This window comes from Bos javanicus, chromosome 24 (genome assembly GCF_032452875.1).
Source record: "Bos javanicus breed banteng chromosome 24, ARS-OSU_banteng_1.0, whole genome shotgun sequence".
Taxonomy (NCBI): Eukaryota; Metazoa; Chordata; class Mammalia; order Artiodactyla; family Bovidae; genus Bos; species Bos javanicus.
In genome coordinates this window covers 53,545,769-53,834,126 of record NC_083891.1, presented here as the reverse complement: position 1 = coordinate 53,834,126, position 288,358 = coordinate 53,545,769, and the positions used below count along the sequence as shown (strand labels likewise).

The following is a 288,358-nucleotide window of genomic DNA, read 5'->3' as shown; positions in this document are numbered from 1 at the left end:
TGCTGCTGCTGCTGCTGCTGCTAAGTCTACGTACAAAATAACTAATGAGAACCAAGTGTACAGCACAGGGAACTCTACTCAGTGCTCTGTGGTGCGCTAAACGGGAAGGAAATCCAAAAAGAGGGGGTATGTGTATACAAAGGCTTCCCAGGTGGCGCTAGTAGTGAAGAACCTGCCTGCCAAGGCAGGAAACGTAAGAGACCCTGGTTCAATCCCTGGGTCGGGAAGATCCCCAGGAGAAGGAAATGGCAACCCACTCCAATATTCTTGCCTGGAGAATCCCATGGACAGAGGAGCCTGGTGGGTTACGGTCCATGGGGCCACAAAGAGTCGGACACGACTGAAGTGACTTAGCACTCACTCATGCACACGTATAACTCATTCACTATGCTGTTCAGCAGAAACTAACACAACATGATAAAGCAAAACTATATTCCAGTTTGAAAAAAAAATACCAGTGAAGCTGTTGACAGGATTGCGCACTGTGCGTGACTGGCTGAAAGGGCTAATGGGAGGCCAGTAATCTGCGGAAGGAAAGACCCCCTCAGGGCTCTGATGCAGCCTACCCGCTGGAGTGTCAAGGGGCCTCGCCGTGATTGCCTGGCGGGGCAGGTCGTCTGAAGTCGTTTCCCAGCAGTCCTTGACCAGCTGTGTCGTGGGAAAGCTGTCCGGGCCCATCCTCAAGGCTCCACCATGGTGTCAGTCATACCCAGCTGCTTCACAAATCTGAGGAGCTCGCGAGAGGCACAGACTAAGTGCCTTGGACGTTACAAGAGGGAGCGATTCACTCTACTCAAGACTTTACAAAAGCTACCTTGGTTGCATTTGATCTGGACCTTACATTCTTTTTTTTTTTTTTTTTTAACTTTACATAATTGTATTAGTTTTGCCAAATATCAAAATGAATCCACCACAGGTATACATGTGTTCCCCATCCTGAACCCTCCTCCCTCCTCCCTCCCCATACCATCCCTCTGGGTCGTCCCAGTGCACTAGCCCCAAGCATCCAGTATCGTGCATCAAACCTGGACTGGCAACTCGTTTCATACATGATATTTTACATGTTTCAATTCCATTCTCCCAAATCTTCCCACCCTCTCCCTCTCCCACAGAGTCCATAAGACTGTTCTATACATCAGTGTCTCTTTTGCTGTCTCGTACACAGGGTTATAGTTACCATCTTTCTAAATTCCATATATATGCATTAGTATACTGTATTGGTGTTTTTCTTTCTGGCTTACTTCACTCTGTATAATAGGCTCCAGTTTCATCCACCTCATTAGAACTGATTCAAATGTTTTCTTTTTAATGGCTGTGTAATACTCCATTGTGTATATGTACCACAGCTTTCTTATCCATTCCTCTGCTGATGGGCATCTAGGTTGCTTCCATGTCCTGGCTATTATAAACAGTGCTGCGATGAACATTGGGGTACACGTGTCTCTTTCCCTTCTGGTTTCCTCAGTGTGTATGCCCAGCAGTGGGATTGCTGGATCTTAAGGCAGTTCTATTTCCAGTTTTTTAAGGAATCTCCACACTGTTCTCCATAGTGGCTGTACTAGTTTGCATTCCCACCAACAGTGTAAGAGGGTACCCTTTTCTCCACACCCTCTCCAGCATTTATTGCTTGTAGACTTTTGGATCGCAGCCATTCTGACTGGTGTGAAACGGTACCTCATAGTGGTTTTGATTTGCATTTCTCTGATAATGAGTGATGTTGAGCATCTTTTCATGTGTTTGTTAGCCATCTGTATGTCTTCTTTGGAGAAATGTCTATTTAGTTCTTTGGCCCATTTTTTGATTGGGTCATTTATTTTTCTGGAGTTGAGCTGTAGGAGTTGCTTCTATATTTTTGAGATTAGTTGTTTGTCAGTTGCTTCATTTGCTATTATTTTCTCCCATTCTGAAGGCTGCCTTTTCACCTTGCTAATAGTTTCCTTTGATGTGCAGAAGCTTTTAAGGTTAATTAGGTCCCATTTGTTTATTTTTGCTTTTATTTCCAATATTCTGGGAGGTGGGTCATAGAGGATCCTGCTGTGATATATGTCAGAGAGTGTTTTGCCTATGTTCTCCTCTAGGAGTTTTATAGTTTCTGGTCTTACGTTTAGATCTTTAATCCATTTTGAGTTTATTTTTGTGTATGGTGTTAGAAAGTGTTCTAGTTTCCTTCTTTTACAAGTGGTTGACCAGTTTTCCCAGCACCACTTGTTAAAGAGATTGTCTTTAATCCATTAGGATATTCTTGCCTCCTTTGTCAAAATAAGGTGTCCATATGTGCGTGGATTTATCTCTGGGCTTTCTATTTTGTTCCATTGATCAATATTTCTGTCTTTGTGCCAGTACCATACTGTCTTGATAACTGTGGCTTTGTAGTAGAGCCTGAAGTCAGGTAGGTTGATTCCTCCAGTTCCATTCTTCTTTCTCAAGATTGCTTTGGCTATTCGAGGTTTTTTGTATTTCCATACAAATTGTGAAATTATTTGTTCTAGCTTTGTGAAGAATACTGTTGGTAGCTTGATAGGGATTGTATTGAATCTATAAATTGCTTTGGGTAGTATACTCATTTTCACTATATTGATTCTTCCAATCCATGAACATGGTATATTTCTCTATCTATTAGTGTCCTCTTTTATTTCTTTCACTAGTGTTATCTTCCAGCAAACAAAAGCCCAGGTCCAGACGGCTTCACAGCCGAATTCTATCAAAAATTTAGAGAAGAGCTAACACCTATCCTGCTCAAACTCTTCCAGAAAATTGCAGAGGAAGGTAAACTTCCAAACTCATTCTATGAGGCCACCATCACCCTAATACCAAAACCTGACAAAGATCCCACAAAAAAAGAAAACTACAGGCCAATATCACTGATGAACATAGATGCAAAAATCCTTAACAAAATTCTAGCAATCCAAATCCAACAACACATTAAAAAGATCATACACCATGACCAAGTGGGCTTTATCCCAGGGATGCAAGGATTCTTCAATATCCGCAAATCAATCAATGTAATACACCACATTAACAAATTGAAAAATAAAAACCATATGATTCTCTCAATAGATGCAGAGAAAGCCTTTGACAAAATTCAACATCCATTTATGATAAAAACTCTCCAGAAAGCAGGAATAGAAGGAACATACCTCAACATAATAAAAGCTATATATGACAAACCCACAGCAAACATTATCCTCAATGGTGAAAAATTGAAAGCATTTCCTCTAAAGACAGGAACAAGACAAGGGTGCCCACTTTCACCATTACTATTCAACATAGTTTTGGAAGTTTTGGCCACAGCAATCAGAGCAGAAAAAGAAATCAAAGGAATCCAAATTGGAAAAGAAGAAGTAAAACTCTCACTGTTTGCAGATGACATGATCCTCTACATAGAAAACCCTAAAGACTCCACCAGAAAATTACTAGAACTAATCAATGACTATAGTAAAGTTGCAGGATGTAAAATCAACACACAGAAATCCCTTGCATTCCTGGACCTTACATTCTGAGTTCAATTTGGACATGTGATAATGTCTAGAACATATGGATGGAGGAAGAAAGCATAAGGAACCACAGTGGAAAAAAAAAGTAGGGGGTGGTGATGAGCTTTTATTATTCTGTGACTCCAAATTAAGTCTGAGCTAGTTGGTTTTTAGTATAGTCTGATAGCTGCAGTTCTTTTTGGAAATCCAAGATTGTGAGTAACTTTACCAAAAAAACTAGGTTAATGAGGGAGAGGGAAGGAACTAATAGTTATAGAATACCTTCTATGTGCCAGGTATCCTAAATGATCTCACTAATCCTCAAAACATCTGGGAGGGTGGTATTACCCACCTACCCATTTTACAGATGAGAAAAATAAGGCTTAAAAAATTAACTTGTCTAAGGTCACAGTGCTTACAGGGCAAAAAAAAATCAGAGCAGGTATTTAGACTGAGGTTTGATTGCCCCTAAATCCCACATGGTATCCACTAGACCACACTCCTCCTTAGGATGACATACAGAGGGTCACAGCATTATTGTAGAGCATTCCTCAGCCAAGATCTATGCACCCGGGGTTGAAAGTTCCTGTTGCAAGAGGCAATTTAATTTCAGTAATACATTATCCACCACATGAAATCAATCATGCTAATTTGGATTTTGTTGGTTTTAAAGTACTGGTTTTATTTAATTTGTAAATCTCTTTTGGTTTTATACTTGTTTTAATAGCTAAGAGTATAAAGAGAATATAATAGTGTCATACTTATACATTTTTATAAAGTTTTTAAAGGATACACTTCCCTTTTCCCTTTTCACTTTCATGCATTGGAGAAGGAAATGGCACCCCACTCCAGTACTCTTGCCTGGAAAATCCCATGGATGGAGGAGCCTGGTGGGCTACAGTCCATGGGGTCACTAAGAGTCGGACATGACTGAGCGACTTCACTTTCACTTTTCACTTTCATGCACTGGAGAAGGAAACGGCAACCCACTCCAGTATTCTTGCCTGGAGAATCTCAGGGATGGGGGGAGCCCTGTGGGCTGCAGTTTATGGGGTCCCACAGAGTCGGACATGACTGAAGTGACTTAGCAGCAGCAGCAGCATTTAGAGTTATTACAAAATACTGGCTATATTCCCCATATTGTATAATAATCCTTACATATCTATACATTTCAAGTAACATTATAATAAAAATATTTTTTCAACATTCAAAGGATTGGGATTTTTTTCCACTAAAAAGACTCCATGTATGTCTCAGTTCTGAGAAAAGACTGTATTAATACGTGGCTCAAACATAACCATCAGCCATAACATAGACTCTTCATGTTGACAAGTCTGTGGAGGAACAATATGATGGTGTGGTACAAGAGCTGAGGCTTTCCTATAACTTCACCTTAGTCTTTGCAGAAAACAAAGCCCAGGATGGTGTGTCATGTGAAACTGTGAGTATTCCATTCATGTCCTGATGAACTGAAATCAAAACTAATTGGGGAAGAAATTCCTTTTTTATATTTATCACCTATACATTTCAAAATTTTACAGATGCTGAAAGACACTGAATTTTTTCTAGTTCTTCATCCCAATTAAAGTAGTAGAAATTTAATTCCTGTCTTTTAAGTACCACAAACACTATAAATGTAAGATACTTAAGTCACTTTAGTTATCTGGGGGATATTCTCCCAATACATGTTTTATATTTTTGTGACACATTTTATAATGCACGTATTTTAATATTTGTCATTTATATCCCCCCTTTTCTTCTTATTCTCTTTCTCATTTCCAGTCTGTTTCTTCTATTATGTTAAATGGAACTGAATATTTAAGAGAAGATTCCTTCTTTTAAAAAGAAGTCATATCCTGACTGGCAAATTTTCAAAAGTAGGAGACACAGAAGGAACTGACTTCATCACTAGATTAGGATGAATAGCTTTAATTACTCAGCAGGTATAAAATTTGACACATACTTTAAATCCCTTGTGTGCAGGTGCTAAGTCGCTTCAGTGGTGACCGACTCTTTGCAACCCTATGGACTATAGCCCATCAGACTCCTCTGCACACGGGATTCTCCAGGCAAGAATACTGGAGTGGATTGCCATGCCCTCCTCCAGGGGATCTTCCTGACCAGGGATCAAAACCGAGGTTCTTACGCCTCCTGCATTGGCAGATGGTTTCTTACCACTAGTGCCACCTGGGAAGCCCCTTAAATCCCTTATTCAGATCCTTAAACAATGCACCTCCTTTTTATTATTTTTTACTCATTTTTTAATTCAACTATAGTTAATTTACAATGTTGTATTAGTTTCAGGTGTACAGCAATGTGATTCAGTTATATATGTGTGTGTGTGTGTGTGTGTGTGTGTGTGTGTGTTCAGTAGCTAAGTCATGTCCAACTCTTTGCAATCCACGGACTGCAGCATGCCAGATTTCCCTGTTCTTCACTATCTCCAGAGTTTGCTCAAATTCACGTCCATTGAGTCAGAGATAACTACCTCATCCTCTGCTGCCCCTCGTCTCCTGTTGCCTTCAATCTTTCCCAGCATCGGGGTCTCTTCCAATGAGTTGGCTCTTTGCATCAGTGACCAAAGTGTACATATGTGTGTGTATATATATATATATTAGGCTTCCCTGGTGGCTAAGTGGTAAAGGATACACAAGGAAATGGCAACCCACTCGAGTATTCTTGCTTGGAAAATTCCATGGACAGAGGAGCCAGGAGGGCAACAGTCCATGGGGTAGCATGAGTCAGACACAACTTAACAACTAAACCATCACCACCGTGTGTGTGGGTGTGTGTGTGTGTGTGTGTGCACGCACGTGTATGTGTGTATACTCTTTCAGATTCTTTTCCAGTAAAGGTTATTACAAGATATTAAATAGTTTCCTGTGCTCTACAGTAGGCCCTTGTTTACCCATTTCATATACAGTAGTGTGTACATGTTAATACCAAACTAAAGCCTGTGCCTTCTGACCCAAATGACACACACATATATCACGCAGTCAACACCCAACTCTACTTATGATCCGTGTCTTGACCTGTCATCTCATTTCTGTTTTATGTTTTTCTTCTAGTTACAGAACTCTAGAAAGTTCCCCACATTTGCCCCCCTCTCCACCATCCCACTCCTCTGACAACCAAATTGGCAAATCTAGTTTCGATACTAGATGTCTTCTTCAAATATGGTTTTGTCTTTTGGCTCCATCTTTCTGGCTGTTGGGGATGACTTGTAGCCAAAGTGCTGCCCACGTCCCTGTGTGACCCCAACAAGAGCAGCAGCCTAGCTTCCTTTGACGAGAGATCACAAACATTCATGCTTGAAATCTGAAGTAAAAAAAAAAAAAAGTGTTTAAACATGAGCCAGCATAAAATACCACCTTAACATTTGATAGGGCAGAAATAACAGGATGTGTGTAGAACAGACACTGCCAGACAGGCCTTTATGTTATTAAGTCTGAACATAAAAGAATGATGGGCAGAGGGGGCATCTGCTGCCACTTGCACGGGCCCCACAAAAAATACCCCAGCCCAAAACCAGAGCAGTGACGTGACTGCCTCACTTACCGCTGTTTTCCTAGTGCCTAGAAGCCTTCTCTGAACAATCAAAAAGGAAGTTATGGAAATTTCCGTCTTGACCAATTCCACTGTATTTAAACATTCTGGAGGATGTTATTATGACCTAAATCAAATCCCTTATGATTATACAGTGGAAGGGACAAATAGATTCAACAGATTAGATCTGATAGATAGAGTGCCTGAAAAACTATGGATGGAGGTTCACAACATTGTACAGAATGCAGTGATCAAAACCATCCCCAAGAAGAAGAAATGCGCAAAGGCAAAATGGTTGTCCGAGGAGGCCTCACAAATAGCTGAGAAAAGAAGAGAGGTTAAAGGCAAAGGAGAAAAGGAAAGATATACTCATCTGAATGCAGAGTTCCAAAGAATAGCAAGGAGAGGTAAGAAAGCTTTCCTCAGTGATCAGTGCAAAGAAATAGAGGAAAACAATAGAATGGGAAAGACTAGAGATCTCTTCAAGAAAACTAGAGATACCAAGGGACCATTTCATCCCTTGGTATGAACATTTCATCTTGTGCCCCAAAATGGGTACAATAAGGGCAGAAATGACATGGATCAAACAGAAGCAGAAGATATTAAGAAGAGGTGGCAAGAATACACAGAAGAACTGTACAAAAAAGATCTTCACGACCCAGATAATCACGATGGTGTGATCACTCACCTAGAGCCAGACATCCTGGAGTGTAAAGTCAAGTGGGCCTTAGGAAGCATCGCTATGAACACAGCTAGTGGAGGTGATGGAATTCCAGTTGAGCTATTTCAAATTCTCAAAGATGATCCTGTGAAAGTGCTGCCCTCAATATGCCAGCAAATTTGGAAAACTCATCAGTGGCCACAGACTGGAAAAGGTCAGTTTTCATTCCAATCCCAAAGAAAGGCAATGCCAAAGAATGTTCAAACTACCACACAATTGCACTCATCTTACATGCTAGCAAAGTAATGCTCAAAATTCTCCAAGCTGGGCTTTAACAGTACGTGAACCGAGAACTTCCAGATGTTCAAGTTAGATTTAGAAAAGGCAGAGGAATCAGAGATCAAATTGCCAACATCCGTTGGATCAAAGAAAAAGCAAGAGAGTTCCACAAAAACATCTACTTCTGCTTCATTGGCTACAGTAAAGCCTTTGACTGTATGGATCACAACAAACTGTGGAAAATTCTTAAAGAGATAGGAATACCAGACCACCTGATCTGCCTCCTGAGAAATCTATATGCAGGTCAAGAAGCAACAATTAGAACCGGACATGGAACGATGGACTAGTTCCAAATTGGGAAAGGAGTACATCAAGGCTGTGTATTGTCACCCTACTTATTTAACTTATATCCAGAGTACATCATGCGAAATGCCAGGCTGGATGAAGCACAAGCTGGAATCAAGATTGCAGGAAGAAATATCAATAACCTCAGATACGCAGATGACACTACCCTTATGGCAGAAAGCAAAAAGAAACTAAAGAATCTCTTGATGAAAGTGAAAGAGGAGTGTGAAAAAGCTGGCTTAAAACTCAACATTTATAAAATGAAGATCATGGCATCTGGTCCCATCACTTCATGGCAAATAGATTGGGAAACAATGGAAACAGTGATAGATTTTATTTTCTTGGGCTCCAAAATCACTGCAGATGGTGACTGCAGCCATGAAATTAAAAGATGCTTGCTCTTTGGAAGGAAAGCTGTGACAAATCTAGACAGCATATTAAAAGGCAGAGACATTACTTTACTGACAAAGGTCCATATAGTCAAAGCTATGGTTTTTCCAGTAGTCATGTATGGGTGTGAGAGTTGGACCATGAAGAGAGCTGAGCGCCCAAGAATTGATGCTTTTGAACAGTTCAGTTCAGTTCGGTTCAGTCACTCGGTTGTGTCCGACTCTTCGCGACCCCATGAATCGCAGCATGCCAGGCCTCCCTGTCCATCACCAACTCCCAGAGTTCACCCAGACTCACATCCATTGAGTCAGTGATGCCATCCAGCCATCTCATCCTCTGTCGTCCCCTTCTCCTCCCGCCCCCAATCCCTCCCAGCATCAGAGTCTTTTCCAATGAGTCAACTCTTTTCACGAGGTGGCCAAAGTACTGGAGTTTCAGCTTTAGCATCATTCCTTCCAAAGACACTTGCGAGTCCCTTGAACTGCAAAAAAATCAAACCAGTCAACCCTAAAGGAAATCAGTCCTGGATATTCATTGGAAGGACTGATGTTGAAGCTGAAGCTCTAATACTTTGGCTACCTGATGCAAAGAACTGACTCACCGGAAAAGACCCTGATGATGAGAAAGATTGAAGGTGGGAGAAGGGGACGACAGAGGATGAGATGGTTGGATGGCTCACCGACTCTATGGACATGAGCTTGAGTAAACTCCAGGAGATGGTGATGGACAAGGAAGCCTGGCGTGCTGCAGTCTATGTGGTCACAAAGAGTCAGACACAACTGAGCGACGGAACTGAACTGAGAGGGCGTTATTCTCCAAGAACTTTTACTTGCGTTCCACCTCCTATAGAATTAATATGTTTCTTCTCATGGAGAAGACAGAAAATAAGGAATCATTATTCTTCATACAGTGTCTACTGCTTTTTGTGAAGGAAGTTATTTCCTTCTTCAGATTTCAATCTGAATCTATGTAACAAACTTTGCTAACTAGTCCTTGTCTTCCATTGGTTTCTCATGTATTTGCTGTTCCACAATATGCTGTCCCTAGAAACTCAAGGCCCTTTTCCTTTGTCTTGTCACTTCTCTAAAAATGTTTAGTTCCTCTGCTAAAATACTACCAAAACCTGCAAGTTCTTCATCTCTAGTACTCCATGTGATACATGCATGGCACCCATGTTAATAAACATAGTGTGTCTTTCCCTGGCTAATCTGCCTTTGGTCAGTGTAATTGTAAGTCTTAGCTGGAGAACCCGAGATGGGTAGAAGAAGAGATTTTTCCTTCTCTATTTACATCAACTATGTAGAAATTAAAATGGAATTTGTGGCAAACCCCCAGTGTTTTTGTGTCAGTTACAACTGATATTTTGCATTCTTATTAGGTTTATGCATAAAATAATTATTCACAAGTTTTTTTTTGTTTGGTTTGTATGTTTTCAATTTAATCCTCACTTTCAATCATTAAGACAGTATGGCTGGGGACGTCCCTGGTGGTCCAGTGGTAAAGAATCTGCCTGTCAATGCAGGAGACATGGGTTGGATCCCTGGTCCCAGAAGATTTCATGTGCTGCAGAGCAACTGGCCCGTGAGCCACAACTACTGCAGCCCGCTCATCTTAGAACCCATTCTCTGTAAGAAAATCCATTGCAATGAGAGGCCAGTGCGCTGCAACTAGAGAGCAGCCCCCTTGCACAGCAATGAAGACCCAGCACAGTCAATAAATAAATATTGTTTTAAATAAAGAAAGTACAGCTAAGAGTAATATGCTCAGGAAGAACAGAGTATGTGGGAAGGTAAGAAAAGAACAATAAGAAGACTACTCTGGACAAAAACAGTGACAGTCCACCATCCACTGTTAGATTTTTCCACCATCCACTGTTGATTTTTGGGATCAAGTCATGGAACAGCCATTAAAATGCTTGAATTGTTATAGCTAGATAACTCTTCAAAAACACACACAAAATTGAAGGACTCCTTGAAAGGGTATTGGAATTTTATAGTAAAATAAGTTTGCTATAAAAATAGGATACAACTGAATTTTTTCTATCCACTCCATATCAACGTATTGGTGAGCTGAACAGTGTTCCCTGTACAAATAAATAGTATGGCCTGTCTTATATGAATTGCTTTAGAAGGAGTAGTTCCAAGGATTATCCTTCTCATAAGGCCCTGTGCTGTAGAGATAGGCATGCCACTTAAATTCTGTCATTTTCTTTGTCAGTTCTAATGATGTGTCTAGACATGCAGAAGGAAGTAAAAAAAAATTGAAGCAATCAACTACATAATTTGGATGGAAAATCACATACAGCTGAAATATTGAGTTGACTGGGTAAAATAAAATAAACTTCCTGCCAGTCCTCACTTTTTACTGCCTGCTCAGACACAATTCTTATCTGGAATGCAATAACTGGGCTCAAAATTGGCATAAACAGATATTTGAAAATGTATGCAATCCATCTAAATTGTTGGTAATCAGTTCATCCTCACTATAGAAGTAGTACCACTAGTCATAACAAAATAAACCAGCAGTTCTCTGTGGTCACAATACTTAGCCATAACCTAAATTTGCAAGTACCTGACCCCCAAATAATTGGAGAGGAATCAATGTTTTGACTAAATATGCAGATTTGATGAACGTGAAGATACACTATCTGATCTTCGGATTTTCAGTTTCTCTATACATTTACAACATATCTACTAACTAAATCTTTTTCTACAAATACAGAAGCAAGACTGTAACTACAACTTTTCCAGTGTGTTTGATGGGGGAGACAGGAAGTAAAGAAGGTTCCTAGAATCCAACATGTAAGTTGTTTCACATAATCCTCACAAAAATCCTTCACTCTTCCATTCAACAGAAAATGACTGAATGCCCACTATGGCAATGCAGTTAAAATAAAAAGAGAGATGGCCCCTCCTCTCGTAGAGCTCACAGGGAGATTGGCACAGCAGATAATCACCATTAAGCTCCGTGCTCTCATGAAGAGAAATTTAATTCTCTGAGAGTGTATGACAAAGGAAAATGATTTCGACTAAACATCTCTCATTTCAGAGGTGAGACCATAGAGATTAAGCAACTTGATCGAGGTTACACAGCCAAGGATTCCTTCCCAGTCCTGTCTGACTCCAGAACCCTGACTCTTTGCCCTGTTTCTCTCGCACTCATTAAGACAACTGCACAAGAAACAAGAGGCAGTCACAAAACCAGGAAGATGCTTTGCAATAGATTATACTTCCTTTTCTTCCAGCCTTTTCTAGTTTAATATTTCCTTAAAACGTCCCTCTAAGTTTGAGGAAAAGGTTTACAAATCCTTGCAGTATTAATTAACTGCTTTCGCTTAGATGTTGCACCTTTCTGGCTCCATGCTGGAATCTGATGTGGCAGCAGAGGTGGCCCACAAGGTCTTGCTTAGCACTCACTGTTGTATGTTATAAATACCAGGCAGACTTGGTTAGCACTCACTGTTGTATGTTATAAACACCAGGCAGACTTGGTTAGCACTCACTGTTGTATGTTATTAATACCAGGCAGACTTGGTTAGCACTCACTGTTGTATGTTATAAATACCAGGCAGAGGATAATAATGAAAATAGTCCTGAGACCTAGGGCAACCACAGGTTATGGTAGAGAGCATAGCTACTGTTCTTTTGTTTAAATTAACATTAGTATTTAACATTCAGTTGATTTCACACTTCCCATACTAGTATTGAAGGTGGAACATACTCACCAACTTTTTCACATCTCGTTATGTCACCAGTAAGATGGCCGACTCGTCAAGCTTTTCTGGAACTTTCTTGATCTTAAGACTTGAAGTCCAGGGTGGGATGATTCGGGAGAATGGCATTGAAACATGTATAATATCATATAAAAAAATACAAACAAATATTTAATCATTATACTATTAAAACAAACAAAAAAAAGACTGGAAGTCCTGATCTTGGGAAACTACTTAGGCTCGGGCAAACAAGGATGGTTGGTCACCCAAGTCACTGTGCTGTTCAGGGATCAGAGAGCTATACAGGGTGACCATTTATTTTGAAAACAGCCAAATATATATTTATTTGATGATACAGCATAGAAGCACATGAGGTGCTTAATGCATACATGAAAGATTAATGCATATTTCACTACAGTAGGGAAAACAGCGGCAAAAGTAGTACATTAAATGCAGCATTTCCATCGATCCCTGCAGACAAAAACACACATCTGTAATGCACTGCCTCAGGTGATCTGTACCTCTAGTGTTCTCTATATAAAGCTGTGCTTTTAGCCTACCTGGGGAGAAATAAGCATGGGCTTCCTGTCTGAGAAGCATTTATCACACTCCACAGTCACACAGTCCAGTACAGTTTGATAGACTTAGTCTCACCAGTCCCTTAAACACTCCAGGGAACTTCCCCCAGCAGGTCAATGCAGTCATTACTGGGTGTCTTGCCAGAGTCCATGAAGTGTTTCTAAACTTCATAGCTACACTAAAAAGTTTACAATTGGCAGGTAAAGTTTTTGTTTGTTTTTATATTAAGAGCCAACTCATTGGAAAAGAACCTGATGCTGGGAAAGATTGAAGGCAGGAGGAGAAGGGGATGACAGAGGATAAGATGGTTGGATGGCATCACTGACTTGATAGACAGGAGTCTGAGCAAGTTCCAGGAGTTGGTGATGGAGGCCTGGCGTGCTGCAGTCCACGGGGTCACAAACAGTGGGACACAACTGAGTGACCGAACAACAACAAGAGAGAACAAAGTTAAAGGTTCAAACCTGATACACATTTAATTCATGATTCTCTGCTTAGTTCAATTTTGCCAATAGAAAAAGCTGCAAAAATGTTAAATACCAAAGCCAAATTGTTATATTAGTGGGCCTCTACAGCTTTGACAAATTGATAATCATATAATCAGTTTCTTCCAGAGCAAAAAAATGTGTTTAATTATGGGATCAGGAGCTCTAGATGACAAAATGACTGCCTGTAGTTGTGTTATAGTTCACCATCTGAGTCAGCATCTATTTTCCAACAGGTACAATTTCCAGATTCAACTGGGATATTATGTTATGGGGAAAATTCAGCCTTTTGGAATCTAAGCACACCTCTAACGTAATCAACAGAAATTGTATGCAATTAACCAAAAACAGATTTGGGGCAAAAGTAAGTAATTAATTCAGGGTGTTACAGGAAACAAGCCTATGGCCTGAAAAACATGTTCATCATGATTATTATAAGTGATTAAGATATTTTTTTCTCTTCCTTATACAATGTTATTTTCTTAATGTTAACTTACTTTTGATGCTTGATATAAGCAAAAAACAATAGTTAATAACTCTTGCTATTAAAAATAGAGTTCAGTTCAGTTCAGTTGCTCAGTCGTGTCCGACTCTTTGCGACCCCATGAATCGCAGCATGCCAGGCCTCCCTTTCTATCACCAGCTCCCAGAGTTCACTGAGACTCACGTCCATCAAGTCAGTGATGCCATCCAGCCATCTCATCCTCTGTCGTCCCCTTCTCCTCCTGCCCCCAATCCCTCCCAGCATCAGAGTCTTTTCCAATGAGTCAACTCATCGCATGAGGTGGCCAAAGTACTGGAGTTTCAGCTTTAGCATCACACCTTCCAAAGAAATCCCAGGGCTGATCTCCTTCAGAATGGATAAATACATCCAACTTCATCAAGAAGAGAAAAAGTCAGTCAACCAAGAATCACCTTAGAAGAAAGAGCCAGCCTGGTTTGCTGTCAGTATTACTCTGCTTGCTCAGTGCAGTTTACCAAAGGTCCTTTGAGGATTCATGTTCTGCACACTTTCAGGCTAGCAGAGGCATATATTATTGGTTTTGCTATTAATACAACAGCCACCATTTACAGAATATTTAATGGGTCCCAGATTTTGTCTCAGGCTAGCTGCATACTGTCATAAATCTTTACAACTATGTATGGTAGGTTTTTTTTTTTTTTTAATTTTACAGACAGGAAAGAGGCACAGAGGGTTGATTAACTCTGCAAAGATCACCCAGCAGGAAGCAGCAGCAACTGGATGAGAGCACAAATGTGTGGAATCCTATCCATATATCCATGTACAAAGCACGATGCTTTAAAGCGTTATAACACAGAATAAATTAATATTTTGCTTCTCTCAGAATTCTCTTTAGAAAATAGACAAGTTCTAAATTTTATAAAACACCAGTTTAAGTGGGGCATGAATTAGTCATCTAGGCTATTTTTCCTGTGATATTTTAAATACTCAACACTACAATAAAAAACAGAAAGTATACCTATTATTGGCATCTCGTCTGATTTTATTTTTATGACATAAAAATAAAGTCACTTTGTTTGGAAGCATTCTAATCTCAGGAGTTGAAGGCTTACAGCATTCTTTCTTGTTTTGTTTTCATTATCCTCATCTCCTTCTAAAAACCATTTGAAGGTGATCAGAATGCTAAAACCCAAATAAAGCAAGACATCTAATTTTTTACCATTGTACAATGACTGGAAATAGGTGTGTTGAGTATCTAGAATAAGATGATTACTGAAGCTAAGCACTAAATTTATCTTTGAGTTTCTATCAGTTATATACAACAAGTAAACAACTGAGAATATGTAATTCTCATCATTCATTTTATTAAAAAGGAACAAGTTTCCTAGAAGAGTCAAATATTTTTTTGACAATAAATCTTAGAAGAGATTGTTTTAATTACTACCATTTAGTTAGTGTTCACTCTATGCTAGGCCCTGAACTTGGCAGAATACGTATATTTCCTTTTAAGAAGAACAAACATTATTTCAACCCTTAATAGGCTTACAGCATAAAATAAAATATCTTTGAATAAAGTTTTGTAATTCTGAGTCATTCTTCAAATGAGTATTTTTTATCTGCCTTCCTTTTAAAAAAAATAAAAGAGAGAGAGACAATATTGCATTAACTATTTATTAATGCCGGAACAACGTTTCTGGAAATTGAGACAAAAGGTTCTGATTTTTTATTTGAGAGGAGCTGGCCTAGTGCAGGAATAGAGGGAAGGAAATGAGAGAAAGGAAGAAAGCTCATCCTTTCTCCAGCTCTGTGAAATATCAAACACCTTAAGTTAGTGTTTGACATTTGCAAGACTACAGTCAGTTTATAAATGAATTCCTTAATATGTTCCTATCTCATGGTGCTCTTTGTTGCCAAAAAAATCTTTGATATGCAAAAAGTAGTGTTAGAATTCTGTGGTATTGCTAAAAATTCTCATGAGTAGAATCTGTCATCCTGCTTTTGTTTTAAATAAGTTGATGCATATTTTATAACTTCAAATAGGTAACATTCGCTTTAGAAATTGAAAATATATACTGACTGACCTAAAATGGGAGATCGCATTACTTAGGATGCAATTTACATCATGCTATAGGTAAACTTGAAATTTGCTTTTATAGTTTATACTCTCCTTCAGTTTTCTGCTTTCAGTATTTAAAAAGCCTACTTTAGGCGATTTCTTTTCCTTTGTGCTTTTAAAAATAAAGTGAAGTAATTATTAATAAGGCATTTTTACTTTTGTATTTTTTGTATCGGAGAAGGCGATGGCACCCCACTCCATTTTTATGTTGACTCACTCAATCCTTCAAATACTTGAAGGAACTCAAACTCAAAGCTTCTGAGGACCACAAACGATTATATAGAAATAATTAGAAAATATACTATTCTAGAATACTAAATACACACATTTACAAAGTAGTACACATAATAGACATACGTATATTATTAAAGTGATTCAGAGTGTCAAGTTTCTGGTGAGAACTAAGACATCTTTGCTTCTGGGCCTCTGGCTCCCCCCTTTCCTTGGTTCTGTAAATGTTTTCCTGCTGTGTGGCTCAGTTCTGAATGTGGGCATTTTTATCTTGTATTGGAACGCTTCTTACAACAGGTAAAAACCACTTAGCTTTTCATGAATTTGCTCAAGGCTCATTTGGAGGCACTATTTGTAATTGATCTGGGGGAAAGTTTACATCCTCCAGGAATCACACTCAGATACCTCCCACTGCTTATTCAGAGCCAAGGTGGACCGTTCTCTCTTTAAACAGAAAACAATGAATCCTCCCTGTGTGGGCGTCTTTTGTGGACTGGGGAAAGAGTCCCTCCCAGATCTCCTGCAGGTGGGGTCTGAGCTGATACTGGGTTCTCTCTTGGCAGGAACGTGGAATCCTAACATATCTAGGTAACCTAGTTAAGTCTACTTCTCAACTGCTCTTCAGCTCAGGACACTCTTTTATAATCATTTCAAGCCCTCTCTATTGTGAGCTATCCCTTATCTGCCCATTTGAGAAGTGAGTTCTTCACTTGGCAATGAACTCCTCTTGGTGAGGCCCATAACTGATTTCTATACACACATATGTGAGTATACACACTCACATATCCTATTAGTTCTATATCTCTGGAGAATCCTGACAAGTACAGAGGCCTTAAGTAACAAGCCAGGTCACAGAACTTTTCTTTTGTAGGTGACAGGAAGACTTTGAAGAATTCTGAGCCAGGTGTGGCGTGACCAGGGCCAAACTGAACTGTAGGAATCTGAGAGCAGAAAACAGGATCCATTAGAAAGAAGAGACCAGAAAAGAATGATCAGTTAGGAAGTTACTATGAGAGTTTTGAGTGGTGACATTAAGAGATAGATGGAAATTTTCAAAAACAGAGTCAACAGAATGTTGGTCGCTCAGTTGTGTCTGCCTCTTTGTGACCTCATGGACTGTAGCCTACCAGGCTCCTCTGTCCATAGGATTCTCTAGGCAAGAATACTGGAGTGGGTTGCCATTTCCTTCTCCAGGGGATGTTACCAATCCAGGATCGAACCCAGGTCTCCTGCATTGCAGGCAGACTCTTTGCTATCTGAGCCACTAGAGAAGCCTCTCAGAACTTGGTAGCTAATTAGAGGTGACATCTGAGCAAGAGTGAGGGCATAGATTTGACATGGATCTTGAAAAATGGTGACGCCAGACTTCCCTGATGGTGCTGCGGATAAGAGTCTACCTGTCAACGCAGGGGACACAGGTTTGATCCCTGGTCCAGGAAGAATCCACGTGACAAGAAGCATTTAAGCCTCTATGCTTCAAGTGCTGAACTTGCACGCTGCAGCTACTGAAGGCCGCCCACCCTAGCGCCCGTGCTCCCCAACAAGAGACGCCACGGCAATGAGAAGCCCGAGCATCGCAACAAAGATTGCCCCTGCTCACAACAACTAGAGAAAAGCCCACACAACAAGGAAAACCCAGGGCAGCCAAAAATAAATAAAGGGTTACTACTTGGGGAGGGAAATAGATTATCCTCCCACTGGGGTTTTTAAAAAACAGAAAAGTGGTGATGTCCTTCACCTGAGTAGGAGTGCCAAGAAAAATAAGTGGTTTGTTGGTAAGCATTTATGAGTTCAGGTTGGAAATACCAAATTCAATCTGCCAGGGAGACATGAAGGACATGTGGGGAATTGAGAGTAGTAATAAAAGACAAACAATGTTAAAAAAATTAATAAATTGCTATAGGCTAGGCACAAGGCACAATACAAGCCTTAATCCATTATAATCTCCGCAAGCAATGTGAGACAGAAACTCTCAACTACACAAATATCCCCTTCAAACAATGGAACCAAAGCAGCTCCAGGAGGTTAAGTTGCTTGGGAGACAGTGAGTCAGAGGGGCAGTAAGAAGGCCAGCGTGCTAGAGAGTTGTGAGCAAGAGGTGACAGGGTAGAAAATGAGGCTAAACACACGCCAGGAGCCGGGGCAGGGAGGGGCCCCTGCAAGGTGTTTGCCTTGATTCTAAAGAAGATAGATCACTGGAGAAGCCAAGGACTTAGGTTCTTAATGTCACTTAATGTTTCCGAAGAATCACTCTGCTGTGTGGAAATCGACTATAGCAGGCAAGAGAAGCAAAATGTCAAGGAACAAGGCTCCTGGGGGAAACCCCGGCCACAGAAGGTGATGTTCGGACCAGAGATTAGGAGAGATAGGTGTGACAGGAATACGTTTTGAAATGAGAGCCCCTGGGCTTTATTTAGGAACTCAGTATGGGTAACAGCGAAAGAAAGAAGTCAAGGACGATGCCAAGGTCTCTAAACTCCGCTAGCAGGTGCCTGGCAGTGTCATTTACCAGTGGGGGTGAGGGGAGACAATAGGGAGGAGAAATCATAAGTTGTTTTTAGGCATGTAAAGTTAGCATGCAATTTAGTAAAAAGAACAATATCCTGCGTTGCTGTTTGGTTTCTCCCTGTTAAGTTGTTTGGAACAATATCCTATATTGTTATAAAGGGTGAGCACTGGCTAACAGAGTAGAATTTGAAATACTCAAAGGTGATCTGGACAAAGATTTTCTTCCTATTGTTACGCCAGTGATCATCACTTTGGGAACTGAATCACTTTTTAGTGTGTATCACAAAACTAACCTGACCCTCACTATCCCACAAACTGTGAACCAAACAGACCTGCCTAATGTGTTATATGTCAGACTCTAAACAAAATCTTGAAGGCGTGCAATTGATGGATGAGAAACTAACTTTTTCCTCCTGGATAGGGAGAAGCCAGTGGAGGCGCTAGAATAACAGCAGGATCCAATATTTAATGGGAACTTAACCAACACTGAACAGGAACTTACTGTGCTAAGTCTTTACCTGCGTTTAACCATATTATCATATTCTGCTCTTCACTCTGTGAAAAAAATTCAAATAAGCAACATACTATTAATACAAAGATTTATTTGTTTGCAATTTGCCAAACAGAATAAGGAAAGAAAGTTGAAACTAGGAAATACGTCTGGCTACAATAGCCCACATTTATTAATGAGGGATGGCAGTGAAAATGAAAAAAATGCGAACAGCATGGAAGAGATACTGTAAGTCCCAGGAGGGCAGGAACCTCATCTCTCCTGATCACATCTGTCTTGCTGCACTCTGAGTGGGAACAACGTCTGGAATATAGTAGCTATTGTTGTTTAATCGCTAAGTCATGTTCAACTTAATTTTGAGATGCTATGCACTGTAGCCTGACAGGCTCCTCTGTCCGTGGGATTTACCAGGCAAGAATACCGGAGTGGGAACAAAGTCTGAAACACTCTGAGCAGGAACAATGACTGGAATACAGTAGACACCCAATAAATATGTGAGAAAGAATTAAAGAAGAAAAAAAGGGAGGCCTTTGAAGGAAAGGAGGAGAAAGGAAAGGAGATAAAACCTTTTTTACATGTGTGTTTACAAAGTAATATTACAAAGCAATAATTTTGGGAATTCTGGGAATTTTTACTGCCTGATTTCTCAAATTTTCTGAATGTCCGTCTCATTCTTCTTAAGTTCCAGTTTCTCCATTTAATCTTGCCACCTAGTATCATGTGTGTTTTTTTCAGTACTACAATCAAATAGGTGTTGGTGATTTAATGCAATTATCATTAATTGTATTAAATTGTTTCCTGATTTCTTCCTCATTCCTCAGAAGTGCCCTAAGTGTCTGAAGGTATGTAAGGCTTAATGTGGAAATAAAATACCCAAACCAGTTTTCCATCACAATTGTAAAACCTTATTATTGTTTCTCATATAATAGCTTTACTATAGCTGTCCGTATTTTTAAAAGATGATTTATATAATTTTACATGTGCATTTGTTAATAAATAGGAATTAAGCATGAACAGACCCCTCTGTCTGGAGACCTAATATTTTTATTCAACAACATTTGCAATACAAATGATTTCTTAAGGACACACGTAACTAATTTGGTCCTAAAGGTAAGCATCTGGACATGCAGACACATAGTTTTAAATTAAAATTAAAGGATGTACCAAAATATTCTCTGGGAATTCAAAAATCCCAATCAAAACTGTTCACAATATGCACTGAATTCAAGTGAGTTGTATTAAAATAAATCTGACATATGTTGTTTTTCCACTCTGTCTTTTCAAGACCTCATTCTGTTTCCCTCTTTGTCTCCGTTTTTTTTTTTTTTTTCTTTTTATCTTCTGCCACTTTTGTGTGAGTGTAGGACTCACAGTTCCAGTATCATCACTCTATAGAATCCCTAGCACAAAGGAAAGTATTGATCTTCCTGGGATATTGTCTTCACCGATGGCGCCAACAGTGAACAAACTGACTGTCACAGATACTCTCACTTTAAATGAAATAAGACAGTGTTTCCTGAAAAACTCTCTTTGAGAACTTTCGGTATTCCACACTCTACTGGATACAAATTTCATTGTTAGCAAAAAAGTTTAGAAATCAGAGATGTTTCTGTTTCAGCAGCAGCATAGAATACTGGTTAATACAGAATACTGGCCCTGGAATCAGGCTGTCCAGGTTCACAGGTTCAGGCTCAACTGTTTCGAATTCCTCTGTGCCTCAGCCTCCTCTCTACAGAGCAGGGATACTGGTGGTCCTGATGGGGCCTAACTCACCGGACTGCTGTGAGGCTTAAATAGGCTGATTTACGCCAAGAATGATGACTTCTAGCGTTTACTATTATTCCTTTCAGAAACACTCACTTTCAAGAAATCAAAAAGCTAAGAATCCTAACTGATCAAGGATTTAACACACGTGGAGATTCTCACTCAGAGAAGTTATATGCGTTTTCTGACTAGGATGGGAACTGTTTCCTGCTATGATGATATATAAAGTTCCAGGGGAAAAAAAAATAAAATTTTTAAAAATGGAAGATCATCTGGGTTTATTGTGGCAGATTTTAGAAGGCTTGGCAAATAATTTATTTAATGTCATAATTTTTTAATACTACGCCCCAGCTCTTTTTTTTTTCTGTCCTGCCCCAGTAAGACTTGTTGTTTGAAAGTTCTCTTTTGCTCAGTGTTTGCTGATTGTTTTTTGTCCTCAACTGAACAAAAAGTCCACTGAGACCCAGAATCATCTTTGGCTCCTCTCATCTCTCTTCTAGATCCAAGCACCATATTTCAGGCCTCAAAAATCTATATTGGTTGATTGCTAACAAGGCAATTTGCACAATACTTTACAATTTACAAAGCACTCCAGCATACACTATTTCATTTCATCCTCTCTCTCCGTATCTCTCTCTCTCTCTCTCTCTCTCTCTCTCTCTCTCTCTCTCACACACACACACACACACTGAGAAAAATCAAATAATTTGCCAAAAGTCATAGAAACTAGTAAGTATTAAAAGTCAAACTTTGAGTTTTGGTCCTCAGAGAAAGTCTGTTGTTCCTCACTCCACACATTTCCCCACAAGCAACTCCCCGTCCTCAACCATCGCAACTGGGGACTCTTGTGTACGCCAAGCCCCTTGGTTTCACTATTTAGGAGTAAAATGGCTCACCCAAGGTCAAGCTTTGGAATTCAGGGTCCTGGTTCCCAGTCCAGCGTTCTTTTCACAGATGAGAAAGTGCATTAGTTGGACAGGAGAAGGAAAGGACAACCACCTGAGAAATAAGTCAATGACTCCCTCTCCAGTCACACCTAAAACTTGCCCCAAATGACTGCAAAGTCCTAGAATTTAAAATGTATATATTCTGTAAAAGAAACTCTGACTAGGGTTTTTGAACCTGAGTTTTTATAGAAAAACAAACCCTATACACTTATGCATTTTCCTTCTCCCTTAATACGTGAAATTAACGCAGTTCCTACTTTTGTGGGGCTTACTCAGATGTTTGCCTTTGGTGTGAAAGATCAATATTTTCCCCTCGAATCAATTAGCCATGTACTAATTCTAGTGTAGCAGATATGAATCTCAGTCCACAAGCTCAGGTGTTCAAGAAATATTGCTGTTTTATTGCCTTTTAATCAACTTAATATGGCACTAAGCCCACATTTCATCCCAGTAATGATGAGCATCCCCTTCATTCCCAGGTGGCACAGATCAGTGGGGTCACTGGGAATGCAGCAAAGGCAGGAGGCGCTCTGGGTGAACACCCTCCCAGCCCAGAGAGGTTCTGTAAGGGCAGGAGACTTGGCCCCTTGTTATGCGCGGGCTTCAGGGATCTCCCCCTGAACTGGCAACCCTCACGTTCAGTCTCTTCTCCCCTAAGTGCCACTTTCCTGAGGTCTTCTCAACTCCTCAGCTATTGCCCCTAAGCAATGTGTTTATTCTCCCCATGATACCTCAAACCTCTTACTTATGAATTTGGGGAGAATCTTCAGCCTCAATTTCCCCAAGCCATTAAAGGCTTTTATTTATCTCCCTTTTCCTCAGAGGACATTACCATTAGCTCTTTCTTTTTTAACTGAAATATAGTTGATTCATAATATCATATTAGTTTCAGGTATACAACGTAACGATTCAGTATTTTTATAGATTATTCTCCATTTGGCGCTACTACAAAATAATGGCGATACTTCCCTGTTCTGGCAATTAGCTAAAAAAGAAAAGAAGGAAGGGGAAAGGAAAGAAGGAAGGATTGCTTCTCCTTTCCATCCAACAAAAATCTGTGAACCAATTAAAAAGAAAAAAAAACTAGACCAGGCTATATTCCTCAAGTAGAGAAGAAAGGAAAATAACCAGAGAAAATAATCAGCTGATATTTCACTAATCTATCCCATCACACTTTTTTGCTCCTGGATCTTTGACATAAAGAAGGGATGGATGCTAAACTATTTCTCATGAAACAAGATTTAACAAGACTGGTTCCTCAAAAGTATGAGAAGGTGAGCTCTGTTGAAAGCACTCATTAAGAAGCATTATGCAAATACAAACTTCCAACAGGCCCTGCAGACATGGTGCAAAGCTGCTAGGTCTCTGTTGGGAAGGAGGCAGGTTGCAGGTGGTGCTGGCTGAAGCCTTGCTTAACAAAATCCCTGACACACCTACCGCCTTCTTCTCCCAGATCCTCTCCTGATCCCTTTCACGCCTTCACATACACTCATCTCTTCTAGGGCTGTCCGAAAGGGAAACAGACACAAACTCTGGAGAATAAGTAACACATACTTTCCATTTTTCCAAAAAGATTTTCTTTAGCTACAGGAAGAGTTGATGAATAGCCATAAAATAATATTCTGGCTGGGCAGGAGAGGGTGGGGGATGGAGAGAAAGGGGAGGGATGATGTTGTCAAAGTCTACTCTCTTTGACATCAGAAAACAGAACTACTCCAGCCTCATTTTTCTAAATGAAAAGGAAAAATAAAGACTCTAAAGGATTAGCCAACACTGTATTACAGGAATGCAAATTTAAAAGTCACTTAAACGTGAAAAATTTCGGGTTTTGTAAGAAATCACTCTAACGTGGAAAAAACTTTGGGTCTTGCAAAACAGAAAATTATCGACGTTGTTTTTATAGTATTTGAAGAGAGAATGTTTCCCCTCCAACATTCCTGACTTTTCCGTGTTTAACTTGTTTTCATTAGGTGTTAAGATTTCTGGAGGCCATCCCAAGGTTTGTTTGTTTTTCAAATGAATGTTTGTTTTGTTTACCATCAGACACTTCAGACCTGGGGTTGAAAAATGCATTGGCCTTGGGAATTATTTGCAATTCTTCTGCACAGATTTGCTTAGTCTCCCTCCATTTATTAACAAATCATGTATCAATATTTATGTCAGTATTGATATTTTACTTTTTTTATACTTTGAGTTTTAGTGCAGTATTATTTTATATGTTGTTGCCCAAATTGTTCCAGCATTGTAAAACAGGTTTTTGTAAAAACCAAATAATATTAATAATTTTTAAAGCAGCAATAAAGAAGGCAACCCTATAAAATAAAGACTATTATTATCCCTTCACAAAACAGAAACTGAGGCTCAGAAATCTTAACTAATTTATCAAAGAGTTAACCCCTAACTCTTTGATAAATTTGACAGTTAACCCCTAACTCTTTGATAAACTCTTTGATGATTTGAACCCCTAATTACAGGGATCCAAGACAAGAATAAATTTTACACACCGTTTCCTCTAGTGTCCACCAGAAAAATCTGGAGAAAAGCCAAACTCAATGCTTGTACTGCACTTAAATGAAAAATCTAATGTCCTAGGAAAGCAGACTATTATAACACAGAAATATGATATGAGGCAAAACATAGTCACTTAATATTATCCTCCTATCTGGACATAATCAGATCTTACCCTCTATTGAAGAGCAACTAGATGCAGAAAAACACCAAGCAAATGTCTACAAAGAGCAAAAATGACGTTGGGGAGTAAAGTGAAGCCAGGCTATTACTGTTCATCCAGGCATTACCAGCTAGCTCCAGGTCCTCAAACGTTAACAGGTGAAAAGTGACCAATTTGAATTTTCTCTCCTATTCCTCAACTTCTTCTACCTGTCCCATTTTTAAAAGCTCCCTTTAAAACTCCTGGATTGCAGAGATGAATGACTGGGCAAAACAGTAAATAGGGATTTAGGAGATTTTCCAATTTCAAGTCAAAGCTTGTCTGAGTAGGAACTGTCTGTTACCTCCTGCTCTCAGTAGGAATTGCCCACGGTCCCCTGGCGGAAAAGCCTGGAGAGAAGGGACCGGAGAGGTGGGTGTGTCCAACCTTCATTTTCTCAGCCCCTCAGTGCACACAGGACCAGCCCAGCAGCTCTGAAAGAGGGGTGTTTGACAGAGGGGAACTCTAATTCCACTCTCGCCCCTGGGATTCCTGCTTGCCTCTGCACTGTTCCAAAGTCCAGAGTCAATCTAAATCCTCCAGTTTAGAATTCATCTCCGAAGGTTGGAGAAGCGGAACCCAGCCCTTCACCCTTTCCCTCCTGTGTCTGCCTCCCTGACGTGTGTCCTCGCTCTTATCTTGCCGGGGTCAGCCACCTTGCCTCCCACCCAAAGCACACCTGTGTCACACTTCACTCTGGATCCAGAGGACTCGGCATCTCAACTTTATTTCTAATTCTACCCAATCCTCAATGCTGCTCACCAGTTTGTTCTCTCTACCAGCCAAGCCTAAGTGCTCTTAGAACCATTTTAAAATAAGTCACTAACTCCGAATTGCATCCTCTGGGAAATATCCCTGTGAAAAGATGGAGAGCAGATTTCCAACAGCAGCTCTGCACTAAAACCACCTATTAAATCCTGGGGCCCAGGCCATGATCAGGACCAATTAACTTAGAAGCCTTGGAAGAGACACTCAGGCACTGACATCGCTAAACATCCCCCTGGGGTTCCCAATCAATGACTTCTGTGTGGAGACTCAGAACCTGCCGGCAGAAGTTGAGCAAGGTAGACATTCACTTCTACTTTGTTTCTGGGGGAAAAAACAAACAAAACAAAACACCAATGATGTGAAGCAAAAAGCTACATGTGGCTGCATTTGCAACACTCTTCTAGAACATCTGGGGAGTTCTGCTTATGTGGCATATGGGTAACTCTAGATAGAAAAACCCAGAATTTGGCAAAGGTATGGCTGCAGGTTGTCGTGTCTAAGGATGATGGTGGCGGAGGTGCAAGGGTGAGATCTACTTCTTGGAAGGAGGAGCACCCAGAATCCTTAAAGGAACGAAGGTGCGTTAGGACCTTTCTCTCTCTGTCTCTATCTAAATAAGGCACAGCTGAGAGCCAAGAGTGTCCCTAGACAACATCTATTAGAGGACTGCCTCCCTTTCCAAGCCAAGGATTTTAACAGTTTGGTCTTCTCACACTTTGTCTCCTTTTTTAATCATTCCCTCTGTGGCAGAGATTGCTAACTCTTTCTCAATATTCATTCTCCTCTTCTCATAGGAACAGAACCTTTGAGTTTCAGCTGGCCATATGATAGATTAAATTAAATGATGTCTCTTTAAAAAAAAAAAAACACTCCAGGAAAAAAAAAAATCATTACATTACCTCAAAAAACAGATATCATTAGTTCCTGCTTTGGGTCACAAAATATCTCCACTCCTGAAGGAATCTCTTCTTCCCCTCCCTGCAGTTCAAGCCCAAACAGAATCCCATCTTCCTCATCAGGCCTTAGTTGATCATCCTCTCCTTTCTCTGAACTCTGTAGACGTACCATCTCGTCTATATCACTCCCTGCCACTTAGTCCCACACTATTTTTCATTATAACCCAAGACTTCCAAGTTTATCAGGCCTGCCTTCCATTAGAGTCTAAATACCAGAGTTCTTTTCTTTTAGTTCACACATCCTATTTGGCCCAACATGGTGTGCTCCTAAAATACTCATTAAAGGGATAAATGATACCCTTCAAATAAGTGTGCATGTGCAGCTTACAGAAAGCCAAGCAGAATAAATGTCATTCTATTCATACACTGAGTAACCAAATGGCAGAATACCTTAAACTTTAAAAATCAAATTAATGGAATTTTGACATTTGCAATCATGCATGAAGCCAACATCATGTACTTTAAATTTTGCCTTGACAGGAATAGATGTTTTTCTTGACTCACCTCGCTAACAATAAGTAAGTTCTAGCTGCAAACTCAGCTCCCCGCACAGCTGTTTCCCCTGCCATTTCAAAGCCCATCATGATCCTGTATTTTATTGGGCTTCATTGAAATAATATTCATTATTTTTCAAACATTTGTATGCTAAATGATAACCTGGAGTATCACAAATAAATAATTCTAGGAATTTCCAATCTAGTCTAGTTAGATGGTTCACCTACTAGGTGAACTTTAATATTTGTGCCCTACATCCCAAGAACAAATCCAAGAAAGGACAAAAGACATCTGATTCTGTTATGCGTCTAACTTCATGAGAAGGTATGAAGTGTCACTCAGCACAAGAACTGACCATAGAATGAATGTTTTGAGTGCCTGAGTCAATCTGTGTAAATCACTTAGAAAAATCCCCAGCAACACAGTAAGTATTTGAAAAGTGTTAGCTACTATTAGTAGTATTATTCATATTATTTACATATAAAATCATAATATTCAAGGTAATGTCAAAAAAAATTCAATCCCAGCTGTAAGTATTGACAACATTTGAAACCTAGATGAGTGTGGAGGTAAAAAGCAGAGTGTGATGAACTTGCTGAGTTGTTCATAACTGGGAATTTATCAATTAAATTTTCAGGAGCATTAATGAGGAATGCAAAAATTAAAGTGTAATGAATTTATTATGTAAATATATTCCTTATCTGTATTTTCACTGTTATCACAAAAGAGCAAAAAGGAAACAACAGTGTTCCAATAGGACACATTTAATGAAAAATCTATGGAACTTATACATTTATGAAATAGTTCAAATGTAAAAGGATATAAATGTACTCAGTTTATTTATCTCAAAGTCTTGGAGATTTTTTTAAATAGACAAATGGTTAGGATGGTAAATTATATGTTATACATATTTCATGAGAAAAAAATTTTAAGTGTACATAAAACAATGCAATATTCTTAAAGTAGCAACAACCATGCTGATACTTTGAAATTTTGTAACTTCTAGATAAACTACGTTTATGAAAAAGTGTTAGGAGTCCATCAAAAGAGGAACTAATTTTTAAGCAAAATGGCATTAGGAAGAATGACTTGCTGACAAGTTTGAAAGGAGAGAGATTTACAGGTGCACGATCAAGATTTCCTTGGCTTTAAAAGGAAGCCCTACCCTAAATGTATAGTTAGACTCTTCTGTTCGAGAAAAGGGGTACTGAGTTGAATTTGAAGAGATATAAAATATCATGTCATAATATGAAACCATCAGCTATTCAAAAAGCAACGTCTGCTCACTAGTGAAATGAGTGGTGCAGATCCTAAGCACTACAGGAGTCTGACATGAAGGGGACGGGGCTAGTGGCAGGGGAGGCTTTTTAGAGGCAGGCTGTGAGCCACGTCCTAAAGGACGACAGAGGGGCAGGAAAGGAGGTGGAAGACGCAAGACTTTGAGGGACAGTGAGCATGCAGAGAATTAACAGATGAAAGCTCACAATGGTGTGGCTGAATTTATCCACCCCTTTCCATTTCCTTTTCCATTTCTAGTGGCTGTAATCAGGTCCATGCGGTCCTGGGAGACGTACTAGTGTCTGGAGATTTCCACCCTGCCTCAACCCCTGCCATCGACCCAGAGAACAACAGAGGCTGAGAGAGAAAAGCAAGAGCATAAAGTGAGACTGTACATGTGGGATCCTGCCAAGTTTTACAAATGCAAATGGTGCCCATTGGTTCAATCAGTGCTTTATCATTATATTACTTTTAAAAGATTAAAAACTGTATTACCAAAGTAGCCTCAGTGGCACGACATACCTTAACAGCAAAGAAAGTCGTTGACTAAGAAAAGAGGTGTTTTTTCATGTTCTGATTGTTGGTGACTAAGCTATGGTTCCAGAGTTCCTGCCTCATGCCTGGTGATGGGTTCCCAGCTCCTCCAGGCAGTCGGCTCCAGGAGCCCTCTCCGTATTTCCCCTTCCATCGCAGGCCTATTGGACTCTAGTTCATCTTTTTACATTTGTGTTCCCCCCCTCCGCCCCCACCCCTCCTACTAGGTGAGGAGCTTAGGTCAGGGCCCCTGTTAAGACCCAGGTTCTGGAGTCAGAATGCCCAAATTTGAATCCTGTCACTGCTATTCTCTAGCAGTGTGACCTCAGGTTAAATCACCCAACTTCTCTGAACCTCACTTTTCTGATTTATCAACAGAGATTGTGAGTCTATAAGTTAACTCATTAAAAGCACTTTAGATAGTTAGTGCATGCTTATAGTGAACATTCAAAATGTTAACTGTTTGATTGACCCAGAGCCTAACACAGGGTCTGGCATATAACGTGTGCTCAGGAAATACTACTGGAAGGAAGGAAGGAAAGAAGAAAGAAAAGGAAGGAAGGAGGAAGACAGGAAGGAAAAAAATTTTTTACTGAGTAGAAAAAACTTGTATTTCTCTTTGCATCTCTCCCAAAACCTAGCACAGCGATGAGTAGATCTGTGTTCAAAGAAAGGCTTCAAGGCAAAGATTCTACATAAAATGAAGAAACAAAGCCATTGATGGGGTGGAATTCCAGGTCCCCCTGAGAGATTTTTTTTGACCAGAGATCTTATCTTCAAGAAGTCCTGTTCAGGCACCAACACAGGAGATACCCTTGAGAGCTCCCTGAACTTCACTTCCTGCAGGGGAGGGGTGAATATGAACGGGAACAGGAAGAGCTGCACTCCGATTCCCGAAATGTGGACCTCCTATAATGTGCACAATGCTGCTGCCACACCCTTCCTGAAATTCTGGACTCGTCCTTTCATAACAATTCACAGAAGCATTAGAATTTTGGAGCTAATCACTGGCTTGTGAAACACACCCAAGAACCAGCAACTGGCAGGTGTAGACCTGTCCAAGATTTTATGGGTGGAAAATAGGTGGTATGGGTAACTTCACTTGGATTAACGCCAGAGTTATCGAAAAACAGCTTATTCCCCACAAGACTGCACTGGTTTTCCATCAGACATATGGACTGTATCTCACCTAAACTCTCCAACATATTGAAGAGAACTTTTATAAACATAAAGATGAGACTTTAATTTTATTTTATTTTTATTTTATTTTTATTCTTTTTTTTTTTTACTTTTAAATTTTATTTTATTTTTAAACTTTACATAATTGTATTAGTTTTGCCAAATATCAAAATGAATCCGCCAAAGGCATACATGTGTTCCCCATCCTGAACCCTCCTCCCTCCTCCCTCCCCACACCATCCCTCTGGGTCATCCCAGTGCACCAGCCCCAAGCATCCAGTATCGCGCATCGAACCTGGACTGGCAACTCGTTTCTTACATGATATTCTACATGTTTCAATGTCACTCTCCCAAATCTTCCCACCCTCTCCCTCTCCCACAGAGTCCATAAGACTGTTCTATACATCAGTGTCTCTTTTGCTGTCTCGTACACCAGGTTATTGTTACCATCTTTCTAAATTCCATATATATGCATTAGTATACTGTATTTATGTTTTTCCTTCTGGCTTACTTCACTCTGTATAATAGGCTCCAGTTTCATCCACCTCATTAGAACTGATTCAAATGTACATATACACAATGGAGTAAAGACTTTAATTTTAAAGACTGAAATATTTTAAAAATTTTGGGGGCAAAAGTCAGGATTCTAGTTCTAGTTCCATTACTTTCTGAACCCTAAGGCCAAGGACATGTCATTCAACATCTCTGAAATGGAGCAGGAAGCCCTGCTGTGCCTACGCTGGGTGGGGGACTGTTGCAACCATTTATTCATGCAACAAACATTTATTGGGTACCTACTATGGGCTTCCCTTGTGGCTCAGACGGTAAAGAATCTGTCTGCAATGCAGGAAACCCGGGTTTGATCCCTGGGTCAGGAAGATCCCCTGGAGGAGGAAATGGCAACCCACTCCAGGATTCTTGCCTGGAGAATTCCCTGGACAGAGGAGCCTGGCAGGCCACAGCCCATGGGGTCACAAAGAGTGGGACACAACCGAGATCTGAAAGCACTGAGGCTATGTTCTCTCCCTCTAAAAAGAAACCCAGGTTTGCTCAGGGCAAGTGATCTGTCCAAAGTACTTGCACTCTGGGTTTCCCTATAGGTCAGCACTGATTCTCGTGCCCAGATAATACCCTCTTTCTCTAGCTCTCTTTCTCTGCTTTTCTGCTGGTCTTTTCCTTCTCTGTAATAAAGCTGTTTAAAAGGCACAAAGACCAAGCAAGAAGAGACAGTGTCACTACGTTGACAGAAACAGGATTTGACCTTCAACACAGCCTGAGCTGGGTGCTTTACCATCAGGTTTGTGTGTGTGTGTGTGTGTGTGTGTGTGTGTGTGTGTGTGTATTAAGCCTGCCTTTGGAGAACCTGAGCTCTGGCCCAGACGTCTGAAGGAAATCAGTTTGTCGTAGAATTGTGCAGACAACCACAGCTCTCCGCTTTGGTAAAAGAAACCAGACTGAGGCAGTTTGTAAAAACTTCTCTAATGGTGTGTGAGCGCCATCTGATGCCCAGAGGCAGGGGTGGCTTCAGTCTCTAGTTTCAGGCTCAACATACTAACCACAGAATGTGGTTATCAAAATAAGGAGCCACGCTCTAAGATCCATGAATTTTCTTGTCAATTTTCTTGTCAATAATGCATAGCTAGTAGCAGCCATTATGACTGCTAAAAACCTCGGTTGTAAGTGGGGTGTTCATATTTTTCTTTTTAAGTCTTTATTGAATTTATTATCATATTGCTTCTGCTCTATGTTTTGATTTTTTGGCCACGAAGCATGTGAGATCTCAGTTCCCTGACCAAGGATGAAACCCGCTACCCTTGCATTGGAAGGTGAAGTCTTAACTACTAGACAGCCAGGGAGGTTCCCCCGTATTTTTCTTTATATCAATTTTATGCTATACTTGTGGCCTGAGTCTTATCAAGATATAGATCATATACTTCTATGTATATTACATCACCTCTAATTTCACTGATTGAACTAACTTGCTAAGTACCTACTATGTGAGACACCCTTTCTTGGTACTTCGAGGAAACACAAATGAATAAGGAGGAAAAAACCTTGCCCCTAGGAGTTTCCCTGCTTGCAAAGGAGATAAAACATCTCGACAACTTAGGAGGAAAAAGCAATATTACCAGTGTTATGAGAGGGAATTGAAGGAAGCTCGGGGAACACTCAGACAATGATCCACTCTCTTGTAGCTGAGAAGCTGAGAGGGTCTGGGGAGGTTTTTTGAAAGGTGGGTATGAGATCGTTTGGGGTGAGTGCTGCCCTGTGGTAGGGGGCATTCCTCTCCTTGAGACCCTGGTGGGCTCGGCCAGGGGAGAACTGTGGCAGGTACAGATCAGCCCACTACACTGAACCCTGGGACTGAGGGGTGGAGGGACTCCTGATAACAGACGCAAGGGTAAAGCAGGAGAGTGTGCCTTGGGCACAGGAAGAAAGCTCAGGTGCTACTGACGACCCGTTCCCTGCCAATCCAAATGCCTATGGCCCTCAGCTCTGGACTCATCATCCAGCAGATTGATTCCCGCCCCCCAGGTTGGCTGAGACCACTGAACGTGGGCTTTGAATTCAGGAGTGCCTCCCGAGAAAGAACAAAGGTCAGGAGCCACTGCGTGGAGCCTGAACTTAATCAAACGCGCCTTCTTTTCACTACCCTCTGGTGAGCTCACCAGTGGGGTTTTAACTGCATACAAGTACGCTAGGACCTAGAAAGGCTTTCAGGGCATGGACACTAGACCCTCAGTTTCCGTGTGCTTCCCTAAAAGTGACTGCCCTGCACAGGCTCCGGGCTGGAGCAGGGTCACCCCGACCTCCCCTCCCACAGTCCTACCCCCTCACAAAGGAGAGATGCGGCCTTCAGCCCGGTGGACTGGAGCACTGCCCCAGGTTACCAGACTGGTGGACAATGTGAGAAAGCACCTCCCCTGAGGGCAAAGCAGAGTGAGTGAGGCAGGAAATCCTGAAGGATTTTGTCTTCTATGGCTGCATGCATGTTCCCTCCACTCTATGACAAGAATTTAGACGTGGAATGCTGTCAAAGGAATGCATCTGAATGGGACTGAGAAAGAAAACCACTGTGTGTTAGAAAGATTTGGCTGCGTGGGGTGAAAATGAGGAAGAGTTTTGTCCATCGATTACATGGTGGGCATATTTTATGACTAGATAACTCAAAGCAGTAGCTTCAAAAAGACATTTGAAGCACACACGCAATAATCTGGTAACTGCATATTTATAACTACTGAGCTTATGTTTAAATATCAAGTATGTATGTCAGAGGGGAGATACAGATTTTCACATAATTTGGAGGCAATGAAATCAGAAAGAAAGGAAGGGGAAAGGAAGAAGAGAGAAAGACAAGGGCTCTGGAGGGTAGGAGCAATTCAGAATCTCTTTCCGCTCACCTCACCCCTATTTGGGATTTTTTTTTTTTTTTTTTTATTGGCTGCTCTGGGTCTTCATTGCATCGCAAGGGCTCTATAGTGGGCGGGCTCAGTAGCTGTAGCAGGCAGGTTCTCCAGTTGCATTCAAGGGCTTAGTTACCCCAAGGAATGTGGGACATTAGTTTCCCGACCAGGGATTGAACCCACGTCCCCTGGGTTCAAAGGTGGGTTCTTAACCACAGACCACCATGCAAGTCCCTATTTGGGCTTTATTGCTCAATTAGGAACCTTTTCTATGATGTGTATTGTTTCTTTGTTTCAACTTGTTTAATGTCCTTTAGTCAGAGACCAAATAGCCATACCTCACCCTCCCCAGCTGTCCTTCCACTTCTTTTCCTTTGATATTTCAGTATCCCAAGCATGAAAGGTGTTAAAGGTATTCCTCCAGAAAGGATTCATGGCATGAGTCTGGGGAACGCTGAACACTCCCCTCTCTCCTAGACAGTCATAATGCACAGCAGCTCTGTCTCCCCATCTAGGCTGCAGGGGCCATGTCTATGGTGCTCACCACTGTGCCTACTTCACGGAGACCAAGTAGGCACCCAGTGAATATGATGCGAATGGATCAGGGTACCAGAGGCCCTTAATAAAAGGGTATATATACGAAAACCTCGGCAATGTTCTTTAACCCAATGTTTTCCTGAGTATTTCACCCTAGAACTCGTGTGTGTGTGTCCTGCTAAGACACTTTTCCTGCAGAGACAATCCCAGCAACAGTGGCAAATGGTTGTCTTATTAGACCTATTTAGAGACAGTTTCTTCACCTGGTAACACATGTTGCCACAGGTACAGCCTAGCTCTTGGGTGCACAAGGGAACATAGGAATATTCACCACCCACATTTTGCTGGCTCTTACATTTAACTGCCACGCAAGACCTTAAACCCCTCGAGGCCCCTTTGTGTATTTCTGAGAATCCCCCAAGCCCCGTCTTAAACATAATCACAGGAAAGCCTGGTCAGGTATCAGGTGGAGCCCCCCGGCCATCTCCTCTGGTGACATAAGATACCACCGCACCCTGCAGAACCTGCCTTCTCTGGAAGGCACCGGTGTCATCCCCTCCAGGCTGTCCCTGACCATCAGAACCACGCCTGTTTCTTCTGCCAGCTACTGCCCCATTTGCCAAGCACTGCAGCCTGATAAACACCTTGTCCACTGTGCTGATGTTCTGGAACGACTGAGAAGACAAAACTACTCTGCATTCTTTGGAATCTTCAGTGTGCCAATGCCACCTTGCATTCCATGTCCAACTGGGGAGATCCTTGCTGGGGGTTATACTCTGCCTGCCAGGAAGTGCCTCATCCCCCAACAGAAGTAGGCTAAGATGTGGTCACCCAGAGGAGAGTTTCCCAGAGATATATCTGAACATGCATACTGTGTGGGTTTGAGCTATGAACCACCCACCAAGTCAACAGAGAGAACGGTGTTCAGCTCTATCCTCCCTGCAGAGCTGCTCTCTGCCTTCTCACCTACCACTGGCCCAGCAATCAGCCCTCCTCTCTCGCCCTCCAGTGGTGGAGCCTCTCCTCAGAGAGCACCCAAGACCTTCTAATTGCTGACATCAGGGCAAAAGAGTCAGACACGATGTAGTGACTAAAACATGAACAACAATAACAAAGCTTATTATTGTTATTAATAATAACAGTAATTAACGTTCCCCTTAATTAAGATAAGGGGAACCTTATCTTAATCTTTGCACCACAGTTCCCTTTACAGTGTCCAACACAAAGAAGGTCTACAATAAGTATCTGGCCCTTAAATTACTAAATATTTCTTTATTGCCAAATATAAGCGAGCATTGTGCTAAGAATCAAGGGAGAAAGAATAAAAGAACAAGACATGGAACCTGCTCTCAAAGAGTTATTTTCTTGTTTAAACAGAACAATACAGGCAAGATTCAGAAAAGGGTGACCCATCACCACTATTCTTTAACATTACTCTGAAAGTGCTAACCAAAATAATAAGATGCAACAGTAAAATAAAGAGGAAAACACTGGAAAGGAGAAAAAGTCACCAGTACTTGCAATGATATGATGTGAATAGCTGAAAAATCCAGTTTAAAAAAAAAAAAAACAATTTTAAACAATTTTCTAGAAACAGAGAGTTCAGTAAGGTGGTCAGTTACAAAATTAATATATTGAGATGGATAGTTTTCTTAAAAATCTAAAGTAATCATATAAAATATAATGAAAAAAAATCTTCCTTTTACTGTAAAATACAAATACCCAAGCATCAATTTAACAAGAACTATGAGAAATCTACATAAGGAAAACTATAAAGTTCTTCTGAAATATATAAAATATGACAATTATTCAAAATATATTTCTAGATAGCTCAATATTTTTAAGTCAATACTTTTCAAAGTTTATGTTTCATAACACTCCATTCAAAAGCCCAACATATGTATTTTTGCAATATGAAACAATAAAACCAAATTCATCTGGAAGAATACAAATATAAGAGTAGTTAAGAATTGTAGGAGATAAGAGAGACCTATCCTTCCAGATACTGAAGCATATCATTGAGTGAATCTATTACACAAAGGACAGACAAATCAATAGAATTTAATGGATAACTTAGAGGCAGAATCAAGTCAATATATTTGGGAGAAGATGAACTATTAAGTAATGCTATTAGGCCACAGGCTAATTCTTGGATAAATAAAATAGAATTCCCTACTTCATACATCAGCTACCTTTTGCTATACAACCAGGAAAACTCCAAAGCTTAGGGGCTTAAAAACAGCTTCCAATTATTTAGTTCACTTTTCTGTGGGACAGCAATTTGGACTAGACCCAGCAGAGCAGCTCTTCTTCAAGTCTTGATGCTTCTGCTGTCAGCTACTGCTCAGCTGATACCTTGGCTAGGAACCAACTGGTCTAAGAGAACCTCACTGACATTTCTGGAAGCTGACTTGCTGTCAGCTGGAGTGATGGAGAGCAATAAGGCCACATGCTCACCCAGCAGGCTTGATCACCTGGTGGCCCTGGAGAGTTCCCCGAGAGCTAGGAGAAGCACCAAGGGTCTCATAAGTTCTAGCACTGGAACCACACGCTGTCATTGCCACTGATTCTATTGGTCAAAGCAAGTCACCAGGCCAGACTTAAGCGGTGGGTAAACAGATTCCACCTCTTCATGGGTAGAGCTGCACCCTGACACTGCAGAAAGGAGTGGTCCTGAGAAGGATGAATTGAAGACTGTAGCCATTTTTGCAACCTGTCACAACTATTAAACCTGAATAAACATAGAACATATAATGATTTTGGTGAAACAATAAAATCACAGAAAACTTAGATGAAAATACGGAGAAATATTGATGGGAAGAGAAGTGAGAGACAGTTTTTAAGCAAAACAACAAAACTAGATCCCATAAAAGAAAAGATGGATGGTTAATTCTCTAAACATTTAACATTTTGAGGAAAACACCATAAAAATATAAAAAGTAAATGAGGAGAGAAAAATTAAAATGCTAGGAAAGGGTTAATGCATAAAGAGTTTTCATAATTTTCCAATGTTAAAAAACATACATAAAAGTAAAAACTGTAAATTATCAATAATGATGTAAAAAATGTCCACCCTCAATAGTAATCAAAGGTATATAAACTAAACCGGTAATAACATACAATTGTTGGCCTGTGTCGCAGTAAAGAATCCGCCTGCCAATGCAGGAGAAGCAGGTTCGATCCTTCCCTGGATCAGAAAGATCCCCTGGAGAAGGAAATAGCAACCCACTCCAGTATTCTTGCCTGGAAATTCAATGAACAGAGGAGTCTGGAGGGCCATGGGGTCCCAAAGAGTCAGACACGACTTAGTGACTTAAACAATAAGAATCAGCAAAGATGTTTCTTTCTAATAAGACGGTGTTATCAAAGGTTTGGAGCAAGGAATGAACACACAGTTGATGAAAATGTGAAGTAGAAGAATCTGGATAGTGGTTTGGCAATAGCTGGCAAAAAATTAAGGACATATATTTGATATTAAGAAGAGGTGGCAAGAATACACAGAACTGTACAAAAAAAATCTTCACGACCCAGATAATCACGATGGTGTGATCACTCACCTAGAGCCAGATATCCTGGAATGTGAAGTCAATTGGGCCTTAGAAAGCATCTCTACGAACAAAGCTAGTGGAGGTGATGGAATTCCAGTAGAGCTATTTCAAATCCTGGAAGCTGATGCTGTGAAAGTGCTCCACTTGATATGTCAGCAAATTTGGAAAACTCAGCAGTGGCCATAGGACTGGAAAAGGTCAGTTTTCATTCCAATCCCAAAGAAAGGCAATGCCAAAGAATGCTCAAACTACCACACAATTGCACTCATCTCACACGCTAGTAAAGTAATGCTCAAAATTCTCCAAGCCAGGCTTCAGCAATACGTGAACCGTGAACTTCCTGATGTTCAAGCTGGTTTTAGAAAAGGCAGAGGAACCAAAGACTAAATTGCCAACATCTGCTGGATCATCAAAAAAGCAAGAGAGTTTCAGAAAAACATCTATTTCTGCTTTATTGACTATGCCAAAGCCTTTGACTGTGTGGATCACAATAAACTGTGGACAATTCTGAGGGAGATGGGAATACCAGACTACCTGACCTGCCTCTTAAGAAACCTATACGCAGGTCAGGAAGCAATAGTTATAACTGGACATGGAACAGACTGGTTCCAAATAGGAAAAGGAGTATGTAAAGGCTGTATGTTGTCACCCTGCTTATTTAACTTCTATGCAGAGTACATCATGAGAAACACTGGGCTGGAAGAAACACAAGCTGGAATCAAGATTGCCGGGAGAAATATCAATCACCTCAGATATGCAGATGACACCACCCTTATGGCAGAAAGTGAAGAGGAACTACAAAGCCTCTTGATTAAAGTGAAAGAAGAGAGTGAAAAAGTTGGCTTAAAGCTCAACATTCAGAAAACTAAGATCATGGCATCCGGTCCCATCACTTCATGGGAAATAGATGGGGAAACAGTGGAAACAGTGTCAGACTTTATTTTTGGGGGCTCCAAAATCACTGCAGATGGTGAATGCAGCCATGAAATTAAAAGACGCTTATTCCTTGGAAGGAAAGTTATGACCAACCTAGATAGCATATTCAAAAGCAGAGGCATTACTTTGCCAACAAAGGTCCATCTAGTCAAGGCTATGGTTTTTCCAGTGGTCATGTATGGATGTGAGAGTTGGACTGTGAAGAAAGCTGAGTGCTGAAGAACAGATGCTTTTGAACTGTGGTGTTGGAGAAGACTCTTGAGAGTCCCTTGGACTGCAAGGAGATCCAACCAGTCCATTCTAAAGGAGATCAGTCCTGGGTGTTCTTTGGAAGGACTGGTGCTAAAGCTGAAACTCCAGTACTTTGGCCACTTCATGCGAAGAGTTGACTCATTGGAAAAGACTCTGATGCTGGGAGGGATTGGGGGCAGGAGGAGAAGGGGACGACAGAGGATGAGATGGCTGGAGGGCATCACCGACTCAATGGACATGAGTTTGAGTGAACTCTGGGACTTGGTGATGGATAGGGAGGCCTGGCATGCTGCAATTCATGGGGTTGCAGAGTCGGACACGACTGAGCAACTGAACTGAACTGAACTGATTTGAACCCAGTTGTTCCTTTTTTCCTTTTTTAAAAAAATAAATTCTTTTTTTTTTTTAATTTAACAAGTGAGGCAATTTACTAACCCAGCATCACTTGCTCAAACGCTCCTTGCTGTCAACCATCACCTGTCTGGAGATGCTGTCTGGACCCTCCCTCTGTGAGGTGTCAGCCTGTGGGCCCCTCTCAGAGCTTTCCCGCCATTTTCAGAGGGCCCCACGCTCCCGCCTGCACTGAGGAGGCAGGATGCTGGGTCCCTGTGCACCGCTACATCTCAGTCACTAAGCCTCTCCAGCGCCAGCCCAGGGACAGGTATAAAACTGGTTCTCATGGTTCAGAGCAAGTGCTTGAAGCCAGCCGGCTAACAGTGCCTACCCGTTCAGTGATTTCGGCCTCTCAGATCCTCTAAGCAAGGCTGCCGGGCGCTGACAGACTCCCAGGGGCCTCTCCCCATCACTTGGCTTCTAGCTGCCTTCGCCCCCTGCCAGGGCACCGGGAGGAACAGCGTTTCCCACGCAGCTTCCGGGCATCAGGGGTCTCGAGAGAGTTCCCCGTGTTCTACCGCTGGTCTCTCTCTGGACACACCGCTGTGCTTATCCACAGACAGGAATGGGTAGGGACAGACATTTGTGGGTGGCAGGATTTTTCCTGTTTAGCTAGAATTATTTTCTTTTTAAATTTTTAAAATTATTTTTTTAATTGAAGTATGGCAAAAGAGTCGGACTGGACTGAGCAAATGAACTGAACTGAACTGATAACTGCTGTTGAATATATATATCACAGGGGTATAATGTAATGTGGTATGGAGAAAACTCCTGATAGTGCCTTGAACAGCAAGGAGATCAAAGCAGTCAATCTTAAAGGAAATCAACCTTGAACATTCATTGGAAGGACTGATGCTGAAACTGAAGCTCCAATACTTTGGCCACCTGATGCAAAGAGCCGACTCCTTAGAAAAGACCTTGATGCTGTGAAAGATGGAGGGCAGGAGGAGAAGGAGGCAACAGAGGATGAGATGGTTGGATGGCATCACTGACTCAATGGACAGGAGTTTGAGCAAACTCTGGGAGATGGTGATGGACAGGGAAGCCTGGCAAGCCGCAGTCCATGGGTTCTCAAAGAGTCGGACATGACTGAGCAACTGAACAACAAATAATATGAGTCACAATTTTTTTTTTATTTTAAATATGGAACGCTTCACGAATTTGCATGTCATCCTTGCGCAGGGGCCATGCTAATCTTCTCTGTATCGTTCCAATTGGTTATATCCCATTTTTAGTTATACGAATGTTGGCTGTATTCCCTGCAATGTACAATATATCCTCATAGATTATTTTATACCTAATAGCTTTTATCTCTTACTCTCCTTTCTTCTCCCCACTAGTAATCACTAGTTGTCTATATCTGTGTCTGCTTTTTTGTTAATATTCATTAGTTAGCTGTATTTTTTTGATTCTCTATAAAAGTGATAGTGTACAGTATTGGTTCTTCTCTGTATGACCTACTTCACTTGGCGTAGTGCCCTCCGAGTCCATTTATGTTGCTGCAAACTGCATATTTTTGTTCCTTTTTATGGTTGAGTAGTATTCCTTTGAATATATACCATATCTTCTTTGTACGTTCATCTGTTGATGGACTCTTAGTTTGCTTCCAAATCTTGGCAGTTGTAAATCAGGCTGCTATGAACATTTGGCCACCTGATGCAAAGGGCTGACTCATTGGAAAAGACTCTGATGCTGGGAAAGACTGAAGATGAGAGGAGAATGGGACGACAAAGGATGAGATGGTTGGATGGATCACCAACTCCATGGACATGAGTTTGAGTAAACTCCGGGAGCTGGTGATGGACAGGGAGGCCTGGTGTGTCTCGGTTCACGGAGTCACAAAGAGTCAGACACGACAGAGCGACTGAACTGACCTGAACTGATGAACACATTGGGGTAGTATCTTTTCAAGTTAGTGTTTTGTTTGGCGGGGGGCGGGGGTGGGGGTGGGGGTGGGGGGCGGACATTTCCAAGTGATACGGTAGTTTCATTTTTAGTTTTTTGGGAAACCTCCATACTGTTTTTCACAGTGGCTGCACCAATTTACACTCACCAACAGTGTAGAGGGTTCCCTTTTCTCCACATCTTCACCAACATTTGTTGTGTCCTTTTTGGCGATAGCCATTCTGACAGGTATGAGATGATATCTCATTGTGGTTTTTATTTGCAGTTCCCTGATGATTTAGCAAGGATGATTATTGAGAAAGGGACATTGGAACAAAGCCCTGAAGTTGTGAGGGAGTTAGAAATCTGACTGGAGCGACCCATGCAGAGGGGACCACCAGTAAATGGTCTAATTCTGAAGCATGCCAAGAGTGTTTGAGGCTCAGCCCAGAGGCTGGTGTGATTAGAGTGGAGTGACCAGGAGGAACAAGAGTAGTGGAGCCTTAAGGCCAGAGAAGTTACGGGGATGAGGCACAGAAGCAGTGACCATGGAAAAGGAAGGGTATGGAGGGACTTGGGGGCAGCTTGGACAGGTGTGGCTTGGAGAAGTGGGATATGGAAGAGGGTAGGGGTTGGAGGAGGAAGATCTTTTAACTTCTGAGTGAGATGGGGAGTGTCTTGAAGAAAGGATGACATGACCTGCCTTACTTATAAAAAGGACCTCTCTGACCACTCCAAGAATAGACTGAAAGCAAGAGTTATAGGCAGAAAGAAAGCCAAGTTAAGAAACTCAAACTAAACAGGACAGGAAATGATAGTGGCTTAGTCCGAGGTGATAGCAGTGGAGGGAGTGAGAACTCGTCAGATATAGAGTGGACAGAGGATGTGAGACAGGAGCAAGATGACTCTGAGCATCTTGGCCTGAGTAAGCAGAAGGACAGAGTTGCCACTGTGGCATGATGTATGACATGTGCTCAGTCGCTCAGTTGTGTTGGACTCTTTGCAGCCCCATGGACCACAGCCTGCCAGGCTCCTCTGCCCATGGACTTTTCCAGGCAAGAATACTGGAGTGGGGTGCCATTTCCTACTTTAGGGGATCTTCCTGACCTAGGGATCAAACCTGGGTCTCTTGAGTCTCCTGCATTGGCAAGCATGTTCTTTACCATGAGCGCTACTTGGGAAGCCTGGAAAAGTTGCCATTAACCAAGATGAAAAATGTTCAAATGGAATTGACTTGGTATAGAAGACCAGAAATTCACCTTTTGTCATGTGAATTTGAGATGTTTCCTAGACAAGCAAATGGAAATGTCAGGCAGACTGTTGATAAGTCTAGGGTTGGAGAGGGAGGGTCTAAAGGAGAGATGAGTTTAGGCAGGGGGAGGGGTGACAGCAGATTTCCAGCACCATCACAAGTCAAACTGCCATCTGGGAACTAGGGACGTGGATTAGGCATGCTTATCATTTCATCGGACTTCCCTGGTGGCTCAGACGGTAAAGCGTCTGCCTAAAATGTGGGAGACCCGGGTTTGATCCCTGGGTTGGGAAGATCTTCTGTTGAAGGAAATGGCAACCCACTCCAGTACTCTTGCCTGGAAAATTCCATGGATGAAAGGGCCTTGTAGGCTACAGTCCATGGGGTCGCAAAGAGTTGGACAAGACTGAGCAACTTCACTGTCAAAAAAAAAATGTCAATATCATTTCATCACAGCCTTCTCTAAAGTGTGAAAAAGGAGCTTTACACTAAAGATAGGCCTAAAGTCACAGTCTTTGCCATAGTAGCCCATGTTTAGCCTCACATTGCCAGGAGAAGCACTAGTTTAAAGTTGCTATTGAATTTTTTCCTGAAAGAGCATGTACAATTCTCTAAGGTTGTGTTCCCAAAACAGAGAATCCAAAGAAGGTGGCAAGCATATCCTTCAGTTCAGTTCAGTTCAGTCACTCAGTCGTGTCCGACTCTTTGCGACCCCAAGAATTGCAGCACGCCAGGCCTCCCTGTCCATCACCAACTCCCGGAGTTCACCCAGACTCACGTCCATCGAGTCAGTGATGCCATTCAGCCATCTCATCCTCTGTCATCCCCTTTTCCTCCTGCCCCCAATCCCTCCCAGCATCAGAGTCTTTTCAGGTGAGTCAGCTCTTCACATCAGGTTGCCAAAGTATTGGAGTTTCAGTTTCAGCATCAGTCCTTCCAATGAACACCCAGGACTGATTTCCTTTAGAATGGACTGGTTGGATCTCCTTGCAGTTCAAGGGACTCTCAAGAGTCTTCTCCAACACCACAGTTCAAAAGCATCTGTTCTTCGGCGCTCAGCTTTCTTCACAGTCCAACTCTCACATCCATGCATGACCACTGGAAAAACCATAGCCTTGACTAGATGGACCTTTGCTGGCAAAGTAATGTCTCTGCTTTTGAATATGCTATCTAGGTTGGTCATAACTTTCCTTCCAAGGAGTAAGCGTCTTTTAATTTCATGGCTGCAGTCACCATCTGCAGTGATTTTGGAGCCCAAAAAATAAAGTCTGACACTGTTTCCACTGTTTCCCCATCTATTTCCCATGAAGTGATGGGACCAGATGCCATGATCTTAGTTTTCTGAATGTTGAGCTTTAAGCCAGCTTTTTCACTCTCCTCTTTCACGTTCATCAAGAGGCTTTGTAGTTCCTCTTCACTTTCTGCCATAAGGGTTGCGTCATCTGCATATCTGAAGTGATTGATATTTCTCCCGGCAATCTTGATTCCAGCTTGTGTTTCTTCCAGTCCAGCGTTTCTCATGATATACTCTGCATAGAAGTTAAATAAGCAGGGTGACAATATACAGCCTTGACGTAGTCCTTTTCCTATTTGGAACCAGTTTGTTGTTCCATGTCCAGTTCTAACTGTTGCTTCCTGACCTGCATATAGGTTTCTCAAGAGGCAGATCAGGTGGTCTGGTATTCCCATCTCCCTCAGAATTTTCCACAGTTTATTGTGATCCACAAGGTCAAAGGCTTTGGCATAGTCAATAAAGCAGAAATAGATGTTTTTCTGGAACCCTCTTACTTTTTCGATGATCCAGCGGATGTTTGGCAATTTGGTCTCTGGTTCCTCTGCCTTTTCTAAAACCAGCTTGAATATCTGGAAGTTCATGGTTCACGTATCGCTGAAGCCTGGCTTGGAGAATTTTGAGCATTACTTTGCTAGCGTGTAAGATGAGTGCAATTGTGTGGTAGTTTGAGCATTCTTTGGCATTGCCTTTCTTTAGGATTGGAATGAAAACTGACCTTTTCCAGTCCTGTGGCCACTGCAGAGTTTTCCAAATTTGCTGGCATATTGAGTGCAGCACTTTCACAGCATCATCTTTCAGGATTTGAAATAGCTCAACTGGAATTCCATCACCTCCACTAGCTTTGTTCATAGTGATGGTTTCTAAGGCCCACTTGACTTCACATTCCAGAATATCTGGCTCTAGGTCAGTGATCACACCATCGTGATTATCTGGGTCGTGAAGATCTTTTTTGTACAGTTCTTCTGTGTATTCTTGTCACCTCTTCTTAATATCTTCTGATTCTGTTAGGTCCATACCAAAGGTTAAAATCTCCAGAGGAAACCAAAACTTTACAAAGTTACCTTTTAACTCACTCCTTCATTAGCGAGGGCTGAACTTCTGGTTCCTAGAAATTACCCATTTCTAAAACAGTTCTGTCACTACCACACTCAAGCGCTTTTTATCTAGGAAGTCAGCTCTTCAAGCTCTAATTTCCTTACTTGGAAAGGAAAGCAACTGGCCTAGGTCACTGAGTTTCAAACCTTTTACTGATTTGTTTGAAGCAGGGCAGGTGAAAGCTGGTAAGGGCTTTGAGCAGATCCCAGTTTGGTTCACCTCTGCTCTGAGTCCCAACTCTGTGCAGATGCTTAGGCACCACAGGAGCACAGCTTGGAATTACTGGACTAGCTGGTCCCTTCCCAGCTCTGAAGGTCTCTTTCTCTCTTACAACCTTCCTGAATATGGCTGTAGGGTGAAGTCAAGCAATAGTGAGAATCAGGAAGGCAGAGAGTATAGCAGTGTTGGGGATTTTCTCCCCGGGACTTGGAAGCGACGAACCTGAAAGAATGACACTCGGACAGTCTCTTGCAAGGACTGACAAGTTTATTTCTGCAGTCAAGCCTTTTTATAGAAGCAGGAACAAACAGCTTAGGGTATACAGCCAGCAGAGCGCGTACGGGGTTAACATCTAATCAGTAAAACTATTTCAAGGACAGCGCGCTCTAAGTGACCCATGTGCTTATCCCATAACCCATTTTCTCAAGCAACATCCTTAATATTTATTATTAAATCTTGGCGCCGGACATAACCAGAGGCAGGAGATGTTTTTCTGCCCGCAGCACCAAGCCGGAGTACTTCTGGCCCTTTGCCATTTTCCCAAGGACTTCCTCCAACCGCGCTTTTGTACTGGGCTTCCCAACATATCCTCCTTTTGTTTTTAATTTAAGCATGGCAGCTGCTAGTTAGACTCCGTTGTGAGAGGCATGGAGTCTTGAGTAGAGACATCTATATCCTATAAGCAATGACAAAAAAAGCAGGGTGATTAATACATATATAAAAATGTTGCTTCCTGAAAACCAAGTTTTAGGGTCTAGAGACGATAGGGTTTTGGTTAAAGTATCATAAAATTGAGTGCTGTACAATTCCTTAGGTACCTTAACTTGAAAATTAGCAACTTGTTGTTTCAACAAATTGATGTCTAAACTTGAGTTATCTGTGAGATCCTGCAAATGCGCTTTAACTTTATCCCAAGGATATTCAGTGCTATTATAGGGCATGTTAGTCAGACAAAAAGAAGTAAAATTCCAGTGACAACGTATACGTGTTTGGAAGGTCAGTTGCTGCATTTGATCTCCTAAGTGGATAATCACAGTTCGTGACTCATTAATTCATGTTTGTAATTGTGATCTATTTGAGCTTGTCAAGTCCAAAGATCATGAGAGTCTTTGTGCCAAGCAGTGATAAAATCATGATTTTGTATAGAATTATGTAAAGCCATACCGGACAAAGTTCCTACAGTCACAATGGAGATAAGGCTTAAGATGCCTGCAACAATCCACCCAATGATGCGTTTAGATCGCCTAAGTCCAGTTTTCAACAATACAGAAAGAAATACAGGATCAGTCCAAGGCTCAGTTAAGTTTACGGGAAGCCATAACTCAGATTTTTGTTTAACTAGCACAATGCTAGCATTGTGATATGAAATGGTGTGATTAAGGCAGGTATACAATGCACATGCAGTACAATTGACAATCTTGGTCGATAAGTCAATATCAAAATGCCCTACAATAAACAAATATGGAAGGTGAACACATGATTGAATATAGCCAGTACTATTGTATAGGAAGGTATAATTAGAAGGACGAAACACACCCACAGTCCCATAAACACTAGTGAAGTGCTCTAAGGCTGCTGGAATTTTCCAAATGTGCCATCGCTCTGGCCCCACAATGGGGATGACAATCCTGGGTCATGGGGATGATAAGCCCCCATTATACCAATTCAGCAATATGTCCTTATTAGTCCAGAAATTTGTCTTAGATTTATGAAAACCTCCAATGCTTGATCTATTAAACCAGGAGCAGTTATGATGTTCCTCCTGTTCTTCAGGATAGTTTACAAACAACCCATGAGGTCCCCAGTCAACAAATTTGAATGTATGATTAGTATGATTTTGCTGAATTATAGAAACTTTCCCAAATTGGCCTCAACAATCAGACCAATGTAACAGTTGTATCTCCTGTTTTCTTCTCCAAGATACAGTATGACATGAAGGTTCCTCTGGTTGAAAAAGCGAGTTCGAATAGTTGGCTATCTGGCCTGGACAATGTTGCTCGGAGCCATTAAGTAAGAAAGATGCCGTAGCAAACATTCCCAGACGCAAAGCAGTCCCACTGTTGGCAGAGTATGCCCACCATTGTGTGAAAATAATCATGCAAAGGGGGTGAGATCCGAAACAGATAGGCAAGGTTTTGAATTCCACGGAAATGTTGATTGGTTTTCCCTCATCTTCTTCATGAATTGGTTGCTTTATGGACCAGGGACTTGGAAAATGCATGCTATCATTAGTAAAGATCATAGGGGCTTTATCTACCCAATCCACTATGGAGAGAAGTGGTGGGTTGGGTATGTATGCCCAATAAACATATTCTGCACTTACCCAGAGGAAGAGGAAAGAATAGCTAACATTGGCAGAAACAGCTTATCTGGAGTCATAGAAGTTCCAGTACTCTTCAGTGTCTGCTCAGCCTGACGAGTCATGTTTTTCCCTTGAGCCCATGTCAGGTAAGGATTCAGACGATGGCGTTTCCTCATTGGCTCCTCCAGGGTCATTGACGAGACCCTTCGCGTCAACTTCGTCACTTCCCAAGGGAGTCCGGTCTTGGGGTCCCTCTCCGTAATGGACATGGCGAAGGGGAACCCAGATTTCTTCTCCATCTGCAATGACAAGACCATAACCCTTGCCTAGGAGTCATAAGATTCCTGGCAGCCACTGATTAAATTGCTTATACCATATTGGTGTATTGATTTCTAATTTGCTGTTTTTGTCTTCTGCAAAATGTCTATCTGCACGAGTGTCAGAATTATTTTTTGTTAAGTTTAACAAATTTAGGGAATAAAGAGTTAAAGATAATAATAATTGAGGGTTCATAGGATAAGAAGTGTATCTCCTCTTCCATATTCCCCCTTTCTGTTTTAATAAATGAGTTTTTAGGGTGCGGTAGGCTCTTTCAATAATGGCTTGACCCTGAGGATTATAGGGTATTCCTGTAATGTGTGTTATGTTCCATTCTGATAAAAATGAACGAAACGAGTGCGAGGTAAATGCAGGCCCATTGTTTGTTTTCAGGACTAAAGGAATCCCCATAACGGGGAAGGTGAGTAAGAGTGCAGAAATGGCGTGTTTGCTGGATTCTGAAGAGATAGGTATTGTCCAGATAAAGTCGGAAAATGTATCAACTAAGACAAAAAGCAAAGAAAACTTTCCTAAGGAGCAGTGATGAAGTCAGATTGCTGAAGGAAATCAGTTGCCCCCTAGTTGCCCCCGGGGATTAATTCTTGAAATCGTAGTCCATAAATGCAGAGGGGCACAGACATCACAGGTTTTAATAATATGCCATGCTTCAGCGAGAGGAATATGGTATTTAGAGTGCAATCTGTTAGCATTGGTATGAAGATTAGCATGTTCGTCACTGGCAGATGTAAAAATGGGAGCTATAAGCCTGTCAATAGCATCATTTCCTGTAACCAGAGGGCCAGGTAAACCTGAATGAGCACGTATATGTGCAATAAAGAAAGGTTCCATACGTGAGCGAATTAAAGCTTGAGTCTGTGAAAAGAGAGTTGTAGTTCATCTAGGTTGTATAAAAAGGCAGTAACAAAATCAGGAAAAAGGGAAGCAAGGTATTTGGAATCACTATATACGTTGAAGGATAACTGTTGAAGCGACAAAAGAGCATATAAAGCATACAACTCAACTCTTTGTACTGAAGAATAGGTAGTGGGTAATTTCTCTTTGATATCAGGGCCGACAGTCCCTGCTATGCCTTTCTTGTTGCCATCAATGAAATAGGTGGGTGCATTGGAAATAGGCTGGGATGCAATGATATTAGTTACAATGAATTCAGTACATTGTAGAAAGTCCCATAATTTTCCTTTTGGCAAATGAAATGAGATAACATTTTGAAAATCATTTAATGCCATTTGCATGGTCAAGTTATATTGTAAGGCAATTTGCAATTCCTTTTTTGTCAAGGGAATGTGTATTGCATATGGATCAAATCCAGTCAAAGTTTGTACATGGCGTCTTCCTGACACAATTAAGTGCCCTATTTTCTCAATATATGATACAATTTTTTTAGACTGTTTAGTGTGTAAATATACCCATTCTATTGGGCTATGTTGAGCTATAATTGCAGTGGGCGAATGTTCAGTGGGGAATATATATAAAGAAACTGGTTGATCATAATCTAGCCGAGTTGAAAAAGATTGTTGAATGCGTTTCTTCACTAAGGCCAGTTCTTCTTTGGCCTCTTTTGTTAGTTGCCTAGGACTATTAGGGTCAGGGGATCCCTCTAAAATTTTAAATAGATTTTGTAAGGCATAGGTGGGGATGCCAATAGATGGCCGCAGCCAATTAATATCTCCTAGCAATTTTTGAAAATCATTCAGCATGTGTAGAGATTGCACAGAAACTTGAATTTTTTGAGGTTTGATTTTAGATTCTTCCATAACATGTCCTAAATAATTAAAGGGTGCTTTCCATTGAATTTTATCTGGCACAACAAGCAGGCCATGATTTTGAAGAGTAGTAGTAACTTCATTGTATAACTGTTGCAAACAGAGTTCAGATTCCATAGAAAGAAGTATATCATCCATGTAATGAATTATAAATGCAATAGGACATTTATGTCTAATAGGTTGTAATAAAACAGATATGAGATATTGGCAAACAGTAGGAGAGTTCATCATTCCCTGAGGTAGCACCTTCTATTGAAATCTTTTAACAGGAGCCATGTGATTTATGGAAGGAACTGAAAAGGCAAACCGTTTTCTATCTTTAGGGTGCAGAGGTATAGTAAAAAAGCAGTCTTGTAAGTCAATGATACCTACAGACCATCCTTTTGGTACCATAGAAGGGGAGGGCAATCTGGGTTGTAAGGGCCCCATAGGTAACATGGTATTATTAACATTTCTTAAATCTATGAACATTTGCCATTTTCCTGATTTCTTTTTTATTACAAAAACAGGGGAATTCCATGGGGAAAATGAAGGTTCTATATGAGCTTTTTGTAATTGTTTATTTACTAATTGCGTAAGAGCTGCCAATTTTTCTTTAGTTAGGGGCCATTGAGGTGTCCATACTGGGGTATCAGATTCCCAATCGAGAGGCAGTGGTGTTAACTCAATGGCCCCCATTAAAAAGGTTCATTTAAAGAAATTGTGGCTTTCGTTTGTTCAAGAAAATCCTGTCCCCATAAATTGATAGGGATATTAGTAATATATGGTTTAAGATAAACTACAATTTGATCAGGGCCATACACTTGTAAATAGGATGCATTGACAAAAGTTTGTGTGGCATCAGCTTCACCCACTCCTAATAGTCTAGAAGGAGCCACAACCTTACCCCAATCAAGGGGCCACTCTGCAGCTCTAATGATTGAAATGTTAGCTCCGGTATCTAACATGCCTGTGAAATTTTTTCCCCATATGCATAAAGTAAGCATGGGTTTCTGATGGTCCTTTAATAAGGTGGATAGTGCAGCTGTTAAGGTTGGTACTGCCAAAGCCTCCCTGCCGAACTTTATCAGATGCCTTCATTGGTTTGACATATGGCAAAAGTAATAATTGTGCAAAACGTTCCCCTTTTTGTAAGTATACATTTCCCATTTTCACAACATTTACCATAACATGTATTTCCCCTTCATAATCTTCATCCACAACACCAGTCAATACCACTAAACCTCTCATTGTGCAGCTACTACGTCCCAAAATCAGTCCCACTGTCCCGGGTGGAATCGGGCCATAATATCCAGTGGGAACTTTGTGGGGGTTGTATAATTCTATTAGTTCCATATCATAAGGACTAGGTATATCACTCTTAGATGTAGCTGCTTGTGGCGTCATAACGTTAGGTCCTCCTTTTGTAGTGGGGCTAGAGGATGACCCTTTATCAGTTTCCCTGTTGTTTTTGTTGTGCACCGGGGTTCAAAGTGTTTCCATCCTTATCAAATTTAGGATGACATTCATTCAGCCAATGGAACCCCTTTTTACATCCTGGACATACTCCTGGGGGCCTCTTCTTATTAGAAGTAGTATTATTTTTTCCGGCCTGTGTTGGCATGCGACATTGTTTTTTCATATGGCCGGGCTTCCCACAGTTAAAACATTTGGCATTAGCAGCTTTCTGTACATTAAAGGTTTCCAATGCTGCCAATTTTGCTCTATGGGACATAGATACAATATCCCTACATGCTTCCAAATATTCCATAAGAGAGCCAGTCTCTCGAATTGGTCTGAGCACGGATCGACATTCCTCATCAGTATTTTCAAAAGCAAGTTGTTTTAAAATAATATTTTGTAAAGTCACATCCTTAATAGATTTCTCAACTGCATCCCTTAATTTTCCTATAAATTGAGAATATTCCTCCTCATGTCCTTGAATAATCTTAACAAATGAACCATCAAAGTTAGCGCTATCAACTTTTGCCCATGCCCTGCAGGCAGTTTCTTTAATAAAATGTAACATCTGAGAGGTAATATTAGCTAATTGTGCAATCAGATTGGCCATGGCTCTTGTTCCGGTGAGTCTATCATAGGTTAAATTGGCAGGGTTACCATGAGATTGCTGGTCAATCAGCATTTGTTGGGCCTCATCATTAACCCATATTTGCCACTGAAATAATTGCTGAGGATTTTGAATTATCTTTGCTATTTGAAAAAAATCATACAACATCCAATGGTCAGCCCATCCTCCGAGAAATTCCATACAGTAAGGAGAAGTAGGTCCATACAGAGTGCATGCTTTCTTAAAGCTAGACAACATGCCAAAATCTAGATTAGCCCAAGTATTTTGGCCTTGGGCAGGTTGATTAAATTGCATTGGGAAAGCGAAAGCGCAAGCAGGCATCTCCCGAGGAGGAGTGAAATGATTAGTACGAGGAAAGTTAGCAATTGCTGTTACAGGCGGAGCAGAAGGAAAAACCTCAGATTTGGGCTGTCCATTGAATGAAATGACCTCTGTTCTAAGTGGCTTCAGTTTTGACACATCCTGTATATATGTCTCTAAGTTGTTTTTCTAAGGATTGTGTCTGATTGAGCATAACATTCTTATATTTCAAAGCACCTTGTATATCTTGTTCCTTATGCTCATATTCATGTAAAGATTGAATAGTTTTTTTACTTCCAAATCAACGTTATGCCCTTCAATTTGTTCTATGATAGCCCGTGTGAGTGACCATGTAACCCTTGCCGATATGCTCGCAAAACATTATTTTTAACCCTTTTCTATATGTCTAGATTGAGTGTCCCCTCTTCTGGGAACCATGAATTGTTCCAGTAAAATATGATAGCAGTCGTTCAACTGATCTCTTGAAACATTAACACCATTTTGTTTCAAAAAATGATGCATTATAGAAATGAAAGGAATTTTACTGCTATGTTGTCCCATCCTGCCTACCTCTTTCTGCAGGGGATCGTCGCTTTGTTCAGCCTTCCTTTCAAGTCCCTGTTTGTGGCGCCACTTGTTGGGGATTTTCTCCCCGGAACTTAGAAGCGACGAACCTGAAAGAATGACACTTGGACAGTCTCTTGCAAGGACTGACAAGTTTATTTCTGCAGTCAAGCCTTTTTATAGAAGCAGGAACAAAGAGCTTAGGGTATACAGCCAGCAGAGCGCGTACGGGGTTAACACCTAATCAGTAAAACTATTTCAAGGACAGCGCGCTCTAAGTGATCCATGTGCTTATCCCATAACCCGTTTTCTCAAGCAACATCCTTAATATTTATTATTAAATCTTGGCACCGGGCATAACCAAAGGCAGGAGATGTTTTTCTGCCCACAGCACCAAGCCGGGGTACTTCTGGCCCTTTGCCATTTTCCCAAGGACTTCCTCCAACCGGCTATTTTGTACTGGGCTTCCCAACAAGCAGCACATGGGAAGGGGCTTTGATGAAGGAAGTGGGGTCACCACAAGCAAGAATTTTCCAAAACACAGTATAAGCCATGTGGCATTCCAGACAGTTGTGGTGATGTCATTGCAGGTGACAGAGTAATCTGACCCATGACACTTAATGGATGGGGATTTTCACTCCGTTAAACAAAGGTACTTTGGGGAAAGGCTTCAGATACTAATTTGAGTTCATATTGATTTCTTAGATGCCTATTGTGGATGTGTGACTGGTGTTTGGACCTCAGCCCTACATCTAATCCATCGTTCAGATCATAATATTCTTACTAGCAACTGTCCCTAAACCCGTCATACAAAATAAATTCAAATTTTCTACACATATTTTATAGCAAGGCCTCAAAAGGTAACTCTCTATTCTATTTGACCTTCACATCTTGGGTTTGGGGAATTTTTAGTGCCCACAGATGCAGGATTCTCAACATTTCATTTTACAAATGGAAATGGTTCTCATGCCCCAAGCAGAGGCACGTGGAGAGACCTCTCCAGATGAGCTCTGCCTCTGCAGTCACTTTTCCAATCAGGCAGCCAGGGTCAAGGACTGTGAGGAGGGACTTGCCAGAAGGCTTCAGCAGCCCCTGCACCATAATCCACCTCCCGGACAGTCCTTCTCGCAGTCACTGCAGAGTTACAGGAGGGTCTGTATCTCCCTTAGCGTCTAAAACCACAGCAACCATTACACTCTTCCTCCCACTTCCTCCTCCATTTCTCCCTGTCCTGCAAACACTGATAATAAATATAAAAAGAAATATCAGATGACAAATGCACAATTCGTCTTTGTTATATAACCACTTTGACTGCAACCTAAGAATCTAAGTTGACTTCATTCCAGTGAATCAGTTCAGTTCAGTCGTTTAGTCATGTCTGACTCTTTTCGACCCCATGGACTGCAGCACACCAGGCCTCCCTGTCCATCACCAACTCTCAGAGCTTGCTCAAACTCATGTCCATCGAGTCAGTGATGCCATCCAACCATCTCATCCTCTGTCGTCCCCTTCTTCTCCTGCCTTCAATCTTTCCCAGCATCAGGGTCTTTTCAAATGAGTTAGTTCTTCCCATCAGGTGGCCAAAGTACTGGGGCTTCAGCTTCAGCATCATCCTCTGCCTTTTAGGTCAGAAGAATAAGTTGGAGGAGTGTTCAAATATCTATTGATTTTCTTGATACTGCATTAGTAATTGAAGTAGACACATTCAGACAGCTATTGGCTTTACTTCTGCACTGTGCATTAAAATGAATGAACTGACACATACTTAGTAAAAAGAGGACCTTCAAAACTACAGAGCTACTATTATAAATTTCATTCTGCAAAGAGCCCAGGGGAAAAACTCTTGATAAAATCAATTGCTCAAACTTGAAAGGGTTATTTCATCTAAGCTATATGTTTGTGAAGTTTAAATCTCTCTCTCTTAAAAATAGCTGCTGTTAAATTTATTTTTATGAAGTACTAGCTCATTTCTCATGGACAAGGAAACCAGGAGAGGGAAAACAGTTATGAACAACTTGCCAACCAAACAAGAATGATGTTTTTTTTTATGAAAGCTGGTAATAGGTCACCTTCCTTTACTTCTAGGTCACCTTCCTTTACTTCTGCCTCCCTAATTAAAGAAAAAGGACTTCTGTTTGGGGGAAAGTGTTGCCATGGAATTGAACCTGGCTGGAGTAGTCAGCATTGATCACATTCCTCCCACCTGATGGACTGGGGTGGAAAGAGTTGGAGTAAGGAGAGTGTTAAAGGAAAAGAAACTTCAGACAGAAAGTGCTAAGTTTTTAGCACTTCTCTCTTCTTAGATCTCAGTTCTGCCCAGATAACAACCACGTACAAGAAAAAAAAGCAGGGACAGCCCTAGCGATGAAGGCCACCAAGAGGACCTGACTTCGAGTCACTCCACTTATACACATGTCATGGCTCCCTACACTGAATCAAGGAGGTGACACATGAAAGCAACATGTCTATCTGAAGAAAAAGGAAAAAAAAAAAAACTAAGTGAAGAGGAGGAGCAACAACATGAATGAGTTTTGAAAACATAATGTTATGGAAAATAAATCAAGTCCCAAAAAGCACACAGACTATGATCCCATGCATACAAAGTTCAAAAACTGCTTATCATATTGGGGGTGGTGACTGAAGCTGGCCCCACAAGAGGACTTGCAGGTAATATAATATTTCTTGATCAAAGTGCTAGATGAATGCACATGTTCTGTTTGCAGAAATCACCAAGCTGTACACTTGCAATTGGACATTTTGCTTCTGTATGCTTTATCTAAATGAGGAACTGAAAGTTAAAAGACCTAAGGGGTAGTAGCTAAACATATAGGCCAAAGTAGATTATATCTGGCTAGAAAAGTTTTCCACTCAAAAGCAAATATTTTAAAAGAAAACTGAACATGTCTCATGGAAAGGAAATTCAAGATTTCTACTCCAGCCCTTAAAACCACAGCTTTCCCTTTTCTTGTACGTGTTCCTGCTTCTCTCTGTTCTGGAGCTATCTGTGTATTTAAGAAAGCCTTCCCATACCCAGGCGAGGTGGGAACTCAGAACTATATAAACTTGTAAACTCATCTCCAATGGTTTATTTTACATTAGAGAAAGTACATTTGAAAGGACAATCCATCCTGGTTGACAGAAATTTCTTCTTCTTGGCTTTTACTATCTAAAAACGCCTTACAAAGAGAGACAAAATTATCTCCCACGACAGCAATCCTCTGAGCAGTGCTGATTTTGGAGGAAAAGTTATCTAGGTACTGGAGACATTTAAAGGCTTTACATGAATCACCTGAGACCAACCTTAGGAGTAACTGTTCTATTTTTATTTAATTTATTCTCAACACGTACTAACAGCTGCAGCGTACTGCATGCTTAACACCAAAACAAAAACAAATTAAAAAACACTGCCTCTTAATTGTCCAATTTCCTGAAAAGACCAAAAAAAAAAAAAACAACACAGATACTCTTTCCTTTGCAAATTTTTCCTAGGTGATGATTTAAATATCTTAAAATCTTCATTGACCCTACATCCAAAGTGGTCTTTTGGGATGTGGGCTAATGCCTTCACTGAAGTTCATGAGTCCAGGCTCCCCCTCACTACAGCTGGCCCTTCTGGTACAACATCCATTTAGCCTGCACATCAAAGCCTGCTCCCTTTCATTGAGAGCTACTCCACATTCTGAACAAAGGAAGATGGAATTCAACAGGCTAACATAATAAAACAATAGGTATACTGCCAGTAGGATGAAGTTGGGCATTCCTCAATCAAGGTAAGAGATGTAAGGGACACCTGCTGAGGCTACATGGGGTTTCTTGTTAATGTTTAAAGAACAGAAGTCAAACACTCTGGATGACTAAACTTCAGGGACTAGAATGAGGCCTTCAAAAAAAAAGTAGAGGAAAAGCAATTTTATGAGAGTTATGAAAAATTTGAGGACCAAGAACTGTTATGACAGTCTCTGGAATGGGAACCACCAAAAAGACTGAGTGTTGCCTTCTCTGGAAATACAAATGCTTAATATAGACTCACGTCTTTAATTTTTTTCAATTCTGCTACTATGTACTCCTTGTGTGTGTGTGTGTGTGTGTGTGTTCATTCGTGTCTCTGTGACCCCATGGACTGTAGCCCACCAGGTTTCTCTGTCCATGAGATTTCCCAGGCAAGAATACTGGAGTGGTTGCCATTTCCTCCTCCAGGGGATCTTTCTAATCCAGGGATCAAACCCTTGCATCTCCTGCATCGGCAGGTGGATTCTTTACCACTGTGCCACCTGGGTAGCCCCTTAACGTGATCTAAATGAATAAACATTCTTTTGAATACTCATGATAAGGGCTGGGTTCATACAGGGGTGGGGAGGGAAGAGAAATATAGAACTAAATAAGAAATATTTAAATTATAAATTTGTAGAGACCACATCTTCATGTCTCTTGTATATCCCAGCACAATGATAAGAATATAGTAAAGGCATAATTATTGAAAATGAGTAAAAAAATTCATAAAAATAAGGCCTGAGTAACATTGTATGACTCCACTTATATGAGGGACCTAAAATAGACAAATTTATAAAGACAGAAAATAAAGGTTACCAGGAGCTGGGGAGGAGAAGGGAATGGGGAGCTAGTGTTTAATGGGTATTATATTCCTGCTTGGGATGCTGGAGAGTTCTGGGAATGGACAGTGCTGGTGACTACGCAACAAGGCGAATATACTTAATGCCACTGAACTGTACACCTTAAAAATGGTGACTTTTATGTTATGTTCATTTTATCAGTGTAAGTGTGTTAGGCTCTCAGTCACGTCTGACTCTGCGACTCCATGGACTGTAGTCCGCCAGGCTCCTCTGTCCATGGAATTCTCCAGGCTAGAACACTGCAGTGCGTCGCCATGCCCTTCTCCAGGGCATCTTCCTGACCCAGGGGTCGAACCCGGGCCTCCTGCATTGCAGGCAGATTCTTTACCATCTGAGCCACAATATAAAAATTGTTTAATAAAACTTTAAAATGAAAACTCAAGCAGGGAATACTTGGCTACATAGGGACAGTGATCTCAGGGGGCTCTGGTCACCTCTTTACCAGGGGGTTGGACACCGGGCACGTTCCAGGCTCAGAAAAGGAGAAGCGGTGTTGGCACTGGGGCTGCTGAAGTGCAGGTGGCAGAAGCCACCTCTCCCACTTGAAGACGGTCCATTTCCTAGTGTAGAGTTCTGCTTCAGGTGGAGGAATCTTGTATATACTTGAAAACAGTCATCAAAAAACTCTACAAGGATACCACGGAGCAACTAACCCCGTGAGCCGTAACGACTGCAGCCTGAGCTCCACAACAGGAGAAACTACCACGATGACGAGCCTGAGCTTGGCGACTAGACAGCAGCCCTGCTCCCTGCAACTGGAGAGAGCCCACATGCAGCAACCAAGACCCAGTGCAACCAAACATACAATAAATAAAAGTAAATAAATAAAACATTTACTAGCGGACCCTTTAAAAAAATAAACTCCCCAGGGGAGGTGCAAAGCACCTCAAAAGATCCAGACTTTGTCTCAAATATCTTACTTACAATCTGGGCACCCTACCCTTGTCAGGTATCACTTTGTCTCTCTGCAAACTGAAGCACTGAGATCACACGATACATGGCCTCTACCAGCTGTACAACTTCATTGTTTCTACGTCATCCCTTAACTTTCTTCCCGACAGTTCCAACTTAAGTACACTGAAGAAAACATAGGTTTTCATCTCTTTAGCATCAATTTTCTTTTCTGGACTCTCCAGTGTCCCACTGTTCTGTATAAAGGAACAGTGCTCCAAAGTGAACATACGAGTTTCATGAAGCTATGGTGAGTGCAGAGAGTGGAAGAAATACCACTTATCACTTCTGATTATAGCACAAAGTCACTGTGGCTTTTTTTTTTCCACTTTCTTTTCTTAGTTTTTTTTTACAGTAGTAATGCTATATAACTGAAAATCACTTGCAACCGTTGGTAAATTACGGTCATTAAGAATCAAGTTATATAGTAAAAGTAACTATTTTCCTTTTTCTAAATTGGTTTGGTGGTAAAAAGCAGCCTGATTACTCTTTAATAGGAAAGGATAAGAATATGAACAAAGAAACTTTTTATAACCACCTTGCACTATTTATAAGCAGTAAGGAACACTCAGTGGTGTTTACCTAACCTTGTAGCTCCTCTAGGCAAATCAATTCGCTCCATTCAGTTATTCAAAGCTGCTGTTAAAAAGTTCTAAAGATTTAAGAACTTTTTATGTACAATTCAAACCATTTCGAATGAATCAAATGTAGCTGTATTATAGACTGGCTGTGTAAAGTGAGTAAGGTAGGTTCAGTTTTAAAGGAGCTTTTCAGTCAAATGCCTGGGTTTTGCCTAAATGATGACAAATAATCAGTCTGACTGAGCAATTCACTCTTCAATCTATTGATTTGATAATAAATAAAGTAGGTATACCAAAAAGCTTAAAAGCACTTGAGTAGTAATGGATGAAATTACCCTAAGGAATAAAATGGTATTAAAGTTAGACATCAGCTTTCCAAACAGGGAAAAAGGACTGAAATTAGAACCACCAAGTGAAAACTAAGAATATATCCTCCCCAGGGAATTTCCTGGCGGCCCAGTGGTTAGGACTTTGCACTTTCACTGCCATGACCCCGAGTCCAGTTCCTGGTCAGGGAACCAAGATCCCTAAAGCTGAGCAGTGTGGTCAAAAAGAAAAAAATCCCCCCATAAAATAATATACCAACAACATCCAATTAATATGTCTTCATTAGACCATTCAATTTTATTTTTACTATTTTTCTTTTTTAAATACATAATAGGCTGGAAACCTAAGTCAGGAAACCCAGAGAGTTCCAACACCATAGTATTTTGTCTTTAGATGATGATATAGCATATTTCAAGGATGCATAGAAGGAATCCAGTAATGTGCCAAATTCATAAAACTGCAAGAACAGGTTTCATTTAAAATTAAATGACAAAACAATGGGAATTTGCTGTATGACTCACAGAACTCAAACCGGTGCTGTGTGACAACCTAGAGCTGTGGGATGGGGTGGGAGGTGGGAAGGAGGCTTAGGAGGAAGGGGATATATGTACACCTATGACTGATCCATGCTGATGTATGGCAAAAACCAACACAATATTGTAATTATCCTTCAATTAAAAATAAATTAAGAAAAGAAGAAAAAATTAAATGACAAAATAATATGCAGATACACAAAATCTTTATTAAATGATCACATAGTAATCAGATACACTTCCTGATTCAAGAAAAGGGATTATCACCTGGTTTATAATATATTTTTAAAAAGTCCCAAAGTAAAACAAGATTTGCAGGTAAGCTCTGTCCACACACACCGCCGTCTCCTTTTATGAATACTCCCCCTCTCTTTGGACATCCACCTTCCACACACCTACTGTCCTATGCTCCTCCCTGCATCTTCTCAACCATGCGCCTCCTCCTGGATGGTGACGAACTCCCTACAAAGTCTCTTCAAAGCAAGACTACCACCACAAAATCCCCTGTGCTACCAAGCTCTAATCTCAGCTGGCTCTCCTGGAAAATGGCAATAAGGTAAATACACCTTGGTAGCAAGGGATGACAGGCCTTTCATGACCTGATCATATATAATATGCAAACGACTACTCCTCCATCAAAGGGGGTCATTCCTGATTCTCTGTCTTCTATAAGGTCAACAGAGCTAGTTATCTAAAGAGAGAAACACAGAGAGAGAGAGAGAAAGGAACATATAAACAGATTCCTTCTTCGGCTAAGAACAAACATCCTTAAAATATCTAAACATTTCATTATGAGTCAGGGAAATATAACTGAAAGAGGGTGCTGGCTGAAAGCATTAACAAGTGTCTATACTGACTAGAGCTGTATATAGTATAGCCCAGAATTGACAGTGGTACCCAAGCAAAACGCAGAGGTACCAGATACCTATTAAGATAAACTATAAAGAAAACTCAGGGCTTCCCTGGCGGCTCAGTGGTAAGGAATCTGCCTGCCAATGCAGGGAGCACAGGTTCGATCCCTGGGTTGAGAAGATCCCCTGCAGGAGGAAATGGCAAACCACTCCAGTATTCTTTCCAGGAAAACTGGACAGATGAACCTGGTAGACTACAGTCCATGGGGTCGCAAAGAGTTAGAACGACTTAGTGACAAAACAACAAAGAAAAATCAAGCACTGATTAGATTTGAACAAACTCTTTTCTACTTAAGACAATGACCCCCAACTTAGAGACCACCAGCTCCTACCAGTTTCCAAGTGATGAAAAGTAGTCTTCAAATCCACATACACACCCACCCAATAGACTAAAGAAACACTTGCTTCTCAAATATACAGATGACTGTTCCTCAAAAGTAAATAGTCTGTGATGTGATTAATAAAATTCAAATATATTCAAAGAAAATACTGAATTTATAATTAGTTTGCCATTAAGTATTTTCTCAGCTAATATACAATAAGTAAACTACTCGTGTAAGTCCTTGAAATTTTGAGCCTTATAAAAAGTATCTTCATGTCGACAAAAGCATTGAGAGTGGCTAACCTAAGATTCTACACTAAACTCTCCAGACAAGGTTAGATGCACCTGGCTTCTTCTGGCTGTGTCTGTATGTACATACATAAGCAGGCTGATCTCCATACTTCCTTCCACAGTGATGAATAGCAAAAATACAAGCATGGCACTAAGTTTCACTCATGTGCAAAAAAAAGAATGGATTTTCATTTGGAGTAATAAATCTGATGCAACAAAAGCAAAATAAATATATACATGCATACTAAAATCCATTAAAAAAATAGTAATTTAATTGAGCAGAGCCCCTCTGTAGATAAGCTGCAGAGTACACGGAAATGTTCGCTTAGCACGAGTTGCCTATGAGCTTAGCTAAATGAGCCCGTGGGGCTGCTTTCACACCTGCTTGACCAATGTCTCTCTGTAAGGAGCTCCAAGTTCATGAGCCAAGTGGACCTTCTTTAAAAAACAGTAATAACATATGAAGAAAAAAAAATAGGTATGAACACGTCAGCAAATCTAAGGCAGGTTGACTGCCTGGTCTTCCTTAAATTGGGGGATCTTCTTAAACTCACTTTGCTTCTTGAAGAAAAGCTGAGCCAGGATGTGGTCTGCGGTGGCCTGGAGATAATCGTCCATGTCAAGGGTTTGCAACTGATAGTGGAAACCAAGAGAAGAGGTGTCAGCGCCAAAGTACGGCCACATATATCCTACAGCCAGCAGGGCATTTTCAGGACATTAGCTGCGCGGCTATGTAACACCAAGAGCTGTGAAATCCTGCAAATGGTCCCCTTGTGCTTATCTTCTCTTGCCAGGGGGAGCTCACCTTTTCAACTCCAGGAATAAGGAAAGTGACTGATGGCTAGAGATGCCGAGGCATCTCTTTAGAAGGGACCTCCATCCCACTGGGAGCTGGTTCTCTTTAAAGAGGGAGCACGAGCTTCTGCCCACCTAGAAGCAGGGATTATTGCCCAAAGGGCCTCCCCGGGCTCCACGCCCAGAGGCACATGATGGAGGCTCACCTGGAGGCCCTGTAAGCGGCCCTCCTTCTCCGTAGCCAGACAGTTGTTTGTCTCTGCCTCTGGGGCAGGGTGTCCAGCTGGTTTGACTCTGTCCGCCCTCTCTCCATCACTATCTTCCTGTCCTTCTCTCTGCTCCCCTCCCGCTCTGACACCTCCTTTCTCAGCCAGCCTCTCAATTTCTGCATGTATGTGGGTCTCTCTGTGTCGCTCACTCTGCTTCTCTGTCTGCGTGTGTCTCTGAGCTTGTATGTCTTTGAATCTCTCCGTGTGTGTTTCTCTCTAGGTCTGTCTGCCTTTCCCTCTCCTGTGTGTACAGGTCTGTTTGTGTGTGGGTATGTACGTGTCCGTGTGTCTCTCCTCCTGTGTCTCTCCCTATGGGTCTCTGTCTGTGTTTGTGTGTTTCCTTCTGTCCATATGTCTCTGCGTTGCTTCTCTGTCTGTGTCACTCTCCTTGTGGTTCTCCATCTCTATGTCTGTGCATGTCTCTGTCTCTGTGTGTGTGTGTGTTTCTGGGCACGTATGTCTCCTCTGTGCTCCCATCTCTCATCCTCTGTTTCCTTCTGGGTGTGTGTTTCCATCTCTCAGACTGTCTCTCATCCTCTCTCCCTCCTCTCTTTTGATGTTTTTCCCTTCTTTTCCTATTTATATTGGATTTGATTTTGCTTCGTGATTTGTTCTTATAATAACTGTAGAGAATAAAGACCAAGGCGGGGGGCAGTAGCAGTGCAAGTACCAGCTGAGCTACCAGGGAAGCCAGTGTATACCTTGTTTTGCATCATGTCCCCATGACTTGTTTATTTTATAACTGGAAATTTGTATCTTGTGAAAAGTGAAAATGAAAGTCACTCAGTCATGTCTGATTCCAGTGAGACCGACTCCAAAAGTATGGGACACCAGAATCCTATCCCTCACCTTCCCCCGAGCAAGTCTACAGCTGTTAATAGTTTTCTAGTACGTATCTTTCTCAAAGAGCTCTCCATAAACCTCACCCCAGGTACCACCAGAAAGGTTTGGAGACTCAGAGAAGCAGACTCTGGAGTTTTCCAGTCTCCCTTAAAGAGGGGAAGTGTCATCATGGAAAATGAGCATCACCCAGCAGGACAGGCTCGCCTCTTGGTGTAGGTCTTGTTGATGAAACTGCTGAATCCACACTGTGCTCCCCACTGGAGATCTTGCTGGGTCTCCACGTGGGAAGAACCATGGCCTGTCTGTTTCTGGACCTGCCCCAGGGGTCCCCAGCCTCATAATTCTCACCCTGTCTCGGCAGGGAATCTAGTCCTAAGATCTTTTTCTAAAACCTAAGTTCTACTATTTATTCTTATTCTTCAAACACATTATTCCAGCTAATTAAGGAACACTGGGGTGAATTTTTGAAAGCAAACAACTATTTAATATAATAAATAATTTCTCTTAATATGGGTTTTATAATACAGATCATGGTATATCAGATTTGCTTCAAACAATGATGGGACGGAATGTTACTCCTCCTCAGGAGCACTGCTGAGTCATACTTCATGCTACTTCGTGTCTCCTATAGTTTCTTTTCATATACAAGAGACTTTCTTTTCCTTCCTCCCTCTTCCTCTTTCTCTTTCTCCCTTATCTCTCTACCAAAATTTCAGAAGAATAATTTGGCCATGCTTACTTCACCTCCTCCCTCTCTGTTTGGGAGCTGGCAAAGCTTCAAAATTCAGGCTGTGTTTCTGTTTCTCTATGCCATAAAGTGTGTAAGAGCTCACCTCAACACCAATCCTGGCCAACCCAGTAGATATTAGGAAACCCACCTACCCACAGATGCTAATCATATTCCCAAATATCTTCATGATTAGTAATAGAAAGGATTTTCTAAGTCTCTGTATGCTGCTCTTTGGGCTTCCCAGGTGGCACTACTGGTGAAGAATCCACCTGCCAATGCAGGAGACTTAAGAGACACAGGTTCGATCCCTGGGTTGGGAAGATCCCCTGAAGAAGGCCATGGCAACTCACTCCAGTATTCTTCCCTGGAAAATTCCAGGGACAGAGGAGCCTGAAGGGCTACAGTCCATGGGGTTGCAAGGAGTCAGACGAGACTGAAGCAACTGAGCACGCACATGCTACTCTTTCATCTTTTTTCTCAGGTGGTTGAGAATTCGGGGAATTGAGAGAGAAATGTGATGTATTGGATCCCTTTATAACCAAATGAAAAGATTATTTGACCTCCAATTCTCCTCTTCACACATCGGTTCAGCCAGTTCATTAAACCAGTCATCGATTCAATATCCATGTGCTGAGTCCCCTCTATGACCCAGATACACTGCTTAGCAGAGGACTCTGCACATCACTGGCACTCACCAACATCTCTGCCACTGGCTTATTCTCACCTGGTCTCCAGTGCTGAAGGCAAGAATGAGAAGCAAATCCTCATCGCATGTGCTCTTAATGTAATGCTGGGTTCCAGTGGGGAAAAATATCACATCTCCAATGTGAATGTTAAACTCTGTGAAACTCTGAGCATTGATAATGCCCACCTAAGGAGGGGGGAAAAAACTATGCTGAACTGAAGCACATAAAATCATATATTCAATAAGGATAAGTATTCATAGTGAACAGATCAATAAAAGCACGTAGTTATAAAGGGACTTCTTAGAGAAGGTAAACAGTAAAAAAGAGGCAATCCTTCACGTTCACACTCCTGTTTCTGAGACAGAGTTCCACAAAACTCAGAAGATACTCTATTGAAGTAAATGTCCCTCAAAATGCATTAGTGAAATCAATACTGCAGAACTTCATACAAAAAAAGCATTAACTGCCATGTTCTAATTAAGGGTGTCAATGACATTCATTCACTAATTAGGCAGAGGATTTAAATTCCAGTGTTTTACTGCCCCTACACCCTCCTTTCCACTCATTTGGGAAAATTCAGCCTTCTGGGAGAGCAGCATCCTAAGGGTCTTCCTTTAAGAGGGTTGGAGACTGAATGCACATAAACGCACACACATGTGCACAAAGCACCTCACAAAGAACATCCGATCCTTGAAAGGAAATCTGTGGAGGATTAATGACAATGCCCTCTTCCAGTCTGGTAAAGCTGTTGCCTCTAAAAACTTAAAACTTTTGCTCCAGATGACATAAAAGGTGAATTTCAGTCTGGTCTGATTCTGTCACGACTGAGGCAGATATATGCTAGAGAAGCCCATTTTTATCTGCAGATCTTCCCAGGATCCCTACGAAAGCCCAGAGGAGCTTCTGTCAAATCACTGTAGTAAGACGATACTCTGTGTGGCTTTTCTTATGGTAATCATATAATTAATTGATCACCCAAACCAGGACTCTCTGTAGAGTCAAAAGGGGTGCTATTAATAATTTCACCAATGGGACATATGGCCACCCTACTGGGGCTCCACACCTCCCCACCACCCCCACTCATATTACACTGAGGCAAACAGCCAATTTCATGGTCCCCAAAGCAGAGCACATTAAATGCTTACGTTACCAGAGAATGCAAAACTCAGAAAATGTAAGCAGGTATTCTAGCCCTTCACCATTAGTGATAAGCCTCTCTATCAGTTCTGAAATGTTCTTAGAACCCTTCTCATGCTAAGAGCAAATTTGGAAGTTACCTCATAGGACATGCATGGTATCCTCTAAGGAAACCATGCCCAGAAAGCCATGTGCACAAAGTCCTATTCTATTACCAACAAATGAACCAAAACAAAGAAATACCTCCTGTTCGCTTCCTTCTGCACTGAAAAGGAAAAAAAATTGTTCACAGAGAAATTACCTTTGCACATCCACTTATTACGTATCCCATTTCATTTGCATTAAAATGAAAGTGTGGCTGTCGTAATCCATTGTTATAAATCCTGAGTGTACTCAAAGTGAGGGCTTTTTGATGCTTAAGAAAAAGAAAAATGAATTCCAACATTTAGCCAACATTCAACTCAGCAATTTAGCAATTCATATTATCATCGTAGTAACTAATATTTATAAAGCCCTCACTGAGAACAGGCAATTTTTTATATCCTTTACAGTTATCATGTCACTTATCCCTTATAACACTCTTGTAAGATTGCCACTAACCATATGAGATGAAAATAAAGTCTAGGTTGCCTGAGTAAACTAGGGACACACCGTGGCAGAACTGGGGTTTGAATCACGGGATTTGATGCCAGAGCGGTGCTCTTAGTCATTAAACAATACCGCCAGGTGAGCATTTAAAACACATGAGAAGAGAAATCTCACAAGCCTCCAGTCTCTTTATTAATGTAACCATCCATGCCAAGAAGTTAAGCTTCCAAATTCACAATGAGGCCTCAATCCATAGTTTGCGCTGATCAAGTCAACGAGTGTTTGACTAGCTCTTTCCTTTTGCTTTGTCCAAAAAAACTGACCCAACCTAAAGCTCATATTTCATCCATTTTGATAATCATCAAAACATTTTTCTCAATTACCTGATTCAGGAACTCACTAAAAATTTTTTCATTGTGGCTCAGTTCACTTTTATTTTTCCAATATTGTGCCAACTGTATTATTCCTCCAGGAAATCGATGTTCTTTTGAGCCTGAATCAGATGAAATTTAAAAAACAAAATAAGACAAAACTACTTCAAAATGGTACCACAAACGGAGAGCCAAATGCAGTCCCAGGAACAGCCCTTCTATAGTCACAGAAGTTTCTGTGGTAGGAAGTGCTATAGCACATTCTGTGTGCTGCCAAGATATTGACCTGATCCCACCAGATAGTTCTCCTGAAATTTCTAACATACAGTGACCTCTTTTAGGACGTTCAACTCAGGGGACCTCGTTGTACAACTAGCCATTCAGTTGTGTCCAACTCTTTGCAACCCTATGGATTGTAGCCTGCCAGGCACCTGTGTCCATGGGGATTCTCCAGGCAAGAATACTGGAGTGGGTTGCCATTCCCTTCTCCAGACGATCTTCCTGACCCAGGGATCTAACCCTGTCTCCTGCATTGTAGGTCGATTCTTTACTGTCTGAGCCACCAGGGAAGCCATGGAAAATGTGAGACTCATCCTAAATACCAATCTCTACCTCTCTCCTCGATCAGTCAATGAAGTCCTGTCAGTTAGGCAACTCTAAATCCCCTGCTTCTCAACAATTCTTTCTGTCTCACAGAGTGAGGCCACCATCATCCCCTACCTGAAAGACTGCAAGAGTCCCTGACTCATCTCCCTGCTTCTCAGCTGGCCACTTTCAATCATTCTCTACAATTCTGCTGGTCATCACTTCAAAAACAAAAACTAACACCAGCTCAGAGAGACAGCTGTGCCCTCGTTCACTGCAGCATTATTTACAATAGCCAAGATACGGAAACAATCTACGTGCCCAAGCTCACAGGTACAGGGAACAGAGTGGTAGCTGCCAGAGGCAGGCAATGGGGGTGGTTGAAGTGGGTGAAGAAAGTCAAAAGACACAAATTTCCAGTTATAAAATAAACAGGTCATGGGGACATGATGCAGAACAAGGTACCATAGTTAATAACACTGTAAAGCATACACTGGCTTCCCTGTGGGTCAGCTGGTAAAGAATCCACCTGCAGTGCAGAAGACCTGGACTCGATCCCTGGGTTGGGAAGATCCCCTGGAGAAGCAAAAGGCTACCCACTCCAGTATTCAGGCCTGGAGAATTCCATGGACCCTATAGTCCATTGGGGTCGCAAAAAGTCGGACACGACTGAGTGACTTTCACTTCACAATGCATACATTAGAGTTACTAAGACCTTGTAAGTTCTCCTAAGAAAAAAAATTGCAACTACTGATATGTACAGTGGTGATGTTACTAATAACTGGACTTATTGTGGTGATCATTTCATAATATATACAAATATTGAATCACTGTTTTATACCTGAGACTAGCGTAATGTTGTATGTCAATTACACCTCAATAAGATAATATAAAATAAATAATAAAAATAGGTAAATTAAAAACCTCACTGTATCACTCTATTTAAAACCCCTTAATTGGGACTTCCCTGGTGGTCCAACAGTTAAGAACCCAACTTGCATTGCAGGTTCAATCTCTGATGGAGGAACTAAGATCCCACACACTGCAAAGCAACTAAGCCCGAGCACCTTCACTACTAAGCCTGTGCATCACAACTGGAGAGTCCATGTGCCTCAACAAAAATCCTGCGTGCAGACCTTCACAGGACCTTCACTGCACAAAGATCCCATGTAGCCAAATTAATCAATTATTAATTTTAAAATAAATAAAAATAAACCCCTTAATTGCTACATGGTTGGACCCCTCCTCTCTCATCAGGCTCTTCTGCTACAGCATTGCCCAGCCCCAACACACACCCCCTCATGCTCTGAATTTTTTCCTACATTCTCATTTGCTTCCAGGCCTTTTCTCTCATTTCCTACTCTGTTGAGAAATGTGTTTTTTCAAAGTTCTCTTGACTATGCCTTACTGTAAAAAAAATAAGTAAAACAAAAACACATTACATCTTAATTCAATACACCCATGTAATCATACATATATAAATACTTAACCAAAAAGTAAAAAGCCTTCACAAAATAACATACTATACCTTTCAAGTCATAGAAGTACCTCCACACAAAGCTATCTGGAGACTGTGAGTAATTAGCATTGACAACCAGTTCTGCCAAGCTGGGAGGAAGATTGACCCCCTGATCCTCCTCTTGCTTATGGAATGTTCTAATGAAATTAATTCCACCTTCAGGCTGAAACACATAAGAGACCAAATGAGTGAAAGTGAGTGAAATTCGCTCAGTCGTGTCCAGCTCTTTGCGATCCCATGGACTGTATAGTCCATGGAATTCTTCAGGCCAGAATACTGAAGTGGGTAGCCTTTTCCTTCTCCAGGGGATCTTCCCAACACAGGGATTGAACCCAGGTCTCCCACATTATAGGCAAATTCTTTACCAGCTGAGCCACAAGGGAAGCCTAAGAGACCATATAAGATATCTGTAAACTAAGACTCAGCACAGCTGAATAAATATTTTAAATTTTAAAAAGGAACAAAGTACTGATACATGCTACAACATGACTGAACACTGAAAACTTTATGCTAAGCAAAAGAAGCCAGACACAAAAGGCCACATATCATATGTTTTAATTTATATGAAATAGACAGAACAGGCAAATCCACAGAGAAGGCCAACTAGTAGTTGCCAGGGCCTGGGGGTAGGAGAGAATGGGGAACGAGGGAATGATATTTCATTTCTTTTTGAGGGAATGAAAGTACTCTAAAACCAGACAGTGGAGACTGTTGCACAGATCTGAAAACACACTAAAAGCTTTGAAACTATATACTTTAAAAAGGATGGATTTTACAGTACATGGATTACATCTCAACAAAGTTGTTATATTTTAAAGTGAATGTATATAAATTTCATTGTATAATGTTTTGATCCCATTAAAGTTGATTAACCTGCAAAAAAAAAAAAATGTCCAAAAACAAAAGGTATTTGTGAAACATTCTACAAATTTTAGCAACAGAAGAGGACAGCTGAGGATAGGGTAGCACTGACACCAGTGTGGTTTTCAATGGCCCAGTCAAAACAGCTGACCTCAACCACCCCAAGATTTGTGATCTTTATGAAAATCTTCCAAGTGTTCAATGGATTGGCACTGGTATTTTGTGGTCAATATAAACTCCTGTAAAAATATACACTGGTTCCCATGCTTAACAATACTCTCACTCTAACGACTCATTTCTTCTACTTCTCCCTAAAACGTTAGAGCAGGATCTAATGCAAGATAAATCTCAGAATCCCACTATTGAAGTCCCGAAATTTACCACAGAACCCCTCCAGATTGCCATGCCTGGACCATCTCCAGTTCTGATCACCGATCTGCACTTTCAGCATCTACATGTGACCCTCTAAACCCAGCACTATCAGCAGTTTCTCCAGTGATACTGAGTGAGATCAAAAGCAGCTATTCCTCAGGAAAAACTGTGGGCTCCTCTGCATTAGATTAAGAAAACACAATCACATCATCTGTAGCAAAGTTCTCCCTAGATGAGTTTATGGTTTTCCAGAGATGAAAAATTATAGTAATTTTTACTATCATAACCTTTATACCAATTCATTATATCAGTAGTTTCCGGGACTTCCCTAGTGGTCCAGGGGTTAAGAATTTGCCTTCCAATGGGATTAGAAGAGACTCAGTTTGATCCCTGGTAGAGATACCACCCTTATGGCAGAAAGTGAAGAGGAACTCAAAAGCCTCTTGATGAAAGTGAAAGAGGAGAGTGAAAAAGTTGGCTTAAAGCTCAACATTCAGAAAACGAAGATCATGGCATCTGGTCCCATGGGACCAGATGGGAAATCTGGGAAATAGATGGGGAAACAGTGGAAACAGTGTCAGACTTCATTTTTCTGGGCTCCAAAATCACTGCAGATGGTGACTGCAGCCATGAAATTAAAAGACACTTACTCCTTGGAAGGAAAAGTTATGACCAACCTAGATAGCATATTCAAAAGCAGAGACATTACTTTGCCAACAAAGGTCCGTCTAGTCAAGGCTATGGTTTTTCCAGTGGTCATGTATGGATGTGAGAATTGGACTGTGAAGAAAGCCGAGCGCAGAAGAATTGATGCTTTTGAACTGTGGTGCTGGAGAAGACTCTTGAGAGTCCCTTGAACTGCAAGGAGATCCAACCAGTCCATTCTGAAGGAGATCAGCCCTGGGATTTCTTTGGAAGGAATGATGCTAAAGCTGAAACTCCAGTACTCTGGCCACCTCATGCGAAGAGTTGACTCATTGGAAAAGACTCTGATGTTGGGAGGGATTGGGGGCAGGAGGAGAAGGGGACGACAGAGGATGAGATGGCTGGATGGCATCACCGACTCAATGGACATGAGTTTGAGTGAACTCCAGGAGTTGGTGATGGACAGGGAGGCCTGGCATGCTGCAATTCATGGGGTCCCAAAGAGTCGGACACAACTGAGTGACTGAACTGAACTGAGAGGCACTAAGATCCCACACACCACAGAGTAACTACTGAGTAACTACATGCCACGGAGTAACTACTGAGCCCATATGCTCTGGAGCACACGCACAACTAGAGAAGCCTGTGTAATGCAACGTCTTTGCATGCCACAACTAAGACCCGATGCAGCCAAAGAAATAAATATTAAAACAAAGTATTTTTAAAAAATACTTTCCTATAGAAGCCTTCACAGGGGAAAATAAAGAGCAATTCAACCTCAAGGAGGTTTATGTGTTAAATAGGAAGCAAGTCATGTTCTTGAGCCCGTTACCCAACTGTTACTTAGTTGACTGCCACCTTAGAAACTCAAATAGCCATGCCCTCTTGGTGCCCATGGAATGCACACGCTCTCAGGATCTGTTCTCAGCAGTGGTTCACACCTTTAAGTGACCTGGAAGTATTCTCAGCAGTGATACAGACCTTAAGTGACCTGGAAGCAATATCCTCAGGTGTAGAAAAAAATACATCATCAACATCCAGGGTCTGAAGTTCCTCATGTGTAGAAAAGAAGAGCAAGAAAAAACAGTCTTCACTCCCCACATTCTTTATCCAGTGCACTGTGTTTTTCGGGAAGAAGATCACTTGGCCAGCTGTAACATTGTACGTGGTAATGACAGCACCATCATCAACCACCCCTACCCATGCCGTCCCCTGAAATGGAAATGGAAGAGCATATCCCAACATCAATTTAGAGCAGTGCTCTTCAACCTTTCTTCATTACCTGCCTTCTAAGGTACCATGCTAGACTGTTTTTCTAATTCCCACCCTATGAAATGTTACCATTACAGAGGTACTGGCGTATGAGACCTGTATACGGCATACACGTACTGCTCATGTACTACACACACATCTATGCTGTGGACATGAAAAGAGTGATACTTTCACCCTGCTAACAACCAGTTTTTGCCCTCTTTGGGGCAACACCACCCCACTGAGCATTTAGAGCTCTAAGATCATGCTAGTTTGCAAAGACTGCAAGCACATGTGTGTGTTCATAGATGGTTGCACAGACATGCATGTGTATGCTTGTGTATGTTTGTGTGTTTGCAAACAGATGTGTATGTATTTACCAGGTAAGAAAAAGCCTACATATAATTTTAATAATAATAATAGTAATAACATAGTGCATTTACTGTTATGTCCAAGTATTCTTCTAAGGAGGGTTTAACCTCATAGATGAAGCTCTAATCTCTCTTCTTGTAAATTCTAAAATCAAGTGAATTGTCCAAGTATAAAAAAGGAATTTTATTAGCAATCAGAAATATGTCACACATAAAAACTGGCTGATCTATTAACAAGATTACCAGGGTAAGACCAAACTCTGAAAGTTCTATGAAAGCTTAATCACTCCAATTTCCCCAGTGTCTGGAACACAGAAGCCATAAATACATTTCAGAATTAATGAATTATTTGCAATTCAGGGAAGTACACTCATTTCACTTCCAGCTCTATTTCACTTTACTTCCAAAGAATTCTGAAAAATAAAAGCCACAAAAGGGCATATCATTGGCTGATCTCAGGGACTCCAGGTTGAACATCAGCAAACTAGTTCGTTATTCCAGTCCCTGCTTTTTTCCCTAAAGGGAAACTGTAGTCTCTTTGATCATTAGATCAGAGCTACCAGGTTTAGCTTTGGCTCAAAGGATGGAACAGTGATCTGAGCTTAACAATGTATGAAAAATGATTTCATACTGAAAAATGAAGTTCAAAGTGATGCCACGAATAATTAAAACAAACAGTCTAATGTTCCAAGGCACTGCTAACTGGTCTAATTGGGTACACAGCCAAAGCCTAGATGTTGTCTATCATCCTATTAGTTAAGTAGGTTTTGCAACAACCTAAATAATAGCCTGAGGACACACAGCACAAATGCTCAAGCACAGAATGTGGGCAAACCAGTTACACCTGTACAAGATAGCCATGTTCGTTGGCATTGAAGTGCCAGTGAGGGGCCCGGAGGCCACTGCTTTTTATTCTCAGGGTCCCGAAGCTCATCTGTGATCTCTGGCTGTTCAAGCTGCTTCCAAAGGCCTCCTCTTCAATGCTGAGGTAGTCGTTGGCATTGTTCCTGTACCGGGCCCACTGGATTGTGCCACCAGGGAACTCAAACACCTGAAAAGTCATAGGTGAACCATCAGCATGGAGGTCATTTCCTGAGGAATGTGAGGCCACCACGGCCCCCAGAGTGAGAGGGCAGCACAGGGGAAAAAGAAACGGGGGTGAGTGGATACGGGGGTGAGTGGATATGGGAGGTCCCCCCAGAAAAGAAGAGAAAGAACAGGTCTGCAAGCTCCAGGAGACAACAGTGCCATCAGTCCCTGTTAGACAGAAAAACGAACACCTATCTTGACAAGAGAACACAGGGCTTTCCATCTGTCCGCCTGCACCTCCCCCCTCCAGCCAGAGAACCAGCTACTAAAGCAAAGTTCAGCCCAGAGCCAACATCCACCCACCTTTCCCCTTTTCCATCCCTCACTTCCCTTCATCCAAACAGCCCACGGCTACTTCTTTCCAATGAAGAGAGAACACAGCTTAGAAACAAGCAACGGGTGCACTGGGACGACCCAGAGGGATGGTATGGGGAGGGAGGAGGGAGGAGGGTTCAGGATGGGGAACACATGTATACCTGTGGCGGATTCATTTTGATATTTGGCAAAACTAATACAATTATGTAAAGTTTAAAAATAAAATAAAATTAGAAAAAAAAAAAGAAACTTCGAAATCATCATTTATAATAGATGATTCTTTTTCTTAATACATGTGATCCATACCACAGAGAAGGCAATGGCACCCCACTCCAGTACTCTTGCCTGGAAAATCCCATGGACAGAGGAGCCTGGTAGGCTGCAGTCCATGGGGTCGCTAAGAGGCAGACACAACTAAGCGACTTCACTTTTACTTTTCATTTTCATGCATTGGAGAAGGAAATGGCAACCCACTCCAGTCTTCTTGCCTAGAGAATCCCAGGAACGGGGGAGCCTTGTGGGCTGCCGTCTATGGGGTCGCACAGAGTCAGACACGACTGAAGTGACTTAGCAGCATACCTTGGATTTAGATAAATGATTAAGAAACTGAAATTTTGGATCAACAGCCTTTGGCACCATGGGAATTGCTGTTTGCAGAGATTGGGTTCCGGGTTCTGAATGAGGCTGAGGGTTGTTGACATAAACCAAGGAGACAATCAGGACTCCGATCACCGTGGTAATGGTGCAAGCCAAAAGACACACCAGGAAAATGCTCATCAGTGACCACTGCTTCGTCTTTTCCTGGAAGAAATTAGAAATTATTCTCCACTCTTGAGGCATCAGAAACATTGCCAACTGTCTGAGTTTGGTTTATTTCCTCTTTTATGAAGAAAAAAAAAGCACATTTGTGGGATAAACATACTGAGTAAAATGAGAGATGTGTAAATCAGTACACACACACACACACACATACACACACACACACACTCACAGTATGGTCAGGCCCCATAAGATGGCTGCTCTCCTGCTTTCTGTACAGCCCTTGCCCCACTCTGCCTCACCCTTCCCTGATGCGCACGACTTCCTCCCCTCCTAAAGGGAAACTAATCAGTAACCACATGCATGATCGGCCTGACCCCCACTAATGATCGTTCCAGCCCTTGGACCACATCAGCTCCGGTATGTTCAGTCACCACGGAGGAACAGTGGCCCTTGCAATGGTTGCTAACCCAGAGCTGTGGGGAGATGCATTCCAACAGTCTCCCTGCAACCCAGGAGCCCTTCTGACATCATGCCCCTTATAATTGACAGCCCCTCCTCCCCTGTGCAGGGAAAATCGAGGCTGTGTCCGCCTGCCCTCGGCAGCACCCAGCGGGTGTCCTTCCAGGCCCTCAGCCTCTGACCTGTAAGACGCCCTGTCCAGTGCACCACTGATGTGTCTGCTGCTGACTCGGGTTCTCTCTTCAGTCTAGCAGCTGGGCAAGTGCAAGGACTGTAGGACATTCACACATAGCCCATACATCAGATGACACCCAAATAAACAAGAATAAAAATAAACATTTGAGGACTGGGGCACAGAATAAATTAAGGAAATTAAGTACTAGGAAATTAAGTACCCAGCTAAGTACTTCCAAGTCAGTCAATTAGCCCCTATTTACCAGTTTCTTCACCTGAAAATCAATGAGGTTTTAAGGGGCTATTTTCTAAGAATGTTTTGGTTCCAGAATGTACAAATGCATTTATGTGTACAGGTACATGCATGGGAATAAGTAACATATCAGTAACCAATCAATGGGCCTGACCTGACAAGTCTCTGTCTCTCCCTCCCTCCTTCATTTAAATAGCTTCAGTAAATTCCCTTCAATAATAATACATATTATCATGTGTATTACCTATATGAGGTCCTAAGTCATCACTCAACTCTAAGTCACGGTATTTCCATGTATATCTATGTTACTACTTCCTGGTTTCATGTCACAAATATATGCTATAAACAACAGTATTATTTCTGAGTTACAATCCACATTACTGAAAGCTGCCAAGAAAATACTCACCCCAACCTTTGAACCAACTTGCCCTTACTCCTCTGACCACTAAAATGACGATTATCATCAATGACGGCAAGGAGTCCTTTTCCACTGCTCTCTGAGTTCCTGGTCTTGCTCTCTGAGCAAGTACATTTTTGATCACTAATAATTCTAACATAGATAGTCTTACTTTGAAAGTGAAAGTGAAGCCGCTCAGTCATGTCCAACTCTTTGAGACCCTGCGGACTGTAGCCTACCAGACTCCTCCATCCATGGGATTCTCCAGGCAAGAATACTGGAGTGGGTTGCCATTTCCTTCTCCAGGGGATCTTCCCGACCCAGGGATCGAACCCAGGTCTCCTGCATTGGAGGCAGATGTTTTAACCTCTGAGCCACCAGGGAAGCCTTACTTTAACACTCATAAATATTCAAAAGAACACAAATAACAAAGGTTGGCAAGGATGTGGGGAAAAGGGAACCCTGTACACTGTTGGTAGTCACTGTGGAGAACAATACGGAGGTTTCTCAAAAAACTAATGATGGAACTACTATATGACCTGGAGATTTCACTCCCAAGTATATATTTAAAACAAAAACACTAAATCAAAGGGATACATGCACCTCAATGTTCATAGCAGCATTATTTACAATCTCCAAGGTATGGAAGGAACCTAAATGTCCATTAACAGATGGCTGGATAAAGAAGATGTGGTATATATACAATGGAATACTACTCAGTCATAAGAAAGGAACAAGATTCCCTGCCATTTGTAGCAACATGGATGGACGGGGAGGGCACTGTGCTAAGTGAAATAAGCCAGACAAAGAAAGACAAATACTGAATGATATCACTTATATGTGGAATCTAAAAAATACAACAAACTAGTGAATGTAACAAAAAAAGAAGCATACTCACCACATAAAGAGCAAATTAATGATTACCAGTGGGTAGGCAGGGGAAGAACAATGGACTGGGGAATAAGAGTACAAACTGCTGGGTGTAAGACAGGCAACAAGGATGTATTATTATACAAAAGAGAGAATATTGCCAATATTTTGTAATACTTGAATGTAGTTTTGTTAATGTGCAAAAAAATTTTTAATGTTTTAAATTATTTAATGATATGTTTGGTATAGCATAATCATTTACCAACATATTCAGTTTAACATTGTGTGAGGGTATTATATTAAACAATAAATAACTCATTAATGCCAGGAACAACAATTCATGGAAAGCTGGGCCCCTAAACAGCTACAGGAGTTAACAGTTTAGGAGAGAAAAGGCAGGTCAGGAGATTTTCAGAATAGGACATGCTACCTTTCTTTAGAAGGTCACTTGAAGAAAACTGGCCTAAGGAGGGGCTCTTTCCTGAGATCTGCATAAAGGTTTTGAGGCAAGTAATCTCAAGATGTAAATCCCCATGTACATTCTTACCATTCTGGAGGTGTTCACCTTCCCCTCAGACACAACCTTCTGCTTTGCATCTTCATGCGTTTCAAATGCTAAGTTGTCCATTGGCTAAGAGGGTAAGCAATCCACTGAAAAAGAACAACAGGGGAGGGACGCAGCTTCAGCAAATGCAGAAACCCCTGAGAAGGATGATCATTCTTAAGTAAGGAAGTGCTTATATAAAGCTGAAAGTCAAGGAAATGAAATAAGGAAGCTGTTTCTCAAACAATAATCTTGGTTAGGGAAAAAAAAAAAACAACCCATAGAAAGAATTGCCAAATTAGAGACCAATAAACACTTCTGGTCCACTACTCTTTGCTCACTGATGACACATACAACAGATAATAACAGTAGCTACTAACGTTTATTTCCTCCCTTCCACTAAGTACCGAGCACAGTACTAAGTGCTTTCCATACACCATGGGATTTAATTCTTACAGCAATCCTGTCAGGTATTCCGGTGATTTATTCCCATTTTGTAAATTAGGAACCTAGGCACCAAGAGGTGTGACACCTGCCCCAAATCACACACCTAGTTTTAGAGTAGGAGCAAAGATACCCTTTATCAAAAGATTCTCTCATAACATTGGGTTCTCTGCAGAGTTTGATGTGAGTACAAATGTTTTTTCACCCGTATCAGTCCTGCCAGACAAGAATACTGGATTGTGTTGCCATTTCCTCCTCCAGGGGAGCTTCCAAACCCAGGGACTGAACCCATGTCTCTTGTGTCTGCTGCACTGGCAGGTGGATTCTTAACCACCGGTGCCATCTAGGAATCCCTGTCTCTTGACAGTGTGATTGATTGTTCTATGTGGTTTGTTTATTGGATAATGCTGTTAAAGTTAAATCTTTAAAATTCGTTTTACGTCATCTTTCCTGGTGATGAGTTGTGGCCTAAGTAAGCTAAAAATCTACTACTATAACCCACAAAACAATCAACCATCTGCATCCAGTAGGTGGTGTTTTGAGGGTTCTAAGGAGCTCTGGTCTTTCATGTCTCAGCACAAAAAGAATTCAGCGAAGGGCAAAGTGACTAGAGAAAGTCTGTGAGCAGCAACCAAGACCCAGAACAGCCAAAAATAAATATTTTTAAAGGATAAATTATTTATTAGAATAGGACATTTGTGAGGCTTACACACAGCTGGGTGAGAAGGTGCCACCCCGGGAACTTGGTGGGCTACCTTCTTTTCATCAAAGGGAAAGTGGGCAGGGGGAATAGGCCGCCTCCTCCCTCATTCTTGAGTGGACATCATGCTTCCATCATCAGCTCCTTCTCCAGGCTGGGCACAGGAGTTTTCTTGTCCCTACATGGTCAAGCCAGGACTATCAGGGCTCCATAGAAAAATTATTTCAGGTCTCAGTAAAATGAGCGTCTTTCAACTGTCACCTTTCCATAAATTATTGAATTTTAAGTGTGCAGAGAGCGTGTCATAAGGGTCATCTCCTTACTGAGCTCACTGAGCAGAATGTGGGTCTCAGGCCACCATTATTTTATTGTTTTGAGGCATATCTTGTGCTTCTGTGGCATGGTTTGTTGCTAAGCAAGCCTGCTTAGTTTTGTGGTTAAGCAAACCTACTTTCTTGAGTAACCATTAACTTACAGGTGTCTCCTATACTATATTCTTTATCTACCATTCTCTAGAGGAATTAACTATTTAATTATCTACTTTGTCCCTTTATACCTTCAATAAACAGGACTGAATGCCTACTCTATTTCAGGCTGTATACCACTCTACACATTAAGAAGGCTTTTATTACCGTGTAATCTAGTAGGAAAAACAAAAAGGAAAGCAAATAGTTTCCCCCAACAATGTGCTGAGTTATGATAGAAGTATGCACAAGATCTTGGGAGGACAGAGTTAGAGTAACTCTGTCTAAGAGAGAAAGAAAAGACAGGGCCAATCTGAAAACATAATTTTGAGCTAAGATTTCGAGTCCTGACACAATTTCACTTGTTAGGCATTCTTACTTCCATTCTATTTTATATGTCTGGCTGCCGAGAAGTAGCTTATTAAGAGAGGATGTAGTAAAAATATAGATCCTATCTGGGTCAGGCAGCTCTGACTCTGACAAGGCTGAAGGTTAACCTGTGCTCAAATGATGGGGAGTGACTTTGTGACTTTCCTACCATATCTTGTCAAATCTAAAACTTGTCAGTGACTCATATCAAATTAGCCTTTTCCCATAAAGACCTGGAATTTAAATGTATGGCATTTGATTTTTGAGATAATAAAATGTTCAAAATAATTTATCTGTGGCACTAGCAAGGTGATTTTCTCATTGTGCTATTACAGTACCATAAAACATATTTTTCTGTTCAATTTTCCTGGTGCATTTGTCAAACAGAAAATTCTACATTTTTAGAATTCTACATTTTAACATCTCTAAAACGGGGATGTGCTTTACAATGAGTGATCAATAAGATTCAAAGGAAATACAGTTGGTGTGGCCTCACCAGTATATACTAGATGAGTATCAGTCCTGCCAGTGGCTAAAACCAGGGCACAATCTTATAGTGTATGATTCAGAGTGAAAATTCTGGAGCCAGACCATCAAGGTTTGAATCCTAATTCTGCTACTTAGTTGTGTGACCCAGGGCGAGTTATTTAACCTACTGCGCCTCAAGCTCTTCATTTTTTTGTTGTTTGTTATTTAGTCACTAAGTTGTATCTGACTCTTCTGTGACCCCATGGACTGTATAACCCATCAGGCTCCTCTAGTCAAAGGATTCTGCAGGCAACAATACTGGAGTGGGTTGCCATTTCCTTTTCCAGGGGATCTTCCCAACCCAGGGATCAAACCCATGTTTCCTGCATTGGCAGGCATATTCTTTACCACTGAGCCACTTGGGAAATCCTCTTCATCTTTACAATGGAGATAATAATGTTGCCCTCATAAAGGTTTGAAAAGATTGAGCCAGTTAATATAAATGTTTCATACAGAGCCTGCACATAATAAATGCCCAATGAATCCTTTTTAATAAGCCAAGTAGACTCACTACTTTAATAATTTGCTTATTTTAAAATGGCAGAAGTACATCTGAATTCATAAATCACCTATTGCCCCTCCTAGTAAGTCAAAGTGCTACATCTTCATCCATTACCTTGAATGATTTATAGAACTGTCCTTATTCTACAAATTAGAAAATCATAGTAAAAAACCTGCTTACATTAAGATAACAGAATTATAACTAAAACCCAGGTTTTCTTATTGCCAATACAATGAGCCTTCTATCTAGACCAGCTGGATACAGTTATGCACTGGGGTGGGGGGGCAGGGGGAGGGGGCAGAGCCACTAGAAGGGAAAGAGCCTACTTCTCTGATTCACTATGTAGAAGAAACCCACCTGCCAACCAAGAACACTCATCTCAAACTCTTGCATAAACAAATAATAAATTTCTGACATATTGAAATATTCTACATTTGGGCAATCTATTTTTTTTTTACCACATACTCAAACAAACTTGTATCCCTATAAAGTTATATCTCTAGTCCTAGTTCCACTAAAGTATGCCACTAGGTTTATTCTTTGAATGTTTATCTCTATCACAAGGGCTGCTGCTGCTAGGGGCATGCTAAAAATACACTTGGGAAGTGCAAAGAACTGACTCATTAGGAGACCCTGATGCTGCAAAAGACTGAAGGCAGAAGGAGAAGGGGATGACAGAGGATGAGATGGTTGGATGGCATCACCGACTTGATGGACATGAGTTAGAGTAAGCTCTGTGAATTGGTGATGGACAGGGAGGTCTGGCATGCTGCAGTCCATGCGGTCTCAAAGAGTCAGACACGACTGAGCAACTGAACTGAATTAACTGCTGATTGCAATATCTATCAAATGAATACATATTAAGATATAACTCTTCATTAGATGACTGGAGTTTATTTTCCTGGAACACATTCAATCAAAAAATGCTGTTTGTCTGAGTCAAGTAGGTTCTTCCTTTATGCCATGTTGGTGGATGAGAAAAGGAGGTGCTTCTATGTTCCAGTAAGAACATTTCCCCAGCTTCACCACCTCCAAGTTATCTGAATTATATAATGATTCAGGTGGAGAAAGCTGATAAGACGAAGTTGGGCAATCAGTTTTGATTACTTCCTTTGAAATGTCTACCAGTAACAAGATGGATCAATGCTCTTACTATGCAAATGTTTCTTATCTATTTCTCAGCTTTCAGATATCCAGACACTGGAGACAGTTACCAGTGTCATAGAAGATATAGACCCTCGCCTCAAAGACAACAGAGTAATGATTCACACCAGCTAACAAATGCACCAGGAAAATTAAACAACAAGAAAATGATGTTGTATAGTATCCTGATAACAAGATGAGCTTCCCAGGTAGCACAGTGGTAAAGAATCCACCTGCCAGTGTGGGAGATGCAAGAGACACAGGTTCCCTGGATCAGAAAGATCCCCTGGGGGAGGACATGGCTACCTGCTCCAATATCCTTGCCTGGGAAATACCATGGACAGAGGAGCCTAGAGGGTCACAAAGAGTTGGACACAACTTAGTGACTGAGCACGCACACACACACACACACAATAACAAGACAGGGACATCACCTCACTAGCCCCACAGATAAAACATTTTAAGTATTTTGTCACCTCAAAATCAATACCATACATGTAAATTTCAGATATTTGTGGGGAAAGGCTCAATACATGTTCCCATTGCTCCCACTGCTACCTATTCCAGAATATTCTCAAGAACTCAAACACTACAGGTGTTTGGTGGGTACGGGCCCCTAAAATAAGTGTCAGCAAAGGGAAGGAGCAGGGCAGGAGCTCTGAACTTGTACAGAAAACGAAAACATTCTATTCATGCAGCTCTACATGATGATCTGATCTTGGCCTAGCTCCTTAGCCTTGCTAAGTCAGTTTTCCTCATATGCATAAAATTAAGGCTGGATTAAATAACCCTTAATACTGTCTAGCTCTACCTACTTGAATTGGAGGTAAAATTATCTTGAGAAATAATATTCCTAGATTCCCAACACTCCCATTTTTTCAAGATTCTACTGACATAATTCAAGATATTCTACAGTTCAGCTTTTGTTTGTTTGTTCCCCCCAAATAAGTGCTTTATCTGTAATTTTTAGTGTCAATCCAACATTAAAAGAGAAGGCCACTGGGTGTTGATATGAACAACAAAATCAGCTGAGTCCAACTCTAGAACCTGTTACAGCTCACATGAATTCATGCAACGAATACTGACTGAATGCTCACAATGCCCAGGCAGTGTTTTAAGTGCCTGAGATAGATCAGCACACCAGACAGTAATTCCCTGCCCGATGTGCAGCTTACATTTTATTAGAGGAGTCAGGACAAATAAACCAATAAACAAAAAGAGGTGACATACATACTGTATTAGAAAGTGATAAGGACTACGAGAACAGACTAAACAGGAGTAGGCAGGAGGGTGTGGGGTAAGAGGGAGCAAGTTTAACAGAGTGATGAGAACAGGTTTTGTCTGGAGTTGGGTAAAATTTCCTAGAAAACAGAGTTTTATGCTAGTCTCAGCTTCATCGGTGACTAGCCACGTGCCCATGGATAAGAAATACAAATTCTTTGTGTCTTACTCTTCAGGTAAATGGGTAAGATCATAAGACCTTTCCAACAATACACTTCAGAAGTTTATGACAAAAATTCAACGACCTGTAGAAGAAAATGTTTTGGAAACTTTTACACTCACCATAAAACTAAAGGGATTCGCAGTTACCTGTCCTCCCCCTTCAGAGAGAAATAAACATACATCTAGGTTTCTCGCTTCCCTTACAGTGCTTCCACATCACTTTTCCTTCAAATTTCACCTGTCCTATCTGCTTTCTGTCTACTCCAGAGAGATGTGTTATGATCAATCCTTCAAATAAATTGGAGAGAGGTTTTAGGTGATCCTTCTGACAGATGATCTCTAAGCCAGGTTAATTTGCAGACATGTCGTACTTTACATTTCATTTGGTACCACACACCTGGAATGGTCTCTGCCTCTGACACTGTTTCCTGAACTTGTGTACCACAGACTGAATTTTTTTTATTAGACAAAAGCCAAAGACCCGCAGTGTTAAGAATGAAGCAAATTACTGTGTACAAGGATCAGTCCATGGACACCCTCAGCCAGAAACCATTACAGCCAACTAACAGATCAACTGATAATGCATCAAGCACTTGTCTTATACAAACAGTGTGCTGAGGGGCTGAGAAGAGTACCGGAAAACATGCACCATGATTCCTGATAGCCATACACCTGAAACTAACACAAGACTGTACATAACTATATGCCAATAAAAGTTAAATAAATAAAGAAGAAAGAAACTGAAATTTTTCATTTTCATAACAGCTGACCTGGGGAAAAAAGAAACATACCCCAAAAAATGTGTGCTTCATTCTAAAGACCTGCCGACTAGTGATTCAAGTACCTACCATGAGACCATGGGTAAGGAAGGCAACATCTCTGAGGCAACCCTACACTCACTTGGGGAGCTTGTTTTAAACAACGGCAGACCATGTTTGCTGACAAACACTGACACTATGATTGCCAGTCACTACAGTGGCGCATCCTCAACTCTTTTGCATCCTTAGTCTAACACAGTCTGTAAACTTAGATCCTTTTTTATTTTAATTCACAAAGATTTGGAACAAAATGTAATAAACTATTTCTTTAAAAACTGCGAGGGGATCTCCCTAGTGGTCCAGGGCTATAGCATCTGCCTGCCAATGCAGGAGACATGGGTTTGACCCCTGATCTGGGAAGATCCACATGCCACAGAGCAACTAAGCCTGTTCGCCGCAACTACTGTGCCTGTGCTCTAGAGCCCAGGAGCCACAACTGCTGAAGCCCCCACACCCTGGAGCCCATGCTCCACAAGGGAAGTCACCGCCGTGAGCAGCTCGCACACTGCACCTGGAGTAGCCACTGCTCGCCCCAACTACAGAAAAGTCCACGCAGCTATGAGGACCCAGCACAGTCAAAAACAAACAAATAAAAAAGTTTTTAAAAACCAAGACATTATGAGTCTTCAGTAGCTACAATTTTATTTCCTGTCTGTGTGGGCCTTATAATGTCTCCAAATACAGCAAGTTCTTTGGACCTTACATCCACCTGCCGAGCGCCTTTTCCTTTCTCCCATCTATCTAAACTCTACTACCCCAACTGGGTTAAGCACTCCTATATGCTCTCAGAACACCTATGTGTTGACAGTCTCATTTCAGTTATATGTAAAATTATTTGTAGCATGAATAGCTCCACTGCCAGATTATAAAGAGCAGAGGCATCATCATTAAAGTTGACCACTAGATCTGACACTTAGTAGGCTTCAACGAATAAATGCTTAACTCTTACATGATCTTTACATTCAATATAATCACATCTCTTTCCCCCAAACCATCACCAACTAGTGACTAGGCTTTATCTGTCATCCTTTATCTTTACCCTCTACAATGTTGTTAAATAGGATAACATCTAAAGGATCAGTGAAATCATATTATAGAACTGTTTTTTAAAAAACAGAGTATAGGAATGCACGTGTTCCAAGTTGCTTCAGCCATGTCCAACTCTTTGGAATTCTATGTACCATTGCCTACCAGGCTCCTCTGTCCATGGGATTCTCCAGGCAAGAATACTGGAATGGGTTGCCATCTCCCCTCCAGGGGATCTTCCTGACCCAGGGATTGAATCCACGTCTCTTATTATGTCTCCTGCACTGGCAGGCAGGTTCTTTACCACTTAGCGCCACCTGGGAAGCCCACAGTATAGAAATACGAGGAGCTAAACAAGAAGTACAAATGTGAATCCATGTAAGCGGTTCTGGCTCTTCATTACCAAAAACAGCCCAGCACCACCTTCAGTCGCTGTGCTTTGGCCCTCCATCCACTCTCTTTTGCTTCTCAAGTGTCCAGACTTTGATCTCTAATGTAATTCCCTGCTATGAGGAACAAGGACTCCTGGTTCCTTGGGAGGAGGTTATAAATATGTCCTATGGCAGGAAAAAATCAGGAAGGTCTTGAATATCCAGCTGTTTCCAGAAAGCAGTGATGATGTCAAGAATGTCAACACGAAGGAGGCTTTCAAGGGACCTCACAGGCCAGACTGTGATAACTGGAACTTCAATAATAGTCTATTGGGGTTAATTAGACTATATTACACCTATAGAAGGTTCTAAGGTCATAACGATGCTTAAAAGATAAAAGGTAATATAAACTGTTGATAATAATAACAGAATATATTTCTATATTGTAATAAGAGTGCTAAGTTGCTTCAGTCATGTCTGACTTTTTGCGTCCCGGTGGACTGTAGCCCACCAGGCTCCTCTGTCCATGGAATTCTCCAGGCAAAAATATCGGAGGGGGTTGCCATTCCCTTCTCTGGGGGAATCTTCCCAACTGAGGGATCAAACTCACATCTCTCATGTCTCCTGCACTGGAAGGTAGGTTCTTTACCACTAGTGCCACCTGGAAAGCCCACTGTAATAAGAAGAAGAATATTAATATATTAATATTATATATTAGGAAACAAGGAACCTTGTTTCTTCTATTAATGATATATCTGTTTAGAAGGGCATGGTAAACATCTCCAAGAAGCAGACAACAGAAAACTCATGAGGAATAACAATGATCTTAGTTAAGTATGATCAACACTCTATTGCTCCAATGCAAAAGAGACATAGAAACACTATACCTAGCTACTAATAACAATAATAGTATTGAATAATAATGTACTAGTTAACATTTATTGAGGCTTCCTTTATGATCTATTTTACTGTTCCATGAGATATTTATGAACAATCCTAGGCTGTAGCTACAATCACTAGTCCCACTGTACAGATGTGAAAGGCAAAGTGTACAGAAGTTAACTAAACAAGGTCATATAGCTAGCATATGGTAGAGCCTCAAACAAAGACAGGTCTGACTCCAGAGTCCCCACCTAGCCCTTAGAAACAAAGAAATCCCCAACATTTCTTGTTACACACAACCCTGGTTTTCTGAAACATATGTAACTATGAAGATCTCATTGGTCAGCATTAAAGGATGAAAATTTACAGCATAAAAGGCGGTGTCAACTTCTTTTTGTCTCCAGAGACTGACACGTGCCACATATGATCCTTCCTCACAACCCAGTGATGGAGTTGACGAAGGAAGACCACCCACCAATCCTGATACACCTATCTTGAGAATTCCACAGTATACACGCCCGTCTCTTTATTTGTGAGCAATACTACTTATGAAAGTGTCAGTCGCTCAGTCGTGTCCAACTCTTTGCCATCCCATTGACTGCAGCCCACCAGGCTCCTTTCCCAGGCAAGAATACTGAAGTGGTGCCATTCCCTTCTCCAGGGGATGTTCCCAACCCAGGAATCAAACCTGGGTCTCCCACCACTGCAGGCAGATTCTTTGCCATCTGAGCCATGGAAGCTCAAATACTACTTATGGCTCTACCCAAATCTTGCTTGTGACTCTAAAAGACTTTTAAACAAGATGTATATTCAAAGATTTTTGCCACATTTCTCTCATGCAAGACTCATGTTAAAAAAATGTCACCATGTTCTTCAGTATCAACTTATATGAAAGAAAACTGAATTAATACAACATAATCTTAAAATGATATATCAGTTTATAAGTTACAGGTATATTACTTCTAGGAAGATACTGAAATAAACATAAAGAAAAGAACAATGAATGAGAGGAGGAATCCTGAAACAAACAGATACTGTATCCAAGTCAGGAAGGGCTGAGAGGCATCAATGGTTACATAATAAGTAGAAGGAGGAGGGTTCAACAGATAATCAGCACCTATCATTACACACTTGTCAAAAGAAGGGTTCCAATTGTGTGTTCCAAAAGTATTTGTTAGCTAAATTTCTGAAGAGAATAGATAATTACAGGGCCAATCCTCACCTACTAGGAGAAGAAAAATCCCTAGATGGCCCTACTAATCACAATCAAATTATTTGAGAAATGTATGTTTTTAAAATGTCAACACACTAGGTCAACAAAATATAACAGGACAATGGTTCAGGTACTGCTGGCCAAGGGAAATTTAAAGACTGAATTATTTCTGGGATAAATACCAAGTTTCACAAGTTAAATCTGTATGGAAAAACAAATACTTTAAGGTCTCATAATATAACAGGCAAAACTCATGAAAAGTGAAGTTACTCAGTCATGTCCAACTCTTTGGGACCCCATGGACTCTATCGTCCATGGAATTTTCTAGGCCAGAATACTGGAGTGGGTAGCCTATCCCTTCTCCAGGGGATCTTCCTTACCCAGGACTCAAACCAGGGTCTCCTGCATTGCAGGCAGATTCTTTATCAACTGAGCTACCAGGGAAGCCCTATGTAACCATTTAAAAAAAAAAACAAAAACAAGAGGACTCCTAACGCTCCTATAAGCAGGCCCATTATCACAACCAATAACTGACTGCTGATACTCAGTTCCTACAACATTTTGCTTCATTAGGATCCAAAGTCATTGCTCCTTATCAGCAAAATCAATTACAAACGTTCATTTGTTAATGCTGACCTATTTGAGATTTTACATCTTTCATCTTTAAACATGTCTTTTCACATAGATAGTTACTGACAAACACTGATACCAAGCACACTATTTTAATTGAGAATATTCACCATTTGGAAAGCAAGTAGAGAATTCTATTAGGTTCTTTTCCTGCTAGTTGCCTTTTTAAAATACATTCAGTTCAGTCACTCAGTTGTATCTGACTCTTTGTGACCCCCATGAATCACAGCACGCCAGGCCTCTCTGTCCATCACCAACTCCTGGAGTTCACTCAAACTCATGTCCATCAAGTCGGTGATGTCATCCAGCCATCTCATCCTCTGTCATCCCCTTCTCCTCCTGCCCCCAATCCCTCCCAGCATCAGGGTCTTTTCCAATGAGTCAACTCTTTGCATGAGGTGGCCAAGTATTGGAATTTCAGCTTTAGCATCAGTCCTTCCAATGAACACCCAAGACTGATCTCCTTTAGAATGGACTGGTTGGATCTCCTTGCAGTCCAAGGGACTCTCAAGAGTCTGCTCCAACACCACAGTTCAAAAGCATCAATTCTTCAGCACTCAGCTTTCTTTATAGTCCAACTCTCACATCCATACATGACCACTGGAAAAACCATAGTCTTAACTAGACGGACCTTTGTTGGCAAAGTAATGTCTCTGCTTTTGAAGATGCTGTCTAGGTTGGTCATACCTTTCCTTCCAAGGAGTAAGTGTCTTAATTTCATGGCTGCAATCACCATCTGCAGTGATTTTGGAGCCCCCAAAAATAAAGTCTGACACTGTTTCCCCATCTATTTCCCATGAAGTGATGGGACCAGATGCCATGATCTTCATTTTCTGAATGTTGAGCTTTAAGCCAACTTTTTCACTCTCCTCTTTCACTTTCATCAAGAGGCTTTTTAGTTCCTCTTCACTTTCTGCCATAATGATGGTGTCATCTGCATATCTGAGGTTATTGATTTCTCCCGGAAATCTTGATTCCAGCTTGTGCTTCCTCCAGCCCAGCGTTTTTCATGATGTACTCTGCATGTAAGTTAAATAAGCAGGGTGACAATATACAGCCTTGACGTACTCCTTTTCCTATTTGGAACCAGTCTGTTGTTCCATGTCCAGTTCTAACTGTTGCTTCCTGACCTGCATATAGGTTTCTCAAGAGGCAGGTCAGGTGGTCTGGTATGCCCACCTCTTTCAGAATTTTCCAGTTTATTGTGATCCACACAGTCAAAGGCTTTGGCATAGTCAATAAAGCAGAAATAGATGTCTTTCTGGAACTCTCTTGCTTTTTCGATGATCCAGCGGATGTTGGCAATTTGATCTCTGGTTCCTCTGCCTTTTCTAAAACCAGCTTGAACATCTGGAAGTTCACAGTTCACATATTGCTGAAGCCTGGCTTGGAGAATTTTGAGCATTACTTTACTAGCGTGTGAGATCACCTTCAATTGAAGACCAGGTGAAAGCTCTTCAGCTGTACAATTAAATAGGTTTTTAAATTTCAAGTCTTCTTAAGTCAAACAGAGAAGGAGAAATACTGTATGACATCCCTTATATGTGGAATCTAAGAAGAAATGATACAAATGAACTCACAAAACAGACTCAGAGAATGAACCTATGGTTGGAGGGGTTGGAGTAGGGAAGGACTAGGGGAAAGGGATAGTTAGGGAGTTTGGGATGGACATGTGCACACTGCTATATTTTAATGGATAACCAACAAGGACCTGTTTATAGCACATGGAACTTTACTCAACGTTATGTGGCAGCCTGGATAGGAACGGACTTTGGGGGAGAACAGATACATGTATACATATGGCTGAATCCCTTTGATGTTCACCTGAAACTATCACAATACTGTTAATTGGCTATACCCCAATACAAAATGGAAAGCTTTAAAAAATGAAAATAAAACACACTTTAAGAACATACCAAAAAAAATTTTGGAAATCTTTGTACTTGCAGAGAGGTCCAAAAAATGCTACTGCCTTAAAATCTGTCTATTAAATTTGTGGAGTAGAACTCTTTCTTGTGTTAACATTTGAAAGCACGAGCAGTATTTGATATTAAAATGCAAACCACATTAGTTGCCATCAAAATGATGATATCACATATAAGATAAGCATATAGCTGATGTTTTACCTTGCAACTTTAGGTTGAACTCATTAAGAAGCTTAACTGTCTCAAAAGCTAATTTCCAAAGCTGTTCAGTACTTACAGTAGAGGAACACAGGCTCTTCTCAATTAACAAATTTCGATTTGGGCCCTAAGATTTAAAAAAAAATTCACAGTAAAACTTTACCACTGCTGAGTCATCAAATTGAAGTGTGATAGGGCAAGAAAGAACAATCCGCTTCTATTCCTGATAAAAGTTCACAGAACTGATAAAGGTTAAGTCCACAAGGGCAAATGAAGTTCACCACTGACGCTACTGGTTCAGTTACACGTGGTAGACTCAAATATTTTCTGCAAAGTACCTGCTAACGAATATTACCACAGGCAAGCTATAAACATCTTACATTTCACAACGCTTGTCAATTTGTACAACTAAGCTTTTTTCCTCTGCTTGATGCATGTTTTTGTCACTGTAAGTTGTAACATGTCTCAGCAGATTCCACTTCATGTTTACTGATTAGTTTTTCTAAAATTCTTTGAACTATTCCCTTTTTACTTGTAACATGCAGACTATTCATAGAGGCTAATTCTTTGACACTTTAAACTCATCTTTGACCCCTGGAATAAAAAAGAAAGCAACTTAATAGTATCAATAATACCTTTTGGACTCATCAAGAGATAAGAAAAACCAAAGAATCTCTATCAATATCACTAGACCAATTTTTAACTATCAATGTTACTCCCCAAAATCATCAACTCTTTGATCAATTGTTCTCCCTAAGAAGTTAACAGTATTAAACAAGTTTATCTCCTCTGGACAATTTCTTCAGGTGTTTCAATTAAGCAGGATTTAATAAACCCACTGTCCGTAAGCAGTTTTCCTTATTTGGCTAACAAACAAGCCATTCTAAACTTACTGTGACTTCAGCCTCATTTTTATTTTTTTATATTTTTGAAGAAATTATGCTGTGATTTAAAAAAATTGTTTCTAGTTTGCTTTTCTGTGTAAGTTGGAAATATTGAGTGCTTGGTCTAGTAATGTTGACAGAGACTGTATTCTTTATGTGTCATAAAATATTCATCTTTTAAATTTTATTCAATCATTTAAAAACATACATTCTTAACCGTGGACTGTACAGAAAACCAGTGGCAGGCTAAATTCCAAAAATGAGCCATAATTTGCCCATCCCTACTCTAGACAACAGGCTTCCCTGGTGGTTCAGTGGTAACCAGAAGCCACCTGCCAATGCAGGAGACACGGGTTCGATCCCTGGGTCAGGAAGATGCCCTGGAGAAGGAGATGACAAACCAGTGTTAGTGAATCTGAGACTCTGGGTCATGGAGAATGCTATAAAAATTTCATGCTATAAAATCTAGACATTTTAGAATCTAGAACTAGGATACAGAGACTCCAGTTTTACAATTCAGAACTCTACAAACGTGACTCAAAGGGGAGCTCCCCATCTATCCCTACTGGACAACAGAAACCCCCACCTTTTGAACATCCTGGAAGATCCTCCCCTCTTCTCCTCACCCCTCACCTGTATACCTTACTCACTCTTTCATGTTTGGGGGTTCCTCTTTGTGGCCATGGCCAAGTAGAGCCCTGACATAGAAATCAGGACCCTCAAATTTGACATTCCATTGTATACAGAAAACAAATCCTAAGTCACAAGCAAACTAGGTTATAACCTCCCGTGTGTAAGGTTACATTGTAGGCATGGTCACTAGTTAGCAAACTGAAATTTCTACTAATCCATGAAAAGATTAACCTAAGCAAGGTCTGTGAGTTCAAAATAGTGGTGTTATCAACGTTTGTTCATATTTTATTTTTAAAGTTTACAATATTGTATTGGTTTTGCCAAATATCAAAATGAATCCACCACAGGTATACATGTGTTCCCCATCCTGAACCCTCCTCCCTCCCCATACCATCCCTCTGGGTCGTCCCAGTGCACCAGCCCCAAGCATCCAGTATCGTGCATCGAACCTGGACTGGCGACTCGTTTCATATATGATATTGTACGTATTTCAATGCCATTCTCCCAAATCATCCCACCCTCTCTGTCTCCCACAGAGTCCAAAAGACTGTTCTATACATCAGTGTCTCTTTTGCTGTCTCGTATACAGGGTTATTGTTACGATCTTTCTAAATTCCATATTATGTGTTAGTATACTGTATTGGTGTTTTTCTTTCTGGCTTACTTCACTCTGTATAATAGGCTCCAGTTTCATCCACCTCATTAGAACTAATTCAAATGTATTCTTTTAAATGGCTGAGTAATACTCCATTGTGTATATGTACCATAGCTTTCTTATCCATTCATCTGCTGATGGACATCTAGGTTGCTTCCATGTCCTAGCTATTATAAAACAGTGCTGCGATGAACATTGGGGTACACGTGTCTCTTTCAATTCTGGTTTCCTCAGTGTATATTTCACCTTTCTGCGTTTTTTTGCTTTCTGTCCTTCCCCAGGGCTTCCCAAGTGGCTGAATGGGTAAAGAATCAGCCTGCAATGCAGGAGACAGAGGAAACGTGGGTTTGATCCCTGCGTCAGGAAAATTACCTGGAAGTGGGCATGGCAACCCACTCCAGTATTCTTCCCTGGAAAATCCCGTGGACAGAAGAGCATTGTGGGCCACAGTCCATAGGGTCGCAGAGTCAGACATGACTGAAGCAACTGAGCACACACACACTCCTTCCCCATCTCACACCTTTTCTCTGACTTGAAATTAAGACTGTTGGGGAGGCTCTGGCCACTGGCTTTGTCTACCAACTAAACTTGCTTTACGTATGGGAAAGAGGACTGAAGGGTAAGTGACAAGGGTACTTCCCCTGAACCTCCACTCCCAACTCAAGATGTCAAGCCTGTATCTTGTTGAAAACCCAAAGCCAGGTGTTCCTTTTAATGGCCACCACTTTACAAAGGCAAACACATGTGCCTAAGCTAAAACACCTTTCCATTATGTGAGTGTTGGGACAGTAACTAAGGAGAGAGAGAACACAAAGGACATTAGTGGTCTAACAGGAACCACTTCTGGACTGAAGCCTCCTGAAGAGGGAGAAGAGAATAGGGCTCCTAATCATAATGACTACAGTCTAAAGAATACATCTGGTTTACAGAATGGGGAGAGATGCTTCTTTCTAAAAGGTTGTAACTTGATGTGAGAAGGAAGAGGGAGATAAGATCATCTCCTAACACACCCCATCAGCTTTCAAGAGCTGTAACGGAGAATGAATGCCAGGCGCTAAGCTCAAAACCCTGGAGACAGGAAAGGCCACCCACTCCAGTATTCTGACCTGGAGAATTCCATGGACTGTGTGTAGTCCATGGTGTTTCAGAGAGTCAGACACAATTGAGTGACTTTCACAAGCTCAAAACCAGATTAAGGAGTAGTAGGACTCATCGGAAAAGACCCTGATGCTGGCAAAGATTGAGGGCAGAAGGGGATGACAGAGGATGAGATGTTTGGATGGCATCATTGACTCAACAGACAGGAGTTTGAGCAATCTCTGGGAAATAGTGAACGATAGGGAAGCCTGGTGTGCTGCAGTCCATGGGGTCACAAAGAGCTGGACACGACTCAGCGACTGAACAAGGCCAATGACAGAATTTCTTAATCTTGTTACTGCCAAAGCAGGCAGTGCCCTCTAGTGGGGAAAAAAAAATTAAACAGTCCTTACTAAGACTTGGATTGGCTTCTACAAAATATCCATACAGACAGCTAAATGGCAACAATTATGACTAGCTGAAATTCTGAAAACAAGCACTGACATAACTGTATTTAGCAATAATAGTTTACACTGGGCACTTCCCTACGGTGAGGCACTGTGTTAAGGAACTGTTTTACAGGCATTCTCTCAATCCCTTCAACTGTGTTCTGAAGCAGCCCCATTAGCTCTGCTTTATAAATTCAATCTTACAGCTCTAACTTTCTCAAGGCACCCCAACTAAGAAGGGGCAGGAGGGAATAAGATATTTAAAGTTTAAACCCTCGTAAGAAATCTCAGAAACACACACACAATGAATGAGAACTACAGCAGAAAGTAGGAAAATGTTTGCTAAACTTTGGCCATTTTTAATAGAAAATTGATACCTCTTTAACCGGAGATGATGAAATAAATCTAAATAAAATTTTTCATATGTCCCTCAGGTCTAAAAAAAAAATGAAGACTGAAATGATTTGAAGGAGTGCTGAGTGGTTCATTTGTCGGGGGCATTATCAAGGTCCTTCCAGGGCTCCTGTCATGAGGACTTCTGAATCCCACTCCAAGAGACTTCTTTGTGCTTCTATTGTCTTCTTATACTCGTATCCAAAATCCCACATAAATCATTCAGTAAATCAAATAGCATCTAGTACTCCAACCTGAGACAAATAAATAGTCCTCTAAACATTATTAAAAAAAAAACAAAACCTATATTCTAGGGACTTATTTTACAATAAAACATCATAGGAACATCAGTAAAACTAATTCTGAGCAAAAAAACTAAATAAGGCCTGCTTTATAGTTTTACTTCCTAAGAAAAATTACTAACATAATGCATTTATGCTGTGGTATCAGATTTTAAAGACTTAACTATCAGAAGGAAGAAAAACTGTTGGTTTTAGTATTTGGAAAACAGTTCAGTCTGACTGCAGCCATAAATCAATGTAGGGACTAACAAAAATTAATATTCACTCAAGGCTGCATCAAAAACATACGTCCCTTTTGCCTAGGGAATAAAATCCAATTCTCAGCTGAGCACACCACCTGCCTCAGAAGGGTCCCCAAGCCACTCTCTGGTCCTCATTCAGAGAAATACTTACGTAGCTCTTTAAATTACTACTAGGCACTATCCTAGTTGTTGAGGAGCAAATAGTGAACTCCGGGAGTTGGTGATGGACAGGGAGGCCTGGCGTGCTGCGATTCATGGGGTCGCAAAGAGTCGGACACGACTGAGCAACTGAACTGAACTGAAATAGTGAATAATACAAAGTTCCCGCCCTCACGATTCAGTGAAGAAAAATTAGGTCTGAGTTTCCCTGGTGGCTCAGTTGATAAAGAATCCGCCTGCCAAAGCAGGACACACAAGAGATGTGGGTTCAATCCCTGGATCAGGAAGATCCCCAGAAGGAAGTGGCAACCCATCCCAGTATTCTTGCCTGGGAAATCCCATGGACAGAGGAGCCTCGCAGGCTAGTCCATGGGGTTGCAAAGACATGACTTACGTGACTAAACCACCACCACCACCAAAGAGTAAAGTAGAATAGCGGGGCAGGGAGGAGGGTAGGCTTGTCTGATAAAGTGGCATTTGAGCAGACACCTGAAGTAAGGGAGGGAATTAAGAGGCGTTTGTGTAAAGACTGACAAGATGGAGGACACTGCAAAGGCCTGGACACAGAGGCATATTTGTGGTTATTTGGTTAACAGCCAAACCAACGTGGCTGAATCAGAGTGGTAGCAAAGGTTTCGGCCTTGAGGAGTGACGGGAGGGGTGTTGGCACATCATCTAGGGCTTTTCAGGGTACGGTGGGAACTTCACAACTACTTTTCCAGCAGGTAGCCACTGGAAAGCTTAAGAGGTACATCATCAGACACGTTTTTCAATAATAATTCTTCCTGTAATGTAGAGCATATAGCTCCACCATAAAGGAGGCAGAGCTCTGAAAAACTGCCTTCCAACTGTGCTGCTGAAGACTCTTGAGAGTCCCTGGGACAGCAAGGAGATCAAACCAGTCAATCCTAAAGGAAATCAACCCTGAATATTCACTGGGAAGACTGATGCTGAAGCTGAAGCTCCAATACTTTGGCACTTGCTGCGAAGACCCAACTCATTGGAAAAGACCCTGATGCTGGAAAAAGATTAAAGGCAGAAGGGGACGACAGCAAGGATGAAATGGCTGGATGGCATCACCGACTCAAACTCTGGGAGATGGCTAATGACAGGGAAGCCTTGAGTGCTGCAGTCCATGGGCTCGCAGAGTTGCACACAACTGTGCAACTTAACAATAATGTAGAGTAGAAGGGGGAACCACAAGGGTAGAATCAGCCTATGCCTTATTCCTGGCACCTCCCTTACCTAGGTGTACTAGCATTATTAGCAACTAGTGTTTACTAAGATCACAGATGCCAGGCATTATCATTCAATCCTTGAAACAAAACTTCGAAGCAGCTGTTACAAATGAAAAGGAAATTTTAAATGAAGCCTCAGGCAGGATCAAGGAGCTTGTTCACAACAGTTAATAAATGGTAGAATCATAAAACACATCTGCCTGATGTTAAAGCACAGGTTTCCTCCACTATGACACACAGTATACCCAACTCAATAAAAATTTTTGTATCCGGCCTTTTTTAACAACTCAAGTCTTTGCACGTCTTGTTGCTGTTGCCTTTTAGTCGTTATGTCCGGCTCTTTTCCAACCCCATGGACTGTAGCCTGCCAGGTTCCTCTGTCCACAGGATTTCCCAGGCACGAATATTGGAGTGGGCTGCCATTTACAGGGGATCTCCTGACCCAGGGATTGAACTCACATCCCCTGCATTAGCGGGCAGATTCTTTACCACTGAGCCACCAAGGAAGACCCTTTGAATGTCTTACTGTCTAAACATCCTTCAATCCAATTTCTTTGATGAAAAACTTGTTCATTTTGGAGATCAATTCAAGCATCCCCTCCTAAGTGAATTTGTTCCTGATCCTTCCGGCCACTTAGCTGCTCCATCGTCTGTGCCTTAATAGCTATTGCTCCAGCTTCATTTCTCTGAAACAATACTTACTTGGTGGTATATAACTGTATCCGTTTATATATTTCCATCGAGTTCCTCGTGATAAGTCATACCTTATTTGCCATCATCTCTCCTACCCCTACCCTTTCCTCTCCTCCTTCCCACCTCCACAAAGCCAAATGCATGCTGAAAAGTGAAAGTGAAGTCGCTCAGTCGTGCCTAACTCTATGTGACCCCATCAACTGAAGCCTACCACGCTCCTCTGTCCATGGGATTTTCCAGGCAAGGGTACTGGAGTGGGTTGCCATTTACTTCTCCAGAGGATATTCCCAACCCAGGGACTGAACCTGAGTCTCCCGCATTGTAGGCACTTTACCGTCTGAGCCACCAGGGAAGTCAAATGCATGCTAGCTGAATGGAATAATAAATCATCGAAGAATCATAGACTTTTCATGCACCTATTCTACACATCTTGGACATTCGATGCCATATTTTTTAAAAATTAACTGTCAAAAAAAAGATAGTAATTGGTGATGAACATATTAACAAGATGGGAGAATCTTTTCACAATGTGTATACATAACATACACTTTAAATATCTTTACAATTTGTCAATTATACCTCAACAAAGCTGAGGTATAAAAATTAGCTATGGGTGGCAATAAGAAAAAATAAAGTGGGTGGATATTAACTAGACTTACACATAAACGTTCAATCATGTCATACACCTAAAACTAATATATGCTAATCTTCTTATCAATGTGCAAAATAAATGCATACTCTAGCACTTTGTTAAGTAGGGCTCTGGATCACCTGTACAATTTAGACATTTAAACAATAAAAGGAAAGCCAGATGGCACTATTACAAGTGAGGCAATTATGAACATAAAATTGTGTCCTAAGTATTTGGAAATTAAAAACAGCCTGAAAGATGGAAGTAGCATTATTTTTGCTGGTTTCAGTATTTTAAGACCAAAATGTGTATATGAGATTGCCTTGAATGGCAAAATTAAATAAGGGTAATATGTGGAAGACAAAAACAAATCGTGGCTTAATTGAAGCAATATACTACAATGCAAAGCATTCCAGTTGCAAGAAATGCTCCATTTCCAGAAACACTCATATAAAACCTATGTGGCTATCACGATGAAAAATTGAATGCAATCTACTCCTCTGAAATTCTGATCTTCATTTGTATTCCAGAATGTTTATAATAGTCCCAGATTTCTAGTTCAGTTTTTTTTCTATAAAATTATCAAATTTATTAGATTTTGAAAATATTGACCCAAGATTTCTTATTGGGCCTGTTTCCTAAATGAGCTGACATTTTTGTTATTTTACCTTTATGCCAGGTTATTGGTTTGGACAGGCTATATTGCAAAACAGGGTATCAGAGGTGGACAGGTGAAGCAATTTTTGATTTCCCCTTGTGATGTTTTTTCCCACCAAAACCTTTCAAGTACCTGACAAGTTTCCGAGCCAGTCACCAATTCAGTCTCTCAGCTCCAAATTCACCCCAAAGGGGCTCACTCGCAGCTTTCCAGCAGCTCCAGCATCAGTTAACTCGAAGGATATGAAGAAACCCAGTGGTTCTCTGTCCCAGTCACAGTCCCAGAATGCATGGTTCTCCCTGGCACCACACAGACCTGGCCCAGGCCAGTGATCACCTTCTTTCAACTTTCCCAATACAAACCCCTTTTGTTCCTGGCATCCAGCCAGCACCGTCCAGCATACGGAAGGTTCCCTCACTCTCTCTCCAGGCCCACACTTGGTCACTAGCTGCAGCTTCCCTGAATCTTGGAGGGTGGCTTCCTTCTTGCCCAGTGACTGCAAACAGACTCCGGTCTGGGCAAGCCTGTAAACTCTGCCATTCAGTGGTCTGCCCCTTCAACAAGATCAGACTCCCATCTGAGATCCCTTGTCCTTGAGTACTTGCAAGCTTGTCCCTACTTGAGTGCTCTCTCTTAGCTCTGGGGTACCAGATAAGACTTATTTTGTCATAATTTAGAACTTTTCCCCCCACTCTGCGGAACCTGGGAGGCAGGCAGGCAGCCTGGTCCAGGGAAACATCGCTTCATCAGCTGCTGCAAACACTGAACTCCGGTGGATCTGACCAGTTTAAAACTTTTGTATATTGAGTTGCTCCTGTTTAAAACCACTGTGTGGTTTGTTTCTAGACTGGACCCAGACTAACAGGTTCCCGTCTAGCCAGGCTCACAGAAGCAACACAGTGAAAACCAGCCACTGAAAGTTTCCCTAGACTTAGTCTGGGGAACGGATTTGTAACATAGGTCATGTACGTGATGAAATGCAGAATATAGAAAAACCCCAAAACCATAAAAGTCTTGAAGGCTCAAGACGTTAGAAAGCTTACAGCCAAGTCATTCAAAATACATAAATGTTAATCTTGCTTGATAAACTGCAATATCAAAAAAGAAAAGTCTTCCAAAATAGGTTTAATTTACCTCATTTTAAAAAGGATTTGTAGGACATCACATAAAGGATGTGGTTTCCATCATGAATTTACAATCTTATACAGGAAACCTGCCTTAAACTAATCGATTAACATCTCTCTGGTTATTACATCACGATGTAAGGGACACTATCAAGGAGACAAAACAAAATCAATCTTCTAATATTTTTTAAGACATTTTCTCCCCTAGGGATACAAATCTTGCTACAAGAGGTACATCCAATACTTAAAATAAGAAATCTAACAGTTAAACACATGATGGGGAAAGAAAAAGGAGAGCCAATCTACCAGAGTTTGGAAGGTTAAAGTGTTTGGGCAATAAAGGATAAGCTCTGTCAGAGCTTTAAAGAAATGGCACAGTATTTCAAGTATGGAAACAATATGTACAAAGGTGAAAATGAAAACATACATATGAAGTTTGGCAGAATCTGAGTAAAGCAGTTTAGCTACAGCAAACTTGCTGAAATAAATCAGTAAGATTACAGTAGTGGTATGTGTAACAGTGTCTTGCAAAGACTAGTCAGGATATCTTTGAACCAAAAATGAGGGGAAGAATGGATAAGGTTGAAACAGGTATTAGGAGGCAAGTGGACTAGTCTCAGTAAAGAGGCTGCGACACTGAATTGGTCAGGTCTGGTCTACAGTAAGGACAATGTAGAATAAACTGGGAAGATAAAAAACTAGTTGTTCAAAAAAGATCTTAGCCATAGATCAGTTTTGCTCCCTTTCATGCTACTTGCCTTTTAGCCATTTTAGTATTGGAAAAGTTGCTTTACAATGTTGTATAAGATTCTGCAGAACAGCAAAGTGAATCAACTGTACGTATCCCCTCTTCTTGGATTTCCTTCCCATTAGGTCACCACAGAGCACTGAGTAGTTTGTTTCCCTGTGCTGTACAGTAGGTTCTCATTAGTTACCTATTTTATACATCGTAGTGTATTATATGGGTTTCCCTGGTAGCTCAGCTGGTAAGGAATCTGCCTGCAATGCAGAAGACTCTCATTCCATTCCTGGGTCAGAAGATCCCTTGAAGACGAGACAGACTACCCACTCCACTATTCCTGGGCTTCCCTGGTAGCTCTGAAGGTACTGAATCCACCTGCAGTACACAAGACCTGGGTTTGATCCCTGGGTTGGGAAGATCCCCTGGAGGAGGGCATGACAATCCATCCAATATTCTTGTCAGGAGAATCCCCATGGACAGAGAAGCCTGGCAGGCTACAGTCCATGGAGCCACAAAGAGTCAGACATGACTGAGCGACTGAGCAGAGCACAGCACAGCACAATGTATTACACAGGTCAATCCCAATCCCCCAGTTCAGCCCACCCCCTTGGCAAGTTTACTTCCGAGAGCACTTCTACCAAAGAGATTTTTAAACATTGTGAAAAGTGGGACAGAAAAAGAGGAAACATAAAATCAAAACTATGAGTGATTCCACATATTCAAAACATCGGGGGAAGAAAATCTTGCCATGACTTAACTTCGGGCAATATTTTGGTATAATTACATATGATTTAACATTATCCCAAATATTAAATATACAAAATACCCCCCAAAACCCACATTTATAAACTTCAACAAGAAATAACAAAACTAGAGAGAGAAACACATAACACAAATGAACCCAACACAGAGTTCCTCAATGTGGTCAGAAATCTCTATGAATCTGAACTAAATTATCCCAGAAAAAACTGAAGAGTTCCTACTGATAATAAGGAAAATGTAGTTAAGTTCAAGTCTTCACATATTCATCACAGTTTTATCCCTGGATCTCAGATAATTTTTGTACTTAGGTTTGTTCAATTTTTTCATACTCAACTAAAAACCTGAAATGTCATTAAAGTTTTATCACTTTTTCTATTCAGTATTTTTCAATACGCCTAAAAGAGAAAAAGGTTGATAAAGCCTTATGTTCACAATGCTATTTTTAAAATCTAACTGCCTTAAATTCCCAACTCAGTTGTCTCAATACTGTTGTCTTTTTTCCTTTGGAAATCTCAAAATAATAAATGCTAAAATATTTAATTAATTAAATTCCTTAAATAATTTATTGAACACTTATCATTTACATTTTTCTTATTGAATCACTGATATATTTTTTAAAGGTTACAATTAATCATGTAAAGTTTTCTCTTTTTTGCTAAAAACTTCCATATTTAATACAAAAAACACTTTGGGATAAGTATCATCAAGTTTCTTAAAATATTAGTTAAAATTCTAGAACAAGTTTATGTTATTTAGTATTGGAGCTATGTTTTTGCAAATGAAGCACTAACCAAATCAGTGTTACAGAGTCATTAAGCACAGTCCCTTTGCAGATTCCTTCTATGTACACTAAATATATCATGTCTGATCAACATGTAATACATAATTATCCGGTATGTGCTGTGCCTTTAGAATTCGTCAAATCCTGGATTTCCCTGAAACATGCTCAGCTCAGATCCATTCATTCATCCACTTAAAAAGCTCAATTCATCCAACTTAAAATCAACCCATCCACACTTAACAGCCAACCACATTGCAATCATCAAAGTAATGTCTTGTTTCATTGTATGCAAACTTTTGGTGGCAAAAACACATCCAGAGTAAACAAACTTACTAGCAAGTGACTCTCAAACTGGGCAAAAAGAACAGTAGTGACTCTGATTCACTAGGCAAGGGAAAAAAGACAAGATTCACTCTACAGTCTTTGACATGTAATTTCTGCAACAAAGGTCTTATGTGGTGTTTTAAATTGAGGTGGTGGGGGCGGGGGGCAGGAATTCTTTCACCCAATGTGCTTAGAAATTCTTATTTGACAGTAAAGGTACTAGCAAAAAATGCTCCAAAATTTGAGTAGTGTTAATTTGTATACATACAAACATACTCTTTAATTTCATCAGGCTTTTTAAATATACTTTGCCACATATTATGACTTATTTCATTTTGTTAGTAAACATGCTTCCTGCTTATCAGAAGTTCACTTGATAGAAGTTCCAAAATTAGAGAACTCTGTTTAGTTCTAGCTAGTGACAAATCTTCTACAGACTGCTTTAAATAAAGTTCAGCATTTACAAAATAGCTTTAATATAGTTACTGATTTTCCATAGTCATTTCAGTTACCAAATTTCATAAAGCAATCGGTCAAATATAGTTTTTAACTAGTTTGAGCTAACCTCAAAATTTAAATCTAAGAAATATCAAAATGTTAAATTCTTCCCCGCAAAATGTTTTAAAAACTGTGAAATACTGTCAAATATTCTCACATAAAATAAAAGCATTAATTAAATGAGGTTTTTCTGGAATTCACAATATAAAACAATATTCCTTTTAGCACTGCATCAATTAATGTTATTTGCAAATACAACATATTCTTAAATGTTTGCTTTATGAAACTTGAAAGTAACATACTTCCATATAGATAAGATACATCAACAATTTTGATATTCCTTAAGCTCCTTACATTGGATGCTACCTTTAAAGTCTATTTAACTTAAGAGATTTTGGATAGAAACCAAGAAAAGCTTCTAAATGATCCAGAATCAGATAAAATCATGAGGATGCTAAAGAAGGTGTAAGTCCATGTAAGCTTCAAGAACAGAAATCATCCATCTTTGACTATTCGACATATGATAGCCTGAAGACCAAAGTCAGACTAGGACTATGGGTCCTCCCAATTCACCTCTCGTGTTTTGGCACAAAATGAGGAGAGGCCACAAAAAAATATACGGACGTTTTCAAGTCTGATTTTTAAAAAATATGTAATACTTGAACCAATCACAGAATAACGTATGGCTTATAGTTAACTGTCAGTTTAAGCGATGTGAAAAAAATACATTTTGTTCTGTGGTGACTATTTATTGGTTAAACTTTTATTTTCCTCTTCATATTTTCGGTGACTGTTTCCCACTGGTATCATCAACCAGGTCTCTCAGGCGAGATAAATGGTGCAAAGCCCTTCATTAAAAAGTATAAAACACATTATCAACCAACATCAAGGACTGAATAGGTAATGCAGACAGTAAGAAAGGGTCATTACATTGTTTATTAACTTCAAAATCAGTATGAGAGATAAACTTATGGAATATGTTTAGCATCAAAACTACGAAAATTTTTCTTTACAAAACCTTGCAATCTGAGTAACTCAAGGCTAAAATAATTCACCTAAAATTCTATAAACACATAAAAACTTATGTTTGACATCTAAAGATATTCTTTTTAAGTGTACCAAGTAGCCTAATAAAAAACAATAACAGGTACTATTTGTATCACACTTAAAACATCTTTTCCATGTGATTTTCAGAGTGAGATGATGCCTTTTGATATACTATGTATATCATTTAAGAATAAAGGACATAATTCATTTTTAACATATACATTCAAGGCAGCTAAAATTTTAAAAATAGCACTAAAGAATCAGTTACAATTGAGGAAAACTCATTTTTATTGAGCATGGGGAAAACAAATGACAATTACATTGAATAATGTTAGTATACCAGCAACCTAGTCTTCCCAATCATTCCTCAGACAAACCAAGAAGACAGGGACCCTTTCCAGTCTTCCTCTGAAAGTATTCTTCCAGTTTTCCCTCTCCCCTACCCTTTAGATCCTTGAGGATCACTCAGAAAATATAAGTTAATCAACCATACAAAAATATGTCTCTGATAAACAAGAGACTAAGAAAAACAGAAATAATGTAACAATTATGATGTGCAGTAATCTTTAAGGTGAGAAATTAGTGAAAAGTTGTAATGATGTATAATAAATAAAATACATCCTCCACTTTACCAAGAGTAAGATGGAGAAAACTAGTAGTGTTAATTACTATATTATATCACATCTATTTCCCCATGCTCTACTTCTCAGACACTCAAATGTAATAATCTGAATTCTGGCACCCATTCAACAGCTTCTGTTAATTTTTGAGATTGTCATCTTCATTAACTAAATGACAATAATTCACCCAGGGTTACTAAGCAATTACAGGTAAAACTAGACTTTATTATTTCTACATCCTATAGTAATCTCTCTCTACTTAAAGAATTTTCTTCTTCCTAGACACACATTTATGAGGAAGAATATAATCTGTAAATATAATACTTGGGGCTTATCTTCCTTTTTCTTTTCAGGCTGTGATTCAAGAGACAGAAAGACAAGCGGCTAGAATCCAATCTCATTGTTTACAAAATTGGAGGACCACAGATTCTTTAGATTTTAAGGATCTATACAATGGGATGGGGGGGAATTATCTTTATTTTCACTAAATGCTATCTCTAAATTAGCATTTCCTTCCATTATGAATGTAAGCAACAGACTAAAGTGATCTCATATGCTACAGAAGTCAGAGATATTTTCATATCACATAGTCATTGCAAGTATGTTCTATACTCATGACTATTCCAAAATTACAAGTTATATAATAGTTACAAACTTACAAGTTATTAAATCCACTGCTATAACACAGGTACTCTCATTCTTTCTGTCTCAGTCCAAAAGTTCATATGACATAACTAGATAACTATTAGAAAATTTTAAGTCTAGTTGTTCATCCACCAAACAGTGAAGTCTCAGTGGTGACCCAGACATCAATGTCTTCCAACATTCTCTTTAACCGTTTGCTGATCAACATGTGAAAGGTTAAGTAAAAGACCACACAATTGTTTAATGCTTTTATTCAAGTTTTGCAAAAGACCTTCACAATAATACGTTTTTACAAAATGAATTTTAACTTACCTGTATTTTAAATGTATTGTCTTATTTTAAATGCAATAGAGAAGCATATATTATTACTAATCAGAAATGTATTTAAATATTTTCATAATTAATTCAGTATAACTGGTTTCCTTTCTAATCCCATGTCGTATATTTTATGCCTTTAAAAAACTATGTCAGGTGGAAAGGGGGGGTGGGTGGGTAATAATGGAAAGGAATAAAAAAGCTAAGTAGAAATATGAAACGTTTAGTCGCTCTACCTCAGTTATACAATCAGTTGGCAGTTCCTTTCATCTAACTCTTTTGAAAATAAAGCCATCTACTTAGACTATCAAAAGTGATTGGTATTTCAAAGGTAAGTAAGGGAGAAGGGAAGGATAAAATTGCAGAAGGAAATTTTTCTTGATTTTCTTCTGTCAAAAAGTGAAAAAGCAGGTTAATGGGGAAAAGATCAACTTAAGGATTATATTACAACACTTAGTAATCATTCACCTTAAAAACTGAAATTTAAAAACTCATTTCTCATTGTGACAATGCATCTACCAATGACCATTCAAATACATACAAATCAACTCCCAGAAACTCAGCAACACTGATTATATGATGACAATTCAGCTATACTTTAATTTACTTATTGATATCTCGCATTTGCTTTTCTATTAGTACAACTACATTGGCTGTTCTCTTAAATACTATGTTTACTGACCAATATTCAGCTTAGTATTCAGCAGGAACTGAACAAAAAGCTTTTCAAGACAAACTGCCTACTATTTTCTAGATCTAAGTAACATACGAGCACATTAGAATAAAGAAAAATCTTTGCTTTAGGGTCATGTTTTACAAGTCTGAGAGCTAATTCTGTCTATCCCTAGTATAGAACGAACACCAGAAAACTGAGCAGGAAAGGAGATCTGAGAAACAAGACAATTTTCCAGCTATCATTAAGCATGGTCTTCACAGCATGACCTTTATTATTGAGAATTCTTACACATTCATCTCCAATTTATATACAAAACTACATGTCCTGAGGCCAAAACCAAATTATTTTTGGAGGACTGATAATTTTGCAATCATCCACCATTGCTGACCTTTATAGCGTGTGAACAATATGCAACTGCTCATTTTTTACAACCAACCTAAGCTTATACGACATAATAAAAGATCCTAGAAAAGGTACTGGCTCAAAAACCAATTCTTTCATTTGCTTAAAGATGATAATTTTAATATGCAAATGTATAAGACAAAACTAAGTATTATAGGGATACAAAACAAATATAACTTTGATTCCTACTAAAAGCAAAATCTTTCTGGAAAAAATAATATCTTAAGCTGTATCAGCCATTTATACTTCAGGTCCAATGAACCTTTATCTCTGTTATTTCTAATTGGAGAACCTAAGAAAACTGTGTCCAGGGGAGTAAACAGAACCCATACTAAGATCTTGGAATTTCCTAAAGCTAAAAAAGATATTTTAATGAACTGATTAGCAATCCAAACTGTTAGAAAGAAAATCCAGTTATTTGAGGATTGGGGAGAAACACCCTAGAAAAGTAATTAAAGCACCTAAAATACAACCTATAACTTAGGCAAAAGTTGGGTCCTTTTAAGTATGAAAAGATGACCATAATCCTAAACAGAATATTTTGCAGTCTAGTAAGAGGAATTCTGAGACTGAATTAATTTTAACTTGTCCCTAAATCAGTCTTATCTAAAGACTGAAAATAAGGGGGAGAGGGGAAATGACATGCTTTCTTCATAAATCTAAACTTACTTCATAATACTACAAATGCCTTACTGATAATACTTTCAAAATGTAAAATAAAAGCCAAATTGAGGTTGCTTCAGCTAATCCAAAACAATCAACAGCTAAGACCCATCTAACAAAACTGGACTCTTACTCTCTAAAATTGGCCTTCTGTAGACAAGATTACTAGATAAGGCAATGGCACCCCACTCCAGTACTCTTGCCTGGAAAATCCCATGGACGGAGGAGCCTGGTAGGCTGCAGTCCATGGGGTCGCTAAGAGTCAGACATGACTGAGCGACTTCACTTTCACTTTCATGCATTGGAGAAGGAAATGGCAACTCACTCCAGTGTTCTTGCCTGGAGAATCCCAGGGACGGGGGAGCCTGGTGGGCTGCCGTCTCTGGGGTCGCACAGAGTCGGACACGACTGAAGTGTCTTAGCAGCAGCAGCAGCAGACAAGATTACTAATGGTCTAAGCTAGAAAAAAGTTATTACTATAAAAAAAAAATTATAGAAAATGGTAAAAGCACCTGTACAATCAGTATCAATTTTTGTGGTTAATTACATATGGTTCAGAGTTCATTTCCACCAAGAAAAACATCTTCTGGGCTATGTACTTTAACTCAGAAAATACACTTAAGTCTTGTGACACAAGTTCAATATCAATGTTTTTAAGAACTGTGGAAAGCTTGAGGTCATCTACTTTAAATTTTAAAGCAGAACGAGGTCTTTATCCAAGATAATCAATTGAGGCACTGCACGGAGACTAAAAGGATAATGCACCACTATCATTAATGAGAGTAGTATTAGGAACACAGACTGTAGAATCTGTCTGGTTTGAATTCCAGTGCTGTTTACTAGCCAGGCAGCTTTGGGCAAGTTACTTTATTACTTGATCTGTATTATGAAACAAATAATAGTACTTACCTCACGGGGTTGTAAAAATCACATGAATTACATACAAAAGCACTAAGAACACTGATATTTGGTAAATGTTCAATAAAGGTTAGTTATTAGTATCATTACTCACTGAATCCTATTAGATATGAAACATTACAGCCAAGACTATGGCAAGCAACAAAGAAAGAGGGATTATTTCTTCCCAGAATAGAGGCAGAAATTCATACATATTTTTTAAAGTATGCAAACAAAAATGATATACATATCTTTCTCATGACAATTACAAATTTACATGTCTAGGGTTTCACTTTTTCACTGCTTCCTTACATAAGAGAATCCTAAGCAATTCTGAAAGGACAAAAGGTAGTCAGTATTTGTCTAGCCCACTTATAGTCAAGCAAAATAATGTTACAAAGTAAAAAATTTTAATCTTAGTGTTTACTAAGCTGCATATTCCATCTTTTGAGGGCACTTCATATTCATACTCTAGTATTCTTGCCTGGAGAATCCCAGGGACAGAGGAGCCTAGTGGGCTGCCGTCTATGGGGTCGCACAGAGTCGGACACGACTGAAGTGACTTAGCAGCAGCAGCAGCATATTCACACAACCAAATCCATAAAATATAACCTTCTCATCTATCAATACCATGACTATAGGAAAGAACTGCATTCTTTCCAGCTTTTAAGATAATGTAACTAAGAAAATAAGTAGATTAACACCTTAGGGCATCTGGACCTATCTTTACATCCAGAGCATTATATTCCCTTTAGATTTCTGCAGAAACATATCAAACAACGATACGATTACTTATCTCTTCTAGAGAGAACACAGGACAACACGTTTCAAGCACAAGCTGTTCGTCCAGAATGCCAACACCAACGCTCTCTCAAACTGTTGATGTTACTCAGAAGGGAAAAAGAAAACTTCTCCAAGCCATTCACATCTATCGTATTTTAAGTGTCCACAGTTATCTCATTAAGCCATAAGAATATTTTAAATAGAAAATAGCACACGTTTAAGAGAAAAGTCTCAGGATTAAACAACATGCTCCAGGAAGCTTAAATATACCTAGTACATGTCTTCCTTCTTAGAGCTTCTTAATTCCATCCTGTAACCTTCTGATTTCAATCAAAGCAATGACTAAAACAGATTTGCATTCATAACATACTCAGAAATTAACAGAGAACACTTACTTTTGAAGTGACCTAGTAATAGGAGCCATACTTTCCTTCAACTGTACTTTAGAGAGATCATCCTCTGAGATCTATTATTGAAAACACCAAATATAATGAAATAGTAAAAATATTATATAATTACAAACAAATGCTATTTAATATGTGATTAATAAGAACACATTAAAAATATTATCTGTATTCCCAAGGAAATAAATCTAGTAAATAATTTTCAGTAAAGCTTAAATATATATACTTTTAATTCTAAAAATATAACTTTATTTTGCAACGGTCCTAAAGTATGCCTCTAAATGTTTGTTCACTATATACCATGCTTATTAACATAAAACTAGAGGGAAAAACTACAAAAAGATCTAGGAGGAAATCGTATCCTTCACAGATCTCAATTCACATTCATAAATTTCAATTCATAAATTAAGTTTATGCTTACTTGTTTAATTTCTCCTTTTGGCTCTGCAGTTTTATTCTGATTGAAACTTTCTTGCACTGCCTGAAGATTAAATAACATTTGCTTCAGGGCTTCAACAGGTCCATGATGTTTCCCTCCAGAAAGGGTACAGCTCTAAAGTTAAAACACATGAATGATAAACCACTCAAAGTCTTAAGGGGAAAAGTTATATTCTGCCTTATTTCCCCACAATATAAAATTAATGCAAAATCCAAATAATACATGTCAATAAAGTGTTTTACCAAATCAAAACTGTAACTCAACCTCCTCTTACCCAGTACCCAGACGGAGTCACTTAAAGACAATCATTATTAAAATGTTGGCAAATTCTTTGTAGTCCTTGTTCTTTTACAATGAATGGTGCATGTTTACATTTGCAACACATTCATTTACCACATTTAAAATCATAGATTTTTACAAGTGAAAGGGCCTTAGAAGCAGGTAAGCCAACATGCTACTTTCAACTGTGTAAATGAAGCTCATATCAACTGAACAAGAACTAACATTTCAAATACACAATGGTGTACTCTTCATTCTGAGAAAGAAAGGAAATTCTGATACAACATGGATGAACCTTGAGGACATCACACTAAATGAAATAAGTCGATAACAAAAAGAAAAATATGATCATCTTATACTATGCTATGGATTGAATTTGTGTCCTTTCCCACACCCACCACCCCACCCCACCCCCGAAATTCATGATGAAACCTAACTGAATATGGCTGTATTGAGAGACAGGGCTATAAGGAGGTAATTAAGTTAAGCGAGGTCATAAAGGTGGGATCCTGATAACCATAGGATGAAGAGACCAAGGAAAGGCCATGTGAGGACACAGTGGGAAGGTGGTTTGTCTGCAAGTTAGGGAAAGGGCCTTTACCAGTAAAATAATAAGTTAGCATCTTGATCTGAGATAATTTCACCTCCAAAACCGTGAGAACTGAGTATCTATTGTTTAAGCCACCTAGCCTATGGCATTTTGTTATGGCAGCCTCAGCAGACTAAAACATACGTGGTTTCCAGAATAATCAACTTTATCAAGAGAAAGTAGAACGGTGCCAGCAGAGGGTAGTAAACAGGAATGGGGGTAAACAGGCATGGGTAGTTAAGTGTTTAATGAGTACAGTTTCAGTGGGTAAAGATGAAAAAGTCCTAGCAACAGATAGAGCTGATGGGTACACAACAATGTAAAGATACTTACTGCACAGAACTATATACTATACCCTTAAAAATGGTCAAAATATTATGAATACTTTAGCAAAATTTTAAAAAAGAAAAAAAAGAAACAGCATAAGGATTCAGTTTGGTTTATACTCCTACAACCCTGGAGACAGCACTTGAGGCGTTATCGCTAAATGATCTGCATCCAGTCACTGGTTTAGAAGAAATTCTAGCTGCCTAATGCTAACCATAAAAGTTACAAAGGCTTGCCTCTGAAATTTGGTGTCTGCCTTGAGTGAACTTTTCAGGCAAAACTGTGGTCAGAGTACCAAAAACAAGAAAACTAAAAAAACAGATTATATGAACTGTTGTGTGTCATTCATGAATGAATGTTTAATAAATGCTGTTCAGTACGTTTGATAGAATTTGTTCTGAGACTTGGCATTAAATCCTGGGAGTGAATGCCTCTGAGTACATCTTTTGGTATAGCTTTGACTCTTAGAACTGTAGTACTGTTTCACATATTCAAGAAACAACCATTTAAACCACACAAAATGTGGGAATAACCCAATTTACACAATTAAAAAATGACCTAACAATATTACAAATGAACAACATGACCACACTGAAAGGAGTTGAGCAGAAAATAATTAACCAAGGTAACTTTGTTAAAGAATACTTTCGATATCATAGGGCTAAAGACAAAAAGTGTGTGTGTGTTAGTCGCTCAGTCGTGTCCAACTCTTTGAGACCCCATGAACTACAGCCCACCAGGCTCCTCTGTCCATGGAATTCTCCAGGCAAGAATACTGGAGTGGGTTGCCATTTCCTTCTCCAGGCGATTTTCCCGACCCAGGAATCAAACCGAGGTCTCCTCCATTGCAGGCAGACGCTTTACTGTCTGAGCTACTAAGGAAGCCCCAAAGACAAAGAGAATCACACATAAACAATATAACTTAGCTGCTGCTGTTGCTAAGTTGCATCAGTCGTGTCCAACTCTGTGCGACCCCATAAACGGCAGCCCACCAGGCTCCCCTGTCCCTGGGATTCTCCAGGCAAGAACACTGGAGTGGGTTGCCATTTCCTTCTCCAACGCATGAAAGTGAAAAGTGAAAGTGAAGTTGCTCAGTCGTGTCCGACTCCTAGTGACCCCATGGACCACAGCCCACCAGGCTCCTCCATCCATGGGATTTTCCAGGCAAGAGTACTGGAGTGGGGCGCCATTGCCTTCTCCAACATAACTTGGCTAGTAAATCTATTTCTTACAGCAATTCTGAAACTATGCATATGCTAAGACTGAAAAAAACAAGTAAATCTATTATAGATAATAAGAGCAAAGATTCTTACCCGAGGAGAAAGAAGTTATAAATAAACAACAGAAAGGGCTAAAACTAATACTGTGGTATTGAACTGGAATTAGTATTAGTATAAACTCATGATTTTATACCTAGACATAAAACATATTAATACATATGTAAATAGATATAGAAACATGTATACATGAATGTGGGTTAGTAAACATGTTTTCTAAGTCTGCCTGCTGAGAAAATCTAGCATAAAGAACCCAGGAGCAATAAGCACAACTCGTGCCTAGATCTTAGTTTCTAAACACAGTTTCCAAATAAAAAGAAACCATGGCTCCTCAAAGAAGTCCTCAAAAAATGATAGGGACATGTCGAAAGGATACAAGAGCCAACCTGAAGCAACTCTTACGGCCTAAACTGGAACAATTTAAGCAGCAAAATAATATTATTATATTGTAAACCTAGAAAATAATACCAGGCTTCCCTGGTAGCTCAGACAGTAAAGAGTCTGCCTGCAGTGTGGGAGATCCAGGTTTGATCCCTGGGTAGGGAAGATCCCCTGGAGAAGGAAATGGCAACCCATTCCAATTTTCTTGCTTGGAAAATCCCACGGACAAAGGAGCCTGGCAGGTTATAGTCCATGGGATAACAAAGAGTTGGACACGACTGAGCAACTTCACTTTCACTTTTCTTTCTTTCAAACCTAGAATTAAGTATCTGTAAGTCCCCAGATTTAGAGAATGAACTTATGGTTGCTAGGGGGGTTGAGGGAGAGGATGTTGGGGGGAAAGGATAGTTAGGGAGTTTGGATGGACATGTACACACTATCTATTTAAAATAGATAACCAACAAGGACCTACTGTACAGCACATAGAACTCTGCTCGATGTTATGTAACAGCCTGGATGGGAGGGGAATTTGGGGGAGAATGGATACGTATATATATGGCTGAGTCCCTTTGCCGTTCACCTGAAACTTTCACAAAATTGTTAATCAGCTATACCCCAATATAAAATAAAAAGTTTTAAAAAAATCTGAGTCCCAATAAAAACAGTTTAATAAATGGGGAGGAAGAGCTCATTACACAAGAATTTCAACTAATAATTCAGACAAAAAACAAGATCCACCAATGATGCTAAAAACAGTGGATGGAAACTTGAGACTATTAATACTTGCACAGTCTCACAGCATCTCCCCTAAGATATTTATTAATTACAAGGGGAAACTCTAATTTTACTAGAGAAAGCCAGTAGGCACCATATGTTCAAGACTAATATCACCAGTACTAACATATTATTATAGTTTTATCTATAATAAATATAAATTATCTATAAATAAATATAAAAAATAAATTTCAATGATAATTACATATTATCATATCAGTATACTGCTCTGGACTGAATGTGTGTGCCCCCTACAATTCAAATGTGCAATTTGAATTAATCCCAACATAACAGCACTTGGAGGGGCTTCTATGAAGTAACTACGTCACGAAGGTGGAATTCTCACGAACAGGATTAGTGCACTTACAGAAAAGACACAGAAAGCTTGTTCCCTCTCTGCTCTCTCCACATGAGGATACAAGAAGATGGCCACCTGAAAACAAGGAAGCAGGATCTCACCAGACACCTTCATCTGAACTTCTCAGCCTCCACAAACGTGAGAAACAAATGTCTGTTGTTAAGCCATCTGGTCTATGGCATATTTTCTACAGCAGCCTGAATTAAGACACATTATCAATATTATCAATGACATCATGACCCCTCTGATATGATGCACTGAGAAGGGCACAGCATGATTTCTGTTGCATTCTTGCTAAAAACTCATGACCCCATTCTAATCATGAGAAAACGTCAGATAAACCCCACTGAGGAACAATCTACAGGAAAAAACCAACTGACCATTAAGTCTTCAAAAGTATCAAGATCATGACAGACAAGACTGAGGAATTGTCAAGACTGAAGCAGACTGAGGAGATACGGCAACTACATGCAATGCTACATCTTGCAACAGGACACTGGCAGGAAAACTGGTGAAATCAGAATATGGTCTGTGGTTTTAGTAACAGTATTATGCCAATGTGAAAATTACACTATGGTCAGTGAGATGTTAACATTAGGGAAGCTGAAAGAAGGGTAACAGGAACTATCTGTATTATTTTTGCAACCTTCTATAAATTTAAAACTATTTAAAAATTAAGAAACACAGTGGTAGTGAGGTGGTGTGTGTGTAAAGGCAGAAGAAAAGGAATTGGCTGGTTAGTATTTAATGGTCACCCATCTCAAACTTTACAAAATTTACGCAGATCTGTTCCTTTACCAGGGTTCACTTCAACTAAGTAAACTGCACCACCCACTGCTTTAGTTGTTCGGCTCAAACATCTGGGACTCACCCTTTGAATCTTCTGTCTCCACCCTACCCAGTCACCTTAAGAACACATCACAAGTCTATTTCTGACCACTTCTAACGCTCCCACCTAACCCAAGCCTTTACAATCCCTATTATGGAAGATGGCTAAAGCCTCCTAACTGTGTTCCTTGTCCTTCCCCAGCTCCTCTCAAGTCTATGTTCCATACCACTGCCACTTTATATTTTAAAATGTAGATCTGATCATTTCATTCCTCCACAGTACTCCACACACTTTTCATCACATTTACAATGTAAAATCTTCATTCCATTGCTTACATACCTACACGATCTGACTCCTGGTTACCATCTTATCTCTTAACCATTCTTCCTTGCTCATTCTGACTGAGCTACACTGACTGGACTCTGATTTTCCTTGAACATTTTTCTGCCTTGGGGTTTCTGCACTTAACGATTCCCTCTAAATGAAAAGTTATTTCCCTACGAGTACATGTGTGACTTACTCACTCATTTTAGGTTTTTTTTTTTTTAATTTTATTTTATTTTTAAACTTTACATAATTGTATTAGTTTTGCCAAATATCAAAATGAATCCACCACAGGTATACATGTGTTCCCCATCCTGAACCCTCCTCCCTCCTCCCTCCCCATACCATCCCTCTGGGTTGTCCCAGTGCACCAGCCCCAAGCATCCAGTATCGTGCATCGAACCTGGACTGGCATCTCGTTTCATACATGATATTTTACATGTTTCAATGCCATTCTCCCAAATCTTCCCACCCTCTCCCTCTCCCACAGAGTCCATAAGACTGTTCTATACATCAGTGTCTCTTTTGCTCTCTCGTACACAGGGTTATTGTTACCACCTTTCTAACTTCCATATATATGCGTTAGTATACTGTATTGGTGTTTTTCCTTCTGGCTTACTTCACTCTCTATAATAGGCTCCAGTTTCATCCACCTCATTAGAACTGATTCAAATGTATTCTTTTTAATGGCTGAGTAATACTCCATTGTGTACATGTACCATAGCTTTCTTATCCATTCATCTGCTGATGGACATCTAGGTTGCTTCCATGTCCTGGCTATTATAAACAGTGCTTCGATGAACATGGGGTACACGTGTCTCTTTCCCTTCTGGTTTCCTCAGTGTGTATGCCCAGCAGTGGGATTGCTGGATCATAAGGCAGTTCTATTCCACACATTTTAGGTTTTGATGCAAACATCACCTCACAAGAGAGGCCGTTCCCGCCCACTCCAGCTAAAATTTCTCTGCCCTCGTTTCTCTATCTCAATCAGTTTTTCTTCACAACATGTGTAAGACTCTCCTTTATACACGGGCTTCCCAGGTGGCACAATGGTGTAAAGAATCCATCTGCCAATGCAGGAGACACAGGTTCAATCCCTGGGTTGGGAAGATCCCCTGGAGTAGGAAATGGCAACCCACTCCAGTATTCTTGCCTGAGAAATCCCATGAACAGAGGAGACGGTGGGCTGTAGTTCATGGGGCTGCAAAGAGTCAGACATGACTGAGCACAGCACTTATACATTACTGTTTGTTGTTGTTATTCAGTCACCATTACCTATTTCATTTTGATATAGCTCCTCTGTCCAACTTGGAATAAAAAATCCAAGAGGCAAGGATTCTTCTCTTATTCACCATTAGGAATACAATTCCTAGAAAAGTGTTTGGTACTCAAATTTATCTGGCAAATAAATATTTGATAATTAAGTTTCATTTACCCAGCATTTACTATAGTATCTTATTAGAGCACTAAGGTCAGACATATTCTGACAACCTCTACTTTCTATAGTAAATGTCACTGAAGGAAAAGATATATATTAAAATTTTTAGCTAATTTTTGTCTGGAATGTTCAATCTCTCAAATCTTCCAGATGTCAGTATCTCAAAAGTGTATTTAATATTCAACAGCCATGAATTAAAATTATAAATCGTATTATAATCATTCCTTACGTACATATATAAACATTTACCCTTTGTTTCAGGATTACTTGCAAGATGTACATGTGCTGATTTTATAAAGCTGAGTGATAAATTTCTCATTTTAAATTAAACAGATGTATAACTGTATCTTAGAAACACAACTCTCAATAAGCAACTGCCCTATGGGAAAATATAATTTACTCTGTAAGGTGCTGTTTTACATGTTTTCCAGGGGAAAAAAAAAAAGAAATCACTGTAATGACAATTTAGGCTCCCCAGAGAGTTCAATCCCAGGTCCCTCTACTTCAGAATACTAAAATTATCGGTAATTCTAGGAGTGATGGTCTCATGGATATGTGCTGGGGAACAAAGGATTTGAGCCATTTTTTGTTTTATAATATCCAAGTAACTTAGAAATTAATATCTATAAATTAGTCATAAATATTCCTTTAATAAGATAAAAAGATTTAACGTCACCCACCTGATTATCATCATTTAAAAAATCTTCAAGGAATTCATTAGCATACTTTGTCTTTGGAATTTCTTGAGGACTATCATCAGTATTAACAGGAACAGGAGATTTGCTAGGATTTAAGGATACAAGACAGTATATAAGTTCCCAATTGATAAAAATTAGACAGTATATAACTGACTGTTATCATTTTAAATGGTCACCATGAAGTAACCATTATAGATAGGATTCCTATGGATGTTGCTTGATAATTCCTTCATCTTCTCCCTAAACTTCTTCCTTCATCACGCCCTATCTCCTTGCTTCTCCTGTAAAGCTTTAAGAAAAAAGATAAAGAAACTGAAGACATTAGTCTTTAATTAAATAAATGAGCATTCAAATATAGGTATCCTCCAAAAGCGCATTTGTTTGAAACAAGCAGTACATTTTTCCAACTAAACATTTTTGGTCACTCAATATTAATACACAAAGCCCCCACAAATTTATAAGTTTCTATTAAGATGGAACTACATGCTCCTACATCAAAGCAACAGGAAAGACTTCTCTAGAACTGGCACTAAGGACAGATTAAAGTGGGAGAAGGATTAATTCTGAAATTAAAATTCCTGAGTTCATCCCAATCCCAATCATTTTATGACTTCACAAAACTTTACCTTCACTTCAGTTTCTACATTTGCAGTCCTTCTTATCTCATACACTACATAAATTTAACTCTCCATACCTGGGACATTTAAAAGAAGTTCAATAAATAAAAGTTTTTTTCTTACTGTTCAAGGGGAAGAAAAGTACATCCCTAGCAAAAGTAAATATTTTCTCAAAACAAAATTCCATTAGCTGCAGAGAATAAACTCATTCTCTCTCTCTCATTTATATATCAATATGTGTTTCTAACTCAAGTGTCACATATCTAAGACTCTTAAAACACTTAAACATCATAATGCAAATTTTTTTCTCAGTAATTAGCAGTTCTTCATTATTCAGTCATCTGATTTGTAATTTACTATGAACTTTTTCTTGTTCCCAAGTAGTTTTTCCTCCCATTCTTTACCAAAGAGTTTGTACATCCACCAACTATCATCAAAAAAGCATTTATCTGATTATAAAAAAATGAGTGCTAGATACATATGGATTTATCATACTATTCCTCTACTTTTGTATGTGTTTGACATTTTCTATTACAGAAAGTTAAACCAAAAAAACAAAAACAATTTTCTGGCTGTGGTTATTCTTTTAGCACACTATTACCTAGTCAATTTTGTTTTTAATGACAGATTAATAATTTATCAATATCACACTGAAGTCAGATCTATATCTTATCACACCATCAATAATTTTATGTAAAACATATCCATCATAATATGATGGTACTGCTGCTGCTAAGTCGCTTCAGTCGTATCCGACTCTGTGCGACCCCATAGACAGCAGCCCACCAGGCTCCCCCGAGTCTGGGATTCTCCAGGCAAGAACACTGGAGTGGGTTGCCATTTCCTTCTCCAATGCATGAAAGTGAACTAGGGCAAACCATTAATGATAATTATACAAGTCAGAAGTCATAGTATCTAATTACAAAATACATTTAGTATATTCAAAAACTTTACTCAATTTAAACACCTCTGATATTTGCTCACCCTATAGGATTTTACAAATACAGACACAGTACAACCAACTGATAAGAAAATAAGAAATTAGTAAATATGAAAAATAAGAGAACTGTAAGAATTAAGTGAACTAATTATTAATCCTAGTTTTTTTTGTGTGTTTTTTTTTAAACACATTAATGAACCAACAGTTGAGAAATGAAGCTGAACAAACAAAAAATATTCTGGATGATCACCACCACTATTACAATTTACAAGGGAGCGTCATAAATCAGAAACTGTCCTAAGTACCTTATATTTATTTTCTAGTCAACTGAATCCTCACAACCCCAAAGTAGAAGCAACCTGTACAAAATCTCAGCAAGGAAATGACAGAATCAAGATTCTAAACTGCAATTACAGTCAACGTCCACATTTAAGAAAATAAGACGCTCAACTGAGAAGTAATTAAAGGAGTCAGGAAATAAACTCTGAACAGAATGAAGGTTTAGACCATTGAAGATATTAAATTATCAGAGCCTAGGACAGGATTTAGGATTACAAAGAATGCATTTCTGACATGGAATTAATATCACTGAGAAAAGAAGCTTTCCTAGATTCTTCCTCTACGCTCACATTCATGGGTAAACACTTTTTAAATTATTCTGAGCAACTATATCACAGAGAGGTTTAGCACACAAATGAAAACACTCTTAGAAACTTCAAACATTTACTATACAAAAATTCTACCATCATTTATGGAAAATAATGATTGAAAAATATTAAAATGTAAATGAAGAGAAACGAATATTCTAAAATATAGAGAATACAGAGGGAGATAAAACTTAAAAGTGAAAAAAGTAGTAAAATTTTAATAGCCTTCTCCATTTGCAAAAGAGTTGCTTTTGGTTCTAATTCCTATTAAACATATATCAATATTTTATAGTGCAACGAAAGGATCATGTAACAAAAACAAAAGTTATATAAGGTACCTAAAGTTACCACCTTCTTGTGGTAACTAATGAAAAATGCGATCTAAAGCAAACAACACTGAAAGTTATGCTCTATAAAAATACCATGATACTACCACTGTTAATTATCATTAAGTTACTTAAAGATGAAACCAGATGTGCACATGGCATTCTTCATTGGGAAAACTGAATGCTGCATTTTAACTTACAAAGTAACAGGAATATTTTCCCATGATCTTTCCGCTTCAAGTTTATCTAATGAACAAGGACTGTCATCCTTTTTCATAGTCTTTGGTAACTCTTCAGTACAATGCTCTAGATTTCTCTTGGCCTTCAGGATAAGCAATTCAATTTTGTCACCTAATTTAAAAGATTACATTAATTATTTAAGAAAAGAAATAAACGCAAAGCATAGTAAAATCTTATAAAGGCAACAAGAATTTACATTATTTGGAATATAAACATATCCACAATAGCAAGCTATGTTAAAATGTAACATTTGTTGTGACACAAAGAAAAAAATAAGACATTTTTGTAGTCACAGAATACTACATAAATAAAGGTGATAAGAGTTCAAAACAAAAATATAACTTGAGCATTCTATCAAGAATATAACAGATCCTAGATACATCAAATTTACAGCACTTTCTTTGGTTCTTAAAAACAGTAAAAACACAAAAAACAAAACAATTACCACTGAATGGCTTTTTGGATCCTGGAAGAAGCAGATTCTCACACAGACAACGGCTAGGTTCAGGACCACATTTATATTCATTCAGTAATCCTTTATCCTCACTCAAGGAATGTGAAATGCATGAAGGTTCAAAAGAATATTCAAAACAATCTAATTTATTCATTAGCCGAGAAGTTCTTTGTGCCTGGTAACTATGCCTCGGAGAACACTGATCTTCTTTAGACATTTGATGTATTCTTTGACTATCTGTATCAGGTAACAAGTCTTGATTGTAGAGCCAGACTGGGTACTTGAAGTCCGGTATACTAGTTATCCCTGAAATATTAAGGTCAGACTTCTGGCTAGTGAGCCATCTTGGGTAATTCTTTTCAAGATTGTGTTCTGAACTGTCCCTAAAAGATAATTTTTTGGAAAAAGATAAAGATGGTACAGAAACGCTTTTATTAGCCTTATTCATGAGTTCTGGGTTTTTTAGCCTACCACATTGCCTTCCTTTTATATTTGTGTATACAAGTGGGGTAACTAAGTTATCCTTGCCCTGGAGAGCAGCTGGTTCTTGAAAATTCTGCTTCTTTTCTCTGTCAGATGAACTCAGTCTTCCAATATGTTTCCTGTTTTTCTTGCTACTTCCATGACCTGATCCAAAATAAGTGAAAGAAAATGATCCATCTGCTGGAAGCTTTAATAGATCATCAGTTGTTAGACTAATGGAGTCTATGTCATTAAGAGTTTGTCCTCTATAGGATAAGGATAAATGTCTTTTGTCATCAAGATTTTCAAAAGCTGAAAAACAAAGAAGAATTCTGTTTATCTTCCTGTATCACATATAAAAATACTTCATAACATTCAACAGTAAATGAAAATTAAGAATTAAGAATCATGTTTGCTGTTTTTCCTTAATCTTTACTCAAGCTTTGATTAAAAGCCTGAAAGGTATAGGTTGATGTAACTGGATATGATTTTTTTCCTTCATATGTCTTCAATTTAACTACTTGCTAAACTTTTTGCTTTCCAGCCTCCTAAATATTCTCATATTCTTTAATTTACAGTTTCTTCATCTAGACACACCCAATGCACTAATACACTCACATGAATACTGGTCACTCAACTGGCTTCAACACAGGAAAAAAAACAAGTCATTAAACTAGGTGAAAAAATAATTTGCTTTCTTGCTTGCTAACCCTGAAATAGCATTCACACGCACAGAACAGCTGTTCTAATTCTCCTCTTCTGGAATATACTGCCCACTTTTTTCTAACAGTTGATGTAAACTTTTTTCACCCTAGGGGTCAGTCAAGTGTTAACTGGGTTATCAACAGATGCATTTTCCAAACTTGTCTTCACGGACCTCAATACCGTGCTGTGCTGTGCTTAGTCACTCAGTTGTGTCCGACTCTTAGCAACCCCATGGACTGCAGCCTGCCAGGCTCCTCTGTCCAAGGGGATTCTCTAGGCAAGAACAGTGGAGTGGGTTGCCATGTCCTTTTCCAGGGGATCTTCTCAAGCAAGGGATGGAACCCAAGTCTCTCGCATTGCAGGTGGAATCTTTACCAACTGATCCACCAGGGAAGCCCCAATGGACCTCTGACCAAGGAAAAATCCTTAACATCCTGTGAATGTTACTGCCCCACAGAATACAGATAAGAAGACTAATACAGCCCTATCCTCTCAACTGAACTGATCAAGTATAAATTCTGAAAGGCTGAGATTTGCTTAAAGTCATTAAGCTAGGTAATGAAAGCTAGAACCACCAAGTCAATGCTCTGTCCATTACACTGTAACAGAATGGCTTAAGGGTTTAGAATCAGCCATCTGCTATTACTAGTTGCATTTTATGAGCTTCTACTCCAAAGTTAAAAGAGGATCTTTACCCCAAAACTCCAGAGAACCAAAAATCACAGAATCATTTAAGAAATATATACAGATCTCAACATTACAAGTCATTTTTTATTCCAAAAGAACAAAATAAAGCATCTAATTTTCTAAGACTACTATACATCTCTCAAAATTCTTTAAATTAATAGGTAAAAAGAAAACAAAGGATAAAAGCATACCATTATTTGGTTTACAAATGTAGTTGGAGAATTCCGGCATATTAGCAGAACATTTATCAATGTTAATCTTTCCAGTGCTTGCACCAAGACACATTTGGCTTAGATCAAAATCATCAATATAGGCCTGTAGAGCCTGAGATGCAGAACTGTACAGTTTATCCTTATACTGAATAGAGCCAGAGTTAGAGGAATTACTGCCACTCAGGTTGCAGCTTAACAGAGAAGATACTGAAGATTGCCGAGAACAAACTCTGTGTTTTGTATCTGATTTTGCCATGGCTTCCTCAAAATTGGTGATTTCTATTCATTTCTCCTAAAAGCAACTATAATACAAAAAGAAAAGATTAAAGTTCCAATTAAAATAACAGGCCACACACAGAGAAACTACTAAATTTGTATAAACTTTTTACAACTTTACAAAATAAAACTCATGATCTATAAATTATTTTTAGGCAATGCACATTATATATTTTCCATTTTAATTACTGTAAATTCTTTCATCATCCATTTAGAAAACATGTGAAGTGAAGTCTCTCAGTCGTGTCCGACTCTTTGCGACCCATGCACTGTAGCCCACCAAACTCCTCCGTCCATGGGATTCTCCAGTCAAGAATACTGGAGTGGGTTGCCATTTCCTTCTCCATGTATTGAGCACCTAATATATGCTAGGAATTATATATACAAAAATTATCTGATGAATGATGCAGGGAGCTCAGATCTGCTGCTCTGTGATAACCTAGAGGTATGGGATGGGGTGGGGTGGAAGGTGGGAGGGGATTTAAGAAGGAGGGGACATATGTATGGCTGATTCATGTTGATATGGCAGAAACCAACACAATATTGTAATTATCCTCCAACTAAAAACAAATACATTTTTTAAAAAATCATCTAAGACTATATAGAAAGTGTCAAGGGAAGAATACTCACTTTTTTTAAAGTCCTGTAAATTACTGACGTAGTCTTTTCTTATGCTCATACACTCTTATGACATCATAATACATAACATTCCCCTATACAAAATACTGTTCAACTCATAAGCCCACCATACACTACACACAGTAGGAGCCTGATAAATTTTTAAAAGGCATCAAATGACATAGTTGAAACAAGAAGGAAAAATGGAGACTAATTATCCACTTTCAACATTTTAAATGCCAATATGTAACTTTAGGCAACCTTTTCCCCAAAGATTTGAGCAAACAAAATAATTTACAATATTCATCAATAAATAAACTGCAAGTCTTACCATGAAATAAGCTGGAAAAATGTTCTTTTCCTAAAATAATGCAGTTTTAACAATCCTTTTCTGACATTCGTTTTTTGATACTACCCTATTTTCAATTCTCATGTAAAACAGATTCAGCCCTCCTCTCGAAGGAGACTTAACAGTATGAAAAATTGCCTCAATGCACTCATCTTTTTTTCCATTATTAAAATTGAGAGAATTTCAGTCTACATTCATATAGCAACAACAGTATATTTGAAAACCTAAGAAGTAACAGAATGAACCGGAGAAGGCAATTGGCACCCCACTCCAGTACTCTTGCCTGGAAAATCCCATGGACCGAGGAGCCTGGTAGGCTGCTGTCCACGGGGCTAAAAGTCGGACACGACTGAGCGACTTCACTTTCACTTTTCACTTTCATGCATTGGAGAAGGAAATGGCAACCCACTCCAGTGTTCTTGCCTGGAGAATCCCAGGGACGGGGAAGCCTGGTGGGCTGCCGTCTATGTGGTCGCACAGAGTCGGACACGACTGACGCGACTTAGCAGCAGCAACAGCAACAAATGAACAGGGACTACTTCAGTAAATAATATGACATTCTTTTAAGAATCAAATCATGGATTTTCTGAAGTAAAAATGAAAGCTTAATGTCTAGGACTTATCATATGCTATGATATTATAACATGTTTCAGTTCAGTTCACTCACTCAGTCATGTCCGACTCTTTGCAATCCCACGGACTGCAGCAGGCCAGGCTTCCCCTTCCATCATCAACTCCTTGAGTTTACTCAAATTCATCCAACCATCATCCTCTGTCGTCCCCTTCTCCTCCCGCCCTCAATCGGGGGTTATAATTTTGGGAATGTTTAAGTTATAACAATATTTAATGTAATTTCAATAGCTGTCAAATTTGATTTTAGAACAGTGAGAAAGTCTTCAGTTTAAGAAGAGAAAAAGGTCAGAGCTGACAGTAGTCAACCGAAGCATCAGTAGAATGTAAGATAATTGTTATTTCCCTGAATGTTCTGATATGGCTAGACCAAGTCAGCTTTGCCCTTTCTTCACCTTTCTAATGATTTTAAATCTTCTCGAGTAAATATTGCTTGGATGACAAACCTGACCAAACACTTCTTCCCTTACTCCAACACAGCACAGGTTACCAATTTTATATTTTATTTTACAAAATCTTAAAAACAAAATCAAAACCTTAAAAGGGAAAGCTGTTAAGTTACAGTTCTCAGTAAGTGGGTAATAACATTTATCTTAATTCACAAGAAGCAAAAAGAAAACCCACGACTGAATTATTACTGGGCAGTTTCCAAAAGTACACAGAAGAAGAAAATTTAAGTCAACTCCTGGGCACCCTCATTCTGCATCAATAACCAACACAACCACACTCTTTATCCACCCACTTCTCCTCACGTTCGCCACAGAATTATTTTGAAGCAAATTCGCTGTCTCTTACCGTTTCTTCCGTAAACACTTCAGCATGCCGCTCCAAAAGGAAATCCATCATTCCGACGAATATAATGCTGAAACGAGTGGCCAGTGGTTTCAACTACCTTTGATTCAAACGCAGAACGTACAGCGTTAACCAACCAATATGGTAATAGCTCACAGGAAATAATAAACAAACGACTCAACGGCTCTGTGATTTATGTTAGGAAAATGAACGTGTTTGTGGTTGCCGCAAAAACAAGACAATGACCCTGGAAAGCGAAGATCGCTGGCGCCCCTGCTGAGGGGCATCTTCGGGTTCAAAGCCTGCCCCCTGAATGAACTAGGACCCACCTCCCTCGGGGATTCCAGCATCCCCCGCCAGCCCACCCAACGCCGCGGTCACAGACACAGCTTCTCTAAACCGTTATCAGACAACAGGACTGGGCGGGCTGAGTCTTTGCGAGGTGGCGGCCCCCGAAGCCCGAGAGCCTCCCTCCCCGCCCGCTTCAGCCTCCGGAAGCGCCCGAGGGCCAGGTCAGGCCCCCTCCATCCCATTCCGAGCCCCTCCTCTTGAAGCTGCCCGCTTCCCACCCGGCCTGTCAGCCCGCGCCTTGCCTCGGGAAACGCCGTCCCTCTCCCACCCCGCCATCTTTCCCTTAGCCCTCCCCTCCCTCAGGCTGTCAAGGAATGGGACGCCCCTCGGAAATACACCCACCGTTCGGGCCGAACTCACCGACGAAGGCCCAAAAAAATTTAAAAAAACGAGAAAAGCGCACACGTCCACAACTCTCCACTGAAAGCCTTGGGCTGTCACCGGATGGGAGACGCGACAAAGCATCCCGACCGGGTAGCCGCCCCGCCTCCGCCTCAGCTCGCTCGCATCTCCCTGCGCCGTCACATCCCAGGGCTACGCCCGCGCTAGCTTTCAAACTGACCCAACATGGCGCTGACTTGCGGTGCGCATGCGTGGTGCTCGGAAGAGGGCGGGGCGAGGGGCGGGACGGAGAGAACGGGGCTGGGTCGCGGTCGCCGCTGGGAAGTGTAGTTTTTCCTTCCGGGTCTTCCGGGGTGCGGAGATCCCAGGCTACCTCGGCGTTGTTGACCGGCACGCGCTACGTCCTCCCGGTCTTGGTTACGGCTCCGTGCGGCCGGTCTCCACGGATGACAGGCTGAGCTTCCTTCGGCCAGTTTCCCGAGGCTTCAAGAGGGGACTGGGAAGAAAGGGGGACCTGGAACCCTGGCGGCTTCCGTTTCAGTCTTTTGAGAGCTAGCCCCTCCATTCCAGTCCTCCCCACACGCTCGGCCTCCCTGCTTTCAGAAACCCGCTCCCAGGATAAAACAGCCACTGGGCCCGGGGGGCCGCTCCCCAGACCACGTTCTTCCCTCCCTCCCTCTGCGCCTTCCCCTTCCCTTCCGTGAACCCGGCTTCCCTGGTCTCCCCACCAGCCCCCTCGAGTTCAAAGCAGACGCGGAATTGGAGGAGGGAGTTGGGCCCGCGATGACACTTAACAAAGTCCTTGGGAACCTTGATTCCCAGGGAAGAATGGCAGTGACCCAGCACGGATTGGGGACCCACTCAGGCAGCCCAGAAAGAGGGAGATTATACAAACAGATGTAAAGAGCCACTTAACAACATATGGGAACCTGTTTACAAGGCTGGGACAGGATGTGAGGTGCGAAGAAACCAGTTTCAACCGAGTGGTGTTATCAGAAAAAGATGCCATCTCAATATTGGTTTGTGTTTATTTTCCACTGACCCTGTGGGTGAAGATATCCTTGATCATTATCCCATCTGAACATGTTCCTGCACAACCAGTGTTACATCACCAGGTAATACTGTCCAACTGGAGTCTTGCCGTTGGCTCTTTTCATCTCGTCACCCTCTCTAGCCCACTAGGCTTAACCATACCTTTTTTTTTTTCTTGGCAAACGAAAAGGTCCAGAAGCTATAAAATTTAGTTGAGTGGTTCAGTTAAGCACATGTTTGTTGTGGCAGTAAGCAGTGCTAGCGATTTGAAAATGAATAAGACAAAGTCCTTGCAGAAAGTTTATATTCTAGTGATATGTTGCAAAAAATCTGCAATTTCCTGATCCTTCAGTATCAAGTATGTTGTTGGTAGGAAATAAAGGACTGTGTTATATACGCTGGGAGAAGCCCAGGTCAGGGACCAACCAAGGATTGTTAGTGGCATGAGCTTAAAAACTTAGACATTTTAATCCACATTTCACACTTAAGTGTCTTTTAAACCTGTCCTTTTAAAAGGTAATTTCTCAAAGATTCTTTTCATAAACATTATCTTTATGTTCTTACTACCTTTTTCTTACATTGAGGAAACATATAGTACATGTTTTCGAATGAGTACATAAAGTACAAATCAAAGACACTGAAAAAATATTAAGGAAATTATCAAATATATTTTCTAATTCATGGATCAAAATAATTCTGCTTCCACTTTTGTTCCTTCACAGGTTAAAAGATATGGAGATATCCATCAGGATTTGGAGAAGAGTCCCAGTAGTTATTAAAATTCTGGCTTAGATCTACTAGGAAAGGTAAAGAAACCAAGAGTCTCCTAAGAAGAAGGAATTATAACAGTTTACCAAACGTTTTTCAAATATATATGTCAATTAGGTGCTACACCTTGCCGAAGAACTAAAACAAGAGAAAAGTAGATTTATGATCCAACCTAAAGGCATTTAGGTGAGAGCAGGAAGACATATGCTGATAATTAAACTCTGAGAAGGTTTATTCAGGCAGCTTTTAGGAGAGTTTTTGGTTGTTTGTTTGTTTTTAGCTAGATTTAAATATGTCCATTTAAAGAAAAAGTAAAAACTAACCTTTGATCACCAAGAAGGGCCTGACACTGTTTCAGTCACTTCTACATATATTAAATCACTTAATCCTCATAATAACCCCATGAGACAGGTATTACTATCCCCTGTCTATAGAAATGAAAATCGAAGTCCAAAGGCTAAGCAGTTTACCCTAAATTATAAAGCTGGTGGTAAATGGCAAAGCCAAGATTTGAATCCAGTTCTGTGTTGTCATTCTTTCCACCACACCAGCCAGCTTCCCTTATGGGTGATAGGCCAAAGGACCAATGAGACACCACCTTCCTGAGCTCATTCAAAGCAGGAACAGGATCATACTCAACTGCTTTTACCACAGATACCACAATATTTAGCCCTTAGCAAGAGTTTAATACGTCTGTTTGATCTGAATTGATATGAACTTGATCCTCTCTGAAGAGAATATTTAAACAAAGACACCAATGAGGAGGAGTCAGTTGTGGGCACACTGAGGAAGAATGTTACAAGCACAGGGAACAGCAAGTACAAAGACCCTGAGGTAGGAAGTTGCTGATTGTATCTGAGGAACAACCAGGAAGCTCAATGTGATTGGCGCTAAGAGGGAGAGAAGGAAACAGGAAGACGTTGACTTTGCAGAGGAAGCCGGGCTCAGGTCCTCAGCGCCACTGCCACTCACTGTGAAAGAGATGAAGCCCCAGTAACCCCTGATCAGCAGATTACGTTGCTTCACAGGAGAAAGGAAGCAAGACTGAGCTGTTAGAAATAATATGTGCCAGGGAAAGGGGTAAGATGTTTAGTGTACTGTTTCAGTTAATCCTCACATCAGTTCTACTGACTTAGGTATTATCCCAGTTTTACAGTTTGATAAAATGGGGAAAGAGAAATATTAAATAATGTGGTTTACAATTTGTCGGTGGCAGAGACAGGATTTGACTCCAGTCTCTGACTCCAAAGCTAAAGCCTGCTCTTTGTGATGTATCACATTTTCTCATTTGAAATACTGAATAAAAAAGAAGAGATCCATGCATGCATGCATTGAAAACAGAATTATTGTTCATTGCTATGTGACAGACATTTAGAAATAGTATTAAAATGAAATAGAGCATTTAAAAAAATCTTTGTATGATTTCTTTCTCACCAGTCATTTGCTTTTAATACTTTGCATATTTGCAGGTAGATGGACTATAAGGCACTTGCCCAACAAACTGCTCAAGAAATTTTAGGTTACTATCAAGATACATCAGGCTGGAAAGTGGTTAAGAATTCAGTAAGAAAACAAGTTAAATATATTTCAAGAGTTTGTTTTTTAATGGAAAATAAATCATTGCAAAGACTTTTTTTTTAATATTTTCTTTTACAAACCAAAAAAGGTTTTTACTTTCATTTTTTTTTGTTTGTTTTTTATATTTCATTTCTTTCTGTATCTGACAGCTAATTTATTTGTGGATTTTTTATTCCTCTTTGAGAAAAAAATAACTGTTTCCAGCAAGGCTTCTAAAAAATTCCATGGAAATCTGTGAGTACAATTTCCTATTTATAATCATGGTTTTGAATTCAATGACATTGATCTATGTAGAATTCAGTGCTGCTGCTACTGCTGCTAAGTTGCTTCAGTCGTGTCCGACTCTGCAACCCCATAGATGGCAGCCCACCAGGCTCCCCCGTCCCTGGGATTCTCCAGGCAAGAACACTGGAGTGGGTTGCCATTTCCTTCTCCAGTGCATGAAAGTGAAAAGTGAAAGTGAAGTTGCTTAGTCGTGCCCAACTCTTAGCGACCCCATGGACTGCAGCCTACCAGGCTCCTCCATCCATGGGATTTTCCAGGCAAGAGTACTGGAGTGAGTTGCCAGTGCCTTCTCCAAGAAGTCAGTGCTACTTCATTAGCTATAAGACATTATTTGATAGTGAACAGGAAATAGAAATTACTTATAAAGTCACTTGGTTGAAACGTGGATTAATAAAAATAGAGTAATATGTACCATCGAATTTTCAAACTTGAAGACAGGAAAAAAAATCACTTCTAGTGAATACTTCACAAAACTAGGAATTTCCACTTCAAGAACTAATAACTGTAAAAATAGATTGGTTTTTTCTTAGAGTATTTTGTGGTCTTTTCAACATTTCACCTTTCCATTAAGTGAACCACTTAAAGATAAAGTTTATTTCCCCAATATATTTCTCTTGCAAATATATATAATTTTTTCTGTAAGTGCTTTTAAGGATATTGTGTATGTGTGTGTGTACACATGTGTGCGTGTTTAGTTGCACAGTTGTATCCGACTCTTTGCAACCCATGAACTGTAACCCTCTGGGCTACCCTGTCCATGGAATTTTCCTGGCAAGAATACTGAAGTGGGTTGCCATTTCCTCCTCCAGGGGATCTTCCCAACCCAGGGATCGAACTTATGTCTTCTGAGTTCTCTTGCATTGGCAGGCAGATTCTCTTATAATTTTTTCTGTAAGCTGCTTTTTAAGGATATTTTTTAGGAACCTGTTGTTTCAAATTCAAATACACTAAGGGAAATTGTGCAGACTTTTTTAAACCATATTTTTAAGAGTTGTTTATGTGTTATTTAGAAAACCAAATTTGACTGAGTTTCTTTTGGTGGCGGGGGCAGGGGGGAGGGTTGTTGTTCAGTGGCTCAGCGGTGTCCGACTCTTTTCGACCCCATGGACTGCAGCACGAGAAGCTTCCCAGTCCTTCACCATCTCCCTGAGCTTGCTCAAACTCACGTCCATTGAGTCACTGAGCGCATTCAACCATCTCATCCTCTGTCACCCCCTTCTCCTGCTTTCAATCTTTCCCAGCATCAGGGTCTTTTCTAGTGAGTCAGTTCTTCCCATCAGGTTGCCCAAGTATTGGAGCTTCAGCTTCAGCATCAATCCTTCCAATGAATAATCAGGGTTGATTTCCTCTAGAGTGGTATCATCTGCATATCTGAGGTTGTTGATATTTCTCCCAGCAATCTTGATTAGAGCTTATGAGTCATCCAGCCCAGCAATTCACATGATGTACTCTGCATAGAAGTTAAATAAGCAGGGTGACAATATACATACAGCCTTGCCTATTCCTTTCCCAACTTTAAAGCGGTCCATTGTTTCATGTCCAGTTCTAACTGTTGCTTCTTGTCCTGAATACAGATTTCTCAGGAGACAGGTAAGGTAGTCTGGTATCCCTATCACTTTAAGAATTTTCCACAGTTTTCTGTGATCCACACAGTCAAAGCCTTGAGCAGAAGTCAGTGAAGCAGAAAATTGGAGAAGGAAATGGCAACCCACTCCAGTGTTCTTGCCTGGAGAATCCCAGGGACGGGGAGCCTGATGGGCTGCTGTCTATAGGGTCGCACAGAGTCAGACACGACTGCAGCGACTTAGCAGCAACAGCAGTGAAGCAGAAATAAATGTTTTTATGGAATTCCCTTGCTTTTTCTTTGATGCAACAGATGTTGGCAGTTTGATCTCTGGTTTTCTAAACCCTGCATTTTCTAAATCCAGCTTGTAAATCTGAAGTTCTCAGTTCATGTACTGTTGAAGCCTAGTTTGAGGGGTTTTGAGCATTACCTTGCTAGCACATGAAATGAGTGCAGTTGTATGGTTTGAACATTCGTTGGCACTGCCTTTCTTTGGGATTGGAGTGAAAACTGACAGTTTAATTATAATACAGACAGACCCATTTATTATATATTGTCTATGGCTGTTTCACTGCTGCACTAATAAAGTTGAATAATTGCAACATGGAACATGAAGTCTATGTTCTATGTCATGAAGCAAAGCCAGATTATTTACCATCTGGCTCTTTACTGAAAAGTTTTCTGACCTCTGCTTATATCATATTACATTCTTAAGAATTAAGGCCACAAGATGCTGCACAACCACACAAGCATCTCATCAGTTACTTGAGGCTTATGATAAATAGAGCATGTAAAAGTTTATGAGAAAGAATTTAGAAAAATTGTAAATGAAAGTAGTCCTTTTAAAAAGACAACAATAGGGACTTCCCTGATGGTCCAGTGGTTAAGCATCCACCGCCCTATACAGGGGACATGATTCAATCCCTGCTTGGGGAACTGAGATCCCACAAGCCATAGGGCAACTACACCCACTCCCCTTGACTACTGAGCATGTGCACTCTGGAGACAAGCCAGACCCAGAGGGGAGCCCGCACACAGCAACAAAGGCCCACCTGGGTTCTGCGACTAAGACACGGTGCGGCCAAATAATTAAAAAAAAAAAAAAAAAGACAACTATAGAAACAGTACAAACAAAATTTGTTGAAAAATGAATGTTTAAATAATTTATATTAACTATTGCAATGCATATTTAAATAAAACTGTTACTGGCTTCCCTGGTGGCTCGGTGGTAAAGAATCTGCCTCCCAGTGCAGGAGACACAGGCTTGATCTCTGGGTCAGGAAGATCCCCTGGAGAAGGGAATGGCAACCTGCTCCAGTATTCTTGCCTGGAGAATTCCATGGACAGAGGAGTTTGGCTGGCTACAGTCCATGGGATCACAAAAGAGTCAGACATGACTTAGCAACTAAGCAACAACTTACAATTGAATATTAGTATTTTAAATCGCTAATATTACCTTCAAATTTTCTTTATATTATTTGTTAAATTAGTGTGCTTTATACTGTGAGACCATATTTTCAACTTAGGCTAAATTCAATTAAATTTTGAATTTTCTTTATTTTGTTAACCATAGATATCGTGTTGAAGCAATGATTCCAGAATCGACATCTAAACTATCTGATTTCCTCTTCAAACCTGAAAACAGAGTCACATGGGACAAATCATTGAAAATGTACAACATGGTACTAAAGATTGATTTGGTAATTTATTGTTTAATGTTGGACCTTTACTGTATTAATGCAGTTTTAGCTTTATATCTTAGTGATTTCAGTTTATTACATCTGTATTTTATATATTCAAATCAAGTTGAAATCTTTATAAAAAGCTTAAAACTTTTTTCTTTATTAATTGAGAGTTCAATTCCAGTTAGCTTTATTCTATTTTTAGTGCATACCACATTCTGAAACTGGTCAGCTCTCCTGCAGATGTGTGCCTTTGGTTATTGATAGGACTGAACTCATGGATTTTCCTCCTCCATCAAGGGGAAAAAAAATTAAGCATGCCTTGTTGATGGAAGTCAGTAGATTTATCGTAGTCATAACATACTAGATAACATTGTAGATACTGTTAAGGACTTAAGAACAAATAGCATGTAACTTTTTAAACGCATGTGTGAAATAACGTTATGATGGTTGTGGTTTTAGAAACACTTTCAAATACATTATCTCAGAGATGAAGGGGAAGAATAAAAACAGAGAAAAGAAAAATAGAGGTAATGGAGTAGGAAGTTAAAGTCCTAGAGGTGAGAGAAAGGAAGACAGAATGCAAGAGGCAAATGGGGCTTAGAAGGGCAGAAGAGCAGGGTGAGGCGAGGCCACACTGAGAGCTCAGGAGGAGAGGAAATGGGTGAAACGAGAGAGACTGAGATGCAGCAGAAAGGGGGAGAAACAGAAGAAGTCGGCTGAGGGACTCCGAACTCTGCTGCAGTACCGTGTCACTTTGGTACTTACGAAGACTGTTAGACGTCACGATACGTAAATTACACCTTAGCAGGCTGTTTTTCAGAGAAGGCAATGGCAACCCACTCCAGTATTCATGCCTGGAAAATCCCTTGGATGGAGGAGCCTGGTAGGCTGCAGTCCATGGGGTTTCGAAGAGTCGGACATGACTGAGTGACTTCACTTTCACTTTTCACTTTCATGCATTAGAGAAGGAAATGGCAACCTACTCCAGTGTTCTTGCCTGGAGAATCCCAGGGATGGGGGAGCCTGGTGGGCTGCCATCTATGAGGTCACACAGAGTCAGATACAACTGAAGTGACTTAGCAGCAGCAGGCTGTTTTTAAAAATGACTTCTATATTTTGGCTAATAATAATTTTAATAGAAGGAAATGGTAAAGGTGAAGAATGTTGGCGGAATGCAAACTTTTATGATTTTTACAAACAGTTGCATTTGTAAAATTCCAGATTACTGAGTCTGGTTCTTTAAGTCTCCAAGCCCATTTCACTCATCAAACAAATGTCCCACATACCTGCCATCACTTTACCAGTTATTTAGAACTCTGTAGGTTACCTGCACCTCCTTCTGTTAAACTGATTTTAAAATCTGGGATGAGGATGAGGTTGCAGAAAATCCCGGGAAGGTAAAGTAGTTTCATCTTGGAGAAAGGCTCTGGAGTTCTTGTCCACAGAGAACACAGTTCTGTGACCCTCTTGGGATTTGAACTTGGTCTATCACAAATGAAAATGCAAACATTGTATTGTTTCATTCATAATTGTATGATACTAATTATACAGTTTCGTTAGCATTTCAGATATTTCTGTTTTTGCTGCAAGTCAGCTACAATAATGGAAAGTATAGTAGATTTGGCATCAAAAGACTTGAAAACATATTCAGAGAAATTTCAGTTCAGTTCAGTCACTCAGTCGTGTCTGACTCTTTGTGACCCCATGGACTGCAGCACACCAGGCCTCCCTGTCCATCACCAACTCCCAGAGTTTACTCAAACTCATGTCCATTGAGTCAGTGATGACACCCAACCATCTCATCCTCTGTCATCCCCTTCTCCTGCCTTCAATCTTTCCCAGCATCAGGGTCTTTTCAAATGAGTCAGTTCTTTGCATCAGGTGGCCAGAGAAATTTAGATTTGCCCAAGGTCAACACAGACAGTGTATGGTAGAACCAGGACTTATACTGATCTCCTGATTCAGATTTGATGTCTTTTTCAGTATACCATAATATCTCTGAATCACATTATACAATGAGAAGACTTTTTCTGCCTTCTTATGAATGTTTGTAGCATTCATTTTGCAAGGGTGCATTTTAATTGACTCATTCACTCCATTGGTGAGGAAGGGATTCCTGCTCTAGGGTTATGGCGGTGGTCAAACAAACACTTCGACACCAGCACTTAGACAAATAAGATCTACAGCAGTTTATTAAGACTAATCACAGCCCAGGAAAGGAAGACTGTTAAGACTTTGTTAAATTAACATTTGTTGGTGGGGCACAGGATGCCAGTGGTGAGCCAGGTTCAACAAATGACCACAAAAGAAATTGAAATAGAGAAGTTTATTACAGTCCTGGAGGAAGTGCGTAGCACATGTTAAGGGCCCTATGTGGGGAGGTCAAGGTAGGGTGCAGACAGGTGGACGTGTGCCTTTATTAGGGTCTGTGGGTAGAGTGCTTTGGGGTTCCTAGGCTAAGGCCAGATTGATCATTTGGAACCAAACATGGCAGGATTTTAGTAAACTACACAGGTGGTCTGATTTAAGGGGCTCACAAGGGGAAGGCCCTGGGAAGTGTGGGAGACTGCTGATCAGAAGGGCTGTTGGGGAAGTCATATCAGGAACTTAAATTTGCTTGTGACTCTTCAGGCTATTATCTAAGCTATGCTTACGTGAGAGAGCTGGTGTTAGTTTAAGCCCCTGCAGGCTGCTTGGCCAAACAAAATGGATGCTGAGGCAGCAGTACGTGGAGTAGCTCAGCTAGGCTCTCCAGGACACACCATGCCCCGCAGTGTGACAGGGGAGTTGTACTCAGTAACAGAGTTAATAACCAGGAGTTGTGCACAGCAGGTTTTGTAGTATCAAGAAGCTGAGGTGACCCCTGATTCTTGCAGGAGGATCTGATTGGTTGTTGGACTAACTCTACAGGGTAGCAGGGAACTGAAACCCACTACTCAGGTGTAAGTAGGAACTGTGTCTTACCCTGCTGATAAGGAGAATTGTTGGACTAAGGGCTCTTACCTATGGGAACAGAATGAAGAGAGGATCTTGCAGTTTGGCCATTCAAGACTCAATTTTAACATGTCAAAGCAGCACATACACTGGTCTTTAATTCTAGGCTTTACACCACAGGCTGCTACGTCAATATATTATTCTGAATATATTACCTAGTCAGTGTGGAGTAGCAGACACACCATTGTACTGGAAATCTGGAAACCCAGGTTCTAGTTCTGTACATCTCTCTAGTTCTACATGTAACTTAATCGCTAAGTCGCTTCAGTCATGTCCGACTCTGTACGACCCCAATGTTAGGCTTCAATTTCTTCATCTAAAAATTCAAATATTAGATAATATCAAGATTCTTTTCTAAATTTATTGTGTTTGTAATTTATATTAACCCCTTGTTAGATATATGATATGCAAATATTTTCTCCCACTCTGTGGGTCGCCTTTTCATTTTGTTAATGGTTTCCTTTGCTGTGCAGAGGCATTTTAGTTTAATGTAGTCCCACTCTTTTATTTTTGCTTTTGTTGCCTTGCACTTATAATTACACATCTAATATTTCTTTGACACTGAAAATGCAAGCTGACTTGGTGATAAATTCTTAAAACCTCAAAGCCATGCTTTTTCCAAAAACAGGCCAAACTTAGTGAAATTCTTTGGGGAGCAGTACAAAGAACAGATATTAAATAATTGTTGCAATTTTTATGATTTGATTTGTTTCAGGATACATTCCTGTGTCATACCATTACAGAAAGTTTTGCCATGGGCTCAATTTCCCCCCGAGACTTTATCAACTTAGTCTCTGTGAAGCACTATGAAGGGAATATGGATGTTATCAGCTGTAAGTTGAAATATTTTGCCCACACTTGGGAATTACTATGAGTCATTAATAATTTTTTTTCTTTTAACTCACAGTTTGAAAGAATATTTTCAATTAATTACTCTTATATTTATTTGGTGAGTCCAATAAATACATGTGTACTGTAGGTAAGCCTGAAGTTTTTAACCTAATTCTGGAGGTGCCATTTATATCATAGTCAATGACTCTGGCATCTCCTGGCCTTTTTGAAGCATATACCCTGCACCACTGAATATAGATAGATACCTGCAGGCTAAACCTTCACAGCGTACATCACAAAACTACCAAGAAACAAAATGGATCTTTGGATATATACTTCTATATTTGAATATGTAGAATGGGTATATCTAAAAACTGATAAAAATCCTGAAGAAAATTCCACTAGATAGCTCTTTTCATAAATGTGCTTACATTTCTTTTAAAAACTGAAAGTTTTAACATACTCTTATCCATTGCTTGTTGCTCAGTCACTAAGTTGTGTCCAACTCTTCATGATCCCATGGACTGTAGCCAACCAGGCTCCTCTGTCCGTGGGATTTCCCAGGCAAGAATACTGAAGTGGGTTGCCATTTATTTCTCCAGTCCTTATCCTATCCCCCACCCCCAGCCAAAAATGTGTCACTCTGTAAAATGCAAATGTGTAGCCACTTCCTATTTGCATTATTCACTTAAAACATGCCAGTTTACACTCCAGAGATCTTTGGACTCCTAGAACTCAAGATAATTTACGGAGAAGGGACTTTGGTAGGACAGTAGTAGCCTAGAGCCTGTTTTTTTCCTCTGCAATTCAATTTAATCTCGCTATTCCTATGTGAATAGTTGCCCCTACTGTAACTACTTGGGGACAGGGACAGTTAACTGTCTTTTCTGCTTGTAGGACTCTAATTTTCAGAGTACAAGTCTGAGTAATAGCTCTGCTAATAGCACTCACGCGCACAATTAGCTCTGTTGACCGTATATACCACTGGGGACTGATGTTCATCACTTTCACATATTTGTCTCATATATTTTCATACAACTGTCATTAGTCATCTCATTTTCAAATGAGGGCACATAAACACTTATTCACTGGCTATAACACAAAATACTGTCCATTTTAATCAGAGATCTCTTATTGATCTCTTATTGTCTATCTTGAAACCATTCTATTTGTGTCTCATTTTTGATGGTCAGAAGGAAGGTCAAAAAGAAGTATAGAAGATAAAATCCATGAATAGTTATAATCAGTCATTCAGTGATCACTACTGAATTTGCTTTTAAGTGATTTTCTTTGAATGAGTTTTTGATGAACACTGATAGTTTTCTTCTTAATGTTTCCACTGTTGTTTAGCTTACTGTGTACTTTGCTTTTAGCTAAATGTTTTGCATGCATTTTCTCACCAGTAAGGAAACTGAAGTTCACAGAAATCGAGTTACATAGCTAAGCAGCAGCTCAAGTCTTTCTGATTTTCCAGAATCTGTGCTAACTACCATACTGTGTGCCTCACAAAAGACCCATACTTGTTTGTGGAATGTAACAAAATTAAAAAAAATAAAGACAAATATAATCTCCATATTTTAAACAGAGAAAAAAGATGTTAATATCAATTTTGGCAGTACCATTTTGCCAACGCAACTGGCTCTATTAATATGATGGAACAGATAGTGAAAATGGGAAATGCATACACATTTCCCACATTTTGTCTCCTAACTAGAGCTTAATGTTGTATTTCCTACTGAAGTGATTATGTATATTAAAATCATATAGGAAAATTCTCTGATGAGCAGGATTCAGTTGCACAGACTAAAGAAATACATATTTTAAAATGTTTTTAGGAAGAGTATCTATAATTATCATAAACGTGAAGATAATCAGATCTCCTCCCTTCTACCTTCACATGCAGTTTTGCAGTTACACTGCATAATTCCTAAAACAAAATCTACTGATTTTTAATCATACATTGAAGTTAGCTACAGGGAATTGGCAGAAAAGAGCATTTAAACTGCCTCCATTGACAGGCTAAATAACACATCAAATATTTTATTTTAAAAATGATAAACCAAAAAAATTTATCCTAGTAGATTAGTCTGTTTCTTTGTAATTTCTGCTTCAGACCTCAGAAAGTAAATAAATTATACTTGTAACAGTTCTTCTTGTATGTAAAAGGTAGCAGCGTCTTTAGAAGTACTAGCCTGAAAAAGTGTGAGAGGACAGTAGTGATACTTTTTCATGCTAGTACTTGTAGTATGATACTTTTTCATTTTTGGCCTGTGTACACACTCAAGTGTGAAAACATACATACCTATGTTAATTAATGTCAGTGTTAAATCAAATGCTATGTCATGCATTTTTGAAAATATGCTACTGGAAACAGAATTGTTTATCTTTGTGGCATAGGTTTCATTTTAATTTTTCTTTTGATCACTTAGCTACTAGTGTGGATTTTCCAGCATATCCTCCATCCTCAAGTTACATCCGAGGTTATAACCATGCATGTGGCTATATATGTTTACCTGTGCAAGAGTAAGTGTTATTTCCATATATTTATTGTTTAACCATTTTTTAGTTCAGTTTGTAACTTGCTAACTAACTCACCAGAAATATTTTCTGGTATATCCTGTTGGGGGGAAAAATGCCCCTAAATACATTTTTTAAAATAGTTTTTCAAGTATTTTTCATCTTAAGTAGAATCAGAATAGATAATTCCCTTAAAGTATAATTTACAGTTTTCCGGGACTAGTCATGTGTTCACAGACATCATCAGCCCTCCAGTGAACCTTGACCTGATGTTTTATGTTTCTCCATTTGTCACTTCTGTGAATTATTAAAGGACTTTTGCAAATGAAAAATTAATTTCTCTAGAATTATAATAGTTACATTTATCAGCAATGAATCATGCTTTACTTTGAATATATTCTTTCCAATGGACTACTTACTATGAACAGATACCTGCAGAATAAGCCACCCAGTAGGTAAATTCAGAGAGGGAAGAGCTGGAGAAATTAGAGATGAGCCTCTGCCCACAGGTGGCCAGCCACTGGATAAGATGGTGACATCCAATACACATATTCTGTAAATGCATATATATATATTAATTCACTATATAGCATTCTACAACTTCCTTACATATTTGCTAAATGACTTTATATTAAATAAGATACTGGCACATAAAACGACATGTAAAACTTTATATTGGTCAGATGTAAACCACTCAGTAGGAGAAAAATACGTATGTGAAGGAAGTCAAAATAAAATGACACTTAGGCCCATATTCCTTAATGTTTAGACCCATATTCCTTAATGTTTTCTACTGAATTAGAGAACTAAAAGAAATCCACAAATATTTACATTGATGGACAGGATCATTGGTTCAGATGATGATGATGATGACAGTGTAGTCTTTCTCCCCATCTATCAATTTTGATTATATAGCCAAGACTGTATTCTCCACAGCAGGAAAGGATAAAACAAGGGAAAGATTATTACTCCATATCAGGTAGGTGAATCAGCTGCTAGTCGGGATCCTGGTTGGGAAGTTACACAACCTAAAGTGTGCTTCACAGGCAAAGTCCCCTTCTTGCACCTTGTCACCATTCCCTTTCCACTGCAAAAAAAAAAAAAAAAGAGAGAGAGAGAAAAACACTAATTTAGATATTCTACCCAGAGTGGGAACTCTGCCTAGCAACCTGCTGGAGAAGGATGCTGACAAAAAAGTGATTCTTCTGTACCTTTTCCTTTTGTGCAGCTCAAGTCCTGTAGTAAATTTATAAAGCATATTATCTACAGTAAACATACTCTCCAGTAAATCTTGGAAAAGCTTTGTTAAGTGTGTAAAGCCCTAGTAAATTCACATAGAGATTTAAGGCCATACAAATTGCTAATGAGTCCAGCCATTTGAGACAATGTAAAAATAGTCTAAACTCTGCATAGAAAAAGGTTTAAGAAAATAGATGCTCATATGGTTGGTTGGAGCAGTGGTCTTCAAACCCCTCTAAGAGAATTTTGTAAAATCGTATATTGCCTTGCACATTTTTAAGTTGATATTAAAATTTTGCATAGCATTATATCAAGAGGGTGAAATTTCCAGCATACTATAAATCTTGACACTTTAAAAAAATGTTTGTATCACACTTCTAAGCGCATTCATCAGAACCTAAATACTGTAACAACTTGAAACCTACCACTACATTATCAGTTTCAAAATACATATAACCTTTAACAGTCAGAAATATTATATCATTTCTTTTCTCCTTGATCTGATATTTTTACTCTTTTTCCCTTGCATAATTTTATCCAAATAAAATATATTTTATGCTTCAGGTTCTTTTATCAATCAGTGTTTATGCTGTGGGTTCTTTTATCAATCACTGTTTACTTTCTATCATACCTCTATAAGAATAAGTACCTAATTTTTAAAATTTCTTTTAATTTCTGTGACCCTAAGTATCTAACGCTGAAGAAGCTGAAGTTGAACAGTTCTATGAAGACCTATAAGACCTTTTAGAACTAAAGCCCAAAAACAATGTCCTTTTCATTATAGGGGCTGCTGCTGCTAAGTCGCTTCAGTCATGTCTGACTCTGTGCAACCCCAGAGACAGCAGCCCACCAGGCTTCTCTGTCCATGGGATTCGCCAGGCAAGAACACTGGAGTGGGTTGCCATTTCCTTCTCCAATGCATGAAAGTGGAAAGTGAAAGTGAAGTCGCTCAGTCATGTCCGACTCTTCCCGACCCCATGGACTGCAGCCTACCAGGCTCCTCCATCCATGGGATTTTCCAGGCAACAGTACTGGAGTGGGGTGCCATTGCCTTCTCCCTCATTATAGGGGACTGGAATGCAAAAGTAGGAAGTCAAATTTGGCCTTGGAGTACAGAATGAAGCAGGGCAAAGGCTAATAGAGTTTTGCCAAGAGGATGCACTGGTCAAAGCAAACACCCTCTTCCAACAACACAAGAGAAGACTCTACACATGGACATCACCAGATGGTCAACACTGAAATCAGATTGATTGTATTCTTTGCAGTCAAAGATGGAGAAGCTCTATACAGTCAGCAAAAACATGACCGGGAGCTGACTGTGGCTCGGATCATGAACTCCTTATTCCCAAATTCAGACTTAAATTGAAGGAAGTAGGGAAAACCACTAGACCATTTAGGTATGACCTAAATCAAATCCCTTATGATTATACAGATTATACAGATGAGAAATAGATTTAAGGGACTAGATCTGATAGACAGAGTGCCTGATGAACTATGGACTGAGGTTCGTGACATTTTACAGGAGACAGGGATCAAGACCGTCCTCAAGAAAAAGAAATGCAAAAAGCAAAATGGCTGTCTGAGGAGGCCTTACAAATAGCTGTGAGAAGAAGACAAGTGAAAAGCAAAGGAGAAAAGTAAAGATATACCCATTTGAATGTAGAGTTCCAAAGAATAGCAAGGAGAGATAAGAAAGCCTTCCTCAGCGATCAATGCAAAGAAAGAGGGAAACAATAGAATGGGAAAGACTAGAGACCTCTTCGAGAAAATTAGAGATACCATGGGAACATTTCATGCAAATATGGGCACAATAAGGACAGAAACAGCAAAGACCTAAAAGAAGCAGAAGATATTAAGAAGAGGTGGCAAGAATACACAGAAGAACTGTACAAAAAGATCTTCACGACCCAGATAATCACGATGGTGTGATCACTGACCTAGAGCCAGATATTCTGGAATGTGAAGTCAAGTGGGCCTTAGAAACCATCACTACGAACAAAGCTAGTGGAGGTGATGGAATTCCAGTGGAGCTATTTCAAATCCTAAAAGATGATGCTGTGAAAGTGCTGCACTCAATATGCCAGCAAATTTGGAAAACTCTGCAGTTGCCACAGGACTAGAAAAGGTCAGTTTTCATTCCAGTCCCAAAGAAAGACAATGCCAAAGAATGCTCAAACTACCACACAATTGCACTCATCTCACAGGCTAGTAAAGAAATGCTCAAAATTCTCCAAGCCAGGCTTCAGCAATATGTGAACCGTGAACTTCCAGATGTTCAAGCTGGTTTTAGAAAAGGCAGAGGAACCTGAGATCAAATTGCCAACATATGTTGGATGATTGAAAAAGCAAGAGAATTCCAGAAAAACATCTACTTCTGCTTTATTGACTATGCCAAAGCCTTTGACTGTGTGGATCACAATAAACTGTGGAAAATTCTGAGGGAGATGGGAATACCAGACCACCTGATCTGCCTCTTGAGAAACCTGTATGCAGGTGAGGAGGCAACAGTTAGAACTGGACATGGAACAACAGACTGGTTCCAAATTGGAAAAGGAGTACGTCAAGGCTGTATATTGTCACCCTGCTTATTTAACTTGTATGCAGAGTACATCATGAGAAACGCTAGGCTGGAGGAAGCACAAGCTGGAATCAAGATTGCCGGGTGAAATATCAATCACCTCAGATATGCAGATGACACCACCCTTATGGCAGAAAGTGAAGAGGAACTCAAAAGCCTCTTGGTGAAGGTGAAAGAGGAGAGTGAAAAAGTTGGCTTAAAGCTCAACATTCAGAAAACGAAGATCATGGCATCTGGTCCCGTCACTTCATGGGAAATAGATGGGGAAACAGTGGAAACAGTGTCAGACTTTATTTTGGGGGGCTCCAAAATCACTGCAGATGGTGATTGCAGCCATGAAATTAAAAGACACTTACTCCTTGGAAGGAAAGTTATGACTAACCTAGACAGCGTATTGAAAAGCAGAGACATTACTTTGCCAACAAAGGTCCGTCTAGTCACGGCTATGGTTTTTCCAGTAGTCATGTATGGACATGAGAGCTGGACTATAAAGAAAGCTGAGTGCTGAAGAATTGATGCTTTTGAACTGTGGTGTTGGAGAAGACTCTTGAGAGTCCCATGAACTTCAAGGAGATCCAACCAGTCCATCCTAAAGGAGATCAGTCTTGGGTGTTCACTGGAAGGAATGATGTTGAAGCTGAAACTCCAATACTTTGGCCAACCTGATGCCAAGACCTGACTCATTTGAAAAGACCCTGATGCTGGGAAAGATTGAGGGCAGGAGGAGAATGGACAACAGAGGATGAGATGGTTGGATGTCATCACCGACTCAATGGACATGAGTTAGGGTAAACTCCAGGAGTTGGTGATGGACAGGGAAGCCTGGCATGCCACAGTTCATGGGGTCACAAAGAGTCAGACATGACTGAGTAACTTAACTGAACTGAAGTATCTAAATGTTAAAATAAGTTTATTTGTACTGGTTTAAATTGTTATTATTACCCATTGATCAAAATAAAAATGTATTACATAATTGTTAAATGTAAAAGCAGATTGTTACTGGAAACACTTCTTAGTAGCAAAACTTAGCATTTACTGTGTGTCAGACACTGTTACAATTTACAGATACCAAATGTCAACTATTTGATCCTCACAAGAACCCCATAAAGTAGTCGTCTTACTATCCCCATTTTGCAGAAAAGAAAATGGAAACCCAGAGAAATAAGTAACTTTCTCAAGGTTTCACCTAGGTAACAACAAAGCTCAGCTTCAAACTATGCATTCTGGTTCGAGAGTAAATGCTTCTATCACTTACACTCACTTACCTGTAAAAAACGTGGGACAAAAGGCCTACTCTAGATATCCCATCAGATAGAACGACATCAAGTCTACTTCTACTTTGCATTTTTATGAATGTAACTGTAGGAAACTTTGTTCACATGAACGGGTGGGTTAAAATGGAGAGTAGAACTCTAGGGCCATCACGCAATCCCTTGACATTCTTCTGAGTTATATTCCATGTTACATAGTGACCTATAATCAAAAATCGTTTTTAATGACTTATCAGCTGACAATTCAATTAGATCCTTAAATTTTATTGAAAGCAAAGAATTGACATGGTAAGGTTTTATTACTGTCATCCGTCATTCACTTTCTTAACTCACTTCCAATTGATTGAATTTTTCCTTTAACAACTCATGTTTATATGCCAGGGTAAAGCACCTTAGTACTATTCAGTCTTATTTGGGGGAGATGACAGACATCCCTTGGTTCTATAAAGCAGAAGGTTCTATAAAGAAGGCTGGTGTGATCAGGCTGGTGGAACAAAAGCTGGAATGTCCGTCAGAGATATATTCTCAGATCAGTTTAAGGAAAAGGTACATGGGAGTCAGAGATTTGAAAATTTATTCCCTTAAATGTTATTCAGCCTCTCATACCCCTTGGCAAGTCTTCATATCCTCTAGTTTGAAGTTCACTGGGTTAAAATATAAACTACTATGGTCTTCTTGGAAGGTAGTTTGGAGATAACATTTCAAAATGTTAAATACACAAAAACATTGACCTAGAAACTCAATATTTCTAGAGGTGCAAATGGATATATTACAAGGTGTTTTATTGCAGCTTTATTTATTGTGGCAAAAAGTAAGAAATAACTCCATGATAGTCAATAGAGGACTGGTTAATAGAATATGAAATATCATATGCAATCATTAAAAACAATAAGCTGATCTGTATAGACACAGAGGTGCATGGTACCGTACTAAGAGGAAAATGAAACTAGTTCCAGAAAAATAAATATGTCTCATTTTTGCAAAAGTAAGAATGTACATGTGCATGTATATAGGGTACATAAACATATATGTACACACATGTTATCTTCATATATCCATAGGTGATAATCTGAAAAGATACAGTCAACACTATAAATAGTGACTGTCTCTGGGGAACAGAATGAAGAGGAATTATGAAAATGCTCTACTGTTTAAATTTTCATAAGCATACATTAGTTTTATAATTTTAAAAAGTTGATAAAATGACAAGAAAGAAATGATAACTAAAACTGAAGACTTTAAGATATAGTCTGACTACTTAATATTTTTATGTAAAATAATTTTGAGTGTGTAAATCATTCCACATGTTTTTTCCTTCTTCAGTCACTATTTCCCCTGTCATAAGCAGTGTTGGCAATCAATGGTAACTAAGAATCCTGCTTCTTATAAACTTGTAAATTCAATAGATAAAAATTCTTTATATTTTTTAACTCTTCCTTTGTTTACAGGAATCCAGCATATTCCAAATTAGTGATGTTTGTTCAGACAGAAATGAGAGGAAAATTGGCCCCATCAATAATTGAAGCAACCATGCCTTCCAATTTAGTAAGCTTCATGATCAATGTAAAAGATGGAATAAAGACACAAAAAATTCCATCAAGACGTGGATATCATCATAATGGGCATTCATCATTCCTAAAGAAGAAATGAGGCCATTTAAAATCACGTGTGGCAGTTACAGCCTTTTGCTTCTAAGTCAATATGCATAAATACCGTGACACTCTTCTAAACAGTATTCTTGAACAAATTACTGAAGGTACTTCGTGAAAATAAGACCACACAGTTGTACAAGACAACAGCATTAAATATAGTTTTTAATCTCATATAAGAATAATGTTAAATAACAAGGGTTCTTAATGCACTTTTATCTTTTTCTTTTTCCCCTGGAAAATTCTCTGCAAAAAGCATCAAAAAGAAAGCATATACAATCAGAAGTCAGCACTAATTAAAGATTAAAATATATTTTAAATTGTTTTACCTACTGCTTAAATCGACAACTGTAGGAAACATGAACATAAAAATTGACAAGAAGTCCGCTAGAATGTCTAACAGTTGATGTCTGGAATGTGCAGGCTTCCCTAATGAATCAGTGGTAAAGAATCCGCCTACCAATACAGGAGATGCAGGTTTGATCCCTGGGTCAGGTAGATCCCCTGGAGGATTGCACAGCAACCCACTCCAGTTTTCTTGCCTGGGAAATCCTATGGACAGAAAAGCCTGGCAGGATGCTATTCATGGGGTCACAAAAGTATCGGACACCTCTTAGTGACCTGTTGGGGAATGTTAACAGGAGGATTCCTACGTGCTGTTTCTCACAAGTCCTTTGTTTCTTTTTAAGCGGAACAGCACACTGCTCCCGGGAACTGGGGTCATTGTGTGAGACAGGCTTGAATCTCCTTTGGTAAACATTCTCTTTACGACAAAACTGCTTAGTCTTGATCCCCTTTCTTGAGATATGGATTGTCTCCTGACCTTGTGATCATCATCATCCCTTGTTCCCTTGGTAACGGTTACTGTACATTTGGTTTTCTGATCTTTATCATTGACGAAAGAAACTTCTTGTACTACAGACTATATATACTCACAGAAAAATCATTAAAGCACCTTTGCTCCATCAGAGCTTGGGTCCCTGTGTCTTTCTCTCTCTCTCGCTCGCTCTCTCTCTTCGGCTGATTCCTTGGAGCGCAGAGACCCGTCTTGCTCACTCTCCTGCCCGGGCTTCTAAGACTCTCTTGAGAAAGTGCCCTGTACCTTCACCCCACCTCGAGAGGGCACCCGGTGCCTTCGTGAGAGACTTAAGTGCTGTGTCAAGGACTTTGTTGGTTTTCTGCGTAAACCAGGGAGTATCAGCCTCTTTGTCTCTTTCACTTTGTTATCGTTGCCTCCGGACTGCCAGGTCCCGGTTCATTAAAGGACCCCAACAGTGACCAAATGATAACAACAATCTGGCATCAGGAGCTGAATCATGAATCAATTTCTGGTCTAGCCAGAATGTAGTAGCCCATTCCTCCCAAGTCTTCCCTCCTAAAACTAGAAGACCGTGCACTCACCAGACAAGCATAGGAAGACTCCAGCTTAGATGGAAAGAAGGTGGCAAACTGGACAAGGACCTGGACACCTGAGGAATGTCCTAGCAGAAAGTTCTCTGGGTTCCCTTATTACCATCTGTATATTCAAGACGGGGCGCTGCAGAGGACTCCAACCTGGCACTGCTGAATGGCAGGTAGAAATCAGAAGAGGTGGGGGAGGCTTTAGGAAAGAGCCTGTTCCCCTGCTCCTCACGTAGGAGTGTCCACACACAGAAGGCTGGTCCATAGAACTGTAGCCAAACAGCAACCTAAAAACCTCAGCCGCCCCACCTCCTGGTGTCTGCAAGGGTAAGCAGGAGCTCCCTGTCCACCTTCACCGCCAGAGGCAGGTTCGGAGCCTTGGTATCCCGGCTGGGGTGGTGGCAGTGAGAGCCAGTGGCAAAATGAGCTTCCAGCCCCGCCTGGCAGCACCATGAATTAACCAGCTAGTTCAAGGAAGGACTGCTCACCAGTCAGCCTCCCTGATCCCCAGTGTCATCGCCGCCCCACAAATGCCAAGCCGCCCACCCCACCCAGCTGCGATGGCCTCCCCTCTGTGGTGAGTGGACTGGTGACCCCAAAAAGTATGTCCTTGTCAAATCCCTGGAGCCCTGTGGCCGTATTTGGAAAAAGGATCGCGGCAGATGTAATTAAGAACCTCAGAATGAGGTCACCCTAGATCATCTGGGTGGGCTCTCAATTCAACCCCAAGTGCAGGAAGAGTTGCACATGGGAGAGCCGTGTGAAGAAGAGGAGGCTGTGTGGAGACAGAGGCGGGGATGACATGCTGCGACCACAAGCCGAGGGACACCCAGAACTGCAGAGGCTGAGAGGAAACAAGGATTCTCCCCTAGAGCCTTCAGACTGAGCTCGACCCTGCAGACGCCTGGATTTCAGACTTCCAGCCGCCGCAACGGAGAATATCTGTTCCTCCAAGCCACCAAATTTGTGGTCATCTGCACCACTTAAGGAAACCGGTGCACCCTGGCTGCAGTCAGCAGGGCTCAGTGGGAATCTGGGCCTCTGCTCCTAGGTGGCGAAACTAGGTGTGGGTCGTAGGGCCAGTCAGCACTGCACGTCCCCGTCCTGCCCCGGTGTCCTCGGGACCAAGTGCAGAGCTGAGCTTGTATTTGTAATTGGAAGCAACATAATGCAAATCAGGGCCCATTCCTGCCAGGAAGGGGGCTGTTCTGCCCTCTTATGGCTCGGTCAGTGTCTCCGTTCAGCAGGGTGGTGAGAGCTGGGCCTGGTGGGAAGCTGAGTGCACACTTCCACCAGCCCTCCGTGACACAACTAGGAGACTGCCTGCCAATACAGATCGTTCAAAAGGATCCACGGTCCTTCAGAAAGCAAGACCAGAATGGGTAAAAAGAGGTGAAAACGGCAAACGTCATTAGTGTATCCTTGGGAGTACTTTAAAGCACATTTGATGGCTGTGCATGCATGCTCAGTCGTGTCCAACTCTTTGTGACCCCATGGACTGGAGCCCGCCAGGTTCCTCTGTCCATGAGATTTTTCAGGCGAAAATACCATAGCGGGTTGTCTTTTCCTCCTCCAAGGGATCTTCCTGAGCCAGGGATCGAATCTGTGTCTCCTGCATCTCCTGCATTGGCTGCTGCTGCTGCTGCGTCGCTTCAGTCGTGTCCAACTCTGTGCGACCCCACAGATGGCAGCCCAGCAGGCTCCCCGTCCCTGGGATTCTCCAGGCAAGAACACTGGAGTGGGTTGCCATTTCCTTCTCCAATGCATGAAGTGAAAAGTGAAAGTGAAGTCACTCAGTCGTGTCCAACTCTAGCGACCCCATGGACTGCAGCCCACCAGGCTCCTCCATCCATGGGATTTTCCAGGCAAGAGTACTGGAGTGGGGTGCCATTGCATTGGCAGGTGGATTCTTTACCACTGAGCCACCTGGGAAGCCCCCATCTGATAGTTGGCAAAGGTGCGAAAGCAATTCAGTGGAGGAAGGACAACCTTTCAGCAAATGGTGTTGAAGTAACTGACATCCAAAGACCTAACCTTGCACTTTATACAAAAATTAACATGGAACAAGGGCTTAAATGTAAAACATTCAATTATAAAACTTTTAGGAGAAAAATCTTCATAACCTGCAGCTAGGCAGAGTTCTTACACTGGATACCAAAAGTATGATTCATGTAAGGAAAAGTAATAAATTAATCTTCATCAAAATTAAAAGTTTTGCTCTAAGAAAGGCCTTATGAAGTAGTATTAGGAAAGGTGTCATCTGTAGTAACAAAAATCCCATATAACACAAGTTTGAAGGTAATACTGTCATCCAAATAATATGAAAAATAAAAATAATTCTAAGCTGATTTTTAAATCTTTTAAATAATCTAATCATGCAACTCTCCTAATAATCTCAGATACTCAGACATTACTGGAATTACCAAAATAAAATGTTTATATTGAATCGAATAAATGCTTATTCCCTATGCACCTTCATAGCTTGGATCTTATCTAACCATGATGCTGGACATATGTTAATGAACCAGAACATGATAATATCAATTAAGAAAATATTTGGCTGCAAAAAGAAAAAAAGGACTTTCAGAGAACATACTGTTGAGAAGTTTACTGCTCGCATACAAGAAGTCTGGGAATGCACAGTACAAAACTAATGGTAATTGAGACCGGAGAGGCTCTTTACATCAATTCTGCTTTGCTTGCAGCTCCTTTCTGCCCCAGTGTTATGGGCAGAACAAAGAAGGGTAAAAGCTAAGACATTTTACTTGATTTCACCCTGTTACGGTAGCTTTTTTGGAAACCCCCTCATTCAAAGATGCTCACATCTCATTAGCCAAGAGTGGAACACATGGCCCTGTTTGGTATTTAAAGATATTCCAGCACCTGAGGTAGAAAAAGCAAAAGGGGTGGGGGTGGGGGTTCCACTGGAGTGCAGAAATAAAACAGTACCACTTCTATTTACATTTTTCAAAAAAGCAAATCGCTAATTACTAATATATACTGTGTACTTTGACTCCAGTGTCACACCTAGCCATTTATGAAAGAGTCCTGAGACACATACATCATACATGACAGTCTGAGGAGTAAGAATAAGTTCCACAATGTGGAAGTTCTGAAAGTGACTGTTGGCTTTCAGTATATTTTGAAAATTGGGTTTTCTGTGGGTACGTTTAAATTGATAGTTTTAATGAAAAAAAAAATCCTTGGAAAATGGAGAAATGAGTTTAAAAGATTTCTACAAAGAAACTAAGGACTGAAAATGCAAATAATGAAAGCAAAAACAATATAGCAGAGCTGACGTTTCACTAACGTGAGCTCTCTGCAACATCAGAAAGCAAACAATACCAGTGTATGCAGTTAATCTCACAAGCCAGAAAAAGTACCAAGACTCTGTGAAATATAAAATTGCATCCACTATCAACGAAAATGAGTTTCATCCTAGATGTCTTTCATGTCTTGAGATACTTAACAGAATAAATTTACAATTTTAAATTCTATAAAAATAAGTACATTGAAATAAATTTACATTTTGATCAAATAGATGAGTATTAAAATCAGTATCTGTCCAAATCAAGGTCCCTCCTATTATCACCATCATAGGAAGAACTGGGATAGATAAACCTGAAGTTTTAACAAAAGATATTTATTATAATTTTGCTTAAATTTTTCTGAAGTCCATATTTTAAAGTTTGACAGGGTGCAAGAAAAAATAATTTCTCAGTTTTGTCAGCTTCTAGATGATACCTGCAGACACTATATTGTACACCTTCACTACACAGGTTCAAGTGGCACATACAGTGATACGTCAAGGCTGTATATTGTCACCCTGCTTACTTAACTTCTATGCAGAGTACATCATGAGAAACGCTGGGCTGGAAGGAGCACAAGCTGGAATCAAGATTGCCAGGAGAAATATCAATAACCTCAGATATGCAGATGACACCACCCTTACAGCAGAAAGTGAAGAGGAACTAAAAAGCCTTTTGATGAAAGAGGAGAGTGAAAAAGTTGGCTTAAAGCTCAACATTCAGAAAACTAAGATCATGGCATCTGGTCCCATCACTTCATGGCAAACAGATGGGGAAACAGTGGAAACAGTGTCAGACTTTATTTTGGGGGGCTCCAAAATCATTGCAGATGGTGACTGCAGCCATGAAATTAAAAGAGGCTTGCTTCTTGGAAGGAAAATTATGACCAACCTAGATAGCATATTGAAAAGCAGAGATATTACTTTACCAACAAAGATCTGTCTAGTCAAGGCTATGGTTTTTCCAGTGGTCATGTATGGATGTGAGAGTTGGACTGTGAAGAAAGCTAATCGCAGAAGAATTGATGCTTTTGAACTGTGGTGCTGGAGAAGACTCTTGCGAGTCCCTTGGACTGCAAGGAGATCCAACCAGTCCATCCTAAAGGAGACCAGTCCCGGGTGTTCATTGGAAGGAATGATGCTGAAACTCCAGTACTTTGGCCACCTCATGCGGAGTCGGCTCATTGGAAAAGACCCTGATGCTGGGAGGGATAGGGGGCAGGAGGAGAAGGGGACGACAGAGGATGAGATGGCTGGATGGCATCACCGACTCGATGGACATGAGTTTGAGTAAACTCCGGGAGTTAGTGATAGACAGGGAGGCCTGGCGTGCTGCGATTCATGGGGTCGCAAAGAGCTGGACACGACTGAGTGCCTGAACTGAACTTCTTTGGACATAAAATCTGGGAGTTTTTTCAGTTATATGAGTTTCTTCAGAATGAACTTTGATTTAGGGTTTATAGCTTTGACAAATATCAAAAATCCTTTTTAAAAAATGGCAGTCTATAATAATTGTTTTAATAAGTTGCTTTCAACTTTGTTGAACAAACTTTGTCCTTTGAGCAACTTTGTCCTCCACTTGAAGGTTGTTTTGGGATTTAACTGAATAAAATGTTTTCCACTGCCATTTTTTTTCACTAACACTTTCTTCACATACTTTATCTTCTTCATAAATTAAGGTGACTTCTGTACTGCTTCTGACTACTGTAACTTATCATATATCAATTGCCACAATAATGATGTATAACAGACCATCACAACACCTCAGAGGCATACAATTAACTTTATTTATCCCAAGTCTGGCACTGGCTGTGGGTCATCTGAGAAAGGATGGCCTGGGCTGGAACAACTGGAGTGGCGTCGCTCTGCTTCCTGAGTCTCCATCCTCCAGTGGGGGATGAAGCTGTTCTCACAACGAAGGCAAAGGAGCAAGGAAAGTGGAAAAAACCTCACGTGCTTTTTCAATCCTAACATCCCACTGGCAAAGCATGTCACCTGGCTAAACTCATAATCTATAAGGAAATAAAACCTGCCTTTTTAGTGAAACTGCGAAGTCACGTGGTAAAGGAGCATGAATACAAGAGGTGCAGAAGTGAGACCGTTAATCTTGATGTTCGACATATGCTCACCACTCACTTTGCCACCTTGTTAACCAGGGTGGCTGGAGAGTAAGATGGCAAGTTTTCCACTTTAGTAGTTCTGGTTCTCTGTGTTTCCTTTAATTTCTGCTTGCAGCCTACCCATCTCTCCTGTCTCTAAAGCGCCACTCTTTTCCTGCGTGTAGTACTTTAACCCATATAGCTGAAAGCCACCAGGTGGCGCTTCAGAGATTCTGCCTGGAGATGACCTTTCATTAGGTATGCTTTGTTTTCCAAGATTCCATAGGTAGCTGTTTTATCAAATGTTTCATAAAAGCTTTTTAATAAAGCAACTTCCTCATCATTCTTCCAGCCTCAGCTAACAGTTTTCTCAACTCCCTACTGAAGCCAAAAGCACATTTTCAGGCATTTGTTGGTTGGTGACAACTCCCCACCTCTTGCATTTTGTAGTAGTTACCTATTAACAAAATAAAGCCAAAAAACAAATAACCACACATTTTTTGTTGACGCAGAAAGAATGTTTACCATAAAGTTATCGAGTATTTGCACCACCTCAACATTCGTATTAACTGTCAATACCTTTCCCTACTCAATAACTGAAAATTGTTGTCTCCAATACATAGCTTTCATAATTAACAATTAGTGCAACATTTTACTTTGCAATAATTACAAATGCATACTTTGACTAATGGAACTTGGTGACATCTAGAAAGAATGCTTACCTATATTTGAAAATGAATAATACTCAGATGCCCATAACAAATCTAAATGTGATAATAAATGCTCATAATAAATCTCAATCAGTGGATTAACACTGATATGATGTTAACCTACATAATCACAGAACTGCTCCAAACCAGTGCTGAGCTATACTTTGGTGTCCTCTATGCCTTGCAAATTATAAAATGCCCACAATCTTATATCCAGTTTTTAATCTGGAAGGCAAAAAGGGACAACGATGGGGAACAGCGGACACCATCAGTGTAGTCACCGTGTGTATCTTATCTCATCTCTCAATCTTCATCTACAAAATTGTAGAGAAGATTCAAACACATCCAATCCCTTGCTTTTTTTAAACCTTACAGACGGGCCAGAGGAAGTGGACTTATATTATCTGACAGTCCTAAAGACAGATCACTTTGAAGTTCTGGTGTCATCCTTCCCTTAATCAACCCGTATGGAGAGTTCCTTCTAGTTCTTTACAACATATATACTCCACCACCCAATTCCTCATGGGGCCTGTGCCACACAACTTTCTTTCAATATTTACTGAGCATCCTGCATGTGCCAGGCATTGTGGTAGGTTCTAGGTATACTAAGGACCATTAATTGAATATACACTGCTTTGGTATTTTTTTAAAAATCAACTTATCAAATGGTACATAGTACCAAGACCTATACATTTTTAGCAGCTTAGCTGGCAATAGAATTTTTTATGGCTATTTCCTAAAGAGGTAAATTTCTTGAGCAACTCTGTACTTCATAGGAAAAAGCCCTGTTCTTTGCTCTAGCATAGCAATGATTTAGCTACTCTTATTTTTTATACACAGTCATATATATCTTCCTCCCAGTGTTTCCATGATGTATGGAAAATATACTAATGCTGATCATGATATTCTTTTTATTGAAAAGCAATATAAAACATGTTAGGAATGAGAGGAAGGTAATATTTTACATTATTTCTGTTATATTTTTATGCTTTATGCCAGAATTTCTTCCCATAACTATGTTTGCTTTATCTGGAACATTTCATATTACATTTCTACATTATTGAAAGTATTAGTGTTTAATTTAGGAGAGCTTAATAAACTGTTAATCTGGGAACAACGGTCTTTCCCTTTTTTGGAGCGCGCTCATTTATGTAGTGTGGAAATCTGATCCCGTTCTCTTCCAATCAGCCAACAGTTCTTTTTGTACCTCTTCAGGCAGTTCATAGAAAACTTCAGGATCAATGTCAGAAGGAAAAGTAATTTTCTCATCGGGAGACTCTTGCTCTCTATTTTCTTTAAGTCCTTCATGACGAGAGACTGTTGCCACTGGTTGCTTATGGCTGTCTGTGGTGCGGTTTTTGGACAAAAGTTGTTCACTCTGCAAATTTGGAAATGAATGGAAAACAGATACAGCAGGGTTTGTATTTGAAAAGTGGAATCTTTGAGATTCTTTAGGTCCTTGACTCATTCGTTCATCTTTTAAGCTACTGTCTAAATAATGTGAATACTCTTTTTGGCTAGACACATACGAGGAACTGCTCCCGCCTGATGTTCCTGGTTCACAGGGAGAGACAGAGGAGACCTGTTTGCTTTTGGGTACATGATCTTTAGGATTTAAGGAACTATCCTGCTTTTGTTTCGTAGAAAAGAAAGACAACACTCCTCTAGAAGCACGTAATGGACAACTCAAACTTCCTTTTCCTTGAACTTTTTCTCGGGATTTTCCAGAAAGGATTTCTTCTTGAATATCTACAGGAAGCTGCTTGAAGACTTCTTGGTCAATATCCTCGGGAAGTAAGGAGACGGGAAATTCATTACTGTCTTTTTCTTTAGAAGAATTTATGGGATCTGGTGGAGACTCCCCAGTTCTTGTACTTTCAATCCTTCCAGTTGGTAGAAAATCCCGATTTGTTTCCTTGTCTTTAGAAAAATCCTCCATATGACAGTCTTTCATTTTCTAGAACATAAGGATAACAGAGTAATTTAGGTGTCTGATATCTTTTAAATATTCATGCTGCTGAAGTCTAACTGTAGCTATTATGGGACCAACATGCTTCTATCCTGCTCCATAACTTCAGTCCTTCCGGCCAGTTCCAAATAACTAGAAATGATTAATCCACCACAATTAGTCACACTGCTCTGTGGACCTTTGCTCACTATTCCAGGAAGAGGGCTTCCTTCCTAGACAGCACTGAGCCAGAAGGTCGGTATGTATCTGGAGACCTGGAAAGGACCTTAACAATCATGTATTCAAACTTCCAATTGTGAGGATAACAGAATGGTGGCCTATGCAAATGATGACTCACCAATGACTCAATCTAAAACACGTATGTGCACAGATAGGATCAAGGACTGGTTTTCTAAAATTCTCTACTTTGAAGTGTAACATTTAACAGAAAGAAAAAAAATACTTCTACAGTAAAAATCCAATATCATTTATAAAATGTAACATTCTTTTATATGTACCTGAAATAAAAATTTTAAAACATCCTCCATTTTAATGTGTATAATTCTCCCTCTAGTTTTAAGCACCATAAAAAGTGTATAGATAGTCAAATATAATTCAAGAAACATTAACACAACAGTAATTTCAAAAAAGTAAGAGCAGAAGAGATTTGGGCCAGAGCACTGACTGAGCGCCTACTGTGTGCCAGACGTGAACAAGGTACTTGCACTTACGTTTACCCCTCTAATACTACTGTGAATTAAAGACCTTTAATCCTCATTCTACGGACTAATTTTAAAAAGTAAACGTCTTTTAAAATTTCAGTTAATAAAAAGCGTCCCTGAAAAAAAGTACTTTGAAGAGGGCACTAATTCAGTATTTCCGTAACACTATTCTGTTCTCACTATAGGCTTAAATGTAATCAAAAAGACTACTAAAATTATATTAACAATAAAAGAAAATAACAAAAACATTTAAATTAAGAGTTAATGGTAGGCATAAATAATTTAGTAAAAGATTATTTTATAAAGCATCCCACATTTGGTAAACAAAAGTTATAGAATGGCCATCTATATAGCATTTTCTTTAATCATTTGAAATTATGACTGACCTCTGCCTCTCTATTACCATACTCTTAATTCCTACAATTATAAAGTGAGCATTCATACTCTATCAATATTGCTACCAGAATTCAATATAATTTCAAAACCAAGAAAATTTAAATACTTGAACAAAAACATTGGTGTGGGGGAACTGCTGGTAGCTTGTGTATAAATTGACAACAAGATTCGATTTCTAGTTATTTGAAAACGTTTTCATATGCGCTCACCATCATATTCCTATATACTGTTAAAAAATGTTTTAACAGTTCCAAAACAGAGTACCTCTATCAAGGTTTTCTCTTTTATCCAGTGATGCTTATGTTTTATTTTTAGACTACACTACAATATACTTAAGGCTAGTAACCATAATATGACAGATACTACTAATATATATAAGTAAGTCATTCAAATCTCATCCCCCCAAAAATCTCTAAATTATATCAGTTAAACACAAATTTATATTTGTAATTTAACTAGACAAATCCAGTAACAGTGTACTTACAAAACTGCGCTTTCCAGCGTGTGAAGTTGTTGATAATGAAGGTGTTAAGTAATAATCCATAGTCCCTTTCTTCGCAGTATTTAGGGATTTAAGGTTGCAGAAGCACACACTTAGTAGGGTAAGATGAAATGGCACCTTCACATTCACCATATTTCGAAAAAGTTTCATAAGGATATCAACCATTGGGGTCATCACATCATAATTTCCTAAATAAAATGTGTAAGAAGACAATAAACATACTATGTCATAAATTAATGTTAAGAGCTTAATCTAATTTATATTGCCTAGATTAAGAAATTAAAATCCTAGATAGATATCATTGGGACACCGTGACATTACATACTGAACTGGGACATCTCAACATTAACACCAAATGCCAAATAAAACTTTCCAGAGGATTTGAAATGTTGAACTTTTAGTTGTGGGAGAATGTAGAGGTTGGAAAATCTCCGCATAAAATTAAAACAGAACAAAATGGTCAAAAATAATCATTTTGAAATTCTGGAATGAACCAAAGGTGAAAAAATTGAGAAGCACTGACTTATGAAAAACTGCCAGAACTCAGGTACGAAAGCGGGGACAGCGGGCTTCTCAGCTGGAGTCGTCTGTATCCCCCACTCACAGGGCAGCTGGGTAGCAGTCTCACCAGGAGGCGGCTGGCCATCAAAGCCAGCAGCTTTGCTGCCAGCAAAGACTGACCTGATTGGAGGAAGAGGGCAAGAGCCCGCAACCAGCAATGACGCCAGAAAAATGAGCAAACTGGCCAGGAAACCAATGAGATCATGTGGCTCTTGAGCTGGGACAGCAACTGTGGCTAGGGTGAGTGATGACCAGTGGCCCAGACATAACATTCAACCAGGAGATCGGAAATGAGAGAACCACAGCTGACTGAGAGCAGAGAAGGCCTAAGCGCGCCACATGTCTCTGCCTAGAACAGACAAGCATACCAGGGAGATGCAAGAGGGAGGAGTGGAAGACAAAAGCCGAGGCAGTCCTGAAAAGAGCCTACGTCTCAAAAGTGCCCTCCAACCCAAGCACATCTCCCTGTACAGATGAAAGCCTTCCAGCCTGTGGTATTTGAGCAAACTTTTGACCAACTATTTTCTAACCAAACTATGCAGACAACAGGGTAACCTCCTAGGAAGCCAAAATAAATGTTTTTAATTTCAAAAAGAACCTAAGCAGAGAAATCAGGGCAACCCATCACAGGAGAGGTAGATTATGCAGCTTAAGTCCAGACAAGTTACAAACAAAGAAAAGGAAAAAAAACACCCACAGGGGAAAAAATCCAAATTGAGAGTTTTACATTATCTAAAATGTCCAATCGTCAACAAGATATTACAATACATACAAAAAAACAGCAGTGTAATTCATACTCAGGTGGGGAGACCGGTCAATAGAAACTGACTTTAAGTATGATTTAGCAAAGACTTCAAAGTTGCTATTATTTTTCTCATGAGTTTTTTAAATTTCATTTTCAAATTTTCGGGTGCACTGGGTCTTCAGTGCTGTGCTTGGGCTTCCTCTGGTTGTGGGAAGCTACTCTCGAGTGGTGGTGTCTGGGCTTCTCACTGCTGTGGCTTCTCTTGTTGCAGAGCGCCAGCTCTAGGGCATGCAGGAGTTGGGGCGCACGGGCTTAGTGGCCTCATGACATGTGGGATCCGCTCAGACTAGGGATCGAGCCCATGTCCCCTGCAATGGCAGGTGGATTCTTAACTACTGGACTATCAGTGTGCCTGCATGCATACTAAGTCACTTTAGTCTTGTCCCACTCATTACCCCACGGACTGTAGCCCACCAGGCTCTTCTGTCCAAGGAATTTGCCAGGCAAGAATGCTAAAGTGGGTTTCCACACCCTCTTTCAGGTATCTTCCCAACCCAAGGATTGAATCCCTGTTTCCTGCGGCTAACACGCCTATAGGACAATATCAAGCACATGTGCAATGAGAGTCTCAGAAGGAAGAGAAAGAAAAAGGAAAGAATATTTGAAGAAACAAGAGCCCCAAACTTCCCAAATTTCATTTAAAAATTTAGTCTACAGAATCAAGAACCTCAATAAATTCCAAGTAAGATAAACACAAAAACCACTGGAGAAGCGAATGGCTACCCACTCCAGCATTCTTGCCTGGAGAATTTCATGGACAGAGAAGTCTGGCAGACTCAGTCCATGGAGTCACAAAGAGTCAGGCATGACTGAGGGACTAACACACATATAGTCAAACTGCTAAAAGAGGTAAGTGACTCGTCATATAAAGGAGAACAAGGCTACGACAATGCCTGGTAACAATTTACTGCCTCTCAACTCCAAATCACACTTACTGCCTGCTGTGATAATGGGGTAGACTCTGAAACTCTTTTTACATTAAACATAATCCTTAAGCTTTGTCAGTGGAGAGAACTGGAGGATCACTACATTAGAAAGGGGGCTTCTCTTCCTGTTCCAGTATACTGTTTTTTACTTTTTCTTGCTTCTGTAACCTGGTCTGTGCACAGTACATACGTGTGGAAATATCTACTAGTGCTCTGCCACACCACATGTGAGTGGAAGGCCCAGTCCCTCAGCAACCCCAGCCCCAGTCAAGCCTGGTGACCGTGTTCCCATGGCACCACCAACGCAAACACTGCACACAGGCCTGGAGTCCTTCCACACACCCACCTAACAGGCTTGCCGTGCCTATGCGGGTTGTTTCCTCCAGCTCTTCCTATGCAGGCACCATGCCCTCCACCTTTGTACTAGCAGAAAAATGAAGATCTCTTCAGTATGAACACCTACTGATCTCAGCTTGCCCACATCCTGGAGGACTATCAACAGAAGCCCTCCCAACACAGACGCCTGTGTACCCCAGCTCATGCGCTGCCCTGCCAGGGAGAAAACTCCCATCATCCCAAGGCTGCCCATGTGCCCACCAACCAGCTGCAGCTCCTCTGGGGGTCAGGGGGTGGTTTCTCTTGGCCCAGTAACTACGGAGCAGCTCTGGGCCAGGTAACTCAAAGGATTTCTCCACCATCCAGTGTTCCGAAACCACATCTTCTCCTGGAGGGGAGGAAGACTCTCTTTCCAAGTCTGCTCTTCCTTGGCTACTTTTCCTTAGCCCCAGGGTACCTCTTAAGGGTATCTTTGTATCTTGATAGTTATTCCCTATCATAGTTTAGTAATTTTTGAAACCTTCAGTGTTCAAATTTCTGTGTGGTTATGCTTTCTTGATTGAAACTAGTAACAGGAATCTCTCCTGATTAAACTATTTAACAGCTGCCTCTTCATCAAAAATAATGGAACACAAAGCAATGGAATACCATACTCAAAGTATGCAAAGAAACCAATCAAAAATTACATACCCAGACGAACTGTCATTCAAAAAATGCTATTTTAGAGGAAGAGGCCACAAATTTTAGTTCAGTAGAATGGTATGACAGTGTTGCTCAACTCTTCTTTTCAAATGCAAATCCTGGAACACGCTCCAGGACAGACCATAAGCAAGGCAACAAAAGAAGGCTCAATAAATATAAGAGGACTGAAATTACTCAAAGTATCTTCTCTGGTCAACATAAAGACAAATTGGAAATCAACAATAAAAGGTTATATGAAACATAATCAAATATTTGTAAATTAAACAGCAAATTTCTAAATAAGTTTAGGGGTCAAGGAGGAAATCACAACAGATATTAGAAACTATTCTGAGCTTAATGAATAAGAAACACAACACAACTTATGGAATACAGCTAAAGAAAGCACTGCTTAAAAGGAAATGTGTAACTTTAAACCTGAATTATTAGAAAACAGGTAAATATAAAATAAATAAAGTAAGCTGCCCATCTTAAGAACCCAGGAGGAAAAGGCATATTAAACCTAAAGCAAGCAGAAAGAAGGAAATAACAAAGATCAGAGTAGAAATAAATGAAATACAAAGTAGAAAGAAAACTGAGAAATTAATGACACCAAAAGTTGAATCTTTGAAAAGATGAACAAAACTGATAAAGCTTACTAGAATAACAAAGGAAAAAAAAATCATCAAAATCAAGAATGAAAGAGAGGATATCACTGTAGACCCTATAAAAATGAGAAGAATTACAAGGGAATATTAACAATTCATGATAACAATTTAGACAACCTGGATGAAATGCATACATTCTGAGAAGATACAAATTACCAAAACTGACTCAAAATGAATAGAAAATCAGAATAAACTCATAACAAGCAAAGAAATAAAATTCCTTTAAAAAAAAAATATTTCCACAAAGCCAAGGACCATGAATAGCCAAAACAACTTCATAAAAGAACAAAGCTGAAGAACTTACACCACCTAATTTCAAAACGTACAAGTATCAAGACAGGGTGGAACTGGAATAAGGATAAACATACAGATCAATGGGATAAGAAAGGCAAAAAAGAAACCCTTACATTTATTATGGTCAGTTAGTTTTTGACAAAGATGCCACGGCAATTTAATAGGGAAAGAACAGTCTGTTAACAAATCCTATGGAACAAGTGGATACTCACATGCAAAAGAATAAACTAAAACTCTAATTTTACACAACACATAAAAATTGATTCAAAGTGGATTTAAATATAAATCTTAAAAGTATAAAATTTCTGAAAAAAAAAAGCATAGGAAACATTTATAATCTTTTCATTAGGCAAAGAATTTTTAGATATGATATCAAAAGTAATATCCATAAAAGAAGAAAAAACAATGAAAGACTACTACATAGTCATGAGAATGAGTCAAGAAAATGGTAGTATAAAACATAAATGAGAATATGAAAAAAACTGAAAGCCTCTATACTGTTGCTGAATATCTACCTTGTTATACTTACTGGAAAAAAATCTGGCAGTTTCTTAAGAGTTCAACTACCATACAACCCAGAAATTCCATGCTTTGTAATCTACCTAAGATGAACAAAAGCATATATCTGCCTGATGACTTGCACCCAAATGTCCACAGCCCAGTTTTTTAGAACAGCCAAAAAATGGAAACAATCTAAATGCTCATAAAGAAATTATCTCATGCCATATAGTTAATTATCATAGTTTGGTGTTTTCTTTGGAGTTGGGAAGCATTCTCAACAGGGCATTTACTTTTATTATCTATTGAAACAAGAAAAGTTTTCTAATGAAAATTCCCTGTAGAAAAAAAGTACTTAATAGCTCACTAACTCCATGTGAGGATTACCCATTTTTGGATCATTTTTCTAACTCAAAGTTTGTTTTTTTAAGAGTTCAACCTGCCAATTAAATGATCAGAATGCCAATTAAATGATCCATTACCTGCTCCTAACTTCTGAATTATGTGGGATGGAATTGGGCACTGACGACTCTCACGGTTGTAGTGCTTCTCAGATGAATACCGACGGATTATTAACCTTATTGTATGTGGCTTCCTTCCATCTTGGCAGACTCTAAAAATAAGGAGAAACAGGAAACAAGGAATTAGAAAAAGTTGGGTTTTTTTTTTTTTGGATTATCGACTATACCTCATTTATTTAAAGGTGCCAGACTGAGTAACTGTAACAATTATAAATATAGTTGATAATCAGGCAGTAGGCAATAAAGGTCCCTGAATAGCTCAAGTAAATTTCATAAAGTCTTCATAATAAAATTCTTGAAATTTTAAATGTAAGGCTCTCAGGCCTCACACAGAATTGAGTGCTATCAGGAAAAAAGCAGAAATAAGATACAACTGTAACAAGCCATTTTATTATCCAAATCCAAATCATAACTAAAAGTAACATGTTAAAATCAGCAGGAAATTTAAGAAACTGAGAATCATTTACTGACAGAAGCAAATATATGAAAAATGACAAAATTTTTACACATTAAAAAGACTACAAAGAGAAAACAAATATTTAATGAAATTATTTGTCAAAAAGCACTTCTCAAATATATCCAAGGGAGTCAGTAATATCATCATTATATGGCATATTAGAACAACAACGTGAAGGGTCAATTACATATTTAGGAAAGGAAACACTCGTCCACGAATCTTAAAAAGTGATCCACCAAATGATCTTGGTTTTGTTGTTGAAAACAAAAGTTTTAATGCCATGGAAAATTTGCTTAAAAAGTAGAAAATCTAATCACTAACAGAAAATAAATGTCATCAAAGAATAACATTTACCTTTCTATATGTATGCCAATGCACTAAAAGATCACAAACATGAAATACAAATAGTATTAAGCATAATCAAATTGATTCTGAATTAGAATATTTAGATTTTTGTAGTAAGCATTTTTTTCCTTATTGCTTAATCACAAAACTTCTTGACTGCTGTTTTATTAAGATAATAAAATATCTCAACTGGTTCCTATAAACATGTTACTAGTTTAAACATCTTCCAGTTAAACTTGTTCTGTTAAGTTAATATGCAATTCAAAGAGTATAATTTGGCTCCTGTAACTAATTAAGACATACAAAAAAGGGGTTAAACTCTAAGGAATCTTAAGGCCAGTGCCTGGAGAAAGGATTAAACAATGTATGATTTTATACCTCTTACATATCTGTCGTATTAATAATCATATGCTCAAGAACAGTCACGCATACTCAGATACTTTTTTTTGCCAGCTAGATGGCATTATATACCTCAGTCACTGAAATAAGAAGCCACTGTATAGAAGAGGGCATGCTAAGCAAAGATAAGGAGATACGGTTAATAGTGTTTTATAGGTTTAGGGCATCTAGACTCATTTCTGGGTTGATTCTTCAAATAAGGGAACCTATAAAATGTATAATTCTTGTGGTTTCCCTTTGTCTAGAACTGTTTCCAGTGGCTTGGCATTTCATAATAGTCTTGTTTAGCTGAAGCAAAGCAGATGACCCAGTTTCACCAGCATTCTCAAAGGCTCGGCCTGAGTCATATCCCTGAAGCTGCGTCATACAGTCAGCCAGCTGCGTGCAGCAAATGATGAGTTGCATGGCCTTGCTCAAGACACGAGAACTGCAATGCATGTGGCAGCAAAGTTGAAGGACATTTCACTTTATCCGTTTTCTGAGAGTTAGTCATCCAAAAACGATTTTTTTTAGTCACAGAGGCCATCCTAATATCATTACGGAAGCACACTTACCCAAAGCTGTTAGACCCCTAACATCCCATTTTGAGAAATCAAAGAAATGGGAGGAAAGGAAGTAACACTCTCCTATGGAGTATTGAGAAATAGATATATGACGGCAAAGGAGCATCAGAAAACGAAATGTCTTTTAGTTTATGCTATGCTATTTGTATACTCATAATTCCAATTAACACTCTTCATGTATTTAAAGGCCAGTAACCCTGAGCATACACACAGTCACCCTCACTGCTCACACAGAGTCCCATTAAGTTATTCCTTCGTCTGACTCTATAGTCTGAGGCACAGGAGATAAAAGGGTTCTTCTGCTTTCTCCATCAATTTGCTATCCTCAATCATCACAAATTTGTAAGTGTAGCGATTCCAGAGATACCCACAAAACTCCCTTAGGTATGATCAGCAGCTTAAGAGCCACAGTAAACCACAATGTTACTAATATTAAGACCAGTGGAAGTAGATGAATTACATTTAGTTAAGGACATGTGTCACTATCTTTGTAATACTTTATAATGTGGAGAGGTTCAGAGATAGATGATCTTTACATGTTTAGTCTCCAGTTAATCTGCAAATTCCAAGAAAGAACATCAAGTATACACTATACATAGTATATATATATATATATATATAGTAAATATATAGTATTTCCATGTACTATACACAGAATCTGTAAGATGATATGGTAAAACGGAAAAATCACCTGTTCAAAAGACTAGCAAGTAGTTCTTCAATCTTAGTTTTAGCTTCAACTTCTGATGAACATTTTTTAAATGAATCTTCCTCACTAAAGGACTACCAAAGAAACACAAATAAGTATTAATATAAACCCAAATAAGCATATCCAATTATCAGTGTATATGTCAAATAAATAATCAACACTTTCTTTACCTCTTATGCTTGATTTGAGCCATTTAGCTCACTTTTATACTAAATCTTTTATCTGTAAGTTGTACTCCACTAGAAAGTGCATTGGAAATCAAGAAAATTACAAAGCTCTAGTACCAATGCCAAGCTTTAATGTGTAATTACAGTGAGGCTCTTAATTTCCTAGGACTTGAATCTCAGTTTAATCTTGGGCAAGTTACTTACCCTTTCTAAAATACAGTATCTTCATCTTAAAAAAAATTATGGGAGGAAAAGGGAGTAAGGGAGGGAGGAAAAAGTATGAACAAACGTTAATACTACCTACATGAAAGGTTTATGATGACTATGGGATAATATATATATATTATTATCTCACAGGAAAAAAAAAAAAATCACTGTTACCTGGGTGATTATAAACTTTCTCCACTTCCTAAATCATTAGACTACTCTGAAAACAATATTTTTACAAATTATTTTGCCTCCTATATACAATACAGGCTATTAAAATTAAGCAATAGTCAAAGTGGCTAACTTGAGATTTAAATACTAATTCTTAGATTCAATTTAAGAATATTTATTAATTTAATATAATAGCCTTCTCACAGGAAAACGATCACGTACTAACCTAATAAGCAAATTGGAACGGTAAGAATACAGTAGTAAAACTGGAAATCTTTATCTCAAATAATGTGACCACCAGTACTCCATTAAAATAAGTAACATCGTCACATACCTGAGGTGGTCCTGAGGGAGTCACAGGAGAGTCATCCTCTCCAAAACTGAGCTTCTGGATACGCTGAGCAACTGAAATTCCTAATTCCTTTTCTAATATCTTGGATGGAAAGGTCTGAAGATCACGCACACTACTGATGCCCAGTGCTTCCAGACGTTTGGTCGTTTTATAGCCAATACCTAAAGTGAAAAGAGGCGCATGTAGTGTTACAGTAGCTTTGCTCTTTAAAATTAGCTAGTTAAAATATTGTAAACATATCAACCACATCTTTTGATACCATAATTTTGGATACCATTGGTATTTTTGTTGAGATCAAACTTAAAATTTAATGCCACAGAAATGAATTTTAATATACATATTACTGATAGTCTATAAAAATGTAAGCATTTGATCTTCAGAAATACAAATTTGCCCAATGATATGAATAGGTCATTGAACCCCTCAAGAAAATCAGTTTCCTCACCTTTAAAATAAAAACTGGACCTAGCTGCTTTCGAAGGTCCTTTGTGGCCCTAATATTTTATATACAATCCCAAAATAGAGTTAGTGAAAGACCAATTCCATTCTCTAGATGGAGGTACAGTATTAAAGTATGAACCAGGTACTAAAAATAAAGGACCATATGTTTCCAGGTTATAACTTTCATGATCATATTCAAACAATATAAAAGCAGGGAAAATTAGAAAAGTACTTTCATATATATAAATTCCTAATATAGATCCTCTCCAGAAAACGTCAGGTTTTTGGGGGGGCTTTTGGTTTTCACCAAGAGCCAAGTACACTTCCCTGATGGCTCCCGCAGTGCAGGAGTGACGGGTTCAATCCCTGGGTTGGGAAGATCTCTTGGAAAAGGGCATAGCAACCCACTCCAGTGTCCTTGCCTGGAGAATCCCAGGGACAGAGGAGCCTGGTGGGACTCCACGGGGTTGCAAAGAGTTGGACCTGACTGAGCAACTAACACACACAAGAGCCAAGTACACAGACTCTACAAGAATTAATTATGCATAACTGTAATATTTAAACTTAAAAGAAATATAGTAAAACCAATATATGTTTTTCAAATATATTTGTCTTACCAGGCATTTCCTTTATGTGGTTCAAACTATGAATGAGCTCTTGAGAACTTTCAGGTAGTAAGACTGTTTGTTGATTTGGTTTAAAGACGCCAGAAACTAATTTTGCCAATAATTTATTAGATGCCACTCCAGCACAGCCAGTGAGACCCAGCTGTTGGTACATGGCTTCCCGCATCTCGGCCACAATCTGAGATCCAACAAGGAGTCTGATGTGCAACGTGTCACGTGGGTTTACAGCTATAGAAAACAGCCGATGTTGTTAAAAGTCATCGTCAAAACGTTATTTGTTTTTTAACAAATGAGTTTTTAAAAGATAAAGGGCTTAATCTATATCCAATCCTACCCCTCAACACCACCACACTGCTGCACACTTAACTAATCTCTTTTGGCTCTTCACAGCAATTCTGTAAAATAACTATCACAAGTGAATTCCAAGGGCCTGTGATAGCAAATAGATACTGAGAGTGCTGAATGATTAACAGATTACAAAAACTGATCTCTCATAAAAAATTCCTACTGGCACTACCAGAACTTTTACTCATGTTTACCGGGAAGTAGGCATAAAAGTAAAAATGTTACATTAATGATATAGCTAACATTTCAGATTCAAAGATTTGAATTTAAAGTTTTCACACTAGTGGTATGTGCTACTAAAAACAATTTTGGATTTGTATACAGTTTAAGACATCTTTTATTAAAAGTAGAGGGAAACTGCCATATAGAAACAAACTTCCTTAGACGTGAAAATGACACTAGAGTTATATCCTGATCCTCAGGAGTATTTATGTCTGAAGTGCCATGATGTCTACAACTTGCTTTCAAATGCTCAATGATCTATCAGCAGATCAATAAACAGTAAGATAAAGCAAATGTGTAAAATGATACAAAAGGAGTATCTACAAGGAAGGGCATAATGACTGTTCTCACTGCACTGTTCCATCAACTTCTCTGTAGGTTAAAAAAAAATTAACAAAATCTTATGCGAAAGAGAAAAGAATCATGAAGAATTACTTTGTAGGCCATAAAACCTAGGTCTCTATAATATGTTCTAACTAGTAGACTCCAAGTTTGCTGTAAAAATTATACAGAAACACACCTGGAACCTTCTTGTTACCCAAGACCTTGTAAGTGACAAAAGAGCACAAGTACAAAGGACACATGAAAGCTTCGTATTTGCTTATAAAAGAGAACTGAAGCTCCACCTCTTTTCTTCTTTAATATCAGACAGGTGGAGAATGACTGGAGATTGATCACATCAGCTCTCGAAAAGGGGAGTAAGAGGAAGCACAGGCGGGCTGAGACCCAGGAGCAAGTAGGTCAGGACAAATCTTATACAGGAACACAGGAGCTTGCCTTCTACGTGGTAGGGTCTAGAAGTCACCAGCAGTCACTAGATGTTTGACAGCCCAAGGAGATATTCAGTGGAGCTGACTACAGCTTATTTTTAAACACAATACTGCCCTGGAAATATCATCAGTCATTGGCACTTTAATTGTGAAGGAGATGAATTTGAACTGATTAAATATGAGCATGCAAAGGACGGTAGGTAGGCCAGGATAAACTCCCACAAGGGCTAACGTGGGAGGCTCCTGGTGCCCTGGGAGAATAGAAGCGAACAAGCAAAGAGGCAACAATGGCAAATTTAGTCTACCTAGAATTTTGCTTAAGATGGTTTTAGGAAAACCAAAAATTACTCCAAGAAGCCAACTCCTGTAACTTAAGGATGGCCTAAAAGAGGAATGACACTTAAAAATGGTTTACACAGGACTGTGTCAGAGAAATGAAAAGCGCACAAAGCACTGAGCTGTAGGCCATCAAAATACCTTTTTCTGCCTGTTTAATATGGAATAACAATATCTAATTTTAATCACCTTAGATGGCTGAACTATGGCAACAAAAGCCATAAAACTTTCGAAAGACACAGTCAACTCACTGAACTGACTGAACATTGAGAAATGCAGGTACTTTAATTTACTAAATAGAGTGCATAAGAACCCACTTACGTTGATTATTGTATACATGACCCGACACAGTCAGTGCTGAGAGCTCATCACTTTGAAGCTGCTCGAGTCTCTTCTCAACCATTTCTGTTAGATCCACAAAATTTTCATCAAACCCAAGTCTCTCAACAACTGGACTAAATTCTTCCAACAACTCTAAATTAAAATAATATTGGAGCACAGATGTAACTGAAGTTATAACTAGAATAGATTTAACTCTTTTATGCTTAAAAAATAACAAAATAAAGGTTGTACGTATATTCACAATTACACAATATCTTGAATAAAGTCAGTTAACTGGGATTTTTTTTTTTCTGTGCCATATTCTGCACAAAAGCAGTATTTTCCAATAAAATAAGTCCAAAAATAACATTCCCTGGGCAGATACTCATAGCAATATATTTAGCACAATCTCCTATACCAATAATTTATCTGTAGTACATTAAATGTCAATGAAAATAGTTAATTATGATCTTGAAGCAGTAGGTCATAGAGTTTGCTTAGAAAAGTAAAGTAATAATATACTCAAGCTATATTTTTCACTAGAATTTTAAAAAGGCAAAACAAAATAAAACTTAAATTTCCAATGAATACTAAGTCAAAAAGAAAAGTTACTTAATACAAAATATACCACAATGCAATATTTTGACTAGTCACCCTCCAACTCATCCCATAAGGACAGAGACGGATCGTGACTCACATGTATGTCCAGCCTCTAGCGCAATGCCAGTCCTTATGTCAAATGTTTCCTAAATTGAACTGAACCAAGATTTGAAATAAGTTCAAAAAGACTATCAGGTCTCATTTTTAGGATTAAAACTTAACTTTGAAACCATTAAGAAGAATTTTCACTTCCCTCTGAATCATCTACTGATACCAGCTGGGTGGCAGAAAACAACTTATTAGTCACTTATTATACAAAAAGGCTTATGTTCTTAAAGTCCTATAATATGAAAGCTCTGTTTTATTAGTGCTAACACTGATAACAGCAGGGTAAAACAGTTAATAAAGAAACAGTATGATCTAGTGACCATCAAAAATCACTTCCAACCTACTGAGAGAAAACCGAGGGAAAAACTGACAATGTGTCTGCCCATATAAAAGAATTCTTTTGAATTTCCCTCACCAATTTCTGCCTTTTTTCTCCCAAAAGTATATATCTGATGCCTAGCAGTAACAAGTAAAAAATAAAAGCTTATCAAAACAATACTACAATAAGAAAAATAAAGGACAAATTTTAACTACCAAGCAGAAAAGCAAGTTAAATACAGAATCATGTACAAAGCTGGTAACTGCTGAACATGGATTGATTATATTATTTCTATTACCAGGTCACAGGAATAAATCACTTATCCATTTGTGAAGTTAATCTTTTTTGCTGTCAATATGTCAATTTCATAAACAAGATGCATTTATTAAACCTTATGATTACACAAGGCCAAAGAAAGGAGTTTGTAATTAGAGAAAAAAAATGGAATACTGTAGAATAAAGGTATAAAGTAAATAAGGTTATATGTCATACATAGGTCTGAGATAAATTCAGTATAGGACTATTAGGCTACATTCCTATTTCAACTCTAAAAATACCATGAAAAAAATCAACAAAATAACTTTTTATCAATGTATAAATCATGCTTAGAATATTTCTTGTTATTATATTAGTGCATTTTTAATTCTTTCAAGATACTAATTTATAAATTAAGAATCAGTGTAAAAACTGAGATTTATGCATTGATTTTCTAGTATACTTTTCACTGTGAAGAGCTGCAGTGGTACAGAAATCATTTAGACCGATGAGTCTGACATTATAAAGCAAAAAGGACAAAACATGTATATAAATGACCAAAAGTACACCAAAAAAAATGCTCAAACTTCTCATAGAGAAATGCAAATCAAAACAATGATTTACTTTTTCGACTATCAGGCAAAATCTTTATGAATATCTAATACTCTCATACATACTAGCAACGTGCTAGGAAAACCTGAAGTACACCACATAGTAGTATTCAAACTTCCTAACGCAAATTATCTTCGATCAAGCAGTTACCCTTTAGGAACTTAGGTTATCTTCACGAAACCTAAGGATATCTTCACCAAAGTATATGAAAATTTCTATATGAAAATGTCTACTGAAGCACATATTGATATTTTTTAGGAGCAAAAAGTTGGTAAGAGCCTAATAACCCCTCACTATAAGAGTAACTTGGAGAAGGAAATGGCAACACACTCCAGAGTTCTTGCCTGGACAATCCCAGGGACGGGGGAGCCTGGTGGGCTGCCATCTCTGGGTGCACAGAGTTGGACACGACTGAAGCAACTTAGCAGCAGCAGCAGCATAAGAGAAACTACATAATTTATCATCCAAAATGAGATATCTTTTGAATTAAAGGAGATGCAATTAATGATTACATACGGACAACAGGTGTAAAATGAGACATACTGTCTTCAAATCAGTAAAGGAATGGTTAAATAAGTTTGGGACAAAATAGAATATTGTGCAGGCATTAAAAAGAATGAGAAAGAGCTATATGGATGATGTGAAAGATCACCAAAAACAAAGATGTACAACTGTATGTATTACATCATCTCTTCTATGTACATAAAAAATTATTTTCTGAATATTCAGATATATACATACAACTGTGCACAGATACACAAGTGGTATTTTGGGAGCACAGTCTTGTCTTTTTTGCTTGGCTATCCCTTCTTCCCTCATCCCCCTGTTTCAGCACCACCCTGCCCCTCCAGGGAGAAGGAAATGGCAACCCACTCCAGTGTTCTTGCCTGGAGAATCCCAGGGATGGGGGAGCCTGGTGGGCTGCCATCTATGGGGTCACACAGTCGGACACGACTGAAGTGACTTAGCTTAGCTGCCCCTCCAGAAGTTACCCAGTAATACCTAGTACAAACCCTCTCTTCTTTCTCTTCCTAAGCGTACATAGACACGTACACATATGTGGGGGAAGGTGTTTGGGTCACTGTTTTACACATATGGAAAAACCTGATACAGGTTTTTGCATCTTGCTTTTTACCCACTCAACAAGGCATACCTCTATGAATCAAATGAAATGATACCAATGAGCTATTTTTAATGGCCATGTAATATTCCATTATAGAGAAGTCTTAAATTCATTTAGCCATTTTCATCCTGATGAACATGTTTTCATTCCATATTTTTAGCAATTATGAATCATGCTATGAGATATTTTTGTACATATGTGTTATCATTTTATTTCTATTTGATAAATCCCTAGCAGTTATATTTTTGGGTTAAAGAACACAGTATGTATCTTTAATTTCAAAAGATGCTTCTAGATTGCTTTTTTTAAGACTGTAATTCTTTGTTTCTACTTTTTCTCACATTCTTATTTTTAGGAATGAATTTAAGCATTCCATTTTCACATTGTCAAGTTTGCTTTTTGTCAACTGCGTATTCATATCCTTTGTCCATTTTGCTTAAGCTTGTTTCCTCTTATTAATTTGTAAGAGCTCTGGGATAGTATATTTAACCCTTTCAGCTGAAAACTGCTACAAATAACAAAAGAACAAATAAAAAATACTAGCAAACAAGTAAAAAGCTGATTCTTACACACTTTAAAATGATATCTATTTGCCATATTCCAGTACACGTATGGTTTCATTTTTCCTATAATTTACTAAAACAGCAAGATTCAAATCCAAACCTTAGTAAGGGGGAGTTTATCCACACTGAAATATCTAAATATTTCAAATTAGAAATATTTCAAATACATAAAAATCTAAAAAAAAAATCTAATATACTCATTATCTTTGCTAACAGTTCCTAACAAATTGTTTTCTAATTATGTTAAACATTACAGAGGTCTCTCTCAACTACCATTAGTACATTAGAGTACAGCATATTTCTTCATAGTTCATTCAAGCTTGCATTTAAATTTAAGTATTTGGTTTTCTTTGGTTTATCTTCTTCCATTTTCTCACTTTAAAATTTTTTTACATTTTCTCATATTTATATAAACATCACCCATGACTGAGTTCAATTCCTTCCAACTATACGTTTCTTTCCCCATTTACTCATGACATATTAAGTCATTCTCATATAATTTTTTTTTAAATGAGAAAGCCCCCAAATAAGAAAACTGACTTATGCACTTTACACTTACTGAACAATCATGTAGCTAACAGGCATCCTATATAAAATTTAATGCTGAAAGTATATTGCCCAAAATCTGTACCTGTAACCTTGTATGACATCTCTCTGTAGCGAGTCAGGTCTTCTCCATTAACTAATACTAGCTGTGGACACTTTTCTTTTGCATCTCTGACACTCATAAGTTTCTTAACTCCAAGTTTCCTAGCTTCATAGTTGCAGGTAACCACCAAATACTTCTGCTGAACCCCTATAAAAAACAAACATTTTATGAGAAAATTGAAAATTAAAATTTACTTATTCCATATTATAATTGTAAGTTATAATACAATGTTTTGATAAGAATAAAAAGCTCTATCTCAGTTAAAAAATATAGCCTCCATCCATCAAAGGTCTATGAAGTACAATTTAACAATCAGGGGCTTCCCTGGTGGCTCAGATAGCATAGAATCTGCCTGCAATGTGGGAGACCCAGGTTCAAACTCTGGGTTGGGAAGATGATCTGGAGAAAAGAATGGCTACCCACTCCAGTATTCTTGCCTGGAGAATTCCATGGACAGAGAAGCCTAGCGGGCTAAAGTCCATGCAGTTACAAAGAGACAGATATGACTGAGCAAATAACACTTTCACTTTTACCACAAATCAACAATTCTATGAAGTCTTCAGCAAAAAGATACAAATAAAGTCCTTCCGGGATTTTTTTCAAACAATAAAAAAACAAATTATATTGAATTAACTCTATATAACTTTATATATAACTCTAGGTTATGTTTGGATGTGAGAGTTGGACTGTGAAGAAAGCTGAGCGTTGAAGAATTGATGCTTTTGAACTGTGGTATTGGAGAAGACTCTTGAGAGTCCCTTGGACTGCAAGGAGATCCAACCAGTCCATTCTAAAGGAGATCGGCCCTGGGATTTCTTTGGAAGGAATGATGCTAAAGCTGAAACTCCAGTACTTTGGCCACCTCATGAGAAGAGTTGACTCGTTGGAAAAGACTCTGATGCTGGGAGGGATTGGGGGCAAGAGGAGAAGGGGATGACGGAGGATGAGATGGCTGGATGGCATCACTGACTCGATGGACGTGAGTCTGAGTGAACTCTGGGAGTTGGTGATGGACAGGGAGGCCCGGCATGCTGTGATTCATGGGGTCGCAAAGAGTCGTACACGACTGAGCGACTGAACTGAACTGAGGCCATGTTTTACCAAAAGTAAGGTGGATGAAAGTAACTGACTATAATTAACTACTAGAAAATCTAACTTGTCTTCTGAATAACTTCCCAATTAATATAAAGCTATGTTCTGTTACAAGTGCCAACCTCCTGCTGCTGCTGCTAAGTCGCTTCAGTTGTGTCCAACTCTGTGCGACCTCATAGACGGCAGCCCACCAGGCTCCCCCGTCCCTGGGATTCTCCAGGCAAGAACACTGGAGTGGGTTGCCATTTCCTTCTCCAATGCATGAAAGTGAAAAGTGAAAGTGAAGTCACTCAGTCGTGTCCGACTCTTAGCAACCCCATGGACTGCAGCCTACTAGGCCCCTCCGTCCATGGGATGTTCCAGGCAAGAGTACTGGAGTGGGGGTGCCATTGCCTTCTCTGAGTGCCAACCTACAAAGTTATTAGTAATCTCCCCCAGTAAATGTTCTAATGACTGAACTTTTCTTCACAGTAACCTACAGAAAAGATTAGACAGTGAAGTGGCATTATGAGCCCCCTCCATATCAAAAAGATTAAATTATGATCATCTACACACTGCTTAAAATTTCTAATTTACCAGTGACTTATAATTGCTAAAACTGTTTGCTTTTTTCCTAAAATTCTCATATTATAAACAGGCAAAGAAACATTTCACTTATTTTTGATATGTCAGATGATGCCCCAAAACAGAATCACGGGGTCAAAAGTAATAAATCATGATTCATCAGTAAACTATATTAAAAAATCAGATTAGTCACTTCCTTAACTAAAAAATCAGTCTTTTAAGGCAGGATTATACGGACTCACCATTGTGTCACCAGCCCAAGTTAAGTAGTCATATATTTGCTAATGGTGGCTCAGCAGTGAAGAATCCACCTCCAATGCAGGAGACTGGCGCTCGATCCCTGGGTTGGGAAGATCTCCTGAAAAAGGCAACCTACTCCAGTCTTCTTGCCTGTTGAATCCCATGGACAGAGGAGCCTGGCAGGCTACAGTCCATGAGGTCACAAAAGAGTCGGATATGACTTATCGACTAAACAAATTAAAATGCAGTAATGAATAATTACCAGGAAATAAGGAATATTATGCTGACGGTTTCTAGGAGAAAACAACATAGGCTTTCATTTGTATTAGCAAATATTGTCGTTGTTGTTGTTTAGTCATTAAGTCCTGTCCACCTCTTTTAGGACCCTGTGACCAATAGCCCGCCAGATTTCTCTGTCCGTGGGATTTCCCAGGCAAGAATATTGGGAGTGGTAGCCATTTCCTTCTCCAGGGATCTTCCAGACCCAGGGATCAAACCCACTTCTCCCACATTGGCAGGCAGTGGATTCTTTACCACTGAGCCAACAGGGAAGCTGGCATCTTAATTACTTACACAACATCTTACAATGCTACTAATTAGAAATGCCTAATGAAGAAAATTCAGGTTCCCTAATCCTAACTCCTTGACATCTTTAGGAAATTTTAAAGACCCTAGACCTTAGAAAGCCAAAATGTACTCATCAGTCATCCTCTGTTCCTTAGTAAACTAAGCTGAGCTGAATTGGGCTCTATCAAAACCAAAGTAGACACCAGTGGGTAGCAGCAAGTGACCAAAACTGCTGTTAATGCTTTTCAGTTTAGTTCAGTTCAGTTGCTCAGTCGTGTCCGACTCTTTTCGACCCCGTGAATCGCAGCACGCCAGGCCTCCCTGTCCATCACCAACTCCCGGAGTTCACCCAAACTCATGTGCATTGAGTCAGTGATGCCATCCAGCCATCTCATCCTCTGTCGTCCCCTCTCCTCCTGCCCCCAATCCCTCCCAGCATACTTTTACTCAAAGATAAATCCTTACTACATGCATAAAATTTTAGAAATTTACTTTTCTAATGTAAAAATAAAATATTAAAATAAGCCAACACAATACTAACTCCCCAATGTAAAATTTCTTTGCCTTTTATTTTAAAACATACTTATGTTTTCATGAAAAGCTTGTACTATGCATGCCTTAATATTTTGGGTTGTTCAAAATCCAATTATTTTGTCACACAAAATCCAAATATTTTGTTACACAATTCAATAGTTAATTTCAAAAGTGGGAGAATAGTTGAAAATGCCTATTAAATTTTTTTAAAGGTTATTCTTGAAATAAAATGGCTGTAAAATTTCAAACATTGAGAAAAAGACTAGAAGTTTATTGTGGTCTTCCTATTTGGTTAATTATACTACTTCTCTCATATTTGCCATTTAGAAAATGAGGCTCATAAAGTTTACATCCAGTAGTGAAATAAAGATTACTGTCTATGAAGCATACAGAACTGCTTCCAACATTAATATGATTAATAAATCAGAATAAATAATAACAAATCATATCATACAATGAAAATAGTATCAAAGTCCAAAATTACCTAAAGGTTTGTCCTTTAGTTCTGGATTGGAGATCATTTCTACTTGTGCGTAAAAGCAATCCAGATCCACGTGTACTATGACTCTACATGAAGAACTTCCTGCTGGTTCCAGCTCATCATGCACTGTGGCACAATACGCAACCAAATGAAAAAAACACATTCAGCTTGTTTATCGTCTCTGAGCAACTGCCACTCCCTTAAAACATGGCAACCAAGAAAGAATATAGAGTGATTTTTAAGTTTTTTTTCCTGGATTTATTACATGTGTCAAAGAATCTAAAACTTACAAGGATATGAGAGAAACTCCACCCACAATAGAGTCCTCAGTCCTGTTTACTAGTTCTTTGTGTATTGCATTTTTCTCAGGATAGTAATAAATTTTAAGGGAAAAAAACCTTTTATCAATAATGGAAGATGCAAGAGTTAATCCTAGGACTTTCAAGTTTATAGGAAAATTTACAGTAAGTTGGAAAGGGCTGAAAAGTTTATAAACACAAATCTTCCAACCAACTTAAAAATTATCCTTCCCTGGTGGCTCCTTGTAAGATTTAACCTGCCAATGCAGGAGACTGAAGTGACTTAGCAGCAGCAGCAGGAGACATGGATCAAACCCCGGGTGGGAAAGATCCCCTGGAGGAGTAAATGGCAACCCACTCCAGTATTCTTGACTGGAGAATTCCATGGACAGAGGAGCCCGGTGGGCTACAGTCCATTCCATGCAGTCATAAAAGAGTCAGACGTGACTTAGCGACCAAACAACAAAAAATTATTCTAAGTGGCGTGTCCTTAAAAAAATAACCTGAAACACAAGACAGAAGACAGAATCTCTGGGTCCCAGTGGACTATATTTAGCTCCCATGAGATCAGGATTATTTGGTTCAATGCTGAATAGCCGATACCTAGACTACCAACAAATACTTGCTAAATTTAAATATTTGCTAAATGAGTAAATATTTCCTGAATTTTAAAAAGTAGTTCACATCTTGGTGGAGGGGGCAGAGGGATAAGACAGATTTCAGCTATTAACAGCAGTTAAAAACGTGGCAGGCTAAAATGCCATGTGGTATCCTGGTTTGGAGTTTGGAACAGAAACAAATTAAATGGAAAAAAAAATCAACCCTGGTAAAGTCTGAATAAAGCTTGTCCTTCCGTTAAGAGTATTAATTACTATGCCAACCTTACTTTAACAAATGTATCACGGTGACGTAAGACATTAAAGTCGGTAAAAGTTATTTGTGCATCTCTCTGTAAACCTAAAAGTATTTAAAAATTTTAAACCTTTTTAAAAACGAAGGGTGGGGAGGCTGGGAAGGAGAGAGCCTTGGCCCCAAACCACGGGGGCTGGGCCCCGAGGCTGGAAGCGGGTCAGCAGAGGCGGCCACTTGCAGACCCGGCCGGGTTCGGTTCCGAGCCGGGCGGTCCCTTCCGCTGAGGCCGGGCCGCAACCTCTGCCAAGTGGGCGACAAGGTTCCCGCTTCCGCAACCCTGAGACACCCGAGGCCCCTTCCGCTTTCGCGGGGCTGTTTGAAGGGAGACGAGCGCAGCCTCCATTACCCCACTGGACGCGCCCGACCTTCCCCTTCTGGGCCAAGCCGCCCCTCTCGGGGACCTTGGCCTCAGAACACCAGGCGGCGATGGGCCGCTCTCTCGGCGGAGCCGGGAAGACGGCGGGACGCGGGCGGGAAGGGGACGGTCGCTCTCCAACGGCGGCAGCCGCCGCCGCCGCCCGGGGCGCCCGCCCTCGTCGCCCCGCCCCGCCTGCTCATTTACACCAAGGGAGGTCGTCGAGCTCGTCAGGCTCCAGCGCCCCGGGCCAGCCGCCGGGCGCCCCCGCCTCCGCCCGCTCCATGGCCCGAGTCTCGTCCGCTTCCTCGTCGCCGCCGCCTGCCTCCTCAGGCTCCACCCCCCGCTTCTCCATTCCCCCCCGGCGACCGCCCACCCAAAGACAGCTTCCGGCCGCGGCTGCCCGCGCTCCGCGGGAACAGCGGGGCTCGCACCTGCGCAGTGTGCGCTTAGCCGCGGGCTACCGGGACGGCAGTGGCACCCCACTCCAGTACTCTTGCCTGGAAAATCCCATGGATGGAGGGTCCTAGTAGGCTGCAGTTCATGGGGTCGCTAAGAGTCAGACACGACTGAGCGACTTCACTTCCACTTTTCACTTTCATGCATTGGAGAAGGAAATGGCAACCTACTCCAGGGTTCTTGCCTGGAGAATCCCAGGGACGGGGGAGCCTGGTGGGCTGCCGTCTATGAGGTCGCACAGAGTCGGACACGACTAAAGTGACTTAGCAGCAGCAGCCCGGACGGCCACCGGGGCTGCAAATCCTCCTGACCGGCGTCTGGGACTTCTCTCCTGCGTAGCCTTGAAGGAGGATTTACCATCCCAAACAGCTCTTTTTTTTTTTTCCCCCTTTTGGTCTTCGGAGTTACTTTCTTATCACAAGTTTTAAATGTTTATTTTTATGTAGAAGGCAGCTTGTTCTCCCGGTCAACTGTTAGAAATGCTAACCTGGAGATGCTGAAATTTTATGGTGATGGGGGTGGGGGAATAGATGGAAATTTTGGTGAGAGCCAGGCGACCTTGTAAACTAATATGATTGTGTTAGTTGCTCAATCGTGTCCGGCTCTGCGCAATCCCATGGACTGTAGCCCACCAGGCTCCTCTGTCCATGGGATTCTCCGGGCAAGAATACTGGAGTGGGTTGCCATTTCCTTCTCCAACTAACATGATTAGCTAGTATGTTAAAATTTGCGTTTTGTTGTTTGACTCAAAGATACTGTGACACTGCTGTATTTAAAGTGGAAAACTTAACAAGGACCTACAGTATAACACAGGGAACTCTGCTCACTGTTAAGTGGCAGCCTGGATGGGAGGAGAGTTTGGGGGAGAATTCGTGTATAGGTGTGGCTGAGTTGCTTCACTGTTCACCTGAAACTGTTGCAACATTGGTAATTGTCTATGTGCCTGTGTGCTAAGTCCCTTCAGCCAGCTGACTCTTTGCCGCCCTATGAACTGTAGCTGGCCAGGCTCCTCTGTCCATGTGATCCTCCAGGCAAGAATACTGGAGTCGGTTTGCCAGTTCCTTCTCCAGGGGATCTTCCCAACCCAGGGATCAAACCCACATCTCTTAGGTCTTGTGCATGGGCAGGCAGGTTCTGTACCACTCAGTTCAGTTCAGTTTGGTCAGTCGAGTCCCACTCTTTTTGCCACCCCATGTACTGCAGCACACCAGGCTTCCCTGTCCTTCACCACTCCCAGAGCTTGCTCAAACTCATGTCCATAGAGTCAGTGATGCCATCCAACCATCTCATCTTCTGTCGTCCCCGTCTCCTCCTACCTTCCGTGTTTCCCAGCATCAGGGTCTTTTCCAGTGAGTCAGCTCTTCCCATCAGGTGGCCATAGTACTGGAGTGTTAGCTTCAGCATCAGTCCTTCCAATGAATATTCAGGATTGATATCCCTTAGGATTGACTGGTTTGATCTCCTTGAAGTCAAAGGAACTCTCAAGAGTCTTCTCCAACACCATGGTTGAAAAACATCAATTAATCAGCACTCAGCTTTTATTAAAAAAACTAAGATCATGGCATCTGGTCCTATCACTTCATGGCAGATAGATGGGGAAACAGTGGAAACAGTGACAGACTTTATTTTGGGGGGCTCCAAAATTACTGCAGATGGTGACTGCAGGTATGACATTAAAAGACGCTTGCTCCTTGGAAGAAAAATTATGACCCACCTAGACAGCATATTCAAAAGCAGAGACATTACTTTGCCAACAAACATCCATCTAGTCAAAGCTATGGTTTTTCCAGTAGTCATGTATGGATGTGAGAGTTGGACTATAAAGAAAGCTGAGCACCGAAGAACTGATGCTTTTAAACTGTGGTGTTGGAGAAGACTCTTGAGAGTCCCTTGGACTGCAAGGAGATCCAACCAGTCCACCCTAAAGGAAATCAGTCCTGAATATTCATTGGAAGGACTGATGCTGAAGCTGAAACTCCAATACTTTGGCCACCTGACTAGAAGAACTGACTCATTTGAAAAGACCCTGATGCTGGGAAAGATGGAAGGCAGGAGGAAAAGTGGATGACAGAGGATGAGATGGTTGGATGGCATCACCAACTCAATGGACATGAGTTTGAGTGAACTCCAGGAGTTGGTGATGGACAGGGAGGCCTGGCGTGCTGCAACCTGTGGGGTCACAAAGATTCAGACACAACTGAGCAACTCAACTGACTGAACTGACAGCTTTTTGTAGTCCAACTCTCACATCCATACATGACTAGTGGAAAAACCATAGGTTTGACTAGAAAAACCATAGCTTTTGACCACTATCACCACGTTGGAAGCCCTAAATGGCTATACTGTGGTACAAAATAAAATGTTTAAAAAAATACCGTTAGTTTGTATACCTGAATTTTTAATCATGTGGAATAGGAATTTAATACACGAGCTTTGGCATCTGGTAAAATCTTAAATGTGTCCCTGGTGTCTGAGACAGTAAAGAATCTGCCTACAATGCAGGAGACCTGTGTTCAATCCCTGGGTCGGGAAGATCCCCTGGAGAAAGGAATGGTAAACCACTCTAGTATTCTTACTTGGAGAATCCCATGTACAGAGGAGCCTGGCGGGCTGAAGGCCATGGAGTCACAAAGAGTGGAATACGACTGAGCGACTCACACACACGCACACAATCTTAAATACAGACCCTCCAGCTTGCTAACTGTGACATTGGGCAGGTTAAATAACTGTTCTGAGCCTGCTTCTTCATCATTTAAAAAAAAAGTCTTGAGTGTATTGAGATTAAACGAATAAGTGAAAACTAACATATGCTTTAATATTCCAATGAATGTAAAACAGCTGGGTCATGGAACAATAGCAGGTGCTCAACAAATGTGCATTCTCTGTGCGTTTTGTTGAGATGCCTCATGTTCCTGTGTGTGTTTCTTCCAGTAGAGAAAATTTCTATGTATGTGTGTGTGTGTGTACATATGTATGTATATTCACACAATTACTTTGATTTTTTTTACAGGAGTCTCTCTTATAAATAGGAGGTGAAAACTTTGAGAAACCCATTAAAGGACATGCTGATGCATCTGTAAAGAAGAAGGAATAAAGGGCAGAGCTGGGGCTCAGTGGTTTTAGTATTAAGACCCAGTCTTCCTTTTGGGGGTTTCACTCTTAGACATCTGGACCAGTTTCCTATAAGTCTCCAGGATAGGATCAAATATACCAATTTAAGACTATGCTGCCTTCTTTGTGGTTACCGTTTCTTAAGTCTAGATATCGTGCTTTTGAGTCGAGTGGCTCTTGGCCGCTTAGTGCCTCTTTGGCTATCACCAAGGCTCCAGTTACTTACTTGTAGGCAACTAATGCACACGTGTGCTCAGTAGCTCAGTCGTTTCTGACTCTTTGAGACCCTATTAAAAGGAGCCCACCAGGCTCCTCTGTCCGTAGGATTCTCCAGGCAAGAATTCTGGAGTAGGTTGCCATTTCCTTCTCCAAGGGATCTTCCTGACCCAGGGATCAAACTTGTGTCCTCTATGTCTTCCTGCATTGGCAGGCAGATTCTTTACCACTGAGCCACCTAGGAAGCCTGAACATCTAAAGTACTTTGTTTTAATTTCTCCATGTTGAGAACGATGCAAACCAGAGAAATACTATGCCAGATTAAAATAGTTCCTTTATAAGAGCTCTAGGCTCACTTAACACTCAACAGCTTGACCAACTGTGAACCAGCATTGAAAAACAACACCCGTAATCAAGCCCTCTTTGGTTAGTTGAATATATATCCCTCTCAATTGTGAAACTGGAAGAGTGACTTTTAATTTAGTAGAAGAAAAGACAAACGGAACCTTAAAAGCCTAGGGGAGCGAGCTGGGCTCACTTTGTGAGTGTACAACCTTTATAATAACACAGAGCCCCACTCTTAGAAGGGCCCATCACTTGGTTTAATGTTCTGCTGTTGCTGTCTTGAAATTCTTAATTTTTGAACAAGGGAGCCCTCATTTCCATGTTGCACTGGACCTCAATTATTTAGGCAGTGCTGGGAACAAAGGAGGGAAGCAGCATAGAAAACGATGCTTATAAAACACTTGTGTGTCAGGTACAAGCCTAACAGCATAGTAGCATAAAATTCACTACGCCTTGGAGGGAGGGTATCATCATTTTCATTTTACCAAAGATGAAACAGGCCAGCAGAGACTAAGATGCTTACTCAAGATTATGCTTCTAGTAATGGTAAATCCACTTTCCAGAGTTTTCCATAGAGAAGAATTCAATGAGAATGTTTCTTCCACCAAAGAAACATTTTCTTCTGCCCATTTTTCTTGGTGCTTCCTTGGACAGTTTGTATTCTTTTTTCCATCCCTTCCCAACTTGCCATCTGCTGGTCAACATTGTACTTTGCATCCTCTAGAATTTCATATAAAATGAAATTCTCCAGTTACTTTTATATGGCTGTTTTCACTAAGTGCATAGATATATTTAGTGCTATTCATGTATGTGCAAAAGCATGGCATTAAATAAGAATAAGCAAGGCCCTGTTATGTATTAAAGCTGCATTGTTTATAAGCAAATGTCCTTTTATGTACTGACAATCACTGAGAAAAAGAGTTGTTTAAAGTGAGAAGTGAAATTGCAACTAAGTAAATTGAAATTGTTTCATATCAATTCAACATCAATAAGAGAAGTTTGAATCATCTGCCTCATTAAAAAGAAAAACCCAAAATAAAATTTACTTAAGCTAATATGTGTTACTTTGTTGTGGGATGAATTAGGGAAAGCTTTTTTTTTAATCAATAAATCCCTTCCCCCAGTTTTAATTCATTGGCTCTAAGATAATTTCCAGAAATAAACATTTTGAGCATGAATCATAACTGTGTATTTTGGAGAAGGCAATGGCAACCCACTCCAGTGCTCTTGCCTGGAAAATCCCATGGACAGAGGAGTGTGGTAGGCTGCAGTCCATGGGGTCACTAGGAGTTGGACACAACTGAGCAATTTCCCTTTCGCTTTTCACTTTCATGCATGCGAGAAGGAAATAGCAACCCACTCCAGTGTTCTTGCCTGGAGAACCCCAGGGACGGGGGAGCCTGGTGGGCTGCCGTCTATGGGGTCGCACAGAGTCAGACATGACTGAAGCGACTTAGCAGCAGCTGCAGCATAACTGTGTATTCAAGTGCCAAATAAAAAAAAACAATTGCAAAGCAGAATAAACATTTAATTAAAATTATGTTTGAAACAGTATTCACGGGGGACCATGGGTTTTGCAGAGTGTGGATAATGGATAAAGAAACTGGGGTCATTCACGAGCTTTTGGAGTCAAGACATTATGAATTTACAGACATTAAAAGTGATGAGTACGTGGACTTCCCTGGTGGTCCAGTGGTTAAGAATGTGTCTGCCAATGCAGGGGACACAGGTTTGACCCCTGGTCCAGGAAGATTCCACGTGCCACAGGACAATGAGGCCTGAACACCACAGCTACTGAACCCTCAGGCCACAACTACTCAAGCCCACGTGCCTAGAGTTTGTGCTCCACAGTAAGAGACACCACCACGCAGAGAAGCTTGTGCACAGCAACTAGAGACTAAGCAAAGATCCAGCACAGTCCAAAAAAAAGTGACAGGCATGAAAGTCCACATTGGGGAAGCCTGGGAAAATTACCAGCGCCTGCTTCTCGCCTCCTAACCAAACCGGCCACGTATGAATCAGAGGAAGAACTCCAGACAACGTTCAAAGGCTTTGCCGTGAAGCGTGTGAGGGCGTTTATGAGTGTCTGTATTTTATGCCAGTGGTGACTAGGTAAGTAGAGGTTAACGATAGGGCCAAGAAACAATTTGACTTGGCGAGAGCCAAAGGCCTTGATTTTGTAGCCTTTGACCTAGTGCAGTGCAGTGGCTCTCAAGTGGGGACAATGGTTTTGTCCCCTAGAAACTATTTGGCAGTATGTTGGAGAAAGTTTTGGTGGTCACATCTGGGAAGTTCCAACTCTGCATTACTGGCATCTAGTGGATAGAGACCAGAGATATGGTTGAATATCCTACAATACACAGGACAGCCCTTTACGATAAAGAATTATCAGCCTCAAGTGTCATCTGGGCCAGGCTTAGGGAACTCTGGCCTAGTAGTGTTTACATGATCCTGCTCCCAACCCCTTCCTCATCTTAAGATCCCCAGTTGTAAACAAATAATGTAGAATTGGTCTTTGGTTATGTGCTTTTAATTATAAATGGGATAGTTTTAGAGAAAGGAAGATATAAGAGAGGGAAGCAAGTATTATTTAGTTGATTTTCATTGTCGAGATTTATGTTCAGAGGCTAAAAAACAAATGAATGCATTGGCTAGAAAAGAGATTTAAGAAAAATATTCACACTTTTATGAAGCTTGTGAGTTGCCCCCAGGGTGAAAGGTTAATGAGTCAGAAATAATTTACAGGGCTTAGTTCAGTTCAGTTCAGTCGCTCAGTTGTGTCCGTCTCTTTTCGACTCTGTGAATCGCAGCACGCCAGGCCTCCCGAATGGACTGGTTGGATCTTCTTTCAGTCCAAGGGACTCTCAAGAGTCTTCTCCAACACCAAAAAGCATAGAAAGGCTTCAGATGGTTGGAAGCAAACTAGAATTATGGTATGCAGTTGTACAATGTGCCTGTGGACAGTGTTTACTAAATAACATTCATCCAAGGACTCACACCCTTTGCGTAAGTTTTTCAATTGTCATGAGAAAACTGTCTTCTCTCTCTCTTTTTTTTGCACATCACATTACACACCAAGGCTGCAGTTTCAAGCTTTCTCAGTGTTACCTAAAAATATTTGCCGCATACCATGTGATTGTGGCTAAGAGAAGGTGTAAGAGGCTGGAGTTTTTCTAACAGTCAGCTTCTCTTTGCTTTGACCTTTCTTTGTGGTTGTGTAGAAATTCGATGAAAGGCCTGCGTAGTCATTTTAATAATGGCATTTTAAAATTGCTTGTCAGGGTGTGCTCAATCAACGTTTCCTTGTCATTTTGGATAGAGAGAGGTAGGGACCGGGGTGATCGTGTTCCAAGTCCCAGTTTGTAAATAAAGTCTTCAAACTTGGTCATTGAGAACCAGAGCATTACCTGATGCTGTAGAGAGAGTGCAAGCGGATTGACATTGATCATGTACACTGTGTTAAATTTATAGACACCTAACTTCAATGAAACATTTTTTTAATTGCAAAAGTGATTTGTGGTTTTTATGGCAATTTGAAAAATATAGAAAGGAGTTAAGAAGAAAATGGTAGTCATCCATAATAATCCATAATCTGGTGCTCAGAGATGATCAAGCTTTAGTAGTCTTTTCATAAAGCACAACTTAAAAAGAAAGCTTTTGTTTTATTTCACAAATAAATTTCTGTATCTCTTCCTTTACTAAACCACAAAACCATTGCCTTAATAAATGATGTAAAAAAACCTTGTATACTTATTTGTTTTTGATGTTACTTGAATGAAGTGAATGTGTTTTCAATGTCATTTTGTGAAATGTTAATAATTTCGATTTAATAAATAATATTCTCCATTTCCCTGGTTTGAATGTAATCTGCACTCTTTATAAAGGAAAATAATATTTATATTTATAGGACTTATTTCATAGAGTTGATTCAAAGATTTCATTAAAGTACCTGTTGATCCTAAACGTACTGTTCTGATTTTTTTTTTTTAATTTTTCTCATCCGTTGTTCGAGATATTGTAGTAAGACAGAAAGGCATAAGGTATAATGTGAAAATCCTTCACAATCTCCACTGCACTGACATACCCACTGTCAACAGTTAAACACCGTTACCATATATTGATACACTTCATCAGACTTTCTCTTATAATATTTAATGTAAGGTAGACATAAGTGAGGGCTTCCCTGGTAGCTCAGCTGGCAAAGAATCCACCTGCAATGCAGGAGACCTGAGTTCAATCCCTGGGTTGGGAAGATCCTCTGGAGGAGGGCATGGCAATCCACTCCAGTATTCTTGACTGGAGACTCCCCATGGACAGAGGAGCCTGGCAGGGTACAGTCCATGGGGTCGAAAAGCGATAGACACAACTGTGCGACCAAGCACAGCACAGCACAGACATAAATAATAATCATTTCTAATTCAGCTTAGTGGAATTGTACTATGGAGACTCTTCTGCACCATGTTTTTTTTCTTTCCATTTAGTGTCTCTTGAACACTTTTTCTTTGCATGAAAATATATTGCATTCTTTTTAACGGATATTCTGTTTTACCAATTCCATACTTATGGATACTTATTTCTGATTTTTCGCTGCAGTGAACATCCTTGTACATACGTCTTTGTGCCCTTCCTCTAGAGTTTGATTCTGCCCTTCCCCAGGACAAATCTAACGTCCTAAAATTCTATAAGAATGTTATCTTTAACTTTTTTCTCTATTTTTAAATTTATTATTACATTTTAATTTATTTTTTGGCCTCATAGAGTCTTAGTTACGCCCATGGGATCTTCGTTGGGGTATTCAAACTCTTAGTTGTTGCATGTGGGATCTAGTTCCCCGACCAGGGATCAAACCCAGGCCTGCTGCATTGGGAGCACAGAGTTTTAGCCACTGGACATCCAGGGAAGTCCCTACAATTTATTTATTTTTAATTGAGGGATAATTACAATCTTGTGTTGGTTTCTGCCATACGTCAACATGAATCAGTCATCGGTACCCGCCATGGTACAGGGGGCCTGTTGGTTCTGGAATCCCTCCAGCTCTCTGCATTCATATAGACACAGTGCTGACCACACACAGACATCTCCAGCTCAGCCTACATCAGGGGCCTCGGAGCATCTGCCCTTTACCACCCGTGAGTCCTCGAATGATCTTTTAATAATGTAATATGCAATTACAGTTTCCTGCTGAGAATCTTTTAAAGGCTTCCCATAACCTTTAGAGTAAAGTTCAAACCCCATTCTCGTCATGGTCCTCAAGACTCCCCTGGGGCAGGGCTTCTCAGCAGTTTATCATTTTTCCTTTCTACTTCTTCTAATGGTAGTTTACCTTTTCTCCTTGTATTTGGGCCACCCCACCCCTCTTTCTGTCCTGGAGATGTATTTTACTGCAGTCGGCAAGCTGGAGATATAGGAGAGCCTTCAAGTCCAAGAGAAGATGGATGTCCCAGCTCTAACACAGTGAGTCAGAGAGAGTCGATTCTCCCCCATTCAGCCTTCAGTTTCTGTTCAGGCTGTCCACAGATTGGATGAAACCCACTCGCACCTGCATTACTCAGTCTCCCCATTGGAATGTAAATGTCATCCAGACACATCTTCATAGACACACTCAGTGAAAAGTGAAACTGAAAGTCACTCAGTCTTGTCCGACTCTTTGTGACCCCATGGACTATACAGTCCCTGGAATTCTCCAGGCCAGAATACTGGAGTGGGTAGCCTTTCCCTTCTCCAGGGGATCTTCCCAACCCAGGGATCGAACCCAGGTCTTCCTTATTGCAGGCAGATTCATTACCAGCTGAGCCACAAGGGAAGCCCAAGAATATTGGAGTGGGTAGCCTATTCTTCTTAGGGGATCTTCCCATACCTAGAATCGAACCAGGGCCTCCTGCATTCCTGGAGGATTCTTTACCAACTGAGCTATCAGGGAAGCCCAGACATACTCAAAATAGTATTTAACCAAATCCCTGGGCACCCTATGGCCCAATCAAGCTGGCACTTGACATGGAACGTCATAGACAATTTCCTGTCCCCAGACCACTCTATCGTTGGAAGGGTTTTTCATGGAAGCCAAATGTCAACACCTTTGACCATTCCAGAATGCACTCTCTTAGGTTGCCTCCCTCAGAAATACTCCATTCTCTCAGGACATACTGAGTATCATTTATAACACTATGTCAATATGTAATGTTTTCATTTGCTGTTTGCTTGTTTTTTAATGAATTAAAAAGTTTAGTTAGCCAGAGAAAAAATTGATTCCTTAAAAATCAATTCTCATAAGTTCCTTGTAAAACAGCAAGCTTACAGAAAATTTCATGAACAGAAAATCACTATGCTTTCAGTTCAAGATATGCTGGGTTTTCCCCTTTTCTTCTTAAGATGACAGACAGATGGATGTAGCCAAAACTATGAATGTGTGTACTTGCCCCAGATGTGCAATGTAAATACAGAAGACTCGTAACCAGTGCTGGAACAGGGTCAACTTCTAGCCCCGGTGAGTCTTCTGGGTAGAATTGCCGAAGCCCCCTGAGTGCCTCCTGAAGTCGTGAGGCCTGTGCCCCTCACACCCCAGCTGGCACTTTTTGTCTGCTGGACTGTGGATCCAGCTGCCCAGGTGGCCCCTGCTTTGTGAGAGAATGCCCTGAGGAGCCCCGTTAGTACCACTGAAGACAGGCATGCTGAAGACAGGAGGCAGCAGGGAGCGGAAGAGAACCGCAGGTGCTGTTTACTTATTTTTTAACAGATTTTTAAATGTTTGATTTGTTTTTGGCTCTGCTGGGTCTTCGTTATTGCTCAGGCTTTTCTCTAGTTGGGGCTACTCTCTAGCTGCAGTCTGCAGTTGTGGAGGCTTCTCCTGCCAGACCACGGGCCCTGGAGTACGCAGGCTCCGGTAGTTGCGGCATGCTGGCTTAGTTGCTCCGTGGCATGTGGGATCTTCCCGGACCAGGGATTGATCCCGTGTCCCCTGTGTTGGATTATTTAACCACCGAGCCACCAGGGAAACCTTGCTTACTTATTTTTAACCTCTCTCTCCTACTAAGATATATTAGGGTAGAGTGAGTGAAGTTGCTCAGTCGTGCCTGACTCTTTGCGACCCCATGTAGCCTACCACGCTCCTCTGTCCATGGAATTTTCCAGGCAAGAGTCCTGGAGTGGGTTGCCATTTCCTTCTCCAGAGGATCTTCCTGACCCAGGGATTGAACCTGGGTCCTCCCGCATTGTAAGCAGATGCTTTACCATCTGAGCCACCAGGGAAGACTTCCTACTAGGGTAGGGATCTATTAAATAGGTATCTATCCAAAACAAGTGTGCAATAATGAATAGTATTATTTCATCATCAGTTAGATAATTTAGTAACATTAGATATTGAAAGTCCTGTATAGACAAACCTTCCTGGTAGAAGAAGTCCGAATAATATATGGAGACAACCACCCGTACAGGAGATGGAGGCTAATCTCCCCACTCTTGCAGCTGGACTGCACAGGTGACTTGCTTCCAAAGAACAGAAGATGGAAAGGGAGGGACACTAACCTGACAGTGGAGAGGCCTGACGGGTGTTACCTTGACCGAATGACCATGTGAATGTTACACGTCCTGAGAGGATGCCTTCAGAAAGGCACAGCAACACTTCTCTGGAATTCTTGCCCCCAAATGGGTCATCTCAACGTAATGGCAAGAAAGCCTCAGACAAACCCAAACTGAGGCTTGTTTTACAAACAAGATAGAAACAGTAACCAGTTTCTATCAAAAGTGACAAGATCAGAAAAGACAAGATGAAAGAAGTGTCACAGGTTGGAAGAGACTAAAAAACCATGGCAGTTAAATGCCATGTGGCTCCCTAAATTGTATTCCACAACAGAAAGAGGATATTAATGGGAAAACTGGGGAAATCTAAATAAAATCTCAAATTTATAGAAATGTATCCCTGCCAGTTTCTTAGTTTTAACCAAAGTACAGTGGTAATGTAACATGCCAACAACAGCAGAAACTGGTGAGGGTTATGTGAGAAATCTGTTGATTATCTTTGCAACTTTTCTGTAAACATAAATGTATCCCAAAATAAAAAGTTTAAAAAAATATGTAATCACAAACAGACTCTAAATAAAGCAATGTTTTTTTTTCAAATCTTAATAATAGAAATAAAAAAAAAAACTGAAAACAGGAAGTCCTCCAGACTCACCATACACACACACACACACACACACACACATACACACACACACACGTAACTATGTGAGACAATAGATGTGTTAATTAACTTGATTGTGGTAATCATTTTAAATATGTATATTTATTAAATTATCACATTTTACAACCTAGATACATACAATTTTTTTTTGCAGTATAACTCACTAAGGGCTTCCCACATAATGCAAGCAGTAAATAAACTGCCTACCAATGGAGAAGATGTGAGAGACATGGGTTTGATCTCTGGATGGGGAAGATCCCCTGGAGGAGGGCATGGCGACACACTCCAGTATTCTCACCTGGAGAATCCTATGGAAAGAGGAGCCTGGGGGGTTACAGTCCATGGGGTCACAAAGAGTCGGCCACAACCAAGTGCCTTAGCATGCATACATGCCTACCTTACAAAAGTTGAGGGAAAAAAATCTTATATTTTGCTAATGATATTCAAAAATGCAATAAAAAAATTTCTCTTTTTATTAGTTAACATATACATATATAGATTGATGACTACTGTCCTTTGACTTCTGTTTATAAATTTTTTAAACCTCTTGGGCTCCAAAATCATGGCAGATGGTGATTGTAGCCATGAAATTAAAAGATGCTTACTCCTTGGAAGGAGGGTTATGACCAACCTAGATAGCATATTAAAAAGCAAAGACATTACTTTGCCAACAAAGATCTGTCTAGTCAAGGCTATGGTTTTTCCAGTAGTCATGTATGGATGTGAGAGAGTTGGACTGTGAAGAAAGCTGAGTGCCAAAGAATTGATGCTTTTGAACTGTGGTGTTGGAGAAGACTCTTGAGAGTCCCTTGGACTGCAAGGAGATCCAGCCAATCCATTCTAAAGGAGATCAGTCCTGGGTGTTCTTTGGAAGCTGCTGCTGCTGCTGCTGAGTCACTTAAGTCGTGTCTGACCCTGTGCGACCCCATAGACAGTAGCCCACCAGGCTCCCCCGTCCCTGGGATTCTCCAGGCAAGAACACTGGAGTGGGTTGCCATTTCCTTCTCCAATGCACGAAAGTGAGAAGTGAAAGTGAAATTGCTCAGTGGTGTCTGACTCTTAGCGACCCCATGGACTGCAGCCCACCAGGCTCCTCCATCCATGGGATTTTCCAGGCAAGAGTACTGGAGTAGGGTGCCATTGCCTTCTCCGGTTCTTTGGAAGGGCTGATACTAAAGCTGAAACTCCAGTACTTTGGCCACCTCATGTGAAAAGTTGACTCATTGGAAAAGACTCTGATGCTGGGAAGGATTGGGGGCAGGAGGAGAAGGGGACGACAGAGGATGAGATGGCTGGATGGCATCACCGACTCTATGGACATGAGTTTAAGTGAACTCTGGGAGTTGGTGATGGACAGGGAGGCCTGGCGTGCTGCAATTAATGGGGTCACAAAGAGTCGGACATGATTGAGCGACTGAACTGACTGAAGGTCTCAACTATTATTTTCCATTTCTGTTACCATATTTTAAACTCCCTAAAGGAAGTGATCTTTGCAGTTTATGCCCACTTAATGTTTATAATTGAAGGATATTTTTGCATAGACTGGCACCAAACAGTGAATTACTACTGTTAAAATGATCACTGCTTAGAAAAGTTTCTGTATGAGATGATTCTTACTTGACTAAACATTTTACCTCATTTTTCTTTTGAATAAAGCCGGAAAGATTATTTAGAAATCAAGGGTAATGAGTACCCAAAGTCAGAATTGCTGAATCTCCAATTCATTTGAGGTGTTAGAAATGTAGAACCATCAACAAATTCTTCCACCAGTATCTGAAAGGATTCCAACTCTAAAATAGTCACTATCCAAAAGCAAGCACAGTTTGTTACTTCATTATCACTTGGGTAATTATATTCATTCCAGTAAATAGCATCTATTACATGCACTTGTGTAATGACAAATTGATAAATAATCCGCTGTATAAAATATCCTGGTTTGGAATTTACACAGAATTAGCTAAGACATCAATACCTACTTAAGACATTTTTCAAAATGACTTGATTCATTTACTTTACTTTCATGGAGTCACAGACCAAAGTCATAAAAGATAAGAGAAATGAGGAATCATCCTAGTTTGGAGGAGAGCAAGAAAATGGAAAAAATAAAAGAAAGGTAGGAGCCCGGATGAGGTTCTGTGACAGAAAAAGGACAATGGAGAAAATCTGGTGAAATCTGAATAAGCTTTGTCGTTTAGTGAAGAGTCTTACACCCACTTGTGTCTCCTGCTTTTGATAATTAGGCTATGGAAATGAAAATTGTTAACACAGAGAAACTGGGTGAAGAGCAGAGACCATCTTTCTGAAGCATTATTTCAACTTTTTGCAACTTCTGTAAGTCTAAAATTATTTCAAAACAAAAGATTTTTTAAACATTACACTGGAAAACGCCTCAGGAAGTTGTTACTTCAAAGACAGACAGTATTTCTCAACAGTTCCGATAAAGTCGGCTTCCCTCCAGCTTTGAAATGGAGAATTGTTTCTTCAGTTGAACACCAGATAAAGTGCAGGCATTGGCTGCACTTTAGGAATATTTTGTACTGAAAGCTATATGTCAAGTTCCTAGAGTTATACTTTGGACAGTGAAACGTTCATGCTTTGAGAGGCCTGTTGGAAGCAAAACCAATAAAGACTCACATTCTCATTTTACAATGTACACGAGAATATTCATGCTCATTGAGTGGAGTATAGGGCTGAAATTGCCTAGACAATTTTAAATTGGGAGGTTTTTCCCCCATCTTTCCATTTTTTCCTTTATTTGTCAAGTACATCGAGTTGAATTTGAATAAGTAAAATGTAGACATCATGTGGGGATTACCAGGTGGCCCTAGTGGTAAAAAATCCATCTGCCAATGCAGAGGACATCAGATACACAGATATACATAAGATCCCTGGGTTGGGAAGATCGCCTGGAGAAGGAAATGGCAACCCACTCCAATATGATTGCCTGGGAAATCCCATGAACAGAGGAGCCTGGCGGGTTACAGTCCATGGGGTCACAAAGAGTCGATCAACAAGAGTCGGGCTGAAGTGACTTAGAACGCACACACAGACATCACGTGACTCCACTATGATCCAGTGGAGGAAATACCTATGCAGGAACTTTGCTAGACAGATTATTATCACTTTTTACAAAATAATTTTATTTTCTTTTGTGTGTGCTGTGTCTTTGTTGCTACACAGGCTATTCTTTAGTTGTGGTGAGCTACTCTCTAATTGTGGGCTCTGCTTGCTAGGTACAGTGAATGAGCTTCTCATTGCGGTGGCTTCTCTTGTCGCGGAGCACGGGCCATAGGGCGCGCGGGCTTCAGTAGCTGCAGCACATAGGCTCAGTAGTTGCGGCCCCTGGGCTCCAGAGTACAGGCTCAGTAGTCGTGGCGCACAGGCCTCGCTGCCCTGTGGCGTGTGGGATCCTCCCAGTGAGTGCAGTTCAGTTGAGTTGCTCAGTCCTGTCCGACTCTTTGCGACCCCATGGACTTCAGCACACCAGGCCTGCCTGTCCATCACCAACTCCCAGAGCTTGCTCAAACTCATGTCCATTGAGTTGGTGATGCCATCCAACTATCTCATCCTCTGTTGTCCCCTTCTCCTCCTGCCCTCAATCTTTCCTAGCATCAGGGTCTTTTCCAATGAGTCAGTTCTAGTCAGATGGCAAAAGTATTGGAATTTCAGCCTCAGCATCAGTCCTTCCAATGAACACCCAGGACTGATCTCCTTTAGGATGGACTGGTTAGATCTCCTTGAAGTGCAAGGGACTCCCAAGAGTCTTCTCCAACACCACAGTTCAAAAGCATCAGTTCTTTGGCGCTCAGCTTTCTTTATAATCCAGTTCTCACATCCATACATGAGTACTGGAATAAACCACAGCTTTGACTAGATGGACCTTTGTTGGCAAAGTAATGTCTCTGCTTTTTAATATACTGTCTGCTGCTGCTAAGTCGCTTCAGTTGTGTCCGACTCTGTGCGACTCCAGAGACGGCAGCCCACGAGGCTCCCCCGTCCCTGGGATTGTCCAGGCAAGAACACTGGAGTGGGTTGCCATTTCCTTCTCCAATGCATGAAAGTGAAAAGTGAAAGTGAAGTTGCTAAATCGTGTCTGACTCTTAGCGACCCCATGGACTGCAGCCTACCAGGTTCCTCCGTCCATGGGATTTTCCAGGCAAGAGTACTGGAGTTGGGTGCCATTGCCTTCTCCGAATATGCTGTCTAGGTTGGTCATAACTTTCCTTCCAGTCCTCTGCACTGGCAGGCAGATTCTTCACCACTGAGCCATCAGGGAAGCCCCTATCACTTTAAAAAAGTTCTTTTGGTAGTTTAGCAATGATGCCTTATTTTATTATTACCATTCATTAATCACCTACCATGTGCTTGCCTCTTCATCTGCCGCTGCTGCTGCTAAGTTACTTCAGTTGTGTCCGATTCTGTGAGACCCCATAGACAGCAGCCCACTAGGCTCCTCTGTCCCTGGGATTCTCCAAGCAAGAATACTGGAGTGGGTTGCCATTTCCTTCTCCAATGCATGAAAGTGTAAAGTGAATGTGAAGTTGCTCAGTCGTGCCCAGCTCTTAGTGACCCCATGGACTGCAGCCTACCAGGCTCCTCCGCCCATGAGATTTTCCAGGCAAGAGTACTGAGTGGGTTGCCATTGTCTCTTCATGTACCTCTAGTCTAATACAACTCAACAAGGAAATGTCCCTATTTCATAGATGAGGAAATGAAGGCTCAGAAAAGTTATGTAACTGGCACAATCTAGGTTTCAAATCTAAGTGGAGTGTCTCCAAATGACTAATATTTATATTGGTTGCACTTCTCTGAAACAAATTCTATGCTTAGTGAACTGTGTCATAGGAAGATTTCAGTATACAAGTCTTCTGACATATTTGAAATATCCTGTTAATTTTAAAAAGAAAATGTAATATTTCATTTGAAAGTTGGTCATATATAATTAGATTTTCCTGAAAATATAGAAATATGTAAGAAATTCTAAGGTCTTCCAGTTATCAAATTATTAGGTTCCATTAGTAACAGAATGTATCAAGCTAATAAATTATATTTCATAAGTACATTAACTATACCAAGATTCTAAAGTGCCTTTGAATAACATACATTGAATGTGTTTTGTTTTTCTTTAAGTTAGAAATACTATCAGTGATCTAAAAGAAGTAACTCAATGTTTACTTTAAAAAGTCTACTTTGGCCTTTCATTTCCTGCTCAGAGCTATAGTGAAATATTTATGGGTCATCTCCTTGGTGCAAAGTAAACTTTTCAAAGCATAGATAAATAACCAACCTTATTCTGATCGCACTGAGAGTTGCTACTAAAAAAGTTAACCATGTCTTTTGGATATGGGAGATATTATCCCAGTGAGCTTTTATTTTAGAATACTGACCCTCTGTAATTGGATTGGTGGCAAAGATCATTCACCTGATAAAGAGGCAAAGAAAACGTTGTGGCTGTTGTTGCTTTCACCTTACAATTAAGAGTGACATAATTAGATACTGTACTTTAGCACCCTGTTATAAGATACAGGTTCAAACCTATCCCTTTCATCATGAAACCGACAAGTTTCACTCTGTGTGTCCCGGCAGCCCTTCTCTGTGAAGTTGAAATGCATTAAAGGTCCCCAGCGGGTATGGTTCTGCTTAAACTCAGAAATAACCATAGAATACCAGAGTTCCTCACGTAAGCTGCAAAACTACAGTGTCACCTAGATAATCATTGTTTCCTAAACTTTCCTGATCGTGAGAATCAAGCGAGGTATCCGTTTAAAACACATTTTCCTAGGCACATCATCTAGAAATTTCAGTATGATAGACTGAGGTAGGACCTGAAGATCTGAAATTTAGACAAATATCACAGGTGACCAGGCATTTTTGAGACACTAATTTAAAAAAATTAAAGCATTTGTTACTCTTATTGGGTATTATTAGAGTACTGGAAAGAATAGGAACTTTGCTATAAATCAATTTCAGGTTTCCTCATATATTAATTTTTAAGTCTCTCAAATTTATTGTAAGTACTAAATATGAAGGATCTAGGCTTTTGCTGCACACACTATGGTCTGGGGACCAGAAAGTAGCAGTCACTGAGAATCTGGTAAAAGTGCAAATCTCAGGCCCTGCCCCAGGCCTGCTGAATCTGAACATGCTTGTTAAGAGAATGCCCTAGCTGGAGCTTGCCTGGCGGTCCAGTAGTTAGGACTCCTGGCTTCCACTGCAGGGGGTGCTGGTTCGATCCCTGGCAAGGGAACTAAGGATCCCACAGACCCCAGTGCAGCTAAATAAATGACTAAATAAAATAATCTTGAAACACATCAGAAACGACTTGAAAAAATAAAAAGATGCCTTGAGTGATTCATACACACTTTAAAGTTGGCCAAGCGCTGACCTTGTCACTAAGCAAGGGTTCAGGAAATACTAGATTCTTTCCTTCTCATTATATTTATTGTACCAATAATTCAACTCAACTAGGATTCAGTGATTGTCACCACCTTACTGTTGCTTATTGTTGGTTTAAGCCCACCGGTACATTTTCAGCTCTTATACAGTGAAAGCGTGTGCTTTACTCGCTCAGTCGTGTCCGACTCTCTGTGACCCCCTGGAGTGTAGCCGACCAGGTTCCTCTGTCCATGGGAATTCCCAGGCAAGAATACTACGGTGAGTAGCCATTTCCTTCTCTAGGAGATCTTCCTGACCCAGGAATCGAACCTGAATCTCCTGCATTGCAGGCAGATTCTTTAGCATCTGAGCCATCCCGGAAGCCCTATAGAGTGGAAGGTTCAGCTGGTAAAGAATCTACCTGCAATGCAGGAGACCTGGATTCAATCCCTGGGTTGGGAAAATCCTCTGGAGAAGGGAAAGGTAACCCACTCCAGTATTCTGGCCTGGATAATTCCATGGACTATACGTGGCTCAGAAGGTAAGGAACCCACTTGCAGTGCAGGAGACCCAGGTTCAATCCCTGGGTCAGGAGGATCCTCCGGAGAAGGAAATGGTAACCCACTCCAGTATTCTTGCCTGGAGAATTCCATGGACAGAGGAGCCTGGTGGGCTACAGTCCATGGGGTCGCAAAGAGTCAGACACGCCTGAGTGGCTAACACACAGTGGAAAGCCCTTCCTAAATAAAGAAGTGCATGGGCTGCCATCAGGCTGCTGCAGAAGGTCGACTCTGAGGATTTGACTTCCATGCCTCTGCTCCCACGCACGGCCACGGGCGTGAAGCCGGCACCACACACTCTCCAGTCTTTCCTGAGGATTATTTCAGAGCCTCTCATGTGTGCTTCACTGAGAAGCACTGAGTGCTGTCATTATTATTTAGCAATTGTTGGCAGCAGGAGAAGCTTACAACTTATAATTAAACTGGTTGCTATTTGAAAAAACATGGGAGGAAGATTTCATAAAAAGGATTGGGGGCTTCCCTTCCTCCCACCCCTTTTTACTTCCAGGGTTTATCATGAAACTCCACAGAGTCAGAAGAAGAGAATTAGGTACAACCTGTCTTACTGCCTCAAAGACATTTTCAGTAATTGCCCGCAGTTAAGGCGGAGAGCACATGTTAATACATGACAGATGAAAATGAGGACTATATTTTAAGCTTTGGGGGTGTACTCAGCAAACAATGGAAAAGGCTGGTTGCTGCCATGAATATTTTAGCTGAAACGCTCTTATTAAAACCGAAAAAAGTTTTAGTTTAATGGTGAAAGATAAATGACTAGAATAATTCTCAGATTTCTAGATAATCCAGCCACACACAAAAAAGGTTTCTTCAATGACATGTGTCTCTTAAAGAGTGTGCTCTCCAACAGAACGTATTGATATCTTGTATTTGTAAGTGTTCTGTCGCTGATATGTTCGTTATGAAAATATTTTATATTTTCTTTTTTATACTGATGGGCACCCAGCCTTGGAGGCTCCTGATTGCACTGTGTTTTGTAGCTCAGCCAGCAGCCTGACTTCAGCCACAACCACACCATTTCCATTTTTTACACTCTTACACAAAGCGGTAAAATGAGTTCTCACCTATTATTACATACCTTTCCAATAGGTATATTGGAATACCTATTGCGTATGCCTGGAAAACCATTTGGTAGGTTTTGAATTCACCGCCAATCCTGTAATATCGTGGTGGTGGTTGTTGTTCAGCTACTAAGTCACGTGCTACTCTTTGAGACACCATAGATTGCAGCATGCCAGACGTCATTGTCCTCCACTATTTCCTGGAGCTTGCTCAAACTCATGTTCATTGAGTAGGTGATGCCATCCAACCACCTCATCCTCTGTCACCCTCTTCTCCTGATACCCTCAATATCAGTGAGTTGCAGTGAGTTGGCTTTTTGTATCAGGAGGCCAAAGTATTGGAGCTTCAGCTTCAACATCAGTCCTTCCAGTACTCTGGAGGTCAACCTCCTCTCTTTTTCCCCATTTCAGTGAGATAGATCTAGCAGTGGAAATGAGACATGCCTTGAAATTGAAAGAGTGACAAAGGAAGAATCATCTTTCACTAAAATCAATGGCTCATCAAAGAATTTGTTCTTTAAGAAAAGGACTTTGCACCTATACTCACAAAAGAAACTATTCTTCGTATCGTGGGTTTTGCCCCCAAATTCATGTGTTGAAGTTCTTACCCCCAGTATCCCAGAATATATAGAGAGGGTCTTTACAGAGGTGGACCAGTTAAAATGAGATAACTAGAGTGGACCTTAGTCCAATATGACTGGTGTTCTTATAAGGAGAGGGAATTTGGGCACAGACATTCATAGAAAAAGATGACGTGAAGAGACGTAGGGAGAAGACTTGCGTGTGTGCTAAGTCACTTCAGTCATGTCTGACCCTTTGTGACCTTATGGACCGTAGCCCACCAGGCTTCTCTCTCCATGGGATTCTCCAGGCAAGAATACTGGAGTGGGTTTCCATGCCCTCCTCCAGGGGATCTTCCCGACCCAGGCATCCATAAGTCAAGGAGAAAGGCCTGAAATAGATCCTTCCCTCACAGGAGGAACTAACCTTACTGGAACTTTGATCTGGGGCTTCCAAGGACAAAACTGTGATACAATACATTTCTGTTGTGTCAGCCACCTGGTTTGTGATACTTTGTTACAGCAGCTCTGGCAAGCACACTTCATGAGTCATTGTGAAGAGAAAACAACAGTGGATTTGTATCCATTAGGATTAGGGCAGCTAAATTGCCTATTATGCGCTTATAGTATTAAAAAAACAAATCTGATGATTTATTTTCCAATGCTAACTTTGACTGTCTTTTAGCTTAATAGTAATAACTGTGTATACCTGATAGTTAGTTATATCACCACAGTTCAGCAATACTTTCATTTTTTATTGTTCCATTGTCTTTACCAAGTACTTGCTCATTCATTAGCTCAGTTGGTCTTGAGGGAAACCTTGAACCACATAGGAGTTTAGTTCATCACTCTCAGGAGTGGGGCCACGTACCACGACATAAACATTGCTAATACTTTCTCTCTATAACCTTTGCTGATTTTCCGTATCTTTAAGGAACTGGGAAGGGTTTTATTCCCCAATCAAGAATGATTGTGTCAGAGAGCAGCAGAAAGCAGAAAGTATTCTGGTTCAAGCTACACACACACACACACACACACACACACACACACACACGCATGCACGCACGCACACATATTTTTTCTGAGCTATTTGGGAGTAGGTTTCATACATCATACCCTTTACCCCTTAATTTTTAAGTGTCACATCCTAAATCATATCACTTTTTTTAAAATTTTTATTTTCGTATCACTTTTTTCTTTTTGGCTGTGCAGGGTCTTCATTGCAGTGTGTAGGCTTAGTTGCCCTCGGCATGGAGGATCTTAGGTCCCCAACCAGGAACTGAACCCACATGCCCTGCATCGGAAGTGTAGCGTCTTAACCACTGGCCCACCAGGGAAGTCCCTACATTTTGGCATGCAGTTGGTAGTTACAAACATTTTTATTGTAATCCAATCACCAAGTTTTTATCTCTCCCTAGTCTTCATTCTTTTCAGCATGGTCATAATTGTGTTTTTCATATGCTATTATTTTTCAAATAGTTTTAGTCTCCGAGTTCTTCTCCTTTACCTAGCTTTAGGGCTTCCCAGGGGGCTCAGTGGTAAAGTATCTGCCTGCCAATGCAAGAGATGCGGTTTGATCCCTGGGTCGGGAAGATCCCCTGGAGAAGGGATAGGCTACCCAACTCCAGCATTCTGGCCTGGAGAATTCCATGGACTATACAGCCCTTGTGGCTTCCCTGGTGGCTTAGAGGTTAAAGCATCCGCCTGGAATGCGGGAGACCCAGGTTCAATCTCTGGGTCGGGAAGATCCCCTGGAGGAGGAAAATGGCAACTCACTCCAGTACTCTTGCCTGGAGAATCCCATGGAGGGAGGAGCCTGGTAGGCTACAGTCCATGGGGTCACATGGACACGACTGAGCGACTTCATGTTCACTTTCACCAAGCCTTAGGGCTTCCCAGGGGGCACAGCAGTAAAGAATCTGCCTGCCAATGCAAGAGATGCGGTTTGATCCCTGGGTTGGGAAGATCCCTCAGAGAAGGAAATGGCAACCCACTCCAGTATGCTTGCCTGGGAAATCCCATGAACAGAGGAGCCTGGCAGGTTACAGTCCATGGGGTCACAAAAGAGTAGGACACGACTTAATGACTCAACAACAAGAAGTAGTCAGAGTTTCCTACTTCTTGGCATTTCCTCATGGCTTTGTCCCCTACCGCTTATACCTTATCACTACATTTCTGGTAAGGAGTGGCCATAACTGAATCATAACTTTCCTCCACACTGCAGCCTCAAACTCACCCACCCGGAGCTCAGCTGTTTTCTTTCAATCCCTTGTAATTACCCCATACTCATACTACAATAAAGCACTGGCCATTTTATTACTTTTATTTCTGGTATTTACTTTTACTTTGAGTTAGTGTGGTTTGAGTAAAGGGCATTATCACCAGCAGAAGTAATACTTGCAGATAATTAGTGATTCCAAATAGTTACACTTTCTCTTGCATCTTTTTGTGGCCTACACAGGTATTTGCTGCAGTCAGAAGACCCGAGTTCTTGTTCCAGTTCTGCCATTTATCACACAGGTAATCACTGCCAATCACCTAATTTCCCACAATCCTAGTTACCACTTAGTTATCATCTTAGTTAAAAGGATACCCAACTTCTTTATCTATTCTCCAAAGACCAGCCTTATCTACTTTAATGATTCTCTTGAAGACAAAATGATATGTGTATGTGAAAGGGCTTCATGAGAAACACCAGAGTATTTTAAAACAGCATCTATTCAAATATTCTGAATTGGAAAGGATCATAGAGACTGAAATGACTGGGTCATTTTTTTTTTTTTTCCAGTCACTCAGTCGTGTCCGACTCTTTGCAACCCCATGAATCGCAGCACGCCAGGCCTCCCTGTCCATCACCAACTCCTGGAGTTCACTCAGACTCACGTCCATCAAGTCATTGATGCCATCCAGCCATCTTATCCTCTGTCATCCCCTTCTCCTCCTGCCCCCAATCCCTCCCAGCATCAGAGTGTTTTCCAATGAGTCAACTCTTTGCATGAGGTGGCCAAAGTACTGGAGTTTCAGCTTTAGCATCATTCCTTCCAAAGAAATCCCAGGGCTGATCTCCTTCAGAATGGACTGGTTGGATCTCCTTGCAGTCCAAGGGACTCTCAAGAGTCTTCTAGTAAATGAATGACTACAGAGATTAAATAAATTATTCACAATTGTCAAGCTGTTTGGCAGAATCAGGTTTCCTAGGTTTTTTTTTTAATTTATTTTTTATTGAAGGATAATTGCTTTACAGAATTTTGTTGTTTTCTGTCAAACCTCCACATGAATCAGCCATAGGTATACATATATCTCCTCCCCTTTGAAGCTCCCTCCCATTTCCCTCCTCATCCCACCCCTCTAGGTTGATACAAAGCCTCTGCTTGAGTTTCCAGAGCCATACAGCAAATGCCCATTGGCTATCTATTTTCCATATGGTAATGTAAGTTACCTTGTTAACTCTTTCCTTACATCTCACCCTCTCCTGCCCCTCCCTATGTCCATAAATCTATTCTCTATAGTTCTTTAATCATTGTTTTTTAATCTCAGCAAGCTGTCTTCCTAGACAGAGTCTGCCTCGCAGGTTGCTCAAGCTCATGCTTTGAAGTTGTGAACAGCTTAATCCCAAGTGTCAAATATTTTTAAAGTACTCATTGCACAGAGTATTGAAAAAATATAAGTATAGAAAGAAAGACAACTTAAAGAAAATGCACAAGGATTATAGGTGACTTAGAATTTCATTTGACATTATTTGAAATAACTTAAGAAATCATTCTTGCTCACTGAGGTTCAGGCTTTGTAGAAGCATCAACAACTAGGATCTATGTTAAGCTTGAACAGATTAGTCCTCAGTTCAAGATCAGTGAGTCCCTGATGCTGGGAAAGACTGAAGGCCAAAGGAGAAGAGGGCAGCAGAAGACGAGATGGTTAGAAAGCATCACTGATTCAATGGATATGAATTTGAGTAAACTCCAGGAGCTAGTGGAGGACAGAAGAGCCTGGCATGCTACAGTCTAGGAGGCTGCAAAGAGTTGGACACAGCTTAGCAGCTAAACAACAACAACATTCCTGAAAAGGACTGTGGTTGGCAGAACCACTGTGGTTACGATCCTAAACAGGAAGAAAATACAGCGTGAGGCCAAAAATGCATGCCATAAAAATATGATATGTGTTTTTAACTCAGTAAATAAAAGCAGAAGGCATCTGCTTTAGGAAAAAAAAAAAAAACCAGATTTATTGGGTTTAAAGATCTGCTCCCCTTTCTTGAGTCACCTTTATCCATTCTTTAGGAAAAATTGCTGAGGTAGATACTCAAGTTAACAGCATGTTATCAAACCATAACTCTAATGCTTTCGAATCAGCCTTCTCTACCTTAAAATCTACTTTCTTTCTTTCCTTTTTACTTATGCTTTCCTTTGTTTTTCTGCAAGTCTCAGTAAATGCTTGCGTAACACCTAGACTTTTTACAAGATATCTCACTATTCAAGTGTCAGGGGAGAGAGGAGGGAGTCTGGTTTTGACCGCCTATCAGAGAGGGTGGAGCAAAAGCACAGAGCGGGCCCTGGACACGTGACCTGGGCCACGCCTCCCCGGGGGAGCAGAATGAAGCCGCACTTTCACAGACGTCACCCCAAGCTTTCTTTTCTTTTTTTTGAATCTCAAAGGCCATGGCTCAAATCCCCTGTAGACGGAAGACATGTGGATCCTAAACTATATTAGTACTAACGCTAGGTTTGAAGTGAAAAGCATTTTCCTGAGACCTACTCCGCCTACCTCCGGCAGAGCCCCACCCACTGTGAATTGAAGATAAGTAGCCACATGTGAACAGCCGAGCTGACTTTTCCACCCGGGAACAGGGAACAGGGTAAGAAGCTGGTTTTGAGAGAACAGAGGCCTGTCAGGGCCTGTGGAAGGGCAGACACGCCTGCCAGCTCACCGATGAGAACCTGGACTCACAGTGAACCCGCAGCGCCCTGGGGGAGGCCGTCTAAAAAGGATTCTCAGGGCTGAGCCCACCTGGCTTTAGGACTGTCAGGCTCTCCTCCCTAATTAAGTAAATAACTGTTCTTGCCTTGGGGAAGAGAAAGGGAGGATGAAGAAAGAAAATGAGAGAGAAAAGAAGTAAATACACGGCCTCTGGGAGAGCAGAAATCCTCTCCTCTATTCAGGGCAAATCTTTAACAACCCACCCCCCACCCAATACACACATGCGCACACAGACATCTGCAATAGTTGGAAAAATAGATAATCACTATTATTTTGGATGCGACTCCCATCTTTTTCCTCTGGATTTTATCAGGTAGTATTGATTTCAAACCTGGAGGAGGGAAGGGCAGCCTACTCCAGTGTTCTTGCCTGGGAAATCCCATGGACAGAGGAGCCTGGAGGGCTACGGTCCATGGGGTCAGGAAGAGTTGGACATGACTGAGCAGACACTCACGCATTAATTTCAAAGTCCAATTATGTGTACAACTCAGAGGCAGCTATTCAAGATTGAGAGGAAGGAGATATCGGTCACTGTCTGTAGGGTCCAAAGACTCTCCCCTAGGACTTGCCTGGTGGTCCAGTGATTAAGACCCCATGGTTCCAATGCAAGGGTGCAGGTGATTCCATCCCTTGTTGGTCCACATAACATGCAGCACAGTAAAAAAAAAAAAAAAAAAAGAATCTACCCTGAGGATGAGAATGAGAAAAGAGAGCTTAACTGTTTTTCAAGTTACCTTTCTTGTTTTAAATAGATAATTCTAAAAACTAAGTGTAAATATAAAGTATTTTAAACATGTTATTCACTCAGTCTTGTCCGACTCTCTGTGACCCCATGGACTGTAGCTGCCAGGCTCCTCTGTCCATGGAATTCTTCAGGCAACAATACTGGAGTGGGTAGCCATTCCCTTCTCCAGGGGATCTTCCCCATGGAGGATCAAACCCAGGTCCCCCACATTGCAGGCAGATTCTTCACCATCTGAGCTACCAGGGAAGCCACTTTTAAAAGTACCCCCTAAAAAAAGTACCCTCTAGATTTATGCTGGCAATATCTCATTTACTAATAGTTGCAGTTGGAGAAAATTTTCTAAGTTGACATTCTGTCCTTCAGTTCAGTTCAGTTCAGTCACTCAGTCGTGTCCGACTCTTTGCGACCCCATGAATCGCAGCACACCAGGCCTCCCTGTTCATCACCAACTCCCCGAGTTCACTCAGACTCATGTCCATCGAGTCAGTGATGCCATCCAGCCATCTCATCCTCTGTCGTCCCCTTCTCCTCCTGCCCCCAATCCCTCCCAGCATCAGGGTCTTGTCCAATGAGTCAACTCTTCGCATGAGGAGTTTCAGCTTTAGCATCATTCCTTCCAAAGAACACCCAGGACTGATCTCCTAATAAAATTTCCATAAAAACAAAACACACAAAAAACCTTTCTTCCATTCTACATTGGTTGCAAGGGGACTTTCTATTGAAAGCCCCTGCACTAATTCTAGTGTTCATGTCTCCAATAACATTAATAGTATCTACTACAACACATGTGATATAAAGATGGTACCAGGTGGCTCAATGGTAAAGAATCCACCTGCCAATGCAAGAGACGTAGGTTCAATCTTTGGATCACGAAGATTCCCTGGAGGAAGAAATGGAAGCCCACTCCAGTATTCTTGCCTGAGAAATCCCAGGGACAGAGGAGCCTGTCAGGTACAGTCCAGAGGGTCAAAAAATAGTCAGACACAGCTTAGTGACTAAACAACAACGGCCAAATTGTCATAACATTTTAACGAACAGCACGTGTCCTAGCAGAAAAGATACATGTATAGAGATAGAGGACCTCTAACGTACTAGATGATCGGATCGAGTAGTCCAGAACAGATTCTTATTATACAGAAAGTATGAGTCTCCTCAAGTTTGGCAGAGATCAAAGAGGTTAGCTTATCATTTTCTGAGCCAAAGTATTCAACATAAGGAAATGGGTAACTTGAATGCCAAATCTTTCCTAGACATCCTCATTAAAAAAAAAAAACACTGGATAACGTAGCGGGGAAATGGGCAAAAGATTTGAGTACCTCACATATACACACAGACACACAGAGATCCTTAACGTTATTTGTCACTGAGGAAATGCAAGTTAACACAACTACATACCCATTAGAAAGACTAATCTTATAAAAACTGTCCCACATGTGGATGAGGGTATAGAGCAACTACGACTCTCATACATTTTTCATTAGTTCAGTTCAGTTCCGCCGCTCAGTTGTGTCCGACTCTTTGCAACCCCATGGACTGCAGCACGCCAGGCCTCCCTATCCATCACCAACTCCTGGAGCTTGCTCAAACTCATGTCCATTAAGTCGGTGATGCCATCCAACCATCTCATCCTCTGTCGTCACCTTCTCCTGCCTTCATACATTTTTCATGGGAATGCAAAATGGTACAATACCTCTGGAAAGCAATGTGGCAGTTTCTTAAAAAATTAAATGTAACACCTGCTGCTGCTGCTGCTGCTAAGTCACTTCAGTCATGTCTGACTCTGTGTGACCCCATAGACGGCAGCCCACCAGGCTCCCCCGTCCCTGGGATTCTCCAGGCAAAAACACTGGAATGGGTTGCCATTTCCTTCTCCAATGCATGAAAGTGAAAAGTGAAAGTGAAGTCGCTCAGTCCTGTCCAACTCCTAGTGACCCCATGGACTGCAGCCTACCAGGCTCCTCTGTCCATGGATTCGCCAGGCAAGAGTACTGAGTGGGTTGCCATTGCCTTCTCCGAATGTAACACCTACTATATGCCAATTCCATTCCTAGCTGTACACCCTAAAGAAATGAAGACATATGCCCACATAAAGACCTGTAAATGAAAGCTCATTCAGATTTATTTGTAAGAGTGAACAATTGGAAACAATCCTAATGTCCATCAATAATGAATGGATAAACAAATGTGACATGTCTATTCAATGGAATACTATTCTGCAACAAAAAGGAATGGAAAATTGATGTTCACCACAGGATGAATCTTTTCTTTCTAACTTTTGTTGGAGTATAGTTGCTTCACAATGTTGTGTTAGCTTTTGTTTAATGTTTATGCATACTCCCTCTGTATTGGATTTCCTTCCCATTTAGATCACCACGGAGCATTGAGTACAGTTTCCTGTGCTATCCAGTACGTTCGAATTAGTCATCTACTTTATATGTAATATCAGTAGTGTAGATACGTCAACTGGAATCTCCCAATTCACCCCCTCCCCTTTCCCCCTTGGTATCCATATGTTCTATGTCCGTGTCTCTATTTCGGCTTTGCAAATGAGATCATCTATACCATTTGTCTAGGTTCCATGTATATGTATTAATTATATGATTCTTGTTTTTCTCTTTCTGACTTATTTCAAAGGATGACTTTTAAAATGAGTAGCTGAGTGATAGGAGCCAGGCACAGGGAGAGGACAGAGTGGATGATACCATTTAATTTCAGAAGATATTAATCTGTGATAACAGGAAGCAGAGTAGTGGTTCTGGGGGAGGGGGTGGAGGTAGGGAGGGATTACAAAGAAGCAAAGGAAACCTTTGAGATGGATGGAAATGTTCATTATCATGATTGTGGTGTGCATGTCTGTTGAGATGGATCAAATTATACTCTCCAGATGTGTGTGGTTTGGTACATTTCAATTATATCTCAATAAGATTAGGGGTCAGGGAAACCCTTGAGAAAGCTAACACTTTAGGACATTTAGATTTAGGTCTCTCCTGACCCCATCCCAGGAGAGGAAATCTTAGGAGGCATAGACCAAGGAATACAGTGCTTAAAAATTGTGTCCTAGACTTTAGGCAGCGTACAGCCTATAACTAAAGCTATAGCTGACAGTTGAAAAAAATAACCTTGGCTGATAAAATGTGTCTGGATAGATCTTATATATCAGATTTAAGGCTTATCCAGAGACACAAGAAAGGCTATTGTATATTTCTGTAGTAGAGCGTCACTGGGGTCTTGGTCAGGCTCAAAAAACCTTAATGGAGGAGGTAATATCAGTAGTCCTTTATTCAGATTGGGTGGATTTACAAATGCTCAAAGTATACAGAAGCTTTATAAGTCCTATTTAAGAAAGAATTGAATTAAATTATTACCTTGATTAGGTTCTTGAATTTCCTAGATTCATTTACTAACTGAAGATCCAGCCTTTCCAGTACTATCCTGTTCAAACTCTTCTATGGTGTTCAAACTATTTTTTAAAGCAAAAGACTTTTCAGTGAAGCAAAATTTCACTTAAAACACCCACCTCAATCACTACCCATGCTATAAATAAAAGCAGAAACTTGTGACCATATGTTTATTTTTTATGGTTACTTTTTAAAATCCATATCAACAAGTATAATGTAAGCAGAGATCAACCCCAGCAGTCATTTTTATATCTTGTTGGGATTGCAGAGTTTTCAGAAATTCTAGATTCATGCAGACAAGGAATTTCAAGTGGTATTTTTTAATCAGTGCCCATGGAAAACTCTTCAGTTATTAAGCGGATGTTAATAAAGGTTTGCCTCTTAGTGGTATCCCTAGTAATATCTAACAACTGATTTCATTCCTTACTGAAAAAAGGTAGGGAAAAAGCACCGCAGACTTACAAAAGTTAAAATCACCTAATGTAAAAGTACCACAAGTCCAGGGGCTGTGTATTTCCTCCAGTTGCACGGCTCCATGGTACATACACATAAAGCAGACACACCTGAGACTCGCCTGCTGTTTCACAACAGTGCACACAGGTTGTAACAGTGTCTTTACTTGTACAGTTTTATGTGTTCCGACATGCACAAACTTAAATTATTATCGAGAAAAGAAAAAGCTGAGTCAGAACCGAGTGACAAACCCAACAGCCAATTGAAGCAGTACAAGAGGTTCAAGTATTTAATCCAGACGGCAAAGCTGAAGAGGTTTTGCAGGTGTAATTAACATGCCTGATTAGTTTACACTGAGCTGATCAAAAAGGGAGATTATCCGTGGTGGCCTAACTTAACCAGGTGAACACTTTCAAAGAGGGTCCTAAGATCAGAAGCAGAAGCCAGAGACTCTTTGTGGATCTTGAAGAAATAGACGTTCCTGAGAATTATGGCTTCACAATGAATATTGCCTACCATTATATGGACTGGAGAAGACAGAGCTTCACGTGGATACTCTGGGCCCAGTCAATGTCTGGAATATTCTAAAGATCAGAGGACCCAGAAAACCATGCCCAGACTCCTGATCCATGGAAAATGTGTGATAATAAGTGTGTATTGTTTAAGGATATATTTGTGGTGATTTATTATCCAGCAGTAGAAGAATGAATACAGATGCTTTATTTCCAGGCAAATAATTCTATGAGAATTTCGGAGCTGTCACTCAATGTTAAAAATTCTTTAAGCTCAGAAATATAGCTGAGAGTGATCTCAGATTAGCTCAGAAAGCTCAGCTAAAAAAAAAAAAAATTATAAAGAATCATTTAACATTATGTTGTAAGAACCTGAGAAAAATAGTAAGCAACTGGCTAGGCTCTATGCAAACATGAGTTAAGCCAAAAACTGGAAGTGGCCTCCAATTCTTAAAAGCTGATTTATAACATATATATTCGGGTATGTTTTATCATCATTAAATTTTTTTAGCCTATATATTAATACTAAAATACATACAAGCTACAAAAGTAAAAAATGTAACCTTACAGGGAAGGAGCTTGTCAGACACCAGCATCAAGTGATCAAAGTTTACATGACCAGGTATGGGACAAATTGAAATCCTGGGCCTGCTGATACGGTATAATGAGAATACAACACCGCTTCTACCATATTACTGCCCAAGTTACACAGCTCCCTGCATTTCATCACAAGGCAACATCAAACAAACGGAAAGTGAAAGACATTCTACAAAATAATCAGCCTGTAATCTCCAGAAACTTCAAGGTCCTGAAAATCAATGAGAGACTGAAGAATTGTTCCACAATTGAAGAAAACAAAAAGACACAACAACCGAATGCTCTGTTATTCTAGACTGGATTCATTGGCTCTAAAGACCATTGCTGGGACAATCAGCAGAACTTGAATGGGGTCTGGGGATCATGGTTCTATACAAATTTTAATTTCTTGTTTGAAAGGTTTTACTTGCAATTGTTTTAGAGAAGAACATCCTTGCTTGTAAGAATTACACATAAAAGTATTGGGGGTTATAAGACATCATGTTAGCAATTTACTTTCAAATAGTCAAGACAAAGATGTTCTTTAAATTTTTTTTTGTACATCTGAGATTGTTTTAAGATTAAAGATACACAGAAAACTACACACTTGGACTTTCAAGAAATTATGCACTTGGGCAACCCCCTGAAGTACTTCTCATGGAGCACTGTTTTTTAAAACAGTGATTTATTTTCTCCAAATATAACACAATGTGAAATAAAACTACCTCTCATCTGTAAGGCAACCATATACTTTCCTACTTATTTAAAAAACTGTAAAACGTATCATTTTTCTTTTTTGTGGTTTCACTAATTGTTTTTTCCTTTGTGATAGGTCATGATTTATATAATTATAGACTTTGAAAAATCTGCAGGAGGTATTTGCTAAAATAAGTACAAATTTCTTATATTTTCATGCATCCTTTAATTCTCCATTTCTCTCAGAAATGTAATTTTGTTTGGAGTCTTTTTTCCTTATACATCCTCTAGTGCTATTTATTATTTAGAATCAGTTAATTACAGTATTCTACAACTTGTAGGGTGTAACAACAAATCCACCATACATGTTCAAATGTTATTTTAGGGTAAACAATAAAGAGTGTACAACTGGAAAGTCATTTCTTTCTGAGTTAATTTTAAAGGCTAAAAAAAGTCAATTTATAATCCTATCTTTTTATAGTGAACTACGATTCCAAAAATAGCTTTCTTGTGTATAATTACTGGAGACAAGTCACATATTTAGAAAAGTCTGTAAACATTTCTTTGTTTCATGTCTTTTAAAGAAAAATACTTCCCACTAAATTTTTTGACGTTTAGTATTTTCGTATATTTTCACTGTCATGAAACTCCTGCTGCAGCTGCTGCTAAGTCGCTTCAGTCGTGTCCGACTCTGTGCGACTCCAGAGACGGCAGCCCATCAGGCTGCCCCGTCCCTGGGATTCTCCAGGCAAGAACACTGGAGTGGGTTGCCATTTCCTTCTCCAATGCATGAAAGTGACAAGTGAAAGTGAAGTCGCTCAGTCGTGTCTGACTCTTAGCGACCCACGGACTGCAGCCCACCAGGCCCCTCCGTCCATGGGATTTTCCAGGCAAGAGTACTGGAGTGGGGTGCCATTGCCTTCTCCGGTCCTGATTACTAGACGGAGGTAAATAAGGCAAGGGAATGAGGTTATGATCCGCATCGAGAGAGCAAGCTTTGCTCTCTTTTGCTCCCAAGGCTGCTGCTGTATAATACTTGGCTGTGTAGTCAGTGAGCCTACAGAATCCCTTCCCTTTCTAGATGTACCTCATCTTCTTCAACTAGTACTTTTCTTCACCCGACACCAAGGAATCCAACTTACAGATGGACACTGTCCACAGCTCAGGCCTACCATTCAGTGCTAAAAATTTCTTTAAGCTCAGAGTTAGGGCAGAGAGCAATCCCTGAAACCCAAATCAGCTAAAAAAAGAAAGCATATGGAGTTACCCAAAAGGATACACCAGGAAACTGAGAAAGATAAGTATGCAGCTTGCTGAAAATGTCAACTTAAGAAGACCTTTGGAGTGGACTTCCCTACTGGTCCAGTGATTAAGAATCCACCTTCCAATACAGGGGATGAAGGTTTGATCCCTGCTGGGGAACTAAGATTGTACCTGCCGAGGGGCACCTGAGCCTGCCGAAGACCCAGTGCTGCCAAAATAATTGAATAAAAAGAGGGGTGATGCATAAAACCCAGGTAGGGCTTTATGTAAACATGTGCAAGACATACAAAGATTAAAATTATATATAATCAAAGGTAAAGCTGTATTTCACCACAATATGTAATTCAAAGAGCCTAGGTTTTGAAACCACATGGTTACTCTCTAGCTTTCTTTTTTACCAGTTGGGGAAACTCTGATGGGTAATGTAACCTCTCAGTGCCTCAGTTTCCTCATGGGTAAACTGGAGATAATACTATTTACTCTGCATGGTGTTGCGAAGATTAGATAGGATGCACAGGAAGTATCCAACATGAAGACTGGTGTGTAATAAACACCTGGGGGGAAAATGGTAATTATTCTTCATATTTGTGAGGTGGTGAGTGATGGTACTAAAAGAAAGGCACATGACAATTTAAAACCTTGTTACATTTTTACCAAAATACACAGGCACATGGTTCAAACAGTTACATGATACTAAGAAGTATATACAGAAAATATGCAGTGCTCAGCCCCATCTCTCATCCTCTGTTTCACCCTCCATATTTAACACATGTCTGCTTTAGTAGCTGCTTCCTTTAGTGTAGACTTACCTTCTCAATATTTAGTTAAATTACTCAAATATTACTACCTATTACATAATATCACAATAGTATCATCATGATTATATTTCATTTGTTTTTTTCTCTTGATGTAAATGATTACCACTTTTTAAAAATGTTCTTAGTCGTCTATGTAATTATCATTGATTTTCCCCCCACAGTTTCTAAAAGCTTTTTAACGTAATTTTCTGCATTTTTGTTGTTGTTTAGTTGCTAAGTCGTTTCCAACTCATTTTGACCCCATGGACTGCAGCATGCCAGGCTCCTCCGTCCTCCACTATCTCCTAGAGTTTGCTCAAATTCATATCTGTTGAGTCAGTGATGCCATCTAAACAGCTCGTCCTTTTCTGCCCCCTTCTCCTTTGTCTTCAATCTTCCCCAGCATCAGGGTCTATTCCAATGAGTTGGCTCTTTGCATCAGGTGGCCAAGGTATTTTCTGCATAGGCATTAGCATGCATAAATGGTCCTCTTTTTTTTTTTTTTTCTAGAAATGTACCTCCTACAACCTTTGTCTCTTTCGCTCAACCTGGAATATTGCTCCCTGGGCCTCTTGCACATCTCTTAGGAGCTCTTTTCCTGATCACCCAGAGCATTCCTTTGCCTTGCACCAGTGTTATTGGAATCCTCTTTCCTGGATTCCCTAGCTTTCTCAATCTTGTTTCACTCTCCTGTTCTGGTAGAGCACATCCTTCAGCAGCCTCCTGGTTAAGACCCTCCTTAGCAGACTCATCTTTAAGACCTACCTTGCATGTAGAATCAGAAGACAAGCCACTTACAGAGGGAACCTTGAAGAACACCATCATTTAAGAAACTGTTCAAGAAAGAAGCTATACCATAGCACAGGGACCCCTGCCCAATGTTATGTGGCAGCCTGGAAGGGAGGGGAGTCTGGGGGAGATTGGATACAAGTATATGTATGTCCCTTTGCTGCCCACTTGACACTATCATAACATTATTAAGCAGCTATATTTCAATACAAAATTAAAAGTTTTAAAAAATTAAAAAAACAAATGTAATGTCCATGTTTATTGACAAAGAAAAAGATATTAAAAAAAAGAAAGATGCTATACCAAAGACAAGTGGAAAGCAGTAGATAGAATGAGAATCTGAAGAGTATGATGTCTCATAGGCCAAGGAAGGAAAGAATTTTAAGAAGGAGGGGGTCACCAAAGATGAATTATCAATCTCTCAGAAATCTCTTTGCTAAGGGAAAGAATATGACAAGGAGAGTGCGAGCTTTTCTTAACCTTGAGGGCATTTTTTCTTAACCCTGAGAAATGCACATATTCCTTTTATGAGGAAAAAATTATTGGGGGCCTCCATCCCCCATGATGAGTTAAATTATTGTTCTGATGTTATTAAATATGTAAAACTATGAAGCTTGTTTTAACCTCATTACGCTTATTGTTCTTATGTAAATAGAAATGAACAAATCTATAAGTTAAATGTAAGTAAAATTATCAAATTAAATCAATTTCATATTGTAGATGATTCCCAAACCCTCCAATCCCCATGCCCCCCTCCTCGAAGCCAAATTACTGATTTCATGTGAATGTGGTACAAATGACCATAGTCAGACAATTTGGATTTGGGCCTATGAACACCACTACATTCTCCAGGTAAGAAGTTTTCCCACCACTTTTCTCTGATTGAAGGACAGAAAAACTTATTCGCTGTGCTCTGAAGTTATTTGGTTTTCATGTTGCACAACCTTATGGCTCACATATTAAGTTGGCGTCTGTCCCTTTGTCATCAGTCAATGTCATTCAAAACAGCATTGTTTGTTACCAACTAGATCAGCCTTGCACAGAAGGCAATGGCACCCCACTCCAGTACTCTTGCCTGGAAAATCCCATGGATGGAGGAGCCTGGTGGGCTACAGTCCATGGGGTCGCTAGGAGTTGGACACGACTGAGTGACTTCACTTTCACTTTTCACTTTCATGCATTGGAGAAGGAAATGGCAACCCACTCCAGTGTTCTTGCCTGGAGAATCCCAGGGATGGGGGAGCCTGGTGGGCTGCCGTCTATGGGGTCACACAGAGTCAGACACAACTGAAGTGACTTAGCAGCAGCAGCAGCAGATCAGCCTTGGGCAGTGAAATAAGACGGCATGACTCAGATACCAGTTGTTTATTCTTATGTTCGGATTTTTTTTTTTTAATAAAAGATTTTCTTGAAATGGAATTTTCAACTATAGCAACATTGATTAGGCTCTTTCTCCCCATGCTTATTCCTCTACTTGAGGCTCAGATGATATATCAGTGAAGTGATCAAGTTCAAAGACAGTTTACTGGACCATATTCTCTGGAGCTGGACCTGTCATTGTGTGAAGAGAAAGTCACTCAGTCGTGTCCGACTCTTTGTGACCCCAAGGAATTTTCCAGGCCGGAATCCTGGAGTGGGTAGCCTTTCCCTTCTCCAGGGTCATTGTGAGAAGCAACGGGATAAAAATAGAGCCGAAGTAGGAGGAATCTCTTGGAATGCTTTTCCTTCCATCGGAGTATGGAAGGGAGGACTTTCCCGGTCTGCTACTACCAGGGGGAGTGCCTCCCGGCCATTCTCCTTCCCTTTCTCTCTCCCCTTTTCCTTCCCTCTCTTCCTTACCCTGTGCAATATCCCATTCCAGGGTCTTAAGCTCGAGAGCTGCCAAATTTCCAGCGAGATACACACATTTCACTGAGGGTAGGAATCATATCTCAGTAAAGAATGCTTTTTGCTTTGGTTATCCAAAAACCCAACAGCAGTTTAATCCAAGAACGGTCTAGCGACTTCCCTGGTGGCCCAGTGGCTAGGACGCCACACTCCCAACGCAGGGGTCTCGGGTTTGATCCCTGATTAGGGAACTAGATCCCACATGCCACAGCTGAGAGTTCACACGCTGCAGCTAAAGATCCTGCAAGCCACAGCTAAGACCCGGTGCAGACAGACTAAAAGAGAGAGAGAGCCGTCTTTAAAAAAAAAAAGTCTAATTTCTCAACTAGCACACAAGTATGGAGATAAAGAGTTGCAAGACTTGGTTCAGCTGCTGAATAATGCCTTTCAGGCTTCATCATCTGGCCCCACTGTTCTTAGGATGTGTGCCTTTATCTTTCTGCTCTTTGCTTCATAGTTGCAATTAGCTGTCAAGGCTTCAGAAATCATGTCCATGGCAGGAACAAAGGGACAAGGGTAGTGCTAATCAAGTTTTTGTTTTGCTTTAATAGAGAAGTAAAAACTTTCTCAGAACTACTGCCAGCTCTTTCCTGTTCTTGTCTAAACTATTCTGGGATAGCTAATATTTACTTTTTTTTTTAGTCTCTTTAGTTCCCTGGTGGCTCAGTGGTAAAGAATCCGTCCGCCTGCAATGCAGAAGATGTAGGGATGGGAGTTCTATCCCTAAGTCAGGAAGATCCCTGGAGTAGGAAATGGCAACCCACTCCAGTATTCTTGCCTGGAAGATCCCATGGACATGCAAGGGATGGGAGTTCAATCCCTGGGTCAGGAAGATCCCCTGGAGTAGGAAATAGCAACCCACTCCGGTATTCCTGCCTGGAAGATCCCATGGACAGAGAAGCCCGGTGGGCTACAGTTCATGGACTCACAGAGTTGTACAGGACTGTGTGACTGAGCACGCACGCACACACTGCAGGCAGGCAAGGGAGACTGGTGATGGGTATTGTTAGACCAACAATGTGTCAGCCACAGATGGTGACAGTTGCTGGATCATGCTGTTCCCACCTTCCACCTCAGAGGACAGACTTCCAAGCTGTGCAGGAAATTATGTGACATTAATCATAGATGCTGGGAGATACGCAATATGAGTGCTAAAATTTAACTGTATGATTGTGATTAACACGGAGAGTCGGGGTAGCTGAAATGTTGGAATATGAAGTCTGAATATTTCAGAATGGAATCATGAGCTATGCTAAACAAAAAATAATACCACAGATTAGGGGAAAATCAGAAATTAAGAACGCAAAAAAAAAAACCACAAAAAAACCAACAAACACAATTCTGAGAACCTTGTAAAAGATTCCAAAATAAAAAGACATTAAAATATATGTGTACATATAATTTCAGAGAATATTAGGAGGAGTCAAGTTATTTGAAGTCAAAGAGGAGAAACATAAGTGTAGATAAGTATACAAATTCAGGAACCATTGTTTAGAAGTGGAGTCTTATTTTGTGATGAGGGTCTTTTTAAAATTTTTAAAATTTTATTGGAATATAATTGTGCTATAATGTTGTGTTAGTCTCTGCTGCACAACAACGGAATCAGCTATATGTATACATATATCCCCTCCTTCTTGGGGGGGCTGCTGTCACCCAACCTCCATCCCACCCCCCATCCCATCCACCTAGGTCATCACACAGCACCAAGCTGAGTTCCCTGTGCTATACAGCAGGTTCCATAATATATATGACACAAAATTTTTGAGAAACTGATGAATAACTGCTTTCAATTCATGTAGGAGCGATTACCCAAAGAAAACATTATAACTGTCTTATAATTAAACATGTTTGTAAAATGAATTTAAACCTCATTTTTGAGTCAGTCAAATTTATTGTTAAATAACTCTTCGGACACAGAAGCCTATTCAAATTATCTAAGATAAGAACAGTTGTTGGTATTCTGATTTTACATAAGTCATGTGATTATATGCATCCATTGAGAAGAAAATATGCCACTCGTTATTTTGAGAGTACACAATTTTTGCCAAGTGTGTTAATTTGATTTATTCATCAAGTATCTAATAACCTCTCCCCATGTTCCAGGTAAGCCGGGTAAGAGGCATTTCAGATGCAATGGTAAACATGCAGAATGGCCTTTTAGGCTGGTAGTGGAAGAAAGACAATTAAATAACCACCTATAATAAAGGTTGGATGGGGGAAATACCTAATGGCAGTGTGGCATCCAGCACACACCCAGGGGAGTGCAGGAGAGGAGGGTTAGGGGAAGTCGGAGAAGGCTCTAGGGGTAAGTGATGTCTAAGGTGAGACCCAAGGATAAACAGGAAAGAGCCAGAGAAAGGTGCTGGGCTGGGGAGAGGGTGGAAGCAAAGGTTCCCACTGTGAAGCAGGACATGTTCCGGGGTGAGAAAATCAGAGACAATGGGGCAGTCTGAAAGCAGTTAAGGAGACAAAGCTCTAAACCTGGACTCCGGAGGCCTGGATTCCAGTCCTAGCTCTGCTATATCTGAGACACACGTTGGGACATGGGGAAAACCACTTATAGCAGGATCTCCTGGCGAGATGCATATTCCGAGGTTTTCAGTTTCCACTCCTCGGCCTTCTGGATCACCTGTGCTGGCATTCTGGTGTTTTGTGTTTGTTTTGGACAGATTCTGCCTCAGGTTTATTTGCACAAATAGTGCAGGAGGACCCCAGCGCCTTGCACACGGCAGCCCAGCGGTCATACCAGCCCTCCCGTCCTCATGTTGGCAGACAAAGGCCTCATCTCTGGAGGCTTTGTGGGGACGTGGACACCTGTGGAAGCCTGAACTGGAGCCTGAGCTGAAGTTTGCTTGGGTTTGAGCCTTGGCCTGGGGCTTTGGCTGGCAGAGCCCGAGATGTTTGGCAACGCGGGCATGAGCAGTTTTCTGGAGCTTGGGGTGCATAACGCAGGCAAGGTGATGAGCTTGCAGCTGCTGCCATTTGGGAGCTCAGGCTTGAGCGTGATTCGCAGCCAGGATTAAGTTAAAAAACCTCATTGTGGAGCGTGTTATATGGCATCTTAGGAGTCTGAAACCTAAGTGAGGTTTTCTTTCTATTCTTAGTACTGCGTTTTCTATTTTTAGGAAGTTAAATCAAATAAGCACCTCTCCACCCCTTAATCCTAAACGCTTGGTACCAGATACTTACCTATGGCTAATGTTAACAACCCACGAAAAATTTTAAAAAAATACAAGACACTGTCTTCTGAAATAATTTCCCTTGGTACAAAACTTACTTCTTGTTTTCTCTTGTTGTGGCTACTGCTGCTAAGTCTCTTGCCTTTCAAGTAATTAACCCTTCTCTTTTGAGTCTGAACTATGCAGTGTAAGATTCTTCTGTAGTCATTCCAAGCGGCAGGTAATAATAATAAAAACCCCTTTATTTATACTGCATGGACTTGAAAGTGTCATTTGGCAACCTGATGTGCCATGCCAGCAGCATTTCGTTTTAGTTGGGAATTAGGTGAACAGTAGTTGGGCCAACTCAGTGAATCATAAAAGCTGCTAATTGGAGCCGGAAAATGGTTTTTGGCTATGCCCTCACTGGTATTTAACGTCTTGATAAATTCTGACCTTATTGTTTGGACTCTGTTAAGAGAGGGAAAGCAATGCCCCCGTTATCACCTGATGCAAATATGCTCATTAGAAATAGAAAGATTTCCAATATTTAAATCCTTCTTTCACTGAGTATCTTAGCACACTCAAAAATTCAAATGCAAGTTATTTGTGTGTGTGCTCAGTTACTTCAGTCGTGGCCAACTCTTTGCAACCCTATGGATTGTAGCCTGCCATGCTCCTTCGTCCATGGGATTCTCCAGCGAGAAAGCTGGAGAGGATTGTTGTGCTCTCCTCCACGGGATCTTCCCGGTCCAGGGATCAAACTCAAGTCTCCTGCATCTCCTGCACTGAGAGTGAATTTTTTACCCTCTGAGCCACCTGGGAAGCCCGCAGGTTATATACCTTTAATAAATATACAGATCTTAAAACTAGCCTGTTGACTCCCCTGGTGGCTCAGATGGTAAAGCGTCTGCCTGTAATGTGGGAGACCTGGCTTTGATCCCTGGGTTGGAAAGATCCCCTGGAGAAGGAAACGGCACCCCACTCCAGTACTCTTGACTGGAAAAATCCCATGGATGGAGGAGCCTGGTAGGCTACAGTCCACGGGGTTGCAAAGAGTTGGACACAACTGAGCGGCTTCACTTTCTTTCTTTCTTTAAAACTAGCCACTACTTCACATTCTTTGAAGTTTCATTCCCTGAATTTGTTCCATTTTTCTCAATAAAAATGCAAACTAACACCTATTTTCTTGAAAACTACATTACTGTAGTGGCTTAATCTCAGCTCTCCCTGGAAATAATGCAAGGAGAATATTTTAAAGAATAGTCTTTCAGGGGTGACAGCTGGTGTTTCAGCACCTGCTTCTACACCTGAGAGTAAGAGAGCCAAGGTGATTAAATCTCAGTTGTTTGTTTAATTGGCCAGATTTCATACATAATCCGCTCTGGTGTTGTCTTTCACTTTTTCCATAAGGTGAAGTTAGCAAGAACTTTTCCACTGTTAAAGAGATAAAAATTGAAAAACTTGGTCACAGCTTTCTTGCCTCAGAAAGACAATGTTGCTATTCTTCAAAGGGTGATAGAAAATGCATTCTCCCAGGGTTATAAAAGGGTTATTATTTGTCCAGTATTTTAAGGGAAACAAAAGGATCTATCTCTTAGGTGTTTAGCATTTATCCTCAATACTTTTAGGTGTCAATCTAGTCCCTGCAAGAATTTAATGTTTTCTTAATTAGATAATTTTCTTCCTTTAGTGGTAGAATAATTACATGCTTTTGTTTGTTTTTATCCTTTGGTTTATGGTATCACAGCAGAAAAATTCAAGTTTGACCAGAAAAGCTTTTGAAATGCCCTAAATGAGTTTTTTCTTAACTAAGGGAGCACCCTACTTTATCTAGTGGGATTTAGCAAATACAATCTGGTAGTAGAAGTCAGAGCAATTATCTTAAATTGATAGTAATTTACTCTTTTAGACATGTTTTTACATCCATTGCATCATTTGATCCACAGCCTTGTTAGACACAGCATGGAAAGGTAAAAATTTTCAACAGTATATCTTTTCCCATCTATTATCTCAATAATTAAGTGTGAAAGTCAACCCCTTCCTCCTACAGGGTGTTTGTTATCCAAACTTTTTTTTTTTTGGTCGCACCACATGGCTTGGGGATCTTAGGTTCATGATTGGGAATCGAATCCTGTCCCCTAGCAGTGGAAGTAGAGTCCTAACCACCAGGCTGCCAGGGGATTCCCTGTTATCCAAACTTTGATCTCATAAATCTCTGACTTTAACTCCTTCACCTGAGCCATAAATGTATCTGTTCCTTATGATTCCGTTCTTGATTCCTTTTTCTTTAAATTATCTTTAAATTAATTATTAATTTACCATGCATGCTCTTCCTTGGAGATCTTATTTACTTGCAGGGTTCCCTTCAATTATCACTTTCACGAGTTGACTTCTAAATGCGGATCTTCAGAACTGACCTCTCTCCTGAGAACTTGACTTTTCAACTCTTTGCTAGACACAGTTCTAGACAGATTTCTTAGAAGAAGCTATAGCTTAATGTATCTCAACTCAAAGACATTAAAAGCAGTCTAAGGTCAGGCTCAGGGGCAAGTTTGTGTGTTTGAGTTGGTGTTTGTCTTAATAAATTGCAAAAGCAAATCAAATAAATATATTTTCCACTACTTTATGTTCATCAGTTTTTTTCTATCCATTAAACTTGGCCCTCAACTTTTAGGTCCTGTATTTTCAAAATCTGAAGATAGCGTAACACTATTTTCAGTAACCCAACATTTCATAATGTATTCAAAAGGTTAAACAAACAGAAGTTGTGCTCCTCTGAAATGGAAATCAGTTTTCTTAATCAATTTGGTTTTACTCTTTAAAAATCACTCCTGAATAGTTGGCAGGTCCAAGTGAATTCCATGCAGATTCCTTAAAGCTAGTGATTAGGTTAAATGGGTCTTTTAGCATCAGGGTGCATTAACGAAGCCAAAGGCCATGGATATTTGTCAAAGGTTATTAGAAAACGAAGTTTAAGTTGAAGAAAAGATCCTAAGAAGTTTGGTCAATTCTAGGTGGATTCAGGAATTCTGGTCATTTTATGGGGACATTAGAGGTAAATCCTGTAGGAACTGGAGGGAACTTTCCGGGCTGTCATTTCCCTTCCTATGGCCTTACAAAGTTCTGGGATGATAATCAATCCAGAATTCTAAAGTTCTGAAAGCCGGACTCTGGAGGCTAGTGATACTCTGCTATGAGGACACCTCAACTCACTCCATCAACCTGAGCTCCCCGGCAAGCTATGACGTCGAGGCAGGAAAAGGTATCTCCTGTTCATTAAATGAACAGTCGAGGTGGTAAATATAAAATAAGAGATACACTTTGTTGCTCATTAACTGGGAAGCAGACGTAGGTGAGTTTGCACCGTGAGCGAGGGTAACCCACTGGAAACAAAGGAACCGCAGGCCCCCTGACGTCTCTCCGGCTGCAGCCCCGGGCCCCGACCACGCGCCCCGTGGGGGCGGGGGGCCGGAAGGGCGCGGCCGGAGGCGCGGTGGGCGGAGCCGCTGGAGGGGGCGTGTCCTCGAGGAGGAGGGGACAAGATGGCCGCCCGGGCCGCTCGGAGGACCTGAGAGGCGGTGGCGGAGGCCCCGCCCCCCGGCGGGAGGGCCGCTCTGTGCGCGCCCGCTCTATGATGCTTGCGCGCGTCCCCCGCGCGCCGCGCCGCGGGCGGGGCGGGTCTCCGGGATTCCAAGGGCTCGGTTACGGAAGAAGCGCAGCGCCGGCTGGGGAGGGGGCTGGATGCGCGCGCACCCGGGGGGAGGCCGCTGCTGCCCGGAGCAGGAGGAGGGGGAGAGCGCGGCGGGCGGCAGCGGCGCTGGCGGCGGCTCCGCCATCGAGCAGGGGGGCCCGGGCTGCGCGCTCGCCCCGTCCCCGGTGAGCGGCGCGCGCAGGGAGGGCGCGCGGGGCGGCGGCCGTGGCCGGGGGCGGTGGAAGCCGGCGGGCCGGGGCGGCGGCGGCGGCGGCGTCTGTGGCCGTGGCCGGGGCCGGGGCCGTGGCCGGGGACGGGGCCGGGGCCGGGGCCGGGGCCGCGGCCGTCCCCCGAGCGGCGGCGGCGGCCTTGGCGGCGACGGCGGCGGCGGCGGAGGCGGCGGAGGAGGCGGCGGCGGCGCCCCCCGGCGGGAGCCGGTCCCTTTCCCGTCGGGGAGCGCGGGGCCAGGGCCCCGGGGACCCCGGGCCGCGGAGAGCGGGAAGAGGATGGACTGCCCGGCCCTCCCCCCCGGATGGAAGAAGGAGGAAGTGATCCGAAAATCTGGGCTCAGCGCCGGCAAGAGCGATGTCTACTACTTCAGGTACCGCCTTGGGGGGCGGCGGGGTCAGCCCGGGGTCGGGGAGTCGAGCTCTGACCTGGGTAGGGGGGTGTCAGCAGGACAGCGGATGGGCCCGGGGCGGGCCCGCCCGGTGATCGGAGGGGCCCGGGCCCTTGGCTGAGAGGTGACCTCCCACCCCAACCCCCCAGTGCAGTGACAGTCACAGCGTCCGAATGATACGAGCCCCTTGGAGGGCGTCTTCATGGGGTAGGGTCCCGGGGAGTGATGGTTTGAGGGGGGAGGAAAACAGGGTTATACTGCCAGGGATGACTGGTCCACCGAAGGGTTAAAAGAAGGTGCAATTCATCGAAACTATAAAACCAGCCACTGTTGGCTGCCGTCCCAAGCCCGTCCCAGATTCATCATCGCAGAGTGTTTAATCACGCACACGTGGAAGAAAGGAGCCATCTATGACAGTAAACCAGGTTTTAGTTACTGTGTTGGGATCCCCGGGGCAGTGTCATACAAAGTCACCATTGGGGATGCCGGTAGTTTTCTTAGAACCGCCCTTGTTGTTGCAGAATTGACTCTCCTTTGGAAGCAGAAAACTGTGGTCAGTTTTCAGGCTCCTGGACCAGAGTGTGTCCCCCCAGGGGACATTTGGCACTGTCTGGGGACGTTTTTGGTTGTCACACCATGGAAGGGGGTTGCTGCTGACATGTAATGGGTAGAGACCAGGGATGCTGCTAAACATTCTGTAATACACAGGGCAGCCTTCACTGCAAAGAATTAACCGGCCCAAAATGTCACAAGTGCGGGATTGAGAAATCTTGGTCCGAACGATGAAAGGTTTTCAGCTTGATCCTGTGGTCATGCTGTCCGTGTCGGTAGTTTGATGACCCAGTAAGCTCAGGACAGGGTCTGTGGCTCTTGATACCAGTGGAATTTTCTTAACAAATTTGCTAACTTTTCTTATAAACTGTCCCATTTCTAGAAGAGAACATGAACATGTTATACTCAGTGGCTTGGAGAGCAGCGTTTGTGGGTTCATTGAGTCATTTTCAGGGACTATACAGAGGTGTTGGAGTAGTTGTCATCTGCCATTTAACCATCAGAGTGTGTTAGGAAGGATTTCCTGTTTTCTGACATCAAGTAGGTTTGATTCATTACCCTTGGGGAAAAGTGTGTGTGTGTGTGTGTGTATTATAATACACACACACACACACATGCACACACAAAATACCATGTTTATGAATTGAGAATACTCTTAAATAGATTTAAGAGGTTAAAAAATCGGTACATGTATATGTGCATACGTGTACTTGTATACATACATCCAAGTATCACTACTGGCATAAAATGTAAATACAAACACATTCCTGATGATTGCTCAAATATATGGATGAAGAATTTTAGTAGAATTATTTCACCTATTGAAGTAAAAAAATGAAAGTGGTGTTATTAGTTTGTTTTGACGTTTAATCTGAGACCACTCATCTTGAAATCTTAAATGATGCTTAGAAAGCTTATTTTAAACATACAAAGGCGCTAATCGTGTTTGTATTTCCCCATCAGTACATATTAAATTATTCTTGGGTAATACTGTTACTTTGGAGCAAATTGCTACTCGTCTCGGGCTCACTTGTCTCCTGTCGTGCTTTTCACGATTGTTCATCTTTGCAGAGTTCCGTTAACAGTGCCTTTTGTTTTCTTTCTGATCGAGTAGCTTGCCTACACTTCTTCAGGGAAGTCTGTTTTGACGTCTTGTAGCCAGCGATGTTTGACAAGAATATTCCGTGTCTGGGATTGACCTCCTTGAGGAATGGGTGACTAGTCTGTTCTCAGTAGAGCATCTTCAGCTTTGAATTTCACCCCTTTTGACTTTTTCCTGGGATATGCTTTGTTTGGTTTTGGGATGATGTATTCAAACTAACTTGGTTCTTGTAGAGCTTTTTTTGTTGCAGTTCTTGCAGCAGCTGGAAAAGTTATTTCAAAAAGGCAGATTGCCGTAGCGCTCACCTTTGTGTATGGGTGTGTCGTCAATTTTTGATGTTAAGTTTTTAATATTAATAGATTATTTTATGATAGAAAAACTGATATAATCAATTTGAAAGTTTGTTTATGAGACAGTGCAGAATGATGTGCTATTTTTTGTCTGTGCCAAATGAAAACACACATCGGACAGATTTGTGCCCCATGCACTTAGTTCAGGGCTGGAGGGAGTGTTGTCTGTCGTCGGTTGTCTGCCTACAAAGCCCAGTTACACTATAGGATTTCCTTCTGAGAGGTTACGAGGCAGGAGGACCCAGACGGTGTGATGTGACGCCTGTGATACAGTGCTTCCTCTGACTTTGACTTCTGCTTTCAATGATGGATGACGGAAGTTACCTACTCATGTTAAAGGTGAACACGTAGGGCTTCCTTGCCGGTCCAGTGGTTAAGACACTGCCCTTCCACTGCAGGTGGCCTGCCTTCCATCCCCGGTCGGGGAGCTCAGATCCTACATGCTGCGTGGCGTGGCAAATAAAAAAAACAGCGGACACACTATTTTTCAATCCACAGTGTCAGGGCTTTGTATATTAGCATCCCTGTATACACGCCACTCATTAAAAAGCCAACAGCTCGCCCAGTTCTGGCCATTGTCTGTTAATATGCAGGTTGCGTTAACTCTTCCCGTTGGTGACTATGAACACCTGCACACAGTTGTTCGCACAGATTCTAATAATGCTAACTCCTGATTTAGCTTGCCCCTGGGGAGATTAAACAAATCTGTGCCTGTTAACCGAGGGTGTGTCTTACACTTATTAATCGGACTTAAATTAAGCTCATTTGAGAAAGCCTCAAATTTTGATAGAATTTTTCTTTTTTTTCCTCTTTCCTGAGATTGCCAGGTTCTAATAGGAAGGTGTGCCTCTGGTTGCCAGTTAAGCAGTATAGTTATGTCTTCTGTCAGGATTACTGGTAGTGCTGGGGCAGTTTGTATATTATCATCCAAAGTTTGTTTTCTAAAAGGGTGTGGCTTGATCAAGTGTTGGATCTATTGGTAGAGTTTCTGAAAAAGTTCATTGCCATCATATGAGCCGATTATTTCAATGATACTTTTCTTACTGGTCCACTTGATTCCTGTCATTTCTAGCTTTTGGTTCTGTGCACTTGCAGATTTGTATTTTTTGAAATACCGTTTTCCTGGGCAAAGGAACCTTTTAGTAGCTGCCTTATGCCTTTTTGAAAATCAGTTGTCTTTCTGTGAGCTCTGTATCAATATCTTGTTGGGTTCTAGACTACTGGTTATAAGTAGGTTAAAGGCCTGAGAGTCAGGGTAAACAGCTACAGCTGCTGCCATAAAGTATGATCTAGTTGGGTATTGGAAACAAAATAGTAACCGTTTTTGACTCTTGTATCAAATTATGATGCATTTACACCTGATCACTTCTCTGAAAAGATAAAATAGAACCAGAGGACATTTGAAATAATCACCAGGGAGTAGGTGCGTGATGAAAGACTAAAGAGATTTCACCTTGATCTGGAAAGAGGAGGACTCAGAGGCAATGTAATTGAGAGCTTTAAGTCATGAGTGAGATATTGAAGGTAGGAGTCTCTAGGGAAGGCAGCAGGGCCCGGGGTGGAGAGGTCTGGAGTTGGTACCCACCTCTGCAGTTACCGACGCAGCCTTGAGCATGTCACTTATTTCCCAGGGCTGTGGTTTCTCCGTTTATGACGTGGATAGTGTGATTGTACCTGTGCCTCAATAGTGGGCTCAATTCTAGAGCAGTCAGATAAATTTATAGCTCTCTTAAAACTTTGCAAACATTTAAGGACTAATTAGAGGAAAATTAACTCATTAATTCAAGTTCATTAACTCAAGTTGTATGGACTGAACATATAAATAGGTTTTAAAAAGTTGGCATATCTCATTTGTTGTGAAAGGCTGGTATGCTCTTTGAAGCCATGAATTCTGAATCATTGAGGATGTCAAAGTTCAAATAGGGCCTGTCTGTCTTTTTTTTTTTGTCTTAAAAATATAGACTCTTCTACACAGTCTTTGTAGAAGAGTCTTGGAAAAAACTAGCTCAGTGGACCACGGGTCACAGTTGTTAATTGAAGTCTCGTTGGTGTTCAGTGCACTGTCATTTGTAATGTTTTCTTTCTGGTCATCACCATGGAGTTAAATGTGGCGTCTCCTGTATTACTGTCTTGTTCATTCGCCTAGAACGTGTCTTCCTCCCCACTCCCCAGACATAGTGCTAAACACACAGGTGCCAAATAAGTGTTTACCCATTGACGTGACACTTAAAACTTTGTGAAACAAGGCTTAAAGGATTCCTTGCCTTTGCTTTGTTACTGTGCTGTACGGTTATCTACATTTTACAGGTGGGGAGTTAGGCCAGGGAAGCTAAGTGCTGCTTGAGGTACTGCTAGAAGGCGCAGGGTTAGAATCCTGACCTGGGTGCTTCAACCCCCTACAACTCGAAACCACCCTGCACTGCTGCTGCCTCGAGAGATCCCGAGCTGTATGCTCAAGCATTGCGACTTGGGCTTCCCTGGTGACTCAGCCTGTAAAGAACCTGCCCGAAATGCAGGGAGATGTGAGTTCGATCCCTGGGTTGGGAAGATCCCCTGGAGAAGGGAATGGCAACCTACTCCAGTATTCTTGGAGAATTCTGTGGAGAATTCCATAGGTAGGAGTCTAGTGGGCTACAGTCCGTGGGGTCACAAAGAGTCGGACTGGACTGAGCAACTAACACTTTCACTTTCAAGTATTGCAACATCTCATGCTTAATCTACTTTGTTAAGCTTGGTGTACACTAAACTAACGTATTTATTTACTGTTATGCCTGCATCCTGAAGTTGACAAGGGGTACATTTTAAATCCTATTTTGTAGTGAAGCCATTGAACCAAAAGAATCTTCCAAGTTCTATGTAATATCAAAGGGGAAAAAAGTGGAAAAATTGTGATAAATTAAGCAAAAAGCTTTGTTTCTTTCAGAGTTGAGACACAGTTGAAATAAACTACAGATCAATTTTTTTTTAAAAGCATTTTTTTCTTGGGTAATAGAAGTGACCATTTTGTTAAGAAATATTTCTTTCTCTTTTTCTTGTTCACCCTAGGATTGCCCCTCTTAGTTATCAGATATTCCGATAGGCAACACATTACCTAAGGAGCCTTTTAAAAGCTTTCACTTAAATTGGAAGAAATCACATTGTAACTTGCAGGCTCAGTGTGGTTTATGAGGTAGTTTTATATAGTTCCTGCAAAAAGCTTTGTTAGTTTCTTTCAGAATTGAGACCCAGTTGAAATGTACTACAGATTAAAAAAAAAAAAATCCTTTAGCTGGAGAAAGAAACAATATGCACTATTTATTAAATGCTTATTGCATAATTGAAAGTTTGCCTTGCTTTTAGTTTCTTGATAATGCTTCTTATCAAACTAATGTTAGCTTTTTCTGATTGAAGCCTGGATCCAGAAATAACGTAGAAATATAGAGCCTAAGTATGGTGGAAATTGTGCTCGGATACTTCTTTCTTAGCTGTACCATCACATCTTTTTGTGATGCGCTAGAGGGATTTTTGTTAGGTTGCAGCCTTACCATCTGTCCTGCATCTGATTTTTAGAGTCTGACATGCAAAGTCTCACCTGCCAGGAGGCTCATAATACCTGTAATGAAGGAAATACTTAGCTGAAAAGGAACTGATACACATACATTCTAAAAATAAATCTCTAACAGAAATTGATATATGATCTTTTTTCAGATTGGTTTTAAAATTTCACTTGGGAGATTTAGTCACGATTTTTTTCATAATTTAATTGGTGAAACAAGCAGGTGATTTGCAAAGTTGATGGTGACTGTTTTGTTTTTGTTTTACACTTTATAGTGGGACTAATAAAGATTCATAAACTTTAGCTTGTGTTTGAGGTTTCTCAGACCTGCAGGATGAATTAGAAATAAATCATCAGCTCTTTTTTCATGCACTTACTGTTTGACTTGATAGAAATTCCCCTTGCAGCTCTTGTCTCTTGGTCTTTTGTTGGTGTTTGCCATTGCCACTAAGGAATAACTAGAAATTGAAAATGAATTTTAACTTAATTTACTTCCTAAAAACTAACACTTCTCAAGGAAGGAGAATAGAACTATGAAATAGGGTAAAATTTGAATAATATATGTATATCTTTTGATTTTGCCTTATCTTACTATAAATTCAAACTTATTTGTTTGGAAACTGAACTATATATAAGCAGTTTAAGTAAATGCAAATGATAGTAAATGTAATTTAAAATTAGATCCTAAAATCGAGTACTTATCATTTGTCAGGAACAATTATTAGTGATTTACAAATGTTAGAAAGAAAAGCATCATCCTCTTTGATTTTTGAATAATGTATCTTGGAATTGTTTTCTTTTTATACTGGAAGGATCCATAGATTAAAACAAAGATGAATGTCCTTAGAATTATTTTTAACATGTATGCAATGATGTATGTATCTCTTAAAAAAAAAGAGATCTTTTTTGGAGGCCGCTAGCAGAAATGGGCAATATAATACAAAAGTGGACATATGAAATACATGTTGCAACTTTTTACTCTTAGATACTACAGACTGTAAATTTACTATGTCAGATTACCATAGCAGTTTCTAAATGCTTTCTTTTCACTTCCGTCCTTACTTAAATACTGTGTTTGAAGTAGGTCTGTCCATAAACTCACTTGCATAGGCCTGGCTTAATAGAAAAGTAGGGACTCTGAATCAGAAGACTGGGACTTGAGTCTTGCTTTACTGTTTTCACATGGACAGATTTTTAAACTTCTGTAAGCTTCCAATTCGTCATCTATAAATTAGGGATAAGAATTCTGCTTCATGGAATTTTTTGAGATTAAATAAAAATACGTGTAAGGCATCCAGCATATATAGTAGGTGGTCAGATCAGTAAAATATTAGTTCCTTTCTCTTCGCTTAATTACCCAACATAAATAGAAGTATGTGCTTGTTGATGACGTGAAGATTCCCAATATTTTATTGTATTTTGAAATGTGAATAGGGTAGAGCTTAGGTTATACATGTTCATAAGAGTTTTTAAAAAATATTCCATAGTTCCCCCTGATTATAAAAATAACCCATGTTCAGTGTGGAAAATTGGGAAGATATTGAAGAGTATATAAAGAGAAATGACTGTCTTTATATAGTTCTAAAGAGAATCACTGTTAGTATTTTGATATAATATTTTGACTTTCATCCTGCTTCCTGGTTATGTTTGCCTGTGCACACACATAGACACACACACACCCCCACACACGTATTTATGTTCTTTTATAGTTCCTTTCATTTTGGAGGAATCCATAGATTAAAGCAAGGATAGTTAGTGTTAGTCGCTTAGTTGTTTCCGACTCTTTTGAGCCCGTGGACTGTATAGCCTGCCAGGCTTCTCTGTCTTCGGAATTCTCCAGGCAGGAATATGGGGGTGGGTTGTCATGCCCTCCTGCAGGGGATCTTCTCAACCCAGGGATCAAATCCAGGTTTCCCACTTTGCATGCTGATTCTTTACCATCCGAGCCACCAGGGAATAAATGAACTTAAAATTCTTTTTAACACGTATACACTGGTATGTGCATTTCTTTTAAACAGCCTTTCCCAGGGACCCTTAGCCTCTTTTTAAAAGAATAGTTTGTTTTTTGGGTGTTCTTATCTGCTAAGTCACGTCAGTCGTGTCCGACTCTGTGCAACTCCATAGACGGCAGCTCGCCAGGCTCCCCCGTCCCTGGGATTCTCCAGGCAAGAACACTGGAGTGGGTTGCCATTTCCTTCTCCAATGCATGAAAGTGAAAAGTGAAAGTGAAGTCGCTCAGTTGTGTCCGACTCTTCGTGACCCCATGGACTGCATGCAGCCTACCAGGCTCCTCCATCCATGGGATTTTCCAGGCAAAAGTACTGGAGTGGGGTGCCATTGCCTTCTCCGAGTTTAAAGAAAGTAACCAGTGTTTTTCCTTTTTCAGAAAGCGAGTGCTTATGGCAGTGGGATGAGATTTTGGGAGAATTCTACATCCATTCATTCATTTTTTAAATTTTTTAGTGGCCCACCCTGACTTTTTAACTGTTTTCTTAACCATGATACAGAGATAATAGAATTTGCTACCAGTCATATACTCTTTGCATATAATTCTTATTAAATAAATACTAGTTTATGGAATGATTGGTACAGAATTCAAATTCTACTGAAGATCTTTCATACCATTTAAAATTGTGTGGTGATTCCTTAATTACTTAAGTTGAAGGAAAACATGGAATGTTGTCACATCTTAAGAGTAGCCAGATTGTTAATATAATAAATTTTTTCCTTACTGATACTTTAATTCTCCACCCAAAACCCCACCCCAACAGTTAGGGAAATTATTTCATGCTTAAATTTACTTGCGTAGGCTTTTCATATTTTTAAAAAACTGCTTTTTGATTTTTAGGGGGAATTACTCAGCCTGTATTCTTCAATGTTTATATTTTAAAATTGTTATTATAGAACATTTCAAACATACATAGAAATAGAATTAAATAAAAAACTACCAAGTATCCAGTTAACAGTTGTCACCCTTGTTTCATCCATACTCAAATCTACTACCCCTGACTCAGCCTTCATTGTTTTGAAGCACATTTGACATTCTGTCATTTCATTTGTTAAATAACTACACTTCAATATGCTATTTAGAGAAGGCAGTGGCACCCCACTCCAGTACTCTTGCCTGGAAAATCCCATGGATGGAGGAGCCTGGTAGGGTGCAGTCCATGGGGTCTCGAAGAGTCAGACACGACTGAGCGACTTCCCTTTCACTTTTCATTTTCATGTATCAGAGGAGGAAATGGCAACCCACTCCAGTGTTCTTGTCTGGAGAATCCCAGGGACAGGGGAGCCTGGTGGGCTGCTGTCTATGGGGTCGCACAGAGTGAGACACGACTGAAGCGACTTAGCAGCAGCAGCAATATGCTATTTGTGAAGATAGAATTTTAACTTGTAGAAGTTTTACAGCTATACAGAGCTCAGTATTTCAAACTAGAATACAAGAGATGCCAGCAGGCAATTCATGATTATTTACGTAATTGCTGTTGTTCATACTTTGTTCTATTAAGGTGTTATGGAAGAGGCATAGGATGGACTGGGCTTCCCTGGTGGCTCAGTAGTAAAGAATCTGCCTGCCAGTGCATGAGACAGAGTTCAGTCCCAGGGTCAGGAAGATCCCCTAGAGAAGGACATGGCAACCCCCTCTGGTATTCTTGCCTAGGCCCATTGGCAGAGGAGCCTGGTGGACTGCAGTCCATGGGGTTGCAAAAGAGTCTGACACCACTCAGCCACTAAACAACAGTGAGGTGGATTAGTGTTTCTGGACTCTTGGGAATTCGGGGTGGCGACATGAATGCTGGACCAAGCGAAAGACGTGGTTTGTATAGGGCTGAAGAGCGAGATCATTCAGCCTGTTGGTTCAGCACAGACTTGAATAAACCAGTGTGGCAGGGGCAAAAGTCACTGGGTAAGAGAAGTGCAGAGTAGGGTTGAAAGGTTAGGAGAAGATTAAATGAAAAAGAATCTCAGATGCAGGGCTGAGATGTTTGGCTCCCTTTTGCTATTGGGTTGAAGTCCGTTGAAGGCTTTTAAACTGGACCTGGGGTGATGGTGGTATTTGAGGAAGAGCAATCTGGAAGGTTTAGAAGGCAAAGAGACCAGTGAGTAGAAAATCAGCCTATTGTAGTGGTTGAGATTTGAGGTGATGAAGACTTGATTTAGGCAGTGGCAGTGGAAATGGAGAAGGAAATGGCAAGCCACTCCAATGTTCTTGCCTGGAGAATCCCAGGGATGGGGGAGCCTGGTGGGCTGCCGTCTGTGGGGTCGGACACGACTGAAGTGCCTTAGCAGCAGCAGCAGCGGCAGTGGAAATGGAAGAGGAAGGATGGATTCAAAGGTGATTACGAAGGAATTGGATTTTGTAATTGATCAGAGATAGGAGATGATAAGTAGGATATTAAGTAGGTAACTTCTGCCTGGGGCAGACTGTAGAGTGGGGCTGAGGACGGTTGATTTTAGGAAAGACCTACCCCTAAAGTTTGGGAGGAAAGGAGTCGAGGGGGGGCTGGGGGCTGACTTTAGATAGATTTTCCTGTGTGTGTGTCATGTGGTTTTTGGGGAAAAAATGGTATATATATTTTCAAATTAATTGGTTTGGCATTTTCTGATTGTGCCGAGGTACAAAAAGATCATTTTAATTTCAGAGTTTTAGTATTAGCTAAAATTTGACTTCTGGAGACGATTGTTGTTTCAAGTTAGAGAAATCTTTCTTTCAATACTTACACTTTTGTAAGTAACACGTAAACTTGAATACTTAAAGGGATTAAAAAAAATAGAAAGTTGATTATTTCTTTATTCTCAGCCTTTTCCATTACTGTGGCTTATAGGGTTCTTCTTATCCTCCGAAAAGCCCTTCCTGAAGTTACTGGAGAGTGGCGAGCCTTGGATCTTGGTCTTGAGCCCCGACCTAACTGCGTGACCATCCACAGCGTCCTTTGCTGTCTCAGGCCAGTCCGTCTTCCTCGGCTCTGGTTGCCGCCGTCCCCACAGGTCATCCTGGTGCGGACTGGTTTGAAGAGATACTGTGTTTGCTCAGACCTCTGGGCTCCTCACAATGGTTTCACTGAAGCATCATGATTATCCGTGTTCCAGAGTAACATGAAAACACGTGTTCTGCTCTACCACTCATTTTCAGAGCGCAGTTTCACGTGCCCGAAGTGGGTCTTCAGAAGAGTTAATTCTCAAATCATAGACCGGCAGTCGTCTAAGGTGATGTGGATGAGTTGGTAGACTGACATCATGGGAGTACTACTGAGCTTTTTTTTTTTTTTAATGTATTCTTTAAAAAAAAAATTAAGTTTGGTTGTGCTGGGTCTTCATGGTTGCCTACAGGCTTTCCCTGCTTGCGGCATTGGCAGCTGCTCCGTTGCAGAGGGTAGGCTTGAGGTGCATGGGCCCTAATCGCAGCCCCCAGGCCCAGGAGCACAGGCTCAGAAGTTCAGGTGCACAGGATTAGTCCACCGCGTGTGGAATCCTCCCAAACCAGGATCAAACCTGTGTCCCTTGCATTGGCAGGCGGATTCTTACCCGCCGCGCCACCGGGGAAGTCTGGGAATACTGTTTAGTTAAGGTGGCTGTTATTTAAGTCTTTCTGAGATCCCAGTAAAGTTTTTTTAGATTTGAAAGTCAGATGCCAAATAAAATTTCTTTTTTTTGATAATCTATAGTTGGAAACGTCTCAGGTAGAATTAGGTTTAAGAAGTGCTTTAAATCAACTGTACTTCAGTAAAAAACAGAAAAAGTTAAAAAAAAAACTTGCTTTAAACAGCTTAATCAAAATGAAAACAAGCAAAGACATAATTCTAGTGATGGAATGTTCTTATATGAACTGGAAAAATGTAACTCATGCTTTCAATTTTCATTAATAATTACTTTTCTTCAGGGTATTTAGTGGGGAGGACAAGTAAAGGTGAGATCACAGGTCGGTTCAGGATAGGCAGATCAAGGGGGCAGTTGGTAGGGAATTTTTTTGTGGTTGAAAGTGAAATACTAGTATTTCATTACTGGGACTAGAAGTAATCGCTTTGGGCAGAGAAAACTGAAAATGACTAATATCCTTCACTAGTCTACTAGAGTTAAAAAAAAAGTAATTTCCCTGAGTTGCAGTTTGATGCTTTTAGAATAAAAGCTTAGTCACGTTAAGTCGTGGGGTCTGACTGTTAGCTGACAGCAGCCATCTTGGAGAGCAGGCAGATGATGACTTAGTCACTCCAGCGACCCACAGTCATTTTGTTTATCTAGCCCTGACTTCCTCGGCCACTTCCAGAGTCGTTTTGCTGCTGTGAAGATGGCCCCTACCTGACGGACAGAATTTCTGCTTCACCTTAAGCTCCCATGGGCCTTGCCTTTCTACTAGGCTTGCCTTGTCTCCTGCAGAGGAAGGTCCCTGGTCTTGAAATCCGCTGGGGCAGCCAGGTTGACTCTCCTTAAAGCCTCGAGCACAAGCTCTGGTAGTTACGGGCAGGAAAACAGCCTGTACCGTGTTCTGAAGGCAGCAGTGTGTGAGGCCAGTGCTTACAGCCGTGCAGCACACATGCCTCTGTGTACGTCAAGTTGTTTAGCAGAATCTTGTTTACCAGTAGCTGGAGTATCTGGTTATACGACTGTGTGGCTGTTACAGCTTAATTAAAATTAATTGTAATTATATTAAAGTGACATAATAACAGGGTGCTCTTTACCAGTTTTTCACTTAACTTGGAAGTTTTTTTTTTAGTAGTATTTCCTTTGTTACGTAGTGTCAGATTAACCATGAGAAAATTTTCCAGTTCAGTATTTTAAATTCCAGGCAATATATTAATGTTTTAAATAAGCATAGACTTTTCTGTTCCCATTGTGTCTGCGAAACAAAACCATGTTCTTAACTATTCATCTGATACTGTTCAGTCACTGAGTCGTGTCCAACTCTTCGCAACCTCATGAACTGCCGCATGCCAGGCAGTGTCCTCTGCTCTTCCCCTGAGTTTGCTCAAAGTCATATCCCTGGAGTCGGTGATGCTATCTAACTATGTCATCCTCTGCCTCCCTCTTCTCCTTTTGCATTCAGTCTTTCCCAGCAGCCGGGTCTTTTCCAGTGAGTCTGTTTTTCACATCAGGTGGCCCTTTGGAGCTTCAGCTTCAGCATCAGTTCTTCCAGTGACTATTCGGGGTTGATTTCCTTTAGGATTGACTGGTTTGATCTTCTTCCTGTCCAAAGAGACTCTCCAGAGTCTTCTCTAGCACTACAGTTTGAAAGCTTGAGTTCTTTGGCACTCAGCCTTCTTTATGGTCCAACTCTCACATCTGTACATGACTACTGGAAAAATCATAGCTTTGACCACATGGACCTTTGTTGGCAAAGTGATGTCTCTGCTTTTTAATATGCTGTCTAGGTTGGTCATAGCTTTCCTTCCAAGGAGCACGCATCTTTTAATTTCATGGCTGCAGTCATTGTATGCATTGATTTTTTTTTTTTTTTTTAGCCCAAGGGAATAAAATGTCTCTGCTTCCACTCTTTCTCCTTCTGTTTGCTATGAAGTGATGGGACTGATACCATCTATCTTAGTGTTTTAGTGTTTTGAACATTGTGTTTCAAGCCAGCTTTTTCACTCTCCTGTTTCACCATTTTTGCTCTCAGAAGTTACTTTAATACTAGCCTATATAAGTTTTGTTTGAGAGTTTTAATAAGGGACATAGTAATTTTGGGTTGTTTGACTAATCAAGGAAATGTGTAGATTGTAATAAAGTAGAATTGAGGGATAGTAGAATTATTTCTAACTGGGCTTGCAGAATCACAGATAAACTTCACAGTTGCAGTGACATTCTACCTGGGCCTGGAGGATTTAATAGTTTTATGATAGGCAGAATATTGCTTATGTTCACCCTTCCTCCTGGAAAGACATAGCTGGAAGTCAAAGGTACATGGCATATTTTTGGTGTTGTTGAGTTTAGAATGTGGGTGTCTTGACGTCTGGTAGGAAAAAGTCAGGAAAAAGTACTTGATCAGTTGGAAGGCTTTTGATGTTTTACCAAGAAGGCCAATCTGTTGTGCCAGCATTGAAGAGTCTCTGATTATTTAGAACTTGGTACTGGCCATGTGGGCTGAGGGATGGCGCCCTGAACACTGTTTGTGGTCTTATAGCCGAAAGATGAATTGCTGGGTAGACAGTGATGCTGTGACAGATAATGCTCCAGAGGATCAGGTTTGGGGGTGAAGTTTGCAGTGGCCAGAGGTGATTCATATTTAGACAGTATTGAGGGTTGTGTGCTCTTTTATTCCGTGATCCTGACCATGTCTGGAGATCTGGCCCAGAATGGGAGTTGAAGTTCATTTACACATAACTGTGTATTCTCTCCTCTGCTGTGTTCTGGTTGCTCCTTGCTTCCTTCTATTCTGTTACGTACTGGTCTTAACTGGTTGTTATCTTCATCTGTGGGCTGAATTCTATACCTTGAATTGTGTTTCAGGAATAGCCACGTCATGTGATTGTGGAAAAAGAACGTTGATACGATCTTCAGCTGTCTTGAGGTCTGTGGTGGCTGGTGGAGTGTGTGGCAGACTGGGGTGTGTTGCTTCCGACGTGACCCCGAGAGAAGTTTTTGCTATTCCAGGGAAATGTAAATTGCTTGGTTTTCCAGCCTTTTCTCTTTTGTCTCTGGATTGAATTATTTTTCTTTTATTGTGGTCAGTTGGAGCAAGGTTAAGTTCTCAATATGACATGTTGGCTTTTTTGAAAGGTTTTCTAGAGTTCTCACAATTCTCTTCTGGTGCCATAGCTCACTGAAGTTTATTCTAGCACATTTTGGTTCAGACAGTTTATTAGATAAGACTTTGGGGCGTTCTTCCTCTGAATTTTTTCTTACAGTTCAGTGCCACATGGGAAATTTTTTTGTTTTTGTTTTAGGAAAGATTAGTTTAGTTCAAGCCTCTGTATAATTCTGGCACTTTTGTAATATTCCAGCTTTGACAGTTTTTGTTACAAAAAGTAAGTTATTCTTGATACACTTCTCTCAGATAGGAGTTAGGCTAACAAAAGTCATGTCAGCATCATACAAACACATTAGCAAATATTTACCTTAGTTTTTCTCCTTTTAGTAACATTAGGGAGCATTTATTATTGTCAGAATTCAGTTTTTTTTTTTCCTGTTGTGCTTTGAGTTCAAATCGGTAGCCCAAAGGTTATATGGATTACAGGTGGTATATGTGTGTGTGTGGTGTGTGTGTGGTGTGTGTGTGTTTGGCTGTGCTCCATGGCTTGTGGGATCTTGGGTCCTCTACCAGGGATGGAACCTTCCCGTGTGGTGGAAGCATGGAGTTTTAACCGCTGGGCCACCAGGGAAGTCCCTAAGTGTGCTTTTAACAGGAATTGTTGACATCAGAACAATTTGTTTTGAAGTTCTTTCTAGTTACTCTTGGCATTGTGTACATGTAATACAGGAAAAAAAAGCATTTCGAAAATCAGTCTGGAAAATGGGTGAAATAGGAGCCATTTGCAGTGTGTGCCCTGCATGCTCGTTGGGTTGGCGTTCTGTCAGTGGCTGCTGGGTGAGTGGCCAGCAGGATAACCAGTATTCACATCTGCTGTGTGTTCCAGCAGTGTGTCTAGGGGTGGGATGGTAGGTGGCAGACTCACTGTCTCTTTCTTTAGGAAGTTAAGATGTTCCTTTAAAACTTTTAATATTTCTTTGGAAAAAAATAAACATTGTAAAGCCATGATGTGATACTCATTGGGAGCAGAAAGGCAGGCATGAAGAAAAGGTTTAGGTAGTGATCTGGGGTATATATTGTTGCCTTTTGTACAATTAATGTTATCTTTCTTCTAGTCCGAGTGGTAAGAAGTTCAGAAGCAAACCTCAGTTGGCAAGGTATCTGGGAAATACTGTTGACCTCAGCAGTTTTGACTTCAGAACTGGAAAGATGATGCCTAGTAAATTACAGAAGAACAAACAGAGACTGCGGAATGATCCTCTCAATCAGAATAAGGTGGGTTAATCAGATGGGTGCTGTTTCAGAAGCTCTCCCCAGAGTCTCTTGCGTTGTTCTGTGCACTGGAGTTTTGGTTGTCTGAATGCCCCAGTTTTGTTTTTTGTTTTTGTTTTGTTTTTCCCCTTCCTTCTCCCCCCTGCAAAACAATTTAACTTAATAAATCTGATTAATTTTCTGGTAGTTGGCTTACAAAGAGAGAGAGCCTAAGTAATGATGTTGAAAACAACATTTCAGTATCTCCCTAGGCCAATGTATATCATACTCTGGGCCCATTGGGACTGTTGACAAAAAATTCTCTGTTGATATTGTCTCCTTTTTGCCCCCCGTTAAAATAGTTCGTGTTGCCCATAAAGAGGCAAAATTTTATTGTGGTGCAAGTACCCTTACCACATAGTTTATTTATATGTCCCTGTTAATTTTCAGGATTAGGATTTGAGAAAGAACAGTTTTTATTTTGACTTTTCGATGGTATTGAAGAATAATATTCCTTTAGGAGTAATATTCACATTCTAATACTGTGATTGGAGATTTTTCCATTAGCTTTTACCCTTAGTGAGTTGCTTAGTTGATGACATATAAGAATTTACATGAGTAGCATTTGAATTATGCTAATTTAATTGTATTAAAGCCCCCAATATCTTTACAAAGAAAGTGCCCACCTCCCCCTGTTCCCCAAAGAACTAATCTTATAACCTCCCCCCACCCAGTTTTTATTAAAGCCCCCAATATCTTTACAAAGAAAGTGCCCACCTCCCCCTGTTCCCCAAAGAACTAATCTTATACCCTCCCCCCACCCAGTTTTTTTTCCTCTAAATTTCAGAGAAACACGTGTTACGTGTGTTACCACACGATTGTCTCACACTGGCCGTGAAAGCGGTGGAGGGAAAAGGAAGGACTTTCTTTCTAGGATGTGACTGGTGTGGGCGTGCGTGCCCCCTGGGAGTGCTGTGTTCGCTTGAGGACCGGGAGCCCACGTGTCGCAGGGCGGGCCGTGGGTCCAGGCAGTCATGCGCTCATGCTCTGGCTCTGCCTCTTCCTCGCTCACAGTCACTGGCACCTTGATTAACCTCTGATGGCCTCAGGTTTCTCATCTGTAAACTTAGGATCATAAAAGCTTTCCCTTAGCGTTGATGTGAGCAGTAAACAGGAGTTTCCGTGAAGTCACCTAGCATGTTCTTTTCCTTTTCCCGTTATAGCTTCCTAAGCACCAAGCTGCCTCAGTGAACAGTGTCGCCTGGTGGCCCGGATGGGAAACTTTCTGACCCAGCCTCCCTCCTCGCCTTTTACTTTTTCTGGAGAATATGGGGTCTCTGCTTTATATCCCTCTTTTTTTCAGAATTTAGCTTAATAGTTTTTTGTTTTTTTAAACAACAGCTTGATTTCCAAGAGCATCGTGTGGAGGTGAGAATGCACTTGTCCTCACGTACTGTGTTAGTTACCTGGCCCGGTTTCCAAAGTGGTGTTGGCAGGTCCCTCGTTTAGAGAGGCAGAGCTGGAAAGGGATGCTTTGAATTGCCTCCGAGTTGCCCACCTACCTATGGTGTCGATGGTTCTGAAGGTGTTCAGGGTAGTGGTAGGAGTAGAGGGTGCTCAAGTTATGACCTTGAGTGCAACTAGGTCACTAGTGTAACTAGGGGTGAAGCTGTGTGATTTCAGCTTAAGAAAACCTTGATTCTGGGTTTATTTTGCTTTTTAAATATAAGAGGAAAATTAAGATATATTTTTCTGAAACTGCCCCTTTAAAGCTCTAAACAGTCCTGGACATCTTTTGAAGGGGCTAAAATATTTATGAAATGAACGGAATGCTTCCAAAGCACCCCGTTGTTAGCAGAATCACAGTTGAGCTACGCTCAGTGTAATATGAAGATACACCTCCTGCTAGGTATGGTTCACTACAAACCTAAAACTAATTCATCTCTAGTTTGTGTGCACCTTTCCGCTCTAGCTGCGCTGGACTGCTCGTCATCCTGCACCGTGGCATGTGCTTTCAAGACTCTGCTTGCTCATGTGCTGTTTCCTCTGCTTGGAATGTGCTTCCCCCCTTCCCCTCCATCTGGTGACCTGCTCCTCATCCAAGGCCCAGCTCCATTGTCTCCGTCTCTGTGAAGCCTGCCCTGCACCCTCGCCCGGAGCCAGGCCCTCCTCCCGTAGGCCTCCCGGTGCTTGGCCACGAGGCCTTGGCTGTCGGTCTGCGGCAGCTAGACTGTGAGCTCCGCGAGGGCGAGGCCCGTGTCTCGTGTTGCTTTGTTTTGGTGTATATACATAATCCAAAGCCTGGCACACGGTAGGTACTTAATGAATGTTTGCTGAATGTTTATTTTTCACATCATTCTAGAAGTTTATAGTGGCCATAAATGTTGATTGAATCAATTAATACACCATACGGATTTTGGAAATGCCTTTTGTTATCGTTTTCGGAAAGTGCTCTGTCTGAATTTTGGGGCCCTGATCTTATTTTTGCATCTGATTTTATTTTAATTAAGACAGAAAATGGAGTTTTTCCTTTTTTTCTAAGTAAGTTCCCTTTTGGAGTAACACCAACATTAAATATCTCTATAAAGCAGAAAACATATTTGTGGGTAATTAATAGTAACTATACCAGGTCTTTCTAAAGTAATAATGCAGTATAGAGAAAGTTGAGAGATACAGAGATTAAAAGAGATTTAAACAGGAATCTGAGGTAGAGTTTGGCTTTGAAGTCAGATTGTGAAACTGGCTGAAGTTCATTAATTACATTAATATTTTTTAATATTCACTAGTTTTATTTTTTAGATTCCACATATAAATGATATGTGGAACAGTTTTTGTTTGTCTCACTTCTTTAACTTAGCATAATGCCCTCCAGATACATCTATATTGTTGCAGTGCCAAAATTTCATTCTTTTTTTTTTAATTTTTTTTTTTTTGTGGCTGCGTAGTATTCTGGAGGGTGTGTGGTGTGTATGGTGTGTGTGTCTATCTATGTGTACATTTATATATCAGATCTTCTTTCTCCATTTATCTGTTGATAGACAGTTAGGTTGCTCCCATGTCTTGCTTACTGTAAATAATGCTGCTGTGACCATTGAGGTACATGTATCTTTTCAAATTAGTGCTTTTATTTTCTTCAGCTACATACTCCGGAATGGGATATTTTTTAAAGACTCTATATTGAAAAAATGAGAAATGCAAAGAACAATATAAACTTTGAATTATAAGCAATACAATTATAAACAGTATAAATTATAGTTTATATTGACTGGTATATTGATTTTAGTATATCTTTTGTATCAGAGGGGAATTTACTGAGTGAATATCTTCAAGTATGTTTGGAAAGATACCTTTTGAAGAACTTTAAAAATGCTTTTTAATTCTTCTAGGATTGGTGGGTACAGTAGAGTGGAGATTGTCTTTCAGTTGGTATTTACTAAGGCTTTTGCAGTACCTCTTCCTGTTTGTCTCAAACTCAGTCTCAGACTCACTCTGGAAATCTGTTCCATTCTAGATTACATTGTACCTTATTGATTTTCTTGCCACTCTCATAATTATTTCTAGCCCCTGCTTCCATCTCTTTAGTTGATAAAGTCAAATTAAAATAACCAGTTTGTTACTGAACATAGTCCCTTTGGCTAATGGAAGAAGACTAGAGAGTGATTTGGAAGTCATCAGCCTCGAGCTGGTGTTTTGAAGTCCTGAGTGGCTTCCTCGGAGCTCACTCAAGGGTGGGGTCGAGGAGGCGGCACTGTCGGTGGCGGTTTCTGTGACGATGGAGCTGTTTCGGCCACCAGCCACACGTGGCTGCTGAGTGCTTGAAAGGTGCCTAGTGTGGTTGACTAACTGAACTTGTAGTTTTATTTAATTAAGTTTAAATAGCCACATGTGCCTAGTGGCTACCATATTGGACTGCATGGTTCTGGAGTGTGCCTCTTAAAAATGATTTTTGCTTTAAAATCTAAATACTGTTTAGGTGTTTATGCAGGCTTTGTTTTTCCAAAGAGATGTTTCAAGGTTTTAAGAGATAACGATCCTTAACCTTTTAAGAAGGAAGTTAATTTCTTAAGATACTTAGAGAACAGTCTTAAGATTGGATAGAGAAGAGTATGGTGATCCTCAGTGCGTGATATATTTAAAGAACTTCAGTAGCTTAGTTTTCCTGCTAGAAATTTATTTTAATGTTTCAGATGTGTAAATATTAAACTGAATTCTGAAACATTTATGAGTTAAATCTACAAAACTAGTAAAATTCAACTTCCCTAATGTTAATGTGACATATATTTTACAGCTGGCTCACTCAACAATATGGATCTGGTATAGAACAAATTATATTTCAGCCTGACTTGTCAATGCTGCTAATACCTTGGAAAGACTCAGTTCTTTCATCATATTTCTCTAGTCACACAAATTGGATGTATTTGGTAATAAAGAGCATTATGGTCCCTTGAAGGAATTAATTGTATAAGTCTGCCATTATTTCTTCTCATGAATTACCTTGGTTTATGGTAGTATACTGGGCTTCCCTGATCGTTCAGTGGGTAAAGAATTTGCCTGCCAAGGAGGAGACACAGGTTCAATCCCTGGGTCAGGAATATCCCCAGGAGAAGGAAATGACAACCCACTCCAGTATTCTTGCCTAGGAAGTCCCACAGACAGAGGATCCTGGCAGGCTACAGCCCGTGGGGTTGCAGAGTCAGGCACGACTGAGCGACTGAGCGTGCGTGTAGTCTACTCCTGTGGCTGTGACCACAGTTTGGATTCTGTGTGGCCCCGTCCCAAGTGCTCAATCAAATCATCCAGCAGGTGATTTGCTCTAATTATCTTCAGCAAAATAATAATAGCAAATTCTTGAAGAGAGCTAATATTTCTTGGGGGCAGTAGCGTTGCACATTGAAAACTTCAGTGAGTTGGTGGTAGTGGTGGGAATCAGATTGGGTGTCGGATGTAGAATGGGTACCATTTGGGAAAAGTGGGGTCTGGAAGCAGGAAGAGCAGTTAGAGCAGTTTAGTCTAGAGAAGCAATGAGGGCCTGGACTAACACTGTAGCCTGGAGGTATAAAAAGGTGAGACTCAATCAAGACAAGTTAGTAGATGAGTCCCTGATGATTGTAGAGCATGGGAACTGCTGATGCCTACTCCAGTTCTGGGGTGAGTCCCTTGGGACAGTGGTCAGGGGGGAATAGGGCAGGAAGAACAAGTTTGGGGAGAGGGTAGGTAAGGAAGACTGAGTCAAAATACTCTTATTTCTTGGACTCTGAAAGATCTCGTAGACTTCCAGGGATTCCCGGGTCACGCTATGAGAACTCCTGTCATAGTGGTTTGCGAAACATTGACATTACCCAGTGTAGGGGCAGATAGAGAAGTATACTTTGTAGTGTTCACTGGATTTTCAAATAAGTTACCTGATGACTTAGATATAACCAGCATCAGAGGGGTAGAAGGACCAGGAGTCATATTTAGAATGCCAGAAACTTCCTGGGAAACCAGAAATTATGAGCAAAGATGTAGCCTGCCATTGTAAAAGTTTTAAATTTTTTCACTTAATCTTACTTGATTACGACCTGCACACATGGTGGAAAGGATATTCTGTGAGACGCATCTCCCTCCTCTCCGAGTCTCTCAGGCTCAGCCTCTTCCCTAGAGCAATTACCGTCAGCCAGTTTGTTTGTGCACCCTTTCAGAGCTTCTGTGGACTTCGGGAGCATGTATACATACGTGCATTTCTGCCTCTGTCTTCGTAAAATGGTTAGACTGCTCTCGCGAAGTTTGAATGAGAGACGGAGCAAAGATCGTCTTAGGATCGCGTTTGGAAAAGAAGGCACGATCATGGAACATTATCATTGTTGTTGTTTTTCCTTTAAAAGATGAAAGAGGCCAGCTTGGAACTAGTAGAGTCAGGAAGATGTCTAACCTGAGAGTCCACATTTCAGGATGCTCTCCAGGAACCTTTGAAATGTGTATAATACAATGTGTATAATTGTTTTTTCCTAAGGAGAAAGTAATCTTTACCAGTTTCTCAAAGGAGAATGTAATTGAAAAAGTTAACTACTGTTTTACAACAGGAGAGGGAGCAAGGCTTTGGCAAAAAGTGTTAAGGATCAGCTCACTTGCTGTAGCTCACATTAGACCTTTGTTTAACTGATGAGGAATTTTTTCAGTTATTGAAGTAGCACCTTAGTGGGGTGATTTATTTCAGAACTAGGGACCCCATTGTCAACTAAAGGGCCCTGTGATAGGATCAGTCTGATTACCAGCTCCTGGTATTGTGGTAAGATCTACAAGTTGGCTTCCACCTTCCTAGTATCTTTCCATCTAAACTGAAGACAGAGATCCCATTCCTTCCGTAAAACATTCCTGGCCGATAGAAAGGTAGCTGAAATCTTTTCCAAAGATGCTGGTGCTGTTTTCATCATTTATTAAGCCTTGTGGAACAGAGTGGCTTCTGGTCTCTCTGTTGGACACGTTGGGGGTGGAAAGGGGAGAGAGTAGATCACAGATGACGAATCCAGCATTTCTAGGCCTTGACGTCCTTACAGGGGATCACCTCACTTAAGTGTGGGGCGCTCTTAAGTACAGGTTTTGTTCAGTTGAAAGAAACGGACAAAAGCAGAAGTGAGGAGCGAGTAGCTGTTACAGTGGTACAGTGAGGAATAATGATGGTCTAGACATACATGCTGGAGAAGGCGATGGCACCCCACTCCAGCACTCTTGCCTGGAAAATCCCAGGGACCGAGGAGCCTGGTAGGCTGCAGTCCATGGGGTCGCTAAGAGTCACACATGACTGAGCGACTTCACTTTCACTTTTCACTTTCATGCATTGGAGAAGGAAATGGCAACCCACTCTAGTGTTCTTTCCTGGAGAATCCCAGGGACGGGGGTGCCTGGTGGGCTGCCGTCTATGGGGTTGCACAGAGTTGGACACGACTGAAGCGACTTAGCAGCAGCAGCAGACATACGTGGTGATAGAGGTGAAGGGATCCTGGTCTTGTTCTAAATATGGGATTGACAGAATTCACTAATGAACTGGGTGTGAAAGAGAGTACTCAAGTGTGAGCCCTTAGATTTTAGGTAGATTGAGTGACTAGGTGAATGGGGTTGCCATCTACTGAGATCGCCTTAGGAAAGAATTTATATGGGTGAATACAATGAATTCAACTTTGAGTGGCCAGAGTTTGAGATGCTTATTAAACATCCAAATGGATTTGTCAGGTCATGTATATACTGATTGAGAGGTCTGAGCTGGAAAGTCATTAGGTAGAAAGTTACGTAGGTAGTTTTTCAAGTAATGGGCCTGGAGCTTATAGACAGAAAGATCCAGAATGAAGCTCTGAGAAAATCCAGTGATTAAAATTGAAATAGAGTAGAAGGAATCAGCAAAGTGGATTGTGAAAGGTAGGAGAGACACGGGAGAGGAGAATGTTTCAAAAAGGAGAATGGTCAGGTATATTGATTGCCACTGAAACGTTGAATGGAGGAAGACAGAAATTTCCATTGAGTTTGGCAGCAGGAAGGTCATTAATAACCTTGATACCAGTGGTTTGGGGGGAAAGAGAAGCCAGGTTGGATTGGGTTGAAAGGGAATGAGAGTTAAAATTGCTCATGGTGGACAATTCTTTCAGTAAATTTTCTTGACTAGGAAGGAGAATCACTAGATGGTAAATGAAAGGGATGCTGATTCGGTGAATTTCCCATTTTAAATACTGTGGAAAGGTAAGAATGGGGCCTGTTGCACCAGTGGAAAACCACAGAAGTTTAAGAGCGTTGACAGTGTAGGGATGGACTATGGAGTCTGTACTAGGTGGGGAGGGACGTGGAAGAGGTTTTAAAGAGTAAGAAAACAGTCAGCCAATGGGCAGGGAACATTGATGGGTTCAAAGAACCTGGAGGGCAGTCCTCAGTGAGTTATAAGGGCAGGAAGTAGAAATTGGAAGGTTGGATGCTTGCCTGAGATATTGGACACTGTATAGTTACCAGAGTAGACAAGCTTGTGCCTGTAATGTTAGGTGGGTGAGGCTGGGTAGAACAGGTCAGAGGACTCGGGATGTTGGGTGGATTATCCATGTGGGTATTGAGGCCTCTAAGAATGAGGACTAAGAGCTGGGTTGGGGAAGAAAACATGAAACAGAAACTAAAGTCTTCAGTGAGTAAAGGAGAAATCAGGGAGGAGGGTAGAAAGTCATACAGTCAGACCCTATGAGCTTCAGGGGAGCTCTGCTTTTTGAAGGAGGAAAAATAGAGAAATGATGTGAGAAAGTAATGGGGAGAAAGGAGGAAAGCAGAACCACTTACTGGGCCTTAGAAGTGTAGTTGTCAGAGAGGAAGAGGGGAAAAGCCTCTATCTGGAAGAACTTTAGGGGCATAGGATCTTTGAGGGATGGCAAGTTTAAGGAAGTCCAGGAACTAGAGAGAATGTTCAAAGAAAATATTGAGGATATAGGAGAGCCGCTCTGCTGACCAACTTCCCAAGAGTGTACAGGGCAAGGACTGGCAGGGGGAGTGATGGGTAAGGTTAGGGGTTGGTTTTCAAACTCAGCTGGTAAAGAATCCTCCTGCAATGTGGGAGACCTGGGTTCGATCCCTGGGTGGGGAAGGTGCCCTGGAGAAGGGAACGGCTACCCACTCCAGTATTCTGGCCTGGAGAATTCCAGGGACTGTATAGTCCATGGGGTGGCAAAGCGTCGGACACGGCTGAGCGACTTTGACTTGGTTTCGCTTGTCCATGACTAGCATTTTTAAGATACGAGACAATGGGATAGAAAACAGTGCACATCCCATTTAGTAAGGCTAAGTATTTTAGGTGATTTTTGTGATCTATACACCCTTTGTGTACTGAGTCATGATTTAAAGTATATATTTCTACTCTTAGTTGAAGTCAAAAAGGTTTGAGGGCCACTGAACTACAGGGTGGACGTACAGAATATTATAGAGATGAGTACTGCGTGATGACGCATGATCTGGGGGGCCTGGCTGTTCGGTTATTATGAAGATAGGATGTGGGGTGTGATGGGATTAGTTTTGATAATTGCTAGAGCAGAGTATGCAAACATTTGGAATATGATTGTCCTGATTTTTTAGAAAGGAGGTGTGTGTACCTCTGCCAGATAAGTATTATGAATGAACTTAGAAGCACTTTCTTAGGCAAGTAGGACTTGTTTGGATCTCTGAGCCCCCAAAGAACTGACTTTATTCATGCCTTAGTTCTCAGCCCCGCTACACGCCTGATATGTTACAGGACTACTCAGCGGAGTATGGGCTCTTTAAACAAGCACCTTTGCTCAGCTTCCTGAGAGAACAGTTTTACCATTTGGGGCAGGCTGAATTCTCAGTAAAGTTTTTGGAATCCAAAGTTGATTAGCTCCGTTTATCTCCTTGTTGTCATTTAGTCGCTCAGTCGTGTCTGACTCTTTGCGACCCCATGAACTATAGCCCACCAGGCTCCTCTGTCCATGTGATTTCCCAGGCAAGAATACTGGAGCGGGTGGCCATTTCCTTCTCCAGGGGATCTTCCTGACCCAGGGATCGAACCCATATCTCCTGCTTGGCAGGCAGATTCTTTTATCACTGAGCCTATGGAAGCCCCTAGTTAATATTACCTGGTTTATCACCTAGTTAATATTATTCTTACAGATTAAATTGTGTAACTCAATCAAGTGATTACCTGTCTCATCTCTGTTACTTAATCTGTTGACATCTTATTAATTGACCTTATATTTTGTCCCAGGGTTTTAATTTCCATACCAGTCTCCTCTGTCTAGAACCACTGCTAAATTTTAGGTTATTTTAATATACAGATGAGAAGTTGTTACAGCAAGTTACACTGAGATGATCAAGTTTTCAGATCCATAATGAACATTTTTCCTGAACCATGGCTGTCTAAGAGCAGCATGGCATGCTTCTTGCCAACATACATAGATTGTTTTGATGTCTTAATCTCATCTTGGCATCTACTGGGTTATACATTGTTTGTACTCTTTATTTCCCATTATTTCATGATACAACATCACTCTAATTGACTTTGCCAAAAACACCATCTGAGGATTATTTTCCCATGGGATACTTTTGTAGGGCTGGCTATGTATCTATAAGCATAACTTCATGTTATATAGTAATTAATGGAACAAGTCTGGGGGTTATTTTACATTAGTAATCTTGAGGTATATAGTACAGATGATTATGTCTGATAATTTTGACATGGATGTTGTAGACCACATTGAATTAGTAGCTTCCACTTAACATAGCATGCATACATTTAAGACTGACAGTGAGACTATTGAGGAATAAGGGCTGCATAACTTAAGGTCTTACGTGTAACAGACCTTTTATGCATCATTTACTCCATAAAATTTTTTTTTAGCACATTTCTGTGTGCACAGACATTATTTCAGATTCTAGAAATTATATAGAGGAAGATTCTGTGTTTGTGGAACTTATTATTCTAGTGTGATGACTAACACAATTTAAATATTAAATACTACACAGTTAATTAAGAGTGGTTGAGATTGACTTGGTGGCTGTGTTAGGCCAAATGATCAGAAGGGAATGATTTTTGGCCAAGAACTGAACGAGAAGATTCAGCTCTACAAAAACCAGAGGGTAAAGTGTTCTAAGCAGAGGGAATAGCCAGTGCAGAACCCTTAAGGCAGGATACGGTTAGCACGTGAGGACAGGTGGTAGGAGCCTGGAGGTCAGTGCGTGGGAGAGAGGTACTAGGTGAGAGCAAGGAAGCAGACAGACCTAGTCACTGGACCTGGCCCACCAGGATGAGGAAGGGTATAGGATGCTCTTGTGGACTTCATGTAGGGAGCAATATGATTTTTTTTTTTTTTTGCTGCTGTGTGGAGAATGTACTATAGAGGTGCAGGAGTGGAAGTCAGGGGCCAGTTATAACAGGAGGCTATTTACCCAAGCTGGAATGATGGTGGCTTGGACAGTGCTCATTTAATGAATAATTAAAGAAGGAGTAGGATGTAGCAAGAGACACTGTAACTAAAGTTGACCTTTGAACAACACGTTTGAACTGTACGCATCCACATATATGCAAATTTTTTTTTTATAGTAAATAACTGCAGTACTAGCGGTCAGCAGTTGGTTGAATCCATGGCTGCAAAACCACAGATCAAAGCTTTCTTTGTGTGAAGGGTTGACACTCCAAAGTCCCACGTTGTTCAAGGGCCATTCCAGAGAACTTCTAATTTTCTCATATGCAGAAATCTTCAGCTGAAAAATGAAGATAACTAAGAAGTTATTATAACTAACAGCACTGTTCCATTTTTTGGCTAATTTGAGCTAGGTGTTTAGATATGGGAGGGATAAAGATTTCTAGGAAGCAAACAGAGAACAGAACTTTAGCCACGTTAGCAGACAGACTTGTTGATGAGAGTAGTCTGTTCAGTATGAGTAGGTTTAGCTTGTTAAAAGTTAGTTCCTCAAAGATATCAGAGTGCACGGGACCTTCCGAGAGCTTCTGGGCTTGACCTTTGTGCTAATGATGAGAGTAGATGTAGAGACATAGTTGCCCGTGGTATGGTTTTGTCAACGTTTATTTTGGATGTTGGAGTTTCTGTCTGTGGTTGTCAGTGTCACTTAAGTTTTATAGGTCCTGCAGAGTTACCTGACTTTTAGACTCTAGGTCAATGAGAGAATGAAGCCCTGCAGAAAATGATTTGTGTGACTGTTTTTACAATTCTAAGGTTGTGTACTCAGCTTGGGCCAGCCCAGATGTAAAGGAGATGATGAATTCCATGCAGTGGAAGCCTTAGTTTGAGCAGAGCTGCTCTGTTTGAAACTCATTAGCCTTTAGCCATCAGTCCTTTTCTAAAGTTCCAAGTTACTTTTCAAACAAAATTCTTCAAAACTTGATTTCAGTGATGAATTTCAAACCGCTTCAATTAACTACATCCTTTTTTAATGAACTTAAAGTAGAGTCCACCCGTTTTATTATCTTCTACATATTCAATATTCCTTTGATCTCCTTAAAAAGGTATTCTCTTATTTACAATATTACATGAAGTGGATTTTCCTTACAAAATCATAAATCTCAGATACATATTTTCTTTACTTTTTGCAAAAACCTTTTTGCAAAGTTGCACGACTTTGTCAATATACTAAAAACCACTGAATGTCAATATACTAAAACCCACTGAATTGTATAAAATGGTGGATTTTATGTTGAGTGAATCATATAAAAAAACTGAAGGACTGTAAAGCACTTTATTCTGTTGGCTTTTGACTTTTGTGGAAACGCATTGGCTACCATGTATATCCGGGAGCAAATCCAAAATTAGGTTTTGAAGATAATCTTGGTTCCCCCTAAAGCTCAGGCTCCTCTTTGCGTTAACCAGGAAGTGACTTTCCTTATGGGGAAGCTTAATAGGTTAAGGTTTTAAATTTCAATAGCATGTTCAATAAGATGCTGCTGCTGCTGCTGCTAAGTCGCTTCAGTCGTGTCCAACTCTGTGTGACCCCATAGATGGCAGCCCACCACGCTCCCTCGTCCCTGGGATTCTCCAGGCAAGAACACTGGAGTGGGTTGCCATTTCCTTCTCCAATACATGAAAGTGAAAAGTGAAAGTGAAGTCGCTCAGTCGTGTCCGACTCTTCGAAACCCCATGGACTGCAGCCTACCAGGCTCCTCCGTCCATGGGATGTTCCAGGCAAGAGTACTGGAGTGGGTTGCCATTGCCTTCTCCAGATAATAGAGAGAGCTACTATTTATTCAGAGTTTATGTGCCAACATGACTATAAGCTATACCACTGTTTTGTCTCCTCGCTGCCCTGTGAGTGTAAGCTCTGAAGGATTTTGGTATTTGTGAATGACTATACACAGCACACGGTCTGTACCTGGCAGATAGTAGGCATTCAGTATTTGTTCAATAACTGACTTAGTGAAAGCTGCTTGAGCAGCAGCATCGCACATGCCGTATCTTGTTTGATTTTTGTAAGAATCTTAAGAGCAGTTACTGTATTTACCTCGTTTACAGATGAGGAAAGCGACTTTAGAAAAAGAAAGTCTTTGCTTCTCAAATTGGGACATGAATATCTCTTGGGGTATGCAAAACCACAGAATTAAGATGATACGTGGAAGTGTCCTGTTTTCTTTCTTTTCTCCATTTTAAAAATTGAAGTAGGTGGGGGTTTATCTATTTTCAAAAAAATTTAGAGGGTAGCAATGAAACAGTATTTGAACGGTACAGGTTAAAGACACGTGATCTACATCACCGCTTTAGTTTTCCTCTTCTCTAGCATTGTGTGCTTAGTCGCTCAGTCGTGTCCGACTCTGCAACCCCATGGACTGTAGCCCGCCAGGCTCCTCTGTCCACGGGGATTCTCCAGGCAAGAATACTGGAGTGGGTGGCCGTTCCCTTCTCCAGGGGATCTTCCCAACCCAGGGACTGAACCCATGTCTCCACATTGCCTGCAGATTCTTTACCAGCTGAGCTACCACAGAAACCCTTTCTAGGATTAACCACATTAAATCATTGAAAGGTTACACAGTAGTCAGGCCACGCTAGTTTAGTCCTTTTCAGAGTCATCTTCAGTGAGTTGTCCTTTAAATATGTTCTTGGCTTTTATGGAAGGTCACTGGAAAAAGAAAAAGCATTTGAAATCTGTTTAATATCTGTTGTGATGTTAAATGTCTATTTTTTTTCTAGATTTAACGCCAGCTTTTGTTTTCCTCTTTAATTGGTATGCTTCCTCCTTTCTGAGCATGAAATCTACGTCATTGAATGTTTCTTTTTTTGCCCACACCCCTAGAAAGTTCAGATCCACATCAGATGGTTAAGGCTAGAATCAGTCACTGTTAACCATTTCAAAAGGAAATTTGTTTCTCCTTGTCCTTGATTAAAATTAATTTTTATTGTATATTTGTTTTTTGAAGTTTTAAGAGCCATCTCAGATATTTATTAGAAAGATATAAAAGTTTAAAAAATTTTTAGAAAGTTTTATTTTTGTATTCATCCCAGGGGGGAGAGAATAAACTGTCAACAATTATTTGAGTTATTTGAAAACTTAACAACTTAATATACACATTATTATAAAATACAGTGAACTTTTATTTGTGTGCTAGCCTGTGTACTGAGAAGATATATCGAAGATCAGAAACTGTTAGAATATGTGTTTCTGTCAGTTTAGTTTTATAATATAAGGAACTTTGTTTCACTTATTCCTTTATCGAAAGGGAATATTTCAAATACACGAATAGCTTTAATCTTGTCCGATTTGAAAAAAAGTACTTTAAAGGCAAAAAATAGTAGCAGTCCCTTTTCTGATCTGTTTATACAGTAAGGTTAAAATTTTGCTGTGATTTTCCAGACAACTTTCTATTCAGTAATTCACATTTGCATTTTTAGATTGTTATGTAGCAATACACAGATATATTAACCATGTTTTAGTATTGAACTCACACATGTGCAAGAGTCTTAAATAGAATGCTAAAATAACCACCACTATAATGACCATTATTGTATCCACCAGTGTTTATGTGGGTATATTTCCTAAAACTACAAATGTTAGATTTTAATCTTTGGCAATATGGTGTTACAAAGAAATCGCTCTGCTTCTGTTATTGTTCAGTTTGGTCATCTTCGTATATGCTTAATCCTTACTAGTTACTTGCATTATTTCATTTTGTTCTTCTTTTTCATTTCCCTTGGTGTACCAGTGTTACCGGTTTCTAAGAACTTATTTATGACTGAGGATGTCATGGAGTACAAATGAAATACCATATTTTATTGCCATCAGTCTATTATAATGTTTTGTAGTGTGTTTTGTATTTATATTAAAATATAATCATGTGTTTAAAAAAATGTTTGCTTTATAACTCCTAGGTTCATGGCAGATTGGTAGTTATTTAGGAAAACTCAGACAACTGGGTGTGAATTAACAGTGACTCTTTTGACAGTCCTCAGGAGAGAATGGTAATAAAATTTACTTTTTTTGTGACAGTTTCTGGGTAAACCAGTTAGTCCAGTTTCTCAGGTTATTTTATATGATACTATTGTAGAATATCTGGGTCAGGAAGAGCCCCTGGAGAAGGAAATGGCAACCCACTCCAGTACTCTTGCCTGGGAAATCCCATGGACGGAGGAGCCTGGTAGCCTACAGTCCATGGGGTTGCAAAGAGTCGGACACGACTGAGCGACTACTTTACTATTGTAGAATAAAGAATTAATTAGTAAAAAATTCTTTCTTCAGGGCTTTCAGGCCAGTTTAAAAGAGAAAAAATAATAAAATATAAATAAGCTCAACAGAAGAGCAATGCTGCATACTCTTGAAAAATCTCGTTCCACTCCCCTGGGCAGTAAGCTGTCATTGTCAGACAGTGACATTTTTTAACCAATAGATTAATTTTTTATTGTATCACAAACATAATGAAAAAAAAATTAGTCTTAGCATTGTAGCACCAGTAGTTTTACATGTTTCAGGCTTCCTTCCAGTCTGTGTGGATTCAGGATTTTATAGTTTTTTCCCTCTTATAGTTTTGAATAGTTTAAGCTAGTCTCTGCTTCCTCCAGTCATTCTTTGTAACAGAACCTTACAGGCTCGACTGTGTTTGTTCATATAAATAGTTGCTCTGTGTTTCTTTGTCTACTGATCCCATCTTTGTTCTAATACCAGCAGAGTATATTATTCTTTATTTAAGTACAGAAACGTTAAAACCAAGCAAGGTATTGTTTTGTGGTAGATACTGCCTATAACAAATTAGTGGCAGGAAGAGTTCTTTGTAAGCCATTATGTGTTAAGCGTCTTTTGGACTGAATACTGACTGATACAAGTTGGTTGGCTTCACTTAGGGTCTTAGAATGCTCTTGATGTCATAAATCAGAGGGATCCAAACCTTCTGCACATCACAGAATTACCAAGAGAGTTTTAAAACTACACATTCCTGGGCCTCACACTCTTTAGAGATGGAATCCTAAGTAGTTATTTTGCAGCCTGTTGGCCAAGTTTCCACACCTGTAAATCAAGTTTAAAAAAAAAAAAAACCATAAAGATAAGAAAATGAAATGCCTGGGAAGTGGTATTGTTAGAGTTTTTTAAGATGAATGTGCCTCTTAAAGGTAAGCACATATGTTGGAAGAAAAGTGAATGAGAGAAAGGAATGACCAGCATGCCCAGCGTGTACAGAAGAGCAGTGTGCATGGGGTGGGATTGGGGGGGCGAGTGCAGACTCATTGAATAGGGCACCCAAATAACATAACTGTAATAATGATCAGATTAATTTCTGATATTCTTTAAGCAGAGGTCACAAACTCAATACCTGTAGGGCTCAGACAGGTATCACACATGTGAGCTGAGGCCTTTTGCAAAACGACAGCCCTGGACACCTCTAGTGGCTGCCATTACTAATCAGTCATCACCTGTTTTGGCCACATCAGTCCATTTCCAGATCTTTGAGTTTTTAAGAGAAGCTAGAATTCTCGATTTTATGTGAATTTTATTTGTGGCTCTTAGCTTCATTGACTCAAGAGACTAAAAACTGGAGCAGAACACCTCTGTGGGTTAGACCTGGTCTCCCTGCCTCCGGCTTGCAGCCTTTGTTTTAGAGCAGTGATGCCCTGGTGTGGTCCCTGGGCCAGCATCGGCATCACCTGGATCCTAATTGGAATGCAAATTCCCAGGCCCGACCTCAGGCCTCCTGAATCATCATTTCTAGGAGGGAGACCCAGTAATCTGTGTTTTCATAAGCCCCCTGGGTAACTCTGATGCATGCTCAAGTTTGAGAAACACTATTTTGGCGTCTGGAAGTTGATAAAGTTTTTATTTGGAGATAGTTAAAGTTCATTGACATCCTGTAGATGATTGATCAAGTACACTTCTATACTAAAAATACCTAATGTAATATATATTGCTTTTGGATATATTTGACCCTTTCTATTTTTTTGCCCAAATCAGAATGATGTTGTTTAGTCATTAAGTCATGTCCAACTCTTTGCGACCGTATGGATTATAGGCCACCAGACTCCTCTGTCCGTGGGATTTCCCAGGCAAGAATACTGGAGTCGGTTGCTTTTTCCTTCTCCAGGTAATCTTGCTGACCCAGGGCTTGGACTCATGTCCCCTGCATTGCAGGCGTGTTCTTTACCACTGGGCCACCAGGGAAGCCCGAATGAGTCAAATCACATTTTGTTCCTTTTCTTCACCCCCACCCCCAACACCTTATGTTACAGTACTTCCTGTGAATTTAATAGAAATTCTGTGCCACATTTTCATTTCATTAAGAAATAAAAATCTTACATCCTACTTTTTTTTTTTTTTTACTGGTTGATTAAAAGTCCGTAAGTATGTTGCTTGCTTTTCTGAAACTTCAATTTAAAGTTTCTTTTTAAAAAGTAAATGTGTTATAAAATTAAAGATAAAGAATATTTTATTACATTTTCCTCAATTGAGCTTTGTTTGTGGGAATTAGAGCTTTCTAATTACCTTTTTAAAATATATATAAAAAAGGGAAGGTTAACCTTTGTCGTTTTATGTAAGCCTGGACCCCTAACAGTTGAGGAGGTAATTTATATTTTAATAGCCAAGAACGCCATTATCTTCCTCCATTCTCAGAATGTAGAAATGATTGCTTTCCTGGTTATTGACCTGAAAGCCCTCCTTCCTCTCGTATAACCCAACCATAAATATATATTTGTTTGCTTAAAAGTTGCTAGTATCTTGTTAATCAAATCAATTATGAATTTTATATAGAGAATTTTTTGACATTTTAAAGAACATGACACTTTTTATTATGAAACTTCACATAAGTCTTACATAATAAAGTGTTTAAAATATACTTCAGAGTATTTAAAATGCTGAGATTGGGAAGTTGGCAATAATCCAAGTTAAAGTAATAGATACTGAATTAATAAGTAATTAATGATATTTATATATAGTATTTATTAATTAAAACACTTATATCCACAGGGTAAACCAGACTTGAATACAACATTGCCAATTAGACAAACAGCATCTATTTTCAAGCAACCAGTAACCAAAGTCACAAATCATCCTAGTAATAAAGTGAAATCCGATCCACAGCGAATGAATGAACAGCCACGTCAGGTAAGGATCTAGTTGGTTCTCCAGTTTTATTTTTCAGAAAATTCTGGTATCTTTACCAGTCATAGTTCAACTTAACTCTGGCTAAAATGGAATATATTTGGAAAGAAAATTGTTTTATATCCTAGGCTATTACATGAATGCTGGAGAATAGCTCTAAGACTATATTTAGATAAAATGTTTTAAGAAAAAATTAAGTTAATTAAAAAAAATAAAAAATTAATTTCATGGACTACCTTTTTATGCTTTTGTGTGAACGTACCTCAGACTTGGTTCTGCTCATCTTAGCTATTTTTTTAAAGATTATCTTTCCAGGGAGAATATTTCCGAAGGGGAAGAAGCATGCAGTTTGTGTTGCTAAGTTTAAAAATATTTTCTATTATTTGAAAACGACTTTTTGTTCTGATTTCTTATTACATGAAAGCAGTCCCTCCCCTTTGGAAAAACAGAAGTAAATAAACTTTGTCAATAGGGTATATTGTCCTGTGACTTCCATTTTTGTATAAATGGCATTTATTTTTCTCTTTCTTTATTGCTTCAAGCTGTATTCCACCAGAATCTTTTCTCAGAAAATAAGTATTACTGAAAGGCCTCCCTGCCGCTTAATAATGCCACACAGCCCGGGGAGGGAGACTTGGCAAAACGCTTAAACTTTCCAAGTAGTCTTGCGCACTCACTCCCTAATTGTGGTAAAAAAAGTTCAGGTGCTTGGTGAAATTTTAGTAGCAACTGGGGTGAGGGAGTGGAGGGAGAAACCTCGGTGCATTTTTTTCCTCTCCTTTCTCTTCCTCCTCCCACTTACGGATTAGAAACGCTGATTTACCTACGACCATTATCTTTGACTCTCGTATTCCCCTTTTGGATGTCTCAGTCCACCTTTTCATTTGAATTTTGTTTTTCACTAGTCCCTCGAGTGTCTCATCCGCAGACTTCATAAAGGACTGGGCCAAAACTTTCAGACAGGTGGTCTAGAAGAAGCTGCCTAAAGAAATGCAGTTCCCACATCCTCTGTAGTGTTTTTTCCTCTTCAGGTGAGCCAGGAAAACAGAAGATATTTGGAGCCACATTGGATCAGCATCTTGCTATAGATGTCTCAAGATTTGAAGTTCTAGACTTGCTTTACTGTTGGTCCCCAAGAGATTCAACAGGGGCCATGTAAGTGTATCACATCCACTATAAAAGATGCATACCTGCATGTGCCTTTAGGTCCTTGTCACCACTCAGGTTTCCTGTGGGCCATTCAGCTTCCTGTGCCAGGCTTTCCCTTCTGTTTTACTCCTGCACCCACTGTCAGTCACCAGCCACGGGCAGTTGAGTGTATTCATTCCAACAGGGAAGGAAGGCGGCCATCCCGAACTCGGCCCACCTTGACAGAGCCATTCCCTGATTGTGTTCTTTCTTAGGTACTGTCTAAAGTCTTGAACATCTCGTCCTTTGGCTTTTTGGTGATTTTAAAATTGTTTCTTTGTAAAGATTTTTTTGTTAATTGAAAACTCCACGAGTATGTAATTGGGTAAGACAGTTTGCTTCAAAAAGCCACAAAGATAAAGAAAGTGGAATAATGCGTAATGTTAGTTCCATATCGAAAACTTGAGTTGTCTCATTGAGAACAGATAGCATTTAGTAAATTCTAACCCCCTTTGCCCTTGTCAAATCATTCTCAGTAGTCTCTGAACAAATATTTTGGTTAAGGACAAACCAAATAGCAAATTATGGTCATTTTAACAGGAATTTGTTTTCTGCACCTAAGTTCAGTCACAGATTTTAAAAACTGTACTTATTAGATTCACTGGGTGTTTATCTGGTTATAGAGGTATTGGCAACCTAGATGTTTACAGCTGAAGTAACCAGATTAGTTGCTCCTTACTCTTTGGTACATTGAGGAGTTTTTAAGTTTTCCTTCTTTAATTAAGGTTTATGAGATTATTCTCAAGTGAAAAGATCTGTCAAGAAATCAAATCCCCACCCCCAGCCCCCATACAAAAACACTTATGTCATTTTTAACCCAGATTTTTTGAGGGTTTTATCTTCACTTTAGCGCTTTCATAGAAAGTGTTAAAAATTATTTGGGAGGTTACTTCTTCAGATGCTTGGACTGTTGTTCACATTGTCCTCTCGTCATTTGACAGTTTCTGCTGGATGTTTTTGATTATACTGAGACACTAGTTGTCTCTCCCCCTTCATCTTGAACATAAGCACTGAGGTCATATTTGACTGCTGTCCCCCTAGTAGGATTTCAAAATATCAGACTGTGCCTTGAGTAAAAGTAGGGAAATGGTAAAGAGGCAGCTTTGGTGTTTTCGAAATTGTGATCTTGTCATCCTGACTGTTCCAGTTTAGATGTGGGTCTTTTGGTAAAGGAAGATGCTGATTTTAATTATATTTTGACTTTAATATGGCAAAAGACTGCTAATGAGCTATTATTGTTGAGGAGATAGGCAAAAAAATACATGGGCAAAAATTCTTCCAGTTTTGCTACCTTTTGCATAGCTTCATCGAACTAGATTAGTAATATGAATTGCCAGATATTTCATTTGGAGGAGTTATTCTGATCGTAGAGTAAATAAATTAGCCAGTGAGGTGTCTGTTTTTTGAGGTTCCTGTAGATATAAGTGTTTTTTATCTTAGCTGTAAATATTTATTTGGCTGTGCCAGGTCTTAGCTGTGGCATGAGGGATGTGTTCCCTGATCAGGGATCACACCTGGGCCCGTTGCTTTGGGAGCACAGAGTTAGCCACTGGACCGCCTGGGGAATCTCTACCTTAACTGTACCACATTCTTTTAGGATATTTAAGCTAGTGGTTTTGTAATTCCTTTTGGAGTCTTGAATTTTGAGACCTAGAATTAGGATTTGATTTTTGGATCTTTTACCCTGAATCAGTTTAAAATGTTTAGTCTACATGTGAAGCAATCATAGAAATTAATAATTCCTGTTTTTTGTAACAAAACTCCTATGCCTGAGTCTATCTATATGGCAGTCTATTTTGAATTCTTTAAAGTATGTGAATTATGGATTTCTAATATATTAACTCCTTGAAAATGCCTTAATTTTAAAAGTGCAAATTAGGGCACAACAAAAGTGCATTGAACAGAACTCGGCAGTGATTTCTGCCTGTGATTAATTATAAAGTAAAAATAACTTTCGTAAAACCTGGTCATGATAGTGTAAGTAGCTAGCCAGTTTTATATACACTATAAACATATCTAGCACATGCTTGTCTTTTTATTAGATTAAAAAGAAACCTGGGGTGGGGATGGAGGGAACTCTACCAACTGTAAGACTGTTATTCCAAACAGTAAGATCAGTGAACTATCCTTATCTGGCCAGATATGTAAATCTCATCCTAAATTCTTTTTAATCCAATTGAATTGTGATTTTGTTGTTAAGGGTGTCTTTCCTAGCATCCTTCTTTCAGTATATGAAGATCTCATATGTCTGTTTCTTATTTCTTTAATGCTGTCATCTTTGACACTTTCTGGTCTCTTGCTTTTTCTCTTTTTTTAATCCACCAATCAAAGAAATTTTGTCTTTGAGCTTCATCTTTTACTTCTTCCTTTTAATTAAACTTGCTGGGCTTTAGGTGTTTCTGATAGTCTTTGAATATAAATTACATTTCTTACAGAATATTAATTTTTTTTTTTACCCAAAAGTAAATATTTAAATCACTGAAGAAGTGGGCTTAAATCTCCCATCTGATCCTAGATTTTTTTCTTTTTATTTTGTTAACTAATTCTTTGTTCAAAGGATATGAAACTTTCCTTTCCTCCCTTCCAGAAATGTCTTTTTTTTTTTTTAATGTTTTTTCCCCCCAGCTTTATTGAGGTATAGTTGATACGTAACATCATATAAGTTTAAGGTGTAATACGGAGAAGGCAATGGCACCCCACTCCAGTACTCTTGCCTGGAAAATCCCATGGATGGAGGAGCCTGGTGGGCCGCAGTCCATGGGGTCACTAAGAGTCGGACAAGACTCAGCGACTTCACTTTCACTTTTCACTTTCCTGCATTGGAGAAGGCAATGGCAACCCACTCCAGTGTTCTTGCCTGGAGAATCCCAGGGACGGGGGAGCCTTGTGCGCTGCCATCTGTGGGGTCGCACAGAGTCAGACACGACTGGAGCGACTTAGCAGCAGCAGCAGCAGCAGCAGCATACTTTGCAAAGTGATAACCACAAAAAAGTTAGTTAATACATCTATCTCCTGATATAATTAACATTGTTTTGTTGTGGTCGTGATAGTGAGAACATTTAAGATCTCTCTTAGCAACTTCCAGGTATAGAGTACAGTGTTGTTAGCTGTAGTCACCAGACGTACTTTAGATCCCCCAGGTTTATTCATCTTCTAACTGGAAGTTTGTACCCTCTGACCAGCATCTCGCCATTCGCTACCCTTCTTCAGCCCCTGGCAACCCACCATTCTGCTCTGTATTTCTATGAGTTTGAGTTTTTGAGATTCCACATATAAATGAGATTATGCAGTTTGTGCTTTCTCCTTTTGCCTTATTTCATTTAGCATTCGATCTCAAGGTTTGTGTACATTATCACAAATGGCAAGATTTCCTTCTTTTAAGGATGATAGTGTTTCAGTGTGTGTCTATATATACATCATTCATTTTTCCATTGATGGACATTTAGTTTGTTTCCGTGTCTTGGTTACTGTGAATAAAGTTGCAGTGGATATGGGGGGTGCAGTAGGTCTCTGAGATACTGATTTCATTTCCTTTGGATACATACCTGGGGTGGGATTGCTGGATTGTATGGTGGTTCAGTTTTTGATTTCTTGAGGAATCTTCATGATGTTTTCCATCATGGCTACACCAGTTTACCTTCTCACCAGCAGTGCCTGAGGGTTCCCTTTTCTCTTCATCCTTGTCAGTGCTTAGAGCTCATCTTTCTGATAATAATCAAAAGGGACTGTTTTTAATTGTTAGAAGAAACTTTCTAGATGAAAGATAAATTTTAAAGCCATGCATTTTTAAAGACATTCTATTTTAAAATTCGTAAGATACTTTAGTATTCATTTATTTTGACCCTGAGAATGTCTTCAATCTTGCCAAAGAGAAGTTCAGTGCTCTGCAGAATGTCTGCTCCTCCTTCATGGTCTTTTTTTTTTTTTCCTCTCTGAAAATGTTTAGTATGTGTATGATTTAAAAAAAATTCACTGACATGTGTTTGTAGGCCTTTTTAAATTCACTGAGCAGTTAGTAGGCGATACAGGGGAATGTTTACCCTTTGCATAGAAAATGTTCTTGTCATTTTTTCCTCTCTTCTGCTGAATCCCTTATCTTTTCATTCTCTCTCTGTATAAGTTGTGTATTAGCCATCTTAGAATTTTCATACTTCTACTTTTGTATTTTCTCTCTTATTATGATTGTTGTTTTACTTTCCAGAATGTTTCTTGATTTTAACTTTTTATCATTTTTTTTTTATTTTGGTGATGTTATTTTTAATTTCCAGCAGCAGGTTTGTACATAAAGTTTTGCTATTCTTATTTTATAGCTACAACCTCTACTCTTACCTCTCTGAATCCATTAATTATAAAGATATTTTTGTTTGGTTGTCCTCTGTTCCCTGCATTGACTATTCTCCTATTGTTGTTAATTTCAGTTTCTGTCTGTCTTGTTGACTGTTATGGATGTTGCTTCCGTGAATATTCTAGTACGTGTTTTTGATTTGGGGTTTATACCAGAGTAGAGGTTTCGGGTCATAAGCGTATGCGTACGCTCAGCTTTATTAAATGCTACCGTCTGGTTTTCCAGAGTGGTTATACAGAGTTCCCACCTTCTGCCCGCAGTGGCACTTGCTTCCAGTTCTTGTTAGCGCTTGATATGATCAGTCTTTAAATTTTGAACATTCTGATATGTGTTCAGGGATCCTTTCAGTTTTAACTTGCATTTCCTTGATATTAATGATATTGTGCACTCTGTATGTCTGTTGGCTGTATAGATACCCTTTCTTTTGAAGCGTCTACTCAAGTCTTTTACACATTGTTGTGTTAATGGTGTTTTTCTTTTCTTCATTGACTTGTGGGAGTTCTTTGCGTATTCTGAGTATCAGTACTTTGTCAGATCTGTCACACGTATCTTCTTCCAGTTTTCGGCTTAACCTTTTCCACTTCCCTTATAGTGTTTTTTCAGTAAGTATAAGTTCATGATTTTAAGAGACTTGGGAGGTGGGCTAGAGACTGGGTGAGTGTGGCAGTGGGGGGCTTCTAAGTTGCTGGTGATGTTGTTTCTTGATCTGTGTGGTCATTACATGAGTGTGTTTACTTTGTGAAACTTCAGTGAACTGTAAACTTATTTTTTTTTTTTACATTTTTCTATATGTAATACTTCAAGTTATAAGAAGTAAAGAATATACTTCATCAGTCTGTTCCTTTTATTTCTGTGACATGTTTAAGAAATTTTTGCCTACTTAAGGTTAGCAACATATCCCTCATACCATCTTCTGAAAGCTTTGTTTTACTTTTCCATTTGGGTCTTTAATCCATCTGGGATTGACTTTTGTATATGATGCGAGGTGGACTGACTTTCCTCCTGAATGGATATCCAGTTGACATTTACTGAAAGACCATTCTTTTCCCATTGCGTTGTGCTGTCACCTCTGTGATGTATGAAACGTGTAAGTGAAAGTCTGTTTGTGGTCCATGCTGTTCCTTTGGTCTGTTTGTACACGTGAATTTGTTTCTACATTCTGTTCTGTTTCATTGGTCTGTTTGTTTTGTTGAACTTGATATCTAATAGTCTAAGTTTTCTAGCTTTGTTATTCTTCATTTGAGATTATCTTGGTTAGTCTTGGCTATTGTCATTTCCACGTACATTTTAGACTCAGCTCATCTACTGCTGCTCCTAAGTCACTTCAGTCGTGGCCGACTCTGTGCCGACCCCATAGATGGCAGCCCACCAGGCTCCCCCATCCCTGGGATTCTCCAGGCAAGAACACTGGAGTGGGTTGCCATTTCCTTCTCCAATGCATGAAAGTGAAAAGTGAAAGTGAAGCTGCTCAGTCGTGTCCGACTCTTTGAGACCCCATAGATGGCAGCCCACCAGGCTCCTCCATCCATGGGATTTCCCAGGCAAGAGTACTGGCATGGATTGCCATTGCCTTCTCCGTCAGCTTGTGTAGTCTTCTTTAAAACCTGCCAGGATTTAAATCTATAGACCAATTTGGGGGTGAATTAGCATTTTTGCAATATTAAGTCTTATAATTAACTAACCTCATATGGATTAACATTTTATAGTTTTCAGTCTAGAGATCTGTTACATCTTTTATTTGTTGATATTTGTTGTTTTTTGATGCTATTCTGATTACATTAAAATTTTTTCTAGTTTGTTGTTAATACGTGGAAATAAGCTAAATTTTATATAATGTGTGTTCAGTTATCTTCCTAAATTAACTTATTAAATAATCAGTGAGTCTCTCCAGCCTTATTCATGAACAAGCAAACATATCATCTACACACAAGAGTTTTATTTCTTCCTTGCCAATCCTTAAACATATGATTTTTTTTTTTCCTTGTCTCTTTTCACTGGCTTGAAATGGCAGTATAATCTTGATAAAAGTGATAGCAGATATCTTCATTGGTTATTGTAATATCAGGGAATATTTTGAATGATTCTCCATTACATATGCTTGTTATAGCTTTTTTTTTTTTTTTGGTAAATATCCTCAAATTAAGCAAATTCACTTTAGTTTACTAAGAATGTTTTTCACGAATATATATTGAATTTTATCAAATTATTTTCTCTACCTAGCTAAATGATAAAATGTCCTTTATTCTGTTAACATAGTGAATTATAGTGATTGCTTGATGTGAGAAATTGCAGTGCTTGATTTTTTGATTGGAGAACATACCTTGAATTCCTGGATTAATAAGCTCAGTGTAGTCATGATGTGTTATCACTGTTTAGATTTACTGTTATTTTGTTTAGGATTTTTTGCATTTACAGTCACAAGATTGACTTGCATTTTTCCTTTCTCACAATTTTCTTCTCAAGCTTTAGTATCAAGGTTTTATTGGCCTTGTAGAATAAGCTGGGAGGTGACCTCTCAGTATTCTCTGGAAGAGTTTGTGTAAGGTTGCTACTTTTCTTTAAATGTTTGGAAGACTTAATTGTGAAGTCATCTCAGCCTAATTTCTTGTTGTTTTTAAATGGGGAGGCTTGAAATTGCAGATTCAATATATTTAATCGGTACATGGGTGAATAGTCATTGTTTCTATTTCTTATAACGATTTTGAGAATGTGTTTTTCTAGGAACTTGTGCATTCCATAATTTTCAAATTAATGGTATACGTTGTTCACCATTATTCAAAGTATTCAAATGGTGTTATATTTTCTAGTAATGTTTTTCAGTTTTGTAGTATCTGTTGTATCATCTTTTCTCTGATGTTGGTAGTATCTAGATGAAAGGTGGAATGAAGTATTGGGGGGAGCTTTCTTAGCAAGTTTTGAACTCAGTCTATACCTGCCTATTTCCCCATAGCAAGCCAAATTAACTTATTAAGATACTATTTATTTTATAGAAGCTAGTTACACAATAGGTTAAGCTTTGTCTTATTTCCCACTTATTGCCTTAAAGTAATTTTCTAGTAATATTGAGACTTCTGTTTTCTCATTCTATATTTGCTTGCTATTTCTTCATTCTTCATTGTCATTGTCAGTTTTTTGAGTCCCTTTATCTTTAGAGATTTTTTTTTTTTTGCATAAAACATGCAGTTGATTTTTTTTCTATCTGATCCAATGGTTTTTTCTTTTTTATAGCCGAGTTGATCATTACATTTATTTATTTTATAGATATGTTTGGTCTTGATTCTATCGTTATGTTTATATACTGTTTTTTGTATTTTATTGTCATTTTCTGGTATCAATATTTTTGTTTTCAGGTCTGAGCTTTCCATTTAAATTCTTCTGATAATTTTGAGGATTGGTAACCTGATTTTAGTTCTAGTGGTTGTTCAATGTCATGCTTTAAATAATATGTATATACTTTTATTTCTTGATTTATTGATATTTAAAAGGAAATAGAATCTATTAATGCCCCACTATAAAATGAGGAATTAATTTGTACTATTGAAATTAGTTTCAGGAAAGCTCTTCTGAAGGGCATCTTTTCCGATAAACAGCTGATGATAGCTCCTTATCTATCAGGGACCAAAGTTCTTGTTGTTGAATGGGGTTTTGAAATCATTAATTCATTTATTCAACAGCATATATTGTTGCTTCTCTTACGATGCTGTGCGTGTGAGTGCTCAGTCGTGCAGTCGTGTCCGACTCTTTGCAGCCCCATGGACTGTAGTCCACCAGACTCCTCTGTCCATAGACTTTTCCAGGCAAGAATACTGGAGCGGATTACCGTTTCCTCCTCCAGGGGATAAGGATCAAACCTGTGTCTCTTGCATCTCCAGCACTGGCAGGCAGATACAAACATGTAATTCAGTCATGGATCCTATCCTTATAAAACTTCTAATCTAAGAAGGAAGACAAACACTGAGCAGATAATCTGAGCTGTGTGGAAATGTGACACAGAAGAAATAAAGGAGCATACCTGTGTCCTCATATGAACTCTTGTGTATTAATAAGATTATTGTTACAACTTTTCCTGTGGGAGTGGCACATGAAGAGCTTAGGGGCCTTATGAACGAGTATTCTGGTTCCATGGGCATCTTAGCACAGTAGTCCCCTTTCGGGTATATTACCTGCCCACTTTGTGTAAGTTGTGTTCATGACAAAGTTGAGATGAGCAGCTGCAGCAGACAGCTACTGCACCTCCATCCTCTTCACCTCGTTTTTGCCTTTTGCTTCCTCCTTCCATCTTCTCTTAGCCCAAATTGTTATCGTTTGCCTTAGCAAGAGATCTCACTATAGTTTGTACAGCCACGTGAATCAAGCTTTTCCTTGATTTACGTAATAATTTTCTTGTCATTATCTGGCCTTTTCTTCCTAGGTTACTCCCCTAAAATAAGAGGGTAGCTCATGTTTGCCTTTTGATGTTTGCAAGCCATGGTATTTAAGTTAAGCTGTTTTTGCTGACCCAAACTAGATGACTTGGATATCATACAGGGTTGGTTTGAAATACAGCGGTTTATAAACTGGACAGCAAATTCCTTCTGGGCAGGAAGCATCATTCTTCTGTGCAGCTCTAACCCCGTGTCTTGCATTTTTAGCTTCTCATGAGTCACTGAATATAAAGTGAACATTTTTGGGGTTTTGCTTTAGTCCGCAAATACATGACAAGATCCTTTGTTCTTTGATCAGATTTAGCAAGAGCCTTAGAAAAGTGAATAAGATATTCATTGAAATTATGAAATCCTAACATGAGAAAATACTCCGGGCAATTCAATAAAATGCTTATGTTTTCAAAGAACTTCCTCCCTTTTTATCAGTGTTTATTTTCTGAGGTATCAGTTCAGTCGCTCAGTTGTGTCCGACTCTGCGACCTCATGAATCGCAGCACACCAGGCCTTCCGGAGTTCACTCAGACTCAGTCCATCGAGTCAGTGATGCCATCCAGCCATCTCATCCTCTGTCGTCCCCTTCTCCTCCTGCCCCCAATCCCTCCCAGCATCAGAGTCTTTTCCAATGAGTTGATTCTTCACATCAGGTGGCCAAAGTACTGGAGTTTCAGCTTTAGCATCAGTCCTTCCAAAGAACACCCAGGACTGGTCTCCTTTAGAATGGACTGGTTGGATCTCCTTGCAGTCCAAGGGACTCTCAAGAGTCTTCTCCAACACCACAGTTCAAAAGCATCAATTCTTCGGCACTGAGCTTTCTTCACACTCCAACTCTCACATCTGTACATGACCACTGGAAAAACCATAGCCTTGACTAGACGGACCTTTGTTGGCAAAATAATGTCTCTGCTTTTGAATATGCTATCTGGGTTGGTCATAACTTTTCCTTCCAAGGAATAAGTGTCTTTTAATTTCATGGCCGCAGTCACCATCTGCAGTGATTTTGGAGCCACCAAAAATAAAGTCTGACATGTTTCCACTGTTTCCCCATCTATTTCCCATGAAGTGATGGGACCAGATGCCATGATCTTAGTTTTCTGAATGTTGAGCTTTAAGCCAACTTTTTCACTCTCTTTTTTCACCTTCACCAAGAGGCTTTTGAGTTCCTCTTCACTTTCTGCCATAAGGGTGGTGTCATCTGCATATCTGAGGTTATTGATATTTCTCCTGGATCTTGATTCCAGCTTGTGCTTCTTCCAGCCCAGCGTTTCTCATGATGTACTCTGAGTATAAGTTAAATAAGCAGGGTGACAATATATAGCCTGGACATACTCCTTTTCCTATTTGGAACCAGTCTGTTGTTCCATGTCCAGTTCTAACTGTTGCTTCCTGACCTGCATACAGGTTTCTCAAGAGGCAGGTCAGGTGGTCTGGTATTCCCATCTCTTTCAGAATTTTCCACAGTTTATTGTGATCCACACAGTCAAAGGCTTTGGCATAGTCAATAAAGCAGAAGTAGATGTTTTTCTGGAACTCTCTTGCTTTTTCCATGATCCAGCAGATGTTGGCAATTTGATCTCTGGTTTCTCTGCCTTTTCTAAAACCAGCTTGAACATCTGGAAGTTCACGGTTCACGTATTGCTGAAGCCTGACTTGGAGAATTTTGAGCATTACTTTACTAGCGTGTGAGATGAGTGCAATTGTGCGATAGTTTGAGCATTCTTTGGCATTGCCTTTCTTTGGGATTGGAGTGAAAACTGACCTTTTCCAGTCCTGTGGCCACTGCTGAGTTTTCCAAATTTGCTGGCATATTGAGTGCAGCACTTTCACAGCATCATCTTTTAGGATTTGAAGTAGCTCCACTGGAATTCCATCACCTCCACTAGCTTTGTTTGTAGTGATGCTTTCTAAGGCCCAATTGACTTCACATTCCAGGATGTCTGGCTCTAGGTGACTGATCACACCATCATGATTATCTTGGTCGTGAAGATCTTTTTTGTACAGTTCTTCTGTGTATTCTTGCCACCTCTTTTTAATATCTTCTGCTTCTGTTAGGTCCATACCATTTCTGTCCTTTATCGAGCCCATCTTTGCATGAAATGTTCCTTTGGTATCTCTAATTTTCTTGAAGAGATCTCTGGTCTTTCCCATTCTGTTGTTTTCCTCTATTTCTTTGCACTGATCGCTGAGGAAGGCTTTCTTATCTCTTCTTGCAATTCTTTGGAACTCTGCATTCAGATGCTTATATCTTTCCTTTTCTCCTTTGCTTTTCGCTTCTCTTCTTTTCACAGCTATTTGTAAGTGCTCTGCAGACAGCCATTTTGCTTTTTTGCATTTCTTTTCCATGGGGATGGTCTTGATCCCTGTCTCCTGTACGGTGTCACGAACCTCCATCCATAGTTCATCAGGCACTCTATCAGATCTAGTCCCTTAAATCTATTTCTCACTTCCACTGTATAATCATAAGGGATTTGATTTAGGTCATACTGGAATAATCTAGTGGTTTTCCCCACTTTCTTCAATTTATGTCTGAATTTGACAATAAGGAGTTCATGATCTGAGCCATGGTCAGCTCCTGGTCTTGTTTTTGCTGACTGTATAGAGCTTCTCCATCTTTGGCTGCAAAGAATACAATCAATCTGGTTTCAGTGTTGACCATCTGGTGATGTCCATGTGTAGAGTTTTCTCTTGTGTTGTTGGAAGAGGGTGTTTGCTATGACCAGTGCGTTCTCTTGGCAAAACTCTATTAGCCTTTGCCCTGCTTCATTCTGTATTCCAAGGCCAAATTTGCCTGTTACTCCAGGTGTTTCTTGACTTCCTACTTTTGCATTCCAGTCCCCTATAATGAAAAGGACATCTTTTTTGGGTGTTAGTTCTAAAAGGTCTTGTAGGTCTTCATAGAACCGTTCAACTTCAGCTTCTTCAGCGTTACTGGTTGGGGCATAGACTTGGATTTCTGTAATATTGAATGGTTTGCCTTGGAAACGAACAGAGATCATTCTGTTGTTTTTGAGATTGCATCCAAGTACTGCATTTTGGACTCTTTTGTTGACCATGATGGCTACTCCATTTCTTCTAAGGGATTCCTGCCTCCAGTAGTAGATATAATGGTCATCTGAGTTAAATTCACCCATTCCAGTCCATTTCAGTTCGCTGATTCCTAGAATGCCGACATTCACTCTTGCCATCTCTTGTTTGACCACTTCCAATTTGCCTTGATTCATGGACCTGACATTCCAGGTTCCTATGCAATATTGCTCTTTACAGCATCAGACCTTGCTTCTATCACCAGTCACATCCACAGCTGGGTATTGTTTTTGCTTTGGTTCCATCCCTTCATTCTTTCTGGAGTTATTTCTCCACTGATCTCCAGTAGCATATTGGGTATCTACTGACCTGGGGAGTTCCTCTTTCAGTATCCTATCATTTTGCCTTTTCATACTGTTCATGGGGTTCTCAAGGCAAGAATACTGAAGTGGTTTGCCATTCCCTTCTCCAGTGGACCACATTCTGTCAGAACTCTCCACCATGACCCGCCCGTCTTGGGTGGCCCCACGGGCATGGCTTAGTTTCATTGAGTTAGACAAGGATGTGGTCCGTGCAATTAGATTGACTAGTTTTCTGTGAGTATGGTTTCAGTGTGTCTCCCATGGACGGAGGACCCTGGTAGGCTGCAGTCCATGGGGTCGCTAGAGTTGGACACGACTGAGTGACTTCACTTTTCACTTTTCACTTTCATGCATTGGAGAAGGAAATGGCAACCCACTCCAGTGTTCTTGCCTGGAGAATCCCAGGGACGGGGAAGCCTGGTGGGCTGCCGTCGATGGGGTCACACAGAGTTGGACATGACTGAAGCGACTTAGCAGCAGCAGCAGCCCTCTGATGCCCTCTCGCAACACCTACTGTCTTACTTGGGTTTCTCTTCCCTTGGACATGGGGTATCTCTTCAGGGCTTCTCCAGCAAAGCGCAGCTGCTGGTCCTTACCTTGGACAAAGGGTATCTCGTCACCACTGCCCCTCCTGACCTTGATCATGGAGTACCTCCTCAGCCCTCCTGTGCCCGCACAGCCACCGCTCCTTGGACGTGGGGTCGCTCCTCTCAGCCGCCGCCCCTGACCTCGAGCGTGGGGTAGCTCTTCCCAGGCCCATACTTAGCCATAAATTCATCCCCCAAAATTTGAGTGTCTCGCATCATGCTCTTGACAGAGATGAAGACTGTGCAAGTTAAAATTCATGTAATGATTAGATTCTAAAGGTAACTTTTGTTTCCTCTTTACAAAGTATTAACACTTCTGTCTTCAAGTATTTTAAAAGGTTTATTACATCTTACACATTTTAAGTATCTTCTTTCAATAGAAGAAAATGCCTACAGTCCCATTTCTTTGACATTTACTATCAGGACTATTAATTTGTTGCTTAACAGTGATAGAAAATACAGAAACATACAGAAAACCATCATAAAAGGCAAACTTCCATAAGTTTTCTGACAGCAGGCGATGGCAGCAGGGAAGTAAGGCAGAAGAGGGTTGAATCAGGAATTGGGTTTGTTAATTAGAAGGTTACTGTGACCTTGGGCAGGTCAGTTAACATAATATTAGGAGTAGAATCCAGGTTAGAAGGAAGGAATGGAAGATGAGGAAATAAGAAAGTTTCTCCCTTAGTGGAAGGAAGAAGACAGGTGGTTTGAAGGAGATGTAATAAAATAAGGGCTTCCCAGGTGACTCCGTGGTAAAGAATCCACCTACCAATGTAAGAGACATGGGTTCTCTCCCTGGGTCAGCAAGATCCCCTGGAGAAGGACATGGCAACCCACTCCAGTATTCTTGCCTGGAGAATCCCTTGGAGAGAGAAGCCTGGCGGGCTGCAGTCCATGGGGTTGCAAAAAGAGTTGAACATGACTTAGTGACCAAGCAAAAACAGTAAGTTAAATAAGGACACTTTCTCTGTTAGCCGTGTTCCAGTGTATCTGCCCCATCAGGGGAAGAAGCCCGAGGAGAGGAAGGAGTAAACTGGGACGTGTGAGAGAAGGATTTGGGCATATCTATGGGCAGGATCAGAAGGAGGCGTCAGGTGTAGAGAAGGCCTCAGAAAGAGCAGGATCCAGGAGACAGGAGGGAAGTGACGGAAGGGTGAAGTGGTCCAGGGGTGGTCTCCAGGGCAGAGCGGTTTGACTCGTTAGCAATTTTAGATGAATTTAGTTTCATTATTGAAATCTCGGTGTGTTTCTTTCAAAAGGTAACAGTCATGTTTTAAGACAAGGTATGAAACGTATATGAAGATCTGAGTTTTAAGTTTTCATCTGGCTCAGTTTGGCAAGATGCTGTTTCCCTGGACTTTTAATTTGGAATTGTCTGGGCCCTATGGATAGCTACATACTAAGAATTTACGAAAGTTAAAATGGTAAAAATCAGCTCATGGTTCTGTTCTGTTGTTGTACCTATACTTGAGCATCTGAAGTCATTCCGAATGGAGCTATGTTGTTCTTAGTCATCAGTGATGTCTTTGCACACACGTGTATTCTCCGATCCTGTGGTTATAACAGGGAACTGCCTCTAAAATCTGTACACACAGATGCTTTTCACCTTACAGGTTGAGATATAAAATATCATGTTTCGGTCGTTTGGAACTCCACATCTTCCAGTAGAAATGATCATTATAAGTGGTTCTAGGGTCCCAGACCAGCCCATAAAAGACCATTAAGTCTAAAGTGAAAGTGAAAGCGTTAGTCTCTCAGCCAGGTCCGACTCTTTGCGACCCCAGGCTCCTCTGCCCGTGGGATTTTCCATGCAAGAATAGTGGAGTGGATAGCCACTCCCCTCTCCAGGGGATCATCCCTGATGATCCAGGGATCGAACCTGCATTTCCTGAGTGTGTCTGAATTATTGCAAAAAATAACTACTGCTTATAGCCATCTTTTTATCAGGAAGCGTGTTCAATTTCAGCTCTTTCGGTAAGAAGTGTTTCTCCCACTTCTGCTTTATCTTGCTTACCCCCTGGCTGTCTTGGCAGCGACAGAAGGGGCTCACAGCCCCAGGCCACTTAGTTCGGTTGTGATAAGGCCCAGGAGTCAAGAGCTGGGGCAGAGACTCCGGAAGTGGAGGCAGGAGCTGGCCGGGGTGATTTGTGTACCAAGGGCGGCGTCTCCTTTCTGTTTGAGCTGTGAGATCTGGGCCCCTGCCACTGCAGACCTTCTGTTCTCCCGTTCCCTTTCTCTTTCTCTGGACCCCTGGTTCTCAGCCAAACCTGATTTTATCCTCCCTGTCCCAACCACAAATACCCTGGGGAAATTTGGCAGCATCCAGAGACACTTTTTGTTGTCACAACTGGGACAGTGCTACTGGTGTCTGGTGGGCATAGACCCCAGATGTCGCTAAACATTGAGAACCCAGAATTATCCAACCCTATGTCAGTAATGCCAAGATTGAGAAACTCCACTCTAGGCCACTGCCGCTGGCTTGAGGTTTTGTTTTCCCCCTTTTTGCTTCACTGCAGAACAGAAATGTAGTTTGTTTCCAGGTTTTCTCTGACCTTCTGTTCTTGAAACAAGCTCAGAGCCCTTTTGAAGTTTTTCTATTTTTCTAAGGGCTCTGCTCTCATCACAACATGGAAGTAGACGGGGTAAAAATAACAAGGAAATTACAGTTTCAGGAAAAGCTTCCATGTTATCCACTGGCCTTTAAATAGAACAAACTTCCCATCCGTCTTTAGATTCCGTCCTTCCCCATTGTGGTCTCGTCATTCTCGTCATTCGTCGGGTTTCCCCTCTTCCTGCCGTACAGCTGAACTGCTGAGTCACTGGCAGGCGGCCTCTCCGCTGTCCAGATGAGGAGCCACAGTGGGGAGGAGAAATCCTTGGGCTGCTTTGAGGAGAAGGGAGGGAAAGGTTCATTTGTTATTGCGTAGATCTGGCCAGAGCGACTTTCTGTTGTCCTGCTTCTTTTAAGGAAGTCACAGAATGAGATTACACCCCGACATTTCCCTAGGTACCCTCCGCAGCACAGGGGTCTCCAGTCTCTGCTGGTCTTGCCTCCTTCCCAGCCTGCTCAGTACTACCACCTCTTCTGGCTTCACGGACTCGTGGCCCAAGCACTCACTTCCTAGGGCTCCGTGCCTGCTCAGGGGCTCTGCTGTCATCGTGAAACGATCATCAGGGTTTCTGAACAAGAACCTTCTGATTCCATTTTGTACAGAGCCCTGCAACCTGTGTAGCTGCTCCTACTTAATAGCGTTCTCCTAGCTAGCCTTAGGCTGAGAGGGAGGCAGAGGGGCTTGCATGAGAAAAGGAAAGGGAAGGGTTTTAAGATACTTAGAGTATCAAGAAAGCACCCCCACTGAAACTCGGCCAGAGGAGCAGATCGGAACAAAGGCCACGCCTCAGTCTTCATTTGTGGATACGTGCCTTTCAGAGCCAACTCTCTTTGCTCTGTTTATATGTATTAATTTTAATGCATGGTAGGTGCTATGATGTGATCAGCAGTGTACTAGACGCCATGGGCAAAAACCAAGTAGTAAACTGCTGTTTGCTGTCTAATGGTTATCTTCAAGTATTGATAAAACCTCCTCCTGTCCATAACGATTGAGATTGCTTTTATCATCCCATTCCCTAGGGCAGGAAGCCAGAGCATATTGTGATAGTTGTCTGAGTTTATAAAGCTAGTGAGTGACATAGCATGGATTTGAATCAGGGTCAGTCTGACTCTGAAGGCCAGTCCCAGTTCACTCAGCTTCTCAGAAGTTCAGTCTTCTGCCCTCCAGGCTGGCTCTGAACTTGAGGTCGTGAGCATACGTGGCAAGTCAGTTTCTTTTCATTGGTGATTTTTTTTTTTTTAAAAAACACTACACAGTACTTTTCAAATGAAATCTAATGGTGGATGAAAATGTATGTTTGATCTAGATGCTTTTCCATGTGTTTATGAGAAATCAATATTTGCATAAAAGTAACCTTATACAGTATTATAGAAAAAACTCAAGCCTTCCATTCTATATGCTTCATAAAGCACTCCATCTCTACTGTTTCTTGAAACATCTGCTGACACTCCATTGTTAGTGTGACTTCTCAGAAAGTGCTTTCTTGGAGTAGAAATCTCGCTCTTTAATTTCTATCCACCAAATAAACAAAACGGGGTGTTCAAATGTCATTGATATTCGCAATTAATTCCGAGAAAGCTAATTTGTAGAAGATGTGTTTTATACCAGTTCTTCAGTTTTCATCATGTGAGCTTCTCCTACGTCTCTTTTGAGATTGTTGTAAAAGTCTATGCCAGCTTTAGCCTAAATAATATCACACAGATGGCTTCTTAATTCTGCTTGAGGAGGAGCGTGGCCTCGGCATGGATCGCCTACAGTGCACAGTTAACACAGCATCACTTCGTAGGTAAATGGATTAAAAGCAGCCTGATAATTTTCTCAGCAATTATTGGTCTTTTGTCTGCCTTTGATTTCATGACTAGAAGGGTCTCGGGCTTGTTAAACACAGAGCCATGCATGTAAATACTCTTCTAGAGCTTTCATTTATTGAGATGAGGACTGTCTAATCACTGACTTGGGTTTTAATTCCAGCTGCACCCCTGGTCATGCGCCTTTGATGAGTTACTGCGAGGCGGTGCTGATAATGTCTTCTTCAAAACACTGTAGGAAAGACTAACCGAATTCTGTATGTGAAGCCCTGAGCACAGTGCCAGGCTGGAGGGAAGGGCTCGATGGGTAAGCGGGAGTTGTCGTCCTCCTCCTCTTATTCCGCCAGGGGAATGCGCCTGGGCACAAACAGATCTTCGGGCGAGCCCTGTCTCTGCTCACCCCTAAACAGTTCGGTATACTCTTAAATATGCTTTGACATATCCTCCTGCAACGAAAAACAGAAAAGCAAGTATCTTCCTCCAGTTCTCTGCTAGAAGAGGATAGTGTGATACGTTTTTTAATCGTCTAGCATGCTGCATGCTGAGTCGCTTCAGTCGTGTCCGACTCTGTGAGACTCCATGGACAGCAGCCCACCAGGCTCCTCTGTCCAAGGGATTCTCTAGGCAAGAATACTGGAGTGGGTTGCTATTGCCTTCTCCGTCTAGCAGAATCGGGAATAACTCGGAGATCTCGGTGATGGGGTACACAGCCTCGTGTGTGCACTGCCATGCTCTCAGCACAGACCAGACCAGCCTTTCTCAGCCCAAGATCCCCCGCGTCCCTCAGAGTTACCTAAGACACTTGTAGAATAACATAAAACCAGCTCTCTACCCCAAGACCTACTGAACAGAATCTTTAGGGCTGAGGTCTCAGAACATGCCTGTACAATAAGCCACCCTGGTTATTCTTATCTGTAAAAATCACCTAGAAAGACTGACCCACACTCTCTGTCTCACCTCCTTGCCTTTGCTTAAGCTGTTTCCTTGGCTTGGAGAAGTCTTTCCTCTTCTATAGAATTCTTAACACATTTTTTCAGAGTTGCCTCTTCCTAAAAGCCTTTGCAGATTCTCCCAAATTGAAGTTAATATTGTATCTTCATTATTGCGGTTAACACGTCTCCCTTCTAGAGTTTTTCTAGAAAACAGTTTCACCAAACAGTAAGCAGCTAGTGGACAGTGATTGCCGGCTATCCTAATAACCATCCCCAGCAAAATGCTTTGTATCTAATGGGCACTAAAAGAGCATCTGCTGAATTTGGATCGATTCTCTACTTACTTTTTCCCGGTAAACCATTCTGTTCTGACATCCTCCCAAGAGCACAGGTTCCTTCAGAGTATGTATTATTAAGCTCAGGGTGGTGGAAGATGGTCTGAATAAACACGATCAGCCTAGACAGGGGCGTGTGTGTGTGTGTGTGTGTGTGTGTGTGTGTGTATGTATGTTGTGATGAGTTGTTTGAGATCCCTGTGTCCTCATTTTCATCTTGGATATCACTTGTAAGGTATTTGTCCAACATGCAGCCATTAAGAAAAGAAAATGGTGTAGTTGTATTCTGGGTTGGTTGTCCTTTCAGGAAGCAGATTTGATCATTCACCAAAGTAGCAGCTTTCACAATCCACCGTCACACTTGTCCTCTGGGGCCCTTAGATAAAGTACGTAGAGCGGTTGTTTCCAGCGATGTCATAGAGGTACTTCCTACAGTCATGAGGAACAAAGGTGTGGAGATGAGCTCCACTTTCTATTAAGATGGTTTCCTCAAAGCTGCACTTTCCCTGTCAGTGACATTTTAGATACTTTTTTGGTTTTGTGTGATTGTTAATCCTATCCTATGCTTCTCCATCAGCTTGTTGGCCGGTTAGGGTATTGCCCAGACCATTGGCCCTAGAAAGTACATATGGGAGCTCTCCAGTTCTCTTCTCTACTGCAGGGTGATATCAGAGGAGGGCCTGATCAGTGGGGCTTAGGGAGGGATGTACTCACTTAGAGTGAGAGCACATTAAAGAGTTTCTCCAAATATTAGATCACTGGTCCCTAAATTACGTTGATTATTTGACCTCACACCAGGCAGCAAGCTGAAGCTGAGAAAATCATGGGATGTGGCTGGTGAAATCAGATTTTCATCAGCTCGGTTAGGATTTATGAAAGTATGGTGGACAAGACAACTGTCCTGGACAGAGGACTCCTTTCAAATGTAGGGAGCCTCGTCCTTTCCATATTTCTGTCTCAATTTCTAATGTTAATGCAATAGGAAGAACTTCAGATGACCACAGTCAGTTACCTAGTAATACATAAACAAGGAGATCTGAGACCCTAATGTCAGGCAGAGGAACACCCCTCTCTTTCCCTGAACCCCTCCAGTACATTCAGAGCTCTAAAGTGACCAGAAACAATCAGGAAAGGTCACTGCATTTGGTGAGAGGAGCTGATTAACCTTTAGAGTAAATGTAGTGGAAATTCATGGAATAGGGGGTAGGATAATACAGTTGAAATGGGCCTGGGAGAAAGGAGATAGTGCAAATTGATCGTTCTTTGAGCAATTTGCTTGGAAAAACAAAAAAAGAAAATGGTAATTATATCAGCTGGATAAAGTTTGTATTTATGGAAAAAAAAACAAAGTACAGTTCCAGCACCCCCGAGGAATCCCCTTGTGCTGACCCCTTGCAGTGGGATCTTCCCCCCAGCCCTGACTCCTGGCAACCACCCTTATAGTTTTCTTCTTTTTCATACACATTCATTCATACGGTATGTAAAAGACTGGCTTCCTTCCCTTGGCCTAATGCCTGCTTGATACAAGTTTTACACATATTTTAAAGTGCGAAGAACCCCTTCTTTCCAGAACAGAGCAAATAGGGACCTGAGAAGATGGACGTGAGAAGGTGGGTTAGGGACACACTGAAACGTCAGACGAGCAGCTGAGCAGCTCCCCTGGCTGAGCGTGTTAGGGCTGAATGCCAGGCGGGGAGGAGGCGGGGAGGGCAGTGGCGACCTTGGCCGGTTAAATGTCTTCTTTTCTCAAACCAGCCTGGATTCCTGCTCTGACCTTTCCCACTTCCCAGGGAGTAGGGGGTGGAAGAAAGACACACACACGTATACACACTTACACATTCAGAAATACGTGTGCCTCCGTTTTCACAGTGTAAGCGCTTCATTTACAGAGAGGTCATCAACCTGTCAGGCTCAACTTCAGATTTTGTTGAGGGCTGTCTGATGATGTGTGATGATACCAGGACTTGCAATCTAGAGCTGTATACTTGTTTCTCAAGCCAAGATTTATTTTGCAAAATATTTCATTCCAAATTTGTGTTTTCCTTCAAAATAATGGAAATTTAAACATTAAAAATTATAGAAGGTAAAAAATTTAACTTTTGATATCTAGAATTGGGATTTTTAGATGTAGTTTATTACTAATCATCTCTGTATGTAGTTTTCATAATGTTTTTGGTAGTGTTGATTTATTTTACAAACTAAGTTATATATATAATTTAAAAATTATAATTTATATAATTATAAAATTATATAATATAAAACACTTACTAATCTCATACTCACTGACTCTCTTCTTCACTTTTTCATTAGGAATTAACTGCATTTTAATTTTTGTTGGGTTTTTCTCCCCTATAGTTGTGATATTTAAAGCATAGATGATTCTTATTTCCCCAGAAGAGCAGGCAGACTTTCTCAGGACATTTATCACATTCATTAACTATTACTTAGAAGAACTAACTACTTCTCCCTCATGATGGTTAATGGTTAATGTATTCATGTCCTTGCCCACATATTCTGCTGCTGATATAATTTATATGGAGGTATATGGAGATGTTAGCATATACTAAAGGTCTTAAAAGGACAGTAAAGAAGTTACTCTTGGTGCTAGCACTGTGGTTATTATATAATCTAAGCTATTACTGTTCTGCCATAAATAGAATTATTTTACTGTATCTTCTCATTTGTCCGGAAAGATGCTATTTGACGCTTTTCATGTATCCAGAAGTTAGAACATAAGCTTGGAAGCCCTCAGAGTGCTCAAAAATCTGTTAAAAGTAAACCTAATAAACCTTATGCCTACTGTGTGATAGGTGTTTGTATATTTTGCTTTATTTAACCCCCACAATCATTGTATGTAACAGTCATACTTGCCTCTTCCACAGAGGACATTGAACATCTGAGATTACAGAACTGGTCCAAGGTCATATGTCTATAGCTGGGGTTTCAACTTGGGTGCATGTGTCCCTCAGGATCTTGATTCTGAGCCCGTTTATTCCCACATCAGTCATTCACACAAATATTTTTTTCAATATTTACTATATGACAGGCCCCTGGGTATCCAGGATTAAAGACAGATTTATCAAATTCCTAAGGAATTCCTTTATCTGCTTTTTGGACTGCAGTAAATATGAAACAGAGTAGAAAAGAGATGAGGCTTGAGGACAAAGACACTCTCTATCTTATCCACTGTTGCATTCACAGGCCAAGTAGAGCACATAGTAGGAGCTCAGTAAATACATTCATATGGATGAACGACATTAATGACGAGTAATACCCAACTGGGCTTCCCCAGTAAAGAGTTCTGCCACTTCAGGAGACATAAAAGACACAAGTTCTATCCCTGGGTTGGGAAGATTCCCTGGAGAAGGGCATGGCAACCCTCTCCAGTATTCTTGCCTAGAGAGAACCATGGACAGAGGAGCCTGGCGGGCTACAGTCCATAGGGTTGCAAAGCGAAGGACACAACTGAAGTGATAGAGCAAGCACGCACACAGTAGCCGACTAGGAGAGAGAATTAAGTGTAGAAGGGATTTAACATCAAGCAGTAGAACTGTCCTGGCCTGCTCATTGTATGAACAAGCAGTTGCATATCTCGCTAGACCCATGGAGTAGGAAGAGTCTTCAGCGTGTTCACTGATGCCAGAATGATGCCCTGGGGCCACCTAGTGACTGAGGAGACCCAGGCTCTGTACCATGGAAGGAGAGGCACTCATGAATGTGGCATCCTGTTTAAAAAGCAGGGAATTATGCAAAACATTTTAGAAAAGTTTCCATAAAAAATGGCGTTTGTTCCCCTTAAAGTAGGCCAAAGGGCTAAACTTCTGTGTCTTAGAAAAATCACATAGGTGGAGAAATTGTTTCCCTAACGCTTTTGGATAAAGAGGTATTACATAATACAGTTTTTCCTTTTCCTGATAAATTGTAACATTAAATTTTCATGCCAAATGAAACTTTGAAGAACTCAAGTTAATACTCTTTGGAAGATACCTTATATCTTCCAAAGGACTGTTATCTATTTAGGACTGTATCTCATGCATAGCACATAACAATCTGTCAGATGTAACAAGTGAATAGGCTGCCTAGAATGACAAAGCAAAGTTTTTTGAGTCATATAACTTGAAAGAATTATGATGTGTTGAAGTCATGTTTGAAGTATCATTTAGCTCTTTGTAAAGAAAAAAAAATGGGGACATTAGGGAACTACTGATACAATTTCAATTTCATTATCCAGCAGCATCGATGCACTGCTTTCTTGTCCCGAGAATGTATCTATTAACAGTGATGTTTTGCCTTACAGCTCTTCTGGGAGAAGAGGCTACAAGGACTTAGTGCATCAGATGTAACAGAACAAATTATAAAAACCATGGAACTCCCTAAAGGTCTTCAAGGTATTCTCCGAGTTCAGTTGAGCAGTCCCTGCTGCGTGCCAGGCTCTGTGTCGGAGGCAGTGGAGGCAGACGTGATGAGGGTGACAGGTCTTTGCTGTGGGGACTGTTTGCCTCGCTGGGTGATGCTCCCCTTGGGTTTTAGTAAACCCAGAGGCAGTGTGCCTGAAACACTTTGTAGGTTGCAGAACGCTTCCGGGTGGTGTCTTACCTAAGTTTTTTTTCTGTGTGTACCTTTTGGCTTGAGGTTAATTAGGCTCGTCATGTAAATTAATCCATGATACGTGTTTAGACCCAAATGCAGCCTAAGTGGCAGACCATCCCCAGCTTCCTGCTCGAAGCCACATCAGGCCCCAGCACTTGCTTTTTTCTCCCTTCCTCTTATCAAAAGAACAGCCAGCATCTCTAATCCTGTCTCTCCCTCCGTGACCTGCTGCTGCAAGCCTCAGATGCCCATGGGTCCAGTAATAGGAGTGAGCGGGATCCGGGGTGGAGAACTCAGCTGCTGGCATGCCTCGTGGTGTCACACGTTCACTCCAAGTTCTAGAGAAGCATTAGTTTTTGAGTGTTACAACTTTGGCTTCCAAATCTTGATACGTTGCAAACCCTCCTAATTCCTGGTTAGAGTAGTGTCTTATCGCTCTCTGCCCTTGGAAATGATTGCTTTAGCTGGTCTAACAAGTTTCAGATGAGAAGCAGTGAACTTACACGTAGCTGTGGTTCCAGCCTCCTAACGTGCAGTCAGGGGTACAGTTACTAATCCTATTCATGTGGGTATTTTGTTAGTTGAAAAAGCTGTTAAAGGTGTAGGTACAGCCTACTTGCATTGGCTTTTCCTTTGAAATCCCTGCACAAGAAAGAAATGTTGAGACATGGCAAGCTACAGGGGAACGTTCCAGGACCCTAGGGACACATTAATAGGGATATTTGAATGTAAGATGACTTTAGAAGGGACTTAGATCATTAAGAATAATTGACCTTGCATGAGGAAATGTAGCCAACTTTTTAAGACGTTTAATACCCTGGAAATGTATTTTTAAATTCTGTTTAAGTTTTATTAAAATACTCAAGTATTTGGTTACTATTTCCTTAATGTTAATTCTTTGTTCTTGATAACTAAGTAAATGTGCTGTTATCTTTTGCTGCTTTGGCTTGTCAGTTTTAAATAGCTGATCTCAGATGAATATAAAGATAATCAGTTGTTTTAGGCTCCACAAGGTTTGCTCAGCACAGCTAGAAACGTCCTGGAACTGATGCATGTTTCTGATTGCAGGAGTTGGTCCGGGTAGTAACGATGAGACCCTTTTATCTGCTGTCGCCAGTGCTTTGCACACAAGCTCTGCACCCATCACAGGGCAAGTCTCTGCTGCTGTGGAAAAGAACCCCGCTGTCTGGCTGAACACATCTCAACCCCTCTGCAAGGCTTTCATTGTCACAGATGAAGACATTAGGTGAGAGCAGAACATGACTTCAAAAAACTTGTCTCCTGCACTTGATACGTTTTTTATTGCTTGTTAGGTTCAGTGCCAGTCCTAGTAAGTGATGACCCTTCTTGGCAAAGCTGGCGTAAAACAGATGATACAGGATGTTTTAAAACAAATGCATGCTGGAAAAGGTAGCATTGTATAAGGTGTATCATCCTGATTATCCCCGAAGGACAGAGCAGTCGTACTCTCTCCACGTGATTTTTGCGGTATCTTATGCAATCTGGGTTCTGCCTTTCTGCTCTGAAGAGTCCGTGCATTCACTTATGCCTGTTCTGATTGCTGTCTGCAGTAGCAGATCATTGCTGTGCTGCTTTGAGTTCAGTTGTGTTTTCAAAGTTCAGTTTACTTATCTTGATTTTATTGATCTCACATAAACTCAATTTAGAGATTTATTTATCTCTACTTCACTTTGTTTCAAGTAAAGGTTTAAGGTGGCTCTGAAGAGACACACACACACACACACACACACACACACACACACACACAGTGAGACACATATGTACATACATCAAGTGAAGCCAGATGAGAAGCAAATGAGAAGAAAGACAAAGCAAAAGGTAAAGCTATTATGTAAAACAGCCAAGAATGAGAAGCAGACACAAGCTGCATCCATTAACATCTTTTACTCTTTCTACGGCTGGGCCGCGAATTAGGTTTATAGCAGCAGATTATGAAGGGGAACCGTATCTCTCAGATAGATAATGCCCAAGGAGTATAAGCAAGCCATTGCTCAGGAGAAACAGAACTATTCCAGATACTAAAACCACACAGAAATTCTTACATGGGATTTATGGATTTCAGTATTATTCTTTAGAATGATTGTAGTTTGGTGGTGGTTTAGTCGCTAAGTCGTGTCCAACTCTTGTGACCCCATGGACTGTAGCTGGCCAGGCTCCTTTGTCCATGGGATTCTCCAGGCAAGAACACTGGAGTGGGTTACCATGTCCTCCTCCAGGGGATCTTCCCAACCCCGGGATCAAACCCGTGTCCCCTACGTTGCGGGCTGTCTCCTGCACTGCAAGTGGATCTTTACCACGGAGCCACCAGGGAAGCCCAGAGTGATTGTGTACTATGCTGTATTTCCTTAGGAATAGGACAGGATGTGTGCTTCATTATCTCTGTCCTCTGAATGCAAACCCGAAAGCTTTACTGTTCCTAGACCAAGCCAGCAGATGACACTTCTGAATTTCAAAAAATACGTATTACATTTGTTTTTTTGTTTTTTTCCTAATTCCGTGAAAGTTGGTATGAGACTGTTGTTAAATACCTGTGTCTAGCCAGGTTTATAATTGGAAGGCCTTCCCTGGATTTTAAAGTAGTTCTTTTTGCAAAGATGTAGAGCAGTTCACAGTTGCATTCGGGTGCCTTGATGATGTGGAATTTATGATCAGTGTTATTCTTCTTTTTTTTTAAAAAAAAGTGTGAAATCAAGGAAAGGAATCAGCTTGCTCTTTGGACTGTTCCTACCCTTGAGGAAGGAAATTACTCAGGAGGCTAGCCCCACTCTGTCCTGGAATGAGTGCCCAGTTCATCAGCCCGGGTCTTGCTAGGTCCCTGAGGGTGTTGACTGAGGTCTTCTGATGACAGGGCCCCATGGGGACATCTTGGGGCTGTGTTAGAATCCTGCTTAACACATCTGGCGGAGGCTTTACTCGGTTTTCATAAATGTGGGAAGCCTCACTCAAGACAGAAGAGACGCGGTGGCCAGTGTCAGATTTTCAGGTATACTTCTCCAGCCAAGCCGGATTTGGATGCTTTTCTTTTAGGGTAAACTCGTCTGACCGATTGTCTATTTGATTGCATTGTCATAACAAATCATCAAGCCAAACATTTCTTCTCCAATTAGTACATATTCAAAATAAACGACTGCAAGTGGAATTATCACTTTTCTCCAGTTGTGTCACCAATAATGTGTTTGTGTTAAACCTTCAACTAAGGATCTCAACATTGAGCACATGTTTTTTTTCAGCCAGCTTGATAACTATTTTCATTCATAGGCGTATTTGTTTTCTGATACCCAGTGATAAGTTCTCACAAACCTCACCATTTAAAGCAATAGCTGTTCGTAGCTCTAAGTTCTGTAGGTCGGAAGTCCGGGTGGGCATGACTGGATTCCCTGCCCCGGGTCTTACACAGTTGAAATCTGAGTGTCTGTAGAACTGCGTGGCCTTCTGGAGCCTGGGCTCCTCCTAAGCTTGTTGCAGAGTTCGTGTCTTTCTAGTAGGGATGAAGCCCCTCTTCTCTTGTTGGCTGTTCTCAGTGGCAGCTTGAAGCTGCCAGCAGCTCCTTGCCCCGTGGCTCCCTTCACATTCCCTCTCCTGCTGCTTTCTAGAAGAGCCCAGCCCCTTTGAAAGCCTCTTCTTTCTTATTAGGTCAGGCCCTCTACGATAATCTCTTTCGATTAACTCAGGGTCAGCTATTAGTAACCTGATCATAGAATGACATCCCATCACGTGTTCCTAAGTCCTTCCTGCCCTTAAGGGGAGAGAATTCTGCCTGGGATGTGACCAGGGGCCCGTGGGGACATCCTGGGGCTGTGTTAGAGTCCTGCTCGCCACATCCGGCAGAGGCTTTACTTTCAGTTTTCATAAATGGGGGAAGCAGCGCTCAAGACAGCAGAGCAGCGGTGGCCAGTGTCAGATTTTCAGATCACTTCTCCAGCCAGAAGCGCTCTTCTTCCCATTTCCTTCATCTTCCCGATGGGGTGATGCTAGGGGGGCTGTGCAGACACTCTGTTATGAGGCATGAGAGATTGCCCATGACCGATAACGCCATTTATCATAAGCCTGGAGTTACTGAGCCAGATGTTAAGACTGACTGTAAGAAATAAACATCCTGTTTTTCATGACTCTGCTCCACTGTGTGAAAATCTGTTGAACTCCAGGGACTTCCCTGGCGGTGCAGTGGTTATGTCTTCACTTTCCAACGCAAGGAGTGCGGGTTTGATCCCTAGTCCAAGAGCTAAGATCCCACGTGCCTCAGGGCCAAAACACAAGACAGAAACAGTATTGTAACACTTGCAATAAAGACTGTAAAAACGGAAGTGGTAGATGCTCAATTGTGTCCAACTCTTTGCGACCCCATGGACTGTAGCCGGTCAGGCTCCTCTGTCCATGTAATTTTCCAGGTAAGAATCCTGGAGTGGGTACCTATTCTCTTCTCCAGGGCATCTTCCCAACCCAGGGATCGAATATGAGTCTCTTGCATTGCAAGCAGATTCTTTACCATCTGAGCTACCAGGGATCAAAACATCTCTTAAAAAAAATCTCTTCAACTCTAGTTTCTGTGAATATGATCGAGGCTACAGAGCTTGACTCAGTGGTTGCTTCCCTCTTTTCAAAAATTCATTTAAAAGGTGGAAGTCTAAACCTTTTATCTCTTAGTGCTGTTTTTAGAGTTTGGTAAAGATGATATCTAAAGTTTTTGTGGTTACACAACATGTTAATTTCGCTTACCTTGGACATAGACTACTGAGATAAAGAGACGTGGGGATGAGACTGTAGCAAACGTGACTTCACAGCTGGTTGAGGACCCAAGGGGCAAATGCCCAGGGCATTTTAGTGGAGTCTTCTGGAACATCACCCCTCTACCCTTCTGCTTGCCCTGGTGTGGGGCAGTGCCGTGATTTGTCTTCCTCAACGATGGATGGAGAAACTGGCACTTCTTCCTTCAGCAGAGCCCTCGAGATCCCTCGCTGTGTCTCTTCCTCATCCCGGGGCTGCTCCCCCTCCAGTCTGTATCCATCCCCCAACCTTTCCTGCGGCCTCTGGAGGCGACTCGTCCTGTTTCTAGTCAAGGCTCGCCCTCCCACCTGGGCCTTTGCCTCTGTTCCTTTCTTGCTTCTTTTCCAAGCCTTTTACTTCCACACTTGTCCCTTCTCTCCTGTTTCTTCAACCATTGCCTCCCCACTGGGTTCTGGAGGTGAGTTTCTGTTTGCCATCTTGGTTTGCTGGAACTGTTTTAGGAATCTCTCCTTGCCCTGTCAGGTAGCTGTTCTCCATTTTTTTTTCCTGCTTTTTAAGGATGAAATGTGATACCATTGGTGCACTCCGTTCTTCATGGCATGGTTCTGCCTCTTCTGTGTGACGTGGTGTTTTTAACTCTCACTTTGGAGGTTCCCTGAGAGTCCCCAGGACCCAGAGGACCTTGCGTGTTCTTCACTTACTCGGCTCAGCTCAAGGGTCCGCTCCTCCTCCGCCCTTGGTGCACAGGGTCGTGTGCTCTTGGCTCCTCTGTGACGGCCTGTGGTCAGCAGGCTGCGGACCCAGGGGAGAGCTCCGACTACCCTCCCCGATGCCACCAGAGGCAGCGGCTGAACTGGCCCATCTCGCCTCCACCTCCTCCGCCCTTCTCAGTGCTTCACCCAGCACATCTCTTTTCCTTCCTATTTTCCGATATCATTTCCCACTTTTATTTCACATTATCCCTTATAGGAATAACCCTGAACCTTCACATATTTGAAGTTTTTGAAGTTGAAGAAAAGGTCCCTGAAAGAAACCTCCTCCTGCCAGAATTCTCTGTGAGATGAGGGTTTCCCTTCCTGTCCGAATGTCCCCCTTTTTGGGCAAAGCTCATCTCCCACGAGACCTGGTTTTTGTGAGGGTTAGAGGCCGCTTGTGCAAAGTCTAAGGAGAAGGAAGTGTGTGTTTCTGAGGAATTTTCCTGACTTTGGAGTAAAGATAAACCACGTCGTCGGCAGCATCGTTGTTCCAACACTGGCCAAACTGTTAGTGTCTTTTTACTCTTGTTTTTACAAAGGAAACAGGAAGAGCGAGTACAGCAAGTACGTAAGAAATTGGAAGAGGCGCTGATGGCAGACATCTTGTCACGAGCTGCTGACGCGGAGGCCGTGGACCTTGAAGTGGACAGTGGAGATGACGCCTGAGACTGGCATCAGGTACAGCGACGCCGGGACGTGGGGGCGCTCCGGGCTCTTGCTTCCTTGCTCCTGCCCTTGCAGCCAGCTTCAGCGGTGCCTGCAGAGCCTCCTCCACTGTGTATCCTGTGCACTGCTGTTGTCGGGCCCCCTTTGTATTTAAGGACCATAGCAGAGTGCATCCTTTTCTTCTCATGATGTGAAAATGTTCACCCCCCTGCGGCTGCTTGAGAGGGACCTGGGCTCTTTGTCACTGGAGCAAAGCAGAGGAGGAAGGAAAGGACTCTGCCAGGGAGAGAGGTGCTGCAGGAGGTGAAGCAGCCGTCGCCTCCGCCACGGTCGCTTTCTGGGGTGAAGGGGTCTCTTGTCCCCTACATAAAAGTATGGTCACAGAGTAGGCAAAAACCCCTCCCTTTCCCCTCCTTCTCTGATCTCTGTAGCACAGACTTGATGCAGGGAGACCAAGTTAGGAGCTTGTAGCTTAGCAAGAGGTGACGGTGGTCTTGGTGTCGGGGATGCAGAGAGAAATGGAAAAGCCAATCTGAGATGTATTTGGAGATAGAATCGACTTGACCAGGTGACTGACTGACAGGAGGGTGGGAGAGTGGGACGGATGACCAAGCCCAGGTTTTTTACGGGAGCCCGCTGGGTGGTGGGGAGGGTCCTGTTTGGTACAGGGGTAGACTGGAGGTGTCGCACGCTGGGAGGAGTTCACTGTTCACTCAGTCTTTCCTTCCCATCAGTGCTTTTGTCTTAATTCAGAGTGGCTTAGGCCACAGTGGCACAGAAATCAGGTAATAATGACAACTTTTACATTAACCTGGTCAGCGGCAGCAGTGACCTCGGCCACACAGTCTCCTGACCGTGCAGCACCGTTTAAATCCAGTTTGGTGCTATTTTAAGTAGTTTGCTTTCGGTTTCCGTATCGAGGACAGGATGATGCTGTGTTAACGTTGACTCTTGTCTGCCGTTCCAATAGGGGTGTGTTTTCTGGACTGTGACGAGCACACTTCGTACGTGTAAAGTCTCTCAGGGGAAAGTCTGAAAGTGTATTTTTTTTTGTCCAAAGACTTCAGCGCAGTGTGGAAATCTGAGAACTGATTCCAAGAAAGCCCTCTTCTTCAGAGCTTTTAATTGTTTTCCAGACTTTTCCCCTGAAAATAATGTAGGAAAAATCAAGGGTACTGTCGTTGAGGTTTTACTAGACCTTTGCCTACTTTGCAGATTACTTTGCAGGTTGACGTCAAGGCAGCCCCCTGGTTCATGTAAGCGACCTTGTGTTGTAGGGACTAGGTACTTGGCTCACATAAAGGGCGCATCGCTCATTGCCTGGCACAAAGGTGGTTAACGTGGAAAACAAACTAATTAATGCTGAGTGATCAAAGTGTTAATATACATTTAAAAAGTAGCCAACACGTCAGCATGTTGGGTAGGGAGAAATTGGTATTATATATATTCTAAACTTAAGAATGGCATTAGATCAGGCCATTAGAGTTTTGGGTTATAGAAGATTTAGAAGTACATCTTAATTATCAAAACTAAATTTACCTAAATCATTAATTTAGCTCCACGTACACCTAGAGTGTTTAATAAACCAGAGCACGGCCACATGACTTAATTAGGGGTTCATAATTAACTGTGGAATAGGTAGGACTTAGCTTGACTAAAGGTGGGGCATGGCCATGTTCAAATGCCTGGTAACATGCAGCACTCTGTACCACGCAGTTCTGTTTAGGTATGTTCATTGCATTATGACAGGGCTGGTCTTTCTAATGGTCCTTCTTAGCAGGATGTTTTATACTCACACACAAAGTCCATGGGTCGCAAGAGTTGGACACAGCTTGTGACTGCACACACACACATGAACACACATGCACACGCACACCCATGCACATGCACACACGTGTACACACATGCACACACGCACACCCATGCACATGCATACACATGTACACACATGCACACGCACACACATGTACACACCACATGCACGCACGCACACACATGCATGTGCACACACATGCGCGCGCACACATACACACAAGCAGCCCGTCAGTAACAGGTTGAGGTTTGCTGTGTTGCTTAAGATTTTACACTCAAGAAGAGGGCCCAGGTTGCTGAACATTTTAGGAGTGATTGCAAGAAGATAATTATAAAAACAAAAAGTGTTAAGATTTAAAGCTATAATTGAGATGAGTATCAAATACATAAATAATTGAATTGGCAGTTGTACAATATAATTTCATCCAGGTTAAGTAGTAATAAGACTTCACTGTGTTTCTATCTATAAATTCTCTGAAGTAAAATAAATTATGGTGAAATAAAATAAATCATTGTTAGTAGAAATCTTCCTAAATTTTCTCAATATGTTTGGATTTGGCTATATCTTATGATTTTTTTTCATTTGTGTGCTCTGTGATTTCCCATTTTATGCTGATTTACTTAATGATAGAAATATTTTCATAAGCATACAAAAGGGTCCATAAGATTTCTTGAAAATGAAGTGAAGATTCTTTCAGAATTAAAAAAGTTGAAACAATGAGGGGAGCTGTTGAGTCCTTTTTATGTACAAAGTGCTGTAACTAAATACTATCAAGGCTTTAAAAATCCTATTCTACCTGAAATTTGATCTCTCACTGCTTTTCCAAGTTTTGCTGACCTCACCTGAGAAATCATTGAATTACTTAAGTCTGTTTGTTTTTTTTTCTTGCAGGTAACTTTGACCGACTTTCCCCGAGAGCAAACTCCTAGAATTGAGCAAAAACGTTTCCACTGGGTTTTGCGTGTAAGAAAAAAATGTACCTGAGCACATAGAGCTTTTTAATAGCACTAACCAATGCCTTTTTAGATGTATTTTTGATGTATATATCTATTATTCAAAAATGATGTTTATTTTGAGTCCCAGGACTTAAAATTAGTCTTTTTGTAATATCGAGCAGGACCCTTAAAATGAAGCTGAGCTTTTGATGCCAGGTGCAATCTACTGGAAATGTAGCACTTCCATGAAATACTTGTTCTCCCCCCAATTTTAATATGAACAGATCAGGAGTACCAAATAAATTTCCCAATGAGCGCTTATTGTGACTTCACTGTATATAAACAGATTTTTATACTTTATTGAAAGAGGACACCTGTACATTCTTCCATCATCACTGTAAAGACAAATAAATGATTATATTCACAGACTGATTGGAATTCTTTCTGTTAAGGAGCACACACCATGCATAGTCCCTTCTTAGGATTTCTGATTGACATTCAGCTGTCTTCCCTGGGCCTTAAGTTTGAAATGAAGGTGGTGGGAAATAGTTCATACATTTGCAATATGCCTCTGAATATCATGAGAATTGTGCTCAGAATTCTAAGTTGTCATGTAGTGTGGGTAATTTTTATTTTCCCTTGCCTGTAACGAGTACTTTTGTTACTTCTATAAAAATAAGGCATTTTCTTCCCTCTGGCGTGAGTTAGGTACACACGTGCCCTTCAGATGTTGCTGGAAGTCTGTGACTGTTTTTTGAGAACATTTTGTATTTTCCAATGTCTACTGGCTTACAGAGTTAACAGGTGCAGGTGAGACCCTTTGTCACACAGAGAGGCAGCATTCTGGGCAGACTTGCTAAATGAACCAGATTGTAAAGCTTTCTAATTACGACCCAGCCTTCAAAGTCTTAACATTTTATTTTTTTCCTGTTGAAACTCATAAGCATTAACTTCATTACTTCTTGAATTCCTTGATATCTAATTG

At 40.6% G+C, this 288,358-nt stretch overlaps 5 protein-coding genes, 1 long non-coding RNA gene and 1 other non-coding gene across 22 annotated transcripts; 3 read left to right on the top strand and 4 right to left on the bottom strand.

Annotated features, from left to right (window-relative positions):
- Positions 1-40,137: 40,137 nt before the first annotated feature.
- Positions 40,138-40,244, bottom strand: LOC133237898 (U6 spliceosomal RNA). Its single transcript, XR_009733407.1, has one exon. It is a non-coding gene; the product is annotated as a U6 spliceosomal RNA (small nuclear RNA).
- Positions 40,245-44,989: 4,745 nt separating this feature from the next.
- Positions 44,990-87,380, bottom strand: LOC133237762 (uncharacterized). 5 transcript variants are annotated; one of them, XM_061400243.1, is made up of 12 exons: positions 87,157-87,380; positions 76,517-76,620; positions 73,634-73,855; positions 72,495-72,701; positions 71,010-71,240; positions 68,160-68,313; positions 66,059-66,168; positions 65,389-65,502; positions 63,989-64,135; positions 61,182-61,260; positions 47,068-47,345; positions 44,990-45,420 (listed from the first exon to the last, which is right to left on the bottom strand). In XM_061400243.1, exons 2-11 carry the CDS (start codon positions 76,595-76,597, stop codon positions 47,152-47,154), a joined length of 1,539 nt encoding a protein of 512 aa, XP_061256227.1. In that variant the 5' UTR covers positions 76,598-76,620; positions 87,157-87,380; the 3' UTR covers positions 44,990-45,420; positions 47,068-47,151. The 5 variants fall into 5 exon arrangements, with proteins under 5 accessions (XP_061256227.1, XP_061256229.1, XP_061256231.1 ...); XM_061400245.1 differs by lacking the exon at positions 44,990-45,420 and adding an exon at positions 61,009-61,065 and having other exon boundaries at positions 47,260-47,345; XM_061400247.1 differs by lacking the exon at positions 44,990-45,420 and adding an exon at positions 61,009-61,062 and having other exon boundaries at positions 47,260-47,345.
- A 1,129-nt stretch (positions 87,381-88,509) lies between these two features.
- Positions 88,510-123,627, bottom strand: C24H18orf54 (chromosome 24 C18orf54 homolog). 4 transcript variants are annotated; one of them, XM_061400239.1, is made up of 9 exons: positions 123,538-123,627; positions 120,849-121,171; positions 118,795-119,577; positions 118,310-118,460; positions 115,562-115,664; positions 108,288-108,419; positions 107,858-107,928; positions 89,249-89,296; positions 88,510-88,597 (listed from the first exon to the last, which is right to left on the bottom strand). In XM_061400239.1, exons 2-8 carry the CDS (start codon positions 121,123-121,125, stop codon positions 89,275-89,277), a joined length of 1,539 nt encoding a protein of 512 aa, XP_061256223.1. In that variant the 5' UTR covers positions 121,126-121,171; positions 123,538-123,627; the 3' UTR covers positions 88,510-88,597; positions 89,249-89,274. The 4 variants fall into 4 exon arrangements, with proteins under 4 accessions (XP_061256223.1, XP_061256226.1, XP_061256224.1 ...); XM_061400242.1 differs by lacking the exons at positions 88,510-88,597; positions 89,249-89,296 and adding an exon at positions 89,308-90,433; XM_061400240.1 differs by lacking the exons at positions 88,510-88,597; positions 89,249-89,296 and adding an exon at positions 91,219-93,514.
- Positions 123,628-124,387: 760 nt separating this feature from the next.
- Positions 124,388-145,186, top strand: STARD6 (StAR related lipid transfer domain containing 6). 4 transcript variants are annotated; one of them, XM_061400250.1, is made up of 8 exons: positions 124,388-124,468; positions 125,283-125,342; positions 125,982-127,590; positions 127,790-127,839; positions 131,028-131,154; positions 134,849-134,966; positions 137,394-137,487; positions 144,018-145,186. In XM_061400250.1, the coding sequence occupies exons 3-8, from the start codon at positions 127,501-127,503 to the stop codon at positions 144,217-144,219; spliced, it is 681 nt and encodes a 226-aa protein (XP_061256234.1). In that variant the 5' UTR covers positions 124,388-124,468; positions 125,283-125,342; positions 125,982-127,500; the 3' UTR covers positions 144,220-145,186. The 4 variants fall into 4 exon arrangements, with proteins under 4 accessions (XP_061256234.1, XP_061256233.1, XP_061256232.1 ...); XM_061400249.1 differs by lacking the exon at positions 124,388-124,468 and having other exon boundaries at positions 124,575-125,342; positions 125,982-126,065; positions 127,497-127,590; XM_061400248.1 differs by lacking the exon at positions 124,388-124,468 and having other exon boundaries at positions 124,575-125,342; positions 125,982-127,107; positions 127,497-127,590.
- Positions 145,187-152,628: 7,442 nt separating this feature from the next.
- POLI (DNA polymerase iota) lies at positions 152,629-176,664 on the bottom strand. Of its 5 annotated transcripts, none has more exons than XM_061400233.1 (10): positions 176,502-176,664; positions 174,732-174,854; positions 171,233-171,397; positions 167,022-167,174; positions 165,019-165,255; positions 163,943-164,121; positions 163,046-163,137; positions 160,552-160,682; positions 155,286-155,491; positions 152,629-153,692 (listed from the first exon to the last, which is right to left on the bottom strand). In XM_061400233.1, the coding sequence occupies exons 1-10, from the start codon at positions 176,647-176,649 to the stop codon at positions 152,883-152,885; spliced, it is 2,244 nt and encodes a 747-aa protein (XP_061256217.1). In that variant the 5' UTR covers positions 176,650-176,664; the 3' UTR covers positions 152,629-152,882. The 5 variants fall into 5 exon arrangements, with proteins under 5 accessions (XP_061256217.1, XP_061256221.1, XP_061256218.1 ...); XM_061400237.1 differs by lacking the exon at positions 176,502-176,664 and adding an exon at positions 176,286-176,487; XM_061400234.1 differs by lacking the exon at positions 176,502-176,664 and adding an exon at positions 176,010-176,378.
- Positions 176,665-186,876: 10,212 nt separating this feature from the next.
- LOC133237395 (uncharacterized) lies at positions 186,877-200,328 on the top strand. Its single transcript, XR_009733175.1, has 3 exons — positions 186,877-187,133; positions 199,640-199,698; positions 199,967-200,328. It is a non-coding gene; the product is annotated as an uncharacterized LOC133237395 (long non-coding RNA).
- A 19,706-nt stretch (positions 200,329-220,034) lies between these two features.
- Positions 220,035-287,799, top strand: MBD2 (methyl-CpG binding domain protein 2). 2 transcript variants are annotated; one of them, XM_061400230.1, is made up of 7 exons: positions 220,092-220,721; positions 236,077-236,236; positions 254,120-254,257; positions 278,166-278,256; positions 279,527-279,704; positions 284,499-284,637; positions 287,330-287,799. In XM_061400230.1, exons 1-6 carry the CDS (start codon positions 220,171-220,173, stop codon positions 284,623-284,625), a joined length of 1,245 nt encoding a protein of 414 aa, XP_061256214.1. In that variant the 5' UTR covers positions 220,092-220,170; the 3' UTR covers positions 284,626-284,637; positions 287,330-287,799. The 2 variants fall into 2 exon arrangements, with proteins under 2 accessions (XP_061256216.1, XP_061256214.1); XM_061400232.1 differs by lacking the exons at positions 254,120-254,257; positions 278,166-278,256; positions 279,527-279,704; positions 284,499-284,637; positions 287,330-287,799 and adding an exon at positions 238,185-254,113 and having other exon boundaries at positions 220,035-220,721.
- Positions 287,800-288,358: the final 559 nt, after the last annotated feature.

Bases quoted from the DNA above. Each gene is read 5' to 3' on its own strand.
- POLI (XM_061400233.1), bottom strand. From the start codon at position 176,649: ATGGAGAAGCGGGGGGTGGAGCCTGAGGAGGCAGGCGGCGGCGACGAG. The intron at 165,256-167,021 runs GTAAGTGGGTTC...TGTTTTCTATAG, and splicing joins TCATGTATACAATAATCAAC to CTGTAAACCCACGTGACACG. The intron at 155,492-160,551 runs GTAATGGATCAT...CATTTTATTTAG, and splicing joins AATTCAGAAGTTAGGAGCAG to GAAATTATGATGTGATGACC.
- STARD6 (XM_061400250.1), top strand. From the start codon at position 127,501: ATGGACTATAAGGCACTTGCCCAACAAACTGCTCAAGAAATTTTAGGT. The intron at 134,967-137,393 runs GTAAGTTGAAAT...TTGATCACTTAG, and splicing joins GAATATGGATGTTATCAGCT to CTACTAGTGTGGATTTTCCA. The intron at 137,488-144,017 runs GTAAGTGTTATT...CTTTGTTTACAG, and splicing joins ATATGTTTACCTGTGCAAGA to GAATCCAGCATATTCCAAAT.
- MBD2 (XM_061400230.1), top strand. From the start codon at position 220,171: ATGCGCGCGCACCCGGGGGGAGGCCGCTGCTGCCCGGAGCAGGAGGAG. The intron at 220,722-236,076 runs GTACCGCCTTGG...TCTTTCTTCTAG, and splicing joins AGCGATGTCTACTACTTCAG to TCCGAGTGGTAAGAAGTTCA. The intron at 254,258-278,165 runs GTAAGGATCTAG...TTTGCCTTACAG, and splicing joins TGAATGAACAGCCACGTCAG to CTCTTCTGGGAGAAGAGGCT.
- LOC133237762 (XM_061400243.1), bottom strand. From the start codon at position 76,597: ATGGACAACTTAGCATTTGAAACGCATGAAGATGCAAAGCAGAAGGTT. The intron at 68,314-71,009 runs GTCTGTATCACT...TATGTGTTTCAG, and splicing joins TTGCTTCCAGGTCACTTAAG to CCTGAAGGTGGAATTAATTT. The intron at 65,503-66,058 runs GTAATTGAGAAA...CTTTTTCTTAAG, and splicing joins TTAGTGAGTTCCTGAATCAG to CATCAAAAAGCCCTCACTTT.
- C24H18orf54 (XM_061400238.1), bottom strand. From the start codon at position 121,125: ATGGCAAAATCAGATACAAAACACAGAGTTTGTTCTCGGCAATCTTCA. The intron at 118,461-118,794 runs GTAATTGTTTTG...CTTTTAAATTAG, and splicing joins ATCCAAAAAGCCATTCAGTG to GTGACAAAATTGAATTGCTT. The intron at 107,929-108,287 runs GTAAGCATAAAC...TTTCAATAATAG, and splicing joins CAAAAGGAGAAATTAAACAA to ATCTCAGAGGATGATCTCTC.